Raw genomic sequence first — 286,959 nt, 5'->3', positions numbered from 1 at the left:
TTTTCTGGATCATCCTAACTCCTTTTGTATCCACATTGTCTCAAGGACCTTCAGAGATATTTTATTGCTCATTCTGTGGAAAATGCCCTGCTATGGGATCATCCTCCATTGCCAAGGCTCAAAAGTGGTTTTTTTCTTTTTGGAGAAGAATTTTTAGCTTTTTAGTTCAAAGTTAACTGATGACTAAATACATCTTGGACTGTAACTGCAGCCTAAAAAATAGGCCTTTATAACTCAGGTAATTTTTTTCAGTTCCTGTAGCCACAATATCATTATGCAAGTGAACAGAGGTTGCCCAAAGAAGTTACGGATGCCTCATCCCTGCAAGTGTTCAAGGCCTGAGCAACCTGGCGTATTGGAAGATGTCCCTGCTCATGGCAGGGAGGCTGGAACTAGTTCTTTAAAGTCTATACCAATCCAAACCATTTCATGATTCTATGACCAGTAAGTGATAAAAGTAATATTATTTGTGGTAGCAGCAAGCAGGAGGCAGCATCACAGAATCCAACTTTAACTTTTTGAGTCAGTCCCATGAGAACCCTTCTACAAAATGCTACACTTTCTACTTAGAATATTTGCATCTTTCTCCATACAACACGGCAATATTTTAGAGTAATTTTCCTGTGATTCAGTTCGGGGGCTATTTTTGTCTTTTGCCTTTTTCCTTTAAGAAATTCTTATCTTGTTTATCAATCTTCATTTTAGAAAATGTCTGTGGGCCTCTCAGCCAAACTGATCAGGGAAAGTAAAGATCGAGTGTCTCAGTCATAAGCGTCTGGGGTTAATAACTACAATAGCTTCAGAGAACGAAATGATTCACAACTGAGTATGTGACAGGTTCTCAGAGGTTTTTGCCAGCCTGCAGCTGCCAAAATTATCTTCTGTACCAGTGAGTGAGAATGAAAAGAGTACTCACTTGTGAATGCTCTGTGGTTATAAGCCACAATGTTATTTTTGACCTCGGCGACAGGCAGGACTGAACGGTAAGAGAGAAAGCCACTCTTTCCAAGTGAATAAATGCTGAATAACCTGTTCTTAGAATACCAGCTGTTCATACATTCATCTTCCATTGCATATTGAACCTCTCTGCTGCCCTAATTCAACACCCCACTCTCAGTCTCTGCCCCTCTGGATTCATGTCTTGCCAAATACTCTGAACTGTCTGCAGCTTGTGCTCTCTGGACCCATCACCTCCTCCCTCTCCCAGGATTCTTCAGTTCCCTGACCTCCCCGAAGCCACCATGTTTGAAACCTTGCTGCACATAACTTTTGGATTATTCTTCACCCTTTTGCCTTTCTATTTCTTCTCAAGTGCCATCCCAGGCATGATGGACAATCCCAGTCCACTGCTTAAATGAGCACCTGCTGCAGGCAAAGGCTAAAATCAGCTGCAATTCAAACTATATTCATGGAAGCATGAAGTTGATATGGCTCTTTATTGTTTATTATGCAAATATACACACCTGAAGACAATTTTCAGCAACTGACCACTGCTCAAACTCTATTATCTGTAAATATAAACACCTGGAGATAATTTTCTGACCACTGCACAGAATCTTTGATATTCAAAGTAGTTGGAGACTGCTGTGAGACCATAAAGTGTAACTCTCCACTCTCACACTTTTCTATTCGAGGTTTTCTCCCCAGATCCAGAAGGATGTTCATTTTGGATAAACCGTTGGCTGAACTCCTTATCAGCCTTGTACAGAGCCCGCACGATGATTCGAAGAGAGCTGTGTCCCTCTGGCTGTTTGAACATGCTACACAGCCGAGATCTGCTTTAAGTAAAGCAGTTAAAAGTGCAAAACACACCAGATGAAATGTCTGCACTTACAAACAATGCAACTTCTGTCCCACGCTCATTTCTGTCTTTTTTTGATCACTTTGGAGTGTCAGGAACTACCTTGCTATTAGGTAAAGTTCTGGATGATGTAATTAAAATTCACAGTAACTTCTTCATCCCCACAGCTGGAAAGTCAGTACCATCGGGCTTTGCACTCCCCTGGGTGAAGCAGATCACTGGCCATGTTTTCCAAAGACCTCAAGTTTTAGGGGATCAGCGTTTAAATACTTCATTTTACTCTCCTCCTCCACATATTCCTCCTCATCTTCTGTATAAAAGAAGAAAATATATAAATGAACATTAAATAAATAAATAAAAACACCAAGAGCCGCTTTCTGCCTTTGTGTCAGGTCCTGGAATTCGCTGACGTCAGAGAAAACCGCAGTGAGACCTGCTGGCAGCCAAGTTCTCCTTAAAAACACTCCCCATTTCCTGTTTCAGGGGAGTTCCGGAGCTACTATTCCAGCACAAAGTACCGTGACCATGCATGCACTCGGGGAGGACGGCGCATCCCGGGATCGAGGGAAGTAGATCCCACGGCTGTCCCCACCCTCGGAGCAAGGACCAGGACGGAGGGAAACGGATCCCGGCCAGCTGCTCCCACCCCGGACGCTCGGGCAGTTCCGGCCCCGTGATCTCCGCGTCCGCGGGGCAGCGGCTCCGCACCCATGGAATGCCGAGGGGGCGGCGGGCGCGGCGGCTCCGCGGAGCGGGGGGCGGGATCCCGCGAAGGTGATGGGGCCCAGGGAGAGGGGCCGGGCTTGGATTCCATGGCTAGAGCCGGGCGGGAGCCTGGACGCCGCCGGGGAGCGGCCGCGCCGTCGGGGATGAGCCGCGGTGCAGCCGCCGGTCCCGGGGCGGGGATGCTCCCGCTTTCCCCGGCCCGAGGCTGGAGCACTCTGACTGCTGCCCTGCGGCGTCCCGGCGGCTGGAAAAACCCTGTGCTGGCAGCGAGAGGGGACCCTCCCTTGGGAGCCGGTCGGGGGACACCTCATCCCCCACTACCGCCTGCAGGGTTCGATATAAAGCAGGGCAGTGGCAGGTTGGTGTGTCCTTCCCACCTCCAAACCCCTGGAAGGGAGCGGAGAAGAAAAAGAGACCCTGAAAAGCTGTGGGATAAGGCGGGATGTTTCTCGGGAGACGTTTTGGGCTGCGGAGCTGAAGGCTTGTCTTGTTTCACTTATCCATGCCACATTTAGGCATGAGGTCAACAGCAAACATACTGTCCACCCTCATTTGTTCCATGCTCATTTCTTTCTTTTTTGATCACTTTGGAGTGTCAGGAACCACGTTCCTATCAGGTCAAGTTCTGGATGATGTAATTAAAATTCTTGTTGCTCTAAATGTCACAGACTTCCTATCCTTCAGTTCTGCTCCCAGCCTCCTATCCACAGGGAACTGCTTTTGCTTTTGGAACAGCTTTGTGGGTCCTGGGCTCTACTCCTCCATAAATTGGTTGTGGGTTTTTTGTTTTATTTTGTTTTTTGAAACATGACATTTATTTTTTCAGATCTGTTCTCCAATATCTGGCTCTGGCGAGCGGTGGCTGGAGTCCTTAGTGCTGCTGTCATTTTAATTTCGTGTGTTCAGTTTGGTAAGTCATTTTAAAAGAAAAGATAATTAGCAATAGAAATTTCCAGAGTTTTAGGTTGTCAAAAGTCCATCCAAACCTTAAGTGGTTTATTCAGAACTCACCTTATTTCTAAATTAAATAGATGTTCCATGACTTATTTTCAACATGGAGAAGTCTTTGGGGTGACCTAATTGTGGCCTTCCAGGACCTGAAGGGAGCCCACAAGGAAGATAGAGAGAGACTATTTCCAAGGGCCTGGAGTGACAAGACAAGGGGGAATGGCTTCAAACTGACAGAGAGCAGGTTTAGATTGAATATTAGGGAGAAATTCTTCCCTGGGAGGGTGGGGAGGCCCTGGCACAGGTTGCCCAGAGAAGCTGCGGCTGCCCCATCCCTGGAAGTGTCCAAGGCCAGGTTGGATGGGGCTCTGAGCAACCTGGGATAGTGGAAGGGAGCAGGGAGTTGGAACGAGATGATCTTTAAGGTCCCTTCCAACCCAGGCCATTCTGTGATTCTGTGTTGATTAAAAAATAATGGTGAAGTGCTGGAGAAATTATTCTACTTGTTGCAGTGGCATTAGGGAGTGCTAATAAGCAAAGCTATTAATTCAGCTGTGAGGAAGCAACACTTCAAAAACTGTGGTTGTCAGAAATATTAATGTTGTAGAAGAGTCCTTGGAAGATACTTAATTATCACCCTCTCAGCTGCTTCTACCAACCTTTAAAGGTATGTCAGGAGCCATAAGGGTGCAGGATCCAGAGTATTCAATTAGTTTACAATAATTATTTCTGCTCAGCAGAGGTAATAATGCTATGATTAGACTGAGATTATTTGGAATGATGCAGTCACAAAGCAAAATAAAATGCTCCAGAGACCTTTTCCCATTGGAAGAAATAGGTAGATTGTTCTTTGTCTTTTCCCAGTAAACCTTTCTTCAGCCAAAGATTTTCCTGTCTGTCCTTCCCTGGAAGTCTGCCCATCAGGTTGGCTGTATTTCCAGAGGAAATGCTACTACCTGTCGGAGAATGAAGCCGACTGGAACTCCAGTCAGAGCCACTGCTCTTTGCACAATGCTTCCCTCCTGGTGATCAAGAATCATCAGGAACTGGTAAGGGAACAAACGGGGCGTCCTGATTTCACCCTGTTCCATGTCCTGAAGTGAGCTGTCCTTCCAGCCTCCTAAGCTGAACAGTTAGGAAGCTGATGCAAGGCCATGTTGGGTCACAGCCTGCAGAAAACTTCCTGCCTTCTCTCCCTGAAAACAGAAAGTCAGTTTTATCAGTTGATGTTTTTAAAAGTGCCTGAGGGCTTATCTGAGTTAAATTTGGTGCTGCTCACAGCTATAAATACTCAAGTTGAAGGCAACTATCAGCATAAACACTGTTGCAACTCATTTATCTTTAATTAACAGTTTTATCATATCAAGATAGGTTAATGATGCACAAGTTAGTAGATATGTCAGTTGTGACCTTTGGAGTTAGAAGATATCCTAACCACTGCTTGGAGCATCTCTTTCTATATTACACTACAATACTAGGAAAGATTCCAACCTGCACAAAAAACTAGGAGAATATATTCTTCCATATCTATTACAAACCTTGATGGCAGTCCTTGATATTTTAAAACAACCTCTCTCTAGGTCAGTCAACCCTATCACAGGTACCAGTACTCTGTACATTTAGGTTTTAATATTGTTTCTTCTGAGACAAAGGCAAGATTGATCCAGGGCTAGAAAGCAAAACAACAAAGACAGTATTTTCATAGCATGACTTCTTTTCTCATATGAGTTTATTCCTACAGAGTTTTATGATGAAGATAACAAAGCAAGACCCATGGATTGGACTCTATAAAAGAAATGAAGAGTTCTTTTGGGTGAATGGAAAAGCATTAGACAATGAACTGTAAGTTGACGTCAAGAGGTTTTGCTGGTGATACTAGGTAATAGGGGAGTAAGAAAAGATAACTAATACAGATATTGACAGTGACTTGAAGGAAATATCTGTCATTATGTTGGAGGGATGATTATTGAGAGAGAATGGAATGCAATAAAGATTTCATATAGCATTGATAAAAGTGTGAAGGGTAAAAGTTAGAAGATGAATTTGTAATGTTCAGAAGGAACATAAGGTAGGAGCTCATGGCAACAGACGGGATGGCAAAGTGAAAGTTAAACCAAGAGACCACTAAGATACCAAAGCAACCAGTGGAAGAATAGAAGGTTACAATAATGCAAATTCTTCCTTATACCATATATTTTGCAAAAGTACAAACCTCCACGTAACCTGCATGAGGTTTGTAGCAAAGAGATTTGGGAGACCTCTAGGAGATGTTTTCATACTTCTTATAGAATGTTCCTAAAAAAAGGCTGCTGGAGGGAAAGGGGAAGCTGTAAGTTTATGTTGCAGGAGCTGCTCTGTGGTCATGGCCCTGTGTCCTTGTCCCACCAGTGTCAGGTGTGGGGCAGTTTGTTCCTCCCACTGACAGCTGTCCCTTCTTCTCAGGCACTGCTGTGTCTCATCCTGCAGCTGCCTGCAGGAGTTGATAGAATTATCAGTGATAGTAATAAGCACTGAGATTTCACAAGTCTGAAATTGACTTAAAAAGTGGAAAATTTAAATACTTTCAAGTTTGTGACATTACTAGCGGTGTTTGACTATATTCAGGTAATCCCCAAGACTTAAGGGTGTGATCTGATAAAGGCATTTGATGTGAGATGTGAGGAGCACATGGGCATCTTGAGCTGAAAACTGCAGTCCTTCCCCCTGTTTTATTCCCTGCCTGCAATACAAACATCCACTGATGCTTTCATTATCGGTGATGAATTTCTTCCCATTCTTAGACTTTTGCCTCAGTACTTGCCTCACACTGACCCTCCTGTCTTTAGGAGGGCGAACACCTCGATGTCTAAGCTCAGATGTTATTACAGTCATGGGGATTTGTCCCTTGGCTTTTCCAGAGACCATTCTAGTTGGGTTGGCCCTATCCGCAGAACATTATAGCACTGTTTTCAAACAGAGTTGGTGAAGGAGTCTCTCGCCTCTTATACAGAGGCATCTATAATGTGGGAACTGAGGTTCACTTCCTGATTTCCGCCAGCCCCTGAACCATGGTGCCCTCTTCTGTTCTGAGGAAGAGAGAAATGAGAGATACATTTGTTTCGCACCTTCTGCTGGAACATTTTAGCTGTATAGGAGGATGTGGAAGTCAAAGGTGGTACCAGTCTTGATAGCACAGCATCCTTGAGACAGGGAAACCCAAGTTTCAGTCTCCAATCTAAGGGTGTGTTTCATATTGAGTGACCACTAGACAAGATTCAGGACTACTATAAGGCCTAGATTTTGTATTCTGGGCATGAAGTCCCATTAAAAAAAGAAAATCCCCCATGGTGTTCTCTTCAAAGCACAAGCTGTCATCCTCCTGTGTTGCCTTGCCTGTGGCAAATTGGGCTTTGTTCAAGAGAACCCATAGTTGCCTTTGCTCTATCACAATATTCAGTCGTGGGTATCAAATTAACCATGTCTTTCTTCCTTCCAGAATTGAGGTAAAAGGCTCTGGAAACTGTGCCTATCTTGAGTCAAAAGGAGTCTCAGCCTCTGGATGTTATTTAACCAGGAAGTGGGTCTGTAGCTTGACCATTAACTCAGCGCGATGAAGGTGGACGAAGCCACCCCCTGACATTTTCACCTATCTCTGATGTGGTGTCTGCACAGGCTGTGTCAATACTCTGCGACCTGGGAACATGTCTCAGCTCCTGCCTAAAGGTGAATGACTTTTCTGGTAGCCAGAATTCTCCAACCATGGAGGAAGCCTCTGATTTTTAAAGATACCACTTAAAAGGTTTGCTCCAGCACCTTGATAAGTCATTTTCTTGCCCCATTTTTCTAAGTACTGCCCAGCCTGTAGTTTCTTTTTGTTGTGTCATCAGCATTTCTTCCATTAACCCTTCTTTTGGAGGAGCAGCTGCTCTTTCTTTTCCTTTTTGGTGTGCATCTGGCAGTTTTTGTTCTGCTTTTCCCTCTGTGTGCAGGGATGGGTGGTGAAGTGGGACTTTCTGAAGGTCTGCCAGTGCCTCTCAGAGATAGGGGAATGCAGGAATAAGCACTGTTGTTTTAGACAGGATCATAGCAGGTTTCCCTCTTCCGGTTTGATGGGATGCATCTTGTGTGACTCTGCATTGTATTCAATGTTTTGTTAATGTTATTTTACATTAGCCTTGTTAAATCCCAGTGATAATACTGTCAAGCTGATTTATGTAGCTGCACTGGACCTGAAGTTATCCTTCCCACAAGACTTATTTTAGCCCAAAAAACCCCAGAATAGATAAGAATATTTATTTACCTGAGGATCTGTTCTGATGGGGGGTAAGAGAGTTTGAACTGGAAAAGTAATAGTGAAGCTGCAGGCATTAATGTTTAACGTCAGAAATAGTTCTCAGTGTGAATAGGCAAAATCAGGAGAAGAGAAAAAGAGAATTAACAGCAAAGGAGGTTTCTCTGTGGTTTCCTCGTGTCCTGTGACTGTCAGAGTGTGAAGCTTCTTAGCAAGTGGTACATTTCTGGTTGGATAATGAGTGTTTCCAGAGAAGGAAGAATGGGAGGTTCACCTTCCTCATTTTCTGTGACAATAGGACTTCACTGTAACAGGACCACATAGTATGGATATTGTCACCAACTTGTAACTTTAAGATGTTTATTAATATATAATCACTAATTTTGCTGAACTACACTTTTTTAATGGCTTATATTCTTTATAGGCACAGTAACAGGACTCTACAGTGTGAAAAGCCTAATAATCTGTGTATTAACATATATGTTGTGTTGGGAGGGTATTTTTCTGCGATGTTTTTAAATTAAGCTGGCTCTGAGGGATATGGTATGTGCAATAGTCCCAAAAAGATACTCAATAAATATCCTTACAGAGCCTCCGAATTACAATGGTTTGTGCCTTAATATTGTACCATTAAAAGTATTTTTCATTCTGGCACCATTTGGGGAGGAAAAAACCCACCAGACAGAAGCAAAGTAAAATATTCAGGTTTTGAATGTGAAAAAATCTTTAATTGTAATGTTGGGGTTGACACAGAACAAGACATTTGACCCAAAAAATAATGCATTTAACTTCCCAACTCTTCATAATGTGTCAAACTTTTAACAGAAGCATTTAACCTAAATGTACTTGTGCGGAAATGCTGAAATAGGCACAGTGAAACACACACAGGATGGTAAATTTGGAGGGATAACATGGAATTTTCCACAGTTCATTATTGGAAATTTTTCTGAGAATATTTGCATTGGGGACATAGTAGAGGTACATTTCACAGATTGGATAGAAATTGTGATGGATAAGGAGTATTCATTTACCATTTTGTGTCTCAGCCTTTCTTACTGAGCTGATTTACCTGAATGTTTTCTTTAACTAAAGAAAATAAAGTTGCTCTTACAGAATCATAGAGTGGCCTGGGTTGGAAGGGACCTTAAAGTTATCATCTCATTCCAACCCCCTACCATGGGCTGGGACACCTTCCACTAGCCCAAGTTGCTCCAAGCCCCATCCAACCTGGCCTTGGACACTTCTAGGGATGGGGCAGCCACAGCTTCTCTGGGCAACCTGTGCCAGGGCCTCCCCACCCTCACAGGGAAGAATTTCTTCCCTATATCTAACATGAATTTCCCCTCTTTCAGTCTGAAACCAAATAGGTTTTTTTATAATTACATTTACATTTATTATTCTTTACATTTACTTTTTTCTTTTTAAACAGGTTGGTTTGTTTTCCCATCAGTGTCATCTATGGAGAGAGTCCAAAAACAGGAAATTTTGGTTCTGAAAGGGAGTTTGGAGAAACTGTGAGCACAGTAGGTTATAATGAAAGCTCTTCTGTAATCTGACTCTTAAGAGGTGCAGTTACCATTCTCTTCTGTGATGTTAAGAAACAAAGGGTCAAGCTATAAACTCACTTTACTCATAGTAGGGTCTGATGAAGTACTTCAATAGCCATTTTTTTTCTTTTTAAATCAGTGACTGCTTAAAAAGTAGGTAAGAGGTTCAGTGAGGCAAAAACGTGTGTAATTACATGAGCAATAGCAAGAATGCTTAAATAGTAGATGTTTCATTGTCATGGTTTGAGATGGCCCCAAAATCCAATTCCCTAGCTCCATCCCCCTCCCACATCTCAACCTAATGTGAGATGGGTTTTTCCAGACAAAACACACCAGACTCAAGTGGGGGAAAGGGAAATATATTACAATGACTGTACAAATAAATACCATATCACATTATACACATGATCACAAACTATCTCTACCATGACATATAGTATTTACAATGATCAGATCTCTTCTCCCCTCCAAATAAAAGTCCAGGAGGGAAAGAAGGACAGATCCCTTCCAGTCCTTAAGCAGCAGCATCTTCTGAGGCAGCAGTCTGTCTGTCTTCTCCACATGCAGCAGCTTTGGCTGGCTTTCTGCCAGCATCCACGAGGGAGGTATTCAAGCCTCTCTCGGCCCCATCGCCTCACAACCGAGGGGTCTTCCGTGGGCTTCATAACCCCAGACAAGGTCGTATCACCACGTCATATCACGAAGACTCAGGGGGGTCTTCGTGACGGTCTGGTATCTCCAGGAGACTCAGCTCCTTGCAGGGCCTCTGTGCCCTGCCTTCAGGTTGCCACCGTGGCAGCAGTGCAAGGGGGGAGCCAAGGTCAACTCCCCCTGCATTCCATCTGGCCGTCCCGGTCCAGCTCCGGGACGTCTTTGAGCTTCTCAGCTCCTCTCTCTCTCCGGTGCTGCATGTCTAAAACTCTTCTCCTTAATAGGAGTCCATCTCCCTCTTTTCTCAGAGGGATCTCAAAGGAGTTTTGGGGGGCTGGTACAGTCTTACCGCCAGAACTCTGTCTCTCAGGCTGCTGGCTCTCTTTCTCCCGGCTCTCCTTCCAGGAGTCCTTTCTCTGGTGCTGCATGCTGCTTCTGCTGCTCCTTCAGTTCAGGTGTTATCTGCCTTGGCTCTCTGCCACCGTTTCTCTGGTCAGTGCCGGCTGCTGCTCTGTGCCCATGGAGAAAACATCTCCTGGCATAACTACAGGCACCTAGCCCAGCTTTATGCTGTTCCAGGTCCCCGCAGCCCCCAGCCAGGGGCTGGGAGGGCCCAGAGGGCCCAAGGGGCTCAGAGCCCCTTCCTCGTGGCTCTACAACATGGCCGCCTCTCCTACAACAACCAACCTACAACTCATCTTTTCCGGTGAGCTTGTGGGATGTTGACATTTTTGCAGGAGCGCCCATTGGACAGAACTCCAAAACTTCCAGGGGTTTCCACCCCTTGGGGTCTACCACTTTTCTTAGCCTCTGGGGGAAAACAAGATCCAAACCACTACATTCATGAATGTTTTTTAAACCTAAACACCACTACTAATCTAAGAGGTGTGATAAACTGAGAAAATGATTTGAGCTAATTAAGAGAAAACAGTGTAAGGTCAATATGATCTGGAGAGAAAAGAAAAACAAGTCGTAAAACTTAATTGGGCCCCTATAAAGAGATAAAACAAGTTACCTCCCTTTTACCTTGTGTAGGATTTATAGTGAGAGAATTTTGTTTAGTTAGCTAGATAATAGCACCTTTCTTAAAATTTATAACTTTGTATAGATAACAAGCGAACATCTGCTGAAAGTCTGATTTAACAATGTGTAATGTTTATACTCATGTACCTAATAATGTGTAATGTTTATGCTTATGTATAATGAATATGCATGAAGTAGCTGGAAATAAATGTAGAACAACTGTATTCTTTGGGTGTGACAGGCGTTGGGAGTTGTTGGACCCCTTCCCTGATCACCCAGCGCTGAAGTTGCTTTTATCATATAATAAATTCTGATTGGAAATTGCCCGACTGGGTCTCTGTTTCTCACAGAGGGAACAATCCAATCCTCTTCCCCACATGTGTGCTGCACTGAGTTTGGGGGATTTTTGTTGTTCTTGTTTCCTTTTACATAACAGCAGTTTTTCAAATGAGCTGCTGATGCTGCATTTTGGAGGGTAAATCTGTGTCAGGGTTTTTTTTGTTTGAAGGGAAGTCACTGAAGGTACAGTTTACTTTTTAACCTGTAGCCCCAGAGTCCTCTGTTCTTTCAAAAGGATTTGTTTCTCTCATTGCTTATAAGGACTTTAATTACAGTCTGTGTGATTTTTGTTAAAGTAACATGTTCAATTCATTAAATTTGTTCTTTTTTTCAAATATATGGATGTAATAAAGGAACTAAGTCAGACTGCTCATAGCGTTTTTGTATTGTAGACCTAGAAATAGTGTTTATCCATTCAATACCTAAGTAAAGTATTTACTGAGTGCATTCACAGGCATTAATTTCACCACCTCATCGTACCTTCTGTGGAACTGTGGTTCCACATTAAAGAATTTGCAATGTAAAGGGACAAAATATAGGTGGAGAGGCAGGTTATCCTCTTTATTTCTTTGCTTTACAAAGTAGTCTTAAAATGTAAGCCCCTTCCCTAGGTAAGAGTTTGCTTTCAGGTTCCAAGGTTCAACATCAGAAGATGGGAGCAATCAGCTTATTAACCACAAGTTTTACAAGTCACTTCATGTTTGGTCTGGTATCTACACACAGAAGCTGGGTAGCAGCTCTTAATAAGATACTGTCCAATAAATGTATTTTTTCCAGCCCTTGATTGGCTTCTGTGAGTCACAATTAGGCTCTAAGGAAAAAAAGCCACCCAAACTTCAGAGAACACTAAAATGCTGAAACCCAAATAACAAGTCCTGAGCTCAGCAGCTGCCTGAGGGACCCGTATGACAGCAGTGGGCTCCAGCACACTCTTCAGCCCCTGCAGATGCCACTTTTCCTGCACATCACACAGCTCACCTGCACAGTGCTCATCCTCATCCTTCCTCTCTGCCCTTTCCTAGAGGCAGCTGCTTCCAAAGTCTGTCCATATGAAGGCTCAGCACCCCCAAATCTAGAGGTGCCAACTTGCAGTCCTGTGACCTGTCACCGCTGACACCTGGCAACTTCTGACTTCTTAGGGAGCACAAAACAGCAATATTCCACACAAGTTTCATTAAAATTATTTACACTGCAAGTTGGTTTGTCAGTAAATGGGTCTTCTGACAGAAAACTGCCTGTTGTCTGGAAATTTGGCTCAGAGCTCCAGCAAAGTTGCGTTCTTCTTACAGATCCACTTTTTCAATGTCTGACAGTTGTCTGCTTGGATCACATTTTTCCTTCTGTAAACAGCACAGTTCTTGTCGGTCTCAATTCTCTTTAGAGCTCTCCTGCTGAGGGAGCAAAAGGAATGCAATGAGTTGTCAGCTTTAGATTCAGTACTAAATAAAAAATTCTGGTTAAAAATACTGGTGGAGTCCTGAGTGAGGGAGTCAGGTGATGCCCTTCTGGTAACCAGCTTGAAGCACAGCAGCCAGGAACAGGTGGGATAGGCAGCCACAGCAGGGTCTGCTGGCTGCTGAGGGATGGATACTTGGGAGCATGAGGGTAATAAGGAGGAAAGCTCTACATGCAGCCACAATGCTGAAGGACCCTTCGGCTGGACAGATCCCAGCACCCATGCTATGGGACAGGCAGCACGTGGTCTGTAAAGTGAGACAGTTTGTTGACAGTGATTTCAGTAGAAGTGTGTAATAATGTCTTTCAACATTAATATATACATGAACTGTGGCTGGGGTCGGTCTTGGAAGCAGAAAACATATGTTTCCAAAAGTGCCAGGCAGGAACCGGCTAACCTGGGGCTGGCTGTGGAATAGACTTCTGAATACGTGCCTGAGGCTGCAGGATTAGATCTGTGCTTTGGGAAATTAGCTCAGATCCAGAGTTGTATTTCCAAGCAGAGATACCATACCTTTGCTATTGCCAAAGACACCCCCCCACACACAAATCATCACCTGTTTACTTTTACTCCATGATCTCCAACTGAACTCCATTGTTTCTTCTTGTCTTGAGTCTTCAACACAATCCAGATATATTTGGGATCTTTCTCTTTATTGTCTATAAATTCCTGTGGAAAGAGTAGAAGCATGTTAACTCACAGAAGAGCTTTCCTGCTGTGTCCAGGTCACTGTCCTGTCTCAGGCACAGCTTTTAGTCCCTCACATGGAGAGCAAGAGCAGGCATCCAGCCATTGGAAAGCAACCCATTACAACAGCCCATACACTAGGGATCAGCCACAGTTTTAATTCAGGCTGATGAGCTTCCTGACAGCTGCCAAACAGCAGACAAAAATGTAGTGATGCCCTTCACCCTAATGAGACCAGATTGCAAATCTTGGTCTTTAAGGTAAAAGACCTGTTCCTCAGGGAATTATGAGTTTCTCAGAACCATTTGGTAGTACCTTGCTATTCTTTTCCTAAAGGAAAAGGAGAAGGAGGTTTGGCTGTTGAATTTCTATTTAGTGGCTGAATCAGACCTCTCGTCCCAGAGCCAAGCAATAGAAATGTGTGAAAAGTCCTCAGCATTTCCTTCTCCCAGTCAAAACTACTCTGGCTTCCATGCTTGGCATCTCTTGTGCTTCTTCTCTTCAACTCTACTCTGTTGACAATCCCAAAACAGGTTCCTGTTGATGGGGAGACAGATGCTTTGCCCTTGATGGGATTCTTGCATGTGTACCTGACATCTGATACCTTTTCCCTTGGAGAAATGTTTGGCTAAGGCAGATGCCTGTTGTGTTTTCAGGGCTGTTGCAAGACTCACCATCTCAATTTCATCTTCAATGACAAGAAGCTGGGATTTCCTGGCCAGACACTTTTTCTGGCTGTCATCCCAACTTCTAGCCTCCTCAGAGAAGTAGTAACATCTGCCCCTGTGCAGCTGCCACCCGGGAGGACAGAGCTCACATGTAGTTCCTGTGGGTGGAGAGAGGGGACCATTAGCTCCCACTGTGACTCATTCCAGTTGCCTTGTGGCATTTTATGCTCATGTGCCAAAAAAGTGGGCAGTCCACACTCCCAAATGTGTATTTTCTGTGTGTGGAGAGAGGTTTGAAGGCTACAGTGACCACTTGTCCCCTCAGCTTCCCACTCCCTTGCTGTGGCACCGTGCACATCTGCACTTCCACTGGCACATACCTGGACTCTCTCCACCTCCCAGTGAACCTGCCCAGCAGAGAGCACTGGGAGGACCTGGAAGGCTGCAAAGACACTTTTTGTCCTCCCACATTCAGCCCTTGTGAGGAGACCCTGTGGGATGTGACAGGATTTGGGGCGTGTGAATTTGACACATGATGTGACCAGGCACATAAGATGACGTCCAAACTTCTGTCCATGAGGCTGGAGAAGGAACTGTGTTAAGTGGAATGTTGCTGTTCCCAGGTCAACTTCCCATTTCATGCAGAACATCTAGAAGGAACATTCCCCATGTCTTCTGTCTTTGCTTCCTCTAATGTTTCAAAAGAAGAGCAAAGGATCAGCCCTCAGAAAAAAACATTGGTATTTGCCAAGAAAAAAAAGGTCAGGAAGGTCTTCCCCTGCCTGATCCTTGCAAATGGATCGAAAAGCTGAATTCCTCCCTCTGTTTGTGAACAATTGGTGTCTGGAAAGTGTTCTCCAGGCCAAGGGGAGGATCTACAATATATGGTATTTCTGACAGCAGCTCTTGGCAGAAAGACTTGTAAAGAAAGTACCAGAAACTTTATACCAAAAGAGGAGCAAAACTATTGTCATTAAAATGTTAGTTTAGATTCTGTCTCTGCAGGAACATGAATCTCCCTGGGTAGTACCAATGAGTTCCCATAAACTGTAGCATATCAGAGAAATGGGAACAGAGACAACAGAAATGTGCACACAGCATGTCCTGTAGGCTCACCCTGTCCATCTTCACACAGTTCCTCCATGAGCCATTTCAGGAGCACTGCAGGGAAGGTCTTCTCTGAAGAAATGTGATTGCCGCTGCTATTCAGACTATACTGGGACAAACCTTCTGATTTTCCTGCTCTGCCCTTCAAAACTTGAAGAGAGAGAGAGAGATTATGGTTAACAACCAGGATAAGAAAATGTGGTCTATGTATCCAGTGCTGTACTGAGTGTGAGGATGTGTTTGTGTATGTACATTGGTTTGTACAGACAGTCAGTTGTGAGCAGACTCAGTGAGAAAAAGATGTTCACGTGATGGCCTGGGTTGGATGAGACCTGAAAGATCATCCAGTTCCAAACCCCTGCCATGGGTAGGGACACCTTCCGCTAGCCCAGGTTGCTCCAAGCCCCATCCAACCTGGCCTTGGACACTTCCAGGGATGGGGCAGCCACAGCTTCTCTGGGCAATCTGTGCCAGGGCCTCCCCACCCTCCCAGGGAAGAATTTCTCCCTAATATCCAATTTCAAGCTACTCTCTGTCAGTTTGAAGCCATTTTGCATGTCCTGTCAGTGCAGGCCCTTGTAAACAGACTCTCATTTCCCATATTTGAGTACAACTGAACACCCTTAATGCAATACTGAGGGAATTTTTCTTCCAGCTTGTGAGGTTTAACCATGCCTGCGAGGAAGAGATGAAGCAGCTGGCAGGATCTACTCACATTGCTTGGTTTGTATGGCTATGACTCCGAGCAGAATGAGCACAAGGACTCCCAGGACCAGCACCACATAGAACCAGGCTGAGCACCTGTGTCGACAGCCTCAAGAGAGGCAGGAGGAAGGGCAGATTAAGGTCTTGGCGTTATTAAAATGAACACTTGCGTAGGCAAGTTTCTTCTGTGGAAACAGCAGAGAAATCATCTGCCTAAAATCAACCTGGTGTTTGAGGGATACAGGAATATTTTACTTTTTAAAAATTTGTGTTCATTTTGCATACATGAAAGTGAAATCTAAATATTTTGTCAGACCGAGCAAGTGGTTTTCAATCATTCCTTTAAGAATTTTCTCTTTCTCCTTTGAGTTACTTTTCACAAGCATTGTCTCCTCCCACCTACACACCCACACCCTGCAAGACCCTGCAGAGCAGTTAAGGGAAAGTGTCAGGGGTGGTCTGTGGCATCAAGGATGGTCTGTGGTGTCAGGGATGGTCTGTGGTGCCAGGGATGGTCTGTTGTGCCGGGGTGGTCTGTGGTGTCAGGGGTGGTCTGAGGTATCAGGGATGGTCTGTGGTGTAAGGGATGGTCTGTGGTATGTTCCTCCTCTTTGATCTCAAGTGTTAATGTGCCTGTCCTGTGGCTCAAAGCCAACTTCCCTGAGTGCACAGAAAAGGCAAAAACCCCATTCTGACACCATGGCACGGGAAGTACCTCTAAGCATCTCTCCAGCTGTTTGGCATTCATCATCTCGTGAGAGTGAAATCCTCAGGAAGAGGCAGAATCCGAGGAAATTTGGGGTCGAGGTGTCAGTTCCACCAGACACAGAGTTGCATTGTCATAACCTCTGTTTTCCTGACCTTGCCTGTGTGAGATGAGCAACTGCCCATTTTCTGGCTGCCTCGGATATAAGTTGTAATGTTCCTCTTTCCAAGGGCCTGACCTTGCCTGGCAGGCAAATCCTTCAGTACAGGAAGGGTGGTAATCATCAGTGCACTACCAGCACACAGAGAGCTGGGAATTAACCTGCTTCCAAAGCCAAGTGTGTCCCTGTGACTCTTCCTGCAGAGACATTTACAAGAGGATTCCTAAAAAAAACATGGAATTTTACTTTCCTTTGCTAAATTTTCAATGTAGGGCACAAAGGCATTTTTAAGAATTAGTTTTGAAATGCCTTTCAACGTTATTTTTACAAGGAAAGTGTGTTGCCTGAGAACCCAGCAGAAAATACCCACTGGATGAAATGATAATTCAGTTTTTTAAGGAGAGTGAACATGAAGACTCTTGATACCAGGTTTTACCGTTGGGCAATAGGAAAGACTAAATCTATAATAGGAAAGACTAAACCTATAATTAGTAACCAAACAAAATAGCTAAAATACACTACCAGAAGAGGAAGTCTCTGGTCTGCTGTTGCCTTTGGGTTTTGGCTTCACGCGCAGCTCAGCGTACATGATCATGTTTCCTGTGAGGAGCAGAGAAATGCTGACATTTGTGGTTGTGCAGATCATTAAGTGGAGGAACAACAAAGAATTATGTAGAAGACTGAGTCTATATGAAAAGGGGAGTGTGTTTCCACAGCTGCTTGTTCAGCTTTTTCTTTTTTCTAGGAAACAACAGGCAAGGTGATGATTTATCGTTTCTTGTTGCTGTCAGGAAGTAAAATCCTCCTCCATAATCTTTGAACTACTCAGGTCCTGCATGGCTGGATCAGGAGGCAGACTAACAGACTGGATGGATAAAATCTGGATCCTATCCATAGCGAACGTCCCATCTGTTGCTAAGCCATCTCAGAAGGTGACATAGGGGCTTGAGGGGCATCAGAGCCATGACTGCTTTGTGGAACAAAGAGGTGCCAAAGGGAAAACTGCCACTCAGAGAAATGCTCCTGCAGCAAGGTAATTCTTGGGGCATTCCTCACTTGTGAATGTTTATGCCAGGATATTACATGGTGCATGGAAAAGGAGAGGAACGGACCTGATGGTTGGAGACGTGCTTTTCCAGATGCACATTGACAAAACAAAACCAAAGAAGGCATAAATGTAGCATGGTGTGGGTTAGATTCACATGGATTCTTTCTGAGTGTATATTCAATTTTGTTTAGCTGGGTATTTTGCAGTTAGTTTTCTTCTTTCCATAAATGGAGAGATTTTATCAATCTGAATCAATAATAAGCTTCTGTGCTACTGCCCTTGTTTGTGATCACTGAGGCTTTTAAAAAGTGCCTCATGTTGTAAAATCTCACAAATAAGGGAAAAACTTAGCAGAGGAAGAAAGTCTCCTTAGGCTAAAATGAGGTATCATCTGATATGAGAATTGCTGAAGTGTAAAGAGGTTTTACAACAAGAAAACCACTGAGGACCTGATTGGCAAATAAGGTTTATTCATACAGGTGAGATATTCTATGCTTTAGGGAACCTGACCTAATACACTTGGCTGTTTCCTTTATTTAATTTTATTAGTTCAATGAACTAACAGAAAATTTGTAAACTATATTTACTGTTCTCAAAAACAAATGCTCATGAAAGTTTTTCTTCTTAGAATGTAAATAATTTTCAGAAAACAGTCAGGGCTTTTAAACTTTTAAATGCACTGTAAATGGAGACACTTCTAAACTAGTAGCTATCTGCTACTATTCTTAATATTTCATCTCTCAAATAAAGAACTATTCCTTTGAAGAATACCTCTAAGTCTGTAAAAGAAAAATTGTCCATGCAAGCTGAATATTTAAAAAAATTATTACTTCTATAACAGTGTGTTTTGGCACATTTGCATGTGATGTCCTTAGACATCAACAAGCAGATTTAAGATATCACATAACCTTAATTTTGCCAGATGCTTCCACACCCTTTACCTAATTCAGCAACAAGGAGCCCTGGTAGTGGGAGGAGATCTCTGTCACTTACTGAAACTGAAATTTCGCTTCATTTCTCTGTGCCAATTGTCAGGTGCAGAAAAACATCTCCATTTATTGGAAGTTTCTACTTAGTGGAAGTGCAGGAAGGGATTGCTCCTGGCAGGTTGTCCATTATGGAACATATGGGCCACCCCATTCAGGGGGAACTGGGAGAGAGAGAGTCCAGCAGAAGGTCAGCCTGGTCAAGAGGAGGTTAAGGAGGGGAACAAGAAGCTAAAGGGGACAGCTAATAGCAGGCTACAACTACTTCTAGACTAGTTTCATGACAGAGTCAAACTCTTTTTGGCTTGGCTTTCTGCCAAGGAAAGTTCCAGTCTATCAAGTTTATCCCAATAGTTTCCCATGAGTGAGCTTTCCTTATCATTAAACTGTAAACTTACACATTCTCTGCAACTGTGCCACCAGTGGTTTTTTATATCTTTTTGTTTGTCCTCAAAAAATACATTGAGTAGACTTTGAGATAAGAACAGAATTTGGGAGAACTCCAAGAAAGTGCATAATTTCACAAAATGAAATCCCTTTCTCATAGATCGGGAAAAGCTAAAGATCTGTAAAGGGACTTTCACTCTCAAATCCAGATTTTACATATTTAAAACACCTACTCAGCTGCTGGAGAACACTGGCAGAAGTTCAGCTTCCTGCACGTTTACCTTTCCTCTGCATGAGAGCTTGGCAGCAGCTCCACCTTAGCAGAACAAAGCTGTGCCCCCCACCTGTGTTTTTTAGTATCTACTCCAGTAAATTGACGGTAAAAGTTGCACAAAATGCAACCAGGAGGACGTGGGCATTTTCCACTTTCCTAGATATTTGAAGTCCTGCCTAAATTCTGGGAATCTGCCACTCAGAAGGTTCATCTGCCAAATTTTCTGTGGTGATTAAATTAAACCTTCTTCATGGTGAGAGTTTGAACCAGGAAGCGCTTTCCCTCAAGCTGCTTCTTTTTCTGCAAGGTAGTCAGTCTGCCCGAGAGAAAGACTGGGATAAAATCTGGGAAAGGGATGGATGTGACTATTAGCCATCCTCAGGGAACATTTCAACATGTCCCAGAGCTGGGATATTGCCATGGCAGAAACTGTGATATTTGCCACAAGGAGCCCCATCACCTTGGAGCCAATATCCTCACTTGGAGAACCAGCTTCAAATTCCTGCTCCAAACTATTTTAATAGCAACAAACCCCATGTTAGTACACATTAATCACGAGGACAGAGAAATAATTGTCATCAAGGAAGTATTTCTAGTGTGTTCTATATTGGTATGAGCTCCAATACTGCTTAATACGATTTGATGCTTTTTCTGTTTGTGTCAAAGTGAGCAGAAATATAATTGCTAATGAAATCTGTAAGTAACAAAAAAATTAACAAAGCAATAAATAAAGGCAGTCCTGTAAGTTCAAGCCTGGTCAGACAAAATGTATTTGAGTATAATCAGATGTAAGAGTGAGGGAAGGTGATACTGGCAGTTATAAACAGTGAAGAAAAGATTATTTCAGGGATTTTTGTCTCTATATAACTTTAAGACAGCATAACCAAGACTTGTAGTAGTACTGGGTGGATCTCTGGTGCCCATGTTTTTTGGAGATAGGTCTTGTAAAAATATATAAAAAAATAACATTTTCTGTCATTTAAGTGCGTGTTTTCAGAGCACCATCATCACCATTCATCTACATTGTAACTAGAACATCTTATAAAAATGCTTATTACACAATGTTGTTTCCTTAAGTGATTAAATACATTAAGTACTGAGCCTTGAAAGCATGAAAATATGCTCTTAGTCTGACACCACAAACATTTTCTATTTTCTCATAGTGAGAAGTTGTCATTCATATTTGCTGTGATCCAGAATTTTGTCCAAATGCTTTCATGAATGAATTTCATTTTTTTTCCAAGTAGTAGAAATGTTACTTCTTAAAAAAAAAAAATAAAATGTTTAAATCATCTCCTTACCCTGAATATTGACTTAATGTGTTACAAATACATGAAGGGATCACAGATTGATAATTTAGTTCTGGAAGAATCACTACTGGAAAATTAAAGAGAAAGAGCAGGAAGGTTTTAGGATTTATTCAGTACTTCCTTCGGTGGCAGTGCCTGCACTTTCAACTGCTACTAGTTTTCTGATTTAATAATTAATTTAATACTCCTTTTCCACAAATACGCCTTAAAATACATTGATCTGATTTTTGGACTAGGTAGTAATTTGGTGGAGCATTGTCTTGACATTGTTCATTTAACAAGAAATATTATGCCCATTATTCAAAAATTAACACTTTTTCTTCCTCATTCTGCTTCTTAAAACAAGGGACCAAATCTGAGCCCTTGCTTCTTAGTGGTTCTGACTTAGTAGCTTTGCTGACTTATACCTCATGAGGATTTCTTCTACTATTTCCAACTTTTCCCACTTCCCATGCCTTGTGCATGCAGCATGTTATAACCTTCTTCTAGTTTTATCCAGTGACAGTATTAAATATGAAAGAGAGAGAGACAGAGAGAGAACATGAGAGCAAACAGTGTCCACCCAGGAGAGGATGAGGTGTTTTACCTGGAACTGGTGTCTGAGAAGGAATGTGTGGTTTTTCCCTAGGCAGCATTGCCACATCCGCATATGTGACATCCCCTGCCATTGATGAGCAAGTCCCCCTGAGCTATGGAAAGAGCAGGTTTAATACAGTGGGTTGCATCCTGTATCAGCTTTGCCTGCCTCCAGAAGTCACATACACCGTGCTATGGCTCTGAGAATGGCTGAGAAACATCAAAAAGGAAGGAAGTTACTCCTTTCAATACAGCTTCAAAGCCTATTTGCAGACATTCTGTCTCTTCTTGTGTGATCTCTTGCCCTTCAGAATACAGGAGAAAATGAAGACTAAAAAACATTCTTTCTAATAATATATATTAAAAAAAAAAAAAATCTTGTTGGTCAAAGCAGTGTGAAGTTTCTAAGGAATAATCAAAAATGGGCTTTCACAAGTGCTGGTTCTCATGAGAAGCGCTAACGCAATACAATCAATGTTGTGCTGTATTATCCTCATGTCCATGATCTTATACAGCCTATTCACCTAAAAGAAAGATAAATAAGATATATATCAGTATAAGATGTTTTTGGGTTGATGTAACTGCAACCACATAGCTATAAAAATGTAACTCAAATTCTAACCTGCTCCACGCACAGAGCACTTTAATGGTTTAACGACTGGATTTAGATGGTATTGATGAGGTGTTAAAATTAACTCAAAATAAAATAACTGGTTACAGTGTTAAGTGCAGTAACAAAGAGGAAAAAAAAAGAACCTTTGATAGTCATGGAACAGATTACTCAGAAGTGCTGCTCAAGTACAGTTTATATGCAAGGTATCTAAATCATTATTTATCACCACTGATAAACCGATACTGTGAACTGGATACCGACAAGGTTTGATTCATGGACACCTACCTAGCAGGCATATCACTAATCCTAATGTGAAACAAAACGTGTCCTCTGATTCAAACAGTTTCCATTGCTTTCCCTGAACTTCTCATCATCCTTTACAACAGGATATTTAGGCCTGAAATGGAAAAAAAAAATCAAAAAAAACCCCCCAAAAAAAAACAAAGCAAAAAATAACCCCGAACCAAAACCCACTTTCCTTATTTGGACTTTTTTAAACTTGGGTCCACAAAGGAGAGCTAGAAGGCTTGCTTGAACACTTGGGCTCTCTTTCCATCACTTCACATACACTTAAGCAGTCTTTTCTCACATAAGCCCCTCCTAAATTAGTCAAAACCATTAAGATGTAACAATGTATAGTCAGGATACACACAGGTCTTCATGAATGAGTGGAAAAAAACAGCGTTTCTATTTTAAGGGAACATGTCTTCCCGTCTCCTCTGAAAAACACATTTTCAGACAGAAGAGCAAACTCATGAAGCGTGCAATGCAGACCAGGCAGCTGCATCCTCTCTGACTTAGCAGATTCTCACTTGCCTGAAGAAAATTAGGAATGCACAGAGTTAGTTTCCAGAGCAAACTTCCAAATAACCATAAGCAGTTCTCATTTGGGATTTGAAGTCTACATGCTGTGCTTACTGCTAGGGCAGATAATGAAAAGGAGGGTGAATTTTAATTTTTAGAAGGAATAGATGAGCCTTTGCAAGACATTTTTCTTAAATTTTCTCTTTCCTATTGGAAAGCTATCTTTTTTTTTTCTCTCACTGCCACAGTATTTTCATTTGCTAACTATCTTCTTTAGTGTTAATAGTTTTAGCTCTGTTAGTACTTTAATTCTTTTCTATTGTTTTAATATTGAATTTTAGCTTTATTTATGAATACTCAGATGTGAGTCACCAAGCCAGTAGCACTTCCAGAAGAAAAAAACCCAGGCTGTTGTAGGAAAAGGCCATTTAGATCCAAGAGGTCTTTGTTAGCAAAATGGCCCAGTGCTCATAAAGGTGATGGAAATGTCTAGTCCAACCCCTGCTCAAAGCAGGATTATTCAACAGTTAAATCCAGTCACTCAGGGCTTTATCCAGGCAGGTTTTAGAAATCTCCATGGGTAGAGATCCCATGGGCACCTGTTGCACCATTGTCATGAAGGAAGAATTCTTCTGCTTTGTTCAGACAGTGTCACAGATGCACTTGTATCATATATCCAGAACCTGAGCAGACCTTTCCCCTGTGACCATGCACTGCTGTCTGCTGGTAGATTTTGCAGAATAGATGCTTCAGAAGCAGGGATTGGCTCAGCCCAGTCATACCCCCATTGGGATCTTTTCACACTCAGGTATCATAGTCATTTTGGTTTGTTACTCCTGGGGGAAAAAAGTGGCCCAGATATAAAAATCATGGAGTCATTTAGGTTGGAAAAGAACTCCAAGATCATAAAGTCCAGCTTTTACTCATCACCACCTTGTCACCCAGAGGACTGAGTGCCACATCCAGTCATTCCTTGAACACCTCCAGGGATGGTGCCTCCACTATCTTTCTGGGAAGCCTGTTCCAACCTCCCATGAAGCACCTTGAGGCCATTTCCTCTTGTCCTGTCACTTGTTCCCTGGGGAGTTGGAGACAGGGAGGTGGTCTCTGCTGAGCCTCCTTTTCTTCCAGGGTAAACACCCCCGGCTCCCTCAGCCACTTATTCACAAACTGTAATCTGGGTTGAGCTTAATTTATTGCATGATCCACCCTTGTGTCTTTTAGGTTCTCCAGGTAGAGTCTCGCTTCACTCTGTTCTCTCCTCCCAACCACCTGATGTATATGCAGAGCTTATAGCACACTAATGTTGGTGAGGCCTCTAAAACATCAGGGCTTGCTGTGTATCAGCCAGCCACATGTCTGGGAAGCAGGGAATGATTTTTTAGCCTTGAGTTTTCAGACCGGAGATATCTGCAAGGAACAATAGTGGGATCATTGTGTAGGATTCCTCTGCCACTGGTCACTGAGAGCTCATCAGCCTGGAGCTTCAGGGGCTCTGTTGAGGCAAAAGAGGTACCAGCTCATGTCATTCTCCACCTTGACACATGCTCCTGCGTGAACACTGACTCTCCACTTGTAACCGTCATGCCTGAGTAACGTCACTTGGTGGTGTTCTGGTGCCAGTTCCAGTTTATGCACAGGGTAACTGTGATAACAGCTGCAGATGACACCTCTTCTGTGGGTGTGACAGCATGTCCTTCACTGCGTGCAAAGGCACAAGCAGACAGAGAACAACAACGTGGGCTGCAGAGCAGAATTCAGCAGAGCAGAATTCAGCACCTGCTGCCACAGAACAGGCAGCTCAGCCCAGGACTCCAGCTGCCTTGTGGTGCACATTCTGAAGAACCTGAACTGCTGGTCTGACAACAAAATGGACCTTTGTACTTCCCAAAAGCTGAGCTGCAACACAGAGACTTCCAGGCTAAACTGAGTGAGTCCCATGAGTAAATCTACAGTTTGGGTTTCAATTCTAACCCTCTACTGTGTCACAGCAGAGCCTGTACATACAGTGAGATGCAAGAGCAGCACCCAGAAGGCATTGTCAGAGTTAGGGCTGAAACCATAGACACTATTGCCATAAATGAAAGTCTGTGCATTGTTATCCCACACCGCAGAAAAATAAAAAAGGCATTTAAATAGAGAAAATCCACGAATTCACCACGATAAAGGAAAAAAGAGAGAGTTTAGTGAAGCAGCAGTGCCTGCAGAGTGCAAACTGAACAGCAGCAGCTATTCAGTTGCAGCTTCACGTTCATTAGGTGGGACATGGATTAGGTGGGAAGCAGACAGGGTTGGAAGCCTGTGAAGATGGGTTTCTTCCCAGTGCAGGGTTTGGGATTTTTTTTGAGCATGTCAACTCTTTTTGGAACTTCAGAGTGATTCTCAAAGATGCTGCTGTGCAAATTATTCACTCTGAGTGCCATGTGTTCCCCTAGATGCATTTTTCACTGCTAACCAGTGGTGGAGTGAATATGTGGACAGGATGATGTGTGCAGTCTCCTCAGCAGTTTGGTGATGCTGTGTCAGGAAAGAGCTGGTGAACACCCCTTCCAGTGCCACACTGCCGCATTGCCTTCTCTCCTCTCCTGCACTCTCACATGCTGAGTTAATTTTCCTTCAAAGGATTGAAGTAATGCTGGGACCAACTCCATAGGTAGCACGTTCTTGGCAATATTATAAGTTATATTTTGGTCTTCTACAAGCCTGTGTCTGTGACTTGGAGAATGGCGGGGGAAAAATGGTGTATCCTTCTGCAGACAATAGAATGGTCTGGGTTGGAAGGGACCTTAAAGGTCACCTAGTTCCAAACCCCTGCCATGGGCAGGGACACCTTCCACTATCCCAGGTTGCTCAGAGCCCCATCCAGCCTGGCCTTGAACACTTCCAGGGAGTTCACAACTTCTCTAGGCAAACTGTGCCAGGGCCTCACCACCCTCACAGGGGAGAATTTCTTCCGAATATCCAGTCTAAACCTGCTCTCTGTCAGTTTGAAGCCATTCCCCCTTGTCCTGTCACTACATAGTCTTGTTAATAGTCTTTCCTCATCTTCCTTGTAGCCCCTTTAGGTACTGGAGGGCTGCTATAAGGTCTCCCCAAAGGTTTCTCTTCTCCATACATCTACACAACAGCATCTATTGCTTTGGACAACAGAGGGTGTCTCTGCAAGCTGAAACACAGCAGAGGTGCTGTAGGTCACCTAGGTGTGATTTCTGCAAACAAACCAAAGCAAAACAAACCAACCTAATAAATACCAAAACCAAACAAAAAACCTACAGATACTCAATTTTCACACACACACACAAAACTAACAGAAAAAAACCCAAACCAAACACCAAACAAAAACCTCTGTGTAAATTAAGATGGCTAATGAGCTGAGACCACTGTCAAACTTGCTGTCAGCTACTGCCTCGCGTTTATATGCCTCTGTCTCCCAGTCTCCTTTTTATACTGGGACTCTCAGCACTAGTATTCCAAGCCTGGTGTTACTATTAGTAGTGCATTTTACCCAATTCCCATCTTATTTCTCACTGGCAACTTTAGTAGCACCAACAAAAATTTTGGCAGATTTGTGGTTTTCTATGATAATTCAAATATAAGATTTGTTATTACAGAACAAACCCTAAAGCAAACCATAAATGCTTAAGTGCTCACCTGCACTGGAGTTTCTCTTGCTTGCCTAGAAACTAAGTTCTGTGTAACCCTCTTCATTCTCCATCTCAGTATTACAGTCTTTTCTTTCACTTGCACTAAATCCCCTTTACATTCTCAAAATTTTTTTTGCAAGTTTGGAATAGAAGTGAAAGTGTTTGCAGGAAGCCCACCCAAGGAAAAGAAAAAGAGTCTTTTAGGATAACAAGAGTAACACACCTCTCATCCACCTCCAAATTAACCAAACAATGCATACGTGTAGCACACGCCCAATAATGATACAGCCAACTAACATGCACACTAAATCCTACACAGCAGTGAAACATTGATCTTTGAGCAGTCCTTCTTGTTACAGTATTTTCAAGGATCTAGGGTTTTGACATCATTCTATAGCAAGGATTGCATTGTTTTTATTCCTGCAGCAACACTGTCCTGGAACAGTGAGTACCCTACAAATATATGACAAGATGGTGATTTTACAACGTTGAAGTTTATTAGTGCATTCTACAAAAAAGATATGCCAAAGAGATGGATCCAGAAGGAAAATGGAGGAGCATGGAGCACATAAGAAGGCTAAATCAAAACCTCCTGAGTTATTGCTGAGGTTTTAGTGCCGTACAAGCAGAGAGTAGCTTTGGAGAAGTACCAGAGGAAATTCAAGGATTAAGTTATTTACAGGCAACATGTTCCAGCTGTGGCAGAGACTGGAAAAAAAGAACACAGAGCTGTTTATTACACAGGTTTGTAAATTAAGTTAAGCTCAAGGCTGTTTGCAGGTTGGCAGCAGAAACTGACACCAACATTGAGGGCAGAAGGTAAGAGACAATCGAGCCTTGAAAATGTACATCACTGCATAAACAGAAGGATGAAGCAATTTGGTCCCAAAGGCCAACATAGTGGAGCAATCCAGGAAAATGTAGGCATGCTTACATTTAAACATAATGTTTCCATGGAATTTTCTGAGCATGTGTATTTTCTGAGTACCTACAGTTGGTGCACATAGTGTTTTTAAAGATCACAAACCTAGTTCCTCTTGTTTTTGCACATTCAGAGAACTGGCTTTGTCTTTCATCCTGCTTCTTGTTACTCAAACAGACTTCATGCTTCAGATTATTTTTTTTCACCAGAAAGAAAACTTCAAAGTCACTTACATGCAAATATAAAATGCTATAGCACTTCCTTTTCTTTTGTGAAGGCCAGTATATGTTTTAACTGAAAAAAAAAAAAAGGGCCATTCTGGGAAATGTAAACGAGCATCCTTTCTTGGCAACATGGTGTTGTCAATTCAAGACAAAAGCCTGTGGGTTTTTTTCTTTATTTTGGAAGGATATTCATATTCCTTTTACTGAGATGATAGATCCAGAGGATGATGGCAGAGCTAAACAACCAGGCACAACAGGCTGTGACCAGCAAGAAGACAGCCTACAAAAAGGCAGGTGTTGAAATTAAGCAAAAGGAGAGGACTATAATGTCTCTTACATTGAATGTGAAAACATAATAATAATAAAAAAAAAGAGACTGAGTAGCAGCTTGCAAGAAACATTTAAAAAAACCCCTCCCCTTCTTTAGGAATAGGAAATCTGCCAGAAGGTCTGTAAGGTGATAGATAATCAGTTTATGAATAAGGCCACATGGTAGTAGGGGGGGGAAAACAGTGGGTTTTTTTAAATATTTGCTGTGGAGGAACCTGGGGAGGTTCCCATACTGGAATCTTCCTGGGCGGAATATGAGAGTCTGTGTCTCAATGAATGTCAGTGAAAGAGGTTATGAAACAATCCATGTAAATTAGTAGACCCAAATGGCTAAGGTCAGATGGGCTCCCAATGATTTTTGAGTGGTCTTGGCAGTCTGGAGAGGTCCCAGCTGACTGGAAGCTGCCAAACATCCCAATTTTCAAGGAAGGCAAGAAGGTCAACCCTGGAAACTACAGCCTGTCAGTCTCACTTCAGTGCCTGGTAAAGTTATGGAGAGGATTACTCTGGGAAGTGTTGAAAAACACCTGAAAAATAATGAAGTCATTGGTCACAGCCAGCACTGCTTCATGAGGGGAAAGTCCTGCTGATCAAACCTGATTTCCTTTTAGGACAAGGTGACCCACCTGGCTGATCAAGGGAAGCCACTTAATTTGATCTTTTTGGATTTCAGGAAAGCTTTGGATACTGTCTCTCACAGGATCCTTCTGGGCAAAATGTCCAGGCCACAGCTGGATAAACACATCATGTGTTTATCAGAAATATGGCTAATAAAGCCAGCTGGGAACTACTTTTTTTAGAGAGGGAACATTTTGTAGACACTTCCAAAATTGCCCTTTTCACCTTCAAATTCAATTAGCTTTGGCCATTAGCTGAAGTCTCAAGAAGTGTGATGTCTTTCCATTTTATCCCCACTACCACAAACACAAGTGAGTTCCCTAGAATTTGTGTTACTGGGTTTATCATGTAGAATAAAGCTTCACATAGGAATTCCCAAATTCCCTGCTGAGAGCTACAATCTTTTCCCATTATAAATCTCATTGTTCATTGGCTTATAATGTTTGCACCTATTCTTTGAAATTCAGCAATTATATTAAGCTATGCAGCCAGACTCCAATTTCTACATGCTGTAATATTCTGTTAGGTCACTGATGCCTCCCATAAACTATAAAAGTCATTTGAAAATCCTCAACCACGAGAACTCAGAGTTTTGGTCAGACAACTGGTGAAGATCTTTTGCAATGTTTAGGCTTTATCTCTGAGAAATCTCTTTACATGCTGAAAAGCAACTACGGTTTTAGCAGATCTGAGGGCTTTGTTATCACGGAGGTATGTGTTGGTAAAATGAACTTGTTTAACTCTGAAATGTAACAACATCTACTTTTGTAAACATTTTAACGGTGTTGTGAACATCTTTACAGCGCAGCATGTAATAAAACCACACTTCTCAAAATTCCGCTTCAAAACATGTTTCATGTAAATGAAGATCAAAACTCCTGTAAATGGCATTGACACCATGCAAAGAAGCAGGAAGCTACCTAGAGATTTTATGATACAGATCAAAGGATACTAAAGGTGCTTTAATAGAATGTAGATGCTCTCATATAGTCAGAACAAAAATAAGAGGGAACAAATTCTGCAAATCTTTAAAATTACCAGTTCCCATGGCAGCTCTTATCAGGTAGCAGATATTCACAAGCTCAAAACCATCCTTGTCTGCAGCACTATGGTCACAAGGCACTTTTTCCACTTTGGATTTCTTCTGCAACTTTCATCTTAATTTTACCTTGTTCAAAGCAGCCTGGAATAAAGTGTTATGTTACAGAATCATAGAATGATTTGGGTTGGAAAGGACCTAAAAGATTACAGCATTCCAAGCCCCTGCCAGGGACACCTTCCACTAGACCAGGTTGCTCTAAGCCCCATCCAACCTGGCCTTCAACACTTGCAGGGATGGGGCAACCTGTACCAGGGCCTCACCAGCCTCACAGGGAAGAATTTCTCCCTAGTATCATAAATCTATTCTCTATCGGTTTGAAGCCATTCCCCCTTGTCCTGTCACCACATGCCCTTGTGAAAAGTCCATCTTTCTTGTGGGCTCCCATCAGGTACTTGGAAGGCTGCTATGAGGTCTCCACACAACATTCTCTTCTCCAGACTGAACAGCCCCAATTATCTCAGCCTGTCTTTGTAGGAGAGGTGCTCCACTCCTTGAAGCATCTTTATGACCTCCTCTGGACCCACTCCAATAGCTCCATGGCCTGTGGAGGTGCACACCGGCTCATTTCCTAAGCATCTCCTTGTAAAGCTTTCTTCCTGGGAAATAGGTCCACATTTAGTAGCCATCTCCTATCTGTGTACAATTTTAAGAAAAAGAATGCAAATCATGCCCAGGGAAGCTTTTAGATGACCTGATTTGAGCCACCAGCAAATGCCACTGTGGTTTCAGCAACCTTTAAGCCTCTGAGTAATATGAATATGGTTGCTGCAGGAAGTGGAGGTAAAGTCTACAGATGGGCACCTTCTGTTCTCTCCTTGCCAGACCTGAGAGGAGCTCTGCTCATCACCTCCATGGCCTTCCAGCTGTACCAGGGCTGGCTGGTAGATTCATTGGGACAGAGGTGAAGCCTCGAGAAATGGGATTAACAATGTCTACGGTGCTGATAAATCACCCCCCTCTTCTCCTTTCTCAGACTTCCCATTTGCAGCCCTTATCATGTCACAGTCCGTGCAAGTTCTTTAACATGCAATTTATTTGCAGTTGGTGCTCTCTTTGTTACAGGAGGAATCCCTACAAATGGGATGGGAAGGCTTAATTTGAATGATTGTGGGCTTTGAGATTGATAACTCTCAGAAGTGTCCTCTATTTTTTAGGTTTACCATGCATGGCTGGAAAATAGCTGAAATGGGATATCTGCAAGAAGGAAGGGACCTGTTTAAAGAGTTTTTATGCAATTAACAAACGAACCTGAGAAAAATGACAATTCTGATGAACTTCAAGGTATCACTCACGACTAAACACTTAGACCGTCCCATCTCTGTTCAGAAATGTCTGAATCAGTGATTACAATGCTTGTTTATTTAACACAGGCCTGTGTGAGTGTGTCACTGTTGCTGTATCAGTGACTCATGGATAATCCCCCCCCTTTGTAGCTTTCTGTGGACAAGTGTTACATGTCCTCCAGTAACACCTGATCCTGAACAGCAATTTCAGAACAAGCTGAAGGAGGGTAACTGTGCAAATATCACTGACTGGCAAAACAGCTGCTTGTGCTGCCTGAAAACTGCTGATCTCAAGGGAAACCTTCCTCATAACAATGAAAGTGATCCCTGAAAACTGCCAACATGGGGAAGGACTTTGGCAACAGAAAATAGCTTAGTTCAGCCTAGAAAAACACAATCCAAAATCTGTAGTTGTATTTAAGTGCAGTTTATTCAAGACAGTTCTTGGTCATCTTTTTGTCTCAGAATCTCAGAGGAAACATCCAAGGTAAAACAGCCAAGAGCCCCAAACTGCCTTATACCTCCTCCCTCTCAAATTGCCTCTCCCCAGGAACTCACTAAGGGAGCTTTCCACACTGTAAGTTTTTGAGACTCATTGCATTCCTCTTAGTATTCTGTTTGTATCAAAATAAATTATTTACATGAGTCATAAACGACCTGCACAGCTTTTGAAATGCAGAGTCCTGATTTCATTTGCACCAGTGGAAAGCAGAGACAACTTAGTACAGTTGTCTATGGGAGCTCTTGGGTGTGAAGCTGGGACCTGATCCAGGACTAGTGTCCCTACAGAGCATTCTTTCCCAGAAGATTCACTTCTGGTGTTTTCCGTCATTAATGGAATACCATCCTTATATGAGTGCTTTCTTCTAAGCTAATGGAGCCAGCCAGGCTTTAATTGATTGCAACAGAAAGACAATCCCTGGAAAAAATAGAGGACTTTATTCACTGTAGAATTACAATTTTTATATCTTTTCATTCCTTAATATCCAAATACCACTGTTCAAAATTACACAAAAAAAAATAAGTTATCCAAGCTCGCACATGATAGTTCAGGTGAGCTGAGCAAGGGGCAGATCATAATTCCATAGTTTGCCTTTATCCAAATGAAGGTATCATGGAATAAATGTAAGAAAAAGAATAAGAACAAACTGTTATGATGTTTTCTGCAAGAATACACAGCTTTCAGTTTATCTATCCAAAATTTCATTAACATATATTCTTAGGAAATAGGTCTGAAGTACCACGGTTTCTTGTGGGATTTCACGTCGACTCTTAGTTTTTTTAATGCATCATAAAATCTGTAAAATGAAGGCTTCTTTAACATTGTGCATAAAATACTGCATTACTTTTTAGTAAAAGGCAGACAATTATTAATTTCAACCCAGCACCACATGGTTGTTATTAGCACCATTTATGACATACATTGTAGATGGATTTGCTCAGACTTAGGAAGACCTTCAAATATTTGAAATAAGGTTGTCACAGGAAATCTTGCCTAAAGTTTTCTCCTGGTAACTACAGAAAAAAATAGTATTGTGTAGGAGGCGTGTCCAAGGCACGGGGGACGTGCAGGGGCAGAGAAGCCCAAAGGAGTATGCGTCTAAATGGATAACCCTATTGGTTAGAAGGTCACGTGGTTTTAGGGGATAAAAAGCAAGCGCCGAATTTGAAATAAATCTCTTTGTTATCCACCTCACAAAGAGCGTGCATCCTTCTTTATTATATAAAGGTATAACGACACGTGGTTCCTACACGTGGCGCATCGGACGGGGACATGAAACCTATATTAGGATAGATTAAAATATCCTGGATCAGGCAAAAGATCGGTAAGCCCCGAGTATCGTCTTAATTATCTGAAGGCGGGGGCTTTTCACTGAAAAAAACCGAGACACCTGTAAATCCGTTGTCTCAGTAGCGCATGAGAAACGGGAATTAAAATACTGAGCTCAAAAAATATTAGGGATAGTGCACAGGAACAAGAAGAAAGAAGAAAAGAAGCCGAGAGATTGGAACAGCGGACAGCCAGAGAGAGCGGAGCAGGGTCTAGCATCCACCGAGTCAGGCTGAGAGGCAGCGCCAACATCCAGCACCCAGCCAGGGCTAATCCCTGAGCGGCACCGTGTCCGCAGCTCAGAAACCCGGGCGGTGGAGCACACTAAAGCCGCCGGGAAAACCCGTGCCGCCCGCCGCGGCCACCAGCTGCGTGAAATCAGCTCCGCTGCCGCCCTCTAACATCCCCGGCCCCACTGCCAGACCCCGGGAAGCCCGCATCGGCGCACCTTTCCAGCCAGCAGAAAGCGCTGCACCCCCCCCGCGCACGCCACTGGCGGCTGCCGCCGGCTGCGGGACCGGCACCTAGCGCCCGTTGCCTAGCAACCCGGCAAAAGCCGCGGTTTACAAAGGCGGGTGAAACGGCTGAGCCACGCGTGTGCCGCCGGCCGCTTCCCTGCGCCCTCAAGCCGCCGGGGGCTCATGCTGCGTGCCGCCGGGACCGCCGAACAGAGACCAGCGCCGCCTTAACACCGCGCCGCCACACCGCGACCCCCGCCGCAGCGCCGGAACCCCCATACCGCCCAGCGGACCGTGGGAGCCCCGCAGCCACCTCCTGCCGACCCACGCATGCCGATAGCCACTGTGTGAAGCCTCCACGCCAAGGAGAAACCCACCAGGAGCAACGCAGACCCCGAAAGAACCTCCCGCCGCTTCCCGCCACCGCAGCACCGAGGAACAGCCATGCCGTGCCGAGAAGCCCCCCGCTGCAGTATTGTGTCTCTGATCTCCCAAGCCGACTGTGAATCCCCTCAAAACATACTTTCCACACCTGGGCTGTCGCTGCCCTTACAAAGAGTGAACAGGAGCTGGTAAGACACTAGAGGGAAGTATAGGCGTCAACACTTCTCTTGCCTCTGATTGCTATCAAAAGAATTACCTGGATGTACAGCATTCAGTACTTTTGAATGCATTCCTAAGAGATGTATTGGTCAGAAGCAATAATAAAAGTAGTTTCCTATTCCCCTTCTATGAAAAAATATAAGGAAATGGTGGTGAATTATCAGATGGCAGCGCCTCCACCCTCCTGAAAATACAGGACTTATTGCTCAGGAATACTAAGTTTCCACTTGCCACCTTATAGAGATTCCTTAAAAGGAAAAGAGAAAAAGGAAAATACTATTTTAATGCCATTCTCAGTGGCTGCTGTTCTGCTTGTTCAGCTCTAGTCAGCTCATCAGTTCATGCTCAGCAGTTGAAACTCAAAGTGATAGTGTGACCTATATCCATGGAGATTTATATACATAAATACAAGCACAAGTTATGTGCTTCTTTTGGACATAAATGATATGAATCTATTCTCCACAGGGAAGAGTTCAAAACCATGAAAAAACCAAAAGGTTTTCCATAGATTGTCCCCTTTCTACTCTGCCCCAGTGCAGGAATAACAGCATGCTATTTTCTATTTCAGGGAAGGGAAATGCTGGATTTTTTAGCCTAAGCCAAGGGATTTCCTTTAACTAGAAATTTGTAGTGGGGTGACCATGGCTGGATGCCAGGCACCAACCAAAGCTGCTCCATCACTCCCCTCTGCCACTGGGCAGAGGAGAGAAAAATATAACAAAAGGTTCATGGGTTGAAACAAGGGCAGGAAGAGATCCCTCGGTCAGTTCATCACAGGTTGTTCCTGCCGCTGCTTAGGGAAAAAGTCCTTCCCCTGCTCCCTGTGGGGCTACTCCCACGGGAGAAAGTTCTCCATGAACTTTTGCAGCGTGAGTCCATCCCTTGCACAGGGTCACTCCTGATGGGCTCAGCCTTGGCCAACGGCAGATCCGTCCTGGAGCTGTATGGAATTGGCTGTCTTGGACTCGGAGGAAACCTCCAGCAGCTTCTCACAGAAACCACCCCAGAAGCCTCCCCGCCATCAAAACCTGGTATCTTCCTTTATCTACCTTTGTCTTCCAGGCTTCTTTCTCCTTCACACTCCACTTGTCTCTAACAAGTTACTTTACGCCGCTCATACTCTTTATAAACAATGTACAGTATGGTGCAGTAGAGACATCTAGTGACTATTTCATGTAATTAAAACGCAAAGGATTGCTGTAGGAGGGAAAAATAAACTTCTTCCAAACCCTTAAAATACCCATCTTTACATGCTCTCCTCAAATCCACTAACAAAATAATTTGCCAGTTCTGGGCTAATTAATACACAGGATGGAAAAAATGATCAAACATCACTGGCTTCTGTGTCTCCAGAGCCTCTTTCCTCCTTTACCCAGGTGTCTTCAAAAACCTTGGATGCTACAATAAATAAATTTAGCCTAGCTTTGCATTGCTGGCACCGAGGACACCGTTTAGTGTTTAAGTACCAATACAAATCCCTTCCTCATATTATTTTGCTAAAGAATCTTCCTCAGAACATCTTGGCTGCAAAGCCAAGCAACAAATGTCTTTTTCAACTGAATTACCACTTACCTGCTAAGGGAAGGGTGGGATGTTGGAATTAGAAGGGGATGGATTTTGCAGCTGGAAGGGGGTTGGAATTAGGTGATCTTTAAGGTCTCTTCCAACCCAAACCGCTCTATAATTCCATGTTCCTTTGAACAGAAATTCTTCAACCCTGAGATATTCTGCCCTTTAGGTGCCGAAATCTAAGCTGTCCATCAACATCTACTTTCCAATTAGTAAAGAGAAATAGCTACCTCCATGATCCTAGCACGTTCTCCTGAAAGGTCAGAGGAATGGTCCCTGAATGTCTCCTGAGGGACCAGCTGAAGGAGGCAGCAGGAGCAAGATGTGTCCTCCGTTCCTGCAGTGTCCCAGGCTGCTGCTGAAGGACAGGACCTGGCTCCAAGGAAAGAGCTTTGTATGTGACCGCTCCATCAGTTCTGTCAAGTGCATGAAATAATGAAGATCAACCTGATGGTGCTTGTCTGTCTTGCCAGAAACCTCCTCGCTCAAGAGGAAGACTCCTGAATCAATGAACATGAACTAGGTCATTCATGATGGGCCAGAGCTACTAAAAAAGTAAATGTAAAGAATAATAAATGTACATGTAATAATCAAAAAACCTGTTTGGCTTCAGACTGAAAGAGGGGAAATTCAGGTTAGATGTAGGGAAGAAATTCTTCCCTGTGAGGGTAGTGAGGCCCTGGCACAGGTTGCCCAGAGAAGCTGTGGCACCCCATCCCTGGAAGTGTTGAAGGCCAGGTTGGATGGGGCTTAGAGCGACCTGGGCTAGTGGAAGGTGTCCCTGCCCATGGTAGCGGGTTGGAATGAGATGATCTTTAAGGTCCCTTCCAACCCAAATGATTCTATTACTCTATGATTAATACAGAACTTTTCAGTTACCAGTGTTGTGAAAGCCCATTCTCAACACAGTTCAGTCATTTAAGCTGAAAATGCTGAAGTCATTCTTCTTTCTTTCATTCATACTTCTTCTATGGCTGGTCCCAAGAGGTCAAAATATTGCATTTCTTGACTTACCATCATGATAATTCCAAAGAACTGTGTTGTCTGTCTTTAATGAGAAAATTTGATGACCAACATGAAGAGGAATAATAGATCAGACTCAGCCCTGGTTTAATTCTGAGTTTAATAATGCCACTGGGATATGAGGACTAGCATGTGGTGTAGAGCTGATTGAAGAGCAGAAATTCCCCTGGGAGAAGAATTCAAAGTTTTGCTATAATTTTAAGTTACCATAAACTCAAAAAAAAATAGAAATTTCTATGAGGATGAAAATCCAAAGGAAAAAAAAAGAAAGTTGGCCTTATAGCAACATTTTCAAACCTGATTTTTAAAATTAATTTTATTCTTCATGAAATAAATTTAAAGAAAATTTAAATGCAGAAAAAAATTTTTTTCCAAACTCTTGCAATTCGTTTTTTCAGCAATAAAAACCTCCCTACATCATTGTTTCCTGAACTACTGAAGTTTAGGAGGAAGTGATCTGATAATCACAAACTGAACAATCTAATCACAAACTGAACAATCTAATCATCACGATCTGAGTTGAAACACATTTTAGTGTCCAGTTGGTTTGAGGAGGATATGAACACACTCAGCATGTTGCCAGCTTGAGTTCCAAACAAAAATTAGATGTGGGCTGAAGGTCCCATTTTATGAGAAAGTTGATCAAAATCACAGCTTTAATAGAACATACACCATCAGAAGGGAGTAAGAATGAAGAACTGCTTACCAAAAGCTACAAGGTGAGAATTTACATTTGAAAAAAAAGGGGTTTGGTTTCCTTCCGTTTTACAGACATCTAAACAGTTGTTTTGACCTCATGGAGAGCAGCCAAAAATAGGGGATGGTACTTTTTCAGTGAGTCCATTTTGATTGCAGGTCTGAAAGCAGCTTTTCAAAATGGCAGGTGAGGTGGTTTATGCTGAGGTACCACCCAAGGAAAGAGTACATTTCACTTCAGAAACTTCAGATACAGGTAAAAAAATGCAATAATGTTAATAATATTAATACCATTCATAATTTAATGTTGCTTCATTTCCCTCTGCTCGATGCCACGTTTCATTCTTTCTTAGATCATTCAGAAGTCATGTTGAAAGCATTTTGATAACTGTTAATAACCTCCCCTGTTTATTATATATCTCTTTGCTTGGCAAATTCATGTTTATTAATAGAATAAATACTGAATTCTAGCAAAAGTGAAGACTGACCTTTAAAATCTCATTCTGGATTTCAGTAGTATGGCTGAAATGTTCTGTTTCTGAAAAAAGTTAATGTTCAGACATGGAAGATATTTACACGGATTATTGGAAACTCATTGACAGCTGAATGGACTTCTTCCTCCTGCAGTACACTTCTATTTTATGTCTTAATTTGATTTCTTTCTTTGACACCAGAAATATTTTTAAATTCTAAAATGATAGTTCTGTTTCTAGTTTTTCTTCTCTTTCTTTCTTCTTTCTCTCTCTCTCTCTCTTTTTCTTTCTTTATCTGTCTCTGTCCCCCTTTTTCATTTCTAAAAGTTCTATGGCGAGAAAAATGCAAGTCAAATTTTAATAGAAGTCTCTGTAATTTTGAAAACTGTTAGCCCTCCAATTTGTGTATGACCTACTGATACCTTGAACTGTAAAACTGATTACTCAAAAATTTTATTTTCAAGTAATAAAGTGCAAAATATAGCCACTCATGGATAAAAGCAGGAAATAATTCATGTTTTTAAGACATATATTTTACCAGTATGAGATGCTTGGAAATTCAGTATCTAAAAATTTTTTGTGGACAATTATAAGGCTGAATAAGTAACCAAATTTCATGCAAAATATTTTTCTTATGCTTTAGAGTAGGACAGCATGGTATTTTGAAAAAAATCTTTTCAATTGCAATAGTAAAATATCACCAATTCTTGTCACTTCTCCTAATCTTGCATCCCTTTTGGTGTCCTAATAAATGCTTTATTTTAATATTATCCTAAAACACTGACTTCCACAGGCTGTTTGTAGTATCTTGCATGAAGAAATACTCTAAATTGATCTGGAATATGACATCTATTAACAGCATCGGTGTGTGCTACTGAGATATAGTGAAAAAACCTCACCTATCTTTATAATTAATATTTTTTCACATTCTTATGTTTATAAAAATTTCCATTCTTACAACCTCTCTCTTCGATTTCTGTGTGTTCCATTGCTTTCATACTTGAGAGCCCGAGTGCAGGAAACTAAACTCTCATCTTCTGCCAAACTCTGTTAAACTGTTCTGACTCCTTGGCAGCTGCACGAGAAAGATTTTTTTAGAAAGTTCTAAAAGAATGGGTTAGATTCCACATTTTTTGTAAGTCTGAGGTAGATCTCAGCAGCCCTGGCACCCTTAGGACGTTGCTTTTCTTCGGGCCAAAGCTTGGTGTTTGCCATTACAGAGAGTTCAGAGCAGGGATGTTACCTATCACCCACCTGCCTGAAAACACTCAAGAGACCTTGCGGTCTTAATCCATACATATTTGACATTAAGTCATTGATACAGCAAGGCTAAATTTGCTCCTTTGAGACAAAAATTATAACGTAGGCCATAAAAAAAGGGGTGTTCATACTGCCCTACCTGTGAGCATTTTCTTGTTACACACTTCAATGTTTGTGCTGCCTTACCTGATTTTGTTGCTCTAAGTTTGCTTTGCTTCCCCACAGCCACTACACTTGTCCACTAGTTAGCTTGCAACCTGCTTTTCCTCTGCCTTCAACTTCTGCTTCCTTGACTTTTTACAAGAGGAGGACAGAGCTTTTAACCTGCAGGCCTGGACATGTCCTACATTTTGCACTGCTGAAATTTGCATTTGCTCGTCTTCCCCATGGCACTTCAGAGAAAAATCTGTTTGGTTTCTCTCTTAAGATTGAAAAAAAAAAAAAACAACAACTTATTTCATACACTTTCAGCAAGCAAATTTGATAGAAGAAGCTCCTGGGAAATGAGGCAAAACATGCAAAGCAGGCAACCTCCAAGGTGTTGTGTTGCAGTTGATGTAAAAATATAGCTTCTTCCTTCCTTCTGCTGCCACACCTACCGAAAACTGCTGTGAAACATGTCCTGTCGCTCACCTACTCTGATAGTTCATCCTTGAATTTAATATCACCCAATGGAGGATAAACTGTGTCACAGGGCAGTTCCTCATCTCATTACACCTGCAGTTATCTTTCTAGTGTTACCTCTTCCCACAAGCTTTCCTGACTGCACAAAATTGCTGAATTGGGCCAATGGTCCTGTAGACATCCCCTGGGCAGTGAGATACCTTCTGGACACACCTTTAACTATGTGAGTTTGAAAACACTATCTAGGTGATGCAACTCAACTAAATAATAGAAGTCAGGTACCTAAACATCATCTTTGCCTTCCTTGGGCTTTCCATGCAGCACTGGCCACTGAAAGCCAAAGAATGGGTTGTTTTTGCAGGGATAGTGAGAGAGATCTCCGCTGTTCTGCAGTGTAAGCATCCACACGTAAGAACAGACAAGTGTGGGCAAGGCCTCCAAAGATAGGGAAAGCTCCTATGAGACAGGAAATCTTAGTTCTTATGGTTAAAGCAAAGCAGTTTTAGCAAGCTACATGCCTTCTTGGGAAAATGAATGGCTTGCTGCTGAAAACCCTGCTGCCAATTCCTCTTCCAGCCCACCTTGCACCTTATTGTTAGCTAATCTGGTGATTGAGCTCTTTTGATAGTCCAGCAGACGAGAATTCTCCACTACTGAGGCGAGGAAGGCAGAGAAAGTAATTTGCCAGGCATTTTCAGACTTTTGAGGAAACCCACCCTGACAAGATTTTTTGTGCTGTTGGTTGTAAAAATCTTGTAATACACAGTGAAGCACTTTTTTTACTGGGTGCAACCAGGAGTGTCACAACCATTCCAGTGGTTACTGGGGCATAGGAGGGTTTTCTACTCATTGACCACCAGAAAGGGAATGGGAAGATCTCTGTCCTGTCACATTTGAAAGCCTGATGTAAGACTGTAGAAAGTTCTGAAGTGCCTGCCTCAGGCTCCATGCATGGAAAGCAGTGACTGGAGGAAGATCATGTGATGACCAGCCATTAATAAAAATCTCATTTAAACACATGGAAGGATAAAATTGAGGAAGAAAAATCCGTGGATGAAATGAAAACAGTATGTTTATATTTTACATACATTTTAAAATTATGTTTCATTCATTAGGGATGGGAAAATAGCCTGTCTTTGCTCTATGCACATGCTTTGTTCCAACAGGATTTGTGCTCTTCTTTGTGAAAGAGGAAACAAGACAAAAGGCATATTTTGTAACCATGTACAAGATCTGAATTCAGTAGGAAAAAGTTTATTGAGAAATAAACAGGAGAAAAAATTAATTCACTGAAAAGAAGTTGTCATTGATTAACTTCTGCTTAGAGGTTGACAGAATGTATATATGTGTGTAAAAGAAGAAAAAATAGAATTATTATTAGAGTAGATCACTGTGTGACAACCTATGGTCACCTAGAAGGGTTTTTTAAAATTTTCATAGATTTAATGACTGAATAATATTGCCTTATTTTAATTTATTTTGAAAAACTGCACAGTAAGGCAATTATATGCATGAAGTCTCCTAGTAATTTCTTTTTAGCACATTTACTCAGTGACAGAAAAAAAAAGTAATAAAGCAACGTCTCTTGCATGTTGTTGCTCTTCTCACTTTCCCAGAGAGGGTCTGATGCTGCAGGGGATTGAGTGCAATGAGCATGGCAAGGGCTGGCCTTGGGCAGGTTCTAATTGCAACACTTTTTGTTCCTGCAGGTGATCCAATCACATATGCTGAGGTGAAGGTGGAATGGAGATCTGACAGACCTGACAGCACATCCAAAATTACACATTCAGGTACTGCAACACCGCAGGACACTTCACCTTTTCTCATTGCATTTTATCCTCTTTGTATATCTCTTTGTATTACACACAGTGGAGGAGTTGCTTAGGGCTAAGTGCCCAAAGAGATGTTGATATTAGGAAGAAATTCTTCTCTGTGAGGGTGGTGACACCCTAGCACAGGTTGCCCAGAGAAACTGTGGCTGCCCCATCCCTGGAAGTGTTCCAGTCCAGGTTGGATGGGGCTTGGAGCAACCTGGGCTAGTGGAAGGTGTCCCTGCCCATGGCAGGGAGTTGAAATGAGATGATCTTTATGGTCCCTTCCAACCCAAACCGTTCTGTATTTAAAACAAAACTGAGCTACTTTTCAAAGTGATAGCCAGGAAGCAAAAATTCTGGACAGTGTTTTGACAAGTGTCAGAAAAAATGTGTCTATCACTTCTTAAGTTAAAATTTTAAGATATATTAAATTTTCTCAAACTGTGTAAGTAAATTTTGTTCTGCAAAGTGAAATCATGTCTTGGATATGAGTTTTAGCTCTTGTGTGTGAGGTGAAAATGAAGTAGAGAATGAAAGAAAATATTCCATTCATGCAAGGTAATAAGAGCATTTAAGATATTTATAGAGAAAAGCGGTAGCTGCGGCAAATGCTAGTGGGAACAGGTATTTCCACTGGGGTTTTAATTTGGCCTTACAACAAGGAAAAGAAACTGAAAGCTTCAGATGGTTTTTCTGATTAAAAGTGGTGGTTGGGCAGATGAGAGAGTAGGACAAGTGGAGATCTCAATCTGGCTGTTACAAAGGCAAAACCAATTCACTGCTTTCATTGAAATGCATTTCATTAATAATGATTTTATCCCAGTGAATGCAGGATGGGACTGCAGCATGAAAAGTGTGGTCACTAATACAGTTTTGATATATGGCCATCGACCCATCTGGTTTTTAGCTGCCTTTTTATAGCCCTCAGTCCTCACTTCCTCCCTCTGATTCTGTCTACACTGTCCAGGTTTTCAGAATTTTGTTCAAGGAATATCAATATATGCTATAAATATGGAAAATTTTTATAGAAAAGCTCTGTCCCTTCACATTCTTCACTACAACCTCTTTAAAACCACTGAAGTCAGATGTATGTTCTAATTCTCCATTAGATTAGGGGGTGGTTTACATGGAAAGTATGAAGGAATGGGGATCTAATGAACACAAAGATCCTAGTCAGGATTACAGTTGGAGCAGAAAATGATGGAGACAGGGATTTAAAGACCATAGAAACAAGTGTTTCTTTGTTGTGCTTAAAAATTATGATAATCTGGAAAGAGTCTCTAGAATTTCAAATTACTTATAACACCTTTTTAAAGCCTGAATGTGAACTACAAGATTTCCCTGTGGGTCTTCAGTTTTGTAACCTCAGGAAAATAACACAACCATTGCAAGGCATTTTCCAAGGAAAAGGCAGGGTATATTTCAGAGTGGGAAGCACTGGCTGTGCTGTGTGCACATGGCAAAATGTTGACATGACAGGGTTGGCAAATCTGTGCTCTGCCACAGAAGGTAAGAGGTCACATTTTTAGGTGTTTTCTCAACAGCTATGATGATAAAAATTAGGAATGGCCAGGAAAAGGGCTCTTCTGCCCCTGAAAACATGATTTTATGTATGCACACAGGTTTGTATACATATAAACCTACATACATATACAGGTGTTAGATCTACAGCACCCAGTGTAACACACTCCTGCTGAAGGCCTGGTACAGTGATTTTGCATCCTCCCATAACTCAGAACAAAAGTTGACTTGCTTTCTGCCTGTGGTGAGACTCATGTCCCTTGTCCCTTTGGCAGTGACCTGCTTGGAGAACTCACACTGGTGTTATGTTGTTTTCGCTCTGGTCTTCACTGCAGTGATTCTGTTCATCACTGTCATCCTCTTGGCAGTGAAATGTCCCAGCCTCTCAGGTGGACGCTGACGTCTTGTTGACACACAGGGTAAGCCATTTTTAACCGTGTCCTATTTTCATACAACACATTTGCATTTATCAGATGAGGTGCAAGGAAGCTCCCAAACCAAATGCTGGGTTGTTCAGAGAATCACAGAGGATGCTGAGTTGGAAGGGACCCACAAGTCCAAGTCCTGGCCCTCCTGGCCCATCCCCAAGAGTCACACCATGGGCCCAAGAGTATCATCCAAACACTCCTTGAGCTCTGTCAGCCTTAGTGCTGTGACCACTGCCCTGGGGAGCCTGTTCAGTGGCCAGCCACCCTCTGGTGAAAGAGTCTCTTTCTGATATCCAACCTAAACCTCCCCTGATACAACTTCAGGCCATTCCCTCAGGTCCTGTCACTGATCCTCACAGAGAAGAGATCAGTGCCTGCCCCTCCTCTTCCCCTCACAAGGAAGTTCAGTCTGGGATTTGAAGGCAATCAGGATAACAGTTGTTCAATTCAGACTAGGAATGGCAGTGGACAGAGAAATCCTCAGAGAAATCCTTCCCATCCACATGTAGCCCTTACATAGAGCCACAAAACATGTTTAATCGCTCTTCCAGGTCGCTCTCCCTGGAAGTTGTCACTGAGTGGCTCCCTTGTGATAGCTACATGACCAGACCTCCATCCCAAAGCATCCCAAGTCTTTCTATGGTTCTCATGGCACAGAGGTACCCTCTCTTTACTCATAGGACCCTCACAGCAGGTTAATCTTCAGTGAGATTCTCTAATTCTAGTAACTTTTGTCTCTTTTATTTCCAGATAACTCAGCCCAGGAGGGTTCTGCTTGTTCAACAGAACAGGACATAATGCTTGTTTTCTTTTACATGATTTTCTCTGAAGAGACTTGTATGAAAGAAGACGTGCCATCAGTCCAATCACTCTTCAGTTATGTCATCCCAGATCTCTGTTAAACCTCTAACCTCTCCATATCTGGGCAAGACATATATTAACTTTATTTGGAGTTTTCTTAAACCTGTAATACCAGCAACCATCCAATTATATCAATGTGTGTAGCAAGGCCTGGGTTCAAGCTGCTGCATCAAAAGTTGGATTTGGGTCTTGTTTAGACTACAAAAATGACCCGATGGACTGCTTGGAGACCTACATTTAATTTACATCTGATTTGATTCTGCAATACTTTGCAATACAGATAAGCTTTTAGATTGCATTATGTGCAAGTGCAAAAATTCATGGACAAAACAGGGAATGTCAAAGGTTGCACTGATCTTTTTTATAAAGCCCAGGTTTAGACTTGATTTTTCTTCCCTTGACAGCCTTCAGTGATATTTGTATGAGAGGGCTATTGAAGATGCAAGAAACTATATTCATTTAGTAGAGAGGTCTCAGTCTCATCCCTTCATTGGCTTGAATAAAATTATTCTGTTCTATTTGTCCAGAAGAGTGTCTCACAATATATTCATTCTGTCTTGGGGCAATAATTAATTTTGTATTCATTTGGGGTTTTTTTTCCCCAAATGCTGTAGCTTCAGTTAAAACAGAGTCCTCCTCTGGATGCACCCCAGGTTCAGATGTATTTGTTGGTAATTATTATTATATTGTCTGGTTTTATGTTATTTTCAGTTCTTATCCATTATAACTTCTTTGGGGCAGGCTGATATCAATGATTTGCAGACCCTGAGCAGGAGGAGGCTGCATAGCAAATATTTCTATAATTGTTCCTTGCATCTAAGCTTATCTGTACTTAACATGTGTTGTTGCTGTTGTTAATGTACCCCATCTCTATAGTGAAATCAATAAAGGGATTTAGTCAAGCACTTGATACGCTGGTGTTTGTTATTATGTTAGTCAGACAGGAAGAAAAATAACATTTAGTATTTGTATGACCTTCGAATTGTTGTCATGAAGGTCCTGGCACCTAAGAGCCAACCATTTGCACTGGGGGGACAATGGGGTAAGCACCGACAATGGGGTCTGCGCTGGTTTAAAGGTAAACCAGCAGGGAAATGAACTCAACTCAAAGGAGAGATTATAAGTCAGAATAACAATTTAATAAAATAATACAATAAGTACAATTATACAGATAAACAACTGGTTTTAACCCACAAAACCCAAATGTATAACCCAGCACCCTGGGCCATGAACAGAGTGGTGTTCTTTGGGCCCCCTGAGTCCAAAGTAAAAGGAGAGGGGAAAACCTGTTGGTGAGAGTGCTGGTGCAGTCTGGTCAAGAGTGGTGATTGCAGTCCAGTCGAGAGTGACAGTTGCAGTCTGATTGAAAAGTGGTGGTTGCAGTCCAGTCGAGAGTGGTGGTCTGCAGTCTGGTTGAGAGCGGTGATCTGCAGTCTTCCTCTGGATCCCACGAGTGGTTCCAAAGGTCCCAAGACTCCAAGATTATATTTTCTCCAGGCAGGAATGCTCAGTACTTCCCTCAGGGCGGGGAGTTCCACAAAAGAGTGTGAGGAGAGGGAGGCATCCTCCTATCTTGCAGGCCTCTTAACACCTAGTTTGTAGCCTGAGGAGTCAGGCTGCTCTGGGCAGAAGGTGTAAATAGTCTGTTGATACCAGTTTCTGGGAAATGGCATGGAAGGCTGTAGAATACACAGTTTTGGGTTACACCCATACAGTGATGAACTGATCCCAGCTGTTCTAACTAGGACAGGGTCACTGGCCACAGATATGACATTGGGCATATTACACATGACATCAAAAAATAAACATGTGATTGTAAATCTGCCACTGAGGAGCTGTCTCTCAGCTTTGTTTCTTGCCCCTGGAGGTTCCTCAATTTCTTATATTGCATTCTCTCTTCCTCTGGCTGCAGGCACAGCCTGGAGCTGTGAATGACATTGATTGCTGCTGCCCACGCTTGGCTGGGTTTTTTCCCCGGCCTTTCAGCCATTCTCTCATCCCCTGGCTGAGAAGCCCCATCCCTTTTATTCCTGAACACAGTAATGAATGTGTTAATTAATTTAATTAATTAATTAATTAATTAAAAGAATGCAAACAAGCCATTAGATGTGTAATCTGCAGGACCAGCAGGAGTGACAAAATCCCTTTGTTTTGACCGGTTTTGCAGGGAAGCGAGTTTATGGCACACCTGTTTTACAGATCTTGCTACTCACCCTCTTTTTTTTTCAGACTTAACCTTGCCCTTCTCTCTTCAAGAAAAAGATACAGCCCAGAAATCCCAGAAAGCCAGAAGCTGGAGCCAAGACACAGGTAAAAATAAGAGACTTGACATTTAGCAAGTGGAAGGTGAGCAGGTAGAAATATTAGGTGGGCAGTAGAAGAAAGCACAAGGTGAAGGTAACATGAAGCAATCAGTGAGGTGTCAGAACCAAATACTTTTAATAATCCTACATTTTTTTAAATAGTTGAATAAGGCTCTATCACAGAGGAAGACTCCATAACCAGTATGTCCAGAGAGTACCATCTCTTTTACCCTTCTGCTTGCAAATATCTTCATCCAACAGCCTCTCAGTTACCCTGGGTCATGCACTCCTCAGATTTATACAGTCTGGAGAGAGAAGAGGGGAAATTTTATGGTAATTTCCAGGATATTTGCTTCTTAGCTTGTCCCTTTGTCAAATATAAAGACAGATAGGACTAAGGGGTTTTATTGTTTCTAGCTTTTTTCATCATCCTAAAAATACTAAAGATTTCATGTCTGGTCTCCTAGTTTAGTCAAAGAATCTCTTGGAGGTCTGAGAGATGAGGTAGTGTGCTATATTATGCTGGAGGTTGGAGAAATAGCTAAGCTTTTATCCATTTCCATTCTCCATCTGTAAATATACTATATAAATGTACTATGGAAATGAAATAAGCAGAACCCCAGCCCCCTGTTTAACAGTATCCAAATATCCTTCTCATTTGACATATTATTCTTTTTGGCAAGTCAAAGATGAATGGGAATGAAAAGCAACAGCTCTGGTTGATCACCAAGACAGTGCTTCAGCTCCCCAGACACAGACTAAATATGCTGGGACCCTGAAGAGCATTGCCTGACCTGTCTTCTTCAGTGCCCCATCTCACTTGGTTTTCCAGTGTGACATGTTTTTCTTTGCTATTAGCTCCAAGCTGCTGTCCCAGGCTGAAAGCCATGTGAGGACAAACAGAATTGTGGGTCTAGATAACAAAAAGGACCAAAGGAGATTACACACAAGAGAAAGCCTTTAGGGCTATAGGCCGCAAAAGTAGGTGCTTTGAGCTGTAGGAGCATTTTGTGCCCTTTAGGAATGGCAATAGAAGAGGAATGAGTAGGCAGAAGGGGAAGGGAAGATAGTAAAATCTTTCAAGATGCCAAGATGCTGCTACACTGGTGGCTGTGAGTGAAGGTTACCACAGGTCCTGTGACAGATCTGTGGCTTTTTTTCAAATGCGAAAATCACAAAATGTGCCACCTAGATTTGAGAAGAAAGCCCTTCTAAAACTGGGGCTTTCGCGTGTTTCCAAGTTGTCTCTGTTTGGTTTCTTTGGATGACAGCAACCTTTCTATCACCAAAAAACTGCTACAGAATCGCCTCCACTGATGAATCCTTTTGACTGATTTCTTTCTGTCACTATTACCTGCTAGTGCCTGCTATCACTGTTACATAGCTTATTTTATATGGTCACCAGAAATACTCTCTTCCTGCAACTACAGGTGTAGGCAGAAAATAAGTGATTGTTTCACTCCCTGGTTATCTGCTGTGTGACAGACCACCACCTTCAGTGGTCCCTGAACATCCCAGGCAAGAGGGATCTTCTAAGCCCCCCACTTTTCCTATCTTTGCCTTTCACTGCATCCCATTTCATACACTCTCCAGCAGCTACAAAACCTGACAGAGAAAAGGTAGGTCAGCGACTTACCATTTATCTGCTTTTCCTTCTGCAGGTCTCAGAACTCTTCCCAGATGTGAACCACTTTCTAAGACAATCATTTAAAATGACCCAAATAATAGCTAAATGTCGAATGAAACTCTCTTTTTTGTAGGCATGGAATTCCACTTGGACTCATGATTCCTCGCTATTCTTCATATTTTATGACCAGAACATGCACCAAGTGTTGATTGCCTTAACGCATCACCACAACCTGCATTAGGTAATGAGTGTAAGCAGAAGATGAGAGCAGAAAGTGTAGTGTACTTAAATATCCATTTGTACAGAGACTGTAAGACTGGGAAGAGATGTGGAATTTATACTTTAATATCAGTGTGCATGAGTTAATTGAAACATCTGAATTTGTATTACAAATTTTTCTGTTGAACAGAATAATTATTCTGCTCTTGTTCCAAGAGGCTTTACAATTTTAGATTTATGACCTGAACATGCTGCTTTTTAAAGCAATTGAAACCTGGAGTCTTTTTCTTCTGCTGGTTTGGCAATGCACCACATGTCCCTGGGGGAGAACTTCAATGCTATCAAGGAGAGGGAATAATGGTTTCAACTAAAATTACTACAGAGTGCTTGGACCCTACTTGTTAAGTTCAGGAGCAGACACAGGTCTAGTCACAAGCATAAGAGTGTGCCTTACTTATCACCTGCTTCAGGGGAAACAGGGCTGACTCACATTCCCATATCCCATAATGTGGGATCTGGACTAGATAAACAGACCGAGATCAATGGTATCAGGTTCAACAGGTGCCGGGTCTTGCTCTTGGGTCACAACAACCCCCTGCAGCTCCAGGCTGGGGCAGAGTGCCTGGAAAGTGCCCATTGGGAAAGGCCCTGGAGTGCTGGTGACAGCAGCTGGACATGAGCTCAGGTGTGCCCAGGGGGGCAAGAGGCCAATGGCACCTGGCTTGGATCAGCAATAGTGTGGCAGCAGGAGCAGGGCAGGGATTGTCCCCTGTACTGGGCACTGGTGAGGCCACACCTCAAATCCTGTATCCGGTTCTGGGCCCCTCACTGCTGGAAAGACATTGAGGGGCTAGAGGGTGTCCAGAGAAGGGCAATGGAGCTGGTGAAGGGTCTGGAGCACAAGTACTATAAGGAGCAGCTGAGGGAGTGGGGGGGCTCAGTCTGGAGAAAAGGAGGCTCAGGGGGGACCTTCTCACTCTCTACAACTTCCTGACAGCAGGTTGTAGCCAGGTGGGGGCAGGCTCCTCTCTGAGGTAACAAGTGACATGATGAGAGGACAAAGTCTTAAGCTTCACCAGAAGAGGTTCAGATTGGACATTAGCAAGAATTTCTTCTCTGAAAGTGTGATTAGACATTGGAACGGGCTGCCCAGGGAGGTGGTGGAGTCACCGTCCCAGAGGTGTTAAAGGGCAGACCAGACGTGGCACTCAGTGCCACGGTCCAGTTGACACGGTGGTGATCGGTCACAGGTTGGACTCGGTGTCCCCAGAGGTCTTTTCCAACCTAATCGATCCTGTGAAGGGAGCAGGTGGTTGCTTCTGGGTTTTTTTCTTCCCCCATCCCCACACTCCCTGTGCCCACCACACACACACACAAACACACACAAACACACACACACAAACACACACACACGCACACACACACGCACACACACACACGCGCACACACACACGCACACGCACCCACCCACCCCACAGGCCGCCTCACACCCGGGCCCGTCTCCGCGGCAACCGGGCGGCGGCGGTGGCGGGCGGGGCAGCACCGCCCCTTCGCGCCAGGGCCGCGGGGCCGCCCTCGCACCGCGGCGGGCGGAGCGTCTCGGCAGCACCGGCTGCTCGGAGTGTCCCGGCGGCCGCTTCTCATCCGCCGCTCTCTCCTGCCGCCCGGCTGTCCTCCCGCCCTGCCGCCGGCGCCATGTGCGAGCCCAGCAAGCAGGACATCGCCGCCATCTTCAAGCGGCTGCGCTCCGTGCCCACCAACAAGGTAGAGGCGCCGGGCGGGGCGGGCCGGGCTCGGCTCTGCCGCGGTGACACGTCGCACTGCCGGCGGGGCGGGGGCGGTGCGGTGCCCGCAGCCCGGCGCTACCGCCAGGCCCCCGGGAGAGCGGCTGGGAGAGTCCCTGCGAGAGGGGGGAAAGGCCAGGCAGCTCCCCGGGAGTGGGGGAGTCCTTCCCTACGCGCCCTCCCTCTCCTTAGGGAGGGAGGTGCAGCGCCCGCCGTGTGCCTCAAGGTTCGCTGCGAGCGTCAGCTCTGCTGCCCATAAAACCCCCCTTCCTAACCAGCGACAACACAGTGATGAGTGTGTGTTTCTTTTTCCTCTCCTTTTTTTTTCTCCTTCTTTTCTCCTTTTTTTCCTCTTTTTTTTTTCTCATTTTTTTTCCTCCTTTTTTTTTCTTTCTTGTTTAATCAGCCCGTTGTGGCACAGCCACTTCTGCGGTGATAAAAAAGTTTGTTGTTTTCTCGCCGTGTCCCGTGCTGAGTTGGGTTTTTGCCGTGTTGTGAAGCTGTTCCTCTATCGTCTGTGGCATGTGGAGGTGTGAGCTGGGAAAGGTGCCTCACCAGGTGTTGGGTGCCTTCAGCACCTCTGTGCTGCTTGTTGTGTTGGCCCTGTGATGTGCACTGTGAGCTTAATTATAAAATACACCAGGAGAAACACCTTGGGTTTGTTTTCTGGGAACAGGCATCTGGATGTCTGTCTCTGTTTCAAAACCACACTTTGAACACGAATCACGCTAAGACTCTACAGGTAACGGGCACGTGTCTGGTTTCTCAGAACTTGGAGGTGAACACTCAGTTGGTTTCTAACACAAGGATTGCTAAAACTTGCCTCTGTAATGGGGTAAAAAGGTTATCAAGGAAAGGTCCTGGTCCCATCAAGGAGGGTGAGAGAGAAAATCTTTTACGAGCTCCTGAAATTCGCTGGCACTGTGCCTAAAAGTTGAGTAGTTCTGTATGGCTGTTGTGATGCTTTTTCTCTGTTGGGATCAGAGGAGAGTTGGAAAGTGCTGTTGTCCCTACCTGGCAAGGATGGAGCGGATCGAGCAGTTCCCTGTACTGGACTCCTTGTTACCATGCTAGATTTAATCAGGTGGATTAAATCAGGGACCTGTGGTTGCTCATGCGGATCTGTCTCTCCTTTGCAGTCATGTCAGATGCTACATAGAAATAATGCAGTGCCAGTGTTGACAAAGCAATGTGGGCACAATGTTGCTGCCACTTATGGTGGGCCAGCGGGAAAGAAGTAGCTCAGGCACAGAAAACTTGTAACACTGCGGTGGTTGTTGACCTGTGAAGTCAGAGTGGGTAACTTCAACAGCTTAGACCTCACAACTCTCCTGTGCCCATCCGTCTGATCGTTCTCTTAAAGTAAAAGTTGTTTATACAATTAGTTTATCCTCTCGTGTTTGATTACATCGCTTTGTTTCCTTTCTTTTGTGTTCTCCTTAAGCAGTCCTCCCCTTTGATTTGTAGGCCTTGTCTGCTGGGGAAGAAACACGTGAGAAAGTGCAAATATTGATACGGTTCTGTATTAAAAGCTTAGTAATTTGCTTTGACTGTAGTTAATGTATAGAGTTTGGGAAGATTTGGTGTCTCTGCAGCATCTGGGCTTTCTGACTGCCTAGTCTATTTAGATATGTGCACATACACTTTGCTCGCTCTTAGTGTAAGCGAGCTTAGGAAAAGAATTCTCAAATAAATGTGTGGTTTAATTTCTGAATTATAGCGTGTTGAAACTGATACTTGAATAATTGTCTTGAAATAAACATTTGTAATCTGATATTGGTTTCTTTTACTACCAGGAATAACTTTTTGAGTTCTTGGTGTGCCTTTAGTTGTTACATAATATAGAGCTGCCTGGTGACATCAAGCTGGTGATCAGCTGCCTGATGACTTAAGGAACATGTTACAGTTATTAAGTAGGATGTATTCTGTACCCATAAAAATGTTCGTAGTCCTTAAGCTACCTAATACTGTTGACTTGAGTGTTTGAGCTTTATAGCTCTCCTGTTTTGAAGGCTTGCAAGCTCAGGCTTTATTTTGGCATAGATCTATTCCTCTGAAACTTAGTTTTTCATTCCCTTCTCCCTGGTTCTTTGCTTTGGTTGATGATGGTGTTCATGTCTGTGCTTGGACTCCCAGATCAGGGATCTGAACTGAAAACTAAGTGTGTATGTTGTGCTGGTGGTTTATCAGCTGCTGAGTTTATTATTGCAGTGTGTTTGTGGGTGTGTTGGAGGGTGGGTTGGGTTTTGCCCCAGGGTAGACTGGAGTTTATCTTGTCTCCCTTAAGTAATTTTAAGATCATGACAGTTCCAAAGTGGGCAGTCTCGTCTTCTTCTCATGGCAAACACTCCTGTTCTATCCCTTATACTCTCTTATGTTGGTATTACTGGTCATGTGACTGTGGTGTGAGTTGGACCTACCTTTGCTCTGAGTCCATATTTCTGGGCAAAGCTCGTTCCCAGTGGGATCAACAGATGTGATTATTATTGCTGATGCAGGAAAAGTAGGAAAACACGTCTGGGTATGTTGACTAGTAATGAAGAGAGTAGCTTATCCGTACCCAATAACAATGTATTACATATTTATTTATTAACACAGAGGTCTTGTGCCAGGTGGATGTTGTCCGATTTAGTGACTCCTGCTGTGGATTATACCCAGATCTCAGTATCTGCTCTTCTACAAGCATCTCAGTAAGGTCTTTGGCTCTTTTATCCCAATGTGACTCTTACTGAATCTACACTGTCATGAAATGCTTTAACACAAAATAAGCAAAAAAAATGCAATCATGTTTTAAAAACAATAGATTACTTAAGCATATCCTTCAAATTGATTTTATTGTTATTTTGATATTCTAGTTGTACCTAAATGAGTACAGAAGATACACTTTATCTGCTTTTAAAATGGAAACGATTTCTTAGGCCAACTCTGAAATTGATTTTAAATTTTTGCCCCCCAATTCTTGTTAGCATTTACATAGCAGGAAGCACTTCTAGCACTGAGAAAACTAAACAAAATGAGTCTAAATATTAATGAAACATCTATTTCTGTGGCATAGCATGATGGAAATGGCAATTTATACATTACTGTCGTAATAAAATTAGATGTCCCTACTTCCATCCCAGTCTTACAATCTACATTTTTATGCACATGAATAATTTCCACAGGTTGACAGGGAGTCCTGTAAGATCCTGAGCTGTGCTGCTTTGTGGCAGCCAACTGCCAAGGTGATGCAATTGCCTTTAAGATGTTGAAATTGTGCTTATAATTGTACCAGGGAAAGGAAGAGAATCTTCAGGGATGTTTAGAACTGAACTTTTTAATACATGGGCATTTTTTTAAGCCACCTGCTCAAGAGTCTCGTTTCCCATTTGTACTCCAGGGAATTCCCTGGCTCTAAGTCTCCTGTATAAGAAGCGAGACCAGGGCTCTTCTGTTAACTTTGGTTTCAAGCAGAATCTTCTCCTTTTTTGTTGTCCCCATCGTCCTTTTGGCCTTGTAAAAAAAAGCCTAAAATAGCCAATTTAAAATGAAGTTGAGGCACTTGTTGTTTTTTAAGGAATTACTTCAAATAAAGCAGAGAATTGGGAAAAAGAGAATGAGTTCTGACTGCTTAGGTATGTGTTTTCTTAGAATATGGTATATGTGGAGTCTTATTCTTCTTTTTTTCCTGACTCTCTGTGTATCATTCTTTCACCTGAGTTTGTTTCAGGGACTCCCTTCAACCTCTCCTTTTGTCACACATTCTGTGTAGACTGTTATCTTATTTCTTTCTGCTCTATGTCAGTGAATGATCCATTTCCACATACATGGAATATGTAAATTACTTACATTATTATTTATTAAAATTAATTTATTATAATTTATTAAAATTAATAATATTAATTCTCTATTGAGAGGGTTAGAGGGGACTTGGATGTGCAGAAGCTGTGACCTCCATGTTTTCTGTGTTGGCTACCAGTCATGAGCCAAACTGAAGCTCAACCTTAAAATGTTCAGATGTTGGAAGAGTTAATGCTGGATCTGCTGGTGAACTGTGCATGTGCTTGATAAATTTGGACTGTACAAGCTAAATGGACCTACACTAAAGCAAGGAGTTTAGCCTCAAACTGCTCCTGGGCGTGTACTTGAAGCTAATTTGGGTGGATGATGTGTGAGCTGACTTGAATGCTGACTCAGGGCTTGACTCTGTGTGTACAAAAAAATAGAGGCAAAAATCTCTATTTAGTTCTATAGATGGAGTTCTTAACTTTTTTTTCAGCCTGTGCCCTGTGTGTCTTGTGTTCCATACATTCCCAGCTGACTTGGAATAAATCTTTTTTTTTGCTATTATCTACATAAGCTAGAACTTCCCTTGCTATATGAGGATGCATTAGATATATAGGAGAATATTAAAGGATAAAGCTGCAGATTGGAGCACTGTCAATTTGTGTGTAAAAGCTTCTCTTTGTGGAGTTATTTCTTAATAGATGCCACTGACTGTATCTATAGGTGGATGCTTTTATTGTGGAGGTACTTCTTTGCAGCCTTGACAAATACCACTGTAAAAGCATTGGTCAGATAATGAAGTGATGTCATATAGGAGTAGATGTGTGCACATGACATTAACTAGGAATAGCTGTTTCCATTTAAACTTGTATTCTTCCCTGCATTTGAAAGCTGATTTATATCAGATAATTTTTTTGGTTCTTGCTTTCCTGGGCCAGAGAAGCACAAAACTCAGAACAGCTGGAAAAGGACTTGAAAGTCGTGGTGTGCAGACCTGTAAAGTGTGTGAGATGTAGACAGACACACCTCCTGTAGGTTTGGCTGAATCTTGGAGGTCTGCCATGGTGGCAGAGGGTAAGAAATACGTGGGTTTGTCTGTGAAGTAATTGTGGACCTGATTTATTTTTAACCAGCATGTCATGGACAGTCAAAGGCTGATGTGGCAGGACGTGTGTGATGAATTATCCCAATGTCTGACAGAGGGAGGTGGGATAAGCCCTGCACGGAGTGGAGGCTTCCTTCACACGGCTGGATTTGCCTGGCTGGCCCTAAAGGTCAAGGTTTCTCTATAGGAAAGTAGATAATGATGTCATTAGCACTGCTGATACCTGCCCTGGTGTGTCATGAGCAGAGCCTGCCCTGGGGAAATGTTTCTGGAACATTTTAGTAGTGGTGAAAGTGCTGAGTTAAACCTGTGTTTGAACTAGATTGATGTGGGTTCTCTGACCTGATTTCCCAAACTGTGTACACTGGTTGGAATTGGAAATAGAGAAGGCACGCAGTCATGTGGGCAGATTATGGAACTCCTCTTGGTATTTATAAAATTGGGATAGCATGGAGTTGTCATGTCAACAAAATCTGTGAGGGTGAGTTAATTAAGTTCCATCACTGCAGGGGTGTTGGAATGACCTATAATACAACTATAAGACCTGGTTGTGCTCAAGTCCTGTCACTGATCTTTATTTTCTCCAAGGTGTGTTTTGACTGTGGAGCAAAGAACCCGAGCTGGGCCAGCATAACCTATGGAGTGTTTCTGTGCATTGATTGTTCAGGGACCCATCGATCCCTTGGGGTTCATCTGAGTTTCATTAGGTAAGCAGTTTGGATGTTCTTACAGCAAAAATTGCACCTTTTAACGATTTTGTTTGTTTGTTCAGGCACATGCTCAGAGAGGAAAGCCAGTTCTTCCCTCAGCTTCCTATTCAAACCTTTTTAGTGTTTGCGTTGGCTTTGACGTATCTGATGGGAATTGTGTTAGGTTTTGCCATCTTTGCTTCCTGAAGTTGTTCATTGTGGTGTCACCTGAGTTCTGGGCCCTTCCAACCCAAACTATTCTGTTATTCTGTGATTCTTTACACTTGGTTTAGCTCAGTCAATCCCTTGGTGCAGTAAATCTGCACCCTGAGCTTGTCCTGTTTCAGGCGAGTGTCCTCACTGCTGCTCCTTTGGGCCTTTTTGGTCTGATAAATAACTGCATATTTGAAATGTGAGGTTCTGCTTGATGTGAGTGAGAGCAGTGCATCCAAGAATGGATTGAAGGTAAAACCAGACATTTTCCATCAGCCAAAATTCTTCCTCTACTGCCTTTTTACTGTGTACAAGAGTGTTACAGGAGGCCTCTCAAGAATCCATTCCTAATGATCCCAGTATTCTCATACTGAGCCCCAAATTTTTGTTGTGCTGTGACATTCCAATTGTCATTTTGTCATTGCATGTGATTCCTGGAAATGTACCTTGTTGGTGCTTTTAAAAAGGGAAAACCTGTCAGCCAGAGGGTGCATTTTCTTTCAAGCTGTGACAGTTTGAAAAACTTGCAGTTCTACATGGCTTTATTAATTTGTTTTGCACATCACGTATTGTCACAGATTTTTTTTTTCTATAAATGCGTGTTTTTCATGTTACAAAAAAAAAAAGGAGGGGAGAGAAACACTTTGCAAAAAAAATTAGAATTTAAATGGCTTTGGAGATAACATTAAAAAGATTTCCTTCTGTTTAGATCCACAGAACTGGATTCCAATTGGTCTTGGTTCCAGCTGAGGTGCATGCAGGTTGGAGGAAATGCAAATGCTGTATGTACTCCTGAGTATTTGCTTTGCATATTGAAGCTTGGTAGGCTTGGAAGTTGTTGTCTGTCCTTATTGTCTCCCATCCTGGAGAGATTTTTATTTTTCCAATCTATTTTCTTCCTTACACTCCCCATCCCCTTGTTTTTTAAAAATTCCTTTGAATGCTAATTTCATCCTTGTACTTTTTGCAGCTTTCCCATCTCGGTATAATCTGCAAATGTTTTATTTTTTCTTATGATTCTTCAATGAAAATCACCAGAAAGGCCAGATCAGATTCTTTGTTTTAGTTTTGGCCAATTCATATTGGCTGTCACTTTTTTTTCATGTGCTTACAAATAAATTGGTTACACAACATGTTTATAAAGTGAAGTTATTTTGACAGCTTGTGGCAGTTTGAGCCACATTAAAAATCCAAAATCCAATTTCCAGGCTTCCCCCACCCTTTCCCAGAATTTATCCCAACACTCCGGAGATAGATCCCAACTTTCAGGCCAGAGGCTTCTATAGGGGGAAGGGGAAGTATATACAGTATATATTTATTTACACAAATAAATACTATACAAACTAAAGGCAACTATATACATATAGTATTACACTTCTATCAGTCCTTTTAGTCCTTTTAGTCCAGGAAGAGCCTTTCAAGGCTGCTGGGTAACGCAGTCTTTCTCTCGTGGGAGTGTTCTGGGCCCTGAACACTCCCTAACCAATCTTCAGCTGTTTGCGGAAGTCCTTCCTTCCTCACGAAGTCCAAGAAAGTAGCTTTGAGTCCTTTCTCCTCAGTCTGTGTCATTTCTGCTGTATGATCTTTCTCAGTCTCATACCTCGGTTTGTAGGCTGCTGCAGTGTAGCTTATCAACCTTTGCGTCCTGGAATGTTGATTCCTCCTCCAGGTTTTTGGCTGTCCTCCATTTAGATCACGGCAGAGACATCCTCCGGGCCTCTCTCTTCGGTCAGTCTCCAGTTTCGCCTGGGATTGCTTTCTGTGGCTCTGAGCTATATTTAGCCCGTCCACTTCGGCTCTGCTCCAGTGCTGAGCCTCTCCTCCGCTTTACAGCGGAGGGAAAGAAAAGGCCCCCCTCCACAGTTTAACTGCAGAAAGGGGGGGGGGGGGGGGAAGAGGGCTTGGCTGCAAGGCCTGCCTCTCTCCTCTTATCTCAGGTGCTGTGAGTTGCGTCCCTCACAAACACTCACTCTAAATGCTGCCTCTAACTCTGTCCTAGGCAGAGTTGGGGGGCCGCAGGGCTCCCCTCTCCCCCCGGAGGGGGAAAGAAGGAGCCCAGCCACCCCCTGGCCTTCTCCACCCACACGCAGCAGACACCAACAGAGAACTGCCAACAGCTTCCGGTGGCTCTGTATATTATGATTTTTAGCAGAAGCGAACAACATAGACAGTGACTGGCTCTCCAGGGAACACTGCCCTGGCACCCAATCACCTCTGAGCCCCCGACTCCTGGGGGGGCCAATTTCAAACTATGACACAGCTGTTCTCAGTCTCCTTTTTAAAAAGGGGTGTTTTCCTTTGTCAACTCTCTGGGATTCTTGCCTGTTTTCCCATGTTTTTTCAAAGGTTGACCCCAATAACTGAGGTTGCTTCCCTAAGTTGCCCACCCAGTGTGGGAACTTGCAACTTCCATAAGTGATCTCTGCTTTTCTTCTAATTCCCTGAGTGCTTATCCTTTATCTTCCTTCATTTGTGCTTTGTCTTTAATGTAGTTTCTTTAAAAAACTTTCCTGAAGTCTAACCCTTTAATATTCTGTTGGGTTTGTTTATTTTTTTTCATATTTACATACAAAAAATGATGGGTTCAGGATCATTATTATTTATTTTCCACTTTTGCGTATTTCAGTTAAATATTTTTCTTTGAATTAGGGATTCAGCAGGTCAGTGTCTCTAACTTAGAGCTGCATGGTGTCTTCTCCCTCTTTTTATTCAGCCCGTCCTTTCTAAGTTATTCCTTTCTATATTAATTATCCTGTTACAGGAATTTACTTGCTGAGTTTCTCTTATGCCACTTAGTACACAAAACCCACAGTTTTAAATGAGAAGAGGGAGATTTTGCATTAAGAATACTTTCTTTTTTAACCAAATGCTTAAAAGCTTTGGTTAAACTATATAAATTTTACTATGCAGAGGATTTAAGGCAGCTGGAAAAAAAGAGATGGCAAAGTTTGAGAAGTGTTTCAGTTAACCTTAGAAAGCCTGTGAGCAGAAGAATAACAATAAACAGTTATTATTTAATTTTGGGAGTGTTTGTCTTCCTGATTGGATGTTACTGTTTCCTGCCATTGTACCAAGAGGTGCAATATACCCAGAGCCACCCTTCAAATACCTCACACTCTCCATTGCCTGTTTTGGATTAAGTAAGATTACTATCTGAAACTGGAAAGACCAGATTAGTAAATTGTCTGGACATTTAAAGTAAAATTAACAATTTCTTTTAATTGCACTAAAAATCCTGGTTTTACTAACTATTGGCTAGAAGTACTTATAGAATACAAATTATTTATATATATAATTGCCTCATGAAGCTGAATCCTGGATAACAGCAGTCCTGGCCTTCCTGCTGTGTATCAGATTGCTAAAAAATCCAAAGTGTCCTTAGTTCCTTTTGTTTTCAGATTAAATCTCTGCAATGGAACTAGGATTTCTAAAAAACCTTTCTGAGTATCAAGTTAATAGGTTCATATAATTAAATGCAGAAATGCACAAGCTTAATTTATTCATTTTATATATAAATACACAAGCCTATAAATATATGTATACCTACATATATATGTTAATAAACACACTTTTTTGGAGGAAGACCGTTTTTGTATTTTCATTTTGATGCCACTGAACATACATTGTTTTCTCTAGCCAAGGAATGCCTTTTAAAATATCAGGAATGTCCTGTGAAGCACAGGTATTGGTAATCAATTTTCCCCTCTTCCTTTCACTTTATCACTTAATTTCAGAACTAGGATTCTTCATATATGATATTGTATATACTTTTAAATATATAAATACATATATACCATGTATTTGGGTTTTTTCTGTTGTTTTATTTATATGTAAAGAGGTTGCCAGAGTAGAGTTTTATTTGTGTTTTGGAGCTTGTACTTCGTAATTTAAAAGATTAAATTTAGGTAGAGGAGCAGAGCATTTTTCCACATCGTGATACATCTGCATGTTAAATGGTATTAGTTTTAAACCTGTTTCTCCTCACATTCCCTGTGTTCTGCTTCCCAGTCTGCCTTTTTCCATCAACATGGCTGCACAACAAATGACACCAATGCCAAGTACAACAGTCGTGGTGCTCAGCTTTACAAGGAGAAGATTAAATCTCTTGCAACACAGGCCACCAGAAAGCACGGCACTGATGTGAGTAGTGTGTGTCCTGTCTTTGGGATTTCTCCTGCCAGAGTCACTTTAGGTTTCTAATTCTCTGTGGTCATTTCTCCATTAACTATGTGGTGGTTTTGGTTTTATCCGAAACAGAATTATTAGAGAAGTACAGCTTGTAAAATTCTAATGGAATTACCTACAGAATATTTGTGATTTAAGTGGGATTTTTTTTGGACATGTAAATGTGTATTTTTGGGGGGTTTTCCCCCTACAAAAATAATATTTGAAAATAAGCAAGTCATTTATGTCCTGAACTGGCTGTTCTCCATTAAAAATGCTGAAAGAGTTCATGGAAGCTGTCAAAACGTTGGTAGGTTGCTGAGAGGAAGAAGTTACTAACAAAGTATCCAGAACTGGTTTGCTGAGGTGCTCAGTAAGTTTGACAACACTTCTCTTCTTCACGCTCAGAAAGCGTGTTTGGATTGTTTAAGTCAGGTTGTTAAAGTTCCTGACTGATTCATTTGAAGTTGATCAGATGAGTGGGAATTAAAAGAAAAGCAAGAAAGCTTGGTTTTTTTCCTCTGTGCATCAGATAACATGAAATTTAATGGATTACAATAATTCTGTATTATTCATGCTATAGACAACAGAGTTCACATCACTAACTTTGGAGAATATTTTTTTTACTTAATATAACAGCTTTAGATGTAAAATGTTGTCAAGTAAATATAGTATACTTTATGTATTTAAGTGGATGGAAGTGGGTGGTAAGTTTCCCAGATGACACTCTGAGCAACTGTGATTATCTTGCTTCAATTACGTATTCCATCCAATTGTTTGATATTAATTATTTGAAAAATATATGTTTTTCGTTGTGTACTGCAAACTTAAGTTTACAGTTTATATATACATTGTAGTTTATAGTCCTGTCCTGTGGCACTGTGGGGCCTCCAGGCTGCCCTGAGATCAGGCATTGCTCAAAGCTGTGAGCTGATGCACAAGGAACACACAAAATATGGATGAATTGAATAAAAAAAGGAATGTTATATGTTGAATGAATTTGTAAGGAAAAATTATGTATGAAGGAAAAAAAAATCAATAAGTTTTTAACCTGAAAAGAATTGTTTTAAGATTAATGCATTTGATAAAAAATATATTAATGCACTTATGCTGTAAAATTCTGTCTCTTCATTTCAGCTGTGGACAGATGAATGTGGAATACCACCTGCATCACCTCAAAACAAAGAGGAGGAAGACTTTTTTGCATCCCAAGTTACTCCCAAGGTATAGATGACCTGGATTTAATTCTCGTTTGCTTTCTAAACCCTTTGGTTACCTCTGCTCTATGGGGAAGATTAAAACTGAAAGAGAACCTGATAGAGAAAAGGTAGGACAGTGAGAACATTTATCTGCTTTTCCTTCTGTGGGTCTCAGAATTCTTTCTGGATGTGAACCACTTTCTCATACGATAGTTTAGAATGACACAAGTAGTAGCTAAATGTGGAATGAAACTCTCTATTTTTTTGTAGGCATGGAATTCCACTTGGACTCAGTATTATTTGCTTGGAAGTGCTCTGATTTCAATATACTGTGTGATAAGTTTGGTTTTTAATCAGTGAAGTGTAACAGTTCTTTAAACACTTGTTAAGCAGAAGCCTTTTTTCTTCCTCCAGAATAGTTACAGCCTCTTGGAAGATGTTAAAGTAACTTTCTGAAGGCTGTTGCCAGTGTGGGGTTTTGTTTATTTGATCCTATCTCCTTTAGGGTGATAGATTGATGTGTATTTATTTCAGAGATTGATGTTTCAGAGACTCAAAATTGAGTCTGGAATTTAAAAAATACCAGTAAAAACAACCTCAGTGATTTTGATCTTCAGCTTAGAACAATTAAGTTATTAATACCCCTGATATTCCTAAATATTGCAACAACAGTAAGTCTTGTAGCATAATTGCTTTCTAATACAGTGTGTGCACAACTAAAACACAAGTGTGATCATGGAGCTGATATTGTTGTGACCCGGTCACAAACCTGCCTGTTGAGGAGAATGTGTCTCAAGGAAGTGGGAGGACTCCTCAGGAAGACTTGAGAAAACTGCTCACAATCAAAAATTAAGTGTTAGGAAAACTAGAAAGGCAAGAGCTTCGAGTGGGGAGAATGCTTGGTGATATATGTAAATCAGTCATCCAGCATGCAACACATAAAGCACATTTAAAATGCAGATTGTTTTTTGGATGGTAAACATACTGAAATTCCTGAGAGGGGAAATAAACATGCTCAGGACTGGGTTGAAACCTGCTTGCTTTTAATAGAGGTAAGCATTTCTTGTCATTTTAATAATTACCCTTCTGACTACAGGTTTAAATCCTAAAAGCTGTAATCATAAGAATCCAATATTAATAAATAAGTGATGCTTACTTAGGCAGTCTTTGAGCTCAGTGCTCCTGTTTATTTGCTATATTCTATTTTCTGTGCACTTTTCATTTTGAGATTTTTTTCAAGGCAAAGAACACAGAGTGGATGTCACCAGAAGCAGTTTCCCTCCAACAGAAAACTTCAGAAAATACTCCAGAATCCAGTGCAGGTATGACTGATTCTTTGTCAACAATAACTTGCATATTTCTGGTAGTCTCTTGTTTAGACTCTTTTTACCCTGCTTTAATAGTTCAACAACCTAACCATGCTAATAACACAAGGATTTTGGAGAGGAAGGATTTTACAGAAGGGTTATGCTTGATTGTGTGGGATTACATCTTCCTTTAATAATGTTTTCTAGAAATCCAAATCAAAATTTGAGTCAAAAGACTTCAGATGAATCTCTGCTCTCTTAGTAACTGGTAAAGGTGTGATGGAAATAACATTTTATGCTGCGTCTGCCAAGCAGTTCCTTGAGTACAGTGAGTTGTGTTTTGGTACTTTGGGCATTCTGAAGAGCCTTCTGATATTCTTACCCTTGTTATTCCTTATATTTTAGGAGCAGAACATGGGCCAAATGTTGATTGCCTTAGCACATCTCCACAACCTGCATTAGGTAATGACTGCAAGCAGCACAAGAGAGCAACAAGTATAGTGCACTTAAATATCCATTTGTACAGAAAATAAAAATTTAGACTGGAAAAATCTTGTATTGATAATACAGTATCTTTAGTGTCCAGGGTCTTACGCTTAACACCGAAGAGTTTATCATACTGTAAGTACAGTAAAAAAAGCTGATGGAAGTAGAATAGAATAAAATACATAAGTGACTTGACATTTTGAGGATCATCCTGCAGAAGCAGGTTGCTGAGAATGAGTAGCAGCAGAATGATTCTCAGCAGCACAGGGGTAGTAGAAAAGTGGTGTCTGGGGATAACTCAATATGATCTTCACCACTGTTTTTATATTCACGTGGTTGGGTTTGGGGTTGTTTTTCTTTAGAGCTGGAAACTAGTAAAAACTGCCTACACCTCCTGGTTTTCTCATTTGTACCTTTAACACATGTTCTCATAAAACAAGTGCTTTTCTTGGTTGCTTTGAACATCACAAGTTCTGTCTTACGTGAAGAGTCTTTGTCCCATTTCAGCTCAAACCAGTTTTTCTGCAGTTCTGGAATTAATAAATTAAATAATGTCCATTTAATCCTTGCAGAGAATACCACCTTCATAAAAAAGAAGCCAAATCAAACTAAGAAAGGGGTAAGTGTTATATTATAAACAATGAGTATTTTTAACTGGATTATACATCTATGGAAACACGTATGTTACAATATATGGCAATGTACCATGTAAGTTAGCACCAAACACTACTTGTGTTGCTACCAATTTATGAAAGTATAATGGAATTAGAAGTGGTTTCTCTGTCAAAACAGCCAACTGCCTGTTTGAAAATGGATTATTGTTAAGATAACTTGTCTAACAGGATATTGTTATTATGTGGTAGAGTGCTTCAGCTCTGTGGGTTGTTTCTGACCTCAGATAAATTCTGTTTACATGTATGTTTAGCTCAGTGAATGGAGTGACATTTTCTTTGTGGTGTCTCTACCTAAACAGCAGGTGATACTTTAAAAAAAAATAAGGAAAATGAAAAAGTCAAAGTCTGTATCCCCTTTTAGTTCTTTTCACTGCTGTTGTCCCTGCAACTCCTCTGATGCCCTATAACCTTTCTTCTCCCTTGCTAATAGTTGTTTTCAGGGCTGCTTCAGGCTTTCATCTTGGGTAGTTGGCACTGAGATCTTTTTGTAGCAAAGCCTGAGAACAGAGGGAGTTCCAGTAGCACTTTTTAGTGGCTAAATATGCATGGGGTATGATCTGTCAGTGCAAGATGAGCTTGAGACATTCAGGTCTGTATTTCTGGAGGAGTCCTCATCTCACACCACACAGCAGTATGGATAAATATAGGAAAGTTATATAAGATATCGATAAAAATTTTATATATATATATATAAGCTATAAACAAAGTTGTTTATGCAGCTGCATTTAGTTCAATTTTAAAGACAGTTTACAGACTTGTTTCTGGATGGGTCTTAGCTAAGACTTCTGGGTCTTAGCTCTTTCTTAAGCATCTGGTTTCTGTAAAAAGGCATGAAGAGAGTGGAGTGTCTCAAAATGATGGTTCAAGGAACATGAAAACTGAGGAAGACAGCTCAAGTTAGCCAGGAAAAAGTAGGTTTTGAATGTATGGCTCTTGAGACTAAAGAAAATAACCTATTAGGGTGACAGTATGTTACAGGGAGTCACTCCTTTTAAGTCTGGACTATTGTAGGACAAAAGATTTTGAAGGTTTATTGGAGCAGGTTAATTTAGATTGTCCTATGATTTTGTGCTTCCACTAGAGGGCCCTGACACACAAGAGGAATTTTTTATTCCAAGTGGTATCTGCAGGTATGTTCCCCTTTGGGTTCACAGGTTCATGTACAGTCTGTGAACTGTAGTGTCAGAGCCTAACTATGTGGAAATAGGCCAGAGCTTTTCCATGAAGAGTTTAAAGCATTAAAAAGTTAAGATATTTAATTGCATTGTGAAACTTAATGTTGCTACAGTGTTGCAGGTTAGGAATTAAACACACAAGAGACTCAGAACAGCAGTTTGAGCACTGTGCCACCATTTGAATCACCATGATTGTATCCATATTTATACTATTAAGTGAGTTTTAAATCTTTTCATCAAAAAGAAAGAATATATATTCCTATATTGAAGGAATATGAACTAAAAATAGAATTATTTTTAAAAATAGTGCAGAATGGAGCCTCTCATCTGATGTGTTTATCTAAAAGAAGTTTGAAATGCTGTCTCGCATGTAAAGATTAATCACATATACACAAAACTTGTGCATTGCTCTCCTACCACAAATCAGTCAATACCTATGTACATGTTTATTAAAAATATGAATAAATCAATATTTGAGATTACACACTAGCACTGACCAGTGAGAATTAATTCAGGAATCTTTGCCACTCTAAATGTAAATTGTGATTGAATTGATTTAAACACCAAGTGGTTCCATTGCAACAAATTTTATTATGTTATTCTTATACAACAAAACAAACCTGTCAGAGATAGTAGAAACAGCATGTTTAGGATCAAAACATGGAAAAAAAGTATTTTCTCCCTCCAAATTTTCCTTGCTGTCTGCATATGCTCCCAAACAGAGTGTGGTGTTTGCTGTTAAGTCAGTCAAAGTGATTGTTTGAATTATAATATTGGGACTTCTGGGTTTTCTTTGTTTTTCAATAATTCCAGCTTGGTGCCAAAAAAGGTGGTTTGGGGGCCCAAAAAGTGAGCAGCCAAAGCTTTAATGAGATTGAAAAACAAGCACAAGCTGTAGATAAAATGAAGGATCAAGAGGATCCTCACAGCAGCAAGAAAACTGAGAAGGAAGAGCCACTGTAAGTATGAATTAAATGGTAAAACAATGAAGCCTGATTTGATGAGGTAATTAACAACATTTTAAATACTACCATAGATTAGCTTATGTAAATAAACTTTCTGTTCTTACTTTAAAAAAAACCCAGCAGATGTGGATAACATGAGCCAAACAGTAATTCTCCCATTGCCTTTTTTTGACCATTAATTATATATTTCTACAGTCGATGATTTACTGTAGATATAGTCCAGTGCTATCCTTAAAAACAACCTTAGTATTCTTCTTACTTAACAAATAAAATAAGGAGACAGTCTACTGATACACATGTGAACTAAGTCTAAAATATGTTAAATTTATGTTTTAGACTGAAACTGCCTTCATTTTCACCAAACCCTTTGAATAATTTTGTCTGAGGCCTCAAACCGGTTAGTCCACCTTAATTAATAAATACTCAGCCCTAAAGCTCAGAAGGTGCTGTTCCTGGTTCTTTCCACATTTCTCTACTACCTGTTTTTGGGTTTTAATATTTTATTAGTTGTCACCAAAATTAGACTACTAAATAGCTGGTTAGTGTACACTTTTAGAGTTAAAAAGCTTAACATGCTCTCTTAAGTGCTAGAGAATCAGTCCTATTATTAAGAAGTTATCTGAATTATTACATAATTACAGGATCACTTGGAGCTCATGACCAAGGTCTTTGGTCTATCATCTCCTCCCTACTCCTTTTGTTCACTTTTATGTTGTATTTGCAGAAATTGATGTTTTGTTTTCATCCAAAAATATGAGTCACAAGAGAGTAATTTGTTTTTCCTGAAGTATTTTAATGACTGTCATGTTTCTCAGTGATTGCCAAAAACTATCGGTAGAGAGACTCAGCAGTGACTACTAAATAACCAGAAAAAGGATTGTCCACTATTGTTTATTATTATTATTCTTTAAGGATACTGTGTTTAATCATATAATTCAGTTTTATTTGAGGTTATTGCAGCCTTTCGGCAGTGGCCAAAACCCTCTAAAAATGTCTGTAAACACGAGGGATACACATACACTTCAATTTATGGATCCAATCCCAGTGGAGACAAGATAACTGGATTTCCCTTGAGATTAACCCGTGGGAATTTTAACTGCAGAGATGAATGAAAGAAAGGGGAATACTTCTAAGAATACATTTGCTTCCAGCTAATTTGTGTGGTGGTTTTAATTTTAAAAGCTTGAGTAATGAGCTTTATTAAATTAATTTAATGTTACGCAGCAGGAATGGAAGTGATGCTTTTGTAGTCTGATGTTTAGGAGAAAACGTTCTGAGACTTGAAACTTTAAATGTGATTTTATAATTGGTACACAGTTTCTTTATTATCTGTTGTGCACTGACAAGAGAATGACATGGCTTTAAAAAATTTGATTAGTGTCCCTATTTGTTTTAATCAACAACAAATCAGATTTGGATGTTCTTGGAACAGATTTCTTAAGAAGGGCTGCTAATCTTTCTGCTTGAAGTGCTGGGTAGATTTTACCAGTTGCAGTTTAAAGCTGAATTTTAGAACATTTTCAATTTTCTGTGTAACAGTTGGTCCTAAGCTGTAAGAATTGATTTGAAACATCCTTGAACATAACTCTGTGCTCTGAAGATATATCTTCCTGATTTTATTGGTTTCAAAAGTTATTCTGCAGGTGCATCCTGGTTTGTAACCAACTTTTATTGTTATGTTTTTTTTTTTTCATTCCTACTCCTACACAAAATGGATGGAAAATGACAAGCAATTTCAGGCTTAAGTACTTCCTTCCTGCTTAGAGCACATCTACCAGGAGCGTCCTAAATCTCATTCACCCTTCTTCTGATAGTTCACTTGGACTTCATGCCAGTCAGGACTTAAGAATTAAAATATTGCTGAGTTGCTCATTAAAATCAATAAAATTTGTATCCCTTTTGACCTAAAAAATGAAATGTAAGCAGTATTTCAGCAATTCTGTAATCAAGATTAGAAAGATTTTGTTTAGAGGTGAGGGATGGAGATGTAGCTGTGGCTTAGGGGAAGACATTATTGTCTTATATCATGAATACCACAGGACAGTAATATTTTAGAGTTGGATAATTTTGGCAATTATTTGGTATCATATAGATTTAGGACTGTGGAAAAAAAGACTCATTCATGTTGACTTAATGATGATGCAAAACTGTGTCCTGAACTTCAGCAGTTCACATTTGTTCTGAAAAAGACCGCGTCCCTCATACACAGAGTGGGGTGCTGCTTAGACCATCCTCTCTCCTGGCTTTCTTCCATCCTTATAGTTGGAATTTAATCCAATTAATAATGAATAACCTGAAAAAGCCTGAAAACAAACCATCTTCAAACACAGATGAGGCACAATGAAAATAATTAATATTTTCAGTAACTACAGAGCATAGAAAATACAGTACTACAATATATATGGGTAATTTTCTACCAATATTAGGGGGTTGGTTGTTCAGTGTAGGATTTTACATTTCTATCTTAACTGTATGTTTTGTTTTAGTGTGTCATCTTTAAGGTTGGCCTACAGAGATCTTGATATTAAAGCAAGAGAAGAAAACTTAAATTTCTCTGGTAAGAAGAAAGCTGAATTGGAAAGGCTTGGCATGGGATTGGGCAGCAACAGAAGGTATGTGAAGGTCAATAAACTGTATTTAAAATTCTCTCTGGCTTTGTGCAGTTATCCTTTATTTTACTCAGGAAATGAAAAAAAAGCTCTATTGGAGCATGTTGTGGAAACTTAATATCATTAAAGAATGATATTCTTTATATACTATAAAGTATTTGTCAAGGGGAAGCTTCTGGTAGATTTAAGTTCTAACCTGCCAGACAGAGGTTCACCTAAATTGTGTTTCCCAGCTGTCGGAATGGGCGTTGTGTTCAGAAGTTGAGTCACTGCTTCAGAGAGCTACAGTTTTCCAAGGCTTTTCTTTATTTGGTTTAATCCCTCCTCTTTCTTAACTGTTTGTAGAGCTTGGGCTTTATGGGTAACGTTCAGAAACTAGATTTGGGCTTTCATTTCTTTTTTTCTTTTAGGGTGTGAGCTTTGTTATCTCTTGACATACTTGTTTTCTTCCTGTCCCCAGTGGCATTTCTCACTCAGTCACCTCAGATATGCAAACAATAGAGCAGGAGACACCTGTAATTGCAAAGCCCAAGAAAAGGTACACTGATGATGTGGAAGACTCCTATTTCTCTCCTAGTTCAAGGTATTGTATGAGCTTTTTATTTTGAATGGGTGTAGAGGTATAGGCAGGGTACAAAGTCAAATATACACAATATATTGGAAGCCTCAGTTCAAAGCAGAAGGTACACAGAAGGAACCTGTGTACACACGCAGCACATTATTAGGGGACATCTGAATCAGAAAAATTGTGAGAAGTTGGCTTTACCTACTGACAGATGTATTTATAAAGAAGAAAAGTTAGTTTTTATGAGGAGAAGGTAGTCTGAACTTAGTGTTTATAAGTTTTGTCTTGTCCAGGGTCTAGTTTCTACTTGCACACACAATTGACAGTGTAAGCTTTTATTTGCTGTATTCCAAATCCTATCAGAATGACTTGTGTTCGTTCTCTTTTTGTTATTTATTCATTTCTTGTGGTACTGTCTTCAACTTCCAGTTTAAAATGAAACAGGTATTAGAGTGTGATATTAGATATGCTACAGTTGCATTACTCTTTTGTCTGAACACATGTAAAACGCAAAAACTTCAATATTTTTGAGGTGGTGTGTGTTGGGTGTATTGTCTGCAGTCTTATTTGATAGACTTAAGTGCATCTGGACATAAAATGTAAGCAAAAAATAACTGAAAAATATTTTATCAGAGTATGAATGCAGTACCGATTATCAAATACTGCTGTTGGGAGGGAGGAGAGAAATAATTAGTCCTACAGTCACTAGTTGCAATGAAACAGCTGTTTCTGGACTGAGAGATATGAAAAGGTATTGCTTTTATGAACTGCCTTTATTGGATCAGTGACACAGAAACATGAAAAATTGTATCTAATTACTTGGGGGCAGGCAAATAAAAGCACAAAGACTTTTGCGTCAGTGCTTTGTAGTGTCATCAGTAGCAGCAGAAATGCAAATGTGGTCCCAAGTAAACTGGCAGCAATCTTGTAAAATAAAACGTTGCATTTCATTGCGTCCCTGTTTGTTCCTGGACCACAACTGTCACTGCTCTCAAATTCTTCATAGAAGGCAAAGGATAAATTATAGAAAAGGCTTGTAATGTGTTTTGCTTCAACAATTAGAAGATAAATTTTAACTTAGTTGTTCCCTGCTCTTCTACTATAGCAATAGTAGAATCTAATTGGAGTTGCTATACAAGTTCATTCTCTTTCAAGTATAAAGTCAGATTTGGGCTTGTTAAGGTTATTATTATTTATTTCAAGCTGTGAATTTGAAATAGAAGCACAGTAATTTTAATATCTTTGTAGTATATGCACAAAAGCAAAATAATCATACTGGATATTAGAGTGCTGAGAAGTATCTGTAAATTAAGCACATTAAATGTCTCAAGGTTTAGGTATGTAATTGGAGCATCTGAAAATACTTAGATTATGATTTTTCTTTTTGCTACTGTTAATAAAACCTTTATTAATGTAACAATATAAAATTTTATTTTCTCCTAAATGCACTTTTTCTTTCTCTCCCCCACCCCAAATACTGAAGAAATATTTTTGCAACGTTACAAAAATGTGAGAGGGAAGGATAGAGAAAATAAATTATTTTATTCAAAGTTAAGTTAATTTTATTCATCAGCTCCTGCCCAATGCCATGTTTTTGATGGCCACTGTGAGACTGGAAAGCTTCACATCCATATAAACACCTTGGCTGTTATTACACCTTGACGTGGAATTTAGAGAGATTGCTGTGGTTCCCTTTTGTCTGTCAGGAGAGGGACTGCTGCTTTTTGTAGAAGTTCATTAGTATCCTGGTCATATCCAAACTTTAAGCAAATTTTCTCAAGCACAAATCTTTGGCATTTTAATATTTTTTGGTGATTTTTTTTCCTCAAGTATTTCCCATATATGCTTAGATGTGTGCAGATAATCAAGAGGAGGAAAGATCAAGATAATGTACTAGAACTGACAAACATGCTTCATTTTTTATCCTTTTTTTCTGTTTAGTGTTTTCCCTGCAGTTCTGATATGCAAGAGAAGATTGTCTTCTTAAAATTAAGAAGTACATTTTTAGCATTGTTTTAATAGAACGTGTTACAAAACTCAAAGATAATTAATATTTGGATTAAAAAAATACACAGAACCAGCAACAAGGTCTTTCCTTACTGTTCTGAGCCATTAGATTCAACTGTACTAACCAGGATTATGAAATCCATATTATTCACTGACAACTATCATTTTGCTGAAAACATACCACTTACTATAGCAATATAATTATTATAATAATCAATAAATATAATCCCCACTTTTCAAAAGGTTTTTTGCCCTTCTTTTATTCTAGGTACTATGATTCTTCAGATTTGAGGAGCAGCACTTTCTCTAAATGGGATGACAACTCAGATTCTTTTTGGAAGAAAGAAAACAGTAGAGACACTGATATAATGCTAACTTCAAAAAGCACAGGATTTTCAGACAGGTATACCAATATTTTTGTGCACAAAGCCCAAGTTTGTTAATGTGAGTTAAGTCCTGGTCATATTACTGGGATTTTTGTCAGTTTGTAGCAGGAAGATTTGGCCATAACTTTACTTGAGGGACCCTGAGGCTGAATTTCTTATTGACATTTTAAGCACTGGCTGTTTTGCTCAGTGCCGTACAATGTATATGTACTGGAGATAAAATTCCAAAGCCTTTCAACCAAAAAAAAAAAAGTAGACAAAAGATGTGGAGAGAAACTCAAATATTTGCCTTGTTCTGAGCACATACTTGCTTTGTTTATTGTGTAATGAACCAAAGAAAACCTAGTTATCAATTGAATGAAACTGTAGGTGCCCAGCTCTGAGGATGGAGGTACTGGAGGCACTTAAAAACAACAGGTCTGATTGTTTTGATGATAAAAAATGTCTTTCTTCTCTGACAACTGTGTTTTTATCTTTAACCAAGTAGAAAATAGAAGAATGTGAGGGGTTGTGTGCTTGGCTGGTGTTTTCTGCATCTGTTCTTCTGAGTTAAAACCATATTTTTCATTTACCTGTAAAATACAGGGTTTTGTGCACTTAACTAAAAGTTGGTTCTGTTGTTTGATAAAGGGTGGACCAGTGATGCATATTACACAAATAGGTGTTCATGTCCATAATAACACTATTTCTTCCTTATTCGAGTGCCTTTAAAACAACAAAAAAAATGGGCAAGTGCTGAATGTTTGAGGTGGAAGGATGCTTAATCTGTTTTGTGCTATTGCATTTAAATCTGAATTTCACTGACATTGTTTGGGTTTTTTTGAGGTGTTGCAGAAGTATTCTGTTCTTGTTCATGTAATTTAGCTTACTTTTGAAATGAACTCTGAAAATAAAGATACAAGATTAATGAATTTGAAACACTGTCTTGTAAAAGTGTCATCAAATTTTGATTTGTTGCATTCTGACATGTTGTAACCAAAGTTACACTCACTAATTCAGTTTATTTTTCTTTTAGACCTGCATCTCGGCGTAAACCTGAATATGAACCACCTTCAAACACAGATGAGGCCCAAAAAAAATTTGGCAATGTCAAAGCAATTTCATCAGACATGTATTTTGGAAGGCAAGATCAGGCTGATGTAAGAAAGCAGGGATAAGTATTTTTGAATGTAATAATATTCTTTGACTATAAAGAGAAGATTCTCTATCAAGTTTCTTTCTTGTATAAAGTTTTATTCTTGTATACAGAGAATATATTTATATTATATATAAATAGTCAAAATTGGTAGAATTAGTAAGCTTATAGAATTATGTCCATTTTAATATTTTTTATAGAAATGTACAGATTTCTGTTAACTGATCATTTAGTATTAATTTTAAGGAATTGCAGTTGCTTGTGGGACCAAACCTCCATCATTCTTCTTATCTGATTGAAATTATAGACTATGATTCAGCACTCTTATTTTTGATAGAATCTGCTTCATTAATTTGCTCTAAATACGCAAAGTGATGTCAACAAACCACTGGTAAAATATCTACCTGCTCTCTGTTTGTTGCAAGGAACTGTAAATAAATAGATAAGTAAATAAATTGTTCAGCAGTTAAATCAGCCTAGAAATAAAAACCAGATTAATACTATATTGTATTTTGGAGGTGAGAGATCATGTCAAAAGATCTATTTCAAATGAATAGTGTAAAGAGTAATGTAAAAAATAGAATTACCATTCCCAGGGAACTTGGAAAAAGTTGGCTTTAAAGTGATTAGAAGGGTCAGCATGGTGTTAACTGCAGTGCTTTCTCCTTCTCCTACCCACTCACTCCATTTGATGTTTTTTAGGTGTTGTTTTTATTAGTTGGATAGTTTTTTTAGAAATTTTAGGGTTACTAACAGTGAGTTGGTATTGCAATGGTAAATGTCACTCTTTGATAACTCAGAAATGAGTTGATGACAAACTCAGTGTGATGTGAAAACCATGAAATAGGGACAACCTTCTGCATGGTCAACTTCAGCTGGATTTGTATGTTCTAAAACTCTGTCTGTAATCTCTTGAATTATCTGAAACAACCTCAGAAGGTGAGAGCATGTAGTTAAAATACCTTTTATTCTCCATTCTTTCCAAGTACGAAGCAAGGGTTCGACTAGAAAGGCTTTCTGGAAGCACATCAATAAGTTCAGCTGACTTGTTTGAAGATCAGAAGAAACAACCAACAGGTACATATTGAACAAATGAAAAGTAATATTTGACTATCAAGTAGGGTTTTTTGGTAAGTTACCATAAGTAACTTATTAGTTGTCATGAGAATGTTGGATCTAAGAAAAATCATAACTAGCATGTTATGGCTTTAGAATTCCCATGTAATCTGTTGCATGGCACATCCACTCATCAGGATATTTGCTTCTAACACTGGTCTTGCCACATTATTAAGGAAATTTTTCAATTGGCTTGTCTGTTTCAATGATTTGTTGGAACCCCTCACATTAGAGACTATAGTTCATCAAATTAGAAAGGATTCTAATTGTTGTTTTTTCCAACAATAACAATTCCAACAAAGTGCAATAATGTGAAATAGAAAAGGTAGGAAATACTGGAAGATTTTATTGGTTTGAGCAGTTGAGTTTCATTCCTTAACTTGTGAAGAAACAGGGGGGAAAAAGAATTACTGAAGAACTTGAAATCTGTGAGTAATTATTAGAATAGACTGAAAAAACAGTTCACAGCATCTGATTTTACTTTGTAAGAGTTAGAGGGGAAAAAAAACCCCAAAACGTGACTGTTTAGTTTTGATCCCCTGAAAGCAAGTTTTTTAATACAGTGGCTATTGTATTAAATAGAGAAATAATTCCTGTTACCAGTTACTTAAGCAAAACTGGGGTTTAGTAATTTGAAATGTGAAAAAGAAATTAAGGAGGAAAAGAGATTTAAAGCAGAAATCACAGTAACTTGCTTTAGCCACTTGAAAGAGCATTTGCAACATGGGCTTACAAGAGGTGTAGAAGTGAAGAAATGGTGTTTGTGAATTTTTAAACTTGTGGAGAAATGGAGATACCTAAAGGTAGGCTGAAAAACCCCTGCCTGCAAGAGGTTACTTACTCTTTGACTGGCATGTAACCCAAATATTTCAATAAAGTATTTAAATATATATAAATATTTAAAGCAAATGTGAAGTTATATTATAAAGAATAAAATTCTATTGAATTTTGCAGGTTGTTACCTGCTCTTTAATAATAGTGAGAAAAAAATACAGCAGGAATTATTCATTATAAATTCATGCTATATTCAATGTACAGAACCTTCCTTTCCTGCATGTCTTTCTGTTACACCCCTCTGCCCCAAAACCTGTCTTTTGACAGTGGAAATTAAAAACCTAACTTACATTTACTGTAATTTCTGTAGAATTTTCTAAGCCTCAGATGCAGTAATGCAAAATATATGTGTATACACAGCATGGAAATCATCCCTGTGCATGAACACAAGTAGGATTCATCGCTTCAGCCACCACTGAGTCACATCCATCTTTAGGTTGCAAGGGAATAACAGCTGTTCAGGATACAAGACAACATTGTCACAGGTTGGAAGTGCAGCATAAATCATCTGTTATCCAAACATCAATCGCTCAGCTGGGAATACAAAGTGTAGAAGGTTCCACTGTGGGTGGAATTAAGAAAAACTGGGGAAAAAAATAAAAAATAATACGGATTTAAGACATTGGAGATCTATGTCTAAGTGCTCCTGGTCATATATTATACTTCAGAAAGAAAAACAAATAATTTATTAATATAAAATTTTGGGTTTTTGTTTGTGTGTGTTTCTCCTTTTAGGAAGCTACAATATTACAAGTGTCTTGCCTTCAGCTCCTGATATAGCTCAGTTTAAAGAAGGAGTGAAATCAGTGGCTGGAAAACTTTCTGTACTTGCTAATGGGGTTATGACATCTATACAGGTGAGCAAAAATGGTACAATATATTAACCATCACTACAAAAGTTAAAGGCTTTTTGTAGGGATTTATTATCGTGAATCCTGCTGTTGAATTATTTTCAGGCAGAAAGGAATGAATTTGGTTTTGAGCTTTGTAGACCTCTCATAGTAGACAGCAGATCTTTATTTTTTTTAGCAATAAGTTGGATCTGTTAGGTCACCTTCATTAGAATATCTTTCTTGTCTTTCTTCCAATTAAAACAAAAATTCCATCATGGAAGAGACTTGCCGTCACTTTATTTTTAAAGTAATATTTGTTCCTAGCTGGGAATGGAGTAGTTTAGTTGGAAGGGAGCTTCAGTGACCATCCAGCCCAGCTCCTGTATTAGCTCTTTAATTAATTTGATTAAAAAGTAATACCTTTGAATGTTTGTGCACAAAACTAAGACATCCTGGCCTCAGGATTGTACAAATTCTTGGTGCTCCCGTCACTTGGTATTTCCTATAGGAGGGCATTGGTTCTTGAAATCAGGCTGAGTATCCTAAGTTTAATCCTAAACTCTAGTTCTTGAAAGCACTGGTGAATTTTCTTTAAGAATTAAGCTGCTGTTTGTTTTGCAAATGGAAGTAAAACTGATTTCATTCAGTGGAAAACAAGCTCACGTCTGGTTTTTTTTTTTTACTTTTCTAGGATCGATATGGTTCATAACCTAAAGATTTCTCTTCAGACCCACAAGTGACCCCATTGCTGATTGAAATGAAGGTGGCCTTAAGACTGATGATGTTTTAACTTGTTTCTTTGTGCAGCTTTCTGGCTCAGCCTCTTCTACTGCTGTTTCATCTTAACAGAGCAGAAATTTTGCAGCAACTTGTTACATTGCATAAGTTTTTTATTTTTTCCCCTCCTTTACAGTCTTTGTTTCTTAACAACCTTATTGTAGATGTTGGAAGCTTTATTTTATTGCTGGTTTTGTCTGTGAGGCAGGAAAGGGGAAGAGGGATGAACTCAAATGCTGAGGTGGTATCTAGTAGACTGTAGCAAAATATACACTTAGGTTAAACCTGTGCTTACCAGGAAGTAGAAGCTTCCATCGTGAATTGATGTGCATTAAAATGGTGGGGAATTAGTGTTTTAAAACAATATTCCAGCTAGAAAGTTGTATGCTTGGATATGAAGTATGGAGAAGTCAAAATGTTACTGAATAGTGGATTTCATCTTGTTATGGGAACAATCTATTTATTCCTAGTTTTGAAAGTTACAAAAAAATTGCAATATAAGATCCTTAAGTGCTTTTGAAAAATCTGTATTGTGTACAAAATTGAAAAAAAAAACCCTTGAAATATATAAAGGGCCTAATAGAGTAGGTAATGAAATACTTGTTAAAAATGTTTAGAACAATCTTAGATTTTTGATAAATTATCAATTATTGTATGAGGAAATAGTGGGGCTGTGTTTTAGACAGTCTAGAATTTATTGCTGATGACATCCTGCATAAAACTTATTATTACCTTTAAAGAAAAAAACCCTCACAAGCAACAATAAATTCAAGGTAATTCTATTCTGTAATTTTGTTTCTTAATTCAAATTTGTAAACTGCTGATGTCTAATAAAAACAATTGATAAAAATTAAATTAAATTTCTATGTATGGACACCAGTCTCCAGCTTTTTAAGTACTGCCATCTGTATTTTGTCTGTACAATTGTCTGGTAAAATTAGCCTTTAATTTCAGTTAGTGAAAGTAGCTTTCTTATTAAATTGTTTTAGTGATTAAGATATCAAAACACTAAGGCTGGGGCAGATTATAAGCTACTGAACTGAAAAATACTATGTTGAAATCCAGTTAAGAGTGTAGCTGTACTTAGGTTTTAATTTCTAACTGCCTCATATTTAACTCTAAGTTCTGGTAATTTTCTCTTGTACCTATTGGGTTTAGATTTATTAATTAAATTTATTAATCAAAAATTATCTTTCTTTTTTAGAGCAGTATGAGTATTTGTTCTTCTTAACTGTAGAGCTTTACAATAAAAGACTTGCTTTGTTACTTCCTTTCCCACCCTATAGAGATGATTTCGGTGATATAACAAGAAAATATACTCATCTGCTTTGGTTTTCACTAACTATAGGTAATGATTTTTGGGTTTCAGTCTTCCTCATTTAAGTGTACACACAGTAGTAAATCTAAAACAAGTGATAAGTGGTCTGATTTTTGGAGTTGTGATACACCAACTGCATCCAGTGACTTGCAGAACTGCTACTCCAGTGACTAAGCTGCATATTTAGATTTTTATTTTATTTATAAATATAGATATTTATTTTATTTTAGATCGATGGATGATATTTGTGGATGGATGCAGATGCTTAAATTAACAGCAGGGAAGTCTAGCAAGGTGTAGTTCTGTTCCTGTTCCCTCTCCTGGTTTCTTGTGTGGCATCACCTACAGGGAAATAATTGTGTGTGGCGTTGCCGTGGGATTTAAGTGCTGAAAAAAATCTCCAGGAGCAGTTAATTATGGGTGAGAAAAGAAAGGGTTTATTTTGCCAAGGCTAAGATGTTACAAGGCTCGAGCAGCAGCCATGCCTGAGATGTTACATTTTATAACACCATCCATCCAATCCCAGATGTGTCCACCCTGTGGCCTTTACTCTGGTCCGCCCCGGGGTCCACCCCCTGAGAAATGGGTCTGGGGGTTTTGGGACCCTCTGTTCATCCCATCTTCAACAGAGCACAAGGGGTACGTAGTTACCTCATTCTTGACCGTATTCTGTGGTTTAGGCCCTGATATGCTGTTCTGCTAACAATCTAGGCCTTGCCTTGACAAAAGACTAAACATTTCTGCTGTATTCAAGGGTATGAGTGATATAGGGAGCATAGAATGGGGTAAGAGGTTAAGGAATGTGTAAACAAGGGTGCTAGAGAGAAAGGGAAAGGGACAAGGGACAAAGGAGGGAGGGGTTGCTGCTTTTAAAATCCACTTATAAAACTTATAAGGCTTACCAGTATTAGAAAAATAAAAAACCATTAGGGGCTTAAGGCATCAGTGGCCTTTATGCATCATTGCAATTCAGCAAACCACTCACAGATGGAAAAACACAATACATTTATATTTTCAGTACAAAAGAAGAAGAAATTCTAGGAGGAAAGAATTGTGGGGTTATCTTAAATGCCAAAAAAGCTTGTGCAACACTGTGACTTTTTCCTCTTTGCTGGAGTCTGAAAATTACACCACAGAATGTTAATTGTCCACTCTTACAGGTGGATAACAATTCAATATTTTCAGGAATATTGTGAAGTTCATCAGTTGGAGTTCTTGTTGCAGATTCTCTCTGGCAACCTATGTTCTGCTAATGCATTCCCTTGGCAGGGTGAACAGCTCTTGACCCCCAACACACCTGTTTTTGTCTTGAAAGAACCCATGAGGTGTTGCTGCATTTCGTCCAATACAGGTGGGGAGGGGCTGCTGAGAACACTGGAAGAGCTTTTACTCCTCTAGTCTCCTGGGAATTGAGGATTCCATGGCAGGATTTGATTGGACTGGGTCAAAGGGAAAAACACTCTGAACCTAAAAGTAGGTTCGCTTTCCTGCCTTCTTGTGTGGCCTTTTTCCTTCCTCTCATCCGTTGCCTTCACACATCTGTCAGTCCCTGGTCTGACGGGCAAAGGACTGACGCTGCTGCAAGGATCACAGGCTCCAGATCTGCTCTGGGGACAGGTTTCCAAGTGAAACTTGGCACTGGTCACCAGTTGTGTTTTGTTGCAGCTCTTTTTCCCTTAATTCTCTCTTCCTACCTTTCTACACCTTGCTTTTTCCAAGCTGGAGCTGAATGACAGCAGCAGCACCTGTGAACCGTTCAAGTTAAGCTTTCCTCCTTCTTAAAATCCAGTAAGGATACTGCATATAAGGGGAGAGGGATTATTTAATAATACTTTGTATTTTAGAGATGGCTTTTTTGTTGATTAAATTGAAACAGTAAAAAAAATGTTTTAAATCAGTCATTAAAACACCAGAACAAGCATTAATTTGATGCTCCCAACTTTACAGACACGCAGTACCACTGCCTTTGTCTTCCTGCAAGATCAGCGGGGACTGTCAGAGTGTGTTACTTCTAATTTTAGTGCTTTGAATTTAAATTTGCTCTTGGTGAATTTAAATTTCTCCCTTCAAAGGGAGCGCAGCCATCAGGTCTCCCACAGAGAGAGTTATGATCTCGTGATTCTCTTCCAGCTTTGATTTATGTGAGACTTTTCCTTTACATGGAAAGCAACACTGGTTTCTTCCCAAGAAGATGTGAAAATAGAGAAGTGTAGCCCTGCTGCAGCATTCCAGGGAGCCTTGTGGTGCTTGGGGTTGTGTCTGTGCTATTTGCAAACTATGCAAGAACAGTCTGGCCTCTGGTTTGCAGACCTCCTAAGGGTGCACCTTCTTCAACAGGCTCCCTGCTTTCAGAGAGAAAAGAAGGAAAGGAGTGATAAAAGGACAACGATAAGTTTCTACCACTTCTTCATTTGTAGTTTTGGATTTTGTATGGTTGTTCTGGACCTTTCTGTTCTCCTCAGTTTTCTCTAAGAGGGGTTTTGATATTAAAGATGGTCCAAGGGGTGTACCAGGAGTGCTGGAGGTGTGTCCAGCTGCTCTCCAGGTAAGTTCTAGGTGTGTTCTGGATGTGTTCCAGGTGTGCTCTAGATGTGTTTGAGATGTGCTCTGGGTTTGTTCTAGTGTCCAAAATTGGGAAGCTAATAGCTAGGAACCAGAGATGTCCGCATACCTGGAATTCCCAAAGCCCCAGGAGGGCAGGAGGTGTTTCCACTGTTAGTTTTACTTATTAGCAGAGCACGTAAGTGTGCAAGAAGGCAGCTCTGGACTCAGTGACATCTCAAAGCACTGGCTTCTGCCTCTGACATGCCCCAGCCACCTCAGTGCCCACTGGGAAGCTCCTTTGGAGCTGGCATGGTTCTCAGGCTCTTCCAGGTCAGCTCCTGTTTGCTTTTAAGACACTTTGGAAAGAGCTGCAGCTGCCTTTATTAGGACCTGTGGCTTCTCTTGTGGACTAGAAGGGCTGGGAAGACTAGAAGGGATGGCTCCAGGTGGGAAATCTCAACTGTCAGTGCTGATTCATTGCGGGGAAGTCCCTGCTGCCACTGCTCCCAGAGTGGGACAATCCCTGCCCTCGACCTGCCGGCAATTCCTTCTCTTTTTGTTGTCATACCAAGGGCTTAAGCCAGACCTGGCTGCTGTCACCAGTAAATACACAAGTTACCCACTGGCCAGGACTAAGAGCCACACAGTCCTGCTGTGTTTGCTGACTCTATGACAACTATGTAAAACCATTCTGGATTTCACGCCCGCTCCTTCCTTATCAATCCCGAGGTGCCTGGGATGAATAATTAGAGGTAACAGCAAATATTATGCCTGTGCTACCCACTCTGCTTTTCAAAGAAAAACCAAACAAAATTAGGCCTGACACAAAGCCCAGGAAGGATGTTGGGGCTGTTGAAAGACCATTAAAGTTCAAGGAGAGGATGATTTGCAGAAAATATTCTGTAATTAACATCAGCTACCCCCAGCCTGCTGGAGACCGGGAAAACCTCAGTAAACATCAGCAGCAATGTGCACTTTATTTTGCTTGTTAAATACTTACCCTAAAACTTGGTAAGTGCTGTGTTGGCACTGGTTGCCTCAGGGGGAGTGAAAATCTGCGGCCCTGTTTTTCCCTGGCACTTTGGTGGGTCTGTTAACCCTGCCCCATCCTAAAGATGGTTAAATTTCACTGGGGATGAGTAATTTCTGCTTTGTGTAGGTGGTGTGGGATTTTTGGCTTGTCCAGCACCTCTAGCACATGGCAAGGTCAGTGCTTCAGCATCTACTTCAACAGGAAACTTTTAAATGAAAATGTCCAGCTCCCCAGAGCTCCAGCCCTCAACTAGACCATCCTGTTTCTGGAAGGTGCATTAAGACCATGAAAGAACAACCCCAGGTCAATAAGTAGCCAGGCCCTTCTGCATCTATGGTTGTAATCCTAAATGTGTTTTACTTCCAAAAAGCCTCTGAGTGAAAAGGCAGGACCTCTGATGGCACATCAAAGCCCATCCCCCCTCTGCCAATCTTGAAAGGTGGGAACCAGGCCAGACACATAAACTCTGCGCAGGGCCAGGAGAGGTCGGAGGCTTGAGGCGTGGCCCGTGACACTCACCGTGGATATAATAACTCATAACTTCTTGGAGTGTGGGGGCTTCCCTCCTTCACCCCCAGCAGATCAAGGCCACCACTTCAACCGACAGACATGGAAGCGGCAACTACCAAGCGTCATCACTGGACCCCGTAGGCGGTGACTATATGCGTTTTTCCACTCTCATCTTTTCTTTTTCCTTACTCTCCCTTACTCTTATCGTGTCTTTCTCTCCCCTATGGATTTTCTCCTCCCCACACAAAGGTTATCTCTATGTCACATCGTTATATGACAACACCCAAAATGCTAGCATACCTGTTGATACAGAATTGTTAAAGTAAACCTTACCAATATATGTTTTCAAACACCGATTATTCAGTTTCTTTTCACTCTAATCCACTCCAAGGGAATTATTGATAAAAACCTAGGTTACTCCCCCTCCCCTTTTCCTGGGGCGAGTCATAACATTTTTGACATAGTCGGCAGGATCCTTTAGATGTGGTGGAGTAATCGGTGTAGTCTAAAACTGATACCGAGGGCGAGTCAAATGGTGATCGTCCCCTCGTTGTAAAATTATAGTAAGAATTTTTCTTCTCTTGGTGTGACCCAGGCACATCAGACCTGTTGAAAGGTTTCCTGGTGTGGCCTGGACCTGTTGAAAGGTTCTCTGGTACCTGGACCTGTTGAAAGGTTTTCCAGGGGAGAGTCAAGTCGACCCTCAGAGGGTTAAGGGGGAGAAAGACAGTAACCCGAGCTGGGCTAATGATTTAGTCAAAAGGAATGACACCCCAGGTTGAGTTATATGGGGATTATTCCCTCCTTATGTTTGTCTTTGGTTTAGGACTGCTTTTTGTAGGTGCTGTTTTAGGCGTTGTCCTTAGAACTGTGTGAAAAGAAAGATCGGCTATTCAGAGATCTACAGGTGAGGTGATAAGATCTCTTCAGGAGTCAATGAAGGCATTACAGGAGCAATTAGAAAAAGAACGCTTGCAGTTAACTGCTGAGTGTAAGGCAGTTCGTGGAAGAGAGAGATTAACTTGTTGCTTCGGTCAGCCCTGCAAGATGAGGAAGAAAAAAATGAAAGGCTTAAAAAGATACTGAAAATGAAAAATTGTGAATTACGGGACATCAATTTAAAATACCATAGACCGGTAGATGTTAACAAATCCCTGTATCCCTCTGGGGAACTGGAAGAACTTAAGCAAAGTTATCCAGAGGACAAGGTAATACATATGCGTCCCCTCATTAAAACCGAAACCACTGGCCAAGGAGCAGATCGGCAAACTACCACATGAACTACCCCATACACGGGGGAAGCACTGGCCAAAATTCAGGAGAAATACAGCCGTAAGGCCAGCGAATCAGAGACTGAATATGTGTGGAGGGTGTCCCTTACCGGAAGGGATCGGATTTTGTTGAGTGAAGATGCAGCCAGAGAATTTTGGGGCCCAGGGGTCTTCCTGACCACAAATGATAACCGAGCACCCGTGGTCCCTGACCCAAAGAGCTGACTACTGGGCAGGCAGGTTAGACCTTATAGAAAGGGGAGATCCTCACACGATTAAAACGCCCACAACTGGCCACATTGTAAAAAGTGTACAAAAAGCGCATGTCTCCAATTACTGCATGCAAAATTATTAGATCCACAACGAAATTCCCCAGTGGAACTCGAGGCGGATCCACAGAGATTTCCGGTCTTAATTCGAGGCCTGCCTGATGCACTGAAAGTTTATGCTAAACAATTACAGGAGTGCATAAAGGCAACCCCCAGACCTAGAAGATGGGGTGCTCCACTAGAGATAACCTGGTTGGAGATAGCCCAAGAATTAATAGCTACTGGTCAGCAGCTGGGGCTCTCTGGTACGAGTGGCCAGAGAATACACAGCAGGAGGGCAGGGAAGGTCCAAAAACCTGCCTCGCCAGGTATTTTTCATCAATATGTGTCATCTAGCAGGAGAAAGAGATATAGTTTGTGGGTGGAAGGTATTGCAAAAGGAATTCCTCGAGAAGTGATGGACAAATTACCCACTGCTAATTTGGAACACTTGATAAAGCACTGGGATAAGGTCAAAGAGCACGAGTCACCCCCTAGGGGCAGCCCCCCTAAGGAGTCCAACACTGTGATCCCCTCAGCCTCTCCAGAAACCGGACTAACCAGTTTGACCAGTTCTGAGTCAAGAAACTGGATTTACTGCTCTCAAGTAAATAAGCCAAAAAATGACCAGTGGGTTAATGAGAGAAAGCTTACAGAAAACAACCAGGGAGATATGGTAATCACTTTTCCTCTTGGCCCTTTTAAATCTTTGGTTACATTCGTAGTAGACACAGGTGCACAGGTCTCAGCACTCCAAACTGAAGCTGCTACTCATTGTGGCATTAAGCCAGACAAAAACGGCGCGCCCACGGCGCACCCTTTGTACCTTTGGCCATCTAAGATGTTGAATATTCAACAGGTAACAGGTATTTTACCTTAAAAGGTAATTTTTCAAACTCAGGAGGGGGGTGTCGCCCTCCTGCCTGATTGATTGATGACGTACCCCCCTGTACAGCACAGGGGGGTCTTTTTGCATACAAAAACCTACCATGCGGCCAGAGTAAATTTTTCATTTTTATATATTGTACCCTACCTCGACCGCGAAATTCCCTTGGTGTCAAGCCCTGATGGGACTTTTTCACCTTACAATCTTCACGAGGCACCTAAAATTCCTGAAATTAAACGAAAGATGCAAAAAAATTCCAACATCCCCTGCTTTCCACTTAAATCAATTTACTTATAATAAAACCGGATTATTTTATTTCTCATAGGCAGGCAACCCAAAACCCTTGGCATGTGCTTCCTCTGCTCCAGCCTGTGTCCTTTCTCTTCTACCTTCTCCTCCCACCTCACTCCTGACGTAGGACATCACAATCTAATCACCACATCACCTTCCACAAGCCATTTATGTATGTTCCAGGCTAAGAGACCAGTGGCGTGATTATGCTGCTTTCATAGGAATAATTCTTGTGGAAGCTCTTTCCAGCACCAGCACCTGACACGCAGACCTTTCCAGCAGCAGGGCTGCCCAGGGCTGAGTCTGACCAGCTCACTGGCTTAGTTTAAGCAGAGATGAGGATGAGCCACCTGTAGTGTCATAGCAACCCTCCCCGGGGCTCTCCTCTCCCAGTTCAAACTGAAACCACCTCCTTGACTGAGAGATGTCATAAGAAACCACTTACCAAACCAAAACCAGGCGAAAAGCACTTGAAAACTGTTTACTCGGGTGACTCGCAGCTCTGAAATTAGCTCACAGATGATGATGCTGCTGTTCTGCCGGTGCTTTGGAGGGTGATTTGCATGTTGCTGTCTCTGTAGGGTGGCTGGGGGGGAGGTCATTTGCCTCCCACCTCCCGTCTTGCTCTCTGAGACCTCCCAGCTTTGATCCGTGAGAGGGGCTGGCTGGCATCTTTGGGGTTGCCCCTGCAAGCTTCAGGAAAGAATGATAAAACAGCCCAGAGGCACACATGTGATCTGAATTTCACTGCTTAGATACATCTCCGTGTCCAGAGATTGATTTTACAATCCCTGCTGTAGTCGTCCCATAGGAGATAAATCCTGGCTCTGGCAACCTTCTGGAGCGATCTCTGGGCTTCAGACACTCCCCCACTTTATTACCGTCCCACAGTAACAAAGTGCAGGTTCTGTGCCTGCGCCACCAGCTCTCACAATCCATCTGCTTGTCCCTGAATGCACCAGCCCAGTTTCACAAATCCCAGTCCTGTCTCCCTCTTCATCCAGTGACTGCTCTGACCCAGGGACCAGGTGAAGAACAGCATCCCTGGGCTCAGCACAACGGGCTGCTGAGGGTGCTGCCTGCGCAGCTCAGAAATGCAGAAAGATTGAGATGGTAAGGGATCTCAGGAGATCATCTCTTCCAAACGGTCGCTCCAAGGAGAGTGAGCAGTAGCAACTTTGTCTCATTAATTTAAATTCCACTCAGCTGGGCAGACAAAAACATCTTGAAATCCATTTTAACTTCAAAGTTGATTAAGAGCTGTTCTTACAAAAGAAATAGTTTAACATTATTGGGGGAGGTAATTTCAGATCACTAGACTGCGGGGAAAACGTATTTTTTATTTTGGTTTTTTTTTAGTGACTCACGTCAGCTTTGTAAATCTTCCCACCTCGCCAACCGCTGTGAGAAGTTGCCACTCTCCCCAGCCGCTCCTCCTGCCCGTAGTTTAGCAGCTCCTCAGGTCGGGAGGTCTCTGACCACGGTGTGTTTCACCCCCCTGCCCGTCCCACCAGCCACCGACAGGTGCACCACCCACGACGACAAGTGCAATTGCAATAAGACGCGTTGGTCCGAGGACAAATTCCTTGAGGTGGGAAGGAGACAGCGAGGGGGGAGGGGAAAGCCTTACGGCAATTTTAAGTGATACGTCGTGAATTAAAAACGCCGAAAGCGGCAGTGCCCGGGGAGAGGCTGCCCCTCGGTGCGGTCGCGGGGGTGACGCCGGGGAAGGGGGCGGCTCAGTCGGGTACCGGGGACATTCTCGCCGGCTCTCTCCGATCAGACTCGGCGGGGCGGTCCCGGGAGGGGCCCGTCCGGAGGCGGGATCGGGGGGCAAGGGCGGAGGAGGGTGGAAGAGGGTGGGTGTTGTGATGCTCGGGCGGTGGATGAAGCCGCTCGTCTCGGCAAGCACGGAGGTGAGCCCGGGGCTGCGGCAGGGACGCGGGTCTCGGGTTGCCCGTGAGCCGGGGCTGGGCGGCTTCTCCCTCCCGTCGCGCTCGGGAAAAGGTGTATTTTTCCACGGGGAACTTTTCCACAAGCAGACTATGTCTTCGGCCCCCGGTCGGAGCCGCCTTGCCCGCCGGAGGGGGCAGCGGGAACCCCGGGCTGAGAGACTCCCGGGCAGCCCTGAGCTGGCTCTGTGTTGACAGTCAGGGCTCTGCGGACAGGGAGGGCTCCCTCCTGGAGAGGGCGAGGCATTTGGGCCAAGGTATGTGATGGGAAGCCCCTCTCGGGTCCCTGTGCAGCTCTGTGAGGGTTGTGGTTGAAGGGCTCCATCCTGCTCGGAAGGACTGGTTGGACGCTGGAGCTGTGGGTCCAGGAGAGTGGCAGCAGCACAGTGGGAGGACGAGGAGAAAAGGGTGTGATGAGACGGAGAAATGTGGGATTCTGCTCTGCCAGCAGTGACGGGCTGGCTTGGCTGGGAGGGTGGAAAGGTAGAACTGGTGAGCGGGGAGGGTGCCGTTGGCCGTCGTGCCCCCAGTCAGACGTGCCCTGGAAAATGATGGAGTCCGAGCAAGAAAGATCAAAATCGAGCTGTAGAAATGCTCGCTGTTGTGCTAAACAAAGCCTCGAGTTTCTGTAAGTTTTTGAATAATAGTTTATTATATGGAAAAAGGAAGCAGCCGGCTGGGTGACAGAGATGGGGACCAGTTTCCCAAATCTGCACACATACTACAGGGTACATTTAGTATTTATCTTAGCTCCTTCGTGCATATTAATTATATCATATACATATACATTCTACAGGTTTTTGCTAAGTATTTAATATATGGGTTTTCTTACAGCTAAAGCTAAAAGTGTTATCTCTACAACCGGTCATAATTCATGCATTCTTGGACGAACAGGTGCCTAAAGATTTAAAGTTCTACTGTATTTTATTCTTAGGATAGTAAGGAGGTTTTAGGCCTCTTGACCTTGTAAGGGTCTGTTTTATTTCTTTAGGGGAGTGTAATTAAGTTTTACAATCTGTTTGTTTTATTTTGATGTAATCACCCATTTGTTTCATTAATCACAATTATTTATTTATCACAATTCCCTCCCTTTTTTTTATTATTAACTTACTGATTTGTGACTTTTTGATTTTTATAATATTAACTTTGTATATTTTGTCTTAGTTATTGTATACAGTAATAGAGTCAAAAGTTTCAAAAATGTCTTTAAGTTTCCATTCGTCGGTTTATGTCAATTTTATTTTAAATTTTCTGTTGGCGATGTTGTCTTCGCAGATCTTGGCGTTTTCTTGACTTTGGTGTAATGTATTTAAGGAAGTTGCTTTTTTTAATTTTGATTGCAGTTTGTGTAATTAGCATCACTTGATATAGATTTTTCACTTCGGCTCCAGGGGTTCACCTGTAAAAGATCTTACATATGTATAATCTCTAGGTATAACAACGAATTGGCCTCTCGAGGTTACAAGCTTGTTTCGAGGATTAGCTCTTTAATATTTTAAGTTGTTTTTATAAATGTACAATATAATTTTTAATAGTACTTTTATTATGTTTCTGGCTAGATTAGTTTGACAAGGATACGCCAAGGATACCCTGAAAAAGTGTCAGTGAGAACAAGCAAATATCTATACCCCTCTTTTTCTGGGTAGTTCTAAAAATCGATTTGCCATTTCTGTCTTGGATAATTATTTTTTCTATTTGTCTTAGTTGAATTTTGCTATGCGTCTCCTGTCTCACAATGGTATAGAGATTTCATGTTACTATATTTTGGCTTAGATATTTGTATAGAGCTTCTGCTCCTAATGTGTTTTCTTGTGTTCTGTTATGATAAGTGCTCATAAAATAGAAGAGGATATTACTAACTTAGCCGGTGGTGTCTTGGCCCATTTGTTTTTCTTCTATTTTTCCTCTTAAATTCTGGATTAACTTTCAGTCTTCTTTAGAGTATCTAGGCTCTGTATTTGACTACTGAATTTTAATTTTACCATCAGGGATCAAATATTGGACTTTGCTTTCTTCTGCTTTTACTGCCCTTTTTGCCTCCGATCATCCATGGCATTTCTTCTTTCATGGCCAGTAACTCCCTTTTTTTTGGTGAGCTTTTCAATGCATAATAGCAACTTTTCTGGCAACTGAAGTGTTATAATCTCTGTTTTTCGAGTTAAGGTATTGACAGAGAGGGCTCTTGCCTTTATTACTTCATTTATCGTGGTTATTGCATATCTAGCTTTACATCCTCTTTTCTAGACAAAATTTTTCTGTGAACCAGAAGTCTTTAGCATCTTTCAGGGGTTCTTCTTTCAAGTCTGGTTGGCTGGAGTACGTTGCTCTTATTGTCTCTAAGCAGTCATGTGCAACTGTATTTTTGGTGGCTTCTTGAAGGAAAAGCTGGATAGATTTATTTTGTGGTTTGGTATTTCAGGAAGCACTGAGGTGAAAGCCAATGATTTAAATCAAGGGCTGGAGCCCTCATCAGTGTTGTTTTAGCTTATGAAAAGCTTTATCAGTTTCTTTACCCCAGGTGAGTATGTTGGACTCACCTTTATGAGTTCACAAAGTGGCTTTACTAGAAGTCCATAGCTGTAGATCTATACATGACATTATTCGGTTCTTCTGAGTAATGTTTGGAGCTCTTCCTTTTTCTGTGGCCAAGGAGTCTGGCAGATAGATTCTTTCTTTGCTGTTTTTAGGGTTCGTTGTCTTGCAGCAATTTCGTAATTGAGGTAGGAGACTTGTTGTATAGCTCTTAGTACTCAATTAATCTGAGACAGTTTAGCATGTTAACAGTTCACCCAATACATATTATTTTGGATTTTCTTTCTTGTGCGAGGATTTTCTCATTTAAAAGCGAATAGTGATTAACTTTCAGGGCTCCAGGGCAGGCAGAAGAAAGCATCCTTTAGATCCAGGACAGTAAACTATTTTAGCTCTGGTGTTAATTTAGTCAGCAGTGTATATGGATTTGCTACTATGGGGTGCAAGCCTTTAGTTATCTTATTTATTGCTCTAAGATCTTGCACTATCTTATACTTCCCATCAGGTTCTTTTACTGGTAAGATGGGAGTATTATATTTTTATTTATATTTTTTAATAATAACTCATGTTTAATAAACTTTTTTATATTGTGTTGAATCCTTTCCTGATTCTCTGTTTTAGGGGATATTGTTTAATCTTTATTGGCTGCACCCCTAATTTAACTTTTACTTCAATTGACAATGTTATTTTTGCTCTTCTTGGAGTTCCTGAAGCTCATACTTTGATCCGTTACTTCTTCATGTATGCTGCTTGAACTTTGAGTCTCTATTAGGGCAAGATTTAAAATCTCAATCAATTGCTCCTTTTTACTTTGAATTTTATGTTGTTCTGTTAAATTTAATTTCAACTTTCAATGGCTCTCATAAGTCTCTTCTCAGTAAACAAACTGGTGAGTTTGGCATGTATAAGAATCTGTGGATTTCAAATTGCTTTCCTAATTTGTATTTGAAAGCTTTCAAGAAATGAGCTTTTTCTGTTTGACCCATGGCTCCTCTTATCGATACAAAACTTACAGCAGTGGGTACTAAAGTTTGATTAATGCCTAAAATGCAGCTCTTGTATTGATTAGAATTATGCTTCCTGATTTTTGTTCTTTTAGCCTTTTTGTATTGGGGATCTTCGGGCTATTTATAGCCTTTTAGGACTCAGCACAGCCCCTTAGGATTCGGTCTAGCCCCCCCTTCCCCCACCCCCGGGTACAAAGGAGTTAATAAATTCTCTCCCTGCTCCCCTTTTCCCAGGATAGTTGTAGTAATCAGGAAGTATAAAAGGTTGTTAAACTACCAGGACAGAATATTTACAAATCAGAAGATAACAAAAGACAAATATAATAGTCTTGGTATTATCTAGTGTTCTGACAGTATTATTCAAAATTGCACTTCAATTTTGTATATGCATCGCTTTTTGGAGGTTGGTATTTGTTCATTTTCGCACAAAAATCTTTTTCATCCATACCACCTCCAGTCCGAGTTTTGGTGTCTTTGCTTGGTTACCAGGTCTGTCTGCTGAAATGAACTTTTTATAAATAGTTAATTTCCAACCCATATCGAGAGTAAAGCAATGGTTCCCCTTCTTATTTCATTACAGCATCCCCCCCTTCTCATGTTAGCTTGTTTAATGAGTAAGGATCTCTAAAAGTGCCAAACTTGAGACACAGGGTTTGGGGCACTGCCCGGGCCGTTGTTGGGCTGATCCCAGCGTGTTTCATGTGGGCTGGTAGTGCAAAAGGGAAGGTCTAGTTGTTCTCTCCAGTGCTTGAAATAAACTGCAAAATTTAAACTTGTTTTTTGAGAGGTATTGTGAATCTTTTCTCTTTGTTCTAATCACTTTGATTGTAGTTTTACTAGCTTTATAATTTTGGGGAACTTTGGTTATATCTTTTGGATTAGATTCAGTCTTTACTATGAATTTATATTTTTCACCTTGAGGTTTTAATTCAGTTTTGTCTAGAGCTGGTTACAGTGTGTTATTCTTGGAAAACAGAGCTCTTGACACTTTTAATCTCATTTATTTTATTCAAATAGTTTCAAGTGTCTCTGTCTTTAAAGACAATTTCTTTTTAGATGACCTTTTCTTTTACAATAAAAACATTTTACTGCCTGGTCTCTTGAAACAATTTGTTGGGGTCTGCTTATATATACTTTTTGGGCTTCTCTCAGTAAGTCTTTTAGCTCCCCTTTCTCCCATCCATCTAATTTCTTTAGTTCTCTTTTAATATAACTCCAGGCATAATTTATAAAGTGGACTTTCAACAATATTAGGCCAGCTGGTGTATCAGGACTGATGCCTAAATATTGCTGTAAATTTTTCTTTAGTCTTTCTAACCAGGTAATAGGGTTTTTGGGTTTTTTTTCTTGCTGATCTTTAAATGCCTTTTTGACATTTTTCTCATGGGGAACAGCCTTTTTGGTTCTTTGGGTCAAGGAAGTACAGTACTCAGTCAGGGCTGAGTTACATTCCCAATTGAGTCCTAAGAATTTGTTTATTTGTTCATCTACTCCCAAGAGGTCTTCTATCAGTTTCCCTATTTCTTTCGTTGTTTTTAAACTTTTGTCTTCTTCACCAGAGCTTTCTTGATCTACTAAAAAGGCCCTGACGTTTCTTACGGTTGTCTGTTTTTTCCTTTGGGCTTTAGTTCTTTTGGGACTTCCATACCCTTGATTTAATAAGACCGTGAGGTTTACAGCTGAGGGAAGTTGTGGAGAGGGAGGGGGAGTATTTCTTGGGGCTGTGGGAACTACAACTGAGGGAGTTTGTAAAAGATAAGAAGGGTTATAGGGGAGAGGTAAGCTACCTAATAGTTCCCATTTCGCTTCTCTTGATCTCTTTTCTATTGGCCTTTCTTTGGTTAACTTACTAATATTCTCAATATCTTCCCAATTTGATATCATTACCCCCAAAGGACTGGTAGGGGTAATATCCAGCAATGCCTGCTTGGGCAATGCCTGCTTGCTCCCTTTTCTCTTGAGGCTACCTTTCTTACTGAATCCTTGCCCCATAGTTTTCCGAGGTCCCTTCTAGAATCTCTCCATCGACTCTCTGGGATCCCTTCTAAATTCTCCCCACTGACACAAAGGTCTCTCCTTAAGACTTTTCCACCGACCCCAGAGGTCCAATCACCAATTCTCTCACTCCGCCGTGTCACTGGCTGTTCCGTTCGCGTGGAGACAGAAACGCAGTTAAAAGGGCTACCGCAATCACTTCGCAGCAAAGCTGCGTCTCATTCACTCTAACCTCTTTTATCCACCCAACCAGGGAATACTCACAGTCTGTTGTTCTTCCCTGGGTCTTTGTGCACGAGAATTATGGGCCCTTTTTGCTGCAGCAATCTGGGAGCAATCCTTGCTTTTACCATATAACCATATAACGTGTTACTCCAGTCCTGTGGAAAATTAGACTCGAAATATGCCGCTGAATTCAGCGGGGCCCCCCCCATTTTGACTACTAATTAACCCAGCAGGGCTTGGAGAACATCACGTCAGGAAAGTCACCAATTGTGATAAAGTATTGAGTTTCTATAAGTTTTTGAATAATAGTTTATTATATGGAAAAAGGAAGCAGCTGGCTGGGTGACAGAGATGGGGACCAGTTTCCCAAATCTGCACACATACTACAGGGTACATTTAGTATTTATCTTAGCTCCTTTATGCATATTAATTATATACATACACATTCTACAGGTTTTTGCTAAGTATTTAATATATGGGTTTCCTTACAGCTAAAGCTAAAAGTGTTTTCTCTAAAACCGGTCATAATTCATGCATTCTTGGACGAACAGGCGCCTAAAGATTTAAAGTTCTATAATGGTGGAGGGGGACGGACAGAATGCTCTTAGGTCAATGTGATCAGGCAAAATGTCCGCTTTATTAGAGGGAAGACAACTTATATGCTGTTTGTGACACAGAGACGTGATTCTTTTCCAGGTTACATTGGATACATAAGGAAAACACACTGAGCTGTACAGTACCAATTGGACCACAGCAGGTGTCCATAAAACTTGTTTACTTCTGCCAAAAAAAACTCCTTCTTCACCTTGGCACAAGGCCTGCAGCCATATTGGTGCAGTATTTTTTACTGTCTGCACCCAGCCATGCCAAGGCAAAAGGTCGCAGAAATGCAATAGAAATTGTTCACACAATTTCTGTCCTCCGACAGTTCTACTATATTTTATTCTTAGGATAGTAAGGAGGTTTTAGGCCTCTTGACCTTGTAAGGGTCTGTTTTATTTCTTTAGGGGGGTGTAATTAAGTTTTACAATCCGTTTGTTTTATTTTGATGTAATCACCCATTTGTTTCACGAATCACGATTATTTATTTATCACACTGTGGTGAGAGGGGGAAGAAAGCACCTACCGAAGAGGCATAAGAAAATACCAAAGAGGCATAAGAAAAAAGTCTTGCAACTGTAGTAACCTAAAACTAGTAATGCTGCTGAAAGAAGGGGAGTTTGGAAGCTTTTGCTAAAAATGAACTATCCTAGTTAAGTGAATGTGTTGTTTTCTAATGCATGACAGGTTTCTTGGAATAGACTGGATGCTTCTTAACCCTGAGGGAATGCTCTCTAGCTTCTGCTGAACTCAGAGTGGTTTGCACTGTTATTCATGGGGTTCATTGCAGTGGAAGTCAGAGGAGTGAATATTAAGAAACACAAATTTCCCTGTTTTGGGTTCTAGTAGCAATTCCATCAATGTCTTGAGTCACTGGCACTGTAGGAGGAAGCACTGACTAGTGAGTTGTATGTGAATGCCCTTTTCTTGTTCATATGCCCTGCTTGGCCACACAAAAATGGCAGGACAGCATGATGGTGACTGAGCAACAGTCTGCCTGCCAGGAATTAGTTTTACGTGTGTAGTTCAGGGAGCAGCTGGTACCTGTGCCCCAAGTTTTCTTTCTCACTTGATTTCTACTGACTCTCAAGGCATTTGCCCCATCCATCCAAGAGTGGCTCCAATGAAATTTTTCCTGTTCAGGGCTTTCACAGGGCCAAGTTCTGCAGTGAAGGCCTTGGTGTCCAGTTTGGTGTTACCATGGAGCTAAGTTGGGTGACACTAGAATGATGCAGCCTCCTGGATGCCTGTTCTAGAATCTCTCTCTGTGCCAATATTTGTGCCTGTGTCACCAGTTTGAGGAACTAAACAAGGAAGAACATCAAAACCTTCAGCAGAACTGGCCTTTTGGTGCAAGGCCAGTCACAGCAGGTTCAGAGGAGCATCAAGAGCCTGAGGAGGAAGCGACTGGGGCCACTTGCTTAACAACAATTAGCCATCACCTTGCCTTTGTCATGACATCAGCAGATATATTGGCACAAGGTGCTTAGGAGTCATTCTACTTCCATCTTGATTTGTTTGGTCACTGGTACAGGGAGAAGCCTCTGTGCCAGTCACAGTTACCATATAAAACCATACAGATGTTCCATATGTAGAGGTGAGGCCAGATGGGTGGTGCCTAGTGCTGGGTGTGCCTTGCTGGCAGTGCCCTTGTGGTTTGGATCAAGGTCTAGTGTGTGACGGCAGGAGAGACAGGAGACTTTACCCTCAGTAAATCAGTGTAGCTGTACTGTCATTTAACTCCCTAAGGGTTGTGCTTCCCATGCTTGTCAAGAGCTTGGACTGTGTCTTCTGGCTTTGTGATTCCTCCCTGTGCTCTCATCTTGAGGTTGTGTTTTGGTTTTTTTTTCTCTCACAGACACTCCTGACCAAATAAATACTTTAAAACCGCTGAAATCTGAACAACCCAGCAACACAGGAACAGACTCACAATTCTTATTTTCGGTGGTGCTTTCACTGGGGAACAGGTGATATGCTACCAACTCACTTCTTTGCTGTCTCTCCTGGCTTTTAAAATTATCTTCGGCTGGGGCTAGGAACTCTGCCCAACACTTTAAATGCTGTCTGGTGGAACTTCAGATTCCACCACTGCCCTGCCAGCAAAGAATTAAGTATAATCATCTTTATTCAGATTTTTCTGTTAAAAAGCAAAATGTTCACATTCTTATTTTTTTGTACAATTGCATAAAACCTCCCATCTGTGCAAGGTGCATGGGTTAATGTCATCCAATCTTCAATATGTTGCTCTATCAGATAGGAAACTACTTCTTCAACATTAACAGGAGAAAGATTGTGTTAGAGACAGAAAAACAACCCCTGAAATCCTTGAAGAAATTCAGACATTGACTTCACTATCATTTCAAATCAGAGGTGAGACTACACATCAGTTTTAAGTGACCTGCTCCTTGGTCTGTAAGAAACTTGTTCCAGAACAGCAAAATAATCAGAAATCCCCTGAATCCATGTGTAGCCATCTTTCCTTTCTGGCATGTCTCTTGATTTTAAAAACAGAGAATAAAAGGATCATTCAGATTAGACAAAGTAAAAAAATTTCAAGCCTAATAGGCTTGAAGTGTTTAATCACGAATATGCTCCACTGCACTCTATCTCTTCACTTATTAATGCTGCTGGATGCCATGGGTGACTGACTCCCTGGAAAAGAGGACAGCATCTTCAGTGCAGGACCTGCTGTGAAACTCTTGCACAAATTTGTAGTTAACAGTGGTACTGTGGGGTAGCAAGATTTGCTGCCTTTGTGACCAGAGGTAATTCTGACGTCTTTATTCTCACAGTCTCCTCGGATGTGCATCTCCTTCCAAAGAGATGCTCCTCTTCTAGCCATGTGCCAGTATTCTCTCTTGAGCTGTGAGGGTTAAATAATGTTTAGACTTAAATTTTATGCACATACACACAAGGAGTGTGCATGGCTTTCTACAGACATGCAGTAATAGGAAACTACTGTTTGGTGGCACAAAGCTGTATCAGTTTCCTGGCTGACCCACGGATAACATCTCCCTTTTGTCTGGTTGCCCTTTCCAGAAGCTTTCTGCAGCCAAATTCTGCCTTCCCTTCCATCTTAAGTATTCATAAGGGGGTTATGTGGTCTGCTTCCCAAAAAGCTAAAAGCTGTGAAGTGCAAAACTGCTCCTTTCAGGTAAAGAAGACCCAAAAGAGATTACAAAAAAACCATTGGGAAACTTTTCTTGACACGGTGCTGAATATGATTCTCCTGTATTAGAGTGGAAAGAATCTGACTGCAGACTGTACTGGGTTCCTCATTTTGGCAGCCTTTCTCTACCCAGATCTGTGTGTAAGTGCTCCTGCTCCCCTTTGTGCCTTGCAGTGCATCTTTCCTCCCTCCATCATGCTCACCGCGTTGCTTGGTGTTCCCACCAGGATGAAACCCTTCACAGCTCCATTCCCAGGGACCTTGGTTTGGCACAGTGAAGCCCCAGCATCCTGACACTACATGGAAGACATCAGGTTGTAGTGTTTTATTTGTGCTTATGGAGCTTCACTAAGAAATACTCAGGATCATTTGAGATCCTTGCAAGTTGGTAAATGATGAGATGGCACTTAGAGTCACCCATTTTTCTTCTTTAAAGAATTTGATAGGTAACTTTTGGAAAGAGATATTACCACAAAGGGAAGGGTGTTGCTAGAGGACCAGGTGATGTGTTATTGCCTAGAGGAAGTGTAGAAACACTTCAAAGTTGCCAATCTCAGAGACTGGAGGTGTGTTGGAAAAATCATAGAACAACAAGGCTTTTGTTCAACAGAGATTAAAAAAAATGACTGAGGAAAAAAATCTCACTAGAGATTTTTCCTTCCCCCCCCCCCCCCCAGCTGAGGAGTGATTAATCTGAAATGGAAAATTCTGTTCCGCTACCAAACTGACCTATAGCTCTCTATAGCAAGCATAATATACTTCTCTGTTACATTTTGCACGTTTTTGGTTTGTCTCACGGAACTTCTGCTTTTACTATTGCATTGTATTTATTTTATTTCTTTTAAATTATGCAACCTTTTACCAAAAGGTAAAGAGAGATTAAAGCAGAGAAGACACTTAAATGTTTTGCACCTTTCAGACAGAAATTTCTTTAAAGAACATATTCCTTGTGAAAAGTTACTGCTTTTTAACTTTGTTAAGAACCTGGCACCACTTTCACTACATGGAGTTTGAGGGAGACATTGGCACATTGGTGACAGAACCCTTCAATTAAACTTTGTGCATTTGCACAGCTTATTTCACAATGTTAAAAGCTGTTGGACTTTTTGGAAGATAAACTCAGCTCTACTCTTTCATCTACTGTAATATATCTCATTAAATCTACACTTTGAGCTTCAGAGATCTACACTTGGGGAGTGACCAGGACAGTCACACTAGGTTTGTAAAAGCAGAAATTAAACACCTTAGAAGCAGCTCTCATCTTGCCTCAAATATTCACATGTGCTTGGTGTGCCGTTCCCTGCAAGGTCAGAAGGAGGAGCTCTAACGTTGTTGGTAAAACGCTAAAAACTAATTCCCCTAAATACCCCTGTTTGGCACCACTCTGTTTCTATTTGCCTGACTGATTAGTCGCCTATTGAATGCTAGTATTGCCAAATCTTACCTCTTCTACTCTTGTTAATAATGTAAATCAGGAGAAAATGGAGATCTTCAGCTGTTTTCTCCTGCTGCTTGTGATCAGTGATATTTATTGTCCCAAACCCCTACCTGGGTATGCAGCAGCACTTTGCTGGACCTTTTCCTCCTCTCTGGTTTTGTTACTGAATTTGTAGCAAATTTACACACCTACCACTGTGTTTGTCACTTCAGACTTCATCTCCCACCTTTTCTTTCCAGAAGAAGGAAGTGCCAGACCACAGAGTTGTAGGTGCTCTCAGAGACGCTGACCTGTTAAAAATCTTGTCCAGCTGAGCAGTGAATTCTCTGGTGTCTTGAAAGCAGAGGCAGGTGAGTCTCTTGCTTTCTTTGGGTCCAACCCCAAGCCTTGCTCTGCCAAGTCCACCACTTAACCAAGTCCCTAAGTGCCAGACCTACATGTCTGTTAATACCTCCAGGGATGGTGACCACTTTCCTGGGCAGCCTGTGCCAATGCTTGATAACCCAGTGAGTAAATATCTCCTAATGTCCTCCCTAAAGTTTCCCTGGCCCAACTTGAGGCCATTTCTTCTGGTCCTAAAATGCCACAATCTTCCCTTGCTGCTTCTTCATGTGCTTTTGTGCATTGACCTTTGGGGCCTCAATGGTGGGTCCAGAGGGTGCTGGTTATGCTTTAACTTCATTTTATGGGGAGGAAAGGGCAGAAATGCTGATGCAAATGCTGAGAATGCAGCTAGAATAATTTAACTGTTTGTTGCTGCATCATTAATAATCTATTCCTCTCCATCCCTCCCTTTTGCCAGAAGAAGAGAGAGAGTAAGGGCAGGAGGGTAGGGGAACTGTATATCCATTACCAGGATCCACTGGAAGAGCTGAGCAGGTCATAACCAGCATGGCCTTTGTAGGGTTGGGAAGCAGCCTTGAAACTCGCTTTACCAAGGCAGTTCTTGTCCTTAATTTTCTGCATCTGCCTCCAGACTTGCCTTGTATCCGTTCCCCTCCCACTATCCATCCATTCCACTAGGCTGCTGTGCCATGAAAAATGACCAAGGCTCTCTGTAGGGGTGGGTGGTTGGTTTCAAAAGGCAGCAACTGCTGGTTCAACAGCCTGGGAGACTGTTTGGTTTGGGGGGAAGGACACATTGTGGATCAGGAGAAAAAACTCATCATGGGAGATAGCTGTCAGGGCAGCAGCTCCACACAATGTCTGTTGACAGAGCTCCAGGAATGTTCATAAGGAGCATTCCTATTTCAGTAGCCCTAGGTCATTTTGCATATATATCTCATGTCCAGAATGGCCTGAAATTCTGGAAGATGATAGATAAGGCTTCTAATGCTCTTCCCAGAGTTTGTTATGCACCTATAAAGATGGCACCCGACCGTGAAGCAAGGCTTGTGGTCTGCTGCCGCATCTGTCAGAGTCTATTTCTTCTTTCCTTCCATTCAGGTCCCGACAGCAGTCTCAGGAGAGCAGGCTCTGGCCGGAGAGATGATGCTCAGGATGCCCAACTCCCTGCTAAAGCTGCCCAGGGTGCTGCTGAGCCACAAGCACAGGGCTCTGTTCATCCTCACCCTCATGTTGGTGTCCTTTGCCTACCTCACGTTGTACTGGAGAATCGCGGAGGACTCCTACGGCAGTGGCCTCTACAACCTGCCTGGGGAATTCAACTGTGCTCACTCTGTGCCTTTTTCCCTTCCAAATGCTGGGGAGCCCTCTCCTTCCAGAGGGAACGTGTTTTTCGTGGAGACCTCGGAGCGGACTAACCCAGGTTACCTGTTCTCGTGCTCTGTGGAGTCAGCGGCCAGGACACACCCCAGGACAAGTGTTGTGGTGCTCATGAAAGGCTTGGCAAAAGGAAATGCCTCCTTACCCAAACACTGGGTTTTCTCCTTGCTGAGCTGCTTCCCCAACGTGGAAATCCGGCCCCTGGACTTGCCAGAGCTCTTTTCTGGAACGCCTCTGAAGAAGTGGTACTTGTGGCCTCTGCGGCGCTGGGAGCCTTATTTCCTACCCGTCTTGTCTGATGCCTGCAGAATTGTCCTCATGTGGAAATTTGGTGGCATCTACCTCGATACAGACTTCATTGTGCTTAGGAACTTACAGAACCTCACCAATTCCCTCGGGATACAGAGTGAGGATGAACTGAACGGGGCCTTTTTGTCCTTTAAGCCCAAGCACAGGTTCATGGCGCTTTGCATGAAAGACTTTGTGAAGAACTACAATGCCTGGATCTGGGGACACCAGGGCCCACATCTCCTAACACGTGTCTTCAAGAAGTGGTGCCCCATCAGGACTATTCAGAGCATGAGCTGCAAAGGGGTGAGGGCTCTTGACCCAGAAGCAGTTTATCCTATTCCCTGGCAGGACTGGAAGAAGTTATTTGAGGCAATCAGTGCCTCGGAGCTTCACAAACTCCTTAAGAACACCTATGCAGTGCACATATGGAATCAAATGAACCACAGGACCAGGCTAGAGATCCCTTCCCAGGCTCTGCTGGCTCAGCTCTATTCTCAGTTCTGCCCTGCCACCTATGCAAAGATGAAACAGGACTCTCAAGAGCGGTCAAGGCCTGCAATGTGACCTGTGGACCCTTGGCAGCAGAGAAGTTCCCCAACCTGAAGCAAACTGAGTGCCTTTGACCTTCCACAGAGTTGTTTTCTAGACCAGGGAGCGGATGTTCCATGTGACAGCTCTATGATTTTGTACCATTTCCAATATCTGCCTCAGACCCTGAGGTGTTTCAAATATTCACCAGAGCCTGAGTTCAGCCTCTCTTGTTGTCCTTCAGGACACTTGGTGCTGCAGGGAAGGTTGTACCCATTCATGGTCCTCTGTTGCTATTCTCTCAGCTGTTCTCTCAGCTGTTCCTCCTGTGTATCAAGGCCTGAGCAGTCTCTCATGCAGTTTCAAGAGCTTTAGGAACCCTTGGCTTGGTCTCTGCAGCATTTACAGAATATCACAGAATATTCCGAGTTGGAAGGGATCCACAAGGATCATCGAGTCCAACTCCTGGCCCTGCACAGGACCATCCCCAAGAGTCACACCCTATGCCTGAGAGTATCACGCAAACACACCTTGAGCTCTGCCAGCCTTCATGCTTTTCCCACTGCCCTGGGGAGCCTGGTCAGTGCCCAACCACCCTTGGGGGAAGAACCTTTTCCTAATATCCTACCTGAACCTCCTCTGACACAACTTCAGGCCATTCCCAGGGGTCCTGTCACTGGTCCCCACAGAGCAGAGCTTAGTCCCTGCCCCTCCTCTTCCCCTCCCAAGGAAGTTGTAACTGCAGTGAGGTCTCCCCTCAGTCTCCTCTTCTCCAGCTGAACACACCAAGTGCCCTCAGTGTCCTCACACGCATTCAAATCAAGGCCCTTCACCATCTTCATTGTCCTCCTTTGGACACTCTAATGGCTTAATGTCTTTCTTATATTATGGTGCCCCAATATTGCAGGTGAGGCTGCCCCAGGGCAGAGCAGAGCGGGACAATCCCCTCCCTGGCCTGGCAGGTGATGCTGGGCCTGATGCCCCCCAGGACAGGGTTGGCCCTCCTGGCTGCCAGGGCACTGCTGACTCATGTCCCACTGGCCATTGACCAGGACCCCCAGGACCCTTTCCTGGCACTGTTTACCAGCATCTCATTCCCCCAGTTCCTACATCTGTGGTCGCCCCATCCCAGGTGCAGAATCTGGCACTTATCTTTGTTAAACTTCACAGGATTGGTGATTGCCCAATCCTCTGACTTATCAAGGTCTCTCTGAATGGCCCTTCTGTCTTCAAGGGAGTCAACAGCCCCTCCCAGTTTTGTATCATCTTCAAACTTGCTCAGTATCCCTTCCAGTCCTGTGTCCAAGTCATTTATGAAGATGTAGAAGAGCACTGGGCCTAAGACGGAGCCCTGTGGAACCCCACCAGTGACAGGTCCCCAGTCCAATGTCACCCCAGTCACTGTCACCCTCTGTACAGGACTCGTGAACCAATTGCTCACCCACCACATGATGAGTTTATCCATCTCTGGAATGGACATTTTGTCCAGAAGGGTACTGGGAGAGACAGTATCCAAAGCTTTATTGAAATCCGAAGGATTACATCAACTGGCTTCCCTTGATCAACCAAGTGGGTTACCTTGTCCTAAAAGGAAATCAGGTTTGATCAGCAGGACTTTCCCCTCGTGAAGCCATGCTGGCTGTGACCAATGACTGCATTGCCCCTCAGTTGTTTTTCAATATCTCCCAGAATAATCTTCTTCATAACTTTACCAAGCACTGAAGTGAGACTAACAGGCCTGTAGTTTCCAGGGTCATCCTTCTTGTCTTTTTTGAAAATTGGAACAACACTAGCCAGTTTCCAGTCAACTGGGACCTCTCCAGATTTCCAAGACAGTGCAAAAATCATCGAGAGAGGCCTCGTGGTGGCATCAGCAGCTCTTTGAGCTTTCTCAGATGAATCCCACCAGGCCCCAGAGATTTACAGAGACCCAGCTGGAGCAGCAGAGAAGGCTGATGTAAATTTAAAGTAAATCTGATTCAGCCTTTAATGTCAGCAGCAGTATGTTTCATGGTTTGTCAGATGCTAAGTCGCAGCACACTTCTGATTTAACACTACATTGCAGACCAAAAGAGAGTGAGTCATCAATTTTTACTTAAAATGAGTTGTATAAAACAGCACATTAACTTATTCTGCTGTCTGGTTCTGTCCACCCCCCATCCTTTCCTCCCTTCCCCACCACACCACACTTCTTTGGGAAAAAAAGGAGTGTGGACTGTTCTAACTACGAGTCTTCACTACTGGTGCTGAGCAGCACAGGATATGCTGTTCCAATGTGGTGCCCATGGCACCAGACAACTCATCTATTTTCACTGTTTCATGGGTGACTTTTTCTTCAGACAGCAGGAAAATGACGATGTAAAGGGCAAATTCAAACTCCGGGCTCACACCAATAAAGGTGCTTCCAATCAGCTTGACTGAGCCCTTCCAGCTGAACTGGATGCTTAAAACTTGGACATCTTTGTCAGGCTGAAAGCATAAAAAAAACAACAGGATAATCTCAAACACAGCTGTGAGAGGGCAGATAGAATTTCTGATTCCAGGTTTTTGAGAGCTTTGAAAGATTTAGTCATGCTTGGTGTACCAGGGTGCTATAGCTGGAGCACAGTCTTCTCCCATACCTCTGGACCATATACGATCATTTATTTCAATTAAGCCCCAACAGTGTTGCAATTCTGTAAACACCATCACTACTTTTTAAAACAGTTTTTGCAATAAAGGAAGCTGGACGGCAGGGTGGTATTTATTCTGATTATCTACAGTTATATACTGTATATACTTATTACTGTTCAAAACAGTTGAGCCTGTGATTGCATCACTGAACCTTCTTTCATTACCACAACTGGATCCATTTGTCTTGCTTGCAAAGGCACCCTGCTTGTTCTTACCCTGGTTTTGTTCTTCCAAGCGACATATCCCTTGTAATCAATTTGGTTGCACTTTTCCTGAAGGTAGAATTGCACCCAGTTATGCAAACCTAAGATCTCTTTGCCATGCCTTGTTTCTCCAACAAAAACATGCTCAAAAACACAAGAATCGGGTCTGTAATAAACAAAAGAACAATATATAGGTCTTTTATGTGTTTAAATAGTTCAAATTGGCAGAGGTAAAAGGTAAGAAGATGCACAATCTTGCTTAGGTTGATTAATGAGTAGTTTCTGTCTGGATTTGTTGGGTTTTCTTTCTCACTGTGCTCAAAACTTGCAATAAACTTGTGCAAGTTTCGAGCTGGCTTCCCGCCAAGTCCCTGAAACTCGATGACAAGGACCTGCTTCCCAGAGAGGGAAGAGAAAAAAAAACGACTTAAACAGCCAAAGCTATAGCAAAAATATATATATATTTTATATATGAGACAGATATATACAATGAGAATACTATGCACCACAACTCCAGAAATCCCAAACAGTTCCCCAAAAAGGGAAAAGGGGGAGGGAGAAGGGAAAAGGACAAAAAGGGACAAAGACCAAACAAGTCAAACCAGCCAACTGAAGGTAAATTAGCAAAATCTCACCACTTCCCTTTGAACAAGCAGGATGGCCAGACACGGCCCAGCACTCTCCCCTCATGCGTGGCAGATAACGGCAGTCACTGTAAGCCTTGGCTCCAGATAAGCCAGACCGAAACAGGGACCCGCCGTTCTCGAACCTCGCCAGAAAGGAAGAGCGCGAGGTCCCTCCTGCTGGCTTTATTTATACCTCAAGTTACGTAAAGGAATGGCATGGAATACTTCCGTGATCATTTTCCTAGTTCCTTCCTCGTTACAAGCTGGTCTCCAGGAAGGCCTAGAGTGAAACCATCACAAAACTCCAACCATGAGGACTGAATTTGTATTTGATGATGAAGGTTAATAGTAAATGCCACAGATGCATCACTGCTGCTCATCCAGATTTTATCAGTGTTTCTGGCACTGTTTCCTGTAACAGACTCATAGTCAAACTGATGAAGTAAGATCTGAAAAGTCTGTGGTCGAAGGCCTCTGATTAGGTTCACAAAGAGCAGCCGGAGGCAATTCACTAGCAATGTACCACAAAGGTCAACACTGTTTGTCTCTGAGCAGTAAGATTTCAACACCTAATTTAGGCAACATTCATAGAGTCATAGAATGGTTTGGGTTGGAAGGGACCTTAAAAATCATCTGATGGGCAGGGACACCTTCCACTATCCCAAGTTGCTCAGAACCCCATCCAACCTGGCCTTCAACACTTCCAGGGATGGGGCAGCCACAGCTTCTCTGGGCAACCTGTGCCAGGGCCACATCACCCTCACGGGGAAGAATCTCTTCCTAATGTCCAATCTAAACCTACTCTCTGTCAATTTGAAGCCATTCTGAGGATGTCTTCCAGTTCAGTGTGTAACAGACAGCACTCAGATACTTATCTAAATCAAACAGCATAGGAATGAACAGTGGCCATACCCATCAAACATACCTGTCTTTTTCTTTCCTGGCGTAGAGCTGGAACCAGATGTCATAGAGCTGATGCTTGAAATCGGTAAGGTTTGGCTTTGCTAGGTTTTTTTTGAGCAGATATTCATGAGCTCGCTGAAGGATAGAAAACCAAGACACAGACAGAGTTTACTTTTTAATTCAATGTTTTCAGTGACAAAAAAAGATCTGCATTACTTACCCTCATGACCTCTGTTGCTAAGATAGCATCAAGAAAACTGTTGTTTTCAGCTATTTCTTCTGGAGTCACTACTTCAGCTACACCAGTTGATGTCTCATAGTTGTCCAGTAAGGAAATAAAGGCTCCTCAGTGGAGGAATAATTCAGCTTAAACCTACATGAGATAGCTTGAGAAAAATTAGGGAAGGAAATATACATTCATGGACGTGCTTGAACTATAGCCCTGTCGTGGTTTGGACTTTGTTTTCCCCCAGAGGCTAAGAAAAGTGGTAGACCCCAAGGGGTGGAAACCCCTGGAAGTTTTGAAGTTCTGCCCAATGGGCACTCCTGCAAAAATGTCAACATTCCACAAGCTCACCGGAAGAGATGACTTGTAGTTTTGGTTGTTGAGGAGAGGTGGCCATGTTGTAGAGCCACGAGGAAGGGGCCCCTGGCTAGGGGGAGGGACTGCAAAGACCTGGAACAGTGCTAGGCTGGACTAAGTGTCTGTAGTTAAGCTGGGAGATGTTTTCTCCATGGGCACAGAGCAGCAGCCGGCAAGCACCACAGAAACGGTGGCAGAGAGCCAGGACAGATAACACCTGAACTGAAGGAGCAGCAGAAGCAGCATGCAGCACCAGAAAAAGGACTCCTGGAAGGAGAGCCGGGAGAAAGAGAGCCAGCAGCCTGAGAGACAGAGTTCTGAGGGTAAGACTGTACCAGCCCCCCAAAACTCCTTTGAGATCCCTCTGAGAAAAGAGGGAGATGGACTCCTATTAAGGAGAAGAGTTTTAGACATGCAGCACCGGAGAGAGAGAGGAGCTGAGAAGCTCAGAGTGTCCTGGAGCTGGACCGGGACGGCCAGATGGAATGCAGGGGGAGTTGACCTTGGCTCTCCCCTCGCACTGCTGCCACGGTGGCAGCCTGAAGGCAGGGCACAGAGGCCCTGCAAGGAGCTGAGTCTCCTGGAGATACCAGACCGTCACGAAGACCCCCCTGTGTCTTCGTGATATGACGTGGTGATACGACCTTGTCTGGGGTTACGAAGCCCACGGAAGACCCCTTTGCCTGTGTCAAGGAGGCCGAGGGAGCTTGGATACATCCCTCGTGGATGCTGGCAGAAAGCCAGCCACAGCTGCTGCATGCATGAGATGAGGAGAAACCTGCTGCCTTAGAAGATGCTGCTGCTTAAGGAATGGAAGGGATCTGTCCTTCTTTCCCTCCTGGACTTTATTTGGAGGGGGGAAGAGATCTGATCCATTGTAAATACTATATGTCATGGTAGAGATAGTTTGTGATCATGTGTATAATGTGATATGGTATTTATTTGTACAGTCATTGTAATATATTCCCTTTCCCCCACTTTGAGTCTGGTGTGTTTTGTCTGGAAAAACCCATCTCACATTAGGTTGAGATGTTGGGAGGGGGGATGGAGCTAGGGAATTGGATTTTTGGGGCTATCTCAAACCATGACAAGCCCCCAACAGCAATGCATGGAATAGCTATGGATGTAGAGCTGTCTGCAAGGGCTTAGAGGCTGTGAGCAAAGGAGGAAAGATGAATTTGGTGTATTTTTTAATATACAGAAACATAGAATCGTAAAATGGCCTGGGTTGGAAGAGACCTTAAAGATCATCTTGTTCCAACCCCCTGCCATGGGCAGGGACACCTTCCACTAGCCCAGGTTGCTCAGAGCTCCATCCAACCTGGCCTTGGACACTTCCAGGGATGGGGCAGCCACAGCTTCTCTGGGCAACCTGTGCCAGGGCCTCCCCACCCCCATAGGGAAGAATTTCTTCCCAATATCCAATCTAAACCTACTTTCTGTCAATTTGAAGCCATTCCCCCTTGTCCTGTCACTCCAGGCCGTTGGAAATAGTCTCCCTCCATCTTTCTTATAGCTCCCTTCAGGTACTGGAAGGCCACAATGAGGTAACTCTGAAGCCTTCTCTTTTGCAGGCTGAAAAATCCCACCTCTTTCAGTCTTTCCACAAGAGTCTCATCCTTTTCACTTTGTAGTGAAAGAATCACAGAGAAATTCAGATTTTGGCTAAGGCGTAAAAGGATGTTCTCCCTGACGCTAAGGTCAAAGGTAACCTCCATGTTATGAAAACCCCCTTCAAATGACGTGCAGCCTGATGATCCTCATCACCATCGAAATAATATACGATGCTATATTTTAGGCAAACCCATAAAACCCAACATGGATTCTTCCATGTCATGTCCACCGTTAACAAAAGAACAGGTCTCACTTGCAAAAGTTTTTATGCTCTTCAGGAGTCCTTCATTTACATTGTGGAACAGATGTCTGGCTGCATTGTCCCGGACAGCACTGTCCCCTGGCTGTGCTGGACCTGCTTCTCCCTGGGAGAAATACCAGAGTAAAACAATGTGGGAAGTAAGGTGTCCTCAGAGGAGACAGTGCCTGCCTTTGTAATAATCCAAACAAACCCCCATCAGGATTCTTTGTTAGGAATTGTCTTCCTATGAAACAAGAGAAGACATTACACAAGAACTGCCAACATAAAGTAAAAAAGGCATAATCTCTGACACTGTAAGAGCCTGAAATTTCTCCGTTGACTCAGAGATGACTGTGATGATCCATGTGACAATTCAGTTCTGATCAACAGTCAGCTGTGTTACTCTGCTATATAAATGACAAGCAGAAGTAATGTAGAGCCAAGGGTCCCTCCCAACTCAAATAAATAAAAAGGACATTTGAGGACCCTCCTTCTCTGTGCAGTTGTGAGGAGGCTTTCCTGACAGCTTTCAAATTTCTATTTCATAAAGGGCATTCCCAAGGAAGGAGGATAGAAGATGAGTAGCAGTTTGTTAACATGGGCAAGGGTAAGTAGAGCCTTGTTAAGACAAATGGAGAAACCATATGGGAGAAGTTTCCCCCACGCATATTTTGGGTATATTTTGGTAACCCTATTTCAAATTTATCAGCAACAGAATATTATATGTTATAATGTGAGGCACCATTGGAATAAAACATTTGAGTAACATCGGAATAAAGTGAGTATTTGTGTGAGTACAAAACTGGATTCTGAATATTCAGTGGCCTCTTGCAGTCTGTGGCTAAAACACATGGTTGTTTTTGCACTACACTGAGCTAGAAAGGAGTGAAATGGCTGCCTATCAAATCTGATACCCACTCCTCCCTTACAGTTCCCTCAGACTGTAAGCAACAGCCCTGAAATCCTCTTCACCCACGCCTCTGTGCTATTCCCCACTCTCCAGGAAAAACCCAAGAATTCCTCAAATTCCTCCCTTATTCCCCTAAGAATGACTTGGGTTCTATCTCACCTACTGCAAGTCACCCAGACTGTACACACAAACCATCATTCACATGCTGAAACATCCATGGATGTCCAGGAGAGGACCTCAGGACTCTAGTTCTGCTCGAAGTGTGGCCAGCACTGAATTCAGACCATATTGCTCAGAGTATCATCTTGGTAGCTCTTGAAAATGGAAATTACAAAGCACACACAATTTTTTTTAGGAAAGGCACTTTTCCTAAAGCACCTTTTCCTACAGCACCACGCTGCCCTTAATCCTCATGTGACTTGGCAGCTGGTTACCTGAACATCAATCGTGTAGTCTCTCCCAGGCATGAGGCGGGGAACATCCATATCCTACATCTCACTGAAAAGTTTAGAAAGTTCATGATTTAAGGCCTTCCTGTCAAGAAATGCAGAGAAATACACATTAAAAAAAGACATGCTGTTACTTCTGTAAGTCCCACTTCTGGAGTCTTCTAATGTCACTCCATGTTCTGGATACCAGCTTGTCATCAGGAGAGGTTTCTCTTTCTCCCCACACCTTCCTGTCAGTGCTGGTCTAAAAACCACACATTCATCTTTAAGGAATGCAGGTAACCCATAAAGAAACTTGAGCCTCCCCTAAGGTTATGTTAGAGTTTATTTGAAAAAGTTCTTGTTGATAAGTCTTCTTGCAGTTTCCAAAAAACAAAAATGAAGACAGTGGTATTTCATTCTTGTACAAACCAGAGGCAAGCAGGAGATGTTACCAGTGTGCAACAGCACTACCAACAGAACAGGAAGTGAAGAATTCCCTCTACAATAAATATCTTTCATGCACTGATCTCTGATGCACATACAGACCTACCTAGACTGCTCCTTTCCTTGTTTTTAATGGAATTTTGCCCTGAATAGTAGTGTACAGCTTTCAGAAGTCTATTCATCCATCTATCAACAAGATTTAGGAAGTTGTTACTGTGATGAACCGCCCAGAGGTAGCTCCAAGTGCATCATGTCCACATCAATAGGATCAAGACAAAGAATAGAGTGGAGAAGAAAGAGGAATGGATTAATCTGTAAATGAGTGACAGTGGAATTAATCAGTTACAAACCAGCACGTGCACCAAAGCCCAGAGAAGAACCACTTGATAAGTTTGAATTCTCCTCCAAAGCAAAAAATAAGAAAAGTACTGAAATCTGTTAACAATAGGCATTTCTTTCAAATAGCTGTTTGGCCAACGTGCCATGATTTTTTAACTGGTTCTCCCATACTAAACTAAAGCACCTTCAAGTCCAGCTCTGAACCTCCTGATTCCTGTTATGTCTTCTGCTTCTGTGCTGCCCAGGATGGAGATAACTTGCTGTATCCTCCTGCCAGTGGCAAAATCCATGCTCTCAAGCAGGAAGAGCAAACAAATATTGTGATGAAGTCACAGTCTTCTGACATGGCAGCTTGAGAGTCAGGAAGTGCAAAAAGTGAGCCAGCATTTTATGTGTCCTCTCCTCTCTTCACTTTGTAGCAGGCTCAGAAACTGATGGTTTAAGCTCCATACTGGAAGAAACAGAAAGTAGCAAACTGTGCTTGGAGAACTGAGACTTTTTTCCCCTGTCACTGAGCAATACTTTTTCTCCAGATTCTCTGTGTAACTTTGGGATGGAACTCATACCCTAAGTTTAAAACCCTGAAAAGCTCAAGCAATCTGTGCTTAACTCTTTGAGAGCTTGATGCCCAAAGGAATTCACATCCCTGAGCTAGGAGCCAAAAGCAGGCAGTTTACATTAAAGCCCCAGAGGATGTACTGCAGCAGCTGAGGAGCATGAAGAATACATGTGATATTCACAGAACTATTTAGAGTGGGGAAAGCAGCCTCTTACAGAAGGGCAGGGCTGCCACACCTCAGGCTGCCTGGAGCTGTGAAGCTGAGCCATCATGTACCTCAGGAGGTACTGACAGATCCACAAGATCATTTGAATTTTGAACTAGGCTTGAAAAGGTACCTATACCTGAAAGAAGGAAAAAGACTTAGACTGACCTAATATTATTGCGTCACTTTTCTCCTGGGTTCTGGGCCCTCCTGCTGCCTGCCCCTCTGCCTCAGCTTATCCCATCTGTTTGAGCGCCATCATATTGTGTCTAATACAGTTTTTACTTTGGAAGTGGTGGATAGGAGTCTGCTGTATGCTGGACATTCAAGATATGTGAAGCATTATAGAGAGTGTCAGTTGGGTTTTATTATAATACTTTGTTCCATAAATTCAGTATTTTATACACACATATTTTAGTATGGATGTATTTTGGTAAAAGTCACCTACACAGGAGATCTGTCATCCCTTCAATACCTACTGTTTCTTCTTGGTCTGCTCTGAGCAGATTTTTCCTGTGTTTATAAAGCACTTTAGGGCTTTGTTGGACCTTTCCTCCTCTAGAGATGTTATGGAATATCGCATGAGCTCAATGGGTCTACTCAGGAGAGGGCTACCTAACAGATTTCAATCCTCATATTTGTTTCATAAATATACTTCTACTAAACGTAATCCTGCATTCAGAAAACTTGTCCCAAAACTCTGAATTCACCTAATTTTAGAAAATAAAGCCCTTTTCTCTTCTTTATCTCGGCTGGGTGCTACCACAATATCATTGTGGACTTTTCCATGTTTCTCTGTTTCCAAACAGAGAGCACCTGTACACATTGAAACTGAAGGTTAAACAAAAATACATCCTTGCCAAAGCAAAGAACTTGTTTAGCAGCTTACACAGTCACCTTGTAAAAACTCTTTTTGCACAGTATTTCTTTCAAAAAGGGCCATAAACTTTGCTTACACATATTAGGTGAGACAACTTCAATGAGAAGATGCTCAACACCTTCATGCAAATTCATGACACACCAGCTTTTAGGTAAGGTTGTTCTGGAAAAGAGTATTGCACATTTACTCTCTGGATTTCAATATAACTGTATGTATGACTCAACCCAGAGATTCTTATCATCAATTCTCAACTCCCTCCCTATGGTGAAAGCTCTCAGTTGTTAAATTTGTGCTTTCACATAGAATAAATTATTTCTGTGCAAGAAGTGAGGCCAATTGGATTTTGTCCAGTTGGAGCCTTGCTGGGCTGTGCTTTCATGAGCAAAGCACCACCCCAATAACAAGAACACTTAGTCTGCACTTCTAAGGCCTGAGACAACTTTTGGGGGAGGCTCTTTGCAATAGTAACTTGATGCACCAGCAGTATGGCTAGAGCAAAAGAATATATCATCCCCATTTTTTTATGGCTTTCAAGTGAAACATTCATGGTGTGCCTGATTTTTCTGAGTGATTTTCTTGTATGAAACCTTTGTTCTATCCAAAACAAGGAAGATTTTATTGCTATAAATCAGAAATTACTCAGGAGATGAAGAGAATTAAAGGTCAGCAGCAAATAACGTGAGCAAGTCAACAGTGTCAAAGCAAGAAAAACATGTGTTGCAAATGGGTCACACAGCTCTGCAAAGAAGGTTTGATCAAACATCTTCTCCAAAGTAAATTTACCTTCAGAGATCCTTTGAACAACATCCAATTTTAAACAGCCTTTAATCTTTACACAGAGAACAAGAGCATTTGGAACACCAGAACATCCACAAGAAGTTTCCAATCATTTTATAAAATGGGTTCAATTTTGTGAAATGCATGCATCAGCTTATATGGTTAATAGAGGATAGAAGCTATTATCTCCATTTTCCCCTTATGCTACTGTGTATGTCTTTTATTTGAGTCCAGTGACTTTTTTTTTTTTTTTTAAGTTTAAAGCTGTTATTTGAAATACCAAGGTTTAAGTGAGGAAGGTTTTGTAGGTGGAAAGGAAAAGGCGTTGTGAAGGAACAAACATAAGAGGGGGCAGTTACTCAGCAGTTACTCAGTCTGTCAAGGTCCTGGGCAGGCAGGTGATGTTTGAAGAAGCAACTCTACATATCTCTACATTACATTATAGCTATTTTTAAGCAAAATCTGATCTTAGCATCACCTTTATTTTAAGCTAAACCAGCTTATGGCTCAGAAGTCTCACCGATTTTTTATACTGAAGTTAGAAAACAGAATAAAAAGAGGAAGCAGGGTTATTGCCGTGCTGCATGTCACATAATGTTCTCTCAGACAAATGTATCCCACCCCCTTCACCCTTCATGTCAGAGAAGAAGTTTCTCTTACCTACTTGCCATGCCAGGAAGAAGTTTTTCTCTCAGCAAATACTCTGAGTAGGGATAAGACAACCTCAGAAATCCTCCTAGTAGTCCAAGGCATGGAGTTGTCTCCCTTTTATACTCCAAGGACTGTCACTCACACTGACAGGCAGAACAAAAGGGAAGGGACAGGCAGGAGGTGCCAAACCCCACAAGAGGCCGTGGAGTGTAAGGACAGCAGCACAAGTCACGCTTCTCTCAGCACAGGAACACTCAGACCAGGAAGTCAAAACCACCTGCACCTGGCTCCTGCTTTTCCTTACCTCCTCTGGCCGGGAATACTGGAGGTGACAGCAGGGAGAAGCATGGCCACCTCCTCCTCTCACCCGGATTTCCAGATGCAATCCTGAGATCCATGCAGGAACTTCAGCCATGAGTCACAGCATTGCATCTGGATTATTTGCTAAGCAGATTTTAGATTTCTGCATGAATTTTGGGGCCCAGAAATAAGCACTGCAAGTCTGAAAACCCTGAGATGGACAGGACATTCCAGTCTTGCTGTTCCACATACAGTTATTATTTGACAATAGAAGGGAAGATGATAATAAATCTGAGATTAAAAAAAAAAGTAGGGAAGGAAAAAACCCAACATATGCTTCTTTATTCTTCTCTGTTCTTGTGAATATAGGAAGCATTATAACAAAGACATGCTTTAGAAAGGCAGCACTTCGCATGCACCACTGGAAGCAAGTGGTGGCAGGTGCTGGTAAATGCAGGTACCCATTCCAACACCTGTCCTGGGAAACTTGCATTCATTATGTGATTAAATGAACCTTCAGATGGTTTAAAGCTTCTTTTTGTTTGATTGGTAATTTTAGCATTTTCTTCTTCATAATAATTAACTCCTAAAAAACATACCTTTAGGCCTAAACTGTATATATATATATATATATGTATGTATGTATATACAGAAGTCAAAATGGCTTGGCATTAGGCTACCAGTTATAGAAGTGGTTCTGCACCTCTGGTCCATGTACCCCTTCAAAGAATCATATTAGAGCAAAATAAAGCCCCTGGTAATGAAGACACCTGACACAGAATTGCATAGGAAACAAGACTTAAAACACATTAAAGTGAAGCTTCCTTATGACACTGATATCTCAAACTTCAATATCCCTAATTTGAACAGAAATTTTCCTTACCATTTTTTACTAGTATTTATTGCAGTTCTGGGTAAACACAAAAAATCCAATGTCCTGCATTTATCAACTGCCCCAGTTTATCAACTGAATGCAGGAAGTCTTCTTCTGGGTTTTCAGTTAAAATACAAAAGCCAGTGGGCGTATTCTGTCTGTAAGAAAGTTGTGACTTCTTTACTCACACTAGTAGAAAGAGCCCAGATGGGAGCCCAGGGAATTTTCATTTACAAGCAGTGTCATCACTGGAGTCAGTGTTTAAGTTAATCTTTGATAAAATCGCAGGTTGGGTCAGCAGCATCACTGGCAATCTCAAAACCAAATGTGTACTTAAATCTTATTTAAAACTTCCATCGTGTGATTTAGACATTGAGCTAAGAAAAATGAAGGCATCCCAAACTAAAAGGAGTGTGTTCACCAACAGAAGTGAAGGACTGATCAAGGGCAAATTCATCAGAGAATTTGGGTTGTTCTAGGTCTAATTCAGTAAGAAAACCCGAGTGTCCAGAGAGCAGCCTTGGAAAATATGTGGGTTGGGTTTCTCTGCAGAAACTCATCGCACAGGGTTTTATTTGTGCAACAGTTGAGGCCAGGCTGACCCTGCTCTCTGTTCCTCTTTTTCTGTCACAGGAGAATGAGGAGAGTATTCAGTGCTGTCTCACTCCCATGTGACAGCATTTCCAAAGGAATGGGGCAATAAACCTGGGGAAGATCTACGTGACAAAGTTGCCACTTCAAGCAGCTGACCTTTGCCAAGATCCAGGATTTTGTAAGGAGAATCTGTGTTTAGGAATCATTGAGGTCTGTTCACTGCAGGTGAAGCCATATTAATTAAAGAGCTTTGAAATGTTTCACATTTAGCACAGACACAAAGATGCATTTGCTTATTAGTCAGTAATTTGTACACATTGATGTAAACCAAACTTTTAGGCAGCCCGGCTGAAACATCCTATCTTGTTGCACAGCTCAGTCCTGGTGCTTTTTGGATAAACATGGCCATTAATGAATTGTTAAGGCTGAGAGAATTGGGATTGTTCAGCCTGGAGAAGAGAAGGCTTCAGGGTGACCTGTTGTGGCCTTCCAGGACCTGAAGGGAGCCCACAAGGAAGATGGAGAGAGACTATTTCCAGGGACCTGGAGTGATAGGACAAGGGGGAATGGCTTCAAACCGACAGTAGGTTTAGATTGGATATTGGGAAAAAATTTTTCCCTGGGAGGGTGGTGAGGCCCTGGCACAGGTTGCCCAGAGAAGCTGTGGCTGCCCCATCCCTGGAAGCGTTGAAGGCCAGGTTGGATACTCAGAACTTGGACTGTATAAGGCTGGCACTGTTGTCTGGGTCTTAGAAAGATAAATCACTTGTCTGTAGAATTGCCTTGCTAAAGTTAAGGGCTTGACCTGCTTTAGTGGTCTCAGAGCTAGGGGGAGGTTAACAAGGTTGGGGAAAAGGATGTGCCACTGATAGCGGACACAGAGAATGCAGAATTTATGGGCCACAAGGACATCTGTGGCAGAACTCCCCAGATAAGGAAGAAACTGCTAAAACCAACTCAGAAACTGTGCTGAAATCAGCTCTGACTAGGCAAAAGGTAATTCCAGGAGGGGGAAATCACAACCACCGACTCACGGACCATCGACCCAAGAAACCCACCAACCCAAAAGAAGACGGAGCATGTGGACTAATTAGCACAAGAAGTGAGGGAATCATTTAACCAACAGAAGATAGAATACTAATTAATAAGAGAACTATGCCATTTGTAGCCAAGGAGCAATAATTCCTTTTTTTGATGTATAACTCCTTTGCTAACATGTATGAACGATGAAAAGTTTCAAACGATCCCAGGAACCACCACTGAGAAGCCCAGGGTGAGGAAGGACTACCGGAACACCGCTGGACCCCTGGGTGGTAACTAGTTAAATAAAACCCGTCCTATGGACTTCAGCGCACAGTCTCCTTGGTGCCTTAATTCGGGAAGAATTAGGACAAGAGGGCAGGGTCTTAAGCTGTGCCAGAGGACGTTTAGGTTGGATATTAGCAGGAATTTTTTACAGACAGTGATCAGACATTGGAATGGGCTGCCCAGGGAGGTGGTGGAGTCACCATCCCTGGAGGTTTTTAAAATGAGACTGCATGTGGCATCAGTGCCATGGTCTGGTAGCCATGGCGGAGTTGAATCAAGGGTTGGACTTGACGATCTCGGAGGTCTTTTCCAACCTGACTGATTCTATGATTCTAAGAGCTGTCTGTCACTAACCGGACTCTGGGGTTATTTAGGCAGTTAATAGAGGGCAAAAGGGCTGTGACAACACTGGCAACCCCTCAGTGCCCGCGGGAACAACCCTGCCCTCGGCCACGACCAGCTCCCGCCCGGTGTGACGTCACGGGGCGGGAGCTCAGCTCGGCAGCGTGACGCCACGGGGCGGGGCGGGAGGCGCATACCGCCGTGACGTCACGGGGCGGAGTGGGCTGGGGCGGTGTCCTCGGGGCAGCGATGGGGGCGCAGCTTAGCGTGGTGAGTGTTGGGGAGCGGCTGCGACCGGGAGCGGGATGGCACGGCATGGCATGGCATGGCATGGCATGGCATGGCATGGCATGGCATGGCAGCGGAGCATAGCATAGCGGTCCCTGCGCCCCACGGTGCGGTATGGTCCCCCCTGCCCACCTCCTGCTCTTCCCGCGGAACACCCGAGGCCTGGCGGTGCCCCAGCGTGTCCCCGCTGCCTCCCGCGGCTCCGGCCCCCGCCGTGGTGGTGGTGCCGGCGGTGGTGGCGTTTGTTCGCCCTCGGCTCCACGAATAAGTGTGTGCTGTTGTTGTTCAGAGGCCCTGAACCCTCCGGCTAGGCAGCTGCGGGGGTGCGGTTTTCCCTCCGTCGGGATCAGCTGAAAGAGAGGAGGTTTATATCGGATATTAGGAAGACTTTCTTCACTGTGAGGGTGGTGAGGCACTGGAACAGATTGCCCGAGGTTGTGGCTGCCCCATCCGTGGAAGTGTTCAAGGCCAGATTGGACGGGGCTCGGAGCAACCTGGGCTAGTGGAAGGTGTCCCTGCCCATGGCAGGGGGTTGGAACTGGATGAGCTTTAATGTCCCTTCCAACCCAGCCCCATTCTGTGATTCCATGATCATTCCTACTGAGTGGTGGGGTCTGCAGCACTGTCATCTCTCCCATGCATCATTCCCCTCTTTCCCCAGACCTTAATCCCTGTTTCTTTTGTCTTATGTACCTGCTCAAACGCTTCTGGGTTTGTGAGAGGGGCAGGACGGAGCTGGATGCAACGTGCTCGTTTGGGCACGGCTTCTTGTTAGATGCATTGAAGGGAGGAGATGAGGCACATGCTGAAGCTGCAAAAGTGAAGAAATCCCTTTATCCTCTTATTTTCTAAAACAGATGAGAAGATTGTCTAGCTAAGATCACTTCAGAAACAGGGTTTGAATGAGGAAGTGTGGGGAGGGGAATTGGAGCTGAGGGTAACGGTTTTCATGCCAAAGCAGGGTTTGATTTGTGTGTTTGTAGGGCAGGTCGGTGATGGAGTGTCCAGCCTGAAGCTGTGTTTAACTGTGCCCTGCTCACCACGCCCCTGCAGCTGGCAGTCTCCATGCTATGGCTTTTCTCTTTGTTATCACACTGAGGTCTGTTTCCATGAATAAAAATTCCTGCCCAGTTACTAATTCTGTGTTCTCTGTTAGCAGAGATTTGTGCAGCTGGAAATGATGAGTCACCAGGTCCTCATTTAGTGATTTCCAGGCCTTTTTGTCAAGCTAGTCACTCTCAGCTGCTGGAGACCTGATGCAGCTTCCATGGATGCAGTGCAGTTATCTTCATTAACACTTTGGTCTGCCCCATGCTGAGAGTTTATTGATCACTTTTAACCCAGAGAATGTTTTTCTTAGCAGGCATAACTTTTTATACTCATTCAGCCTTCAGTTCTTCCCCTTTTTTCTCTGCCCACTTGCTGATAGTGTCTGAGTAAGGAACTGAAATTATCTGAATTGGTGGGTGTGCTGTTTCTTTCTAGGCCAGATGCGACGAGGCTTTTGCACTAATTGACCATGAATAACAAATTGCCTTCCACGAGGCAAACGCTGTGTTCAGATTGTTTGTCAAAATCAAACTGCATTCTGTTCCAGTACACTCACTGCTTCACAAAGTGATGGTGATGCACATTTGGGGACAGTGTGTTAATCTCATTTACTGAACAGCTGTGGGAGTTTTTGCTTGACAACTGATGACCTGAAAATTATTTGCAAGGATGGGAGAAAACATTTACCTCTGCACACAGGTGGAGAAAGTGACTTGCAGAGATGACAGTTTGAACTCCACCCTCCTCTTGCATTCCCAGTCGTGATACTGACATTAATGTTGGAGTTGGGACTGAGCCTGAGGTTTTGAATTCCCATTTTCAACTGCATTTTTGCCAGACAACAGCAGCATTGCTTGCAGTTTTTTGGTCCATTTTAGACAGGCACATTTGTAAATGAAACTATTTTGACACATGAATATTTCATTTGAAACACTATCTGCCTCAGAGTCAGATTGCTGTTGCCACCAGGTCTCATTCACCTGCTGAATTCTCATTAGGGAGTTTATTTGCTGCTCTGTTGCTGTCTTAACTCTCCTCACTTCCCCTTTTTTGTGTCAGTAACAAAAGTTCTTCCCGGAGCTGCAGTAGTCTAGTGGATCTGTGGGAGTTAAGGAAAACATTCCTATAAACTTCAGCTTCTTCACGAACAAGATGTGTGGAGCTATTTCAGTTTGTTCCAAATAAAAGTGAAAAATGCAGTGTGTGGGTATGGCATGGTGTGTCCCGAAGCTGTACACTGTGTCGATGCATTTTAAACCCCTACAGCAGCATCTTAAGAAGGGGGAAATTATGCTGTCCCTTACACAGTTCTAGTAATAATAATGTAGGAGCGGTTTGGGTTTGTTTTTTGTTTCTTTGTTTTTTTTTTAAATAGTCTCCTGACCACTGTCACACTTGCAGAAATACCGGTCAGGTCCCTTTAAAACGAAATGAAAGTGAAAGCTAACCAGGCAGGACTGTGAGCTCACTTTTTGATTTTTGCTGTAGTCATGCTTTCCACCTCTCCTCTGTTAAAGCACTGAATAACAAATTACAGAGTCTGAGAGAATTTTTATAAGTAGTTGTTCTCTGTGGATGGAGGAGCACAGACACTGGGAGGCCAGGGAGCCTAAATAATTCACTAAGAGACAGGAGCCCTGGCTCTGGCCAAAGCTTTCAGGGGGACCCATTGCCCAGTGGGCAGCAGAGGCTGTGGAGATGATTCAGAGACTGGAGCATCTCCCTGACCAGGAAAGGCTGAGGGAGCTGGGGCTGTTCAGCCTCAAGGAGAGACACTGAGAGGGGACCTCATCCATGTGTGTCAGTGTGTGCAGGGAGGGGGCAGAGGATGGGCCAGGCTCTGCTCAGGAGTGCCCGAGGCCACGGGCAGGAACTGATGCCAAGGGAGTTCCACCTGGACATGAGGAAGAACTTCTTTGCTGTGCAGTGACCGAGTACTGAACAGATTGCCCAGAGAATGTGTGGAGTCTCCCTCACTGGGGATATTCCAGAGCTGTCTGGACACAATCCTGTGCCATGTGCTCTGGGATGACCCTGCTGGAGCAGGGACCAGATGACCCACTGTGGTCCCTTCCAGCCTAATCTGCACGTGCCAGTGGGAGGCTGGGGGACATGGGATGTAGGGGGTGAGCATCTGGGACATTTAGGGGAGGAGTAGCTGGGAATCCTGGTCAGCTGCAAGTGCCTCAGCACTGAACACCAGGTATTCATAAAGCAAATTTCTGTGTTACACTTGCTGGTATTTGTCTGTTGTTGTTTGGTATTTTTTAATAATACTTCCTCTTCATGCTCATATTAGTACAAAGAAACACTTTATTTTTTTTTGGTGGCTGGATTGTCCTGTCATGCTACCACAGATCTTCTCACTAAAATGACTTGCTCTCATTGTGCACAAGTCTAACACTCTTTCTGTGTTGCTGCAGTTGCGTCAGGTTGTGACATACCCAATATGGCTCATCTACACCACCATCATGAGGATTTTCAGGAATCCCCATCCTGCCATCACTCTGAAGGATCCTGAAGTGAAGTACGCTTTGAGGCTGATTGATAAGGAGGTAAGTGCATGTGGAGTGCTGAGCATGACCTCTCCATGGACACTGTGAAATGCTCAGAGCTTCTGAAATCTTGGGTAATGTCACAGCAGGGTGAACACAACTATGCTGATACTGATTCCTGGTACTAGATTGTTGTATTTTAATATGTTACAGGAAGAAAAGTGTTTACATCATTGAAAGGTGTTTAAGTCCTTGACAGCACCTGAGCTGTCTCAGCTTCTCTTTGTTAAAAGTACCTTCTAGTACAGAATGAAATCTCTGCTCAACCAGGATTTCAGAGGAAAGTCATGACCCTTTCAGGGATGGATCTTGCCATCAGAAGTTGGTAACTCAGCTTGTGGGAAGGGGATCAAAGCCACCAAAGGTGAACAGTCCAGGTTCCCCTTGCATAAACCTGGGGATAGAAATCTTGGGTTTTTGGGTGTAAAGTCACACTTGAGGATCTTTTTAGTGTTGACTTTTTAAGTCAATGAACTAGTCAGAAATTTATCAGAAGACTTTTGATAAAAAGAACTTTGGACTGGAACAGAGCTTTTGAGGTGTAGGCAGTGCACTGATAGATTGACTTTCACTTGTTCTGCCTGTCAAGGAAAACAGAATTGCCATTCAAAATCCTGGTTTCATGGGAACTGAAAGCTTCCTGTGGCTTGGGCTGAGCTGCATTGCTGAGTTTATATCCCATGTGTACTTATGGAATTTATTTCCCATGTGTACTGCAGCCACTCTATTATTATATACTCTCTGCTTTCTCATGAGATGGGAGCACGTGGCTGCAGGTACAGCTTGACCTGCAGGAGGGGAGGGAAGCTGAGGCGCTGCACAGGCTTCTGACAGTCCAACTACTTGCATGTTTCTGCTGGACTAGTTCGGAACAGAAGAGAATTCACAGGTTTTTTGCTAAATACTGATTATTTTTTTTCACACTCTTGTTATTTTTGTATGCTTTTCATTGATATTAGGGTGGAGGAAGAGCTCATATGTAACCAGGTCAAAGGACACTGACCTGTTGGAGCAAGTCCAGAGGAGGGACACCGGGATGATCAGAGGGATGGAGCAGCTCTGCTGTGAGGAAAGGCTGAGAGAGTTGGGATTGTTCAGCCTGTGAAAGAGAAGGCTTTGGGGTGACCTAATTGTGGCCTTCCAGTACCTGAAGGGAACCCACAAGGAAGATGGAGAGAGACTATTTCCAAGGGCCTGGAGTGACAGGATAAGGGGGGAATGGCTTCAAACTGACAGAGAGTAGGCTTAGAGTGGATATTAGGAAGAAATTCTTCCCTGGGAGGGTGGGGAGGCCCTAGCACAAGTTGCCTAGAGAAGCTGTGGCTGCCCCATCCCTGGAAGTGTTGAAAGCCAAGTTGGCTCTGAGCAACCTGGGCTAGTGGAAGGTATCCCTGGGTTGAACCTGGATGATCTTTAAGGTCCCTTCCAACCCAAACCATTCTGTGATCCTATGAATGTGCCCAAATGGAGTATTCCATACCTCCCATCTTTTGAATGGAGAAATAGGGGTCCCAAGGCTGCTTCCTAGTGTTTAACACAAGAAAAAAATGTCATAATATAGTTAGGTGTGCTAATTAAATTTATGCCTTAAAAACCCAACAACTTCAGTCTGGTTGGTTGGTTTTATAATGGTGAGCATCATTCATTGGTTGCCTTTCAGTGCCTTCAGCAAAAACTGCCCTCCAGCTTTGCATTTGCAACTTTAGACAGGAGTGCCTGGCCAGGGGCTTTCAGGAGTTCAGGGCAATGCCAAGGGATGGCATTGGGGAATGCAACCAAAGTGATCCCATGCTGGAAATGGCTCCTGCATCCCGATTCAAGGCTGTCTGTAATGCAGCCTTGACTCCCAGCTTGCAGAATGGCTGGCTCAGTGTCTTGCCGGTGTGAGAGAGCAGAGGCACAACCTTGCTGATCTCGGTATTAGGAATGTCTGGAGACTCTTCGTGTTTCTCACAGTTGCCTCTTGTGATGCACCAAAATACTTGTGTTCAGTCACCTTCAGCTGAGCCATCCTGACTTTAACTGATAAGATGAATTCCCAAGTGGGAATTCAGAACTTGCTGCTTTCTGTATGAGGGTAAAGACAGCATAATAAAAATACAGGAGTATTGGCAAAATCCAGCTTTGAAGTGGTGAAGCTGATGCTGAAATTTCCACTCAGGAACAGCAGAAGTCAGTGTGAAAGCAGCAGTGTTAACTCCATAGCAGTTGTCTTTCTAGAGGAATTTCTAATGGAAGTTACTGCTCCTGAGTAGACGTAAGTACAGAGAAACCCTTTTTTGACTGCCAATTAGTTCCATTTTCCTTCAGGATTTACCTTAAAATGAGTTGTGAAGAAAATTTCATCAGTGTGAGCAGAGTAAGGGAAGATGAAGTAAACTCTGATGAGGAAGGAATCTGTCTCCATTGGTTATTTTAAAAACAAATAAATAAACAAATAAGGATTACAATATTTTATGGAATGTTCATGAAATTTCCTCTAGTCCCATAGGGCTTTTAAAAAAGGAAGTCACTGGATGAGGCATTAAGCTCTGTGCTGTGTCTTTCTGTCTTTCTTTGCTGTGTTTTCCATTCCCATGAATAGGACCTGATTTTTAAAATATAAAACTTACATAGCATAAGAAATAACATTTTATGTACTTATTGCCAAAATTTTGTTCAAGGTATGACTTTCCTGGTAAAAGATTAGAATAATTATCCCATCTGGACTGCATATATTGTCATAATTTTATAATAGAGTTTATATCTAAATATAGTGCTCTTTTCAATTTTATTTACAGGTTAGTTCAGTTTTTACAGGGAAAATATTTTTAAGGCTCTTAGTATAGCAAAAGGAGCAAGGTTGCTACTTCCTAATCTTGACAGCCACTGGTGTCTTCTGAAATCATCTTCTGCATTGAAATAGTTACTTCATCTGATTTTGAGAGATCAAAATCAAAATATTTTGGCCTTGAACTACTGCATATTTAAACTTTAAATGAGAATTGAACAACTAATTAAATTTTATTTTGTGGCCTTCTGTGGAAGGCAGTGTAAATGTTCATAATATTTAGAAAGTTATTTATTCTTAATCTGCATATGAGGGTTATTAACTTTTGGTATTCATATTTTAAATATACAGCAGAACAGTACTTATTTCTATTTTTAATTCTATATTACTTCTCAAATATTTTGAGAGAAGTTTTCAGGGAGTTGAAGGAAAAGTTGACCTCAGAGTTCATATTTGTGCAAAAATTTCAGTTGGGGTGCTGCTCTCCCCCAGATACTTAATCCTGCAGGAGGCCAACACAAACCAGTGTGTTGATTTTACAAGTGAAATCACAGACTTTAAATCCCAACAACACAGCTTTTTGTTCTTTTCATTTTCCCCTTTCAGGAAGTTAGTCACGACACAAGAAGATTCCGATTTGCTCTCCCTTCCATGGAACATGTCCTGGGTCTCCCTTTAGGTACGTTCCTTAGAAAGAATCCAAGTGTTGTTAATTATCCTACCGTAGATTTTATGGGGATTTTTTTTTCCCTATGTTTTGAGCTGTTGAATTTTCAATACTCTCCCTGTGGCTTGAGCTGGTATTTGGAGCTTTGCAAGATTATCCTCACGCTGTGTGTAATCTGCAGGGTCTGCAATCTGGTGTGTTTACAGGGAGTGTACATCCACCTTGTTTCCCTGAAGGGAACACAAACAAACACTGGTCTTTACTTGTATTTTTCCAGTCTCAGCTGGAAATTTTCCTGTGGTGCTTGATCCCTTTCCATCCCCTGGGGCACCACTCTGAGCTACCTCTCCTCTAACACACATGGTTCACCAGATGATCTCCTCCTCACTTCTGAATTTGCAGCCAGTCTCATGGAATTTTTCAATCCCTGTGGGGCAGCTGCTTCCATAGGCCTTGCCTTCCATAATATCTTAGTGCCATTGTATACAAGCTACTGCTTGTATAAAAAGCATTTAATTGTGGCTTGTGTTTAATAGTGAATTCTGCTTTAACAAGCTGTTGAACTGATCTGTGGCTCAGGTGCTTTGTGGTTGTTGTCAGCACCTTTCCAGCATTCCAGCCCACGGGGTGAAGTTCCCTCTTGTCTAGGGTGTTATTAATCTCTTGATCCCTTTAAGAAGCCCTTGCCCATAAGGAACATTGAGGAGTGGTTTGCTGGGTGAGATTTGGGAAGCAGAGAGAGCTGGAAGCCAGTGAGGGTGGAAAAGCAGGAAGGAGCAGCAGAGCTGCAGCTCTGGGACGGGTACCAGTGTGTGTGCTCTGCTTGGTTAGTCCAGCACCAGCACTAGTTCCCACCAGCTGGAGCGCTGTAGGAAAACACACTGGAAAATTCATCCCGAGGGAGAGGGGATTGTGTGTGTGTGGCCCCACCAGTAGGCTGCCAATGTCCTATCAGGGCAGGGAAAAGCTCTAACCAGTAAGAGCCTAAGACATGTTTTCTCTCTGGGAGGAGCCCCTTTTCTGAGTTTGTACCAATTCTTGTGGGATGTGCCCCAAGAGCAGTCCAGGCTGACAGTCTGCAGTGGTCACCACAGCTCTGTTCCGGGAGGAGGGGGTAGTGGGGCCACTCCTTGCCTGGAGGAGGAACAGGTCTTCCCTGTGCTGCCAGATGTGTGGAGGCTTTGCTGAGGGGGTTATAGGAACGACCCTTATGCTCTGTCCGCGTACAGCTTCAGGTGAGTTGTGGTTGCTCATTTCCCTGGTCACCAGGTAGCACATCTTCATCCACCCACTACTTTGCCTGCACTTTGTGATCCTCCTGAAATAAGGAATTAACCTTGCCTGAATGGTCAGCTGCTTCTGAAGCTGATGGAATATGGTTATTACGATATTTCACAGAGCAGCTCGTGGTAAAATCCCCTCTTTGTGTTCCCATAACAGGCAGGGGTGGTAGTTTGTTCTGTTGACCTAGCTGTGATAAAATAACAAAAAACAAATGCCCCTCTGCCTTCCCCTCAGTTATTCTTCACTTGGATCTCTTCAGAATGTTGGGATTTTATAAGAATACCTTTCTTAGATGCTAATTTATATTTTTTTTCAGAAAAAAAATGTTGACATTGAGAAAAGAAACTACTGTAGAGAGTTCAGAGAATGTGTGACAGGTGGAAATGTGATCACTGCATTCACATGTTAAACTGGAGGAGTAGCAGGGTTAGAAAAGGGGTTTGTGTCTGGGCAGCCTTAGCAAAGAGACCTCCTGGAAGATGTGGGGGGATCTGTGGTCAAAATAAGAACACTTATTAACTCAGTGTAACTAAGAGATTAATAAAGAGGTGTGAACAGCACTGGACAGGTTTCCCCTCCTGTGGCCTTTTTACTTGTCTGTACAGGAGAGGCAAATCACATCTTTTGCAAGATCTCACGTACATTTAGGGCTGTGGTAAATGTAAGTACATGAAGGTGCCAGAAGAGATGTGACTGACACATAAAATTGGCAGCAGAGTTGTCTGCCCTTGCAGGTAAAATCTGTGCATGGTTAACAACTCTGGCAAGATGTTACAGTGTCAGGAAAGTGAGAGAGGAAGAAGTGATGCCCCAAAATAAGGTAGTTAGGAGAACTTTGAGGCTGCTTTTGAAGTCTGTGTACAGTGGACATCCATAGAATAAAAATCTTTTGAAAGAAAATGGCTTTTTTCACTTCCCTGCATGCAGGGCAGCACATCTACCTGTCTGCACGGATCGATGGAGCTCTGGTTGTCAGACCTTACACTCCAGTCTCCAGTGATGATGACAAGGGCTTTGTGGATCTTGTTGTCAAGGTGAGAATGTCATGCTCTGTTACCTACAACCCACCAGGCATTTTGCAGACACCTCTTTAGTGTCTCCTGAGATGCTGCATCATTTCCTGTACTCCCATATTGCAGTTTTCCACAATCTGGGGAGACCTGCAGATGTTCATACACTTTTTAATCCTTCTGAAATAAGAAATTAACCTTGCCTGGATGGTCAGCTGCTTCTGAAGCTGGTGTAATATGGTCATTATGATCACTGAGAACAGTGATCATGATTGTTACTGATCCAAGCAGTGTGAATGACTGATTTAATTGGTAAGAATGTGATTTTAAGTCTTAGGATAATGTCCTTTTGTTTTGCCTCCTGGTAGCTAGATTACCTAGCTAGGCTACCTGTCATTTAAAGCTGACAGGAATTTAAAATATTAATATCTGCACTGGACTTGCTCTCAGAATTTTACTTTTTGAAATTCCTGGTGTGGGCTTCTTTCTTTATTTTTTCTACCCTTTTTGAACTTGGGTGTAAATCATGCTGATTATTATTGAAACCTTTTGTGTTACAGAAATACAATGGAGAAATTGCCAGTCTGTGTCCAAAAACTGGGGCAAGAGTGGCATTTTAATCTTCCTTTTTGTCAGTCAGATCTGCACTGATATTCCTTTAGGGAGTAATTATGTTCTTTGCATGAGGACTATGTGTATAAATATTACCTAAATATATTATTATTCCTATAAACCTAAATATTTGAAGGGCAAATGCTCATCTCTGAGCTGTGAGATCAGTTCCTTCATTGTTGTTTTTAACAGATCTACTTCAGAGGTGTCCACCCAAAGTTTCCTGATGGGGGAAAGATGTCTCAGTACTTGGACAGCCTGAAAATAGGGGACACCATTGACTTCAGAGGACCAAGTGGCCTACTTGTCTACAAAGGAAAAGGCAAGGCTGGTTTGAAAGATATAACTTATCCAGAGTAAATAATACAGGAAAAATTACTTACTACTATAGAAGTGCTTGTTATTGATATTGTTCTCAAACAAGGGAGTTTTCTCCCTGTTGTCATGGCCATAGTTTATACACTGATAAAAACACTTGGCATTTACACTGCCCAGTGCTAATTTCCCAAGAGCAAATGAACTTTAGGAGCAGGCAGGACTTTTGTATCAATATAAAATAACTCACTTTGGCACAGTGCAGCCCTCAGTATGTCACAAAAACCTTCTGGCAGTTTTGTGAGCAGCAGAACTCCCAACACATGATTTTCCAGAGCTTTGTATGTAGTATTCATGCTATCCTGGATGAAGAGGGGTATGAATACAACAAATACAACATTCTGGGGAGTTTCAAGCTCTCTGTCAGATCTGACTGAAACTGCCAAATCACCTCAAAAAGAGAAAAATATAGAAAAAAATACACAAAATATACAAAATACACACCCTGCATATTTCAGGTTGCCCCTTAAAATAATCTGCACAGGGTAAATAAACTCTCTGAGCAGATTAATTCCTTTCTGTAGAACTTCTTCCAGAATCTGGGTTTCCGAATATCACTGGGGGTATGGGATATGAGCAAACAGGTAGTGATGAAGTACAGTGATGTCTTGATGTCAGAAGTAATAACCCATGTCAGTGTTATTGTCACATGTCTTACAACCTCTCATCATCTTGCAGGATTTGTTTTGATTCGTGACATCTTCACCTTTGCTGTTTGCTGGGAGGGAAAGGTGACGGGGCTGAAACAAAGGCAATTAGGGACTGGAAAGGGATAACAGGCGGTGTTTGCTGCTTTCCTCAATGTTTTGCATCTCCTCTCTCTTCAGGCAAGTTTGATATTCGGCCAGAAAAGAAAGCTGACCCAGTTACTAAGACAGTGAAATATGTGGGGATGATTGCAGGTGGGACTGGTATGTATCTATAAGGATTCACCCCTGGTTTCTAAGAGCTGGGAGATACATTTTCTCTCACTTATCCTTTCTTTTGCTCCTTCACACTCTCACATCACTGACATGCCTTTCTCTCCCAGGGATAACCCCAATGTTGCAGATCATTAAAGCAATCATGAAAGACAAAGATGACCCCACCATTTGTCAGCTGCTGTTTGCTAATCAGGTAATTCTCTCCTTTTTTTCTGTCTGTGAAGTTTTACTTAACTAGCAGAAATCCTTTCTGAGGAACCTTGGTACAGAAATACAAACCCTGAGGGGAGAAGTGAACTGAGATGTTGAAAACTTTCCATATAAAAGCACTACAAACAATTGGGATTTTAGCATTGCTACAGAAATGCCACTTTCCTCCCAGCTAATGCTTGTTTTCCTGTGACTCATTGCTCTGCTTCTAATCCAGTTCATGAGTGTTTTAAAACTCTGCATTCCTTTGGGCAAGTTCTTTAACGTTTTGCCCAGACTTTCAGAGCTGTCTTTGTTAGTGGACAGAGGTGGATATTTGTCTCCATCAGCAACTTTGACTCCCCAGCTTTGTAGCAGGGTTTGCATGTGGGGTCTTCCTCTTTGAGGACACTTTAGGTGAGGCTTTGAATATCTCCATCTAATAAGTATTTGTTTCTGGATTACGAGTCATTATTTGTGGGGAGCCTCACTTCCTGCCTGTGTTTTTTAGCTTCTTTAGGCTCTTCTCTATTATTCCTCTCTCCTCTCGCATTCAGTGTGTCCTCATTTATTTGTACCATATCTAAGCACACAAGACAGATGGAGAGACTATTTCCAAGGGCATGGAGTGACAGGATAAGGGGGGAATGGCTTCAAACTGACAGAGAGTAGGCTTAGAGTGGATATTAGGAAGAAATTCTTCCCTGGGAGGGTGGGGAGGCCCTAGCACAGGTTGCCCAGAGAAGCTGTGGCTGCCCCATCCCTGGAAGTGTTGAAGGCCAGGTTGGATGGGGCTCTGAGCAACCTGGGCTTGTGGAAAGTTTCCCTGCCCTTGGGAGGGGGATTGGAATGAGATGATCTTTAAGGTCCTTCCCAACCCGGGCCATTCTAATATTCTGTGATTCTGTGATAGCTGAGTTACAACCTGAGGTTTTTCTGCCCACAAGCTATTATCCAAGTGCCAAGATTCCCTTTCCTAAGAAGCCCTGCCAGTGCCCTCTGCTACTGGCTGGAGCAGCTGGTCTCTGCCAAGCCTTATGAGTTGGCATGAAGTGCAGTGGTGTCAGAGCAGGCAGGTTTGCTGTGAGTAATTCAGGATGACTAACACAGGGCTGGAGCTACTTTAGTAACACAGAAAACTCAGTGCTGCTTGGAGGGAGGGCTGGAGGAACAATTCCCTGTGTGTGAGCAACAGGCTGGATAAACATCAGTCCAAGGCCTTCTAGTCCTTGCGCCAGTAACTGCACAAATAGAAGGCAGTTATAAAAAAATATTTAAATATTTAAAATATTTTAACATATTTAAAACAATGTACATGGGCTCCTGCTGTGCTGGTTGTCACTCTTTGAATTGGTCAGACCCAGTAATAGCTTTTCTGGACCTGCAGCTGTAGGTGCTCCAGGAATAGGCACCTTCTTGGGAATAGCTGCTGGCACATTCCTCCTCACCCTCCCGGTTACAGACATAGCAGTGACCTCAGTGCCAGATTACTGAGGCTGCAGAGGATGGCACCGCTTTTAGTCTATACCCTTTCCCTTCCTGCTCAGATTGCAGCTTTTCCTACAGAAATAAGGCTTTCTTCTGGCCTTCAATGATGTTGCATCAGGGAGGAGCAAACTTGATACTCTGGGTAGCATTTGTTCTTCCAACCAGAACTTGATACCCTTTTGTTTATTTGTTCCACATCCTTTTTAAAAACCAAGCAGTCTGCATATGGCAATGCTGATGATGCTTGAGTTGGCAAAGGTGAAAGGGAGGTATTTCTGTGCATTCGTGATTAGTTTTTTGATTAAAGTTGCTTTTGTAATAGTGCTAAAAAGGGCTTTATTCTTCTGATTCCCTGATTAGGTGGTGGTTCTGTGTTTGGATCCAAGTTCTGCTTTGTTTCATTTTTAGAGGGAAGGCATGGCATGGTCAGGATTTGGGAAAGTTATTATGACCCTTTTTATTAGCTCTGCCACAGGATAGGCATGGAAATAACTTGTGCTTGCTCTCTTCAACCTGTAAAACAGAGTTGAATCATCTGTTCCATCTCTCAGGACTCGTAGAGTAGCTGCTGCTCTGTGGTCACGTGAGGGCTGCACTCAGATGCAGTGTGTGATCATTGTTTTCCTCATCCTGCAGACTGAGAAGGATATCCTGCTGCGTTCCGAGCTGGAGGAGATCCAGGCTCAGAATCCCAGTCGCTTTAAGTGCTGGTACACGGTGGACAAAGCACCCGAAAGTAAGAGCTAAACTGCCACTTCATGTGACTTCTGAGTATTAATGCACATGTTTCACAGGAGACATGCATGTCACTGTGTATTCCTGAGTTTAATGATCGATTGCTTGCCTGATGAATGTCGGGATGCACCCAGTAGCATCATTCCTCACACAGGGATGCACTGAGGTGCAGTTAGTGTCCTCCTGGAATTTTTGATCACTGTTTCTTTTCTTTGATATTTGGGAATTTTGAACTGACCTTAGACCCCCCTGAAGACTGTTCTGCAGACTTTCACTCTCATATGTGAAACCAGACCAAAACTAGGAGAAAAAACTGTCAGTCTTACTGTGCCCAAAGGTTTGGGTCAGAATCTTTTTGACATCCAGGACTGGGAATGTGATGGTTAAACCCATGACCTCACTATATTATATCCCAGTATAACTGATTATCACTGTGAGCATTTTCCAACCAGGAACAACTTTATCAGCTGGATTGCTCCTTTCTAACGTGACCTGTGTCTGTCTTTTCCTCTTTTTTCCCCTTTCCCCACTTTCATTTTCTTTAACAGGTTGGGAATACAGCCAAGGATTTGTGAACCAAGAGATGATCAGAGATCACCTACCCCCACCTCAAAACGATGTTCTGATCCTCATGTGTGGACCCCCTCCAATGATCCAGTATGCCTGCATTCCCAACCTGGACAAACTGGGCTACTCCAAGGACATGAGGTTCTCCTTCTAAAGACGACTGGTAATTCAGAGATCTTATGGAGAAGGGAAGGAAAAAACCATTTAACAAGGAACAGGACAAAGTTACAGAGGGGGCTGATGCACAGTGCTGGGAAGCTACATTTACCTTAAAAATGCTGCTTATTTTCTGACTCTCTGGCAAGTAAGACACACAAGCTCAGCTGTACTAAAGCTGTGCCTGGACAGGTAATGGTGCCTCGTGCTCTGTGTGCTCCATCTCCAGGGAACACAGTGCAGCTGCTCAGGGCAGCACACACTCATTTATGCTTTTTCTTAGCTCTGTAATCAGGCAGCAGTAATATCCTACTTCCTAACACTGTGCACACCCAGGATTTTATTTGGTATGAACTATGGAAGTAATAGAATGTGGTGGATTATTCATGTTGCTTATGCCAAATTATAATCCTTGAGGAGCTTGTACAGTATGAGGGCCAGGAGTGTTTGCCTTGTATCCATGGTCTTTGCATCATCAGTTTAAAGATGCTTGTTGAGTTGAAGGATGCCAATTAACTATTTATGACTGAAGCTGTCCAAGCTGCCTTGTTAATCAAGACAGAAAGGCAGGCAGTGATACAAAATGGGTTTCCTTTGTATTAGCCTCTCTTAAATGCAAACACTTTCCCAGTTCTCATCCCTGGGCACTAAAAGAAACTAAAGAAGGCAGGAGGCTTTGGGCACTGTTCCACAAATCCCTGGAATTTGTTTGCTTGTAAGTGTGTGGAATACTGAAAAAAAATACTAGCTTTTGTATTTACTTTTAAATTGCGGGTGATGGCACAGGGGTAACAAAAGCAGTTGTTCTGTGTGTGAAAAAAATGCTGAGTGAAAACTGGATGGGATTTTTTTTGTTCATTGTTTCCCAGAGATGGATTTGGACTTAAGGGAGCTCAGGTTTCGTTGCCAGGGTGGGTTTTGGCAGGTAGCCCAGCTCTGGGTGTGGAATGCATCCCATGTTGCTCAGGCAAAGCTCCTGAGGGTTTTGCTTGGTACGGATGCCCAGGAACAGCCTTAAGTCACCAAACTGACAGCAAATTCAAATGTCTCACTGAATCTAAAGCTGTTCCTTGGGAGCTGTTTACTATAGCTCTAGCTTTTATTTTTTAATACACTTTTTTACAGAAAAAAAAGGAAAATTTAAGGCACCTTGCGTGCCGGACCTTCTGCTCCTGAACAGCAGAGATGCTGCTGAGGTTAGAGCTGCCCTAACAGGCAGTCTAGGAAACTAAAAATCTTGTTTCTGATGATGACATCAGAGTGACTGAAAGGGAGTTTAGTCATGTCTGAAGTACTGTGGGGTGCTAGGTCACAATGTCACTGTATAATACCAATTTTTAAAGATTCAGTAGGAATTCGAGGTTATAGCTTACTGTGTTTTCCTTTGTGCCTGTACAATAGATGGGTACTGTGTATTTAAAAGGTTCATTTTTCATCAAGAATTAAAAGGAGAAGATACAGTTAATTTAAGGAACCTCAACTAGATAATGTTGTTATTAGTTTTATTAATTCAGTGTTTGCCTCAAGTCTTCAATTTTTGACTTGTGCTTCTGAAACTTGTTCTTTAATACAATGCTCCAAAGTTGAAATACTACTCAAGTTTTAAGTTTCAGTCCCTTTTATGGAAGGCAAAAAGCAGAAATAGGAGAGAAGCTGCTGGTTTGTATCATTGTGGGATATGCACAGATTTTTTTTTCATGTTTTCTTATTAAAAGAACCAAACCAGAACCCTCGAGCTGATGATGCATCAACTATTTTGTATTACTTACTCTTTTCATTCAACTACTGGCTTTTTTTCATGTCTGTGTAAGAAATAAAGTATCTTGCAGGTGAATCACCTGTGTGTGAGCACATCATCTTCAGCCTTGTAAGAGACAAACTGTAAAATACTATAAAATGAAGGTTCAAAAGAGAAAAAAAAAAGTTAGGTTTGTTTACTCAAGTGTTAATCTTCTTGTTTGAGCTTGGTCAAAAAAAGCTGTATTTAGATACTGAATCAAGGAGTGACCTGTCTCCGTTTTCCTCCCTATCAATCCAACCTCCTCTTTTTACCTTTATTTTGTACATCTTCCTTGTCAACATAAGGCTCTTAATAAATAAAAAGAGGGATTTTATATGATCTAATGAACCAAAACTGTGTCATAGTCCCTTTTGCTTGAGGGCCCTGTACTAAAGCCTTTAAACAAGTCAAGGATAGAAGTTGGTTTTGCGTATTACTTTATTTTTATTATTTTCTTTGAGCCAATTTAGTAATTAGGAGTATTCCTCCAGTTTTTTGGCAGGGGCTGCAGCAAAGTCCTGCAAGTGTGATTAACTTCTATCCAGATCATCTCTTGCAGTTAAGGCTGTTAAGCTGAGCCAACCATAGAAACAAAAGTCCTTGCAGCAGTGGAAGCAACCAAGCTACCCAACCCCTTCACTTGGCTTTTCCTGATGTTATTTATTACAGAAATTCCCGTGGGCTTTCACTGGCTGGGGGGCTGCACCTTACCTGGTCCATCAGCATGTGCAGTTGCAGGAGCCCGGGCATGGCTATGAGTCACCTGAGCTGAGGCCCCAGCTTGGCTGAATGCTCAGATTTACAGGGTTAAATGCTCTGTGGTGCATCTTCACCATTCTTTGCCTGTTTGCCTTGTGGGTTTAAGCTCAGGTACCTGGGCCTGGGAATTGGCCAGGGCTCTGGACCAGCTGAGTATGGCACAGCCACCCCAGCTCCCAAAATAAAACACCAAGCCTCAGGGACATCTCTGAGGTACCAGAGTCCCTTTGGAGGCCATAAATCAGCAGCTGCCCAAATGTGTAACTCCCATGGTTCAAACTCTACACAGGCATTTTGATTTTCCCCTTCCCTCTCCAGTGCTTCAAAGGCATGCAAAACATCCAAAAGCCCAAGCAGTTTTCACAGATCCAGTGTTCCTACAGAGCTGAACAGCTGAACTGACACTAATTTAACATGAAAGAAAGCTTTTCTGCAGGTTTTTTTTAACACAACAATCAATCCTGCTCCAGTACTGATTGTTCTGTTAGTTTAAACAGGAAAAAAACCCAACAGACCAATCCTGCTGAATCCTGGAGGTTCTCCCTGCACATATCCCCATAGCAGGTTGTCTGTGTAACACACTAGAACTGTCCCCTCCATCCCACCAAACCCAGCCACACACACAAAATACAATGACACTATTGTATCTCAGCAAGTTATTCCAGGACTGAAAGGACTCCATTCTCCATCCCCAGCTCTGTTTGTGACTCATCAAAAATTCCACAGTTCTCTGGTCTTATTTCAGTTCCCCTTTCAGCTCCTTGCCTATGCCATGGAATGCTGCAAACACTTGTGGCACTGATGCCTCAGCCTCTTTAGGCTCTTTTTTAATGGCAGTGCAAGTAACAGCCTGTGTTTCTTAGTCCTTGCAGCTACCCCCATCTTAAAATTCAAATAGGAAATAGTAAAAGATGAATGAGTTTTCAAAATTCCTTTTGTTCTGTTAAATAAAGTGACTGAAATTATAAGGAAACTACAGGCAGAGGAGTATTTGCGCTGACCACACTATTCAGACAGCTGTAAACAAAGTGAATTTACCAGTTTGGAAATGGATCAGGGCCTTCTTCACTGGTTAACAGGGGCTCAAAGAAAGTAATTATAACTGTACGATCCAAGAGCCTCACTTAGTCCACTAAAAGCTGAGGGAAATGGAATAAATCAAGTCCATAAACACAATCGGCTCCTAAGCCTCTGAAAACAAATTCCAAGTGAAATACTCTTGCCTCCTCCAGATTTTTGATCACTGCTTGAGTGGTCAGGAGCTGCCTCTAAAAAGTAAAGACTCCCATCCACCTCAGGCCTGGTTTTTGTCAGCACTGCTTATTTTTTAGCAAGTTTCCCTTAACACCTGCCCCTGCCTTTTGCCACACCTTGCCCTTCCACAGCCACTCAGTGAGAAAATACTTTGCAGCTGGGCCCAGCCCTTCTTTTTGCTCACAGCTCTAAGGCCCTCCAGAGCTTGGCACCAATTAGGGGGCAGGTAATTAACAGGTTTCTCACAGAGCCAATTTCTAGTGCTGGAAGGGGCTTTTCCTTTTAGTTGGGAACCAGCTGCCTCCTCCTAGCCAGCGTTTTTGAGCCCTGGTATCGTCCTTCACACTCAGTGCTACACTTTGGCCAGCACCAGAACATTTTCTTTAGTACAGACTCACCCTCCTAGTACAGAAAAAAATTTGCCACACAGCAAACAAAGGCCGTGAGTCAAATCTACCAGGACCTCCCTAAGGATCTGGCTGATAAACCTTTCATCAGCTCCAGCCAAGACTCGATGTCTGGTGAACAAAATGTTCTGGAAAAACAACATGCCTTCTATAAGCATTTTTTTTTTCTGGCAGGCCTGTCCTGTTGCTTTAAAACCTGCTGCCTCTGCTGTTTACACAAAGTTTGTGTACACATTGCCCACCTCCCTCAGCCCGCTGTTTGTGCCCAGGCAGTTTTCCAGCATGTCCTTCGTGGGCAGGGTGGTCACAAACTGCCGCAGCGCGTTCCTGCCCCACAGGCGGCATTTCTGCTCCTCCCTGGCAATACTGTCCAGCAGGACTCCTCGGATGTCCGTGGGCTTCCCTGGCACGCCGAACGCGACGAACAAGCCCAGGCAGTCCTGCCCCACCAGGCGGCAGAACTCTGCCAGCTTCCCGAACCGGCTCATGTTTTGGAAGCACTCGTCTGCCAGCGCGGCTTCCCGGCAGCAATCCTCCTCCTCCTCCGCGAGGCCACCTTCCGCACAGAAAAGCTCTGCCAGCTGCAGAGCGTGCACGGCGATCTGAAGCTTGATCTGCTTGTCAGCTCCAGACAGAGTCCAGATCCAGTCCACCCCGAAGAGGCAGGACTGCTGCCTGGTCATTTTGCTGGTCACAATGAGCTCCTCTGCTCCCTTCTCCAAGCTGATGAAGTTGACCAAAAAGATCTCACTCAGCGTGTTTGTGGCTGGCTGGAATTTGCTAATCTGCGAAGTCTTCAGCCAGGGTGTGCTCCATGCTTCTCAGAGGCTGAAGGACTTATCTTGGTTTTGTGGATCCTCAGAGCAGAGTTTCAGCCTTGTCCTCCTGGCTGTCCTCCTGGGAGACCTTCTGGCCCATTTTCTGTGCCAGAGAAGGTCGTTTCCACATGCAGACAGCCTTGTGGAAGTCCCTTCCTTTTCCAACAAAGGTTCTGCAGGTGCTGGGCTCGGCCAGACCTGTTTATCATGCACACGGGTACCTGCTGCTTTCCAGGTGACAGCGGTAGCAGCGGCAGAGCTGAGCTCTGTGAGCCCACGGGGCAAACAGGCTTTCTCCTGGGTGTGTTTCTCCACAGCTGACTGAGCACCAACCAGCCCAACAGGCCCAGAAACTTTCACACCTACTGAATTCACCTGTGCTTGTTTTCCTTATTGTTAATTCTGGCACCATTCCAGCTGATGTTATCTCCCTCCAGTCTGATCTTATCTCCTTTCTAGGACTTCTCTACAGAGAAGCCACTTTATTGGCACTACTGGGTGTTTCCTTGAGATGAAACCACCTTTTTCTTTTAAGCACCCAGAGAAGGGGATGCATCCAACCCTGAAGACTGCTACAGGGTACTTGAAATGATGTGATCATTTTTGATGGGATGTTGCCTGTATCCCAGGATTACCTGCTGCTCCTGTCAGTAGTCCCATGGCAATGTACACAGACTCAGCTGGACTTCTGGCCCAACTGAGAAGCTCCTGCTGTTGCTGCCTGTAACTCGATTATCTCAAGGAAGCTCAGTCAGTCAATGCACCCCCATGCACAAGTATCAAATACAGCTACAAATAAAAAGCTCTTGCTGCAAATGAAAACCCCAAAGTGCTGAGGTGAAGCATAAAATCTGCACTGAACAGTCATAACAACAAAGCAGTGCAAGGTATAAAAAGCATTCAGGTAGGGTAAGTGCAACTTCTCTCCTAAAGCCAGGATGCAGGCTTTAGGAGATTCCCATCCACCTTGTGGATGGGAATCAGAAGAGTTTTTCTGGATTAGTTCTCCATTCCTAAGTGTAATATGTACTTTAAGCTAACAGAAAAAAGCTGGGTTTAATCTCCATAGGCTCTTAACTGAAAAATATCTGTCTTTCCCTCTACCCTGCAAACAAACAGATAGAAGCTTATTATACTCTAAGTTTCAAAGTGTTTATACTCAGTGTTCCCACTGAAACACTGAACTGATGAACAAAACCATGGCAGTGACGGTCATGAGACCAGGGTTCTGCATTTTCCAGCCCATTATCCAGGGCTCCACTGAGCAAAGCAACTGACCATCATTTATACCTGCGCCACAGCAACAAAATGGAGTTTGGAGAAGCTCAGCTCCTGTTAGCAAAGCAGCCAGAGCTCCTGACTGCTGATGGGAACAACACCTGGAACCACAGAGACACTTTTTTTACAGCAAGAAGGGCCAGAGGACACTGAGCAATGGTGAAGCCCTTCTCATCACACTATACCAAACAACCTAAGATGGTTCAAATCTGGATCCCAGAAGTAACTAAAACATCTTGGGATAGTTGATTTCTTGGCTGTTAGCTGAGCTCTTCTACAGGCATTACTGACAAACTAATGAGTCAACAAAAAATGTGTGATTGTGCCCCTTTTCCCTCCGTCAGTTTTAAATAGAACAAAACAAGCTTCCTAGGAAAATTTAAAGGGAAAAAAGGGAACCAGCTTTCAGAAACACTTGGCATTTTCCACAGATTTTATTGGATTTCACATGGCAATACACAGCAGTTATGTTGCCCTTTTCAAACACAAATAAAAACACCCTGATAGTATCAAGGGCGCACACACGAAAACTTCCTGACTTTATCACTTGCTCTCATATTCCCACCCCATAAAACAACCCAGGTTCAGATGATAGGCAGCTCCAAGGGGATGACCTGGCTGACAGCTGGCAAGTGCAGGAAAGGGTTGTTTGGAGCAGAATTCTGCGTACACTGGACTTAAATAAACCATCCCTGCGGTCACTGATAACACTGGACTGAAGAGACATTGGAGAGTATATTTGTGCCTAGTTCCACACACAGTATTGTGTCACTAGGCCCCCTTTTTTCCCCCCTATGGATATCCAGTCCTGTTCACCAGCCAGCAATTTGGAGGAATTTTGCCTGGAAGCCTGTGCCGCATTCTCCCAGTGCTTCCACAGGGTTTTATGCTCAACTTCCATGTAAATAATAACTATTTTGCAGAGCATTCACAGGAAGTGAGGCCTGAATCCACATCCCAACCATCTGCATGTTACACAGTGTGGTATTTCTGCCCAAATAAAACAGCTCGAACACCCCCAAGACTGCAGAGGAAGAAATAACAGCAAATTATTCGTGCATAGGAATCAGTCAGGAATGTTGACTAAAGCATCAGTTGTGATCTGTTTGTAGATAAAGGGTAAGCAGCAAAAAGTATTTTATGGAGACTTTATGGATTGTTTGCCTGGCTCCAGTTACCGAAAATGGCAGTGTACATTATGTACAATGCAACCTGTCCACATCAGATTTTTCATCTTGATACATCAATAATCAAAATTTTTCATCCTGGAACATCAACAGTCACCTCCCCTGCACATCCTTCAAAGATCCAGGTCATCAGGTCACAAGAATATAATGCCAGAATATGTCTCTGATCTACCCCAGCATCTGGTAGGAGTTCCCTGGAAGCCCCAGAAAGAACCTTTCTTCCTTTCCCAGCTTTGTTTTATGAACATCCTCACAGTCAGCACAAACCTAAAATCCCTTGCTCCACACCAGGAACAGTCTCACTTCCAGCACAGAGAGCAACAAAACGAGTGACAAACGCTTGGAAAAGCAACACACCACTGCAAGGAACATTTCCAGCTGGACTTTTTTTTGGACTTTTTTTTTTTTCCCTTTACAAAGCAAAGCAGCTTCATGCCATTGTGCCACAACACATGCAACATTCAACACCATACAAACAACCACTGTAATTAAAAGTTACTTGGGTTTTCTTTTTGTTTGCTCACTATACCCAAAGTCTGACATGAGATTTCCACTGGCTAGTTTGGAACTTTAAAATCTGATTATCCTCAAAAGCAGCAGAGCTGTGCTTTAATGATGAGGAACATGTTTGATATTTGAATTTTGGAGGAAAAGTCCCACCTTAGGTTTAATAATATGAAATAATATATTTCCTATACATTTCTCTATATAACTTTATTATTTTGTTTTTTTGCAACTACACCATCTTCACGTTAGTTATAGCACAGAAACATCCCTTCCATATGCAGGGAGTACTCTCAACTTCACTGGAATTTTTTAAGTCACAGAAGTGTTAACAACCTTGTTGAATGTTCTAACTACTGCTGCTGGGACCAAGAGAGAAGACATTTTAAAATGCGCAGTTTTCATACAGGTCACTGCTAGAAAAAACGTGCTTTAGAATTGTTTCATCCCAAATGGAAGATCATTAGACTGTGCACTTAGTAAAAAGCAACGAAAGCAAACAGTTCCAAAGGTCAGCCTGCCTTTTCCAGTAACCAGCTGGTCTGCAAACTGGCATAATTTTTTTACAACCTTCTCCCCTTTCCCCACACACCTTCAACTTTCCATCACTCTATCTCAAAACAAAATTTAAATTTTTGCTTTTATATGTACTTGATATACTTCTTTTTTCTTTTTTTTTTTTTATAAAACAGTATAAAAATAAGAGCAACAGTCAAGAGCTACTGGGCAGCTTATGCAGGGCACAGATGACTAAAATCCTACATTGGATACTGTAGGAAGGGCAGAACTGGTATCTGTGCCAAACAAAAGCACTTGAAAAGGAACAGTAACTTCTATTTTTCAGCTGAGAGCCTAGAGAAAGCTGATGCACGATATCTACAGACTCTATTTTACCTAACACCTTCTGTTACTTTCAAACAGTATAAAGGATTATCTGAGACCATGAATAAGCAAAAAAGAGCACTATCATACCACATAAATTTAAATGCAACACTCTGAAACATATCACCAGTTTGTACATTAAATAGAGTTAAAATGATTACCATTCACCAGTGTCTGGGTGGCTTTTATGGCAACTTTAGAGTAGGCACCTTTTTTTTTTTAAATCTCCTTTTCTCTTTAAAATTCTCCACCCCACAATGTTCCTTCGAATAAACAGAAGCAAGAGCAATTGTAATGTACATTATCTGCTGCCCATCACATCAAATGATGATGCTCCTGCACACAGGAAAGTGAGCCTTTGCCGGTGCCTGGTAGTTACCATCAAACATTGGAGTCCTCATCTGTTACACTGGTGCTGGGAGAGCGGGTCGCAAAGTCTTTAAACATTTCATCTTCTTTCAACATGTGCTGGAAAGGAAACGAGGGAACAGTGAAGGTTGACCCTATTTATGTCTGCCAAGGGGTTTATATCTGTCTTAGAGAAACAGATCTTACTCCACAGACCCCTAGACACCACTTTTAAGCCTTACTGTCAAGTTGTTGATGCCTTCAGAAAACGCTCCTATTTGCCTCACCGTCCCTTCTGAATCTTCCATCTATAAAAACCAGAGAATGAACGAATCAATAATAAATTAGCTGTGTCATAGTCATAGAATGGTTTGCATTGGAAGGGACCTTAAAGACCATCCAGTTCCAACCCTCTGCCACAGGCAGGGACACCTTCCACTATCCCAGGTTGCTCAGAGCCCCATCCAACCTGGCCTTGATCAATTCCAGGGATGGGGCAGCTTCTCTGGGCAACCTGTGCCAGGGCCTTTCCACCCTCACAATAAAGAATTTCTCCCTAATATCCAATCTAAACCTCCTCTCTTTCAGTTTGAAGCCATTCCCCCTTGTCCTGCCATGGCAGGGACTCCAAACTGCCAGAACTGGCTTACCTGCTCCAGCCTGTCCAAATCATCATCGTCATATACTCGGATATCCAAGCCAGGCTTAAAGCCCTTCTTTGATCCACTCCCAGATGCCCGCCCCAGCTCCATGGGACACACATACTCTTCCCCATCATCTTGCTTCTTCTTTCTCAGGCTCCCAAAATTGCTGAAGGTAAGTTTCTTTGGCTTAAAAGTGAAGAGAAATTTGACACGAAGTTAGAGAATCAGCTAATAATTAACAGATCTCCTACTCTTGCACTGATGTTTCAATGATGAAGGGCCAAAACCCCACTTGCCTCCTAAACAGATCTTCCAAATAGCTGTAATTCATGGCAGAAAGGACAATGTGTGTTCTCTTATTGTACCACTGTTAAGAAAACACCATTTAAAGGATCTAAAATGAGGTCAAAATTCCACTACATTAGACCATGAGCCTATAAACAGTAGGAGACAATCTCCCTCCAAACACCTTACAGGACAGACAGAAGGACAACACGAGTGCTACCTCTCATCTGTGCACAGGAGAGGCTGAGGTGTGGTGTGTTCATGGCAGACAAAGGTGTCAAACCCAAATCTGCCAGGTCCTTCTCTCATCCTTCTTTCCTTAGGAACCAGCCCCTTTTCTCAGACCTTACTGAAGTGCCCTCCAAAACCAGCACACTGGAGATCCTGGAACCTCACACATGGCCCAGAACAAGTGACCAACCTTTACTTTGGCAGTTGCTGTCAAGAGGACATAGTCTGGGGACTCCATGGCCTCTCGTTTCTGCTGCTGGGCCTCCTGCCCGATGAGGAGGTTGAAATGAGTCGCCAAGTGCCGCCTCAGCAGCGTCTTGTTTGGGGGGATGTTCAGCAGTTGTGCCATGGTTTCTACATTGAAACGAGGCTCCAAAACCTATGAATCAAACCACAGAATTGAGCTGAAGACAGCAACTATCTGATGAAGTCTCAAGGACATCAGCTTGGTCATTCCCTACTGTGCTGGTTTAAAAGTTAACCAGCAGGGGGAATGAACCCAACTCAAAGGAGAGATTATAAGTCAGAATAACAATTTATTAAAATAATACAGTAAGTACAATAATACAAACAAACAATTGGTCTCAACCCACAAAAACCCAAATGTATAACCCAGTACCCTGGGGCCTGAACAAAGTGGTGTTCCTTGGGCCCTGTTTGAGTCCAAAGTAAAGGGAGAGGGGAAGAACCTGCTGGTGGGAGAGCTGCTGCAGTCTGGCCAGAACTGGTGATCGCAGTCCAGTGGTGGTCTAAGTCTGGTTGAGAGCGATGAGATGCAGCCGTCCTCTGGATCCCACGAGTGGGTTGAAAAAATGTTCCAAAACTCCAAGATTATATATCCTCCAGTTCAGGCAGGAATGCTTGGTACTCCCCTCAGGGCGGGGAGTTCACAAAGGGTGTGAGGACAGAAACATCCTTCTATCTCACAGGCCTCTTAACACCTAGTTTATAGCCTGAGGAGTCAGGCTCTATGGGTAGAGGGTGCGAATAGTCTATTGACAACAATAGTCTAGTTTCTGGGAAATGACATGGAATGCTATAGAATACAGTTTTGGGTTACACCCACCATGATGAACTGATCTCAGCTGTCCTAACTAGGACATTATCCACCCCTTATTCTATGCCATCCATGTCATGCCCAAATTAACCCTCTTTAAAAACTATATCCCTTTAAAACTATATACATCTATCTATCTATCTGTCTATCTATATATATACAATGAAACATTACAGACCATTCTCACTCAAAATTAGGTCCCCTTGTGGTACACAACGTGTCTCCCCATCTTTTTGCATTACCCACCACGTGGAACCAGGTCCCTGAGCAAAAACAATCCCTCGGATGGGTTTGCCTTTGCTTGAGGTGGGACTAATCCAAACAGTCTTCCCTAACATTCCTCTCATATGTACCACGGGGACTTTATCTCCATCTACAGTATGCAAAAGTTCTGATTGGGCAGGGCCAGCTCGATTGATGGAACCTCGGGTGTTGACCAACCAGGTGGCCTTTGCTAAATGCAGCTCCCAGTGTTTGAGAGTCTCCCCACACAGTGCCTTCAGAGTGGTTTTCAGCAGTCCGTTGCACCGCTCAACTTTTCCAGCAGCTGGTGCATGGTAGGGGATATGATACACCCACTCAATGCCGTGCTCTTTGGCCCAGGTGTCTACAAGGCCATTCTTGAAATGGGTCCCATTATCAGACTCAATTCTCTCCGGGGTGCCGTGTCGCCACAGGACTTGTTTTTCAAGGCCCAGGATGGTATTCCGGGCAGTGGCATGAGGCACGGGGTATGTCTCCAACCATCCAGTGCTTCCTTCTACCATGGTCAGTACGTAGTGCTTGCCTTGGCGGGTTTTGGGGAGTGTGATGTAGTCAACTTGCCAGGCTTCCCCATACCTGTACTTTGACCACCGTCCACCATACCATAGAGGCTTCACCCGCTTGGCCTGCTTGATGGCAGCACATGTCTCACAGTCATGGATGACCTGTGAGACAATGTCCTTGGTTAAGTCCACCCCTCGGTCACGAGCCCATCTGTATGTTGCATCTCTCCCCTGGTGACCGGAGGCGTCATGGGCCCATCGAGCCAGAAATAATTCTCCTTTGTGCTGCCAATCCAGATCTACCTGAGAGACTTTAATCCTGGCAGCTCGGTCCGCCTGCTCGTTGTTATGATGCTCCTCATTAGCCCGTTTCTTGCCTACATGAGCGTCTACGTGACGGACCTTCACACTCAGCTTCTCTACCCGGCCAGCGATGTCCCGCCACATCTCCGCCGCCCAGATGGGTTTCCCTTGGCGCTGCCAGTTGGCCTTTTTCCATCGCTCCAGCCATCCCCACAGAGCATTGGCCACCATCCATGAGTCAGTGTAGAGATAGAGTCTTGGCCACTTCTCTCGTTCAGCTATATCCAAAGCCAACTGAACGGCTTTAAGCTCTGCAAACTGACTTGACCCACCTTGTCCTTCGGTCGCTTCTGCAACTCGCCGTGTGGGACTCCATACAGCTGCCTTCCATTTTCGGTTTGTCCCTACAATGCGGCAGGAGCCATCCGTGAAGAGCACATATCGCCTTTCATCTGCTGGTAGCTTGTCATATGGTGGGGCCTCCTCAGCCCGTGTCACCTTCTCCTCCTCTTCTTCAGAGGATAGTCCGAAACTCTCACCTTCGGGCCAATTGGTGATAATTTCCAGAATCCCAGGGCGATTAGGATTCCCTATCCGGGTTCGCTGCGTGATCAGAGCGATCCACTTACTCCACGTGGCATCGGTGGCATGATGTGTGGAAGGAACTCTTCCCTTGAACATCCAGCCCAGCACTGGTAGTCGGGGTGCCAGGAGGAGCTGCGCTTCGGTGCCGATTACTTCTGAGGCAGCTCGAACTCCTTCATAGGCAGCCAGGATCTCTTTCTCAGTTGGTGTATAGCTGGCTTCAGATCCTTTGTATCCCCGACTCCAGAATCCCAGCGGTCGTCCTCGGGTCTCCCCAGGCACTTTCTGCCAGAGGCTCCAAGAAGGGCCATTCTCCCCGGCTGCGGTGTAGAGCACGTTCTTCACGTCCTGTCCTGTCCTTACTGGCCCAAGGGCTACCGCATGGGCAATCTCCTGTTTAATTTGTTCAAAGGCTTGTTGTTGTTCGGGGCCCCACTGGAAATCATTTTCCTTCCGTGTCACAAGGTAGAGAGGGCTTACAATCTGACTATACTCGGGGATATGCATCCTCCAAAAGCCCACAGCGCCTAGGAAAGCCTGTGTTTCCTTCTTGTTGGTTGGTGGGGACATGGCTGCTATTTTGTTAATCACCTCCATTGGAATTAGGCGGCGTCCATCTTGCCACTTCACTCCTAGGAACTGAATTTCCTGAGCAGGTCCCTTGACCTTACTCCGTTTAATGGCAAAACCGGCTCTTAGGAGAATCTGGATTATCTTCTCTCCTTTCTCGAAGACTTCGCCCGCTGTGTTCCCCCATACAATGATGTCATCAATGTACTGTAGGTGCTCTGGAGCCTCACCCTTTTCCAGTGCAGTCTGGATCAGTCCATGGCAAATGCTGGGACTGTGTTTCCACCCCTGAGGCAGTCGATTCCAGGTGTACTGCACACCTCTCCAAGTGAAAGCAAATTGTGGTCTGCACTCCGCTGCCAAAGGAATGGAGAAAAAGGCATTGGCTATGTCAATGGTGGCATACCACTTGGCTTCCTTGGACTCCAGCTCATACTGGAGCTCCAGCATGTCCGGCACAGCAGCACTCAGGGGTGGTGTGACTTCATTGAGTCCACGGTAATCCACCGTCAGCCTCCACTCTCCGCTGGACTTACGCACTGGCCATATAGGGCTATTAAAGGGTGAGCGAGTCTTGCTGACCACCCCCTGGGTCTCCAGTTCGCGGATCATCTTATGTATAGGGGTCACAGAGTCTCGGTCGGTGCGGTATTGCCGACGGTGCACTGTTGCTGTGGCTATCGGTACCAATTGTTCTTCAACCTTCAGCAGTCCCACAGCAGAGGGGTCCTCTGAGAGACCAGGCAAGGTGTTCAACTGTCTAATTTCCTCCGTCTCCACAGCAGCTATGCCAAAAGCCCAACGAAGTCCTTTTGGGTCTTTGAAATACCCACTCCTCAGGTAATCTATGCCAAGGATACACGGGGCCTCTGGACCAGTCACGATGGGGTGTCTGTGCCATTCCTTCCCAGTCAGGCTCACTTCAGCTTCCAGTACAGTCAGCTGTTGGGATCCCCCTGTCACCCCAGAAATGGAGATGGATTCTGCCCCTACGTATCTTGATGGCATTAATGTACATTGTGCGCCAGTGTCCACTAAAGCCTTATATCTTTGTGGCTCTGATGTGCCAGGCCACCGAATCCACACAGTCCAATAGACTCGATTGTCCCTCTCCTCTACCTGGCTAGAGGCAGGGCACCCCTAGTCCTGGTCATGGTACTCATTGTGCTCTTCTTGTGGGTATGACCTGGAGGTCCCTTCAAGAGGATCAGACGTATCATCATTCCTGTACCGTCTGGAGTCTTGCCCACGAGAGACTGGAGCAACGTTTACCCTTGAAGAGTTCTTTATGGTATTTGTTCCTCTTTTCAGTTCACGTACCCGGGCTGCTAAGGAAGAGGTGGGTTTCCCATCCCACTTCCTCATATCTTCTCCGTGCTCACGGAGGTAAAACCATAGATCGCCACGTGGAGTGTACCTTCTCTCCTTAGCTGGGGGACGCTGGCTCCTGATAGCAGAGACTCTTGTTCGTCCTGGCGAGATATGGAAAATCCCTTCCTTAATCTCTTCTCTTAGCTTCTGGTGTCCCTCTTCAATTTTCTCTTCCAGGTTTCGGACGTGTTCAGCCAGTTTGGTTTCCACAGATGAGACGTGGGCTCGTAATGGGGCGGTGACAGTGTCTTCATAAATCCTGAGTTTGCTAACCAATGCTCCCACCTTGTCCTCTCCCTCCCTCCATTGCAGCGTTGCTAAGTAGCGGGAATACATTTCTGGCCCGAGTCGTGCAAACTTTAACCACATTTGGGAGGTGCACTGTACGCCATCTGGACTCTTAGGGAATCTTTCATCCTCTGAAAAGATTATCTCCAGTACAGCTAACTCCCTTAAGCACCGGATACCTTGTTCCATCGTGTTCCACTGTCCTTGCTGTACGTGGAGGTCCTCCTTGCAAAGGTATCTCTCCCTCACACTGGACAACAGTCGCCGCCAGAGGCTGAGAGTTTCCTGCCTCCTTCCAATCCCCTGATCAATGACTACATCTCGAGACAGGGATCCCAGCTGTCTGGCTTCACTCCCATCTAGGATCGTATCGTTAGCTGCGGCATCCCAGATTCGGAGCAGCCAGGTCAGAATGGACTCGTTTGCCTGTCGTGTGAACTCTCTCCGGAGCTCACGTAGCTCACCCAGGGATAGGGACCGAGTGATTATTTCTGGCTCTGTCTCCTCCGGTGGATGTGAAGGTCCCGCCTCTTCGTCATCATTTGCTATGCGAACTGATTTAGTCTTTGATTTCCTTTTCTGGACAGGGGCGACTGCTATTGGTTTTGTTTGTTCTTCTGGCTCCTCGATGGTTTGTGTGGACACGGTGCTGGTTGGTTCATTTCTTTCTCCCTCTGACTCAGCTGTGGTTTGGGTGGACGTGGTGTCTGCGGATTTGGTCCTTCTCTCCTCGCCCTGACAGTGCTGTATCATGTCAAGCAGTGCCCGGTAGGCAGTGGCCAGGGCCCAGCAGGTTGCTGTGAGCTGGCCATCTCTGGAGCTGCCAGAGCATTTTTCCTTCACCAGTCTTATCATGCTAACAGGATCCTGCAGTTGTTCAGGGGTGAATTTCCAGGTCATTGGAGGAGAAAACTTTTCCAAATACTGGCTGATGGCCTCCCACTTCCCGTGCCATTCAGCATTATCTGCTCCCAGGGCAGGTGTCCAACCAACCTCCCTAAAAGGTACTTTTCTGACCCTAAACATGGTGTACACAGTACAGAGCAGACAGAGCAACACTAACAATAACATTATGCTGTCCTTAACATCAAAAGGGAACTCAATATTTTCAAAAACTGTTTTAGCAGGTCTGAAGGGGAAGAAGGAGGTGGGAGGCTGGAAACCATCCACCCCTGTTCCCCCAAAAAGCTGGGTACGATTTTTAATGAGGCCCCAGAGGTAGCAACCCAAACCAGGACAGGCAAACAGGACTGAATACACATTTACAATGAAACTCATTGCTTCTGATGTTAGAATGACATAAACATAATATATTAATAAAACAATTTGGATCCCTCTCCCTGGTCTTAAAGAGAGCATCAAAACAGGCAAATAATACGCCATCTGTGGAAATATGAACAGGCTCAAATACAACATCCATGTGAGTGCATCAAACAACATGGTGATCAGGGAGTTTCTATATTCAAATAGACAAATGCTTAAAATGAAATTGTGATTCTGACTTCTCTCTCTCTGCCCGACGTTTGGGCGCCAAAATGTGCTGGTTTAAAAGTTAACCAGCAGGGGGAATGAACCCAACTCAAAGGAGAGATTATAAGTCAGAATAACAATTTATTAAAATAATACAGTAAGTACAATAATACAAACAAACAATTGGTCTCAACCCACAAAAACCCAAATGTATAACCCAGTGCCCTGGGGCCTGAACAAAGTGGTGTTCCTTGGGCCCTGTTTGAGTCCAAAGTAAAGGGAGAGGGGAAGAACCTGCTGGTGGGAGAGCTGCTGCAGTCTGGCCAGAACTGGTGATCGCAGTCCAGTGGTGGTCTAAGTCTGGTTGAGAGCGATGAGATGCAGCCGTCCTCTGGATCCCACGAGTGGGTTGAAAAAATGTTCCAAAACTCCAAGATTATATATCCTCCAGTTCAGGCAGGAATGCTTGGTACTCCCCTCAGGGCGGGGAGTTCACAAAGGGTGTGAGGACAGAAACATCCTTCTATCTCACAGGCCTCTTAACACCTAGTTTATAGCCTGAGGAGTCAGGCTCTATGGGTAGAGGGTGCGAATAGTCTATTGACAACAATAGTCTAGTTTCTGGGAAATGACATGGAATGCTATAGAATACAGTTTTGGGTTACACCCACCATGATGAACTGATCTCAGCTGTCCTAACTAGGACACCTACTTTGTGAGTTTTTGTATTTTAGAGAAAGTGTACAATGAAGACAGAGAAAAGAGAGTTAACTAGAGAAAGGATTCCCAAAATGCTACCTCCAGGCTTTCCTTCACAAATAGAAACAAACTAGCAGAAAGAAACAGATAAATTTACCCTTAACTGAAGTAATGTGTGAAGCTGCCACAGAATGTTTGCCCGCCATCCTCTTTAACTCTGGACAAGGTAGCCAGAGGAATCATGGAAAACAGACAAAATGTTTGGAGCAGGGTATTAACTCTTAATCACCATAACAAACTTCTGTAATTATAAATCTCTTGTCTGGAGTATCTGATGCCAGAGCAATTAAAAACAATCCTGGTGTGACACTGAAATCTCAAATTTTACAGAAGTAACAAGCTTCCCTCCTAAAAGAAAACCATATCCAGGCCTGGGAAGGCAGACAGTGGCTGTTTACCACCAGTGTGCAGGATCAGAGGACAGGAGGTGGAGAATGCCATACCAGAATTAAATTGTGAGGGGAATACAGATTACCAAACTACACTAATTGTGCCACAGACATTCACATCCTTTAAACCATAGAGGAATAAATGTTGCTACTTATGAAGTAGAACAAGAAGACGAGACGTGTGCAGTGAACGCAGTGTCAGAACTTTTGGTGATTCTCAACCACTTTTTCTTTTTTAAATAATAAGGAACAAGCCATCCCAAAAGCTTACCATGAGTCCTCCGTGCACACCACTGCCCCGCAGGTTGGGTGCGTACTCTGCCAGATCCACGGAGCGCAACCACTCCATCACACGGTGGTTGGTCCACTGGGTGACCTCGGAAGGGGTGACATTGCTCTGTGTACAGGAGGAATGGGCAGGTTAGGAGACATCCCAACTCAGCTTTTTAGATTGCCACCTTGCAGCAATTCCAAGGTGGGGATGGGGATATTTTAAGCTTCAGCAACTGGTTCCACGACCTGCTGTGCTGTTCTGGCAGATACACACTGTGAATCTAAATCCAAGAGTCTGGGTCGTTTCATCATCCATTGCCCTATCCAGCCTTTGCTGCTTCCAAAACAAACTGGTAGCAGTCTCCCATCTGGTAACAGGGCCAAGTTCCTCCTACACAGAAAATTTTGACACTGCCATCAATTTGCCAAAGTTACACAAGACTCATGGCAGCAGTGCACTGAGTTCAAGATGATTTATGTTTCAGACAGCACATCAGCCACTGGGCCAAAACAGCCCAGCTGTTGGCTTGGAAGAGAAGCAGGAGACTTGGCAAGGAGGACACGAGTCTGGGGTCAGGGCAGGTAGAGGAAAGAAAGTGATGTCAGAGCATGAGGCTGGAAAGACAACATGAGAAAAAGGGAACTGAAAATGAAACAATGAAATAGGAAGGAGGAGAAAGCAGAGCAGGAACAATCAGAAACATTAGGGATAAAATCCTAAAGGATTTCCCTCCACAGTTTCAGGGTAAAGCAGTACCTCATCCGATGGCCTCCTGCGCAGGCAGTTGGGCTCAAAGTTGTTTATTCTCAACACCTGGATGGCTCTTTTGATGCTGAGGTGGTGGAGGACACTGACAACCTTCAAGGACAGCAGGTCATCCTGTCAAAGAGGAAGGAGGAGTTAATAAACATAAATGTGCTTATTCATGGAACCAGCATCTGACTGGAGGAGACTAGCTGAAAAGGGCACATCTGACACATCAGAGGTAAAATTTTAATATGTGAGACAGGTGATTAGCAGCAAACCACCTGTCCCAAAACAAAAGCTCCCCATGTTGCACCATATGACCTCCTGGGTGATGCTCTTCACACGGGGCACAGGGCTTAGTACAGGAAACCTGGAGCAACAAGGAGGGGACAGGGTGAGATGACACATCCTCAGGGACTGCATTAGAGCCAGGACAGCTTTCCAGCTACTGTTATTAATTTTGAGGTAGGGTAACTTTATAAGATCTTAATGAGTATTAGTTTCATAATTTGCATATTTAGGTGGTTGTTTACAGTGAATCTGTTGTCATAGTTTGATGGTTAAACTCTGTCTAAAAATATCCACAATTAAAGGGCAGTGATAGGAAGAATATCCATTTAAAAAACAAAGCTCCTGCTACATGTCCTTCCTCTGTCCACCTATTACTTTTTCTCCTTTTTCAATACAAAAAAGACTCTTGAATAATACTAATTCCGTTACGTTATACAGCCCATGCTGTATCTTATCTGCAGTCAATCCTCACTCACTTAACACTGGTAGTAAAGTCTTCCAGCACAAGATCAAGCTCAATGGAGCCTGTGGGCATCACATTTCCAAGAATTAAGCAGAAGAAACAATTTGCCTCCTACTTTTATATTAATGTCTGAACTCAAAAAACTAAAGGAAATAAGCACTAAATCCCATCATTAAAGCAGTGAGTATTTAACATTTGACTGAAATGGTCTGAGTGGGGAGCGGAATCTCACTTTGAAATGCAAAAGCTATTAAGTGTAGCCTGTTTTCAAACAAGTTGGCTCTTCAAACTGCAGTTTTCTTCAAAGGAAATTGCTTGGGTTTTCTTCACCTAAGCATCCACATGAATAAGTAAGCAGATAGAATGTTTGGTCACTGAAGAAAAAAAATTCCACCTACTTCTATTAATTAATAACAATATGAACAGTAACCACAGCATCTGCACACTTTTGTGTTCAAACCCTGCCTGAGCACAACTGTTAAGAGCAAAATTGCCCATTTCTCATGCATAAATCTGAGTTCTTGCTTAGAAAGTTTGCTCTTCCACCTGAAGATTGTGTGAAGACAGTATCTCTAAAGTTGGAAAGAATACAGGAGATACTTGCAGGTGAGTAGTAGTAACTGTTTTCTATAGGTTACAGTTATTAGCATTAGCTTAACACAGGACTCCCACTACAGTTTGAAGGGGCCCTTTAAACACTGCAATGAAGCACATGGACAAACAGGGAATTCTGGCATACCCTCTGACCTCCCTCAGCCTCCTCCCAGCCATCACCCAGAAAGTTGGAAGTCCTGATTAATGAACCATTCACCTGGTCTTCAGTGGGGAGAAACTAAGAACATGGAAAGGATGTCAGGGAAAAAAAAGAAGCCATTTACTCACCACACTCATGTAATGGAGCATTCGGCCATCCATCTTCCCTTCATCAAATTGGGTCTTGTACTGGGGGAGGCCAATGTCATCAAGCCACCCTGAGGCAGAGACAAACACTGCTGTCAGTGTGGGAGCCAAGTTACCTGCACCAGTTGGTGTTTCTCACCTTCTGAGCCCCAAATTAGCCATGATTAGGAACCCCCATCTAAAGACATTGCTTCAGCATGGAATAAAATCTTACTAGTAACCCAGTGGTAATCCAGTTTGCCATGGTTGTTTTCCTCTTCAGAACCCAGTGCCTGCAGAGCAAGCTGGAGCTTCTTCCGATGCAATGGGTGCTTTATCCCAAGCTCCTGTGAGAGGAAGGAAAGCAGCAAATCTAGAGACAATACTGTATTATTTCTCCTTCTGCTGAATTCCAAAGGGTTCCAGAGAGTCACACTGTACACAGCACTTGCTGTTGACCTGGCAGGTGTGTTTTTTATTTGATTAATATCAGCATCATTTTAGCACATGTTCAGCACTAGGGAAAGGCCTGGTGGTGTGGTGGGTTAATTAATCATAAATTAATTTCAAGAAGTGAAATTAATGGATGGATTCCAAATTGTATGAAAATGTCAGCCACAGTATTCTGATAACAGGTTAAAAAAAATCCCACAATATAACCCATGCTGGCATTCAGAAAAATACCTTCCCATTTAGGCAGGTAAGGTTAAAGGAATTATTTAGTTAAGAGCAAATGAAGGTCCCAGGCACTACTGAAATTCATTAATGCTTCCAAAGGCATAACACCTTTCCCAGTTTAGCTGCAAGTGCAGACATTCCAGGATCTCTTTAATCCCATACACACTTTCACTAGTGTTTGCTGGTTAATGTTACCTCTGATAACACTATTACAACTCATTATGTTCACATCACACTTTTCTTATTCCAGTTGTAGTGTAACTACCTGAGTAAACAGGCTTACTATTTCATGAGGAGAGTGATTTTTTTAAGAGGTGGAAATTCAAACTGTAGTGAATACTGTGGATTAGAAGTATAAAATCGACCTTTTTATTTTGTTCCTCATTTTAGAAAAAAAGACAAAGAATTCTGTAACAATTAGAGACATCAACTGATCAACCTGTGTGTAACAAATCCTCATTCTCTTTGTATAAAATGGGCAGAAATTCAATCAGAACAAACCATAAACTTTTTACACCCTTCTTACACAGGCATAAAACAACTGTACCATGAATCAGGGCTACAAATCCATATGATAATGAGGCACTCTCACATACCTGTTTTTAGAAAGTGGCATAGTCAATTGATACATCCACGTTTCATGAAGTTAAATAACATATTTGTAATTATTACCTACATTCCAGAGCATTAAATTTCTACAAAACTTCAACCAGAAAGAAATGGATTTGGCATCACTGCACATGACAGTTATTTTGAAAACCCACCTTGTTTACATTTTTTACTAGGTGCACCTGATTTACACACAGAGAAACAGCAATTTTTTTGTACCTTTAACTGAAAGGATTGCTTCTAGTATTTCTCACCTTTTCCAGATCCTGCTGAGAAGCTTGCAGGAGTGTTTGCCCAGACAGTATCCACTGCCTGCCATTATTTATGTAGGAGCCAAGCCCTTGGTCCTGGAGCCAGTTGCAAACCTGCTCTTTTGTCCACTTTGCGAACGGCATGTCCAGTTCACTGTGGAAGATTCACCAAAAAAAAGACTAATAAATCCTGTGCCTCAAATCTCCAAGAAAGCCAAAATCTAAGTCTAATTCATATTTTGTGGGAGCTAGGACAATCTCTGGGGGGTAACATGCATCGTGGCAGGCTTGTGATGTGTTTCCTTCGGAATCATCAGCACCATGAAGTGCTAATTGCTGCTGATCTGCTGCTACTATCACAATAAATACTACCAAAACCAACCGCCTCTACTGCTTAGCATGGCTAAAACCCCGAAGAGAGACCATACTGCTTCACTTTAGCCTTTAATCCCTGGAAGTGCAGCAGGAAAGGTACTGGAGGAGTATCTGTCACTGCCACGTGAGGGCTCACGTCCTGGTTCAATGAAAACAGACAAACAATTCTGTAACAATTAAAGGCAAAGAGGCTGATCAACTTGTGTGTAGCAAATGCTCCTTCCTCTGTGTAAAATGGAAAATATAATAAGAACCAAGAAGCTGCACTCCTGCAGCTCAGCAGAACAACCCCACCACCCACCCAACCTCAAACCCCACAAAGATCACCTCTCAAAGGAGAGCCAGGAGAGGGAATGTTTGGCACTGAGCTTCTCCTTTGAGCTGGGAAATCAAGCCCCAGCACACTTGGCACCACTTTTCTTACTTGTGAGACTGCCCCAGGTCTCGAGACCAGCCCAGCCGTGGCCCCGCCGTCGCTCTCGTCCCTCCTCGTTTGAACTCAGTCTCGGACATGTCGTCGGGGTTGAAGGTGGTAGACTGACTTCTCCTAAGCCTGGTTTAAAGGAGGTAAGCATGTTCACATTTGGCTAAGGACAAGGCAACTGCAATCAATGTAGGCAAGATCTCCTACAGGGCTTGTAGCTCTTCTTCCACCTGCCCTTGACCTGCTGTTACTTCTCTAAAATGCTACACAGGCTCCTGCTCTTGGGACAGGAAATCATGGAGCCACATGTTGAAGGGAAGATGTGTTCCCAGCAAACCCCAGCTCTGGAGAATGGTCATCTCTCGTCTTTTACTTACTTTCCAAATAACTTTTTGATCCCCCTGGTCTTTTTCCTGGAATCTGGAGAAGGTGGTGTCATCTGTAGACCATCTGCTTCCTTTGGGTGGGGGGGCAAGCCAGCCAGATCCAAGTGATCTGCAGATCCCTTCTCCGTCTCAGCTGTTAGAAAACAACATCTCTGTCAAGACCCACTTGTGCGGGACTGTACAGACACACTCCTGAACTTGGGAATGACTCCTGCTAAAATTATTGAGAGCCACTATATTAAGAAAATGGGGCAAAGAGGGATGGGAAAATTTAGGAGAAACAACATGCATCCTCCTTCGTGGGCCTGGCTGGTAACGTTCCAAGGCAATGCTCTGCACCAGGTGGGCAAAAAATACCTCCTTAATCAATCAGTCAATTAAATCCCAAGTTTACTCTTCCTCAGGGAGTGCTCCTACAGTCCTTTCACAGACAGAGCCAAGGCACATGGATGCCCAGAAACAATTCAGTGCCATGGCAGGGAACCAAACCAGGATTCTCCACAGCACAGAAAACCAAATAATTTCCCTGCAGACATCTTTCCCAATAACCTGCAGTATTTCATTCCCATGGCAAAGAAATTCCAGCAATAAAACTCCTGCTCTGGGGGAAAGGCCCTTTTCCCCTCACTTCTGCAAACTGTGGAATATTTTGTTCCTCTGCAGAGGAACATCAGGGAGTTTAGGCTCTGTCTGAACCAGATCTTCTGAGTGATGCACAAAGCACCTCTGATTAGAGACCCCACACATTATCACCCACTATAAAACCATTAAATCTTTGATCTGTAGCTGCTTTCTACAACAACAAACCTGAGGGCTCCTGTCCCCAAAGGGAAAGTTGTCACAAAAGCTAAACTAACAGAGAAAAAAACAATTTTAAGAGCATTTAAAAAGAAAACTAAAAGAACTGCAATATCTACTAGGCTACACAAGCAGAGGTGTGCCAGCAAGTGCCAGACAGCTGAATAAAACTACCACGAGGAGTTTATGGCAGTGACTTGCTGGGGAACAGTGACAGCATGAGCTTGTTCAGATGAAGCAGCTGTGGCAAGGTAGTCTGCAGCGGGCTGACAGTCAGGCCTGTAATCACTTCTACCGTCTTTTAACATGGCTGTGTAATTAAATGACCATCAGTGGTTTTTGAAATGGACTCTCAGACTTCCAGAAGGGAAGCAAACAATGAATCAAGGCAGAGCATGACCAGCAAAAACATTTAGGCTCTGCCAGTGGGTCCTTCTGCTGGGCAAAGTTTAGATGATTCAGCCAGAATACATTTGAACATGTCCCATTTTCCCCCGATGCTTCAGATGTCAAACCTTGCAGTGAAGCAACAAGGTCAAATAAAAGATTCTTTCCAGGCACTTCAGTTTGACCACTATGGAACACAAGGATCCTGCCAGTGGGAGACAGCACTAACATGGAATCAGGCTGTGGCATTCGTGGTTTTTGCTTTACTTGTGTAAGATGAAGTGCTAGTTTAGGAAAAAAACACATTTAAACAGCATTCTAGAGAGAGAATACCAGGACAAGGTCGGGTGCATTAGTAGCAGAGATTTGCGGGTATTGCAATGTTTGCTCCTCATTCCTGGCTCCCTCTGGTGCACTGACACTACATCTTGGAACAGCTGACACATAAGGGGTCACACGTGGGAAACTGAAGGGTTCAGATCACTTGGTCCCTTTGTCAGTGAGGGACACCCTGCGTGGCTGCACCACCACCCCAACCAACACAGCTCTGCTGGCTAAGGCAGGGCCCTGCAGGGCTCACCACCCAGAACCACTCAGGGAAGGCTCACATTACAAGACTGGTTTTTACTCATTCTGTGAATGGCTCCTTCACCATCTGACCCAATTATCTGTCGCTTTTTATTATATAATAAATATAACTACACCTTAGAAGAGGAACTACTCACCCTTCCCCCTGGAATTCCCCTAAACAAATGCCTGGGAAATATCACAGAATGATAGAATATGCTGAGTTGGAAGGGACCCACAAGGATCATTAAGTCCAACTCCTGGCCCTGCAAAGATCAGCCCCAACAATCCCACCCTGTGCCTGAGAGCGTCGTCCAAACACTCCTTGAGCTCTGTCAGCCTTGGTGCTGTGCCCACTGCCCTGGGGAGTCTGTTCAGTGCCCAGTCACCCCCTGGGGGAAGAACCTTTTCCTGATATCCAACCTGAACCTCCCCTGACACAGCTTCAGGCCATTCCCACATTCCCTTCTTCCTCATTCTTTAAACTCTTCCAGTGGATCCAGGACAGATGGGAGCACCAAGGTGCCTCTGGCATTTAAACACCACCGATTCTCAGCTGCTCCCTGGGTCTGTGGGGAACTTTGGGCTCAAAGTCATGGCAAATTAACCCGCAATCTCTCTCATTAGTAGCAGCCACTGAGAAATGGCACAGCTGACTTTTAGCAGAGGGCAGATGTTACACAAAAACTCCTTTTAGTGATGGGAAGATGTCTGGGTGCAGAGCTCTTGTGTGTAGTTGGTGTTTGAGGAGTGTGTGGCCATAACCAGCCATTAGCAGCAGCCACAGCCCAGGGCTGGTAGAGGCAAGACATGCAGGATTACTGTACCTAAGGTAGGTGCACTTGCACTTCGACTGCGATCTTCAGAGATCCAAACAAGGCACACACAACAGGAGGGGACACGCAGAGGGACAAGGGAAAACACAGTTCAGAACAAGTCAACAAAATACGAGACAAAGGGAGTGAGGTACATGAGACACAGGCGCCACATGAATGCCAAATTCACTGCTAATTCACCAATCCACTGCTAATCCCCTTGCACAGAAAGGAAATGGAGCAGAGCTCTGTGCAGTCACTTCGGTGCAGTGAGGTCACCTGCTTCAGGACACACTCAGGGCTGAGTGTGACTCCTGTGCAGTGGCAAATATCTGGACAGCAGCTGATGGAAGCACTGAGACCTGGATAACATAAATAACTTACGCAAATTCACAGGGCCCTGATTTACATGACCTATCTTCCAATCCTTTACGACAGCCGCAAGCGCTCCGCTTTGTTAGACACATTGATTCCAGGATGAAACAGGTGATCTCACAAAAGCACACATTAAATAAACCAAAGCAAAGAGTCTAACCCTCAGAACAGACTGGGAGCTAGCAAGTTCCCAGGTTGTGTGTCACAGGAAAATATGGGCAATGTATGATCAATGTGTGGGTATGTTACTTGCTTTGAACAAAAGTCTAAAATTGTCTTGGGGATAAGTAAGAACAGGAGACACTTCTGCTCAACAAGCAGAAGCTATCCCCCTTCAGGTTTCTGAAAGAGAGCGCTAAATCCCTAAATTTGGTGCAAGAGAGAAACTAAAACTTTAGGTGACTGGCAGTAGATTGAATGCCAAGACTCATGGATGCTTTCATCACAACAGTGGAAGGACTGCTACATCATGGCTGGGCTTCGCAAACAAAGATTTGGGAAGGGCTCTACCCACGTTTGTTACAAGCGCGGTGGTGGCTAAAAAGGCCAATACAAGATAGACAAGTCCGGTTGCAAAAGGCACAGCAGAAAGACTCCTTAAGAGATATATTCTGCAAGGCACGATTCTTTCTGCATTTCTTTTCTCCTCAAGAGTGATCCTGCGTGCATTCTCAAAAGCATCAGCAGTGTTAAAGGAAGGACTGCTACAGCAGAGCAGTAAATGTAAGGAGGATTTCAGGTGATGGCAACAAAAACTTCTGCATTAAGCAGAACATTTTATTTCTTTGTCATATGCAAATGTCACCAAATAACAACACCAAAACAACTCTCCTCCATTATAGCTCAAAAATTTACCTAAGCTTGAATGACTTGCCAATCCTGTTCCTGTTGTCACCATCCCTTTTGCAAAGCTGTTTAAATACAAATAAAATAAAGGGGAAGACTAAGTGTTGCTGCTCCATTTCTGCACATATGAAATATCTTATGAAAGATAAACTGAGGATGGAGCTAGAGGAGAAAAAAAACCATAAATTCCCTGTGTGAACTACTGGCAGACAGCCAGTATTTCAAAACAGCAGCAACCCCCTGCAAGGTCCCAGGGGAAACATCACAGCAGAAGTTGAACCAGATGAAACACTTCATCACATCAGTGCTTTTTTTTCTTGTTGTTTGATACTTCCTAAACATCCTACTGAGAAAAATGCCACAAAGTCACAGTGAGACTAAGGCTGGCCTTCCTGCTTTTTAAGAAAGCTACAGGTGTTGCTAAGGCCCTTCAAAATGCACAGAGTCTGCATGCAGATGCATGGTACCTACCCAGATTGGGGGCACTTGCAGTCCTCTTGTTGTTCTTTATCTTGAAAAAGCCTCGGCCGAAGGAGGATCTGGCCTTGCGGGTACCAAAACTGTCCTCGTCTGCCGTGCCACCATGAAAGGGAGACTTTGGGGGCAGGGTTGCAAAACTATGACCTTCCACAGGAGGTTTAACCTGCTTAAGTTAGGGAAATAAAGATTTAATATAAGGGAATTGCAAAAGGCCTTTTGAGAGGGACTGCACAGTGACCGCTGACAGAAAACCTGGGAAGTCCCTCTCATGTGTTACTACAAGAAAAAAATGTAAAATCTGCAAAGAAAAACATAAACGAGATCTTCATTTGAATACGTCGTCCTGGTTTCAGCTGGGATAGAGCTCATTTTTTCCTAGTAGCTGTGTTTTGGATTCAAGATGAAAACAGTGTTGGTAACACATGGATGTTTTGGTTGTTGCTGAGCAGGGGTTACCCTGAGTCAAGGAATTTTCAGTTTTCCAGGTTCTGCCAGTGAGGAAATGCACAAGAAACTGTGAGGGAGCATGGCCAAAGGGATATCCATGGCCAAGCTGGCCAAAGGGACATTCCATGCCATGGAACACCATGCCCAGTATATAAATTGGGGGAGTTACTTGGAAGGGGAGCCCATCGTAGCTCAGGAGATGAACAACAGCATTGTGCATCATTTGTCTCTCTCTCTCTTTCTCTCCCTTTTATTACTGTTATTATTATATTACTTTACTTTGTTTCAATTATTAAACTGTTCTTATCTCAACCCATGAATTTTCCTTTTTTTCTCCTGATTCTCCTCCCCATCCCAACCAGGGCAGAGAGGGCATGGAGTGGGAAGTGAGGAGCAGCTGCCTGGTACTTTGTTTTCAGTTGGAGTTTAACCATGACACATGTTCAGGACCCAGGATTACTATCACTACCTGCTAAGAGTAACCTGTCTTCTTTAAGGTGTTCCTCACTTTCTGCAAGCTTGGCTCAAAGGTATAGAAAAGGTAAAATACAGTCCTGGAAGGCTTTGAACTTTTCCAGCTCTCCAGGATTTCTGCCTCCCCCTTTGGAAGCTGCAGGGGCAGTGGGAAGCAGAGAGACAAGACACTTGTGGTATATCAGTTCTCTGCCAAGTGTCAGAGCTCTTTCCATCACTGCTCTGCAATTGCTGAATTAATGGATGAATTGATGATGTCTCCTGCCAAAACTGAGAGGAAATTATGTATCAAGCATGGAGAATAAATACCAGGAGAGACAGCAGACACTCCAGTTAACCAATTTAAAGCAGTAGTTTAACTTTGCTGGCTGTTTCAGTTGCTTTAAAAAAGAAGAAGGAAGAAAACCCATTCACAATCCAAATACAATCCTTTGGCTTTTGCTGAATCAATGCAGCATTCACCCCACAAGTGGTATCTGAGGTCTGTCATCCTTGCTCAGGTCTTTCTATAGGTAACAAATGCAGGCTGTGGCCATATGGGGTAACTGTTCTGCAAGGACAGTCTTTTCGGAAACATAGTTTCCTACTCACAGAAACAACTGGGAAATCCAAAGGGTTTTAAAGATACACTAATCAAAGGTAATTACAGAGTCAGTAAAATACTTAATGGTTAGCTTTGTTAATTATCTAGTGGTGGAATATGTGGGGGAAACATTAGCTTGGAGGGCAACCTTAAGCTCAAACAGACTGGAAGATAATCCATGTGTGAGGAGGCAAGGGTGAGACATTAAGCACTGACACTGAGGTGATGATGACACTCAAGAGACTCCACACTATCTTTTCTGCAGCATATTCCCCCTCTGGAACTGTGTGTGGTCATTTCACATCACGGAGTCTTTCACCACCCACTCACTGCCCCTGTTCCTCCATGTAAAGACACACACACGTTACCTCTGTTAGCTTCTGGGCAGGGTCTCTGTCCTGTTTGGGAAAGATTAAGACAGACATTTAAAATGCCATGGTTTACAGCCAGCATTCATTATGAGTTAAATTCTGAAATGAAATACCCTTCCCTGCACATTTTTTCCCCAAAAATAAATCTCTTCGGAGCTGTATTTCACACAGATTAAAGGATTTCTTTGAGGTCAGTGAGCTGACATGGAAGTTGCTTTGGTTTACTTTGTGAAGGATTAGCTGTGCACATAATTAGGGATATGCAGAATGTTAAGTCTGAGAGGACCCAAAGAGGAATCAGACAGGGTAGAAACATCCACATCCTCTACTCCTTGGCTGTCCAAGCAAAGAACCAAAAGCCTCCAACCCATAAACTCCAGCTCTCATCATAAAATCCTGGTTACATTTTCATTCCTGTCAACACCCCTCCTATGCTGTCAGACACAGGAGGTGTCAGGGAATTCAGGAGCTTCTCTCTCTAGGAGTCCAGGCTGTCACAAAAGAGCACATGAATCACCCTGATTTGATGGCATTGCTGGAGGTTTGTTGCTTTTGGTCACTTAGAGAAACCTAAACTGAAGCTATTGCTAGACATATAATGGCTCAATATTTTTGTTCCTGACCACCTAAAACATAGTCAGCCCAGACTGGATTTTATAATGCATTAAATACATGGTCTTCAAAAATTATTCAAGTAGGAAGAGGTAGTGGGACTTATTTTCTTCTGGAAGATGTCACATGTATGTGACCATTGCTAACACATGACGACCTCTGCTCTGACTCAGGATTTCCCAGAAGGTGGCAACAGAGCATCCATGGGGTCACTGCCACAAAAGAGATGTCAGTCCTATTCCTAAGGGGATGGGAGGGAGGAGGCCAAACCTACCACTTCGGATGGCTCTTTCCTCAAACTGCTCAGACTGCTGGACTTCTGCAGCGAGGAAGTTCTGGGACAACGACATAAAAACAAAGTTAAGTTATTGAAATTAAATTTGCTAAGATTGAGACACAGGAACCAGCTTTAAAGAAAGCACTGTAAACATGGTGAGATACACTAAAACCAATGATGCTTTGAAATAAGACAATCAATGCAGTAATCAAAGACCACAAAATTTAATTACACCATAATTACTGCTGCTGATGCTTCAGTGACACAATGCCCACCTTTGGATTTTGCTGGCTTCTTATTTAACATCATATTTTCAGAAGCACAAGCAGAAGTTACACAGGCAAAGGAATTGATACAAACAAAAGCTATGAAAAACAGTATTTTTAGCAACTGCCTTTTGACTAATTTAATACTTAGAGAAGCCAAGTATGAGTGTTTTAGTATTTTAACTTTGGTTCTATTTTCCATTTAGGAGCAGATATCCCACAATTTCTGGTGGGATTTACAGTCTAGAACGCTCAAGTCTGGTTGAAAAGAAAATTACCATTAAAGTTTTTCTCATAACCACAAATAAATTCGGAGAAACACTGAATTTTATAAAGTTACCTATATTTACACCAACATAAGGGGAGCAGAATTGGGCTTTTATTTTCTCATTCTAATCCACTCATCACCCTTCCCCCACTATCAAAAGAAAAAAGCAAATCAAATGTGTGTGTACTGTGGAAAACTATAAATTTCAGAGTATACTGACAGTCTACACCGATGTAACAGAAAGTAACTGTGCACAGACAAAGCACTGGAAAGTAATGATCAAGAAAGCTCAGAAACCCACCATCACTAAATCCCATCTTTGCTGGAATTAGCTGACGTGTTTATATGTGTGTGTAAAATATGGGGGGGTGTTGGGGTTTTCAAGTTGACAATCATATATAAATATATGTCTCCTAAACAGTTTTGATTATGGTACTTACACTGGACTATCACACAGATGAGTTTCTGGGGAGGAACCTGCTGATCTTCCTTCACTGTAAAAACAAAGAAGATACAGAAAAAATATTTTGCTGGACAGAAATCCCATCATTTCAGACTGCTTTAATTGTGCTTTCACTTCAGCTCTTATGATACTAACACATGGCAAATATTCCCCTCAGGGTGGAAAGTCTTGTGAAAGATAAAGGACAAAGGTGAGCTCAAGATAAAGACAAGCTGCATGAGGCACAGCAGAAACAAAGCCAAGCTGGTCTTCTGGACAGGATGCTTTCCTTGACTGGAATGGAAAAATCCCACATCAACTTGAGCTTGCACTGATTTTTCACACTAAGATTGATGATTGTTTAAAGTCAATAAGATTTTCCTGCCTCTGGGTTCTTAGTGTTTGATACTCCTTTATATAAAGCCAGGGATTTGGAGCCAGTAGAAAAACACAAGCACAGCCCTTGTGTAGGTGTGAGTCTGGGGTGCTTTTCCATCTCCTCTCAGGGCAAGGAGGGTGCAGGATTAGAAATGCTAGTGGAAGGTGAAGGCCACTCCTTGCTTACCGAGAAGGATTTAACCATTGCACTTCATGAACATTAGCTTAGTTTGCTACAGCTACTCAGATGAATGCTAGTCTTGTTTAACTGACTTAATGTCTTGACAATTCAGTCACTTACAGATTATTAACCTCATTAAACGTCCCAGAATATTGGATTTACAATTGAAAAATGCATGGAAACCATAATAATACCTCATTTCACTTGCAGGATCTGGTCTAGGTTGTGTTTTCACTCTCTCTGCATCAGCTTCTGAGCTCTTGGATGTTGATGAAAAAGAAGGGATTGAAATCTGTAAAATACTGGTGTGGATCTGTAAGGAGTTCTGAAAAGGATGAAGAATATGTGTTACACTCTTCTGAGCTGAAATGAAGGAGTCATATATGAAAAAAGAGTAACAGATAAACTGTGAAAAGGAGGGTCTGAAATAAGGTTTCAAAAGGTTTTTTTCTATTGTAATACAGTGATTTACTATTTGAAAGATGGCATTGAAGATAAAACACGAATCATTGCACAGATAAGCTACAGCACAGACAAAAATCTCCCAAGTCTCCCAAGGCTGCCTCCTAAATCTGTCTCTATCACAGACACCATGAAGGGTAGTTCACTTTTCAGGTTTACACTTGTCCTCAGCCACTCAGAGAATACCAAAAAACTGCTAAACATTCAATTTAATTTAATTTTCTTCATAGTGCATTCATGTAAGTCAAGACCCTGCTCTGACTCAGACTTCTAAGAGAAGAGATCTGTAGTTTTATTACTGGAAAATCTGTTTGCAAAAATCAGATATTGGACCACAACATACTTATCATGGATGCAATAATGTAATAAATAGGACAGGATATATTAAATAAGTCCTGCTTATTTACTTGTTTCGTTCAAGTTCCTGCCAAATATAGCTCCTAAAATAGCTGTGTTTGATATGAAAACTAATTTCTATATGTTTGATAGGAAAAGTAGTTTAGACCCATTCTCATGGCAAATACAGCTATGTGCTGTCTACCGATCCCATTTGATGATTAAGAAAAATAAATTTAATTCAAACTCCTCAGTAGCTTTCACAAGAAAACTACATTCTCCAAAAGTATATGAGACATTACTACAAACTGTGCAACCCAGAAAAGAAGTATTTTCAGAAACTTGAGTTTTGGCATCTGCAGTATGAAATCAGCAAAAACAAGGTTTTCCAGGACCAAGGGCATTAAATGAGGAAGGAAAAAAGACACCTCTTCATGAATATTCACATTAAACTCATCGTGGTTTGGAGATGCTGTCACTGGGGTTGGGGATGGGCTTTTCTCTGGGTCAGTCAGACTTGGTGTGTCCAGTAAAACCGCGGAAACAGACCCTGAATTCAAGTCTTCACCGTCACTTTCCTTGCCTGAAGGGAGAGAACATGGAAAATTGCTGGCTTTATTTCTGGATACATGATGACCCTTGTGCCCCATGCAAGGTGCTCTCATTTATGGGTCAAAAATGGAAGGATTTGATTGTTGGGTTTTCTTAGGACAGACCACAGTAGAGGGAGGGAAGTCATTGCCAGTGTAGCTTCCCAATCCAACCACCACAACACAGATGAGTTGGAACAGAGGGAGGAACATAGACCAACAGCAAAAACTCCAGCAAATGCCCTCAGGGGGATTGCTTTCAACAAGCTGAATAAACTGGAGTAGTTATTTCCTCTCCATGTTCTGGAATTTCATACTAAATATTTCTTTTCTCTTATTCACTAGGAAAAGACCAGGAGGTCAAGTCTGCCTGCAACTTAAGCTGTCTCTGTGTTATCTCTAAGTTACCCATAGGAAAAATGCAACCCACTGCTCAAGAGTGGGCTAGCAGCAGCCTACATGGTGTTTGCAGCCTGCCACAAACTCAGTGTGTCTCATTCCGTTCATGTTGAAGCCCATCCAGCATCCTCTGCTCCCAACGTTGCTCCTGAACTGCCCTGGTCCTGCCAAAGCCTTGGATTGGTTGTTAAAGACAACCAAGGCTTCCTAAAAAGTTAGCAGAAATCTCACACTCGTTGCCAAAGACCTGAAGCAAACACAAGCCGAAGTTTGTTCACAGCCAAAACCTCTCTTACCCAGTTTTCACTGCCAGAAATCTCTGTTCACGCTCTGTGAAGTGACCCCAAAACACAGTTCCCAGAGACTCGAGGCCTGTTCTAATACCCTCCTGTGTTTGAAGGTGTGAAAAAACAGTACCTGTTCAAAAATTGCTACCCCTCCGACACTCAGCCCCACAAAAATACATACTTTGCTTCCTCGCTCCTCAGCTTTTGACAATCCTTACTCTCTGAAAGGACCCCTGGAGGCTCCTGCATCCCTCTCCTAGGATGGAGAGGGAGATGGAGGATGGATCCACCTCCAACACCTGCACAGCCAACAAAAGCCACAAGCCCATGTCTGTCCTAAACAAACTCAGGCAAACTCAAACTTTTGACCAGCTCAACACTTATCACCTCAAGGGATCAGAAGCTGCTGGATCTGGAAACCTCCACCAGTCTTAGAACATATGGAATGGACCATGTTATGGTATAAATTACAGGTACCATTTCAGTTTCCCAGTTAAGTTCCCTACCACAATGCACCTGGAGTTTAAATGAGGGCAGAGTTTAATTTTTTTTGGTTGTACAATACCTTTTTTACCTTGAGCCAGTATCACCATGTCTTGAACTTTCTTGTACCTGTTCAGAGATTGCCGGAGCTCTTCGATCTTACGATCCTAAAATAAAGGGAAGTTGTGACTGTGCTTCCTCCCCCAGAAATACAAATAACTACATTCTTCAATTTAACTGGTTGTGAGACTAAAAGAAGTGGGAAGTGTGGATGGGACAGGACTCAGAATGCTGGGAGGTTTTGTAGTATCAAAACCTGTATTTAGCAAAAACTACCACCTGATTATTGTCCCGGCCTTGAAAGCTCCCTTGTTAAGTCAAAGGTAGAGTATAATAAATTGGCCATGTACAAAGGATTTAGGGCTTTGGTGATCAAAAGAAAACATCCTATAAAATGTACATGCATATGAAAGCACAAAACCATCCCTTAAAACAATTCCTACTTCACAGAAAGCCCTTTCGAGAACACAACCTGCAATATGGCACTTTTATGGAGCTCTTTACATTTTCAGAACGCGGTATAAATTGCAGTCACACTGAATTCAATGACTCAACAGTGAAGGACTCTGTAAGGACCCTCTGTACATGCACAGAGCTCATAAATGCTCAGTTATAGTCCCTTAAAAGCACTGCTGTGCTTCTGACTACAAAAAATCATCAATTTTTAGAAGCTTGGTTTTTAATTGAATTGTGAAAGGCTCATACATGAAGGTTTTCTTAGAGATATAAATCAATCTGAAGAATGATTACTGAAAAAATAATGACTTTTGTACCTTCTCTTCATTTGCTGCCATTAGAGATTCTACCGCCTTCTTCATTTTCTGTACCTCTATATCTAAAAACACAACACAGTTCTCCAAGTCAATTTAAACCAGACACTGTGAGGAAATAAGAAAAAACAAAAAAAACCCTAGAAGCAATTCAGTAATATCTGAAAGTAAACTTACAAATTAACAGACAAAGCATAAGCCATTTAAAATCTGGGTTAGATGGAAATATATAGAAGAAATCCCTTTTCTTCAAAACCTCTTCACTGACAATTTTATCAAAGAAATTATTAAATTCAGGAATTTAAGAGAATGGAAAACTCAAGAGTAAAACTACTACTTGACTTTTCACTATCTTCACCTTTCAAATAGCCAAATAATTACAAAACAAAAAGTTTGAAATAAAAAATTCTCCATTTGGAGTGCAATAAAATGCATCCTCATTACAACAGTCAACAAACACCCCAAATGGCATCTCAAAAACCCACTATCCAAAGTAACTGGATTAATAGATATGATGAAGGAAGCACTGGGCAGTGATGCTTAATTACAGCCTTAATTCAGTATGGATGTAGAAATTAGGACAGCACAATGGAATAAAACAAGTCTTTGCTGTGATGAGCAGTCATGCTAGAATAAATATATATTCTGACTTGGACAAGGTCCTTAATACAGACAACAGCACTTCATCTATAATCCTTATTTACCAAGAAGTATAAATACATGGAAATATGTATGTTCTGGAGGTGTTCTGGACTAGAAATCCAAAGAGAATAGAAATAATCTCCACTTTCTCCTAAAAATCCACCTTGTGTAAATGAAGTGAGCTTTAAATTTTGCTACAAACACAGGCAAACTTCTCACCAAACTCACAGGCAAGAAAGCCTTTTACACTATTTTAACTCCCCAAAAATTCTTGGAAAGCAAACAGAGCAGGAAGAACATTTTCCTCCTTAATGAAATGCAAGAAGAAAACAAGCTGCCTGGATGGCTTTCCAGATGAAAGACATTTAGAAACTAAACCAGTAACTGAGCCAGTTCCAATGATTTTCCCTCAGTTCTGCTGGCTGAAAATCTGGTTTACTGGATTGCAGCTGCATTTCACTGAGAGGCAACGGCTTTGTGGGTCTTCCTGAGACCAAATCTTTCTTTGCCTATCAGCTTTTCTTAGAAAATTTTGGTTTTTAAATGTGATATCTCCACTCTTATTCTCCAGTTTTACTCTAACTAAGGGTTATAGATGATGCAACCTAACCATGTTTGTTAAAGCAGTTTTGCAAACACATGCAGGAAGCTATTCTGGAAAGCACTTCTGGAATGCAAATGCTTGGGGAAAGACACCAGAAACCTTACTTTTATCTTTGAGCTTCTTTTTACAATTTTCATCTGTGCAGGAAAACCCATTGGATTTGAAATTAGCACGAAGGTTATGATATTAAATAACTTTTCAGAGAACACCGATAATAAAAGAGTCAACTATTCCTCACTTTATTCAGCTAATGAGGCAGATAATCCATGCTTCTTAATATTGGTCCAAGGTAGAAAAAATATGTGTCATCATTGCAAAAGATCTTTTGCTGAGCTGTACTGAAAACTAAACTAAAGTTGAGGACCAGAGGGTAGTGGGAGTTCAAGCAGCTCCCCACGAAAAAAAAGCCCTATATAAGTAGTCACGAATGCAATAAAATCAGACCTTGTTCGCATTTAAATGTCCTTAAATAAAAATGGAATCACGGCTCACTGTGGTCACTTTTAGTGATTTTAACCAGTGGTTTTGAAAACAGATCATTTTATTAAATAAAATGTGACAATCTACACAAAGCCTTTTCCTCCTCAGGTCAGGGGAGGAGACTAATCTCTTGTGGCTTTGTTTTCTATAAAACACACTTTGAAAGCATGATCTTAAAATCAGCAATAATTACCAGCGAGATATATTCAGAATTTAAATTGCAGCGGGCTAAGAAAGTCTCTGGAAAATTTTTCTGAGGCTTTAACAAAAAAATTCTAGTTTCAAGTAACATAAATCCTGAATCTAAAATTAAATAAATACTAATTTAGTTTCTTCTTTGCAAGTAAATAAAAGAATTACCTAGCAAGGAAAATTTTTGTGCTAATTCAAGCCTAATTAAGATTTGGACTTAACCAGTGCACAAATCTAGAATCAATCCTCAATTTCACCTACTTACAGGTAGGTCCACATCACACTTTGGTCTGTAGTTTGCTATTCCATAGATAAAAAAAAGGTAGCACAAAGCCCATAAATACCCAGGCAGGAAAATTTCCTTTTCAACCTTTTGGGGAACTTGTTGAAATTCTTTTAAATCCTTCTTGGTCAATATAAATTGCATCTTTTTAGGCCTCAAACAAGCCACAAAGATCTAACTAGGGATCTCTTGACCAGTTTAAATTTGATCAAGAACTTGCTTTGACAGTAATTTCAGCAGCTGCATTGTCAACACCCACTAAATATACTACAAGAGATAAATACAAAGCTTAAGAAAATTGAGGCTTTTATCAGTTTTCTCCTGTACAACCATTCATGGAGACACGACCTCAGATGAGGTGACTGAGGAGGACATGGTGACAGAGCCTTCTTTTCTCTTACCTCTGTCCAGGATTTCAATTCCTTCTCCTTTGAGCTTGCAAACCAATTTTTCGTGCAACCTTTTTACCTCGGCTTCCTTCTGCTCCAGTTTGTCTTTCAAAGCTGAGAGTTCATCCTGTAACAGACACAGAGTCACTCACAGACAGCTTCCACACACACATGAGATGTTTCCAAAATTCCCTTCTAGGAAGCACATTGGGCAGATCCTCAGCCTATGGAAACGACCCAGGGTCCCCTGACATTTACACCCACCAAAATGACCCTGAACATCACAACAGACCTGTGGGGGCAAAACCAGTGGTCTGAAATTGTCAGTCTCATTGTAAAGAGATTTTACATCTAAATTTAAAGAAAAAATAGTAAAGATTAAAAAAAAAAAAGTTTTCTTATTTATTTAACCTTGCAGAGACAGAAAAAGTGCAGATGATGAGGGTAAAGGTTAAAATCTCCAGAGATTTATTTTGGTATTTACAGGGCATTTTGCGTGTTCAAAGCCAAACAACCAGGCTGAGGACAGTTTCAGAAATAACCACTGCTTCTATGGAAGAAAAATCAACCACAACACCACCAAGCACATGGACACACACACTGGAAAGCAGTTCAGACACAAATGTGGTACCTCTGCCACAGTTTGGGTTTGCTGATCAAGCACTAGGGAAGGAAGCTCGGAGCTGAGATTCTTGGGAATGAGACAGATGGTGTTTTGGGGGAGCTGGGGTGTATTAGAAAAACGCTGTCAAATTTTAACTTAGATCTAACCATCTGCACTAGCAAGTGAACTGGCACAGCCCCATGCATTTAACTTTTTAAAATTTGAGTCAAATCCTACCCAGTTTAGTAACATGTTTCTTTGATGTCCGAGGATATCTTGTGCAACAGCATCATCAAGACAGGGCCCTCAGTGCAAATGTACCCAACACTGAAAATTTAATTTGTTCAGTTTGTAAACAAAGCAAAACAAGGCAAGACTCAGCATTTTGGCATTAACAGCTTGTAACTGACATTTTAAATCCTTAAAGGAATAAACCAAACTAGAAAATAGTGGCTTAGGTATTTTTCTGAGCTAACCCTCAAAAGATCTGTTGCAAATATACAGCGATGTCTGCAACCCAAACTATGGAATTTCCTGTAATTGGTTCATGTTTGCTCTAAAGCATCATTTAAAAAAAAATTAGATCAACCTTAAAATTGTCAAGAAATCAAAGCTTCTTCCACAACAGCAGCTGGGCAATAAATACATTTCTCCAGTGCTCCAGTGTGGCACTGATTTCGATGGGATTTCTGCCAGTGTAGGATCCCTGTTCCTCCAAAATAAGACCATTTCTTGGTCACTTGAGAAGCTGCTGTTATACCCACAGGCAACTAGAGCTGTCAATGTGTATTTCTCCCCCTGAATTAGAAACATGATATGCAAATTTACATGTGGGGCGGGGGGGAGTACAGAAGAATCGCTATTTTCCAGTTAGTTTTCATGAATAAATTTTCTATAAAAGGGTGATAAAAAGTTCTGCTTGAATAATGGATGCAAGCTACACACAAGGCAATCTTTCCTCAGAAGGGGCATGATTTTAACCCAACTCTTATTCCATTAGGTGTAACCTATGCAAAGTTCACAACACTAAAATCCTCTCCCATGCAAAATAAAAGCTGTTTGCAAGGAATATCTACATCAAGAGCTCTCTAACAAGGAAGGGCACACTGCATACCAACACACAGCAATTAATGAAGAACAGAGCATGACAGCACAATGCAGGACAGACTGTAAAAGGGTAGGACATGAAGGATTCAAAACAGGCCCAGTGTCCCCCAGAAACTAACCACACCTTTAACATCTGGCTTTTTTGCTCCATCCGCTGCTTTTCATACTGCATCTGACCCACTTTGATTTTCATACTAGAAAGTTTGGCCATTAAAGACTGGTAACAGAGACAGAGGAGTGAGAGAAAACTAAAGGTAGAAAAGAGACAAGGCTAAATGGCAAAGAGAAGTTAGACACTCAGAGAAACAGGCTGCTAGAAATACTTAGGTGAATGTTTTCACTTCAGAAGTGGTTTATTTTTAGCACACTTAGAAGAAAATAAATGCTCAAATTTGGTCTCAACTATGGCATACACCTTGTGTACTGCAACTCGTGTTTCTTGACACATGTGAAACAAGGGTCTAAACAGGAAATAAATTTACTGATAACAGCAAGGTAAGTTATCCTTCATAAAAAACACTGCTCAGGCTGAAAACCACAGCATGACATATGGAAATAGCCCCTGCTGTTAAGTGAGAACCATGAAACCCCAGGGCCTGAGAGGACTCAGGTTTTGCAGGGTGCAGGCAGGGATTAGGGAAAAGAGAATGAACTCCTAAAGCCTGACTTAGACCCACCTCTGCTTCTTCCCCTCAGCCTCACTTACTTTGGTTGTTTTCAGTTTTTTCTCATACTGGAGTCTTTCATTGTCCATTTCTCCCACTCTCAACCGCAGTTCATTTATTTCCTGGATCAAATCCTGAGCGAAGGGAAAAAGAAGACCAGAAACAATGAGAAAATTCAGTAAAAGCCCTAGAACAAAAGCTACCCATTGGTAGGAAAGCAGCAACAATAAAAGCAGCAATAAAAGGCACTCTGTACACAAAATCACACCACCTAAGTCAAGCAACTCAGAGCTTCACAGATATCCAGGGACTCCATTTCTCAGTTTTCTGTTCTATTCCCAAATCTGATGGTCACCTTTGACACTATGACAATTGATTTTGGAGGGTTTTTCTCTCCTGCAGCATGACCCAATGTCAAAATACACTGTGTGGCACTCACTGCTGGGTGAATTCAACCAGAATTCAAGAGTGTAAGATCCTGGAGCAGAAACTAAATTATTCTGATTAATTTCTTATGGACCTCATGGGTAATCAGATCCTTTACCACTGGTAACTGGTGACCAAAAAATACCATACAGTTTCTCCCAGGTGTTAAACAGAAGTTCAAGACAAGTCCTAACAGCATGCTTTGCCCCCAAAATGTTTTCAATTACTCCCTTGCAAGTGCACAAAAAAAAAAATCAATGATAACTTTGAGCTGTGGGGGTTAGAGGTTTTCCTTACTGGCACTGGGAACACAAACTACTCCTCTCAGAAACTCCTGTGCACAAAGGACACTGGAGTTGGTTAAATTATGAAGATCTCCCCATGACTGAGCCAGTTTTACCCTCTGGCTGCTGCTTCAAAGGCTGGTTATGGACTCCTCCCTAAATAAACTCCCTTGTAAGGTATTTTCTTATATAAACTCAGCCCAACTCAGACCACCCATGTTCCTTAAGGAAAATAATGCTGGTGCCTGCTGAGAAAGTGAAAAGACTGGAATGATTTAAAGAACAGAAGAATTACAAATCTCTATTAAGTATACAATTAGCTTTGGGAAAAAGCTGTGAACATCTAGACAGCAAATCCTAGAGCAGAAAGGCCCAGTGAAGCATCTGTTTAGAGAAAGAATGGAGAACATGAGTAACCAACCAAGCTGGAATGGGAAGGTGTAACAACAGGCATAAGGAACAACTGGATAATACAGGGATTTAATTTGAATGGTAATTCTGTAGGAGCCAGTAGCTCCAGAAAAGTTGTCAGATGTCAATGATGGGGTTTTTTTCTTTTCCCTAATAAAATCAGAAGCAACGATCATAGTTTTTCTTTCCCAGTTTGGGTAAGAATCTATTTCCATTTTGAACACTCCACGTAAATGCCACAATGTGTTTTATGGTCAAATATTTTAAATATTCATTTAAATACTCAGCTCATCTAAAATAGTTGATAATCTACTACTTTAAACAGGAATAAAATACTGTGTAATTCTGATAAAGCACTGCCTCCAAAATACCTCTTTGAGATTTTGTAAGGGCTGAGACAGTTACAACTAATCAGCCATTCATTTTCCCACTGAACCAAAGGAAATTAAGATATATTACCCCCTTCAGTGTTTAAGCCTAAGCCTTTTTACAGCTATAAAGTGTTGAAGCAAGGAAGAAACAATATAACAATTTCTATCACACTAAACTACGTCATTCTGGTTTTCAAAGGGAGGGAGGAACATTTTAGTAATAGTTCATTAGTTCTGGCATAAACACCCAGGAAATAAATCTATATAGCCCCTAATTAAAGATAATTTATTTTTATCAAAGGCATTAAGTGTATTTCAAGGTATTTCAAAGAGAAAGGTCTTCATAGCCTTTTGCACACAGCTTATAGAGTTGCAGTGCATGGTGTGCTCCCCACACTGGAACCACTTTTCTAGGAAACAGTAGCTCCACATCCATCTTCTTGGTATGTGAGTTGTGCTATTTAATTATGGAGAGACTGCAGTTCAGGGGGGAAACAAAGAAAGGGGGAGTACAAGAGAACTCTATGATTAACTAGATTTAATAAAAATAAGGATAGAAAGAGAGGAAGGAAATCAGACCTGTTACTGAACCAGAGGAAAAGGTGACAGCAGGCACATGGATCCATCCCACAGCTTGGAAAATGTGCTGTCACACAGTTGTCACCACACACAGAATCACTTACTTTCAAATCTGAGAGCAATTCAAGTAATTAATTTTTAACCCGTGGGCTTCAGGTCCAAAGAAAGCAATTCAAAAGCAAGCCTAACTTTTTTCCTTATGCTCATAGATACAAGTGAGGAACGATGCTTCACTGGAAACTAAGGAGGTGGGAAACCACTGACTGAAGTGGAAATTTGCGCTCCTGTGATGACAATATGGTTTTTTTTCCTTCTAGAAATGAAGGACATCTGGAACATCCACAATATGAACACCTGACATTTCAGCTCGTTTACAAAACCAGAAGTAGAAAACTTCGTTCTGCTTTGCAGACAGATCCAAGGTTTTTCTGATATGGGTATGTCATCCTGGCAGCAAAGCTCAGCCTGATACTTGCAGTTTCCTGGAAAAACTGGGTTTGCCCACCTGTTTTGAAGCTTTCTGGCTTCAAAAATGAACAAGGTTCAGCTGCACAGACCTGCAGTGTATAGAGGGCAAATGCCTGAGGGGAGCACTGCCAGGGATGGCAGCTCTGATGGTAGGAATCCCAAACTGGCTCTGGGAATCTTCCTTTGTAAAACCAGAATTTAACAAAGGGGCCACTTCTTATTTTAAGAGATACATTTTTTTAACCTTAAAGATGAATTCCCTTCTTGCCTGGTTCAGGTTTCCTTCAGGTAATGTGAAGACACACACAGCTTTCACAATTTATTCCATTGGGTTTTACTCACCTCTGTGTCTCTGAATCTGTCCTCATAGTCCAATCTATCCTTCTCTACAGATGTAAGCTTTAATTTCAGAGTGGAAATCTCTGCCATAAGATCCAGCTTCTGAGTTTCAAGAGTCGTTCTGCTTAAAAGCTCCTGATTCAAGATAAAGAGAACAGAATTATTCACCCAAGGGGAAGAAATCAGTGATTTATTTTGACAGCTAAAGGTCTCCTTCATGGGGAAAAGCATCACCCTCTTCCTTGCACTCTGTGAAGCCCTGGGACACAGCTATTATCCATCTGACAGACTCCAGGAACCTAGGATGCATCTGGGATCACGGGGGCACTATCATGGGCTGGCTGCCAGGACGAGAAAAAAGCCCGTCTGTCATCACAGTTGCTGTGGGCAGCAAGGAGCTGTGAAGGGAATCCACCCATCCTGCCACACGGTTTTGATCTAAAGGCTCTTTGAAGTTCAGTGGGGAAGGACTCAAAGAAGAGCAGAACTGGATTCTTACAGTGTAAAGCAGCCCTGACATTACTAAGCACAAAGACTTCTACTATATTTGAAAGTAAATATAGTAGAAAATTACCCCTTAGCTAAGAGATATCAAGGGCTGCAACACCTTGGAGTGCACTGCTCTCACCAAAGCAAAATGCAGGGTTTTTTAGGACAGAAGGAAGACAAGACAGCAAGACAGGCATGGAGCTGTGAAATACCTGTTGCAGCATCTCCTCTGTGGCATTCAGCTTCTCCCTGTGCTCCTCCAGGCAGAACTCCAGATCCCGAATCTTTTCTCCTTGGGCCTCCACCTGGTCTGTGAGCACACTTACCTGGACAGCAGGGAAAAAGGGATGCACATTTAGCACCTTGTGTCTGTGTCAGCCGAAGAACTGCACGTGCTGGCTGGGCCAAAGATGAAATGGGACCATGCAGGGAGGAGAAGAAGCAGCAGAGCTCTGCAGTGGACACAACACTCGGCAAAGGCAACAGGAGAGGAGAGAAAACTCCCCCTTCACACCACAGTTTCAGCCAAAGTTCTGGCAGGTGCATTGCAATTCTGCATCTCCCCTCCTGGCTTGTCCTGGAAGTTTCCATGAGGGGTGGCTGCTGCATTTTGCTACCAACAATTATGCCTTTGCCGTGACAATCCATTAGCTAAACCCATTAGTTCCTACCTTAACAACCAAATAGCCAAATCTCACTGCTTACAATTTATTCTCCTTCCCAAGGATCACACACTGTGTACCATAACAACCAGTTTCTCCTCTTGAGAGCAAAAAAAGCAAAGGAGGTTAAAACACACAGCCCAAGGCTGGGCAGGACCAAGACAACACCTTTGAGACACCTTTCCTAAGGACAGGATATCTGTCTCCTGATGCAGCCATCATGGGAATGGTCATGGAAAGTGGGAATATTAAAGATATACATGAATGTAAGTAGGCGGCTGCTCTGCCAACATGCTCAGCTAACAAGATTCAAAGACAGATCGGATACTCAGACATAAAGGCCTTTGGATTTTTCCTGCAATCTAAATCCACACCCATCCTTAATCTGGGTTAACTGTCCAAGACATCACAACTTCAAATAAATTCTCAGAGGTTTTTATCACATGCTATCAAAAAGTCTCATGAAGGCAAGAGCACAAAAAAATAACTGGGGTGACAACTCACTTGCAGAACAAGAGATTCCTTATCATTTTCCAGACGAGCCAGCCTTTCTTGATAAACATCTCCATTCCCAGATATGTGTCCATTAGTCTGAAAAATACAGCAAATAGTGCACAGTCAGCAATTGTACCACAGTGTCATCCAATGCTATCAACACACTTAGGGAGTATTTTTAATCTGTGCAGTTTAAGAACAGATTTGTAGTATTCTCCAGCCCCCCAAGGGTTACATATCAAATATACTGTCAACAAAGGACACATCATTCAGGAAAGAATTGTTCAAGGGCTTCAAGATGAGAAACGAAGAACCTTCTGGTGACCCAGTTCTGCAAAATTCACTTACTGTGCATTCAGCATTTTGCTAACAAAATTTGGACTCAACCATATACAACGCTAAGCCAAACTTGCAAGGAGACAAATACCCTGAGACACTGAGCAAGTGAAAAAAAAATGTACAATCTACAAGATGTGTGTTATGCTTCTTGCAAGTCATACATACAGTAAGAGACATCTTTTTACATCAGGCACATCTTACTGGGTACGGGTGAACATCTGCACTCTAAACACATCTCTTTGCAAAGCTGCCTGAGGCTAAAGAGAAACAAGAATATATGTTAATGCTATCAGAGAGTTCAGAGGAATCGGTAACTTTCTTCATAATAACTTCAATGCTCTTGAGCAGCGAGAAGGGTTTTATTCTAACCATATTCAAAGCTGTCTCAAAGCACTCTGTGATCCATGCCATGATCAGATCTTGGCTCAGGACAGAAATTCGTGTTGCCATCATTGCATAAATTGCTCAGAGGAGTCTGAGAAGCTGCTCTGACATCCAGCAGAGACACACCCCAATGTTGAGGGGCCTTGATTGCCTTCTGAATATGTGATGATCCTCGTGCCCTGGTGAGCCTGCAGCACAACCCTGCCTGGAGAGGTCACCTCCACCCAGGAGCTCCAAGCCTCTGGTTCCTGCTTGGAATCTCCCCTTGGAGCAGCTCACCTCCCCTGATTGCCAAGGATGCCTCAGGAAACCTCCTGGTTGAAACTCCTTTTCTAGGGTACATGGCTGACCTTGGGTGGTGGGAGAAATTGCCTTGTTTAAAAAATTGAACAAATAAAACTCCCACCAGCACCACTTAGAGATCAGACACAAAGCAAACAGGAGGAGGTAAAAGTGTCTGACCTCATCTTAATGCTCTGAAGAAATCAGTCTGTGTCCTGGCAGCTCTTAAATCAGTGAGCAGGAGCAAATGTGTCTCCCAAGCAATACCTTCTACATGGTGACCATAATATCTTCCCTGAAAACCCAAGCAACCTAAGAAAGGATGCTCTCTAGCAGTTTGTACCAATACCTTGTATCATGATCTGAACTATGACCCTGTATCTCAATTATTTAGCCGCACATTACTAGGCCACTTGACCACCCAGACACTGAGCATCAGGGCAAAATTCCTCTAAACATCAGAGTTGGCCATATTTTCCCCCTGATCTCTACCAGGATTTAGCTCATGCCATTGAAGATCAGTGAGATCTTCTGTTTTGTTACGCTTTAATTTAGATGAAAGAAGCCAAAGAGCTTCCGAAATAAACCTGTTAGCTGCTCATGCTTTAGATCTTGTCACTTGACTTGTATGTGAAATACAAAACTGAGGGGTTTGCCTACTTTTGCTACTCTCTAGGTTTTTTAAGTCCTCCAGTACATCTCAGGCCATTACTCAAGACTCTGTAAGAACAGCACTTGCATTTTGTAACATACAACACATTAATCAACCCAGTGTGTGTGTCTGATGTAGGAGAGTGGTATTCATCCCTCTTTGCAGGCAGCAGAAGTGCAAAGACACCCCTCCACCCCGGCTAACAAGAAAGTCCTTGCCAAAACATGGACTGAACTCCCTGCCTCCCAACCACCACATCAACACATGAACCACTGACCCCCCTGATACCTCCAGTCAGCATAAGCAGACACAAATCAGCTAAAACCAAAGGCTGCGTGAAGAAAATGTGGGGAGGGAGGTCTTGGTTTCACACTACGATGAAAATGTCTTTACAATGCTGTGAAAACCAACGAGGTGTTAAAGCATAATGTTAGTCATTGTGCTCAGCATCTTGCCAAGACACCTTTGTTGCTAAACTCCCTTCACATTTCTGACACAAAAATCTGCTTTGCTCAGCACGTCACACTTGGCTTTAAAATAGGAGTGTTTGGAGAGGGACAGCTCAAGCCAGAGCCGTGCATTGACATCAGAAAGAGGGAGGAGGAAACCCCAAACAGCATAGGAGCAAAAGTTGTTCTCGCTCAAAGCCAAATAAAAGGGCTTAAATAATCATAGACTAGTTTAAGCTGGAAAATACCTCCAAGATCATCAAGTCCAACCATCAACCCAGGACCACGTTCACCACTAAACAATGTCCTCAAGAGCCATATTCACATGTGTTTTACATCCTCCCAGGGATGCTGACTTCACTGCCTCCCCAGGCAGCCTGTTGCAATTTTCCCCTTTCAGGGAAGAAAATTTTTCATAATATCTGACCTAAACCTCCCCTGGTGCAACTTGAGGCCATTTCCTCTCGTCCTGTCAAATGCTGAGGGTAGTTCATCTTTTTTCTAGGAGAAACCTTGCAGAGATGTCTTAGTTTTGCAAGCTGTGTGTACTGGGGGCAAAGATCACTTTTGTGGCTATTGCCAGAAATATTTTCTAAAACCTGCATAAAAGCAGACCAAAACCAGAAAACCTTGTGTACAACCCAGGAGCAGTTGGTTTTTTGCCTGAACTGTTTTAACTTCTGAAAGATAGGACTGACTCTCCATTTTAGGTACAAGAAGGAAAGAAAGTCACCAACTTTGGTTTCAGTGGAGAAAAAGATGACACAAAAAGACCATGGCAGCTATTTCCAAGAGCAGCAGTCCCAGCACCTCTCAGGGTGGTGTGGAGACCAGAGACCTGCAGGCAATGGACAGATGCCTTCCTCAGACTGCTCTGCACTGTCTGAGGTAAAAAGTTGATTCCTGGCATGATATTCTTCCCAGACAGATGAGAAAGGAAGAGGGGAAATGAAATATACGAAAAGAAGAATAGAGTAATGATGGCAGTGAGTGGGACTGAAGAGAAATAGAGAGGGAAGATGCCCAAACACTGAATATGGGAAAGAAGTGCATGAGGAGATGAGGTGAATGGAGCCTTAACAGCAAGGAAGTGGACAAAAGAAAGTCTGAAAGATGCCAAGAGACCTGGTGTGTGCAAAATCTAGGTGAGCAACACTCAGTGTGTCCTTCAGAAGTGTCTCTCCACCTGGGAACTTGCATCCTCCCCCTGGGACTTAGCCTGGCAACTACCCACCCTGCAAAGCAATGGCTTCACTTTGGGGGAGAAAAAAAGAATAAGAGAAGCAAAAAAGAAAAGTAAATATTTGATTCAACAGCATATTTGGGGCACTTGGTAGTTCTGGATCAAATTTGTATCATTTAAGTCAATACAGGATTAACATAGTTTATGAGCTGTGTAAGAAAAGCTTTCCATTTTCCAAAGAAGGCTTCTTTCATCAGCAACTTCAAATCTATCTTCAATTAAGCAGTTGGACTTTGCATGTGTTTTCCATTTAGGGATTAACAGCAAGACATTGTATGGAAAGAGAAAGCAGATTTACCAATACAGATTGTAATCCTAAAAACAAAAGAACAGTTGTCAAAATGCCACTGAGGCTTCACAGAAGTTTGAGGTTAAGCATTTACTTAAAATGCCTTATAAGATCAGATCCGGTGCACTTAGAAACTCTGCAAGATCAATCCATGGTTAATCCATTAAACACGTGTGGAAGCTTTGTCTGTAATCATCTAAGTGTAAAAATCCACGCTGCTCTGGAGGGTATTATTCCTGGAGTAAGTAGATGCATTACCAAACTTTCATAGCTTGCCTGCCTTCGTTCTTTAATCCCTTTTCCCTGGAAGTGAGTAAGCATTCCAAACTGCATGGAAGTTTCTAATAGCTGCTGGTTTAAACCTCCCAATAAAAAAAAAAAAAAATCCATTTCCTCTCCGTTGCTGAATTCTCCTTTCAAAAATAAAAGTCATTTTTAGCCTACTACAGTTGATACCCTCATTTCCCTTCATTTTCTCTCCTGCTTTGGAGGAGAGAAATAAGCAGCACAAATCACACTGCTCTTGCTGTATGTGCAGTTTGATTTGTATAGAAGGAGCTGCCACTCCACAGCATCATTTCCTTGTGCAGCAGATTGCACTGACTGCTTAGACCACCACAGGCAAGTCAACAGTTGGGCAAGTGAGCTGTCCCTGACACCTCTTCCCTGACCATCTGGAGTTAAATTAGAGCTCATCAACATGCTTACATTGTTCACATCATTATAATACACATTACCTACGCTTAGTTAAACAAAGTTGCTGCTGTTCTGCTTGTTCCCTCAGCCTTAGAGAGTCCCTTGCAAGGGGGTTCCTCCAGCCCCAGCTACCTCAACATCACTTTGTGTGCCACAGGAAGAGCCTCCAGGTTTTCCAAGCAAAGTATTCAGATACAGAGCCGTGACAGCTTTACCCTCTGTAAGCATTGATTCTGTCCCACATTTATACTGGTTTGAGCACAATTCATCAGTGTTTAACCAGTTTGTGTGGGACTCCCACCACTGCCCTCCCAAACTGGCATCTCCTGCATTTCACGCTCCCTGCTCATCCCTCTGAATATTTGCACATGCTCTGGAAGCAGACAGGTAGATCTGCTGCTAAGCTTTTCCTAAGATTTACACCTTAGTTCCTCCTTACAGAATGAGAAGGGGGGAAAAAAACCCCCACAAACCCTCTCAAACCCCCCACTCGCACATTATATTTTAAAGGCTTCACTACAATAAAAGTGAATTCTGAAAGAAAACCAGCTTAAGACAGCCCTTCACTCTGAGATATTTACCTGAAACATTTTGTAAATATGAATATTGAACAGGGAAGATGCATTCGTGTCACAATATTCCCTTTCCTCAACAGCAGCACAGCTGGTGCCTGATCCAAGAGGAGGATGAAATGCCCATTCCCTGCGTTGCCCAGCTATGGCTTGTCACTGGGAGAAATGCAGGAGCCAGAACAATCACGGAGATCCTTACCTTATTTAGCCACACGCAGTGCCCGTGAATGTCCCAGCTGTACTCCATGCTGGTCATGACTATTTTCATGCATCCAAGGACGCCGGGGGCTGTGGGGATAAGCCAAAGCAGGGACCCGCAGCCCCAGCGCCGTCAGGGCTCCCCCGAGCCGAGGGAGAGGTGAAGCGATTCAGGTTCCCCCGCCTAACCCGGGATGGAGGCGAACAGCGGCAGAGTGGGAGATGGGGGAAGCGGAGCCCGTGAAGCAGCAGCGCTCCTCAGGCGGAGCGAGCAGCTCTGGGGAATTAACACATCAAAGCCCGGCAAGGAACTCTTCCAATCCGCATCCCGACGCAGCAAGGCAGGGAGGTGCAGAGCAGTGTAAACCTGACCTGGGAGCAAGGACAGCCCCACGCAGGTGGCACCACCCTCGCTCCTTGTCAGCATCATCCCCTCCTCTGCTCCTCCCGGCCCCGCGGAAACCATCCGACCCCGAAGAGCAATTCCCATCCCTCCACCTGACTACAAAGTAAATAGAAGGGAGCTTTCTTTTCTTGATGGGCTATTAATTGTAAAAAGCTGGAAGGACACATGTAATTAATTCACTTGTAGACGGCAAGAAAAAAATGGAAGGAAAAGGTTGACTCAGCTGTCCCAGGTCTCACAAGTGGCTTGGTCTCAAGTTTAGTATGACATAAAATGCAACAATATCAACCAACCTCTGTCCTCAGTTTCAAGTTTCAACTGACCCAGTAACAGCAGCAGCATAAAAAGTCCTTAATATATTTTATTACAGAGCCCAACTTGGGGAGTCCTATGATTATCTCAAAAAAACACAGCTTTTATAATTGGAAAGATAAAAATCTCAAAAGTATGAATACTGAGTAACCCATAATAAATCAGCAGAGCAGAAGAGGAGCAGAAGCTGTGCTTTTTAAGCCACACTGATGCATTTTGGATTGGGAATGGTGATTTTTGACAGCTCTGCCATTAGGGCTGCATGGGTTGTTCTTACTGCTGATGAACTCATCCACGATGCATGAAGATGCCACGCCACAATGTGCTATAAATGAGCCTGTATCATCTTCCAGGGTTAAAAAACACACCAGTCTGGATGAAGAACAAGAAGCAGGGTCCTGTGTTTCAAGAACTTTGAGAGGTACATCTCTCACAGACAGAAAGTATTGCTGGCAGGGAATTTATGATGACAGGCTGAGACAGTATCACAAGACTCCTTTCATACTGCAAACTTGAGGAGGGATCTCAGGTATTTGGTGGTAAACACCCATGTGCCACACATTACTATAGGACCTTTTGATAGCTAAACCCAACAGCAGCAGAAGCTGAACCATATGACTGTACTGTACACCCACGCTAAGAGAATCAAACAACACACTTTGGTTTGAAGATGAGACTTTTCCATGAATAAGAAATATGAGATGATTTCTGGCTAACCAAACCGCTTCCTCCACTGGGGAACCACCCTGCTGCCCAAATAGGTCAACATACCTCAGTAAGATTACAAGCCAAGTTTATCCACAAGGAAAATTTCTCTCTAAAAGCTAATATTCCCTCCTATTAACTCCCACTACTCCCAGTCACCGCCTGGAAGAACCAATTTGTTGAAAAAATGTCCAAATCTGAGGCTGGTCTGTGAGACAGCAGCAACACTCTGGATTGCACAAACCACTCTGAATCCCACAGCTTAAATTAATCTTCTGATGAGCTGAATATGTTCTATGGTTGGACTTGGTAATCATCTCAGAGGTCTTTTCCAACCTTAATGATTCCATGATTCCACATAATTCAATAAACCTTTGGAGGCCATAAAGTTTGTTTTGCTTGACAGTTAACTTCAGAAATTTGCTTCTTGAGTGAAAAGAATTAATAAAATATGTATTATTATATATGTATATATAAATTCAGAAAGTCACTTCCAAAGCTAACACCACAGTTGCACTTGCTGTGGGTTTGAGAAGAAGTGTTATCCTGGCTCGTTCATCCCAGGGGCACATCCTTTAAAGAGGGAAAGGCACTCAACAGGACCCATATACACAAGTTCAGATCAGGAGCTTGGGGAAAATGGCTCTGAGACGTGGGAAGAGAATGTTCACCCACTCCCTTCCTTCACTCTTTTTAACAAGACACAGTTGGTTTCTTCTTTCTGGGAAGGCTGTTGCATAAGATGTATTTTTTAAAAAAATTAAAAACAAAAAACCCAAAACACTTTCAGGAAAAGTAATAACCAGCAAGAAAACTGTCTCTTGTTTCAACTGAAGAAAAACTGGAGCAACATTCCTGACTGGGACCAAGATTTCTGAGAATTACCTCCAAGAGACAGATCTATCAGCTTCCAGCTGGACACAACAGGGCTGCAAAATGTGGAGTTTCATTTAAAATGGTCTTGCTGGTGGTGATGATGTTACAGATCCTGCTGTCTGTGTTCAAGCCAGAGGCTCCATTTTCCCAGAGTACAGCACACACTTTACTCAAGTACACACTGGAATACACTAAATATTTCTGTTGAACAAGAGAATTCTGAAAAATCTCCAGAACTCTGCAACAGTTATGGCCTGGCTATGGATTACAGGTCTAGTCCCCAGGAAAAGAAGAGTGTCTGAGCTTAGAAAAGGCCTCAGCCCCTTTCCAGACTTGGAACAAATGTCCTTGTTTGTAATTTTTTCCCTGACACTCACGTGACCTCCAGGCGCACATGGAGATGTGAGCAGGGTTTCAGCAGCCCAGAGGTCAGTTTTGAGCTGGAATGACAGGTTACGGTTAAACTGCCTCACTTGAGCAGCAGAGAGTTGCATGTACAACTTTTCCGAGCTCCCCATGGGCACTAGCCCATGGATTCTCTTGAAAGAGCTCTGCCAGATGCCGAGGCACTGTCTGTGTGCTCTGGTGTCATGTGGCCATCTGGCACCCGCCAGTTAAAGAAAAATAAATCAGCATGAGGCGTTCTAACTCATTGGCCCTTTTTGAAGGGGCACAGACTTCCCTGATACATTGAGAGGAGCACAAAGGAAGCAGTTCAGGGACACAGGGCAGCCTATCCTGGCATGGCAGAACTGAGTGCTCTGCCCCATTTTACAGAAGCAACTTTGGGAGACTGCTGTCATCTCCTTTTCCCAACTCGGGCACCAGCGGTTTCCCTGCAGGGCCAGGAGAGGATTTTTCTCTTGTGACACAGTGTTTGGAAGCAGCAAACACTATTTTTGTTTTCCCCTGAGACACAAGAGGCTTGCTTACAGCTTGGGATGGGATGTCACACACCAGTTCCAGCAGCTCGGAACAGCCCAGTGGAGGATTAAACGAGTTTCAAACAAAGGAAATGTCTTCCCTTCTCGGTAAGGATGGGCATAGTTGCAAAAAACCTTCCTGCAAATCATTCACAGAATCACAGAATATGCTGAGTTGTAGGGGACCCGCAAGGATCATCAAGTCCAACTCCTGGCCCTGCACAGGACACCCCAAGAGTCACACCATGTGCCTGAGAGTGGTGTTCAAACGCTCCTTGAGCTCTGGCAGCCTTGGTGCTGTGCTCACTGCCCTGGGGAGCTTGTTCAGTGCCCAACCACCCTCTGGGGAAAGAACCTTTTCCTAATATCAATCTAAACACCTTCCTGCTGAGACAGGGACTGGCAACACTGGTGACACCTGCAAATCCTGTGGTTGTAGCAAAGTATAAGTAGAACACTTAGTCTTTCCTCCCAGGGGCTTCGAGGATGCCAGAGAATGCAGGGGAATAATTCGAGGCAGACTGAGGAATAACTGAGGCATTGATGGAATTTTCTGCAATCTCTGGTATTCACAACCCCTGCACATCTTCCCCAGTGGTCAAGACACACTAAACTGAACGGCATAATAGAGCCCTTCCCCTCCCACTCAGCCCATGGATGCAATAAAAATCCATCACTGTCTCATTGCCACGTGGTGATTCCCCATCACGTTGGTCTGAAGGACCTCATTCCAGATCCCAACAGCCAGGCATCCCTAACTCACACATTTGCCATCACAAGAGGTCACACCTTATTAATCTCAGCAGGCACTGCAGCCTCCAGCCATGTTGCTGGGCCCCTTTACCCCAAAGTGGATCAGCATCACCGATCATGGACTACAGATTACTCTGAACACCATGGAAAAATGTTCGCCTTCCAAGACTGTTTATTTGGCATTTTTTTTGATTTATAAAGGCCATACTTGCATGCAACCTGTTATGTCCCTCAGTTTCTGCTCCACACAGACTAGTTACAGCAATGTTCACTGCTGTTTGTTAGGCAGGAAGGAAATGCTGATGCTGGCAGGAACTCTGTGTGTTTTAAAGATCTGACTCTAATGTCACTCCCATCTCCTCCTCCTGATCTCAGTGTTGGCTGCCACACTTTGACAGTGGAGGCGAGGTCCAAATCCCACTGGAGACAGTAGGAAAGCTCCCACATGCTTCATTAAGTTTCAGGCATTTTCAAAGGAGTAGTTCAAAGCAAAGGGAAAAAAAAAACAAACCAGAAAAAGAAGGTTCTCCCCTCAAACCTTTCTGCAAGAAACGAGTCCCAGGCCCCCATCTGTCCCCACATTGCTGTGCTCAGCCCCCATGACAGCAGATGGCATGAAGGGTCACTCAGCACCAGCCACAGCACACAGAGTCCTGCACCCTGCAGTCCTCTGAGCACTGAAATAAATCCATTTGTGGAGATAAAAAACACCTTCTGCAAGGTCAGCTCCAGGGTGACTGAATCCTTTCTAGGGGGTGTGATGCCCATCCTGGGAAGGGACCAGGAGATGGTGGCTGTCTGGTTGTCTGTCCCAACAGTGGCAACGCACAGGGTGCACACAACACGGAGCCACCACAGTCCTGCATCACACCCAGCCTTCACCAGATCTGCATCCCAACTCCTTGAGTTCCAGTGCTGGAGCTTCCCCAAAACCTCTACACACCCGGACCACCACGACACAACCCTTGCCACAGACTACAAACACAAGGACTCCTCCTTGGCCCTGCTCGGAAGTCACAAGTCAAAGGACACCTGGAAGCAGAACCAGCAGCTCCTTCAAAAATGATGCTGTTTAAGTCACCTTTTGGTAAGTACACAATTTTATTTCCCAGGGTAGTGTTCAGGTAACCTACACTTGAATAATCTTTGATTTTTTTGGGAAAATCAAGTTGTGGGGAAAGAACTGCCTTGTCAGTTATATTTCTGTGTATTTTTAAAGTAAGGTGACAAAAACTGGCTGATTCACAAACACAGAAAATATAAATATGGTTTGGTTTAAACCATATTAAACCAAATTAAAGGGATGCTGAGCTTATACCACTCAATTCTGTGTGAATCAGGTAAGGAAGCTCAATAATAACACCAGTTCCTGTAGAAAACATGTTGCCAAAAATGCTTTTTAGTGAAAAGTATTCATGGAATATGCCAAGTTGGAAGGGACCCACAAGGATCATCAAGTCCAACTCCTGGCCCTGCACAGGACCATCCCCAAGACTCACACTATGTGCCTGAGAGTATCACGCAAACACACCTTGAGCTCTGCCAGCCTTCGTGCTTTTCCCACTGCCCTGAGGAGCCTGGTCAGTGCCCAACCACCCTCTGGGGGAAGAACCTTTTCCTAATATCCAACTTAAACCTTCCCTGACACAACTCCAGGCCATTCCCTGGGTCCTGTCCCTGGTCCCCACAGAGCAGAGCTCAGTCCCTGCCCCTCCTCTTCCCCTCCCAAGGAAGTTGTAACTGCAGTGAGGTCTCCCCTCAGTCTCCTCTTCTCCAGCTGAACACACCAAGTGCCCTCAGTGTCCTCACATGGCTTCCCCTCAAGGCCCTTCCCCATCTTGGTTGCCCTCCTTTGAAAGAAACTTTTTCCCTCCACCTAAGCATCTGATTCTTATAAAAATGTCTTTCCCCAGCCCTCTGAGATGAAACAGCAGTGACCAAATATTTTTTGCTCCCTCTATTTTCCCATCAAAGAAAGCAGAGCCCAACCCATCGCAACAGGTATTTGAGCACCAGCTTTTCCAAGGCGCCACAGCAGCACCTCCAACCCAAAATCTCTTCCCTTTGGTTGCCCAAAACTTACTCCAAACTTTTTTAATACCTGCATAAAGCAGAGCCAGTCTAGCTAAGACACAAAATGAGCCTGTTAGGGGGTAGGACAAGGTGAGACTGTACCATCTGACTTTGGAGCCACTCGATCAGAGCCTCCGCTGTGGAGTCTGGGATCTGGCAGCGCAGTCCTTCTCTCTCATCCGCTTCCATCATCTCCAGCAATCCCCGCAAATCCTCCACCAGGTGCAGTGCCCGCAGACCCCCCATAAAGGGGGAGGTGGGGGACTGGCAGTCGAAGATGCCGTTGGAATATTCCAGAGCCTTGGAACCTGGAAGGAGCAAAACCACACGGTGTCAACACCAGGAAAGCGGGAAGGATGCTGGGAAATGGCAGTGGTTGTTCCTGATAGGAGTTTATTCCAGCCAAACTCAGCACTGGGCTGGATTCTGCCCACACATTTGTGAAAGCTCCAGCAGGAAGGAGGTGGGCTGATCCACAAGGGCTGGGAATGCCACAACCGTGCCCGTGGGTTTAAGGCTCCCCAGGATGTATCGGAAACAAAAGGTATGCTGGGGAGAACACACTCCCTGAGTCACCCTGTAGAGACTGAATGATCCCAGGCAGGCAGTGATGGTGTCCAGAGGAAACCATGCCCTGCATTTTTCATGTAGGAATATGTTATGCTGCTATAAGGAATTTCAATTTTTTAAAAGAATAAAGGAAAATACAAAGATAAATAAAAAGACCAAATCACTCCTCCATGGCAATAGATTTCAAACCCAGCAATTTGACATGGTAGCACTGACATCTGCATGTTAATAAAGAGAAAATTCTCTCATTTGCATAAACCCACAGTATGTATATTTGACCTACATTAGAAGTTGCTACATATTAAGTAAGAAGGGAAAGTATGAATTCAAGATTAAGGTTGATTTAAGTCAACCTAGCTAACTCCAACTATAATTCCAGTACACTGATTTTGTGACCTTAATTCTGTAATACCTCGGCACAATGAGATGTGTTCATGACAGACCTTCATTTGCACTGTCAACTTTTAGAAACTACAATGATATGCACCTCCATGAACTTTCATTCATTTCATCTGGCAAGCCACAAAAATCCAAGTATTTCGCTAAAGTCCCTTTAAAAAAAATAAGGAGAAAAAAAATCCCCACAACAGCACAGGAGCTGATACCCCTTTGTTATATTACTTTATAGGGCTGTCCAGAGACATGGGTAAATGAAGTCTGTGGTGACTTAAACATTCCAACATCACATTTTGTTTTTATATTAAGCCTCATCCTGCCATTACTAACTCAGGCTCTTGGAAACACAAATACTTGACTGGATCCAAATACCAGTGTCTACTTACAGAAATTACTAAAGTCACAGCTTATATGTATTTTTAGAGATCATTATGATCAAATTGAATCCCCTTAACATTTGTTCCTGCCATGTGTCCTTAAGATCTTCAGGAAAACTGCAGAGAAGAGTCGTTGTTCAAACAAACCATGCACTGTACAATTATTTTTTCCCTAAGGGGAATTATTTAAGTGGAACTATTAAAAACTTTATAACTGTGTTGCTATACTTGCAGAATTTTTTTTCAGTTAGGGTAGCTGTTTGCACAGCTCTGCTGGAACAGGATTAAACCATTAGATTCTTGTTGTTTTGCTCCTCTGTGTTGTGTACTTTATTTTCTAACTCACTAAAAAAGCAGAGGTTGTATTCTTTGTGATGCCTCTCCTAGGGGCACTTACAATTTACAGGTACTTATAAAAAATTCACATGTTCAAGGTAGGTCCAAGCCAAATATTTGGAGCCAAAGCATTCCAATTTTGAAAAAAAAAAAAAGAAAAAGAAAATTCAAGTCATGTTTTAACTCTTCGGAGCTAAACCAATTACAAGCACATCCCATTCTCAGCCTGAAACTCTGTCCTCCTGAGAAGGGAGGACCCAAAAAGCAAAAGGAGCCAGCTGCCCCAAGTTTTTACCTGCTATGATGCCATCCATCTGCTCCAGAGCCGCAGCCAGCATGTCACTTGCATCACTCATCATCTTTTCTCTTCTCAGGAACAATCACCAGCTACACCATAAGGAGCAAGAAAACACCGGGTGCATGAGCCGGGTCCAAACTCTCAAGTCTGCAATTTAATCTGCAAAAGACAATTTCATTTCACTGTGTGTTCTCTGAATTCAGACATCGTTTGCTGACCAGCAGAAGACCAAGAGGTGTTCACCACCAGGCAGGAACTGGCACCAAGGAATCAAAGCTCCAACCTGATGACCCAGATGCTACTGTTGGTCAGCCCATGGCCTGCTCTGCCCACAGGTCCATGCCATTGAAATCCCACATGGCACTTCCAGGAGCTCACACAGGAGGCACTTCTGTCACTAAAAGGAAGCTGCATCTCAGCAATAAACCAAGTGTGTGCCTGCTATATTTTCCTCCCCAAGAGTTTGCAGGTATAGAAAAAGAGGATTCTGACCATTTGGTCAAGATTTCTGGATATCTGACAATCCAGAATTTCCAGGTATGCAACTATTTGCTTGTAGGCAGAATATCCCACATGGCCATGACTCAGTGGATTTAGTGTACAGGCAAAGAGTATCCTGCCAAGACGTTGCTCTGAGTTTAGCAGATTCACACTCTAACAATGATTGCATTTTTACCCTCAAACTCCTAAAAAGATTTTTACCTGATCTTACCCTCAAACTCCTAAAAGCCAGAGGTGGTCCCCAAAGGAGTATTTCCAGCAGAGTCTGGAAAAGCAAACATGCTGCTTGGGCAGGTGAACTAGACCTGAAATCCTGATGTGCTACAAGTTAAGCAGGTGCTTAGGAACTTGGCTGCAGTGGAGCTGCACAGGCCAGAGGAATTCCCAATCTCTCTATCCCGGCACAAGGGACACACAAACCACCAAAATAGCCCAGATTGCCTTGGCTTTCATCTAAGGCATGTGAGACTGTTCTGCCATAAATATAGTTAGGGAACAAAGCTAAAGAAACACCAGGAAGGAAAACTCGCTTTAACCTTTGCATGCCCTGCCATTTGGGTTTTGTATTAGGCCACACTGCTGCTGACATTTGCCCCAACATAAGCAATTAAGAAAGTTTTTCACAGCATCTCTGGCAGAAGTCCTGAAAAAGAGTCTACTAAAAAACAAAGCAAAACAAAAATTCATGGTATAAACTGAATTTTCCCTCTTGTGAGTCACCTTATTGGTTTGACCCAGCTGGGAAGTAGCTCTTATTGGAGGCTGCCAGCTGGCTTTTGCTGAAATGCTATTCTTAAAATGCCAACGAACATTTCATCTTCCATAACAACACTTTGATTACATGAAGTAGATCCAAACCCTAAGGTGACTTTTGAATGACAGCACAAAGGCTGCTGCATTTTTGGCAAAGGCCTTGCTTTGTTATTTAGTTGTCAGAGTCAGAAGGGCCAAGAGAATTGAAACAGTCAAAATACCTGTAAGTTAAGATGGTGCAAATCTTAAAAAATGCTGCAGCATTGTTACTGAAGACCTTCAGCCTTCAAGAAGGAAGCCTGATTTTAAACACAATGTAAACCTTCACCTTCAACCAGCACAATATACAGATCCTACAAGACATTTGGTTTAGTGCCTGATAAATATGAGCAGAAAATGCAGCTTTTGCAAATACATTCACTTCAACATTATTAAGACAGTCTGGTTTTTTCTGCTTTAGGATTTTCTGGCTCTGATAATCAGGTCCTGCTCAAATATGGGTGTCTGTAAAGGCAGAGTGTGAAGATCTGTGGTGGATTTCCCTCTGAGGGCGAAGGGCACATGGAAAGTCTGGGGCTGCTGCTGCCTCCAGGCAAAACACTGACTTCCTCACAGTTTTAAGTGAAGAAGGACCAACAGTGCAAAGCAACCACAAACCTGCAACAGTCAATTAATGTCTGGGAATCAGGAGTGCCCGCAATTTGCAGAAATACTTGATGGAGGAGTAAAGAAGGCAGAAACAGGTTCTTCTCACTGGTGCCCAGTGACATGACAAGAGGCAATGGGCACACAATAAACCTCAGGAAATTCCACTTAAGACTCAAAAAGGGGGAAGGAAAAAAAACTAAATAAAAAGAAACTATTTTTAAAAGTTTTGTTCCTGCAAGACTGGCAAGCACTGAAAAGGTTGCCCTTTTGAGTTCTCCATCCTTGGAGCCACTCACAGCCTGCCTGGATCCTGTGTGGTGCAGCCTACCCTGGGAATCCCTACTTTGGGCAGGGGAAGGGCTGGAGACCTCCAGTGGTGCCTTCCCACCTCACTATCAGTGTGTTCAGCGCAGGTCATGATCAAGCATTAAATACAGCATTAAATACTGAGGAGGCTGCTCAGGAAAAGCCTCCTGGAGGTTAAAAACACACAAAGGAACAGAGTGTTCCATAATCACAGGGCATCCCTGGCTTCTCATCTTCTGTCTAGGAAATACATGAGCTGGGGACAAGGAACTGCTAATTTACACTTGCATAATAAAGCCATGGCTCGTAGGCACCATCCTTGCACTTCATCCAGGCACAATCACCCCTCACGTTTCCAAAAAAAGCACTCCTTGCTTTTCCTAAACAAAGGGTTTGTCCATGGTTGCCAAAAACCATAGGACAGCTGTGCTGACGAGAGCAGCAGTGGTAGACAGTGGTGCCAAAAGGATCCAAGAGATCTCCAGCATCTATTCCACTCTTACCTGGCTCTACTTCCAAGGAAAGATACTTGTCAGTCTGCACAGAGCTTCCTCCACTGCTTCTGCCAAAGGAGCTATGCTGTTGAGAGCAATTTTAAGATAAAACTTACTGAAGCAAGTCCCTGCAAACACACCAATCTCCAAAAACCACTCACAGAGCATCTGTCAGCAGCCTGACCGAGTCTACAGCTGAGAAACTTGGAGAGGTGAAATGAGAAAGAACAAAAAGCCCCCAAGCCGAACAGCTGGAGATGATACAACAAAAAATCCCATTTCTCCGGTTATTTGGTCCTAAAGTGGTCATTGAAAATCAGCCTGGAACAGCACATACTGCTCTGGCCACCTTCCCAGCACAGTGCAGCCCATCCAGCAGTCAGGAAGTAAAATTGCTGTGATAGGAAAATAATGTTGGAAGAGTCCTTCCCTGGGAAAGGCATAGAATCATTTTGAGGCTTTGCACACCATTACCAGCACATGGATGGGCAGAGAGGAAATGGGACCTCGTAACCCAGCAGACCAAAGAACCAAACTGCAGAACACCAGAACAGACAACAAACTGCAGGAGGAAGAGGGTGAGAAGAGTGGGAGCAGAGGGAGACAAAGAAATGCAACTCATAAATCAGTGCACTACAGGAAAGAGGACAATAATAATTAAACACCAGTGGTTATTCCTTGTGCCTACTGAAGGACATCAAGGCTGCCTGTGACTTCCCAAACTTTGAGAGAAGCCTCAGCTGGTCACTAACACAGCACGGCTTTCCCCATATGTATGTTCCATTCTTTCCTCTTTATGGCTTTGGTCTAATACATATAAAACATAAGAGAACACTCAAGACTTCGGGTTGTTTTTTTTTTCTTGGCAGTGATTAAGGAAAACCACACAGGTAACATGAATGAAAATCCATCTTGGAGAAGTGCAGTGGAGCTCCTTAGGAAAATAAGGAATAGCTAATGATGACAAGCAGTTTAAATTCCCTTCATCCACAAAAGCAGGAAGGGAAAAAAAAAAAGAAAAGGGGGGAATCATGATTTTAAGACAGATGGATCTAAGACACGGCAGATGGATGAGATATCAAGGTGCACAGAGGAGACAGATGCATGAAATCCACCCCTGGCACAACGTCATCGACAACACACCTGAGAGGGAAGTACTGACAGTGCCCTCCCTGTCCATCAAACCATTTCAAATAACTTCCTTGCTTTCCAAGAAAACAACACTTACCTTCCTGTGTGCACAACCAGTGCAAAAGATGGGGTGCGGGGGGTGTTTTTAGAGAGGCTGGTCCCCCTTGTAGAGCTCCCAGCTGAACACCTTGCTCGTGCCGACAAGAACTGCTTTGTCAAGGCTATATTTACAACCCACTATGAAAAAAATAAAATAAACCACAAATGCAGCTCTCTCCACTCTCAGTTAGGATTAATCTTATCACTAGCTGGCATTTCTACAGCATCCCTGGCCAAAGAGAAGATGTAATTTGGTCTTACTTGTTTAACGTCCCTTCCTCTGGTTGGAAAGCACCAGCTGGTTGCTAGGGCTGTGCTGTTCACTTTTCAGTAGGTGGAGATTTTTTATTTTTATTTTTGAATGACATACAAACCCTCTGGCTACAGTGCTTGTGAAGACATTTTCTGAACAGCTCACAGAGAAAACAAAATGCTGCCCTGCAAATAAACACGAGGAAAGCCAGGGGAAAAAAACAAAAACAAAAAACAAGGGGCTTTGTGAATGGAACTGCAGTCTGTTGGATGCTGCCTGAATATGGATTTCAAAATCAGATATTTAATTAAGATGGCAGACTTCAAAAAGAAGAGGGAAAAAAAAAAAAGCACTTAAGCATTTTACATATGTAGGAAATGATAGTTTTCCCATCCAGAGGCTGCCTCTTCTCTAGATCAAACAACACACACAGAGGCATCGAGGGGCAACATCCTCAAGCCTATTTTTGTTGTTGTTTTGGGGGTGGTCTTATCCTGGATGTCCACCTGCAAAACGCACCAAGCTTTAAAACCCAGAGGTTCCCAGAGCTTGGGAGGATCAGCTGCCAGCAGGTTTGAAGGCCAAAGGACACACTGTGCCCTGGATGTGACCTCCCTGAGGAAGGGCAGGGGCTTCCCTTTTGTCCCACCCTCCTTCCTCTCTCTGCATATAGGCTGCAAATGCTCAGTGTTGGGAAATAAAGCATCAGCTCCAGGTTTTTGTTATGACATGATGCAGTAAGAGGGATGGTTTGAGTTTCCCAGCTCTCCCATTCACACGTAAAAGCTTCTTAAGCCAGGAAATTTTGATGTACAGAACTTAAAAATCTTGATTAGGGCTTGTTAGGGAGCGTTAAAAAAGGACCCCCAAGATCAGGCTATCACCCTCCACTCTACCATGAAAGTCAAACGAAAAAGCTAAGAAACTGTAGTCATCTTTCGTAGGGAGGGTTATCCTGTTCTATAGCAAAGTAAAACCCCAGATGCTGTCAAAATCGATGTCCTGCATTCTCAGTCCTACATCTATGAGATGACTGCAGGAGAGGTCTAAAGCAACTTCTGAATTCATCTTTCTTGCCTCACGACACTAAAACAATACACCCTTAGCAATTAATTTTTATAAAATAAAGTTCTACTTCATGAAGACAAATGTCATTTCAGACACATCTATTTGTCTTCTGGAAGGCAAGAAGAGAAACATAAACACAGAGAGGATTATTTGCAAAACACATTTCAATCAAAATTAAAAATTGTTTCAAATGAATTCAGTCTCAATCTCTGGCACAGTTTCTCATGGGATGTTTTGAAGATGCTCAACTATAGTGCTACCAGTCAGTAGCAGTTCAACACTTACTAATGAATATATTCAGATCATTTACACTAAGAGTCATTAACATTTCTTTTAATGTAAAACCAACTCCATTTCATTCCTTCCAGGTCTGAAAGAAGAAACTAAAAAAGAAAATGGATTCTTGTTGAACATATTGCATATCTTAATGGCAATAACATAGAGAAATATCTGAGCATGAGGCAGTGAGAGGAAACTAGTTAGGGCCCAGATGAGCTTTTGGCCGAGTAATTTAGACATTGCCCCCCTTTCCAGAGGTGTGGAGCAGCTACTCTCTGCTTGGTTCTTCCCAGCAGGTACCTGAGCTCTCAATCCAACAATGGCTTAACAGGCAGAGGCAGAAAGAGAGACCAGACACATCATCTGGCTGGTCCTTCCATGTCCAAGTGTTCCATTTTGGGAAGATGGCTACAAGGATCCCTGTCCCTGAAGCAGGAGCCCAGCAGTGCTGGGCTCAGCACCCTCCAAGAGCCCAACACTCAACCATGCAAAAAGGATAAACATTATTACAGATAAAACCAACCCAAATGTTGGCAAAGGCTCACTTTAAACTGATAATGTCTATTTATTTTTATATCCATAATAATTTTCTTTTTGAATTTGCTGAGCAGTGACATCAAAGCAATACCATTCTCCTATGACGCAGGACTGCAAAAAGGGCAACAAATGTCCCTTTGTTCCCTAAGTCCAGATCCTTTCTTTGTTCCCTGAATTTCATTATTTCTTTATTACACAACAAACATTATTTATTTCCTTTAACTGATAAAAATGAATGGAAGCACACTGAGGATAGAAGCCCATCCCACAGCATGTAAGAAACGCCTTGAGATAAAAGTTATCAGGCCACAGAAAGGACTTAAAAGTATTTTGAGAGCATAAAGCACAGAAGCCCTTCCAAGATGTAACTGTTTATACCTGGGAAAAACTTATTTCAAATCACACAGCAATTTTTACTACCAATCAGCTTCGTGCATTCTGCACTTTGCCTTAAAATTTGTTAAACACATTAGTCGTAAATCAAAAGCTAAGTCTTGCCAAGACAAGCATCCTTCAGATACTCTGACTGAGAAGCATACACAGCAAACAGCTTATATAAACACCCAAAGTCTCTGAGTCAAGGTTTATGGCTTACATTCGTCTCCCGTTACAAAGCAAACCCTTTATTTTGGTCTGCAGTACTGAAATCATTCTGCTTGCTTATCTCAGCCACCCTATTCTCCAGTAGCTCTTTTTTTTCTTCTTTTCATGTTGCAATTGAAAGGAATTTTCAAAACTTGACAGGTTGTGTTGTTTTGTGATGCACAAGTGGGCTCTGTGATTGCTGGATGGCAGGGATGCAGCTCCTTCCCTGTACAGTAGCCCTGTAATGCCAATACCTGCCTCCAAACCCTCCTCAGACTCACTTTCACTCTTTTCTCACAAGCATTTCAAGGTCAAATGGAGACTTGCAAAAATAAAAAACCCCACAGATACACTTCATTCAGGTCATTCCTGTGTCAAGGTTAACTATTTCATAATCTTCAACTACTGACTCACCTTATAGAGTCTGAGAAACAATACATTATTTTCTCACCTTTTGTTTGGGTCCTCTTATTAGAAACAATTGAGATATTCATTCCTCACTCCAAGACTTCTCATGCAAGCAAGGAAATGCCTCACATTCCCCAGGCAACATGTTACTGACACACTGTCATCGCAAAGGCTACAGAACAAAAGAGGCACTGTTAGGTGAGAGTCCAAAAGGTAATTCTTAAAAATAGGTTAAGAACCACCAAATCCTGAGCACTGAACTACATTTAGACACAATTTCATAGCTTGTGCCACTTTCTTTTAATGGACTGGGTCCAAGGGTCAAATTCACAAACCTCCAGATTTGAAAGGTTTTAGATTTTGGGCCTTCAAGTCTATGAGTTTCCAGATCCACCCTCTCAGTGTTGTCACTGCACAAGGCAAAAGTAGAGAGCACTCACCAGTAAATAAAATACATTCACCTTGAACAGTGTTTTAATAAAGGTCTGTAGAAAACAACAAAAAACCCAGTACCTTGTAATTTTGCAGCATCAACTGTTACATGTAGAAAATCTGTGTATACACTGCATCCTCCCCCTTCTATCTGCCTCAGATTTTGCTGTCTTAAGATCTACCTTTCAGGAGCAATATGTAAAAGAAGAGTGTGGTATCTGAAGCACATGCTCTGCGTGTGAGGATATTTTCATTTTTCAAAGACTTGTGTTCTCTGAGAACTTGAAGTTGCCAGAACCACCATTGCAACACCAACAATCCCCTGATATTCCATGATTTGCCAGCTCTGTCCTCTTGGCATTTTAAAAATTAGAAAGGGTAAAATTCAACATGGTTAAGGAATTTTTTTTCCCCCTCATAATGGAATGGGACTGAATTTTAAAGAGAAAAAAATATGGGGGGAAGTGAGAAACAATAATTGTAGGCCTATTTTCCCTCTGGTTTTCTCTTGTTCTCCTCAAAAGCTGGTGGACCTTTTCATCTTCTCCCAAACTAAAGCCCTCTGCCAATAACTCCTGCTTGAACTTTGCAAACAGCCTGTGTTTAGGGAGTACAACTGGGAATCCAAGTCCCTGGGACTCTCCAGTCCCTTGGGTAAGCACAGCCCCAAGACTCATAACCAGGTGTCATGGTTTGAGATGGCCCCCCCAGGAGTCGGGGGCTCAGAGGTGATTGGGTGCCAGGGCAGTGTTCCCTGGAGAGCCAGTCACTGTCCATGTTGTTCGCTTCTGCTAAAAATCATAATATACAGAGCCACCGGAAGCTGTTGGCAGTTCTCTGTTGGTGTCTGCTGCGTGTGGGTGGAGAAGGTGGAGAAGGTGGCTGGGCTCCTTCTTTCCCCCTCCGGGGGGAGAGGGGAGCCCTGCGGCCCCCCAACTCTGCCTAGGACAGAGTTAGAGGCAGCATTTAGAGTGAGTGTTTGTGAGGGACGCGACTCACAGCACCTGAGATAAGAGGAGAGAGGCAGGCCTTGCAGCCAAGCCCTCTTCCCCCCCCTTTCTGCAGTTAAACTGTGGAGGGGGGCCTTTTCTTTCCCTCCGCTGTAAAGTGGAGCAGAGCCAAGTGGACGGGCTGGTAATGAAACAGCTCGGCACTCGGGAGAAGAATCCCAGGCGAAACTGGAGACGGGCCAAGAGGCTCGGGAGTTGCCCTGCCGAGTTTGACCGGGGGTAGCCGAAAACTGACTTAGAGGAATGAAGATTCCAAACGCCTACTATGATAAGCTACACTACAGCAACAGCGAACCGAGGTATGAGACTGAGAGAGATCATACAGCAGAAATGACACACAGGACCGAGGAGAAAGGACTCAAAGCTACCTTCTTGGACTTCGTGAGGAGAAAGACTTTGGCAAACAGCTGAAGGTTGGTTGGGTGGGGGAGTGTTCAGGGGCCCCGAACACTCCCACGAGAGAGAGAGAGAGACTGCGTTACATATCAGCCTTGGAAGGCTTCTCCTGGACTAAAGTTAAAGGGAGGGGCTTAAAAGGACTGATAGAAATGTAATATATATATATATATATATAGTTGCCTTTAGTTTGTATAGTATTTATTTGTGTAAATAAATGTATATACTTCCCCCTTCCCCTATAGAAGCCTCTGGCCTGAAAGTTTTCTCTTTGGTGTTGGGATAAATTGTGGGAAGGGGTGGGGGGAAGCCTGGAAATTGGATTCTGGATTTCTAATGTGGCTCAAACTGCCACACCAGGGATTTCAATAACACTGGAGCAAGCAAAGATTTTTTTAGTCTCTTTTTTTCCAGCCAGGGGACAGAGCGCTGTTGATTTTGGCTTGCTTTTTCAACACCCAACTTCCAGTGCTGAGAGACGAAGGTCAAAAGCCACATGTTATCAACTTGAGGAACCAAAAAGATGTCTTCTCCATCCCATCTCAACCTGTTTTTCTTTTTGTCAGACTCACACCTCCTCACCACCCCCTCGCAGAAAGATGTTTTCATGCCTTGGTGCCCTTTGTCCTCCAGCAGCACCCAAGGTTAAAAAACTCAGTGGAGCAGAGGCTGAGCTGTGCCTGGGGCTCAGAGGAGCTAACAAGACAAGGATATTAGTGCCAGGGGAATAGAAACAACCCTGGGGTGGACTGGAGGGTTCCATGGATAAGGATAATATGACCATGGCTGATACTGAAGGGTATCCACCACATGTTTAAGCCAGTCAGGTTTACAGACCCTCCAATTTTACCCCATAAACTCTCTAAAAACTCAATATCTTCCAGAGCAGTAATTCCACTGAGATATTAGTTTTTGTTCAGAAAGAAAAGCACATGGTTGCTGAAGGAAGTTTTGGGATCTACAAATGTCCTGAAAGTTTGAACACAGAAAGGTCCTTATTTGACATGAAACATAGTAAGGCATGGAAGGGAAGCAAGACATGGGAAAGCAGGATCACCTCACTTGGGGGTTTTTTAAGTCTGCAACAGAGGAAAAAAAAAAATCTCAGGCTGCTTAACTGTGTCACTCCCCTCAACCTACAGATCTAATTAAACTTTCAAAAACAATAAAAGTAATTTAATAATATTTTAATTGAAAGATGTTTTTATGACATAAAAAGACCAAAAGTAACCTCACTGTTGTTTCACAGTTGCACTGGGAAAAAGTGGTTCTTGTGTAACTTTATAGTTTTCTAACTTTCCAAAGTCCCACAGTAACAGATGATGGCAAGGGTGGAACAATATATGCAGGATTAAAAGCTCTGCCTAGCCCATTATTTATACATATCTAATTAGCCCCTCCTGCACACACATACCCCCTTGAGCACTAGGAACTGCTGATATAATTCCTGCAATTAAAACCTTTGATGCCAGAATCCTTCTTTGCCAAAAGGAAAAACAACAACCCCCCTCTTCCAGCACAGCTGGGCATGTTTGTACAGGAGTGGACGCCCAACCCTAAAAAAGGCTCAGATTCAAGAGCTGAACTCTCCCAAAGTTCAAGATATTTATTAGAACTTGTAATGCAGCACCAAGGACCACCGTGGACTCAACTCCAGCAGAGTGACTGATGCCAAGCAGAAGTTTGGGCAGTTTAACACACTTTGGGTTTGTTCAGCCATATCCAGGGATTTCTGCTGCTCATGGGATAACGGTAAGGAACAAGTCTCACTCTGTAGCAGACTTTTGCTTTGGAGACTTACAGCGTCAGGGACACTGGCAGGGCAGACAGAAGGTGAAGGATCACTTGCCTGCCATGGTGCGAAGTTAAAACTAGCACGGAACAGTTCAATGAATGCCAACACTCATCCTGGTTTGGATGAATTAATAACCCTCAGTATTTCCATATAAATCTTCCTCTGAACATATAATCTCAAGATAAAACTTCAAAAACCTCGAGGGATCAGATATACTTAAAACAGTTATATTTCTTTGAAGTACTTTCCCTTTGTACTTCAACCACACTTCAAAGTTTTCCTACTTACACACAAACCAAATGAGATGTCTGATGCTAAAAGAAGCAGACATTTAAAGTGTTTCACACTTTCCCAACCTTTGGGGGGCAGGGGGGCAAGACTCAGTGTTGTAGAAAGGTATATGTTAACTATACACCCATTTTCACTGTATCAGCTGGCCAAGGAGGAGTTCTTCATGTACCAAAGGTCAAACAGAAACAGGGCATCAGCTGAAAAAGGAAGGTCCTAGAACTTGTCCTCTACTACCATGCCAAAAAACCCCCACCAAAAAAAAAACCAAAACAAACCCCTAAACACTCCACCCCAAATAACAGAGTTAAACAGAAATAATTAAACAAATCATTACATTTTCTAATCACCACCAGTTTCCTTCAAGCCACATGAACATCTGGGGTCAAATCCTTCATGGTATATATGGAGACCTGGAGATAAGTTTTACTTGTTCTCAAGCCCTAAAGAACTTTTAAAAATATTGATTCTTGGTTCACATATAAGAGAGCTATAAAAATAACTATTTTAAAACCTATTGCCTCTGTATTTCCCTTTTTGGGGTTGACTATTTTTCACGTGCTAACAGACCATTACTGGAGGGACTGTTTCTGGGGGGTTATATTTATCTCTCAATGACTACAGATTTTGTTTCCCTGGTTAAAGTTGGGAAGGGATCCTCCCTCAGAGGAGGATCTTACTCTGGTGCACATGAAAAAGCACTGAGACAAGTCTAGTCTGGGCTTGCAGAAGACACTGGTGATGCCAAGGCCTCAACCACGATGATCCTGCTGTTTAAAACGGGAAAAGTAAATCCCAAAATGGCACAAATGTTTACTTTGCATATACAACAGAACTACAGCTTCAGCCCTGTTTAGGAAAAGAAACATTCCTTATTGCAGCATGTAAATCATCACACATCTGCACACATAGCACAGCTCCTCTGGGGGACAGCTCACCATTTATTTAGCACTATATGGAAACAGCCTGCAGCAGAGGTGTTTGAACAGCTATGTGAGGCTGCCACTTCAGTCCCTGGACAGAAATGGGGACAGCTCTGGATCACAAATGCACTGAACTGCTCATAGAAAAACCCACTGCTGCACCCACCACTCCAGCAGGGCTGCAAAAACCCTACAAGCCAGCACCCTCCTTACAGTATGAAACTGCCACTTAGGTAGGTGGATTCAGCCACTCCAAGGATTTGCTGGTAGGATACAGCTACCATTGGTATTTTACTTCAGAGAGGTTCAGATCTTGCTGATAAACTCTTGGGTTTTTTCCAAATCAATTACTATCATAGAATCACAGAATGGATTGGGTTGGAAGGGACATTAAAGATCATCTCATTCCAACTCCCTGCCATGGGTAGGGACACCTTCCACTAGACCAGGTTGCTCAGAGCCCCATCTAACCTGGCCTTGGACACTTCCGGGGATGGGGCAACCTGTGCCAGGGCCTCCCCACCCTCACAGGGAAGAATTTCTTCCCAATATCCAATCTAAACCTACTGTCTGTCAGTGTGAAGCCATTCCCCCTTGTCCTGTCACTCTAGATCCCTAGAAATAGTCTCTCTCCATCTTCCTTTTGGGCTCCCTTAAGGTCCTGGAAGGCCACAATTAGGTCACCCCAAAGTCTTCTCTTCTCCAGGCTGAACAATCCCAACTCTCTCAGCCTTTCCTCACAGGAAAGGTGCTCTATTCCTTTGATCATCTTGGCGGCCTCCCCTGGACTAGTCAGACTACAAGGAAGCTCCAAGTGCTTAAATGCTACAACACTAGGACTTCTCTGAGACAAACTTCGAAGATCAGACACTCCAACTGTGTGCTCAAGTTGGCACAATTGGGTGTTCCTGTAATTCCCCCCACACTTGACACAATCACGGAATATTCTGACTTGGAAGGGACCCACAAAGCTCATTGGGTCCAACTCCTCTATTTCATTAACCACAGTTTCCCCCCATTGGAAAATGCATTACCTCAAAAAGTTACTGAAGGTTAGAAATTTAAAACAAGGGTTTCTTTCTACTTGTCTGAGTGTAGGATTTATTGCAATACAATCTGAGTGGAAAATACAGGTGGGTAATATTAAACTTGTTGCCTTAAAATACAAGTTTAATAGAAGTGTCAAAGTAGTGCTTTCCAAAATGAAACAGCAACATGCTCTACACAACTAATCCTGCTGTTAGAGACCTTACCCAACAGATTATCTTTTGATCTCCCAACTTTTCTTACTCCGTTTTTTAAGCTAAAGTAAAGAAGCTTTGCAGAAGCCCAACTCCTTGATTTTGCGAGGTGAGAGAAAAAGAAAATAACCAGAATAATTTCAACTCTATTAAAAAAATTTTAAAAGCATGGTATACGTGGTAGATCCTTGGGAAAGCCGCTGTTTTCTCTTTTTTCATCAATTTTGGTACATTTTTGGACGTAAGTCCATCTGGCCATAAATATAACAATGTATAACAGTAATCATGACCCCAGTTTATCTAAATTCTGATTCAACATCCAACATTAAAACAAAAGGTTGCACAAGTACATTTAGAAAAAAGGAGGGAAAAAAATGCCAGGAATATCTCTCTACGTGGTAACAAGCACAGTGGAGGTATCAGAGTTATGCAGTTAGCTTTTGGGGATTTGCTTTTTGCCCTTTATTCAAACTTCTGACAGTTCCAAATAGCAAGCTCTTCTTTCCTGCAAATGTCTCAAGGATCATAAATGCATTCAGGTCTCTCCTAATATTTTAATGAAATATCAGTTCCTGCTCCTGCACTCGACTTGCAGGCGAAATCTGCCGTTTTAAGGGGATAATCTTAAGCAGCTTTCTGAGAAATGTCAAGAATACTAAATTGCCATTTCTGTGCTCTGGTTTGGGGTTTTTTGTTTGTTTTTTTTCCCCTCTCCTCTCTCTTAATATTCTATTTAAATTATCTTTAAAAAGAAAGTGGAGCTCTACCCAAGATGAAGTAATGTGATGTGCTGTATTTTACTGAAGCAGTACTGTCAGCTGATTAAATACTTCCAAACAGTAGGGGTTTAATTCCCTCTGCTGCATTATTGTGTCTCAGTATCAATGAGCTGATGTTGTCACACTCTTGACCTTTCTGTGCCCATTTCAAAGCTTCTGCAGACCTACTTTTACGTTACTCAGGCAAAAGTTGCTTATGATTTATGAAAATGTCTTTGTTTAAGGAAAAGAAACTTTAACTGCTGTTTCTACCCTGAAATACCAACCCTCTCCTCTGTCCTGGAGAGCATTCCCAGTTTTGGCCACCCTCTTCCAACTCAGTACTCTGGAGAACAGTCCCCAAATCCTGCATCCTGTGTTGATGCCACTGTGGCAATGGTGTGACTTTGGAAAGATACCACCGGCATTTGGGGCTTCTTTGCAGAGGCTGACTTTGTCTATGTTCCCTTGTGGTTTATAATCAGGTAGGACTACAGTGCTTATGCTGCCTACACTGCCTACCTCTCCTGGTACTCCAGCAGTGTGGTCCAAGGCAGGAAATTTCCATCTTAGGTGGGGTCAACAATTCTGGACCTCTACACAGCAGTCTGCCAACTCCATGCTGTGAGAGAGACACTATTTTCCTAATTCCAGCTACCAAACTCGAGAACTCAATGAAGACAGACATAAAGGTGAAATAAACTGGGCATTAAATCAAAAGACACAGTTTAGCTAAACCAGTCCCCCTGAAGGGCTTAGGTTAAAAGTTGCTCACCTGAGCTGGGACTCCTGTTCCTCTGGGGCCTTCAGGGCTGTTTGAATGGGTTAGCAGAGCATGTGTTCAACTACCTGTGTGAAATTCTCATCTGTGGAAACATCTCACTCAGGGGAACTTCGCACCAGGAGGGAAAAAGACAGTGCTCCATGTGGAGATAGCATCCAGGTTTCTCTAGGAGCAGTGTGGAGCTGCACTTAAACCGTGCTCAGTGCAGGTGGATATTCAACTTGTGACTGAGCAACTGTTATCAATAACCAATGCTACACCCCCCTGCAGATTTCAAACAACTGAACTGCAAATCCTTTACAACTGGGGGAGAGGAGAATCCGGTGTTTGTTCTCACCACACTAGAATATACTGGTGCTGTTCTGAAGTCAGAAAATACCAAGTAACAACAAAAATGGAGAAACACATTCAGCCTGTGTGTCAGAACACACATGGCACCACAAGACAAGGACGTCTCTGGTATCTCTGCATCAGCAGCCTGTTCCTTGGAAGTTTCTTGTCCAAGAACTGTAACCCAGCCTGGTACTCCTTTGCTTGCAAGATCTGACAAGCTCCCAAGACACTGGCGTGGCTGCAGGCCAGCAACTCTGTGCTCCAAAGAGCCCCATGCAAATGTCTGATGAGGGGAACATGACCACACACATCTCTCCTGCTGTAACGCCAGCAAGGTTCCAAACTCACTCTGGATAACATAGGAGATCGGAACTCAGCCGTATGTCAGCGCTCCATGGCGCAGATCAGGGCTGTCACAACACACCGTAAATTATACACAGCACACACCCTTAATAACACAACCCTCAGAAGTGCCTGCATGTTTTGTGGCAGCAGGAATTAACAGATGTTGACAACTGATCAGATAGCAGAGGCATTCAGGGAGACAGATGCAGGCCATAACTGCTGTTTGCTGTGTACCTACACGGCTCCTCGCTGTCACAACTGACTGCACTCACAGTCCTTCTGATGCAACAATGTCGAGGGGCTTCTCTTCCCCATCCTCCCAACAGGCAGCTACTCCAGCAGCTCAAAGCAGAGCTGTCCTTGCCTTTAGTGACAGGGGATTATCACTGGTTGACAACAACCCATGGAATAGGGAAGCACACCTTAATATCACACCAAGAAACTGCCTGGCAGACATCTGACCTAGAGGAGCACTTGCAGGAGCCACCCAGGGCACACAATACCACAGCTGCAAATAAGGTCCCTACAGGAAAATCTAAGACAGGCTATAAAGGAGCAGGAACACACAGGTGAAGGCAAGGCTGGCTACTCTAAATATTCACAGGATGCAAAGGTGTTACATTTATACACCACACACCCTGTTGATAAAACAAATATGAGAAGAGAAGGTCTCATGGAGACCTCAGAGCACCTTCCAGTATCTGAAGGGGTCTACAAGGAAGATGGAGAGGGACTGTTCATCAGGAACTGTGGTGACAGGACAAGGGGGAATGACTTCAAATTGACAGACAGTAGGTTTAGATTGGATATTAGAGAGAAATTCTTCCCTGGGAGGGTGGCGAGGCCCTGGCACAGATTGCCCAGAGAAGCTGTGGCTGCCCCACCCCTGGAATTGTGCAAGGCCAGGTTGGATGGGGCTCTGAGCAACCTGGGCTAGTGGAAGGTGTCCCTGCCCATGGCAGGGGGTTAGAATAAGATGATCTTTAATGTCCCTTCCAACCCAAACCATTCTATAAATTCCATTAGTGTCCAAATCAGCAAGGGAAGAATAAACACTATCCCATTGTTGTACCAAGAAGGACAGGGTGGGAAAGGGAAAAGGGAAACGGGAAAAGGAGCAATTGTGGAAATCTGTGCTGAGGTCTTGACCAAAAGCAACCAAATCCACGAAGAGGTTCCTGTGAGCACTTGTAAGATGGGAGTTTGCTCCATTGCCAGACTATTCTGGGGCTGAAACACTGACGGACAACAATGCTCTTCCCCAGAAAGAGGTGTGGCATCTCCCACCTCTCAGATTTTCACCTCCTGCTGGGAGCTGGGAACAGACGCAAAGGGAACCAGAGTTGCCCTCAGCTCGGTTTTGGTTTTCCCAGCAACCTGATGGGGTACTCCACCCTATTTCCTGCCCCCACATGGACAGAGAGGGTTGTTTGCTGCCCAGATGGCAGAACCAGGACGCTGCTTCACCGCTGCCCTCACCTGGAGTCCCTCAGGCACTGCAACAGCCAGGGCACACCAAGCCTCGGTCACTGGGCATCCAGTCAAGAGGGCACAGCAGCCAAAAAACCCCTGGCACTGGGCCCTGGGAGTGCAGCCAGCAATGGCTGCCCAGGCCCACAGCAGAGCCGAACTCTCCAAATATTTGGAACAGCTCCTTATCAGCAAAGCAGCTTTACACCAGCTCAGCATTTCACAGTGTTTATAATGTGGTCCCCTTAAATTGGATTGACAGCTGAGCAGAGCCACAGCCTGAAACAGTCTCTCTGTCAGCACAGGAGCTCTGCAGCAAGACCCACCCAGCCTGAGATCAGAAAGCTGTACAAGCCCACATTTGATGTCAAGCATGCTTTTTTAATGCCACTGAAACCAATGATACTGGGAACATGTTTAGCACTGACATAAGTGACCAAAACAGGACCTCAAAATACAGATCCTGCCAGGTTTGTGTGACCTGTGGGTGCTTTCAGTAGTATCAGCCCTCTGTGTAAGGTCCACAGTGAAACACCAGCTCTCCTCACCTTGACTGACTTCGGACCATCAGCAGCCAGACATTTCTGCCACAGACAGAACATGAGCAACTCTCCACAAACATCCTGATCCTTGTGGCTACAACCTTCCCTCCTTCTCCACTTAGAGGTAGTACCAGAACCCACTCCAGTGGCAGTGGGGGTGTAGGGGTGTGTTTGGGCCCGGGGAAACACTGAAGTTGCAAAACTCACATCAAGTCTGCAACGAAGACATGTTCTCTTCCAATATGGGTCTTGCTGCAGATCACTCTGGTTCAGTGTCACACCATCATCATGGTGACACCAACATCAACAGGACAAGCTGGGGAAAGCCTCCACCGAAGCAACTGGGAGTTTGGGACAAAGTTCACCCACCTGCCCAGCACACAAACAGCACCTCAGCTAAAAGTTAACAGCCTTTGCCACCCATGGTGAGGGGCAAAACAAACACCGGCCACTCAGTCACCAGCCTGCAGGGAGAGGCTGCAGTATTAGCATCGTTAGTTTATCACGTACTGACTAATATTAGCTACTGATGCTCTTATGACTATTAATTTCATTGCTGTTATTTAAGAACAGTTGCTAAGAAAAGGAACCTCCTCCAGGTGTGGGACTGTTGGCTTGGTTAAGCAAGGAAGCTGTTTCAGACTTCCAAGCTCTTGGATGATGCCCACCTGCCACAGCAAGAATGATTCTGCTCCCAAAATGCACATCTTGGCCTTGGCAGTGCTGCTCACTGGAGATCTCAAGAGGAACAACTTCATCTCCCTCAAACCAGGGGATGGGGCAGGGGGGATAAGCTGAAATTCCCACTGCTTTCTCTACCTCCAATTGGTGTGCGCTGATCTACTCAGGGTGAGGAAAGAAGGGTGTTTCCCAACCTGTACCTCAGTACAGGTATTCCAGAGGAGAATCAGGCAATCATTGTGCTATCCCCTAAGGAAACAGATGGACTTCTCTGGCCTTACCATTACACTAAAAACTACATTGGATTTGCTCTCCCCTCATAAGGTAAGGCTATTTCCTATTTTCTTACAGTAACTCTGATTTGTCTGTGTCCTATTTTTTGTTTCTAAATTGAGAATATTGCTCATTACCAGATTATATGGCATTTATTCTGAAGAGCAAGAGCTACTGATACAGCTAAAAATTCAATATAAACACCCTGTGGATGTAAGCCATGACATTTATATACCGGATTAATAAGCACTAAGAGGAATTTCCGGTGTAGGGCACATGACCCTCCCTTCATTTCAAAGGCAATTATTTTAATACCATGATTTCCAAGTGTGACATGTCCTTGAAAACACTGGTAGACAGTGTTTTTTTAGCAAAAAAGCTCTCAAATCCTGAAGGGACAATTGCAGGTGCATCTCTGGTTTTGAGATAAGAGAACATCTAGAGTGTATGGGCTTGGCCAGCAGATAAGCAGATAAACATCAATTTAATGCAATATGGATCTGAGCCTCCCTGGGACAAACAGGAAAGCCTGGGGAGATTGGACACAGAGCTCCTTGCCTTTCACACCTTGTCACCTAACTACTTGGTATTTTCCAGATACATCAGTCTGGAAGCTACTGCCTTGTGAAGTTCAGAGGGCCAGCTTGCAGCTTTAATCACGCAGGAGAACCCAGCCAGGTTCCCTGGTTATCACTTGTCAAACTTGGTCAGGGTCATCTCAGCCTCTCAAAAACAGGAGAAAAGGGTAACCTGCCAATTTGAAGTGAGGACAGCTGAAAAAACAACAGCTGGTTTTCCACTCAAGACTAGAAGTTCTCAGCAATGACAGTGGTAAAAAAACAAAGTCCCTCTGGGTAAGAGCCATCCACTCACCTGGGCTATCACCTGCCAGCCCAGGGATGCCCCAGCTGGTCCCACGTACCTGCTGCCATCCTGCCCAACACACCTTCCTCCTGAACGTGCTGATTTTGCCTGGGATAGAGTTAATTTCCTTCAGAGAAGCTGGTATGGGCTACTACAGTTTGGATTGGTGCTGGAACCAGCATTGATAACACAGGGATGTTTCAGTTCTTGCTGAGCAGGGCTCACACAGTGTCAAGGCTGGTTCTGTTCCTCACCCCAACCCACCAGCAAGGGGCTGAGGATGCACAGGGAGTTGGGAGGGGACACAGCCAGGACAAGCTGACCCCAACAGGCCAAAGGGACATTCCATACCATATGGCATCACAATCAGTATATAGAGTGCGGGGGGGGGGGGGAGGGAGGGAGGGAAGGGGAGACATTTGGAGTGATGGTGTTTGCCTTCCTGAGTTAGCGTTACATATCATGGAGCCCGGCTTTCCTGGCTGAACACCTGCCTGCCCATGGGAAGTGGGGAATGAATTCCTTGTTTTGCTTTACCTATCAAACTGCCTTAATCTCAATTCACAAGTTTTTCCACTTTTTTTCCCACTTTTACTGTTCTGATTCTCTCCCTGATCCCACTGGTGAGGGCGTGGGGCCGAGGTGTGAGCTGGGCTTAAACCACGGCACTGAAACATCAGCTGATGTAGCTTCCCTTAAATGTCCACACATACAGCTTAAATCTGCAATCAAAGATCACCCCCTGTCCTGCTGATCCTAGCCTTTCCCAAACCCACACTGAATCCCACAGTCATGTTACTATAAACATACTACACCAAGTAAAACTATAAAAGAGGAGGCAACAAGAAGCCCGGCTACCATACCAGGTTTACACCTGAGGGTGTGGGGATATAGAAGCTGGGCAGGCAGGTTTAACAAGGAAGGTGCAAATTTAAGATCTTCAAGCAGAAAAATACTTAGGTTATTTCAGAATGCAATTTCTTAGTCACACCAATAAAACCGGGAGGGTAACAATCAAGTTCACCATGGAGAACCACACCGGCTCAAGTACCATCCCAGTACTTGCCCCGATCACCTTCTGGCTGCCACTTGCCACTTTTTCCCTCCTTCCTTTCACGCTGATGTCCCCTCTCCCACCACCCTTTTCCCTCTCCTGAGACTTCCCTACTCTTGAGTGCCCATGGAGTTTGTGATTTGTGATCAACCTGCAACACATAACAGCTCCTCCCTTCTCTTTGCTGCTTGCAAACAGTTATGAGGAAGCATGAAAAAACATTAATCCCAAACAACCCTGCCCTCTGTTCTCATGCTTGGCACAACTGCAGCCACAAAAAGGTGATGGCAGAAAAAGTCCTCTTTCATCTTGGGACTGCTGTGTCGGATTTTGGGTCGATGGTGCTCCAAGGAATATCTAACTCAAGGCTCTGCTGAGCAATTCTTCCCACAGCTGAGAATTTCCCTGAGTTTTGATGAGGAGGAAAAGGAGAAGGAAGAGGTATGCAAGTAGTCAGGTAGCTCCCTCCTTCTCTTAATTTCAAATACCTAAGTAACAACACCTAGAGATACTAAAGCATCTCAGCAAAATTCCTTGGTCAGGGCATCAGCAATTACAAAACACAAAATTAACAAAATAAACACAATAGAACAGCCTGAGGGGAACTGCAGCTCCCCACATGCTGAGCTGCTGACATTTCTTGTAAGCAGCTGAAATCAAAGTCTAGTGAGAGAAGCTGTTAGATGACAAAGGAGAGACACAAAGACCCCACCTCAAGCATTGATTCCCTGCAAAGTCCTTCATATCACTGCTGCAAGGTCCAGGTCCCAACTCAGCCTTGAGGGCCTCCCAAGCCCAGCGACAGAAAAACATCCAGATTCATGAAAAGCCACACTCAGATCCTTAAGAAGTCAGCTCACAAGTAACAAATGACAAATATCAGATACATAAGAGATGCAAGGAAAATGAAAATAAAAATACTGGTTGCGGTACCTTGGTGCTGCTGTCCATTGTTGAAGGTCTCATCTAAGGCACCAGGATATCTGTCCCACCCATCAAAAACTAAATATAATCTTGGAGCTAAATCTTGAGCCCCTAAAAAAGGCTCTGCAAAATTTTGCATCCCCTAAAAAGAGCACATGGCTGGAGACAGCTGCTTTCTCCACCACCTTCACCAGCAGGGCATGCCCAGAATAAAGCTGTGTTATAAGCCATGCAAAGCTTTTGCCTGAAAGTTTATCAAACAAGGCATCTGAAGCCAGTCAGAAGGTGGCCAGGGAACCTCTGAGAGCCCGCAGAGAAACAGCAAGGAGATTTTCTAAAGAAAGATGAAGAAATTCTCCTTGTGATTTCCATGCTCCTCTGCACCAAGCACATTACCTGTTCTCCCCAAGAGGACTAAACTGTCTTAACACTGCCCAGTGCTCCAAAGCACCTTTATAAAAAGCTAGAATTCCTGAAAATAAAGAAGTTTTAACTAACTTTGAACAAGTAGCCAACAAAACTGTTACCATGACTTCCTTTGTAACACACAATTCCAGTTTACTGTTCACTGCCTCCAGCACTCACCTTTTCTATGCAGCATCGATATGTCTGGGGGTCTTGTCAGCTAATTAAGCAGATGTAAAATCAAGTCTAGTGCAGTTGTATCAAATTATTTCTGCAAATGACAATTCCAGACACCACTCTGAGCCAACAACTTCCACTACAGCCCATGAGGGGGAAAAAAAAAAATCTTAGTGTAGCATGTGGTGGATGAGACAAGAGGGATTAGTTTCTATACCTAAACACAGTTCCCACTTTGGGATGACTCACTTTTCCCATCTTAGTCTCAGACAGAAAACAAGACAGAGAAACAGTATTTCCAAATACACCAGAAAAGGTTTTCCCAGCTTCTGGTTTGAGAGGAAAGAGGAGGGAAGGAGCAGAGAGATCCCCTGGACAGCAGTGAGCAACAAACCCAAACCCACTTACGCTTTATAAACTTCAGACAATTCCTCCAAACACACACGGAGAAGTGACATCAGTAAGTCAGAAAACTTATTTAGAAAAAAAATCACCAAAAACCAACAACAATAAACACAAATAAATAGCTAACAAGGTTAGGAAAGACCATTACAGATAAAAAGCTCTCCCTTTCCTTTTGTGTCGACCTGAATCAAATTTCCTTTTGCTCTAGTACAAATTAGAGAGCTGGGAACTTAAATTGATTTTGTTTCTCTTTTCCTGGCCTAAGCTCACTTGACTTCTTGTTCACTTTCCCTATCTGTAAAACAGGGGAAATAATAATGAGAAACTACCACACAGTGTTATAGAAATTATTCAATTCATAGCTGTATAGTTCTTTGAAGATGTGATGTGCCAAGTATTATTACTAGATGAAGAAATGATATATTTTCTCCCCCAAGCTATAGAGAGGAAGAAAAAAGCCATGCAAACAGCAAATTGTGTTCCTAACGAGATGCTACACTCAAAAAGTGGGACATCTTTAAACAGATTGGACAATCTCCTTCTTATTATTCCCAATACATAAACCTCACAGGATTACAAATGCAAGCAAAGAAACTTATCATTTGACAAGCTTCCTGCAGACAAAAGAAGCTTGTCTAAATAAACAGGGAAAATGTACATTTTCAGTCTTGAAGAGAGGAAAAAGGATTTTTTAAAGAAGTAAGGGAAGAAATTAAATCAGATTTGCAAGCTTTGTGTGAGGGATGAATTTCTGTTTTCTGAATATAAAGTAGTTGCCAGGACTGGGAAAGTCAATAAAATCAGGAGAATTGGATGGGAGGGACACAGGGAAAGGTCACATGCAAGATAAACAGGGCAGCAGGGTAACTATTTACAGATAAACACATAAATCTCTGCAGGCAGGGGAGATGTGTGTTAGAGAGCCCCCATCAGCGCTGTGGGTGAGCAGAACCTTAACTACATGTTAAGTTACATTAACATCACCCAGAACCACAACACAGAATATGTGAAGAGCAAAAGTACAATAATATTCTGTTTTCTTGCAAACAACATTATTTCCTCTGGAAAGAAAGGGAGGGAAAAGACACCAGAGAAATCCCCAGCACTGCCTGCCTGGAGACCCCACTGTGCCCCAACCACCTCCCACCAACATGCAGAGCAGCCACAGGCTCTGGGGAAGTGTTTGGAATTAGTGCTATTTTGGGCACATTTTAGTTTAGCACAACTATTAAAAGGCCAGGAAAAGCCATGTGTGGGCTGGGCCCGGCAGGACAAACCATCAAGTGCTAATAAATGCAATATACAGAAGCAGCCTTGTACTTCTTTCCCTCCTGTATTCAACGTGACCTTGACGGGAGGGAAAAAAACCAACAAATCCTAATTTTTGCCTTTTGCACACAGGCACTGTAAAAGGGTGGACTGGAGTTCAGGCTGTTATTTCAGTGCTGCATGTGATGCTCTGCCTCAGCTTTGGACACCACAACTCAAAGCATTCCCAAGAGCTGGTAGAGCAAGGTAAAGACATATCTGAAAACCTGTGTGGATTTTGCTAGGAAAGAGCAGGAAGTATGACTGGATCTGGCTACATAGACTCAGCCAGGTTCCTATGTCTTCATGGCACCACACTAAAGCAGCTGTCTCTGCTAAGGCTTATTTTCAAAGCCTCATTTAGCCTTTCTGGATTATTTATACATGCTGCCTTCCTGTGGGCCATGGTTGAACTGTCAGTATCATGGTTAACGTGGTAGGGAACAATGGGATAGAGAATCTGACTCCAACACCATTCCAAATCCCAGTACTGGAGCTACAGGAACAGAAAACGGAGCACTCAGCACCTGTTCCTACAGCCTAGGATGGACTTGGACACACACTCCCTTCCCAAGAGCAACAGTACAAGTAACAAGGAAAACAAGGTAGATTTAGGTCCCAGAATTTCTGCTGCTCCCAGGAAAAGGGACTCAGCACAGCATCCGGAGAGCAAAGAGGGAGAGACTTCCAGCAAAGGCACGGTCATGCCAGCAGATTGGAAGTCTCCAAACACACATCCAGCAGGACATGGCTGCCAGCCAACTTTTAATGATGTTTTTACAGCCACAACGGACTTGAATACAGCTAAAGTGTAATCCCACCAACTCTGATAAGCAGTAATAAAACTGGAGAAATGTGACCAAGAGGGGGGACAATAGGTGATAACTACTCCTGCAGCCCTGATTAAAAACTCAGGGAATTAAAGCATTTGGCAGTGGAGTTTAGGGCTCTTGACAAACAAGGAGCAATGTCCCTTTCTTTTCAGGTCTGGTGCAAGACCTTGGTCAGCTGTGAATCCCAGAGAGAGCTCACGCACAGTGATTTAGAGTGGGAAGGGTCAGAGATCCAAGAAGCAGCATTCCAGAGGTTATGGAGAGGTGTCAGAGACTGAAACAGTTAATGATTTATGCATCCTTAAGAGACTTCTGCAGGCTTTTGACTTTCTGATGGGCAACTGGGCCCATCCCCCCTCCTCCAGTGCAGAAGATGTCAAGCCCCGAAAAGGCGGGAAGAGCTGAGTTTACCATGCCCTCCACATGAACTCCGTGCCAAAAAGGGGGACACCAACCTATGAAAACAACTCCCCGCCCTGGGGGAGGGGCAAAGGATATGGATTTTGACTGGTGACTTTGGGGTTTTGGCAGGGTTTTTGCTTTTCCTTCTCCCCCCACCACCTGCGGATCAAGACATCGCTGGATCCAGTGGGCGGTGATTATCTCATCTTCTTTTTTTTTCTTGCTCTCCCTTACTCTTACCCTGTCTTTCTCTCCCCTATGTATTTTTCTCCTCCCCAGAAAAGTTATGACAGCACCCAAAAATGTTAACTTACCTACTGATTCAAAATTGTTAAAATAAATCTTATCAATATATGTTTTCATACACCGATTATTTAGTGTCGTTTCGCTTTAATCCACCCCAAAGGAATTTTTGATAAAACCTAGGTTACCCCCTCCCCCCTCTTTTCCTGGGGCGGGTCGTAACAAGAGGGTAAGGGAGTAAAAGAAGGAAAATAAAATTTCAAATGACACACCAGTCCTCAGATATTGTGGGCCTGCAGCGAGGCCAGGGATGCAGGACAGCTCTAGGAAGCAGCAGTGACCCAGAGGGTGACACAGAACACCTGAGAGAGGATGGCACAAACACCACACTCGGCATCCCATGGTAGGGCAGGGATGAGCAGTTCAGAGGGGAGGGCAGCTGAGGGACAGCAAGCCAAGACAAATGATCACAGGATCATAGAGTATGCTGAGTTGGAAGGGTCCCACAAGGATCATCGAGTCCAACTCCTGGTCCTGCACAGGACCCAACAATCCCACCATGTGCCTGAGGGTATTGTCCAAACACTCCTTGAGCTCTGTCAGCCTTGGTGCTGTGCCCACTGCCCTGGGGAGCCTGTTCAGTGCCCAGCCATCCTCTGGGGGAAGAACCTTTTCCTGAGATCCAACCTAAACCTCCTCTGACACAACTTCAGGCCATCCCCTCAGGTCCTGTCAAGCAGAGACCAGTGCCTGCCCCTCCTCTTCCCCTCCTGAGGAAGTTGTAACTGCAATGAGGTCTCCCCTCAGTCTCCTCTTCTACAGGATGAACAAGCCAAGTGCCCTCAGCTGTTCCTGAGAGTGTGGCTTCACCTCCAGACCCCTCCCATCCTTGTGTCCCTCCTTTGGACACTCTCTAACAGCTTAAGGATGCAGCACACAAGGAAAACGGGGCTCAGCAAGCCGTGGAACACAGTATGGAAAAGTGCAGCCGCATGGATCAGGAGACACTCAGCACAGCTGGGATTCCAGCCGTGGTGTCCTGGGGTGAGCACATCCCAGCTGTGGCCCAAGTGCAGGCACAGCAATCCGACCCAGCTCTCCAGCTGGAATTCAGGATGCTAAATCATACTATAATATCCAAAACAAAGCAGATCAGGGATAACAATTCCCAAAACAAGCCTGCCAGCTCTGACATGCAGCAGGCTACTTGAATCAAATCAGTCTAGACCGAATGCAAAATGCTGCTCCTTGAAGTCAGCTGAACTGGGCCATTTCCAAAGGGTAACACGACACATCCACTGTTCTGCTGGATGCATTTTCATATCAACTTGCCCCAGTAACATGAAAGGTGCTGACAGTTTCTCTGCGCATACCTGCTGAGTCAGGTTAACTGTACATGCACAGCACAGCTGCACCCTGCAATCATGATAAATCCAGTGGGATCTTGTGCTGGAGCCCTGGCACTGCTTAAGCCCTTTATGTGCCACAGAACAGCTCCAGTGCTTATTTCAGTAGTGCTTCTAGGATGATCAAAATATAATTCATTACTTTGCCACAACTGCAAATTCAGTGTCTTTAAAATGTGGAAAGCCTCCCTGACTCTAAATAGCAGCTCAGATTGTGTTAAGTGAGAACCATCCTTCAAAAGATCCCCAATAAATGTTTGTCTGCAGAAGCAGCATGACATTCTTCTACATCTCCTACTGGAAGTCATATACAGCATCATTTTAATGACATTTGAAATCAAATCCCAAAGGAGCTGTTGTTTGAGATATCAAAAAGCAAAAAAATAGCAGATACGCAGATAACAGACATCAGCAATGCAGTGGATTGGATCACTTACCCAGAGGAGCAGACTTAGTGTTGATCTCCACTGTCACTCTTGAGCAAGTATCACTGATCCATATAAACTTCCAGCACTGAGAAAAAGAGAAACAGAGATTCTGATTAATCACTCAAAGTCTGAGGTGACTTAACAGTGATATCTTGCAAAAGTTCATCAAGTGACACAGGATACAGGAAGCACAGTGGATGATGTACATAACAGCATTTAAAAAAAGCTAATACCAAGAGATTAAAGGATGACAACTGATGTACAAAGAGGAAATTAGCTTGTTTATTCCAAATAATTCCCAGCAACATTATTTCTCAGTATCTCTACATTACACAGTTGGCCTGTGCCTGCACTCCACCTCCCCAGATGATCACACATGTATAACACAAAACAAAGAAGGTGAATGATGCCTGGCAAGGCTTCCTTCTCACCACCGCAACCTCCAAAAAACCCCAACCGAACACCCCAAGGTGTTGAACATCTAAAAATCAGGGTGTGAAGCGAAGCCAGTGGAAATCAGAGCAGCCCACAGCACTGAACCAACCCCACAGCTCTTCCTGAGTCCCTTTACTACGACTGTTTTGGTTAACCAAAGATGTTCTCTGTTACTGGGGTTTGACAGAAAGTTTTACTTATGGATACTCCCATCTACAGACTGTGCACAAAATAAGAGCTATTTGGTATAGGAAGCTTGACAAAATCGTTCCAGGGGAAGGTTCTGGGTAAACTTCGAATTTGAAATCCAAAAGAGAAGTTTAGGGAATAAAACTCCAGACCAAGAAGTAAAAACTTCCAAATCTTCGCAGTTACACGGGCTCCCATTAGAAGAGGCTTAAGAATCAGTAACTTAAATACAAGTGCAATACAAAATACAAATACAAAAATCAGTGAAATATGGCTGGTAAACTGACAGAAGTTTAAAAGCCAAGCAAGTAACACAACCAAAAAGCAAAGAATCAGTTCAAAAATCTAGGAAGAAATCTAGGAATAAAGAGATACCAACCAGTCGTTGACTTGGTCAACAAACTCCAAATATCCAGAGGGTGTAAACTGGAAGAGAGAGAATTCAGACAGAGCATGACTGGGAGATGAATACAAAAAAAGCCCCAAAAATAGCATTTTCAGGGCTAGATACTAAAAAGCTGTAATGGTCTCAGGGCACGCAAATGCTTGGGTGCTCATTCCTTCTCAGAGCAGTTTTTTTAAACTAGACTGAACAAAACCACCAGGATATGAAAAAAATTACATAGAACACAACTCACATGAGGACATACGAGCCTGTGTCACAGGACTGGGGCTCCAGGCTATTGTAACAGAATAATTGTGTACTGAGCCCTGTGCCAGGCAGGGAAAAAACATCTGTGAGATGGAAAAAAGAGACAAAATGTGGAAGGTGGGGGAAAAAAAAATATTTGAGGTTTCTATAAAGGGCACTGCAGAATGTCACGGATGGAACTGCAAAGCCAGGGGAAAAAAGTTAGTTAATGGTGTTATTTTAAGTCCTGTGCGACTCACACTCGCCACAAGGGCCAGTCTCCAATGGACTTGCTATTCCCAGCAAGAGTGGCACCACCAGCTATTCCCAAGCCTCTGTGCCATCACTGTTTGGGTAAATCAAAGATGTTCTTTGTTTCTGTGGTTTCACAGAAAGTTTAGTCATTTCCTCCTCCCCCGAGTCAGAGTTACACACACTCGGCCCACACCTTGGGCAAGCTCGCTGTCCAAGGGGAAGGGAACACTTCCATGCCTTTCTCAAAAGGCAACTGACTGCCTCGGATCCTGGCAACACAAGGATTCAGTTTGTTTCCAAGGTTGCTAGGGAAGTGGTCTGCATTTCCCACTGCCCCTCTTCCCTCCTTCCTCAAACTCCGTTTCATTTTGAGTAATGAACTTCCTGGGTTGGTTTTGGCTGGGACAGAGTTAATTTTCATCACAGTAGCTGGTATGGGGCTGTGTTTGGGATTTGTGCTGGGAACATGCGGATAACACAGGGATGTTTTAGTTCTTGCTGAGCAGGGTTCACACAGAGCCAAGGCCTTTCCTGCTCCTCACCCACCCCACCAGTGAGGGGGCTGGGGGTACAGAGGGCATTGGGAGGGGACACAGCTGATCCCAACTGACAAATTCCATACCATATGGCACCATGCTCAGCATATAAAGCTGGAGGGGAAAGGAGGACAGGAGGATGTTCAGGGTGATGGCATTTGTCTTCCCAAATAACCATTACATGTGCTGGAGCCCTGCTGTCCTTTGGGATGGCTGAACACCTGCCTGCCCATGGGAAGTGGGGAACGAATTCCTTGTTTTGCTTTGTGGTTGCTTTCCCCAGTAAACTGTCTCTATCTCAACCCATAAGCTTTCTCACTTTTACCCTTCTGATTCTCTCCCCCACTCCACAAGGAAAGGAGTGAACAAGGGACTTCCTGGGGCTCAGTTGCCAGATGAGGTTAAACCACAACACTCCCCCAATCAGACACCCCCTAACCCCAGAGCTAAAAACACTCTCTTGCACACCCTCACCTCTAGGATTGCCTGTGATGTTCATCCCAGCATTTCCCCTGCCTGAACAGGGCACGGGACATGAAGATCCAGAAGGCTTCAGCATTAGGATGCCAGGAAGGCCAACAGCCCCCAGGGAAAGTCTGCAGTTCAGGGGCAATGAGTGAAAACTGGGACTTGTTGGGACTTCTGGGAAAGGGTGGGGCTTTTCTGGTTTAACTGGAAGAGTAAATTATCATCCCAGAACAGCAACTGAGGGAACAGCTGCTCTTACATCACACATGGATGTGCCACACAGCCCAGACCAGAGGGCACAGCCTGGGAGGGAGGGACAGGGGCTCTCCAGCCTCCCCAGCAACAGCCAAGCTCTCCACTGAGTTCAATCCAAGTTCTATTCCAGTATCAAGAAAACAATCTCCCAGAAAACCACATTCATTTTTAGAAATGATCATTTCAGAAGAACAGGACTAGGCAAACCAGGTGAGAGTTAAGCAGGTTTTTGCTTTCATACAGAGAGCATCGCAATATATAAATGCCCTGGAGGAATCCTTCCAGTATCTCCAGGAAAGAAAGCTGAACAACATGATTTTTTTTTTCCTTTCCAAACTCTAATTTCTTAACCAGGAAGAAAAACACAGATCCCAATCCTACAATCTTGCATGTTCAGCAATGATATTTTACCTTGCGAATCAAAGGTTTTCTGCCATAGCCACCCACTGCTTTTTCAAATTCAAGAAGCACAACTGCACGTAATTACACACTGTGTGAACTTATACAGAACACAACCATATGCTCAAAGACCTGAAAAATTCACATGTTGCACCATGTTCAGGGGCACAGCTTAACAAGGAAGCTGCAGCACTATTTCTTTGCTTTGTGACTACAGGAATATTTTCAGAAGAATGCACGAGTACTGCAAGCAAATAATCTAATTCATGTCTGCTCTTTACTAGATAAAAATAAAATCTGCTTTGCCTAATCATTTCTGATCAAACAAAGCAGGGCTCTGAGACACAAGATCTGACAAGAGCCCCTCCTCTCCACTTAAAGCTAAAAAAATGACTCTAACACAGGACCCGAGTAGTCACAGCACAGTTCAAATTACTGCCGCTTCCCACACACTTGCCTCATGTCTGCGTGTTTGTGCTTCAATTAAAAAGCTACTATGACATTCTTCCTACGTGTTTGAAAGAAAATTACACAGGCAACAGGGCTCAAAGAAGTTTGTATCTGAGTATCTCCCACCAGAAGAGATCACTTGGATCTCTTTGACAGTCAGGAGTAAAGGTGGCAAGAAGCCTCCCTGTGCTTCCCCTGTCTGCCACACACCCTACTCAGGGTGATACAAGTGCTCAGCTTTTTCCCAGCACCTTCCACCTCCAGCTGAGACACCTCTACCCAAAATCCCAGCCACGCTTGGAGCAGCTTGGCCGAGCCATGGGTGCACATGGAGGCTCCCACGCACACACACCTCCTTGTTGAGGCACGCACCTCATTATCCAGCTTCCCCCAGATTCATAGAAGTTAAAGACCATTTATCCTTTATATTTTTTTTCTCTCTCTAAAGAGTAAATCAACAGCTGCTAGATAGAACTTGACTCAAAAAAATTATTAAGGAAAATTAATAACATACACACTTCCAAGGATGTCATTGATTGTGTCGAGTTATCTTGCCTTGGAGAGGCGGGAGGAGGATTTCAAGCCAAGGAGCAGAGCAATGAAGAAACACTAATAGTTTGAATGATTTGGGGAGCTATACTGGTTTTCCATGGAAAAAGCCTTTTATTTTGGTACCACTAATGGCACAATTTTTTGTAAAAGGCCTTTGGGCAAAGGCTGGTTTGAATCTGAATGGGAGTAATCAGGGCTGCAGCCTGAATGATTTCTCCACATCTGTATAAATCATTCACCCACGCCAAGGATTACCGGCCAACATGTCATATTTCACCTTCCAATCACCCTGGATACATTTTTCAGCTGCCTCAGACCACGTAGCACATCTCTTATTTATCAGGGGACAGGCTGGCTGCACTCAGACGAATCAGACAAAAAGGGAAAACACAGATGCTTTAGCCCTTATCTTTATTTTTGGTCTCTAGAAGTCCGCAGACATGTTGACACAGACAAGAATCACAGAGCATCCACGTTAACAAGCCAATCTGGTTTGGGGTCTTACTAAACCACTTGCAAGTGCCAGCCTTGAGCTTAAAAAAAAATCCCAAGTTTCAATCCAAACCCGGAGCATCTGGCACACACAGAAACATAAAGTGAAAACTGAAGGGAACCGAGCAAAACTAATCACATCATTAACTCCAGCGACCCAAGCAGCTGATAGCTCAGACAACAACATTTCCTACTCCAAAGCAGCACATCTGAACAATGTACAAGCATAGACCTCGCTGAATCAACATCCCAGCACTGGGGGATACAGACAACACAGCCAACAGCAAAACAACACTTTCTGGAAGCATAATAAAATATAATAAATAATCCCCTGAGCCAGAGAAGAATAACACCAGACAGACCATTCAGTGAAATACTTGTAAGACCAAGATGCAAGAAGGTTTAAAGAAAAGCTTTCAAAACACTAACTTATCAGACTTTAAGTGAAACTAGACATGATTTACACAAGGAAAAAAATTATGACTAATTTATGACTAATTTTATATTAATCACCGTGTCCATCTCTGAACTGGAGTGCCATTTCATGCAGTTTCTGCTTTGTTTTAATTCTACAAGGCAAAGCAACAGGTTTATCATCTGTGAAAATGCAGACATCAGCTGAGGGAAGATGTAGAAGTGACTGGAAGACGTGGAAAATTACTTTATGAATTTAACTGAAAATCTCCTGCCCCCAACACCTATGTTATTGAAGCCCTGTGATAAGAAGTCTATGGAATCAGATATGAGAGAATTCACAAATCTGACAGCACTGGTGTTGTCAGTATTCTCCTCCTTCACAGTTAAAGGAACTTAAAGAGCTCCAACACCACAAACTTGCAAAATCCTATTATTGAGGCACATGCACCCAAACTCTTGTGTTTCCAGAGCTGGGAAGTGAAGCGGAAGCTTTTAAAGCAGCAAAACCCAAACGCACTCACCAGGAAAAGGAATAAAATGACACCTTTTTGTTGCTGTTAAGGAGAGGCAGCCAAAAGATTAGAATTAAAAACCCTGGAAATTATGATCAACATAACCAGATGCTTTCCCAGTTTCACAAGTTAAGTTTTATACATGTATTCTGCTATTTTTCCACGCAGACACTTCAGTTGTTTCAGTCCTTTTAAGCTGGTCATGTGCTAATATACATGCACACAACAGGATTCAGCTGTTGTGCTTTCATATGCACTGCAAATAATCCTGAAAACACCATTTCTGCTAATCACATTGCTCCACACAATTTTAAAGCACATGATTGCAGAATAAAACCCTCAGCACATATTTTTGGCCTGGATTTCTGAAGGAAATTAAGTTGTAGGAAATTATGTAGTAGGAAATTAAGTTGTAGGAAATTATGTAGTAGTGTTGTCTGTCAGTCTTCACTCTATTAAATTTTTAACTCGCTACTCAGTTCTGACCACATTTGGCAGAAGATGAAGAGATCCAAAGAGGTGTCACATTCCTACATCTTTGGGAGAAATTATGATGCAGGTAGAGGAGACACATCCAAATCAGCCTCACACAGATCAAACTGCTACAAGAACTCAGCAATTCCCTGCTTTGGTTGGCCCAGAAGATGCTCCATCAGCATCGATACATGGCCACCCAGTGCAAGTGTTGACTCCTGTGGGAACAACACAAGAGACTGCAGAGAAACCATGGACCAAGCCAAAAAGAGGAGAAGATAATTTGGAGACAATGACAGGGAAAATGGAGGGGTCCAAATAGAAGGATGCTGCAGAGAAAGCCAATTCACATAGGGGAAGAAAAACTGTAAAGAACGAGGGTTTGTGAGTTCTGCCACCTGAGGGATCACAGAATATTCTGAGTTGGAAGGGACCCACAAGGATCATCAAGTCCAACTCTTAACTGAAAGGCCCATACAGGGATTGAACCCACAACCATGGCATTTTTAGCACCACAGTAAACATTTAACCAACTGAGCTGAAGCTGGAATGCATCCATAGCTGGTAGCAGGTCTTCACCAACTCCATACCTACAAGCAGGATAACATCCTTTCCCTGCCTCCTTCCACCCCCTAGGAAGCTCACAACACACCCTTCTCCTATCACATCCTGGGCTAATTGTTCACAAGACACATTTCATCTTCAGATACCCACAAATACTGCTGGATACTGCTGAATCCACAAATGGACTCTGTCTTAAAGCTGGAATTTGGGACAAGAGCAACTACCACAGCAGCCAAGCAGAAAACAGCTCAGAGAACGCCAGTTTCATATTTCCCACAAAATGGAAATAAATAAATATTTCATATTTCATGGGTTGGTTTGTTTTGTGGGAGGGCGGTAGTTTGGCTTTTTTAAGGAAAGAGGCAAATTTGTCTCAGACTCCAAAAGGAAAGTCGGATGGGAAAGAACTACTTCCAAGATGCTGAGGGCAAACAAGTGCACCCTTAAGTACGTGTTGTGTTAGATCTTCATTTAGAAATCATCTAATAACCATCTTTCCCACCAGGGACAGTTAATATCAGAAGCAGCACACATCCTGTACAAGGATGTCCGTATTAAACATCCCCCATATAGGCATTCCTAGAATCCAGCAGTTTGGCAAAACAGATTTTTTACTGCTGTGTAACATTGGGGAGACAACGAGAAGACTTCAACATCACTTAAACTGTTTACTTTCCACCATGAAAAGTGGGGAACTAACCCTCTTCAGTCTCAGTTCCTTTTGTCCTGAAATATCCCCTAAGAATCCTATAAACTTATGAGGGGAAGAAATAGCCTTTCATACTTGACCAAACAGTAATAAAACAAACAGCTCCTGCTTTATCCATACGGCAAGTCATCACTTGCAAAAACATTGGGGTTTATGGGGTACAGTACAAGGGAAGAAATAAGAGTACAGGTAAGTTGTCCTGAATTTGTACTCCAGTGTTGCCCAGTGGCTGCCTTAAGTGCTCAGGAACAGGAGTACTGTCCCAAAAAGAGGCAAAGGCCATTTTACTTTGATTTCCATGAAAACCCCCAGCTACTGAGCACCAGCACAGCCTTCACTTCCCAGTCATTCCTTGTTTACTATCCTGTATATTCCTTAGGCACACAGCACATCTCTAAGCCCAGCAAAGACCAGGTCTAGCAGATGTCCAACTTCCATCCTCTCCTAAATCTGGGGCTCTGCAGGTCAAGACAACCCTAAGGGAGGACCACAGAAGAGTATGATGTAGACGAACCAGAAGAACACAAGAAATAAAGTGCAGGGAGGAGAAGGACAGATTGGGAAGATTTGCACAAGCTGTGTGTGCAGCACTGAACATTTTGTCACACGGAGAAGCCAGTTCTCTTCTGCAGAGAGAGACAGCTCAAGCACAAGGCTGCCAACACACACCACCAGGTTCTGTTTTAATCCAGGATTTGTTTCCCTCTCTTTATGCAAGCTGGGGACCTGCAGGCTGAGGGATCACCTGCTGCAAGGTGAATTACTATGAGCTTCCTGCAGGTCCTGCTGGGCTTGGTAAAGCACAGTAATGCTCACGGCCAGGGCAGCAATGCAGCTGGTGACAATGTAATTTCCCCTTCCTGCTTTGCACCATTGATTATTACTCACTAGGACATCTATAATCTTTATATAGAATTCTTTCATGCAGCCTAATTTGCCAAGAAGTAATCACTCTCCTCCTCCCCTGGTAATACAACAGAGAGCTGTGAAGTGATTTCATTTGCTGTTTATTCCATAGCTCTTCTTCCCAAAAGTTTCCCTCAGATGTTCAGCCTGAAGCCAGATGCATTTGGTCATTAGAAAATGTCTCAGACAAACCTTATGTTTCATCAGGTTCTGTGTGGAAAAGATGAGTAATTCAAGAAGCTTTACATCTTTGATTTTGCTTCACATTTTTTGCCAAAAGAAATGAACCTCTTAAAAAAAAACCCACACCATCACTGAAGCACTGAAGAATTCAAGTCTCCACTCAGAGCAGGGGAAGCTGTATCCATGTAGAATGAGCATTATTTTTGGGGGCAATAAATATGTTGGATGCTGAAAAGGTCACTGCTGAAATAACCATTGCCCTGCACTGGCTATCACTCCCTACAAGTGGGTGAAAAACAGGGAATACAGATTTGTATCCAGCTTTCCCTGTAATCCAACAGGAACACCAAACTGTTATTTTGCTTCCTGATGAGTCCAAGTCCTTTTTGAGCCCTCGAAATTTCTGCAAACACTCACCAAGGAAGAGAAAATGAACGACTGGCTTGCAGTACTTCATGTCACACAAACCTCAAGGCTTTAGCTGTTTAAAACCACCCACCCCAAGCAAAGGACTGAGCTGCATCACAGACTCTGAACAGCTAAAATGGTACTAGTTAAGTCAAAAAGAGAGAGAACTGGTTTTTTTTTAAGAGTAGAACAATTCAGACAGTTGGTATTTGCAAAAAACTCCTTCTACATAACTCTACACTTCTGTGTTTCCAGAGTCTTTCCATACTGCAAGGAATTCTGTGTAATTACTAGCTTGGTACTGAGAAACTTTATTGTGCTGTATTAGCAATTAAGGTTTTCACTTCGTATCCAAGGGCTCTATTACTCTTAATTAAAATTGTACCTCGTAAGACTATGCAAATCCAACACTGTGAAGTTGGCTCTAGTAAATCCACAGGTAATCTTTGAGCCTTCACACATGGATGTTGATCCAGAGTTAAAAATAACCTTTCTTAGTACAGATAAAACACACAAGAGTCCGAGATATATTTTTGAAGGCTGAACCGCAGAAGATCAGCAGGGGAGTTTGCAAACCCAGGCCAAAACTCAGCATCTCTCTGAGCATGAAGGAGCCAGGTTTGACTCAAAGGGCACTTCTCACAAAGTTATAGCACCAATTTTAATGTTCTCCAAGTCCTTTCATGTCACTCACAGGTCCTTTAGAGTCAGAGTTGAGAAGATACAGTCTAGTCCCCAACCCCGAGGGAGCATGATCCAGACATACATGTACCCACAGATTCAGAAGCTCTTTGCTCCCCCAAACAGCTGCAATCAACCTTCCCAGTAGCCATCTCATTACATCACTGTTTTCCTAACTAATAAAGGTCAAACTGTAATTTTTGTAATTTTAGATTTATAGTTTCTCTCAAATGAAAGGCATTCTTAGCTCCAGGAAGAAGCAAAAAGGAGATTTATTTGCCCTACAGATACCAGAGCAAACTCAGTTCAGAAATAAAAAAGATACAGAAAGCATTATTTCCTCAGACTTTTTTAAAAGGGAGAAAACAGAAAACACAGTGAACAAGAAGCCAAGATTATTAGCAGACAGAAAAAGAAAAAAAAAAAAAACAAAATCAAATCGAAGAAACAGAGCAATGAGAGCCTTTGTTCCCAGGAAATCCTTTTCAAGAAGTGAGGAGATTCCAAGCAATGCAGCTGTACTTCCTGTGACTTGGAGCGCTCAGTTTGGGAACACGGGGAAGGTCACAGCCTTGGAACAGCTCAGTACATCCACACTGCCCACACAGAGCACTCGGCTCAGCAGCCATCCCACTGGGACACAGGGAAAGATAAGGATGCTGTGGGTGCAAGAGCAAGGACTGCAGATTTCAGAGCCGTCCTGTAAATGGCACAGCTCAGGCTCCTGCAGGGCAGCAAGTTCCTCTCAGGACTCTGAGAACTGGGGGTTGTTCAGCCTGGAGAAATGAGGGCTCCAGAGAGACCTTATAGCTCCTTCCAGTATCTGAAGGGGCTAAAAAAGAGATGGAGAGGGACTTGTGACAAGGGCATGGAGCAACAGGACAAGGGGGAATGGCTTCACACTGACAGAGAGCAGGTTTAGATTGGATATTAGGAAAAAATTCTTCCCTGGGAGGGTGGCGAGGCCCTGGCACAGGTTGCCCAGAGAAGCTGTGGCTGCCCCATCCCTGGAAGTGTCCAAGGCCAGGTTGGATGGGGCTCTGAGCAACCTGGGGATAGTGGAAGGTGTCCCTGCCCATGGCAGGGGGTTGGAACACCACAATCTTTAAGGTCCCTTCCAATCCAAACCAGTCTGTGATTCCGCGACTCCTCTGAAGCAGTCTGCAGCAGCAACAGGAGCCAGAAAAGCTCTTTAACAATACACAGTTAATAAAACACCAACAAGATACACACACACAAAACGACCTTGCTGCCAGCACCAGCCAGGTTGGGTCTTTGTAAGAGAAATATTGCTAAGTGGTAAATTCAGTTCATGATGAACTACACTGAATCATCCTGCTTCTTGCAAGGAAAAGCATTTAGAAACGACACCAGCATCTATCCGCACAATCTTTTTTATAAAGCACACACAGCCCCAGGAACATCTCTTGATAAGGAGAGTCACTTCTGAGGCGAGACGGACTTTGAACAGCATTGCAGCAGGAGGGCAAGCACAGGGAAAGGGAATAGCACACCAGGAATTCTAAACTCCTGCAGGACTTAGATAAACACACTAATTAGCAGAGTTTGTCTACATTGAAAGATTAACTCAAGTACTGTCCCTAACTTGCCCTCCCAGTTACATCTTTAATTCGAGCACAGCACTTTAATTGAATTGGCAGGAGACACAGGCAAATGTTTGATTAAGCATATTCAGGCAATATCTAAACTCTAGTGCAGGCAGGCAACGCTCAGGGATCGTGAAGTCCTCCAAGTTTTTCCCACTATTTTCAACACAACTCCTGCGGTCAAACTCAGAAAGCAACAAAACATTTGTATATATAGTTATGTGTATCTATTTGTTTTAAAAGTTTAGTGCTATATATATAAATAAAGCAGAGCTTTCAGGCCCCTTGGCATCCTGTGAGCACAGCTACTGCTATCCAAAGCAGCATCCTTCCTCCAAAGGATGCCCTGGATCACTTAAGCTCAACTCATTCAAGAGTCTGTGAGCTTAACTCAGACCTGAAGGACATCAGCATGAAAAAATCAGGAGGAGAGAGACTGCTGGTCCCTGTGGAGCAGGAGGAAGAGGCAACAGTTATGCTTGCCTAGAGCAAGGGGGCATTTCACCCTGAACTGAGATCCCCTGAGCTGGAACACAGTCAGAAATCCCACATAATAGCCCTTCTGCTCCCAAAACCACTGCTGAATCCATCTGGAAAGCGCTCTTAAACTCATTCAAAATACAATAGGGGGATAGAGATTCCTGCCTCTCATCACTCAGAGAAGATATTAAATTGATGTTTTCCCCATTCCTGCTTTGCCTGAGTTTCATTACTCAGTTTCCCAGCTTTCTTCAAAATTGACAAATTTTAAAGTAGAGGTGTTTTATGTATTTGTTTTACTTCATCCCTGCACATGATGCCAATGGAAATCTTTAAGTATTGCATATGCACAGGCAGGGAAATTTTGCTTTTACCTTGACTGAGCGCTTGCTTTGTTTCTCTGAATTACACAGCTCGTGTCTTCTACAGGAAATCAAATTAACACAAAGTATCTTTTAATAATCATAAGAGCTTCCCAGCAATTCAATTTGCAAAACAACAGCCCACCATTCTGTGTTACAGCAGGCAGTTTATCAAGCTGTTTTGACAGCAAGTCTTGTACAAAGCCTTGTCCAGAAATGTAACACCACCTCCTACTATTGCAGCCATGCAGTCAATGACAGCAAACAGTTATGAGAGCACAGCCAAGCACACACTCAACCCTGTTCACAGGCTGAGTTGTGAAAATCCAGTTTTAAAATCTGGACGTCTCTGGGCACCAGATAATATAACCTGCAGCCAGGATCAGCTCTGTGATCAGCAAGTTAACACTGAGCTGCTTTATTCTGCTTTCCTAAAACGAAGGCAGTTCTGCACTGCCCAGGGCCCCAACCCTGTGAAGGAAAAGGGCCTGAAACAACAAAGCAGCTCATGGGCAAGAGCTACAACATGTGTGTGAGGAGTTGCCCCTTCCAAACACATGAAACACAGCCAGAGTCAGCAGCCCAAACCACAGGAAGGGCCTTGCTTTGACATCCCAACCTCTCCATGTGCCACTTGCTTGCCAGTGTCTTTTCTGGAAGTGTCGCTCCTGCTCAGGGCACACGGTCTGCCCTCGAACAGCACAAGCACTCCAGGGAGCCAGACAGAAGTCCTGATAGCAAGAAAGCAGTGAAAACATGGAAGGCAACTTATCCCAGCCTCAGGGGAATGAGTGGTGGCGTTACAAACAGAGCTCAGTCCGGCTCCATCCACCCAGCAGCAGCTCCAGCAGGAGCACAACTGGTTTTTGTGCAAATGCTGAGACACGGAGCATATTCCAAACAAATATCCCTTAAGGGAAAAAAAACACCCAAAAATGCAGCAAGAAAGACTTTTGGGACAACTACTCCTGCTGCTGGGTTCATGAGCTTTGGGCTATTTTTAGTAAGCTGCCTCTGCAGATGCCAAAATAACCTCTCCCCCCTCTGTGCACACACAGCTGGACATGAACCTTTACCATCTGCATCCAGCTCCACAGATGTGCATTGAGGGAAAGCCTCTTCTCTGGAAATCCAAACACAAGCAGTTAATATGATCCAAGTGCCGAGTATACAGCCCACGGAAAGGAGAGACCCAAAAGCACAGAGTTAAAGAAGCTCCTTCCTCACCACCAGGACTATTCCCACCTGGAAGCTGCCCCTCCTCGGACATCTGGGGGTCCAGCTCTGCAGGTCCATTTACATCCACCAGACCAACATGATCTCCATGTGGGCAGGAGAGGCAGCCAGACCACGCAGGCACTGCTTTCCCTTGGAAAAGAACTGCAGTTTGAGACTCCCAGGCAGCATCCATCTCTCTCCACTCCCAGCCCTAGGAGAAGCAGGTGGCATTGCAAACCCTCCAGAGCATCACAGGTCAAGCCCAGAGTAAACCGGTCTGTAAAATGAGACTGGTCCATATCCTGCCTGCCCTGCTCTGTGACCCCAGCGCACCTCCCAGAGCACACACTTCTGTACCATTTTTGTTCTCACTGGGAGAAATGTGCCCACTCCAAAGACACCAGCCAGCAAAGCCTCTGCGAGCTGACTTACTCCATCCAGGGAAAATCATCTCAGCCTTCAATGGCCCCTTAATGCCATCCCTGATGGGAAGCGCAGCATACCCTCACCCCAAAACTGGGAAAAGGGGATGAGGGCAGAGCAACACATTTTGCCACCGCCCTGGGGAATGCCAAGCTTCCCACTGAGAGTCTGGTCCTCAACCAACCTCCAGCATTCCCTGAGCCCCACAAGAGGCTCTGCAGGAAGAACAGGGCTGTCGCCCACCCACTCAAAGGCTGCCCTGTCCAGTTTGTTTTCCCCTGCTTTCCACATCCCTGCCATGTGCTCAGTCACTGTGGAGCATGAGGAAGCTGGAATATTGGAATGGTGTGCAGAATCCCACCACTGAGGTGAGTCAGCTCCAGTTTGGTCCATTAGCAGGATACATAACCTGACCTCTCCCTCCTCCACAGAGAGGAGTGTGCAGGCCCAGAACCACAGATTCACCCTGCGCAGACCCATGGTTTTTTAGCTACTTTACTTCATCTCCAACATGCCTCTGCCTCCCTATACCCACAGTCCTCTCCCTCAAATCTGCCTCATTTCCCGCAAACGCCTACACAGCGAGCTCAGTGTCCTAGCTTGTCTCAAAACCTCCTCAGCCTCATCCAAGGACAGCCAACTTTTAGGGGAGGATTCACTTCTCATTTTTCACAGTCTCAAAGCTATGCAATATGTTGAGTCTGTGCTGTAACCTCCTGTTTATCACGGAACAACTACCAGTTTAATCTGGACTGATTTCATGTATGGTTTCTATCAGAACCCAGAGAACCTCTGGCTGCCCTCACGCTCCTGTATAAACATCAACCAGATCCAGGCATGAGGCTCTAGATACGGGAGGAAAGCCTCTGCCTCAGAGCTTTGCAGCACAAGCCAGACAGGAGGGATTAAAGAAAGGACACCACAAATAACTCCGAATTTCCCTGTGTTCCCATGGGAGCATGGCTACAGTACAGAGGGCAGGGACATGCACTTGGAGGGTGGCAGCACTAACTCCTCAAGCCAGCAGGGCCACCTGCTCTGCAGCAGCTCTGGAGGAGCTCTCACCACCCAACAAACCCAGTCCAGTCCCCCTATGCCCCCCAGGGAACTGTTTCCTTGCCCCTCACTTTCACAACAAAGGAGTGCAGCAGCAGAGACCCCACCATCCCTTCCGTGCCAGGATGTCCTCCTCCCTTCACCAGCCTTCTCCCTACAGCTTGCCAAGATAAAAGGGATGTCAGCAAAGGCATCTCCACTTGGGTCTCACTCCCCATCAACCTCTGTCTTCCCAGAAAAACATGGCAAGTCGGACAACGCAAAGCTGAGACCTCACTAGAAAAAATGATACTTTCATTGCCTCCAGTAGGTATTTTATGCACTGCACTGTTATTCCTCTCTGCTTACAGCAAGTAACATCTCACCCACAAATGGCTCAACGTCTCAGGGCAAAGGGAGGCAACAAACCCAATGAGGCTCAAACAGAAAGGCAGTAGGGTCCCAATTTCTTCCTTTTAACACAGGAAAACAGAGACAGACCCCCTGGTTTGATCCTAAAAGCACACTCTGCAGGAGCTATATGAACACAGCTGGATCTAAGGAATGGAAATGCTGTTCCTCACCACGTGCAACAGTAAAGCCAGGCCTAATTACCACAGACATAGGGAAATCATACAGAACGTTCAGTAAGAAGAGGAATTAACTGCAGTATCACAGCCAAATTCTGATTTAGCAGCAGCAGTCCAGCTGGATACACTGTCCTAAACAACTGGGTAGCCAATCCTGAACTATTGCCACATATGCTGTAGCTTCCCTACTCACTTTAATCCCAGAATATGCTGTGTTGGAAGAGACCCACAAAGATCACTGAGTCCAACTCCTGGCCCTGCACAGTACAGCCCCAAGAATCCCACCAAGGTCCTGAGAGCATTCTCCAAACTCCTTGAGCTCTGTCAGCCCTGGGCTGTGACCACTGCCCTGGGGAGCCTGTTCAATGCCCAACCACCCTCTAAGGAAGAACCTTTTCCTGAGATCCAACCTAAACCTTCCCTGACACAGCTCCGGCCGTTCCCTCGGGTCCTGCCACTGGTCACCACAGAGCAGAGACCAGTGCCTGCCCCTCCTCTTCCCCTCATGAAGAAGCTGCAGATGCTGTGAAGTCTTCCCTCAGTCTTCCCTTCTCCAGCTGAACACACCAAGTGCCCTCAGCTGCTCCTCATGTGGCTCCTCCAGGCCCTTCATTCACCACCTTTGTGTCCTTCCTGCGGACACTCTCCAAGAGCTTTACTATTGAGGTTCTCAAAACTGCAGTTTCCTCTGACAGAGGTGCTGAGTTACATCAGTGTATCAAGGCAAATCCCTCCAGAAACAGCTTCTTGTTCCAGCTCCTTCTGCACTTCTCACAACCAGCTCAGCCCTGCCCAAACAAGGCAGGCCAAACTCTGCCTCCTGTTATTCCAGTGCCACGGCCCAGAGTGAGGGGAGCAGCACAAGGCATGGACACACCTCGCAGATGTCCTGACAACTGCATCTCCACCCCAGCACCAGGTTCCACCAGGAGCAAAATGACTTTTTAGCACAACACAGCACAGATGGCAGAGAGTTTCTCTTCACAGAGAGCCACTGTTGCAAGGAACTCAAACACACATCAACCACCTTTTTTGTTCATGGTATTTTCACTGATGAATGAATAAATTCTCATTTACAGCAAAGGCAAGATTTCCAGTTGGAGGTTATTTACTTTCACCTCAGCCACAGCAGCTCTGACAAGCCAGCTCAAGATACAGATGATGTACAAGCCAAGCAGTAAGTGCTCACATGCTGGGAACTGTTCAAACAGGAATAATTCAATCTTTTTGTAGTCTCACCCTGGCTAATTTGCCACAAGCTGTCTCTTTTCAGATGCTACATGAAACACAAGGAGAAAAACAAGTTGGATTAAGCTAGGCCGCTCGCAAACAGCTCATCCACTGAGAGTTCAGGTCAGTTAGTTTTCTATGTAAAACAAATCCATTTTTTTCAGCTTCACAGGGGTTGAGGAATCAAAATTTATTGCAGTAACCAAACATTGCTCACCGGACAGGCGTGCAGAGATTACTTAACTAATGCAAACGATTTCCAGTCTGCATGCAAGGAATGCATGGGATAATTCCAGGGCACTCTCTTCCACAGGCATTTCACAAGTACTTTTTAGGTAGCTATGGAGACGTTACAGCCTTTTTCACTCATTTTGCTGTCATAACTAGACAGCTATTGATTTCTTTGCAAAATTCCTTGGAAGAGCGGGGAAGGAAGGGGGAGTTTCAAGCACCACAAGGTACTGGAGAAATTGGAAACAGATTTCAGATGGAGACAATGGCACGGAGGCTCCTTGCAGGAGGCAGACTTAAACTTCAGGTCCTGCTTTAGTGCTTCTGCAAGTAAGGAGGTAAATATATCCCACAGAGGTAAATATAACCCCATAGACTTCCAACCAGGTCCAAAAGGAAAAACATTCCCAGCTACCACTGCACAAAAGGAGGCCCTCTCCCGAGGCCGTGCTGTGGTTTGGCTCCAACACAAAGCTCTCTGGAGACATGGTGGGACTCCACTCTTGCAATCATCATGCTGGGGTGCAAGATGTTCCACTCTCCCTCCAAGCAGGTTATCTCATCCCTGACAGGCCTTTCAGGTCACCAGTGCCTCCTCTCCACCCTCCTCAGGCATTATAGCCTTGGTCAAACAATCCTGCACTTCCCCATCCTTCCAAGAGCAGCCCACGAGCCTGTGTGAGCTGAGCAAGGCTGGTCCTTGGCAGCTGATTATCCCACGATGCCCCAAATGATGCAGAGAGACCTCACCTCATCGACCCTTTATGATCAAACACTTCTGCATCCGCAGATTTTAAGAGCCTGAAACCTGAGATATCAACCTGGGAAATCCTGTGACACACAGATAAGGACCTGCAAATCATTACGGATTTAGGTCTCAGTAATGAGAACAACAGAACAAGCTCTGAGCAGGTATTTCCCCTTGGATAAAACAAGAAAAGAAGGCCTGTTCAACCAGAACATTTTTCTTAAATTCACCTTAGACCCAGTCCCAACAATGGAGCCAGAACCCTGCAGAATTATCTCTCTCACTGAGCTGCAGGAAGTTTACTGGCGCCACCCTGACAACAAATCTCAGATCATCTCGTCTCCACACTGCATTCACAGCCCTAGGACTGCTCACCAAAAGGACACTCTCAAGTTATACTACAAGTGGAGGGAGAGCAAAATGCTGTTGCTGCAGAAGTGTTTGCACCTATGACAGACTGCTACTGCTTCATATAACACCCATCTGTCTGTGTAACCACATCTTCAATACTGCTTCCATTCCTCCAGGGTGAGTGTGGAAACCTCTGAGAGGATAGTCCTAGTTAGGACCTTTTAGTTACATGTTTCACATCCAAGGGAAGGTGTAGACGAAGGTAAGCCATTCTAACCTCTTTTTGCACAAGAAGAAAAAAAACAAAAAACATGCAATATATAAAAAAAAATCCAACCTTTCTTTCTAAAACTTCCAAACCCAAGTTCTTAGAGCCAATTTCAGCTTAGCCAAGAAACATAAATATGCATTTCTGAACCTTCCCCGATGTTTCCTTTGCAAACATAACAAATTAAAAGTGCTGTCACAAATGAAACCAGCTTCGGTTAAGTGGAGGAGAAAAAAAATGCTGGTGGCTCCAAGATCCAACTGACAAGCCTTTTCAAGTCTGCTCTGAAGCAAAACCAACTTCCCAGAGACTTAAATTAAGAGTAAAGAAATATTTTCCTTTGCTTAATCCTGGTTTGGAAGCAGGACGGGGGATACTACAACAAAGCCAGCACTTGAATCCACCTCCCACTTAATAAAAGTCGATCAGAGATGTTTCCAGTGCAGGAAGGAGAGCAAAAAGGATGAGCACCATGGGAAGCACAGACATCAAACCACCTCCCTACCTGATCCAAGCCTAGCAGAGAACAGACTCTGGCAGTTTCCATATGGCAAGAGGGATTTTTACAACAGTGTAAGGAGACAGAACCCAAGATCACAAGTGCTACAACCACATGAGATAATTATTTTCAGAAACACAGGAGCAGCTCGGGGTGTTTTTACAACAAAGATGGCTTTCTCACCTGCTCTTCAAGACAGATATTAATTATCAGCATTACGCTCTACAGAACTTTAACTTGATCCTACAGACACCTTCTACTGCCAACCTCACAATGTCCAAAAACATGGAGATCAAGCTCCAAAGGGTCTGTGTGTTCTTTTTCCCATTTAATACTCCCCATGGCCTGGGTTAGTCTATGCAAGACCAGACCATTACCATTGTCCCCTATTTTGACATGTCTATTACACAGCAAGAAAGAAAAGTTGTTCTCCCAAATCCATCACATTTGGAGCCACCAGAACTGTTTAAAATGTGCTGATTCATGCCAGTGGTTATCAGGTTTTTACCATGTGAGACACAATCAGGCAGCTGTCTGGCAGCACAGAAATTCTCCACTTCAGAGCTCAGATGCTGAAACAGCCCGCTCAAGTCAGCCTTCAGATTTTTCACTAATATATAGGAAAAAGCCTATAAAGAGAGATGCAAATACAAACCAAACTTGATCTGGGAGCCTTCTGCTTGCAGGTGCCATTGGAGGAGGAGATTTTATTCATGCCAGAGGTGCCTACTGGAAGAGTGATTATTATCAAAATGTACGCAAATGGCTCCTTAAAGTCACACTTGTTACTTTTATCTTCCCTTCAACACCACAAGCCAGAAGCTGCTGAAGTGGCCCCCGTCCTGCTCTTTGACACAGCCTGCACTGGTCAACGATGCAGAGCAAAGGAAAAGGGAGTACCCTTACCTGAACACAAACTAGATGCTGGCTTTTCCAAACACTGGGCAAGAGATGTGATCTCTCAGGAATAGCACTGGAGCCTTTCCTACGTGATGCAAAGGTTAATGGCTGCAAACCAGACATCTCCAAAGAGCTATTTCTGCAGCTGTCATTGAACAACCATCCTTTCCCCATTCACAGGTCGCCTGTCAGCACGCAGATTTTCAGCACCAAGAGTCACTTTCCTACCAAGACACAGGGAGGGTTGATACCTAGCCCTACTCAAACTAAAAAAGCAGCGCAAATGCAAAGCCTGACCAAGAAGGAAGTCCAGGCACAGGCCCTCTGCTCAGGAGACACTGCAATTACACCATGTAGGCTCTGGACACCCAACAAATTTACAGCACAGCAGGACAGGGTGAGAATTTGTACTAAATGCTAAATAAATGTCTGGGCATAAAGAGCAGCACAACATAGTTCACCTCTCCTGGGCTGGATCCAAGACCAAAGTCACTAATGGGATCTCACAATTAGAAATGGGGGAAGGGGCTCACTGTTCAGCCTAAGTACAGGAAGGTACTAAGTGGTTTTATTTATGAGGGTATTAAGTGGTTTTAGGTGTTTTTAATGCACAGCTGTGGGCACACACCCCAAATGAGGAGTGAACACAACAAAACCTGCTTGAACTTCTCAATAAACCCATTCCTTGCATCTGTAAGTTTACAGATGTGGTTTGGCCACACAGATATAGGTCAGATCATAATTGTACAGCTTTAAAGCAGCGATATCACTTCAGTTTTGCTTTGAAGCCTGAAAATAGCCAAGGCAAGAATAAGAAGAAGCTGTCTCGGGTACACTAACCTAACCTGTGCATCACCATGCACAAGTTGAGGCAGAGGTTACCAGTACCTCCTTAAGAAAGGGCATGCAAATTCAGCAGTGGGAAGGGGGCTTTCCTGACCACCTCTAACACCACAGGAAGTTCCAGGATGCTCTATTACCTCCCTAAATCCTGCCTAATATTTGAGCTTTTACTTTCTCTGTAAACCAGTGGACTTCCCAGTCAGAGACATTTAGGGTTTATTTTGCACTCCTCTTGTGCCATCCCAGAAGCCAGGGATACATTTTTGGAACATCTGTACTGGATTTGGCATCTGGCCACCTCTCCACAGAAAACACACAATGCAAAGCACAACAAAGAAAATTAGTCAGTTATTCAAATGAGTTTACAGCAACACTACTCAGTCCTGAGTAAGCCCAAGGTCTATTTTGATGCAATCACACCACTGTCAAGAAAATGAATAAACTTTGGTTGGTTTTAAACCTCTGCAGGGGAAGGATTTCCACTTCATTGAAAGTGTCCCTTCAAGCGATGAAAGAGAAACATCAGAAAAACCCCACTTGGATGGATCCAAGAGACACAAAACCTCCTGAAGGGCACTGCACCCCATGCACCTCTTCACACGCAGCACTGCCTGTCAGGCCACCCTGACCTGAGCACTGAGCAGCGACCAGAATGTGTCCTGCTCATCACCGGTGAGCAATGGGACCAGACAGGTTGGCAGCACCACCTGGGAACCTCAGTCTCCTGGGAATGGCTGTAATTTCAGGAATGTTAACAATTATCCTCACATTGTTGCCACGGGTCACAGGCAAAGCCTCCCCACACACCCCCACAGACATCTACATCAGCACCCCACTCCTTCCTGAGGTGTTTCACACTGCGCAGGCAGCACAACTCCAAACAGGAACAGGACTTGCCTCCAAGTAGGGAAAAAAAGATGATATTCAGCACGGTTCCCTGCCCCCTGTGACATCCCTGGTTTCTAGGCGCTCCACCCTGCGTGGCAGGGACAAGCAGAAACCTTACTCACCAATATTCTTCCAGAGCATGGATCTGCTGCAGACACATATGCACAGGACACATCAGCTTAAATATTCCTCAGCAGAACTCTTAAGCCCAGATCCCACAAATGGATCAAATCCCAGGGCACCTTGCTCAAAGGCAGGAGATGCTGAAGAGGGATCCCGCTCCCAAGGAGCCCACTCCACAGCCAGGCAAACAGGTGGAGCTCCCACTGCCTTCGGGGAGGACGCAAACATCAACTTCACACTCTTGACACACGAATGTGGATCTTAATTTAGCAACACGCCACTGACTGGCATTTTCACTTCTAGGAGCTGATCTCTCTGATACAGCTTTTCAAAGAACTGGGCTAAATCCTGTTGCCAAAACTCCCCTGGGACAGGTACCAAGCTAAACTAAGGAGCACTCTGGCTCCTAATTTTTTACTGATGTAAAGAAGTGAAGAGGCCAAAATCTTTGCTGCCTTTGGAAAAGAGAGTTTAAGCAGATTTCAGCTGTTCTTCTTTCCAGAATGCCTCTCAAACCAAGCTGCCATGCTGCCTCTGGTTTTACTGAAACCTCTACTTATGTCCTTCACAAAAGTAAATCCTCCAGCTATAGCTACTACCTTTAAGAGAGGCAATAAATCCGGAGTTAACACACTGTAACTTCTTCCTCTCGGGTGCTCGATCGTGTAAGCCCGGAGAATATCCTCACTGTGTGACCCATTTTTGCTGTTTACTTTTTGGAATGCGGCGACACTTGTATTGCTCAATGTGCTGCCACTGCAATACACGCCAGAGCTCACACATGGTGCTGGTGGTAGTATCTGTGCTCGGGCCAGAACAAGGAGCCAGCAGAGTCTCTGAAGGCTCAGGCACAGCCAAGCCCGAGCCCGAAACACCTCCTCAGTGTTTCTGTACTCGCACCAGAGAGCACACACGTGTTACACTACAGCGTTCAACACCAAAAGCTCGCTTCCCCCCCACAGAAACGACTAGATAGGTGCAAAGCAACTTTTTAGAGCCATAGCTGCACGTCAGCCAGAGTGTGAGCTACCACAGCTATTCCAGCTTTCCGAAATTTACAGATCCAACAGAAACAGACCTAGGGAAAAGAAAATAATTACAGGATGTAAGAACCCCAGGCCTTAAATCAGAACACATTTGCTAGTTCTAGATAAAACTCTTTAACCGCAGTTTAACAGCACTAGCGCCTGAAAAGACTAAAGCCGGAGCCTGCCCACCTCTTCCCAAAACTTCCCTAAGAGTTGTGTCACTTCCAGCACATAAATAAGGCACAGAAGGTCGGGAGTGCCGAAAACGCTTCTCCTTCCCTCCTCCTCACGGAGGTTGAGAACGGAGGGCCGGCTGGTTTTCGGCCCCCGCGGCCGTGCCCGTCCCGCCAGGCTCGGGGCGGCTCCCGGTCCCCGCTCCCGGTGGGACCCGGGCCATGGCGGCTGGAGAGGAGGAGCAGGGGAGGGGCAGGGCACGGCGGGAGCTCTTCCCGCCGGGACGCCAAGTTGTCGCTCGGTCCCGGGAACCCCCCGGAGAGCCCCTTACCTGCGCACAGATCCCACAGAACCCTCCGGGGGGGCCGCGCCTCCGCCGGCTCCGGGCAGCGCCCGCCACCGTCCCGCCCGCGCCGCTCCGACACCGCCCCGCCCCGCACTCTCCGGCACCGCCCCGGACAGCCCAGGATCGCCCAGGACCGCCCCCGGGGCCCGGGGAGGGGTGAAGGGCTCTTCGCTGGGGTGGAGCAGCCGGTGTGATCGCAAGCATTCGCGCAGAATCGGGAAAATCGACAAGGTTGGAAAAGACTTCTGAGATCATCGAGTCCAACCTGTGACCCAACACCACCTCGTCTACCAGACCACGGCACTGAGTGCCACGTCCAGTCTCTTCTTGAGCAGCTCCAGGGACGGCGACTCCACCATCTCCCTGGGCAGCCCATTCCAGCGCCCATTCCAAAGCCATTCTCACGGCCTGTGTGATCACAAGCATTCTCACAAGTGTTACTGTCTCATTTCATACAGTTTAGGGACTCACAGTCCATAGATAGCCTGCCCCAAAAACCAGCCTTGGCTTTGCCATGGCAGAAAGGTCTCCAGAGGCCCGAGGTGCTGCTCCTCCAGGAGCAGAGTCACAGGACTAGTGGGCCTTGGGGCTCGGCTTGGTGGCCAGGTCCAGCCAACTAACTCCTAATTTTGTTTTGAGTTGACCCAAAACTTTTCATTTCAGAGCTCTTCCCCCCATCCCCTCTCCAAAAGCTGGGTTAGAGAAAACTCTTAAGGCTTTACATGTGGGGGGGAAATGATTTGCTTGTGCTCTTTCTCTGACCATGACTTCTAAAGAAGAGGAAGTTTCCCTCAAAATGGTGACATGTTGGAAATAAACATTTGGAATTCACAACAAAAACAGGAAGGCACCATTTGCTTTTTAAGCATTTGCTTTTTAAGCATAGTTTCCAAAGACGGCAAGTCTACCCAAAACACTGTTTTCTGGTAAGTTACCAGCCTGTCACACTGGCCACACAGTTCCAGTGTGTCTCAGCTTAAACAGCAGAGCTGAGTTTTAGACTATGAGAAAAGAAAGGCAATTTAAAAATAACCTGTTTTGCTTTGGTATCTTCTATTTCTAGAACCTCTGTTTCAAAGCTGTGGTGCCTAACTATGGTTTAGATGCTTTACAATTGGTCTTTCTGCCCATTTTCCTCAAACCTTCATCAGTTCTCCAGCAAATGTTCACAGTTTGCTGTCAGCTGATGGGCAAGTGCTGATCACACTCTAGGTCCCACCAGGCTGAATCACAGGGATCCCACATCCAGCACTCCACTCCCTCTGGAAATGGCTGGACTTGGACTTGGGACAAATATTGATCCAATATTTTTCAGCCTTTTTTGAATTGACTGTCCTGTTGATACCTTTTTTTTTACACTTTAATTTTTAATTCAGAAAGTGAAGATCCTTATTAAAGAATTTAATGCAGAGGGGCTTCATGTAAGATCTCTGAAAACAAATCTGAGCAGACAGAACATTTCAAACAACTGTTTGTATTCTTTCATCAAAGAAAATACCTTTGCAAGTTAAGACAAATCTCTGATAAGGCTTTCTGGCGTGCTTATCTCTCATCTCCCAGAATAGCTTAGCCCTTTTTGCTCCAGGCTGATTTGCAAGAAATGGTTGATTTTCCCCACCTTTGTGAAAACGAAGCAGCCTCTAAGAAGGCAAACAACTCGCTCCTCCCTCCTGTGAGGGCTTCCAGAGGTTACAAGGAGTATTTTCCAGGATTGTTCAGTGCTGGAGGAGGTGAAGGAAAAGAGCTTTTCCCTCACTTTGCAATGGGAACATGCACCGTCTCCGTGGTTACAAATCAATAAGTGGCATTAAGCCCAGTATTTCGGGAGCTGTCAGAGGCATTTCAAAGGAGCAGTGTGCACTTTCTTACATGATTTTCACTGCTCTGACAGGATCTCACAGATCTCTCCTGATCTCCATGTCTCCCCCACACTCACACTGTGGTACAGCTGGGGGTGCAGTGTGGCAGAGCAGTTAATTTCCAGCTGGGTCACTGGGATGAGCTGACACGCTCCAAGGTCCCTGGCACTAAATGGGTGTCTGGGTGTTGGGTGGAGGCACGGGCAGGACCATTCATCCCACTGGCAGCGACTCTGAGACAAAACTCCTTTCAAAACAGTACCGTGCAGCACTCATTAAATCTGGAGTGCCTCACTGCTGAGGATAAGCATCGTGCAGTGTTTAATGCAGTTATCCTTGCTACATTCTCACAAGCATTGCTGTCTCACAGCACACAGTTTAGGGACTCACCTCAGTTTATTGGCAGTGTTAATGCCTTGTAGTGATCCAGGTTGCAACTTCTTCTGGAAGTCATCTTGTTTTAGCAGCACACTGTCATTAGCCCAATGCCTAAATGTTTGGATTGGATATTAGGAAAAAATCCTTCCCTGGGAGGGTGGGGAGGCCCTGGCACAGGTTGCCCAGAGAAGCTGTGGCTGCCCCATTGCTGGAAGTGTCAAAGGCCAGGTTAGATGGGGCTCTGAGCAACCTGGGCTAGTGGAAGGTGTCCCTACCCATGGCAGGGAGGTTGGAACTAGATGATCCTTGAGGTCCCTTCCAATCCAAACCATTCTATGATTCAGTGCTAGCTCATGGGCAGAGCCCTGAAATACAGGGCTGTGTACATCACAGCCAATTTATTTTTTTCAAACTTCAGTACCTTGTTGGGCCCCAGAACTTTTCCTTTAGACCAAACCCCCTCCCCAAAATACAACAGCTGAAAGAGCCGAGGGATCTCCTTCCCAAAGGGCAATGGTCTCATGCCCAGGCTGTGCACGGCTTTCATTTCAAGGCAGCTCAGAAGGTGGATTCTGTGAGTTGCTGTCTTTACTCCCAGATGGGAATTAACCCTGGGGCTGAGCCAGGGTGTTTTCAGGTCAGGTCTCCAGTCCCGACTCTCCTGGCATAGTTGTGTCAGTCAGAGCTGTGGTAAGATCCTGGAAGGCAGAGCTGTGCCAGCACAAGCACCTTGTGCAGATGGAGGGATGAGCAGAAAAAGCGGCACTTCTGTCCAGGCAGCTTATTTCACTTGAGGGAGCTGGAATTCGCTCTCTCTGCAACAGCCCGGTTTTACTGTTGGAAATGTTTGCTCTTCTGACCACCTATTGTAGCTGGGCTGTCAAAGCTGTCCTGGCTTTCAGCTACCTGAAGTATCCTGATAGTTAAATACTCAACAAAGCAAATTGTTTTAGCCAGAGCTTTGAGCTTCGCTATGACACGATGTTCAGTCCCAGGACAAAGCACTGCACGAACAGTTTCTAGCTGTCAAACCCATAATTGAACCTTCCTCTCATGTTTAAATTCCCCTCCAATCCATTCCTAAAAAGGAGAGGAGAGATTCAGTGCCCAAAGGATTCACTTAATCCACAGCAGCTGAAGTACAAAATGCCCCCAAACTGTACCCCCTGAAAACAGCCAAACTTCTGACCTCGGTTGTCCCATTCCTGGGTCTTCCCACAGTGTTTGAAAACACTAAGAAAAGCCCTGCACACTGAACATGCTGCTGAACTGATGGAAGGGCTGCTGCTTTTCATCAGCATTTCTCCCTCAAGTTTCTGGTTTAAACCCCTTAAAAAGCAGAAGGCCATTTAAGAATTTACCAATCTGCTCCAGTGCTTGGGATTGTTTCAGGTCCCCAGTTTCAGATGATCAGTCTTGTGTATTTTATCTGGAGCTTTGTGCAGTTAACCCCTGAAAAACAAGAAAAGGCAAGCTCTAGTTCTTTTTCAAGAGGACAAGAAAGCTTCCCATAAAACTTCACACACCCATGAGGGTGAAGAAGTAATTAACTGCAGAAACCTCTCCAGCCTGAACACTGGGGTGAACCTCAGTGATGTGTCAGCGTGTGTCTGGAAATCACAAAAAGTAGTATTACAAACTGGAAGGTGCTGCATGTTTTGTGTAAAATGTGAGCAGGAGAAAACCTCCTGACATGAGCAAGAATCACACTGGGCTTGACTTGAGGTATCCCTACATGTTCAGTGGCAATAGAGTAGCTGCTTGGAAAGACTGAGTGTTCCATATGGGCTTTGTCTTTCTGTTATTTTGAACAATTGCTGTCATTAAAAGCAGGAAAAGAGATTACACTTCCAAGGTTTCACATTCTTAAATTTCTGCAGGCCTACTGAATGTTTTTTTCCTATCCCTGGAGGTCTCTCACTCCCTAATTTAGGTATAAATGTACCTTAAAGGGGCTGAAACACTCATTAGGTTCACGTGCATGTACTTTCCACAGCATTCTCTCCATTTCTGTATCAGCAGACGATTGTTACTTACACTCAGGAGCTGCTTTCTGGGATAGTCAGGAAAGATGACGGAGCTGGAGAGAAGCTCTTTGGGTCTTCAAAGTGTTTATCTTCAGACACAGGACAAAACGTTCACCTAGTGGTGACACCCTACACCTAAGCTTTGGTCCCCAGCCACTGGGATAACTCTCCCTTTTCATATCCCACTGATTCTGAGCTCATATTACTTTTGTTCCTTTCAACTTTCACGTCCCATTGCCTGGGGAAATGTGTGAATTTTTTCCCTCAATTTTTTTCCTCAGTTTCTCAGGTACCTAAGCACATCTCTTGGTTCATTCTTGTCACCAACAACTTCTAGATCACAATGAAAACCCACCAGTGCTCCTGAAGACAAGTCTTTTTATATTTCCTGATAGAACCAAGCTTAGGTTCATAGGTTCATGGCTAGGCTTTGCGAACGAAGATTTGGAGAACCAGGCTTACAGGCACTCCCAAAAGCACTAGAAGAACCATAAAGTGCCTTTCTGAAGAGACTCTCCAACACTGCATCTACCACACAGAAGTTACTCTCTCTTTAGCACCAATGAAGACAAGGGGCGAGGAAGTGCGGGGTGTTTCTCAGTTCACAGTGTGACACGGTACAGAGTTCCTGAGCAAACCACCATGCGAGGGGATGCATTTCCATGTCGCAGAGCAGCCGGGGAGCTGCATTCCCACCGCGGAGCTGGCAGGAGGAGCCGTGGAGTGGTGCCAGCCCTGGGGATATCTCTGCCCGGCACGCTGGAGACATAACTGCTGTCACTCACTCCAGCTCAACACAATGAGTCAGTGTCAAAGCTGGCTCAGCCCAGGCTCGGGCTTTACCGGCCTTCGGGAGCAGGAAAACAGCACCCTTTCACACATTCCTTAAATATTCCGGCTGAGAGGGCCGCGGAGGAAGGCGACGGCATCCTGCCCAGGAGGGAGCAGGAATTGCGCTTGCTTCCCATTTCCAACAGCCCTGTGCACATCACTTGTTCCCGGGCTGACCTCTCTGGGAATGCGTTTTGCTGTGACTCACTGAGGTGGGAAACTCAGGCTCCTCGGCTGAGTCAATCCCGGTGTCCACAGGAGAGGGAAGGGCAGCTGTCAGGTGGCAGGACTTAAGGAAGTTAATCACTGGAAATTACTGAGATGATCTGCTCCGGAGAAACAAGAAGTGATCAGCTAAGTCTTAGGGGCTGACTAGGGCAGTCACCAAGCTGTCTGACTGTATCAGTCACTTGCCCTGCTCCCAGCAAAGTGACAGACAACCATAAAACAGGGATTATTTAGTTCTGAAAGAAGGGAGAAACATGGGAAATACAGCTCTGAGGGAGCACAAGGAGATGAGGATCTTCAATTTAGCTACTACCCATTTTAATCTCCCTTTCTCTCTCTCTCTCTCTCTCTCTCTCTCTCTCTCTCTCTCTCTCTCTCTCTCTCTTTCTCTCCAGAGATTTTACGCTTTAGGAATGCAGAAAATAAAGGTTTCATTCATGGAAGTTACCTATTTTTTAGGTTAGGAAAAACATCAAAATGATCTTGATTCTCCACTTCACTTGTGAGCTCTGTCTTTTTGTGTTAAGTGCAAAAAGAGACATAGGGATTTTAAGTCATGTCTGAGTGAGTATGGCTGACACAAATAGTTTAGAATAGCCTATAGAATTAAAAATAATTACGTTATTTACCTAAAATAAACGATTTGAGGACCATCTAAAGATGAGACAAACAAGAGGTTGCTCTGTCTTGGTGAGCTGTACCTTCTGCATTCATTTTGGGTGTCCTGCAGTCCCAGCAGCTCCTTTCCAGGGACAAGATGGACAGGCTGAATCCACCACAGCTGCAGGAACAACAGGCTGGGTTGTGAACCATGAAAGGTTAAACATGTGCTAAAGAAAAAGTGAGGTGTGAAAAGCAGGTGAGCATAGCAAAACAATGCAAAGGCAGATAAGTGAACTGCATCTGAGAGATTAATTACATCCTGAGCGTAATCCTGCTGAAGATGGAAGGCACACCTCCTCTGGCAGCTTGGCTGCATGGAAATACCTGCGGCTGTCACGGCTGTCACTTCTGCTTGGCCAAATGCCGTCCTGCAAAACGGTTTTAGGAGCCCTATCAGCTCATTAATACCCAATTTGCTAATGCACAGGCACGAGGGATCCTGCAGCAGCCTCCTGTTGGGGGGCTTTGTCTTTGTGCCAAAAACTTCTGAGAATATCTTTAAAGAGACAGCTCTCCTTTAATTCAGGTAACAGGGCACCATGCAGGATTCATCAAAACCTCCCAGAGCTGGTTCAGTTTCCCAGAAAAGCTTTGTTCACCTTCTATAAAAGTGCCTGTGATTCCTATAATAAATACTTTTTCTTTAAAACAGTCTCAAATTTAAGTGATCAAAGTTATCTTCTTAACATATGTGGATATTTCTTCTAATCTCGGCTTCTGTAAAGAACTATTTGAGCATTCCCAAATAATTTATTCTCCAGTTTCCTTACTCAGATTACTTCTTGTGTACCTACATACAGTACTGCTATTTTTGTACATAAAGCACCTTAAAATTCAAACAAAAACTGTCAGGAAATTCAGATATGATGCCTTTAATTCACACACAAAACACACACAAGGAAGATTCAAAAGAAGTTTCAGTCTGTCTCAGGCATCCAAGAAATGATATTTTCACTTTTAAAATAAAATGAAAGTCAGAAGTAACCATTATCTTTTGGCAAGTGTTCTGCAAACACTAAAGTCCCCCTTAATGTTTGGAAATCAGGGCTTTAGACTGGATGATATTTAAAAATCTTGTGTTCTTTTAAAGTATATGTCTATACTTCTACATGTACATAAGTAAACACTTAAGCTGGATTCACTAATAATTCAATAGCTTACTTAAAACATAAGCCTATGTATAATAAAGCATGACATTCTTTTCTTATACTATTCTTATACTATTAAACATAAGTTGAATATATACTTCTTAAAATGAATGACATAAAATTCAAGGTGAAAATCATAAATGTCTTAAACAACATAAAATCAGCCAAACTAATGGAATTACCGTCTCAACATCTGGAACAAGAATTGGCTGAAGTGAACCAGCTTTTGATAAAAGGGATTTTTCTACATGTGCAGAAAGGATATTGGAGCTGAACGAGCTGAATAATCTGAAACAGAAATAGTAGTAAGTTTAAAACCAAGACACTAACAGAGAACTAAACACAAAAAGCTGGGAATAAAAGCGAGGAATGGAAGGGCCACCTCTTTTTGAGGGACACTGATGAGCAGCAAGCACTCAGATTCAGTAGCTGCAATCTGCCTAAATCAGTTAAGTTTTATGAAAAATATACAATGCTGAGTGTTGTCTGTGGACAGCACAGTTGTAATGGCCTGTTTGGTTAGCTGGATATAGTAAATAAACATGGGATACATTCACATGTCCCTACAGGGGACAAACTGAACTCCCCCTCTCCTGCAAACACGAGAGATGATGGCAATGTTTCAGTAAGACAGGACAAACTATGCTGCATTTCTTATGATCAAGTATGTTGAAAAAAAAAAGACTTACAAATCTCAGGCCTTTCGTGTCCCTCAGCCCCCAGGATCCCCATGGGCTGCAGTTCTCAGCTTAGGCCCTCAGCTCCCAAAGCTGCACTGAGTGTGTGTGGGTATTTTTAAATTAAACATGTTGTATTTTACACGTAGGAGGACATTAGGGCAAGCTGCACTCCTGCTTTTCATGGAAATGATGCAGCTCATTGCTCCTGTATTAGCAAGCTGGGAGACACATCAAAGAACTGGGAGACTGACACGGGCCCGCAGTGATTTCAACCAACAAGAGTTTTGGGCAGTTGTAAAAAATTTGTGCCATCCAAGCCAAAGGTAGCCACAGCATATCCAAAAAGGGGGTGTCAGAAGCAAGTCCTCATTCTGCTCAGAGCTCACATGGCTTCTGTGCCTCAGAACTCCAGACTGATTTAACTTGGAGTTTGCTTCCCTTGGGGAAACAGCCAGGCTGAGTGTTGTGCCAGGCCTACCGGTAGCTTTTGGAGTGTCACAGCGGGAAGTAACCTCTGTAAATAATGATCTGAACTTCCAGCATCAATAAAGAGTTGTGAAAATGGCTGAGCGAGACTCCAGAGCCTGGTGTCCCATTGTCCCCTCACAGGAGGCGGCAGCTCCTCCACGGGGCAGGATGAGGAGGAAGATGGAAGGGGTGAGGACAGTGTTGCTTTGAACAAAGCCCCAAATGAATCTCAGCAAGAAGAGGTGCCAGGAGACATGTCAGCAACCTCCAGTCATATCCTTGTCTTTCTCCTCCATCCCTTGCTGTGTGTGACCTGTTGACCGTCAGAAGCTGCTCATGTCATTTCAAACAGAAGGCAAGAACCTACAACAGGTCACAGCAAGGGTTGGAGAAGAAAGACAAGAATAATACGACTGGAGATTGCTCTTGCAGGACACCACAGAGCTGTGCCTCCACCTTGGTGAGATAAATACTGTGAGGGCACAGAAGCAGCAAGTCCATCTCCATGACAGCTGGAATTTCCATCTGCACGGTGTTTGGAGAGGGCTGGTATCACTCATTTGTGGGTGCCCTGCAGCAGGTCTGCCTCTGCTTGGATGCTCCCACTTCACAAAACAGCCCCTGCAGCCCTCCGGACAAGCTCTGTAGTTGCAGGAGGGGGAAATGTCAAACCAGCACAGAATGATATTTAAAGAGAAGCATTACCCACCAGAGCAGTCAGGGCTGAAGGGGATGTTTGTGAACCCAAGCTGGAATAACATCCTGCTGTATGTGCACTGGTGTACTCAGGGGGGATTTACCTGTCTCCTTGGTCATCTCTATCTGTCAGTTAAACCCAAGATTGCCCTTGGTGACATCCCAGGCCAGATGCTGAGAAAGACAATGCCATTGCTGTGATTTTGGGGGGCTCTGCAAGCCGGGGAGCTGGTGCAGGATCCAGAGAGGATCCCACTATGAGCCACTGGGGTTCCTTGCACATTCCCAGCCTCTGATACACACACAAGATGGGGAATCTTCTGTTCCCATCTACTCTCTGGTAATCAGGACCACTATCCAGCCTCATCTGTGTTCTCTCTGCGGTAGGAATGTTCTGGGTGACTCTTCCAAGGGCAGCACTGCTCAGCTCAGTAACTGTCAGTGAACAAGGCACTGCAAGTCTTGATTTTGGGAATCTCTTTAAACTAAAGGTGGTATTTTTATTTTTTTATAGAATCCCTTAATCCAAGATAAATCTCGAAGTTAACCTGGCAGTGATATCTGATGATGAAAAATGGAGGAGAAACAACTGAGAGGGGATCCTACCAATACACAGAAATATCTTAAAAGTGAATGTCAAGAGGATGGGATGAAATTCTTTCCACTGGGTCTCAACAAGATGCAGCCAGACTCCTTCCAGTGTTCTCCAGTGACAAGACAAGGGGCAATGGGCACAAACTGGAACAGAGGAAGTGAAGGAAAAGTACTGTGAGGGTGGCAGAGCACTGGAAAAGGCTGCCCAGAGAGGAAGGAACCTCTCCTTCTCTAGAGAGATTCAAAACTCTCCTGGGTGTGATCCTGTGCAACCTGCTCCCGGTGACCCTGCCTGAGCAGGGGGGTTGGAACAGGTGATCTCCAGAGGTCCCTTCCAACCCCAACCATCCTGTGATCACCAAGGGCAGAAGCAAACCAGAGGTTAGTTACATCTGACTGAGAAAAGTGTGGATTCAGGTATCCCTATACACAACCTTCTCTCAGGGATTTCAAACCTCTCTCAGCCTTAGGGAATAATATCCATTTCCACTGGAGAAATAGCAAATCTACAGCTGCCATTGACAGTGTGCTGCACTGCAGAACTTCTGTGCATCAGTACTTGGGGAGGAATACTCAGCTCAGCTATAGAGAAGGCAGCTGGGTGGGCTATTGTGAGGCAGGAAATCCTATAGATAGCACATGCCATTTTCTCCAAAAACCTTCCAAAGTTAAGTCACAGTAAGAACTCAGACTCACTGTCAATCTGATGAGATTTAAATATAAACAGCTATTGATGTAACAGCAGTGGAAGGCTAATGTGAGCACAAGTTCTTATTTTCTTCAGACACTCACAGATCAGCTCCATATGCTGGTTTTCTAGTCAGCAGCTGTGTCCCAGCTATTGATTAAATTTTAATTAATCAAGCTGAAAAAGTGGTGTCACTGCTTGCAAGTTCAGCTTCTCAAACTCAAGTTTGGCTCATGGTGCTTATTCTGCTTTTCAAGAAGAACTCCCAACAAAATCATCACTTCAAGGCTGCAGCAGCATTCCTTATCAGGCAAGGAGAGCCAAGAGCAGGAGGCAACAAACTTCCCCAGGCCTTGAATTCTCTGATATTCCTCATCTTGGTTTTATCCTAACGGTGCGCTAATTCATTAGCGAATTGGCAGGAATTTTCCATCCTGTACCTGAGCTCCAGTCCAAGCTACAACACTGATTTCCTTATAGCATTAATTGTCTGCTCTGCGCATTGCTCACAGACACGGCCTCAGCTTGGCAATAATGACATTTGGTAATTATTAACTCTCCATCTGTGCAGCCTTCCCAGGTAGGAGAAGCCTTCCCTCTGCCTTGTGCACTTTATGACTGTTCTTACTGTAACAGTAAAGCGGTTATTCCCTGCCTTTGAAGTGTGGAGTGCTTTGAGCCATGTTTTCCCAGGTGGGAAACAGAGACAACAGTATCAAGGGAAGTCCAAAGGTTGCCTGGAGCAAAGCTGCAAAACCAAACACAGAGATCCCAAGAACCAGGCTGGTTGTTTAAAATGCACAATTGTTGACTTCAGTATCCTTGTGTATGTGAGGGAAGATAGAATAAAACCCTTCCAAGCTTGTTTTGTCCCAGCTCAACATTTTCTCTCTCCTGCCTGCTCTCACAAGCACCAGTGGCAGGGATCACCCTTCACCTGGAGGCTCTCAGGACCAGGAATTACAAACACCTCTACTACAAATTTACTACAGGAATCAGGGTCAAAAGTAGGGCTACTCCAGTACCTGAGGGATGAGCATTTCCATACTACAAACCAACGTTGCAACGCTATAACCTCGGTCTGGAAACTTGGCAAACCAGCCAAGGGAACTGAGGGGGAATTTAATGGATCCTCTCAGGCTCAGGAAGTATCTCTGCATCCAGGCTGAGGTGTGCCAAGAGCACAGCATGAAAAAATCCATGGACTAGGGTCTTTTAACACGAACTTGGACAATGTCTATATCCAAGTTTCTACTTCAGTAAAAACACTAAAATGGAGGTTTGGGGGTAATGTTTGAAGTTGCACAGTATCTAAACCTATGCAAACTTATATCTACAAGTATCACATTTAGTCTACATTGCACCAGTCCTTAGAGTAGACAAACTTCATTGGTAACATCATTAATACAGATTATTTTAGCATTAGCAAAAGATTAAGAAAAAAAAAGACCTCCCTTCCTAAAACTACAGATAAAAACCCCACAGAATTGGGATTTGGTGAGCTCCAAACAGCAGGGACACCCATGATGTCTTAGCAGGATTTCAGATTGGATGGTCTAATTCCTCTTCTCAGCATTAAACTCATTTAAGGGATGTAATTCTGCCACAGCACTGACAAATAACCCCAAATGCAAACCCGGATAATGAGATTCTGTAGATTAAGTCGGTCTCACTCCAGGTTTCTCATTATGAAGACTAAGTAAAATCCTATTGGAATCCTCCTTTATTTCAGAAGGCAGATGAAGTGAGACACTGAGTTACCCCCATTACAACACATGGTGAGACTGGGGGTAGCACATGACACCCAAATATGAAAGCATCAGTCTTGTTGAGTGTGTGTGTTTTTACCTGGAGCCATCTTTACCCCAAGACTTGCTGCATATGGAAAAACACAGGGAATTCTGAAGCCTGAGAGGAGTGGGCCCTCACTTCTCATGGAAGTGCAGCCAGAGGCAGCACCTCACTCTATTACACACTTGGAAAATACAAGCCAAGCAAGAGTACTAAACTCACTGCTTTCCCACAGAAAGGCTGGAGGAACGTGCAGAGCTACACTCAGATTTGTCAGTCAAATCCCAACCCACAATTAGTCTTAGTTTTCCTTACAATTCGCGTGTACATAAAGATCTCACCTTTTGGGAAAAAAACCCCAATTTGACTAGTGAATGATCAGTTTTCACCTTGAGTAATGTTATTTCAGGAGAGACTCATTCCTTCTTGGGAACACAAGTGTGATCCCTTCTTCGGTCTCCTGGCCCCAGGAATCCTTCCCTTATTCCCCTACACACCCAGTTTCAACAGGCAGGACTAGAAGACATTCTCATTTCAGTTTGTCGGCTTTAGGAAAAGAAGTTAATTGCTAAAAATTCAAAGCAAGCTTAAGAGTAGCATTGAGAACCAACAGGCAAAGTTAAAAACTTGGAAGTGATGTTCCAAGGTGACAAAAGGGAAGTCACATCTGCTCAGTAAAGTTTGCAGCTGTTTCTGTGTGGCTTTGCTTAAGCTAAAGGATGGCTGAATTCACCTGTTTATCCAGGCTTTGCTCTTCAGCCAAGTTTCCTATTTCCACTGTAAGAGCTCTGCTCAGCTCATCATTAACATTTGTCCTGGAATTTCAGCTTGAACTCCCAAGTGTTGTCTCTGATGTAAGAAGAACTCAGCAATTCATTAGTGTCTACTGACATATATTCTCAAGAAAATGTTATTAATATTTTTCTAATTCTATGTGTTTCTTTGAGAAATATTTCAGCTGAAACTGTTGCACTAAAAATCAAATTAGGTGTAAAATTGAGGTGCAGATCACTTCTATTAATTTTTCACTATAATTTTACAAATATTTCAATCCAATTAAGATGCTGCCAACATTTGCTAAAAAATGATTAATTTTTTTGCCTGTTTTTCTTATTTTGCCTCTTTTTTCCTTCCAGTGCAGAATTCCAGTGGCTGTGCTGCCATGAGCCTCGACTTAACCACCAACCAGAAAAGCAATTTAATTGTGGAGTTTAATTCTACCTTGTACACTCCAAGTGCAAATATTTATTTAAACACATGGATAATTCTAAACAGAGCTAGACAAGTGAAGAAACCTACTTGGGTTAAAATATCTGCCAGATTAAGCTTTTAGGCTGTGTTTACATCACACTCAGAGTGCTGTGTGGAGAATCCCAAGCTGGATCCGATGGAAGACAAGCCAATTAAGGTTTGTCTTATGGGCTTTGCTACTGTAACTAGATTATTTCTGGGACTCACTGGTGTGCTGATGGTGCTTTGTTTCTTAGCTATTAACAGGTGGACATGACTTAAATTTATCAGTTCCTAAAAAGCTAAGTTTGGGCTTATTAAGAGATGCATTCATGTGTCTATAAGTGATACAATCATTTGCAGCCTGTGCTAATTAAATATGTATTGATTTATAGATCAAAATGCCCATAAATCAGCGTAATGGCAACTGCAGAGGAAGAACAAAATAAAAAAATACAGCCTGTCTGCAGGGAGGATTTATACCCAGCCCATTTTTCAGACTAGAACTTCAGTTTCAACAGTCACCTTGCAATTATTCTTAATATTGATCTTGGCCACACTGAAGGAAAAGATTCTTACTGACTGCAGTGGAGTCACGTTTGCACTCAGCTTTTGCTACTGTTAATCAATTACAACATTAAAGTTCATTTGGGACACACTAAATAAAAATCCTATAAATTCTGGTCTTCGTTCTCAGTGGAGCTCAACTTTCAGAAGAAACAAAAGCTCAGTCTCCATTACAGCTATTTGAAGGCTTGGGAGACTTTTCCCAAGTTGTTTAATGGTAAGTTGTTTAGGTCCCTAAGTGCCACATTCAGAGATGTCTAATGGACTGAATTAGGACTACTGGAACAAGTTAGAACTTCTGCCCCAGGAAAAGCTTCCTGTCATAAAAATGGAAACTACTGGACTCTAAGTTGCATCTGCCAGATTCCTTGTTCTAAAAATACCTGAACAACTTTGTATTTCAGTGGGACAGTTGTCAAGACTGGAAGTGTCTCAACCCCTAATTTGGAAGACTTGCTCCCTATAAGAATCATAGAATAGTTTGGACTGGAAGGTACCTTAAAAATCATCCAGTTCCAACCCCCCTGCCATGGGCAGGGACACCTTCCACTATCCGAGGTTGCTCCAAGCCCTGTCCAGCCTGACCTTGGACACTTCCAGGGATGGGGCAGCCACAGCTTCTCTGGGCAACCTGTGCCAGGGCCTCGCCACCCTCCCAGGGAAGAATTTCTTCCCAATATCCAATCTAAACCTACTCTCTGTCAGTTTGAAGCCATTCCTCCTTGTCCAGTCACTACAGTTCCTGACAAGTCATTCCAGCAGCACAAGCTCCACTCAGCACTGTCCCAATTCCTTCTAGACTGATAAGGTGAAGCTTCAAATTCTGTTTAGATAATCCATGGAAACCTAAAATCCACAATTTTGAAATGGGTTTGATTATTCAGTGACTGTCTGAGAAGGGCAGCAGTTGCACACCAGCCTAACCAGGAAAATAATCCACTTGGAGCTATTTTCCCCTCAGGCTGCTGTCAGGAATCCTGAAACACCATAAAATGACCATGATAAGAAAGCTTACCAGAATTAGTAAATATTTGGTTTAAATGCAGCAAAGATGGAGAGAGAGAACAAACAGTCCATGCTTCTGTGCTTTATCCCAATGGAACTGAGGGAAGCAGCATTCCACAGCCCCACTCATGCAAGCATCTTGCTTGCAGCATGGCAGAGAATTGTATTTTACATTATTTATATAACTAGTTGTCCTGACTCTGTGTGTGTGTCCATTTTTTGGGGGTGAAAAACGTGTATTTTCCCTGCAACTCCCTCTGGAGTTTCACTCCATTTGATTTTTCTGCTTATCTGCAAACTCTCACAACACAGGAGTATTTCCCATGGCTCACTACCAAAGCCAGTGGAAGAACCCTGGAATAACGACTTCTGACTTCTGAAATACAAAACACATATTTCTGTACTGCAAACTTCAAGTTCCTGACAGAACTTGGATACAAAATATATAAAAAATACCACAGGAAACTAAATACATGGTTGTTTTGGTTTCTTTTTTCTTTTTCATCCTCCCTTTTTTTTTTTTAGAGATTTATCATTTCTTCAATGATAACGAAACATTATTTGCTACTGCAACTGTTTTTAGAGAAAAAAAATAAGACTATTCTTAAAGATCTGGTAAATCAAAATTATTTGTATAAATCAAAGGTTTCTGCTCACTTTACAGCCCCTTCAAGAAGAACAATTAAATACTTCATTGTTACCCATTAACATTAACCCAGAAGCTCATTAATTATGTGACTTTCCCTTGTGCCAAAGTTCCCTGAGTGTTCTAGGACACGTTAGTGATGTTGGGTCACGTACACTTGTAATCTGCAAATTTCAGGGAAGAAAACACCTCCCAGATAGTCTCAGCACCATGAAATAAGCAGCTAGGGGAGATCTTTACCACAAAACTTCCTGTGATTTCCAAAGACTGTGTGATTATTTGCAGAGGTTTTGACATGAAAACAAATGAAGAATAAAAAGTATGTGAACTTATCCTTTAATAGATCAGGCAGCAGCTCAACAGGACCAGAGGATCTGCACCACTAAAACTGTCTACTCCCAAAGGATGTATTTCCCCAGCTCATTCAGCACTCCACTTGGGTTTTTTTCTTGCATCTTCTACTCTGAAACATAATTTTGTATCTTTTAACCTGCAAGATCCTATAACCTCAAGTATCTTCTTGACCCCCCTATTTGCACAGAACAAAATAATCCTCATCAGGAATGGGGAATAAAATCATAATTTTCAGACAAGTTCTGAGTGGCACAAAAAGCTTTCCAGCTGCTGATTACTTCCTGGGATTCCAGGACATGTTATGAATTTACATGACATATGTCAACCCACAGAAAGGAAGCAAAAGACTAAGCAAGAAAGATCTGAGGAGAAGCAGCATCACTTACGCAAGAATATTCCTTTCAGTCTGGCTCATGAGCAGGAACACACTGCTGGGAGCAATCACTCAAATGATTGACTTCAGCCTTTTGTGCTTGTGAGTAAACCAAATTTTCCAATATTCCAAAAAGAGTTAAGACCCAAAGAAAGTCCAGAACTACAAAGCACCAAGGGAAAGAAACCCGGACTTCAACTCTGCATTAGACCCACACAACAGCACTGAACTTGACTGGTAACACTCTGAAAGGAATTCTCTCCTGTTTTCCTGTCAACACAGGAACTGGTTGTCCAAATAATAAACTGCTTGTCAGAACTCGTCTCCCATCAAGGTTTTTTTTTTCTTTAATTCCTTATGTCCTCAGTAACAAATCTCAAGTCCAACCCTGGTAACTCAGCAGGCTTTCAGAGCCTGTTGACACCTGCTTTATCACTTACCACACCTCCCTGCCACACGATTCCCTAAGGATCATATCCATGCGCTCAACAGCCTCTCCCTGGTCCAGCCTGCAGGCACCTCCTCTCCAGAGCCAGCCCAATTAAACTGCAATCTTGGGGGGGTTTAGTACCTAAAAAACGCACATTAGTTTGGATTACAAGGTTACCCTGGCTGGGGAATATCACACTGAGATACCAAATTAGTTCAGTCTTCCCATTTATATTTTTAGGGAAGGACCCTGAGATCTGAAAGTAGGATTATTTGTTATTTAACTTCAGTATTAGATAGAATTGTTAGCAGAATAACAGCAGTGCATCAAAATAACATTTATTGACCTGATTTAACCACATCCTCTGATTACCTGCACCAAAGAACACACACACTGTCCATGTCTTACCACAATTGTGTTATTATACAAACAGAAATAAGCACAAACTATCTCAGCTGTATTCAAAAATATCTATTCAGTTCACTAAAAATATTTACAAAGTGATACCTTTTCTTGTAAAGATTTCTGTAAGCCAGAAAAATTCACAAATAGTAAAGGGAGAATCTAAGAAATGAATCGAGAGCCACAATATTGATCATTGACTGCAAAAGAAAGTTACAGTTTTGTTTTTATATTTTTAGGGAAAGCCAGGAATCCCAAAAAAATGGTTTGACTAAAGACACTTATATAAATCTTGTGAAAGAACTAATATGCTTCTTCAGTAACAACAGCTGCCCCATTTTCAAACTAATCTACTTGAAAAAAAACTATTTAAAGTCTGTATAATTTTAAGTTATTTATATAGTCACTTATCTATTAACTACTGTATTTCTTGCTTTATTTAGAATTTATTTCTAGTGTAGAAAAAAGAAAATGCATTTTACAATGGCAAAACCTGTAATTCTCAAATTTCCTTTATGCAAATAGATTTCTATCAGTTCTTAGAAAGTATCTGTTTATTTTTCTCACTTTGCCCAAAATTCATTTTGTGTGAAAAACCAGAAAAGTTCATTTGAATAAAGCCAGAGAACTGATCATTTTGGCCCCAGGTCTGTGGGGGGGAAAAAAGAAAAAAAAAAAGAGGACAAAAGCAGGAATATAGACTTTAAAAAAAAAAAAGAAAGAAAAATCAACCCGACAAATCTGGACATCACTAAAAAAATTCCTTGTGTGCCAAAAAAGTCATATCTATAAGATATAAAGCTCCTCTGTCAAGCACCAGGGAACAAGTTCAAGTGGTGGTTACCAGCAGGACAAGGGGGACATCTAGTGTTTACCACATCCATGTGCTCCCACACTCTAGCCTTCCCAAAAATCCCTGGAACAGACTGCCCTGGGGTGTTAAATGCCATAGAGCTTATGGTAGTACCTGTGCTTAAATGTCTCTATTAAAAGATGCACATCTCAAATATCTCCAAATGCTTTCCTTTCATTACCTGAATTAAAACAAAAACAACTGAGAAAATGGGAAAAAACTATGCAAAAATTTGTCTAACCCAGAGATAAAAGGATCCACCTTATATATTAATGCTATACTGTTCTAATAAAAGCTATAAAGTGCTATGTTCTTGAGTCATTTGCTGTAACATTTGCAAAAGCTGCCCCCCAAAGGACCATCCTGCATAGCATTTACTTACAGACAGGGCCATATTACAGAGAGGTTTGAAAAAGTCACAGACTCAAGCAATAGAAAGTTCTCCTTATCTCCAAAAACATAGAGACTATAAAAGAGGCTTTAGAATTTAACATTTTTTCACTAACAGACAGTGCAAGTCTCACTCTGGAACCAAGACAGTCTGTTCAGACTTTTCTAGTTAGAAAATAACCTGGGAGAAGAGCAGAGTGCTTTATTACAGTTACGGCATTGTTTGTCTCAGGTTCTCTGCACTAATAATGCATTAAAAATAATACAAAATAGTAATTAAAAAGTTTGGTGTTCTTTTCTCATACCCTTGTCATGTTGGTTACTGGGAAAATGACTGTTTTTCTCAAACCATTCTCTTCTGTTTGTTCTGGGGATCCAATCCCAACCTTTGTTCCCAGATCTGTATTCTTTATTTTCACTTTTGACTGCAAAAATTGCACTGCTGAGAAGGGCAAGGAATCACGAACTGCATCATTTGAGAATCACAACACCTTCTTTTACAACTCTAGTGTGTGCAAATCATCATTTCCATGAAATTTAATAGTTACAAATATCCTCAAACCATACAAGTACAGTAGGTTCTACAGAAGGTAACATGGATAACCAATATTCTACTGCTTGAAACAAAACCAATAAATAAAAGTTTAAGTATTAAAACTAAGAAATAAGTATTCCTGTACATTGTACAGTACCTTTTGGTTAAAGCTTCTTAGTAAAAATATACTAATGTGTTCTAAGCATTCCAGTTACAGATGGTTCAATATTAAAATTTCAAGGTTTCCTCATCATGAAAAAAAAATATTGCATTTTTCCAGAGGCGCAGCAGAAGTTGTGTCTCTCTGAACAAGGTTTCAGTCTTTAGAAATATATATAGACAGTAAGTTTGAATCCAACTGAGACATTAAAAAAACTATAATACAGTACTGAGGATGTGTGGTTGTTGTGCATTACGGGTTTTACATTCCTTCTTATCCCAAAAAAGCAACACTAGAGAGCCCATTGGATGTCACTGAGGTCAGCTGGGTCCCCAAGGCCTCCATCAGCCTCCAGGTAATTCATGAGAGCTGTCATGGCAGTGTCATCATTTTCACATATTGCATCAAAGTCCAGCTGGGAATTACCACCTGGAAAAGCAATTAAAACATCAGCATAAGCAAGAAGAAGCACGATGAACTTTCAAAACGTAACTGTTTTTAAACAGCACCTAAATTGGCCCCCTTTTAGTCTAAAATCAATTAACCCTTTTCCTAATGTTGGTGGGTTTGAGTTTTTGTACAAACTTAATAAGGAGAAAGAAAAAAAACTCCCAAAGTATCCCCAAGAGAAATCAATCTTACTGAGTAGAGGCTCATTATTGGGAAATGGAATAGCACCCCGGGTTTGTTCAGAATTCTCCAGAACTTCTGTTTCTGAAGGACATAACTGGATCAACTCTTTATTTGGCACCTGAAAGAACAGAAGGAATGAAAAGGACAGAATTAAACCCTAAATTTAGTCACAATTATTACATTACAGGAACATTATAAATTGCTGTCAGATTGCGAAGAATTAAATAGAGAAAGTGAAAAACAGGCATCAACAGGCAGATCTTCTGCATTTAAAAATAATTTCCATGTCCACAATAAATTACAAATTCCCAGCGACAGGTTTGTCAACGTCAAAATGTTCCAGCTAAAAGATTAAAAAAACCCCAACTCATACCTACCATGTTCTATGTGCATTACACAATACTGATCATAGCAACAACTGAGATGAAAATCATCCTAGTCCAAACCAATCAGAAAAAAATAATATTTTTTACTTTTCTCCCATTTTTTTAATGTAACACACACATGAGATTTAGCAGAACAGTTTCTTGGATTGCCTGATTTCCACTAGGGAATTAATAAAATTGAAATGCTTTCCAAAAGTATTCTGGGAACATTGGGATACCAAAGCACAGAATAAAGAAAATCCTTCAATGAATACAGTGAAATTATCCTTATGACAAGATGCTGCATGATTTAGAGTTCAGTATATGTAAATCAACTAATATTTGGCAGAGAAATCTGTGGTAACACAGGGGAAACTGATCATAAGAAAAGGAAAGAAGCCAAAACAACCCCTAGTCCAGAGTAGTGTTGTTAGGAAATGAAAATTGCAATGGGATGATAAATTGTCTTTAAATGGAAAGAAATTTACCTTCAAAAAGTGCTGATGGAGAGGTAAATGTTTATTCACACAGTGTACATAATACAATAGAAAATATAGTTAGCTAAAAAATATGTTAATTATGCCATAGCTATGGTTAATAAGTACAATAAAGTTATTAGTGTGTGTAGCACCACAAAATTAGCAAAACAGCATGTCCTAACAATTTTTAGACTACTGGAACACCTTCAAAGTCACAATTTTAAACATTTCAAAACAGCACAGATTTTTTTAAAGGGTCTTCAAGAACATAAAGATTAAAAATACAAGTGAGAGAAAATCAGAGCTGATCTTCAGGTTGTCAGACTGAAGAGGTGACTGATATTAACCCTGTAATTTTAGATTTTTACAGCAGTTCCATACTCACATCGCTGCAGTTCACAGGTAAAGCTGGAGAAGGGGACTTTCTCAGGAGATGTGATGGACTTAACTCCCCTGATGGTGAAGAATGCAACCTAAAATTGCATATATTTAGTTGATTTACCAGGTCCCATTGATCAAACACTGAATAACAGCCCTTGTGTTGCAGAAGCCAGCAGAGCTCCCCAGTGATGAAGCTCTGGTCAGGTAAATTGAGACAGCAAGGTCTTAAATTCTAACTAACGCTCAGATAACTGATGAGATGATATTACCATCACCCTGAATTTGACCTTAACAAGAGTGGTTGGACCTTCTGATGAAGCCTTAACTCCTGGAAGAGTTGGAACTGGAAACAGGTTTACATTCCGGGACAACACAGGCTATGGAAGTGTTTCAAAGAAAGTTTTCCTACCAGAAAAACATAAACACTACTCTCAGACAACTCATTTCCCATTCCCAAGTGGTTTATCTACCCAATTCAACACTATGTGAAGCAGCTGCACCACAGTAACACTTTGGAAGTCACAGTTAAATAATCCTTTCCTCAAAGAAAATGGCATGGCCAGAACAAAACTGTTTATCCACACCAGGGATGTGTTCTGCCATTACTACATTAGATTAGAACTGGTATCTCACAATGCCACTGCTCAGTCTCAAAATATTTGATACACTTAATAAAAATGAAACCTGAGCAACCCCCACATATCATACGAAACCTCTTCCCCACCTTTGTTTAAAAGCCCAATGATGATGCTGAGCATTTATTACCTTTGCAACTCTAATATTTCATTTGCAATTTCGGTTCCTATACTTCCAGCACCAAGGACTGTTCCAGAGGACATTCCAGGTACACTTACTAAAGACTGTTTTACAGCATCTAGAGATAAAAAAAACCCCAAAGCTTTAAACCTGTAGCAGTTTAATTGCAGAGCAAGAATTCATTTTAAAGCAGTTTCTGTTCTGTATCTCTTATTTTCAGAAATTAAATTCTTGAAAACACTGATTCATGGGGGAGGGTGTTGTGAGCCTCCTTTGCAATATAAAGCCAAGTGAATAATGTATTCGTAAAAACTGTTGCTCTCCAGTCGTGAAATTAGCTTTAATTACTGCCACCTCCAGTCTCTCTCACGGACAATGCAAAGCATATGAGGGAGAAAAACCCTTTGATTTGTCACAAAAAAATATTAACTAAATGTATCTATGAGTACTGCTCTGTATTCAACAGGTAAACTCAGAGCACAACTGCATTCCTTCAGAAAAGTGGATAAAATATGAATAAATTCTGTGCCAGAAGCATAACATCCTACCAAACGAAATCCTTGCTACAATAGAGGCTGCTAGAAATCAAAAATATGCTTCTGTTTATAGTTCTGTGAATGATATGAATTAGGATGCTAGTAGCTAGAAACTGTCACCAGAATTAGCTTTCAAAAAAATTAATCCTTCCTTGCACGCAATCTACAGTAAAAAAAATTCCTGGAGGGTGTAAATCTGAAATGACTGATCAGGAAAAGCACGTCTGATAACTGTAAGAAGCAACACTTGCCTTCTGCAGGCTGGGAACTGTAGAGAACCTCTTCTTCAGCTGACTCTTTATGACCTCTGAGATTTACATACATTAAAAAAACAAACACACACACACACACAAAAACAAACCACAAAAAAATCAGCTAATTTTTCAAGGGCAAAATCCAGCATATTTACATTTGATTTCAAAAATACTTCACACAGAATAAAACCTGACATCCTCAAAGTAGTAAAAATGAGAAATTCCTTACACGTTTCAATGTTCAATCCTTTGCACTGTTTCTGGGTGAAATATTAATTCCCACTTATTCTCCAAATAAAAAAGAAAGCCAAGATGGTTGTCTGTTTTCCATGGCAAGAGAACAAGACTGTGAATTTAATTCTCTGAGGGAGAGCAGGTAACCAGGAACAAGTGCTACAAGGACAGGTCAGTGGCTGCCTCCCTTCCCTCCTCCAGACAGATTTCCAAGGGCAGGCAAAAGTGTCCTTTGGCTGTTGCCCAGCACTGATTGTCTTAACTGCTCTTCTCTGTCTTCTTGAGGAAAAAGGATGTGGGCAAAATAGGTGGGTGATGTTGACTTAAGGCATGAACCAGACACAGAACAAGGAAAAGGCCCCCTTGGCAACTTAGATTTTAATAGAATTAAAATCCTTTCTGTCCCCCGGTATCACTGGAACAATCCAAATTATTGCTCCATCGCAAGGAGAATGAAAAAGAAGAATTAAAAGTAAAAAAGAAGAATTGAACACATCTATTTACTGTCCCACAGGCTGTCAATTTGGAGAGTATCTATCAATTATTCTTCTCCACCTTCTGACACCTGGTAAGTGGAGGAGCCCTTAAAATTGGGTCAACTGACATATGAAGTCTTGTAAAGCCAAGGAGGAAAAGCAGAATTAACTCGACATGTCCATTTACTCATATCTCCTTTTCTTAAAAAGATCCTCCTCTAAGAAGAAATTCTTTCACCTCATTTTTCCCTACCAGGAAACAACACAGTTTTCAAAGTCGAATCCATGACTCAGGGCTGATAAAGGCCTGATAAAATAGCTGGTAAAGGCCAAAAAAATGTTTGTCCAGGTTACTCAGCCCCTTTTTGTACTGATATTTTCCAGCCTTGTTCTGCTTCTTAAACAGGCTGCTTTCTGCTAATGCTAATTGTAATTAAGACAAAAAAACAACATGGAGATTGATAGAAATTACTTACAATACCACAGTGTTGTTTGACACAATGTACTCCAGTTCTTTGGTCCATGGATTCATGAAACTAAACCACTGACTCTTTAAAGTAACAAAAGTCCCATCTTTTGCTCTAAATTTGTAGGAATTTGTAAAGACTTTTTCTTTATTCTGCAGCACTAGATAAGAAAGGAAAGTTATAGTCACCATATTTATACTTAGGAAGGTAAAGTTAAAAAGTAGACCACTAGGAGGGAGGCTCAGGACTTGGTGAACTTCCATAATTAGTGTTTTAATGATATTATTTTGTACCTTCTTTATGTTTTTCAGCTAGATGGTTGTGATCATCCTGGTGGCAGTACTCGTAACAAGAAGTTCCTAGAAGCTCTTGGGGCAGGTAACCTAAAATTGCTGTTGCACTGTGAGAAACAAAAACATGAACTCCGGAGGATTCAAACAATTGCAAAACTGTTATTTTCAGGATCAGGTAAAGCAGAAAATTAATATTTAAAGAAACAGTGTTTGAGAAAAGGAATAAAGCATTAGTACAGCTCTGAAAGAACAATCCACTGCAAATTATCCATTTGCAATAAATGGTAATTGAAAGACAAAAAACCCCAGTGTTTAAACAAACAAACTACATGTTCACAAAAAATACTTATGGTGATTAGGTCATAATTAGCCAGTCAGAGAACTGGTCACACAAAAGGAGTCATTAAAACGCTCAGTAATTGAATTTTGCTCTGCCACTCCAAGGAACAGGGTTACACTGACACTTTCAGATGAAAGAACAGATGAGTGAAAGCAACACAATCTCCAGTGGCAATAATGAAATTCAAAATGCAAAGTCTATACAACAAATAAAATATACTCAGTCTATACAATAAATAAAAGTCTGGTTCAGAAAGTTCAAAAAAGAGGAACTTCTTAGCTTTCATTTCTAATGAAATAATTTGGTACCTCACTCAGACATATTTGTCCCAAACAGTAGGATTTTAAGAATAACTTTTGGTTAAATGTCTACTACTTTAATCATATGCAGAGCTATGAAGCTCTAACTTGAGATTTTTCTTTATGAATAAATAAGTACATGAGTGCATTTTATAACCCATTTCTACAGAACAATACACTTCTATACACTAAGTTTTATGTTTGGGAAAAAAAAAAAACACAAGAGCCCAAGTACTCATAGATTCAGACCGAAATATTTCTTGTATACAGCAGGAAAAATTCTGAAAATTTTTCAAGAATTCTAATTAGAAATTCTGTCCTGCTCAAGAAATTACAGTTCTGACAGAAAATTTAATTAGTGGTGTCAATGGCATTTTCTCTCCACAAAGAACAAAACACTCACCGCTGATCTACATAAACAAACTTCCCATCCATGGCAAACCGTGTAACAAATTCTGTTGCTTTGACTTTTATCTCTCCACTCTTTTGGGGAACAATATAAGGGTGTAACCTCCCAATTGCAACAAGGCAGTTAAAGTTACTACTGTCCTTTTCTGCATCATTTTCCTCTTCTACTCCCACCTCATTAGGAGGCCAGTTCTTCAAGTACCCAGTACAGTGAATGGTGCAGTATTTCCTGTGATCTGATAAAAAGAAATGAATTAAGAAGCAGTTATTGTTCAAAAAGAAAACCAAACTACTTTTTTTACTCTATTGGCCATGAGACCAGCAACTACATTTTATTTTTACCTAAAAGGCTATAGATAATTTTACAGAGCAATTTTAAATTGATTTTGTACTACTTAATTTTGACTTACCTGGAGAGAGTGCTTCTAACCCTATGTAAGATTTAGGAAGATAAGTTATAGGTGTTGGCAGTTCAAACATAGCGTCACAATAAAAAAAAGCAAACCAACAGTCTGGTAACCACAGCTCACTTTGTCTTTATATGGTTTCATATGGATTATAAATTAAAATTCACTGGAAAGGCCCTCTGCGGCTTCCAAATCAATTTATTCTTTGTGAACACAATGATTTTAACATATACTTAACTGCAACTGCTAAAAGAATCAATTGTGAACAACCCAAAACAATCTAGGTTATTCTCTGTTTATCTGAGGCTTCTGAATTCCACAATTTTCTCAGAATACAAATATTTTACATGTCTTAAATTACAGCACATTTGTCACCTACATAACATGTAAGCACTCTCATATGCATCGAGGCATAGAGATGATTTTACATGTCCTACAGGAACTGTCTTCCCCCAAAAAATGCCAAAGCATTCCTGATATCTCTATGCTTTCCATAGGTTTGATTTCCTCTCAACTAGAAAAAAAACACTTATCAACTCCATAAAATGAGAAACTGAGTTATCCCACTGTGACTTTGTCCCAGTTTCCCAGGTGCCTTCCCAACAAACATTTATCCAAGTCATATTCTTATCTCACTGAGTTATTTGACACATCAAGGGATACCAAATTCTATTTTACTTACAATTACGGGCCTCTTAAATTTTACAGTTGTGTGGTGTATCTCAACAGTAAGAAGTTACTTTGAAAAAGAGAAGTTGGAGGGGTTTTTTTCAGGATCAAACAATTTCAGCACACCTTTGCAAAAATCAAGACTAAGGTATTAAACAAAAGCTGGAAATAACATTTTAAAATTGAAATTCTCACTGCAAATTTGACAAGAGTAGATTACTGTAGAGGCATACGAAAACATGAACTAAATTACAATTCTTGGAAAAATGAATGGAATTACACTGATAAAATAACTTTACAATGAAAAGGGGAAAAAAAGGAAAACTCACACACAACACAAAAAGTAAATCAGAAAAAAAAGTTGGTTTACTTGCTTTTTTTTTCCTTCAAAATAGTAGAGTTTGCAGGCCTTATTCACTCAGTTGTCTTCAAGACAAAGTTATTTAGTTTCATTCTTCTGATCTGCTCCAGTTCTTTCAAATATTTCCCTGAGACTTCTAAAATTTGACCACCATAGACCACATGCTCCTAAACAGCCACTGTAACTCCCTCCCTCCCTCTTTTCCAGGAGGGAACAGGGAGGAGAAAGGGTACAATTAGACTGGTTTTCCAATTTACACTTCTCTACAGCTACTTTGTGAGATCAGCGAGAACTACAAGGGTCACAGAAGTGGCTGGGAATTTTAACTTGGAATTTAAATATACCAAATTTCAAGACAAAAAGCCCCCCTTTGATCTACACTGGTTGAATACCTTTCTTCTTTGGGTTGGGCAAACACTCCTTCTCTTCCTTCACTGTGGTCCTACTACACTTTATCCGACAGAAGAAGGAACGGCGAGCCCCGGAATTCAGCCGAGCAGGTCCAGCTTGGAAATCTGTGTGGACTTGCAAGCCAGCTTACAAAAATTCAGTAAAGCAGTTAAAAAAGCCCAAAATCGGACAGTAACACTTCAGAAAACATGTAGCTTCTAGTATTACATTCTCCTAAATAAATCTTGGCCTTACAATGCAATAAGTCTAAGTTTAAATAATAAATAAAACACGGCTGTCCCACAGATTCCAGAATTAAAAATGAGCTACCAAACTATTTTTTAAACCCCTCCTGGCATTTTGAGTGGTATTTTAATAAATTTTCAACTTGTTTTTGGCACAAAGATGCTTGTAAAAGCCAGCTATAAAATAGCCCTGAGATGCACAGTACATAAGGCTCTCCATATTAGAAGTAACTGTAAGCAGAGGAAGGTTTGGTTACATTAGGATTGACACTTAGCATTTTCAGAGAAGACAGGGATTCTTGATATTGGAGTATTTTATCCCATCAAGTCTTTTGTATTGACAAGACCTAGCAAATACAAGAAAAAAAAGTAGTGTTCCTGGTAGGAAAAAGGTCAGACCACAGTTTGGTAAATGTTCAACAGTGCAAATCTCAGTCATTCTTATGATCTAAAATCAATTCTTTTCTGGGCTAACTTCTAACTGCAAATGCACTGAGCAGCAGATACACATTCAAATGGGTCACAAGGACACCCAGGTACATAAAAATACATTAATCTATCCTGGATAATAACTACATTTACTGACATCTCTTTAAAAATAAACTTACTTTTGCCATCCACGAGCTTCTCCCGAGGGGAGACGTCCGAGGAAGAAAGTTGTTCCTTGACTTTTGCAACATCTTTTGGATGCAAATAATCAAACAGGCTTTGTCCAATTAAACTGGCCTGTTTTAAAAACAAAACAAAACTCAGAAGAGATGAGAACCACACCAGTTTGGGCCTCCACACGTGTTACTTTATCTCAGAAAAATAAGTGTCAGTGTAGAAGTTTAAAATAAAAATGAAATCTGCTTTACGCTTGTTCCCCTAAGATGATTCATTTCACTTCAATTGAAAAGGATAGTTTTGCTTTTTTTCTTTTAAAAAAAAAAAAAAAGATAAAAATAAATGTATGGAACAGAGTCCAGATTGGTGATCCTTACATTAGTGAACAAAATCCTTCCATTTATGAAGAAAATCCTCACATTTCTGAAGAAAATGAAGGCAGCACAAATGGGTTTAAAGTTATACAAGTAGCCAGATGGCAGCACTGACTGTTTTAGCCTCTGTTTGTGAAACAGAAGTCACAGATCATGAACAAATTATCATGCCTTGATTACTTGTGGTAATTGCCCATGATGTTAAAGGTCAACTAATCAAGGGTATTTTGTATTTTTCCTATTTCCCTTATTCCACAGGCTGAGTCCCATTCAGGTTGTTCTTGTGGATAATGTGTTATGCAGTGCATCCAAACATAAAGGCATCACCAAGGAAAGCTTTAATTAACCTCCACTGCTGAACTACCAATTTTCCTTGGCCTAAAAAAAAACACCTGAAAATCACTTCACTATGTAAAAGAAAATCTCTTGCACACAGAAATTAGGACATCTTCCAATTATCCTCTCAGAGTAGCAGTTTTCTTCAGGATGAGTTGAAATCTGGGGCTGTTACTCAGGTCAGGAACACTTAGTGTACCTGCAAATATTTTATTACAGGATATTCAGCCTTATTCTGAAGAAGTTTTAAAGAAATTCCAAGAAAAGATATACCAGGTCTGGTTTAAACCAAAGAAAGCCCAAGAAATGGTATAAATAATAAAAATGTACAAGTTTTCAAATTTCTCAGAAAATGCAAGGTAAAAGCAAAGCAAGAAGGTCAACTATAACCAACCTGATCATAATTCAGTATTTTGCAAACTGATTCAGAGACAAACAGGATTTTTCCTCTGTTGCATCCAACCACAAACAGGAATCCATCTGCAGCCTGGAAATATAAAAATACTGTCTTTAAAAACATGCCATTAAAACATTACTACAAGAAAGTACACTTCTAAACCTGATTTTTAAAGTTAAATACAAGAAGGATGGAGAGGGATTATTTGCAAGGGACAGGACAAGGGGGAATGGCTTCAAACTGACAGGCAGTAGGTTTAAATTGGATATGGGGAAGAAATTCTTCCCTGTGAGGGTGGGGAGGCCCTGGAACAGGTTGCCCAGAGAAGCCCAGCTTCACTTGGGAGTCATTTACAGATCTGGGCAAAGTTTGTTACAAAATTCAAGTTAATAAGGACATCATTCAACTGAGAGTTTCCTTCCACTTACCCTCAGGATTAACTGCCTGAGTTCATCATCCTTTAAAAATGAAGGTTTATATCTGACTTCTGAATAGGAGCTGCTGGAACCTGGAAAATGGATTAATCCCAGACATAATGTCAGATGTTACATTTTAAATTTACTTTTAAAGGAGTTATACTTATTATATATTTTGTATTTTTTTCTCTGTGACCAGAACAGCTGAATAAAAAAAATAATTAAAAGTTCTAGGAATTCTAAAAATTAAAAAAAATCTCAAACGTACAAGTACGTAACCATTTTTTATTGCCAAAAATCAAAAAAACACACTATTGTAGTTAAACTGAATGTCTCACTAAATGTAGTGAGACTGACTCACTGCATGTGCTGTTCTAGTACCCATGGCAAGCATCCCAAAATAAAGAATTTTTATCCATGACAGGCATTTCTATAACTTTTTCTAGATATTTTTTGAGGTAAATAGCAGTTGAACTTTCCAGCAAATGTCATCATTTATTATAATTCCACAGAGCATCTTGTGTTTCTTAAAGCATTTGTTTTGAGGATATATATAACTGTGCTGGGTGAAGCCCAGTTTTCACATCCTATTGTTAAAACATAAATGTTTGAGCTGAAGATTTCTTGTAGATGATTGTTTAAATTGCAAGTCCCTAAAATCTTGTGTTCTGCTGACAGACTATGCAATATTCAACTTGCATTTGGATATAATTTTTTTAGGGGAGGAAAAAAAATATGAATCCCAAACCCCAGCAATAGCAAAAGGAGAGGAAAGAATATTTCCTGGGTTGATCCTGACACTAAACATTCCCTGAGATCCATGATTATTTTAACTTTGCCAGCTGACTGAGGCTACCAGGAGTTTATAACTCTTTTTCTTGGTACTCTTTAACATGTAATTTTTAAGACTTTAATGTTATCAAAGTCATCAACCATTTTGTTGATGTTTTGTCTTGCAACTTTCCTTTTGACTCCTGGACTTTTAAAAAGAATCAAGGAATGACTTGGCTGCAAGATAGAAAATATCGAATACTGAAGGGTGGCTTTTTTTCTGCTATACTAAGCAAAAAGAAGACATTAAGTTCTGAAAGATACAGATGGAGATTTAAATGAGGAACAGACCCAGAACTAAATACAGTAAGGAAATGTAAAATGAGTTATCCTTGATTTATTTGAGATCAAAGAAGATACACAGTTTAACTACTGTTAGAACAAGGATTAAGTTTCCTAAAACCCACCTTTTAAAGACTTTAAGTGCTGCACAGCCATCCTTAACACTGTGAGCTTGTCCAGCTTTCTGGCCATGGGGTTGCACTGAGGGATCATAGCAGACAATTCCTCTATCAAATTATTCATTTTATCTCTCCTTCGTTTCTCTGTTTGACTGTGAGCCTCTCTAAGAAGAAAAAATATTTTAAAAAAGAGATATAGAACATATTGATGGAGAGGCATGAACATAATGCTCACAGGCCATTATGGTCAGCAATATGTCAAATTTATTATTTAAATCAGTTAACTTTTATACAGTGTAGTTTGTTTGGGGCACATGCTTACAACAAGGTGATTGGATAGCTCAGTCTGTGCACGAGTCTCATGTCTCCAGTTCATTGGACCTGATGTTCTGTCCACGCCATCTGAAATCATCCTTGGCATAGAAACCTCTTTCTAATTAATCTGCTTTTAGGGTTTTACTAAATTTGCAGGTGTTTCATTATCTTCAGTTTCTCAAGGTTTTCTTTCTATAAACATATTATGTTCTCAAACCTTATAATTAGACACACAGCTAACAAGTATAAGCATCCCATATTTTCACACAGTCTATAAGTATAAACAATACACACTTGTCACTTCCATGGCAAGCAAGGCCTACAGAGGGCAGGAAAACTGTTCAGAGAAATCTCTCTGTTCCAGCGACAAGAACACGACTTTTTTTTCCCCATAACATTCACCAGTTCAATTTTGGCATGGAACACACCCCACAAGTGCTACTGCACTGAAACAATTTTCATACACTTGGACAACTGAATGGGATTCACTTGAATGAAAGAAATGGTCACAATAATGATGGGAAAAACTGAGGAGGAAAAACATTGTCAAGGAAGAATTTGATTATATGTGACCATGAAGACTTATAAAAGTTAAATTATTCTTGTGACCTTTGGCTTACCTGGACACCCTACTGTACAGAGGGAAACTCTGGATGTCCTTAGGAATTCCTGGGAGACATTTCTGCTTCCTGGCCTTATCTCTGTAACTGTGTAATGGGATGGGGTGTAGGATGAGGTGTTCATTCTGCTCTCTTCCTTTTCAAAACAAATGTCCCAGCACAGGCTAAAGCCTCTCTGAAATCTGTTTTATTCAACTCTCAACACCTAGAGATGAGCAGTGTCTTCCTGGTAACTCATTCCCTTAAAAACCCCTCAGATTGAAGGCAAACACAAGCATTTATTCCCAGCACAGCAACAAACAAGGGATGTAGTGGGAACTGAAAGAAAAAGCTATGCCTTGTGTCATTTACCAGAATAACTCAGAAAACTTTCCCTTTCCTGGTAAGGTGAGAAAGAACAAAGTGCAGTTTTAAAGACCTCGTTGTCTGTTATTTTTATTACTTCGCCAAAAAATAAATGTCTCCACCACACAACTGATTCTGGGTCATTCTGCCAAGAAATCAGTTTTTCTCCCTCTAAAGCCTTTTTTAAAAAAATTTAATTGTAGGAGTTATGCTCAGCTATAGAGGTTCACCTAACTTTTTCCTTATTGTAGGAACAATCAAGTACTACCTTGTGTCTCCTTGAACTGTGAACCTCAGGAAGACGGATACAGCCATTTCCCCTCTCCAAGGGTCAATAAGAAGTTATGAAAAATTAAGGTGGGTGCAGAAATTCAGGTGATGACTGGATGACTCAAAAAGCCTTCTGTTACATTCCCAGTTACAAATGGGAATGAAGAAAAGCTGCAGGAAAAAAAACACTGGAAAAACACAACTGGGAAGAAAAGCTCCAGAGAGTCTTCTATTTTTTTTCTTCCAACTAATGAACCAAAACTCAAGGAAAAAAAATGAACAATACAACACAAAAGTCATTAAATATAATCTTTTATAGCAATCTGAGATACTCTCTGAAGAAAAATGAATTTTGAAGTTAAACAAAACTGTAAATATATCTTGGAACATTTTAGTTTCATTGATTTTGTTTAGATTACAGGGACACTTCACAATTATTAGTTAGCACAGTATATAAATAATACTTCTGACAGCATGCTGAGTGGATTATGGATTTCTGGCTTGACATCTCTGCTCACATGAAAAATACAAAACACTTATTTTTAAATCAATTTTATAGAACAGCTCTAGTTTTACAAAGTGGCTTGTCTACAGTTGAAAATATCTGGCTGAATTGTGGATGCATCTTACAAGTGAATTTCAACTGATCTGAATTCAAAGTTCAGTGGCAAACCTTGAATAATTCCCTATACAAAAACTTGTTCCAGGATGAGAATTCTCTGCTGTGCTTTAGCTGAATCCATTTCTATGTGGGATAAATTTTAAATATCTGCAGGTGTGGACAAATAAAAAAAAACCAATTCTCAATTTCACCCAAATGAAGCATCAGCTCCTCCCTTTATATATGACTTGAATGTTCTGCATTTAATTTTCACCTTGAAAATTTCATTCTCCTGTTTTTGCTAAACCTTCTGAGATATTCTGCAGCAACTTTTATTAAAATTAGTAGAAAATTCCTATACAATTAGCAGGGAAAGGGAAAAGTATACTGTTAAATATTTGAGAGTTTTCACAAACTCATATTTCACTATTGTGAATCCCATTACTTACTAACAAAACATATTTCTATTGTAAATCAGTACCTGAAATCTTTCACTTTAACATGTTCTTCATCTTCACTCCTAGACAAAAATAAGATATAGTTTTACATTTCATATTTAATGCCAGGGACTTCTTTCCTCCCACAGATTTCAGAAGATCTAAAATGCTACAAATTTACTATGGTTCTGGCAAAAGCAAACCCACAAAAATTCCTAAAACCAAAACTCGTGTAGCAAGTGATGCATAACAGAAAGAGACCAAATACAACTTCCAATATTCAGAGTTGTTTGACCATATTACGGGGATATTTCATAATTATGGGGCTATTTGTAACCTGAAGAAAACAACATTATTGGAACATTCAAATAACTTCAGTCTAAGCTTGATTTTACTTTTTTTATTTAAAATTTTACAGGAGAGATCATCTATTCACATTTTGATTTCTCATATCTTATTGTCAGATGATGAAATAAGCAATCCTTGCCTAGACTGGCCCTAAATTATAGTTTAAAAAGTAAAAATTAAATGTTTTCCTATACAGCAATGACTGGAAAGTCTATGTGATAAAATTGTAAAGGACACACAGTCATAGTGTCTGTAACATAACAAATATGATAAATGCAAACACAGGAGTAGGTTGGACTTAGGTTGCAAGGCCCTGGGACTTTTCTTCATTGTAACTGTTCAGATTTACATAAGTTAGCAATAACTATTATTTTTTTCTAAAAAAACCACATCCTCGGATCATCAAACACCATAAGCAGATGGTCCAAGAGGTGATTATCCTGCTGTGCTCAGCACTGGTGTGGCTTCCCCTGGAATACTGTGTGCACTTGTGGGCCCCAAAATATAAGGAGATGTTTGGTGAAGTTGTGAAGGTCCCTGAATCCATCCAGAAGTGTGGCCAAGGACTCCTGGTTTGTCTAGTTTGGAGAAAAGGAGGCCGAGTGGTGACCTCCTTCCTGAGAAGGGGAAGTGCAGATGGAGGTGCCGAGCTCTTCTCCCTGGTATCCAGGGATAGGCATGTAGGAATGGTTCAAAGCTGTGCCAGGGGACTTTAGACTGAACATTACTGAGCTTTTTTTTCCCAAGAGAGTGGTGAAACACTGGAATGGCTTCCAGAGAGGTGGTGGATGCCTGGAGCCTGGCAGTGTTTAAGAGGAGTTTGGGCAATGCCCTTAACAACATGATTTAACCCTTGGTCAGCCCTGAAGTGCTCAGGCTGATTGCTGTAGGTGTCTTCCAACTGAAATAGTCTTATTCCATAAAAAAAAGCCACTGCATGGCTATTGTAAACAAATGTATTTTTCAAGGAAGGTATCCAGATGCAGAAAAAGAAACTGCAACAAAGTAACCATGTCATTAACCATCCCATAACACAGATACACAAAGGGTTTTACTAATGCTGCACAGCCAGTCTGAACTCTGGTTTGCCACCTCATTATTTTAACATAGTTATATTTCAAAAAGCATTTGAAAATGTTAAAACAAACATAAATGTGTACATGCACCAGCCCTGTAAGGATATGAGACCTTTCCTTCACCTCCCCAGTCTTCTTATTTAAGAGGTACTTTTCATCTGTTCCGATTCTTAACTTCCATCCTAACAAGTCTGGTGAAGTTGGAAGCAGGGAGAAATGTCTTGGAAAGAAGTACCAGGAACCCTTAACACTGGATGGACCTCCCCCTCCTGTTCATTATCTTGTGCTGTACAAAGCCCTGCCCTTGGATGAAGCATTCCTTAAGGAAACACACAGCTTATCAAGGGAAGCGTGACATGTCCATAAGCACTCAAAAGAGATGGATTCATTCATAAAAAGTACCTTTTCTGAGGATCACCATCAACTTCAGCTGTATCCCTGCAGAAACAGGATATAAAGTAAGCAAAATTTAGTTGGGAGCACAACAGGATGACTTGAGAGACCCAAGGAAGAAAAGTCACAGAACAATTTTAGTGGAAACCCCACTTGATTCCTTTCAGCAAGAACATCAGTTTTTAGGACCTAATTAGTACTTCTTATAAACCAATACTTTTTCGATTAGTTTTTCGACTTGGACCATGATTTTTTTCAATCAGAGAGATTCAAACTTCAGGGAAACTCTACTGATAAACCAACACTTTTACTGAATGGGTAAAAATCCACAAGTGCTACTGAAAAAGAATGGAGAGTTTCTGTTTTTCCCCCCAGAAACTAATTACTGCTGGAGTTTTCAGTGATCCACAAGACACATTTGAATCTCCAAGTTGAAAATTACATCAACACCCACAGTATGGGTACATTTTGTAGATCAATGGAATATACATGGAAGAAGCAGGTATTAAAGAGAATTGCTTTAATAATCACAAATACATGTAAACTTCCTACCCCCACCTTTTTTAAAGACGGGTTTTGCACACTAGTTTGGAGATATTTGTAATGCATTAAATCTAGCTTGTGCCCCTCGCTTCTACCTGATTAATACAGCTTCGAACAGATCACTTTTTTGGTGAACTGGCATCTGTTTGGTAGCTACAAACCAGGAGAAAACAAGTATGAGCCACTTAAAAAGCCTGAGCACAACTATGGGACAGTCCCCATTTTTAGGTCACAGGTCTGTCCCCACATTTAAGGCAGTGGCTGCTTTGGTCACTGAAGTAGCAGTTCCAGATCAAAGAGCTTAATTAACAATCTGGTTTCATGCTTGAAGGTAATATTCCAGATGAACTTGGGAGATTTCAAGCAATTTAATAACTTGTGTTTACCAGCACACAAAGCAGAGGGAGAAAAAGGGAGAAAAGACCATTAAAAAGGTAGGATTGAAATTGCAGCATTAAAGACATTATCCAGACACTTCAGGCCAGGATACAGCATTACAGGATACTGGTTTTAATAACTGGGGGCTGCCAAAGAATGCATCTGGAAGAAAATGTAAAAATTGAAGTTGGGACACAGAGAGACACACTTTTTTTTCCTCTCAGGTATAAACAAATCTTACACCATAAAAGTGACCTCCTAGGTTTTCATTTGCTGCTGGAACATGACTCTGGAGAGTTAAAGGAATATAGGCTAATACTCAACAGCTTGCCTGGTCTTCCACTAATCCTCTCTCTGTCAAGTCAGATGACACAAAGTTACTCACTGGTTATCGGAATCACTCCCTTTGCGCTTCCTGGGAATCTCAGGCACAGGAGCATTGAAAGGAGTGGTGGTGGCAGGCTTGGTTATGGGATTCATGAGGCTGGAGACTCCAGAGGCAACACATGGGCTCCCATCTACTGGAAAATTATCTGTGAACGGGAATAAAAGCTCAATGTTCAGGAGGAGCTGCATCAGCATGGATCCATTTGGATTCCCAGCTGGGACAAGAAGTGGTCTCTGTATGTGGCTTCCAGGTCTCTGACACAGAAAACAAAGGTTGCACTGCTCCAACCTAAGTACAGCAAAGAGGGAATTGTTTTCCCACAGTGCTGTAATGATCTCAACACCATCAACATAAAACATATATATAAAATATATATACTCCCCTCCTTAAATCCCCAGCACCTCAGACATCCTGCTGAATCACAGCTGTGGCATGAGTTCACATATCCAAACACTGCGGCTCAAACTAAAGTTAAAAAATATATAGGGAGCTATGTTTCTTAGAACAAGCTGCATAGAAAAAAAATAAATCCCAGTTTGCTACATTCCTGGTATAAAAATCCACAATTACACAGGATATTTGTCATGTAAGATGGAAGGGTCTTGAAGTAGGAACTCCTTTAGGCTTCGCATGCTCAGAACAGATGAGAGACAGAGAGAAGTCATTTAAGGAAGGGAGCATCTCCTACTTCTAGAAGGGGGCAAAAGCCAAGGTGAGTACTTTTAAAATCCAACAGGGAGAAAAAAAATGGATGTTTTCTTCCTCCTTTTTTTGGCGTCTGTGCTGTCTGTAAAAGGTAAAAATGTGCAAGAAGAATGATACAAAGCACACTTTTTTTCCTCTCAGGTGTAAACAAATCTTGCACCATAAAAATGACCTTCTAGGTTTTCATTTGCTGCTGGAATATGACTCTGGAGAGTTAAAGGAATATAGGCTAATACTCAAGCAACAGCTTGCCTGGTCTTCCACTAATCCTCTCTCTGTCAAGTCAGATGACACAAAGTCAGCCCCTGTTTTATTTTAGAAAGCTCTTTAACTCATTAAGTCACACAGGAAGTCTCAAAAAAAAGAGGTGGAAACTCAAAGAATCAAGAAATACCTGACAAATAAGTAACAGCCTTTCTGCAACAGCAAGAAAACTTAGTTACTTCAGACACACATTATATTCAATTTAAGGATGCTCAAAAGATTAAAAGAAATGTCATGATAAAAAAGATATTAAGAGAAATGACATGATAAAAAGATATTAAAAGTGACATGCTAAATACTACAAGGGCACAAATGGTAGACATTTGAAATACTTTTATGATTAATCTCCTCTTCCTAATAGTCTCTCATTTTATATTTCTGTTACTAACACAATTATAGAACAAAAATTGTTAATGATTCCAAAGGAACTGTTTACTTAAGAGGAGTAGTTTTAACTCACTGAGGTCACAGCATCCTATAATTATTACATTAAGCTCCTAAAGTATAATCCTACATGATGAATATTCATAAAAGAGTACTTACTGACTAGAGACCTACATGACTCCAAGACAGGAATGCCTCCAGCACAAGAGATCCTTTCGTCCTGGAACAAAGCAGGACAGCACAGACCCACTGACCTAAATACTGCTGTGCACACAGATGGCCAGCCTTTGTGAGCCACTTCCTTTTAAAGGAGCAAAATCCAGTACCTCTTCCACAGTTTTCCCAACTTATCCATCACACTATCAGAATTACTGTTATTCTTTATATATATATTTTAAGATTTTAAAAAAAACAAAACAAAGGAAACACTCAAAAATAAACAGTGCAAAAAAAAAAAACAAATAAAGAAATCAACTTAAAGTTTCAGAACTACCAAGCACAATAGAAAAGTGGTTCTGTGGAATTTAATACCTACCACTCACTGAGCAAGAAGTGGGTAGAAACAGCTCCTAAGGCCAGGTCAGCTCTGAGAAGTCACTAAAGGTGATTTAAAATAATCTCTGAGGGCTCTCTAATAATTATCATTACACCAGGTAATTCCAAGGTGCTCCTTCTCTCTCGCTGGAGAGGGTCAACCTCGTGGAGTGTGAGATGAAAGATTTCTTCTCCAGCTCTCTCACTTTGGGAGATGGATTATTTCCCTGTAAAATCATTTTTAACTACTAGAAACAGTTTAATTCAACCAGAGATGATGTGTTTTACCACCTCAAGGGCTATAACTTACACTAGCCTGGTTTGCAAGCCCAATAAAACTCCAGCATGGAAAAATGACACTTTTATTACTGTTCATTCCATTGTTAATGCCCCTGGCACACTGACAACTGAAATTTAATGGTAAATGAATAGTTCCTCAAAGACAAGTCCATTATGATCTATGTTTGGCTCTCGGCATTAAGCATATCTATATTAAAAGCTTATCTATATTAAAAATCAAAAATCTTTTAAAAGCATGTTGAACACATCAGGACGGATGAAAACAATACACGAAACCCCCCACTGGAATCATTCTCTCTGTGAAAAAGCAAAGACCATCCAAGAAGTACAAACACACCATGTGGAAAAAATAGCTCATTCCCAGTAAGTATATCAGAAAAAAACCCTATTATTTTAACACTAATTGTAGTATATTTTAACACTAATGTTAGTATATTTTGTAATCAGGCAAAGAAAGCATTTAAGGAATGATTATGAATATGCACAGTTCTCATCATCTCAAAATACAAGACCCCACTCTCTCGTGTTTTTCTACAAGGAAAAGAAATAATAATTCCAGTCCCCAGGGGGTTGGCAAAGAAGTGAACAACTGCAAATGAGCTGCATGGAACTGCTCTTTGGGGTGGGATATAGACACACAGAATCAACATATTCCTGTGTTCAGCAAAGCCTCTGTGTCAATCCCATGCAATGCTTTAAAGAAACAAGGCTTGGGAGACTCCACATTTTTCCAATAACATTTTCCAATCACATGCCACATTCCTGAGCTGTTTGCTCCACCAACAGTTTACAGGTTTTCAGTTCCTAAGCAAACACAACCTATTAGAAAAAGCTTGTGGTCCAACTCCACCAGCCATAAAAGGGGAGATTCATCTGAGCAAACAACTATGTCCACATCCGAAGTGGCCACTCCAACCCCTCTTGAAGGGAAGACATTTCCAGGGTGATTCATCCCTACCCAAAATAGATTCCTCCAGTTGGCTACATGGAATCCAACAGTTCTAGGGTGATTCATCTCCATCTAAAATAGATTCCTACAGTTGGTTCCATGAGATGCAGCCCAAGAGTATCCACCTTTTACACAAGAACCAAAGCAACTGGCTCAGACTTGGATAGCCACACTTGGACATCAAAAAGGAGTGAGATGAATCCTACCCAAGGTGGCTACAGAACTATCATGCAATTCTGCAGCATCTACTGGTATCACATGCAACAAAGCCCAAGACAGTCTTTCAAAATTAATGCCTTAATTAATGCACTATCACCTCATGGCCCGCTCACCTCCCTGTGCAAGATCACCTTTTCCTCTTCATAGGTTTCCTAAATTATTGCTTTAGTACCAAAACATTATTTTGACTTTTTAGAATTATCAGAAGACACATAGAAGGATACAAGCCATGTATGTATTAATAAATTGATATAAAAGCTGTCAGTCAACCCTCACTGAGCCAGTTTAAAAAACAGCATCCAAATCCAGCTATCAGGATATGGCAGCAAAGTGGGCTTGAAATAAAATGTCCATGAATAAGTACAGTTATAAAACTTATGGTGACACCCTTTACAGTCTGAGGATAAGTGAGACTTGGAGAAAAGTGGTTAATAATGTGGTAACACTGGCACAACCTTTTGAAGAATAAGGAATTTTTAATCCAGCTTTCTATTTTGAAACACTTTCTGGCAGAAGGAAAGGAGGAGAAAGAAGCTGCTTTGAATTGAATTTCTAAGATCACAGATGCCACAAACTATTAAAATGTGGATTTTCCAAAGGTATGTTCCTGGCACACACAAAAACCTTGAGCTGGAAATTTCAGCTGTGACAAGTTTAAAGAACTCAAAATTCTGTTGGAGTGGTTGTGAAGTGGCACAGGAGGGTTCTGCAGCGTAAGTAGATAAGTTATTAAAATTGAAATGTGCTCACAGGAGCTCCTGGGCTGCATCTGCAGTGGGAAATCAGTGGGGGATGTGTGGGGTGGGACTGGAGCAGCACTGACCTTGCTGCAAGAAAAGTCTAGTTTCTCCTGAAGGGAGTCCAGTTCAGTAACACCAAAACTGCCCTGCAAACCAAACCAGGGAGCAGCAATTTATTGAGTTCTGTCATAATGAACATCCTTTTTTTTTTTTTTTAAGATATAAGATGGAGGGATGGAGCAGCTCTGTTGTGAGGAAAGGCTGAGAGAGTTGGGATTGTCCAGCCTGGAGAAGAGAAGGCTTTGGGGTGACCTAATTGTGGCCTTCCAGGACCTGAAGGGAGTCCTACAGGAAAGATAGAGAGAAAGACTATTTCCAAGGCCTAGAGTGACAGGACAAGGGGGAATGGCTTCAAACTGACAGAGAGCAGGTTTAGATTGGATATTAGGGAGAAATTCTTCCCTGGGAGGGTGGGGAGGCCCTGGCACAGGTTGCCCAGAGAAGCTGTGGCTGTCCCATCCCTGGAAGTGTCCAAGGCCAGGTTGGATGGGGCTCTGAGCAACCTGGGCTAGTGGAAGGTGTCCCTGCCCATGGCAGGGGGGTTGGAACAGGATGATTTTTAAGGTCCCTTCCAACCCAAACCATTCTGTGATTCCTTGTCTCTGATGACCTGAGCAATTCCAGATATATCCATCTACACATGGAGCACACAGAGAGGACAGCTATTGAGTTAAATAACTGTGTCATGGAAATTGCCTTATTTTACCATGGAGTTATTTTTCTAAAATTATTTCAGTGAATTCTTACTGCAGATTTTTATTAGAGAGTGACAGATCTATACTTATAGCCTCCATACATACAGTGCTGCAGGAGGAAGAAAGTTGCAGATGCTGTGATGTCCCTTTACAGCTCCTGCAGATCTGAACTGCAGTAGAAAACAAAGAACCATATTTTCTAAACAGGGTTGAGAGTTGAATTAAGTATTATTTTTAATTAATTTATTCTAGACCTTTAAAATAGATCATGAAAAGCATCTTCAGACTGGTTACAGCAAGATCATTGCCCACAATATCTCTCATGGAAAGCTGGGCCAACAATTTTCACTGGAGTTCTGAAAACAGTAGAAATGTACAGTCTAAAGCAGCTTATTCTTCCCCAAATTTTGTAATGCAGGAGCAAGAGACAGAGAATTCAGAATCTTCTGAACAACACTATGGAGAGAATAAACTCTTCTACGTTAAATTAAAAAATGTTGAATTTGTTTTTAATATCAGCAAATGAAAGGAAAAGTTATAATATGCTGAATTATAGGCATTTAAATCAAACAATAACAGAGGCAACTGATTACTCTCTGCTTCTATTTTTACTTATTTTCACCACTCAGAAGAGAATCAGTCAACAGTAACAGCTGACCCATTAAATAACACATTTACTTAACAGATTTCAAACACCAAATATTTGGCCAAACCTATTAGTGTATTAAAAACTATAATAAGACAGTAACCAGCTAATGAAGGCCCTGCAAGGGTACCCTGCTTTCCCAGGCACTTTCAGGTTCACACCAGGTAAAACCCACCGAGAGAAATCAGGAGCCTCATGCATCATAGTTCATTAGTGAATAGAAAACAAACCACAAGTCCCCTCCAATCACACACTCCTAAAGGAATGGTGAGTAGTTTTGCGAGTTTTTTTCCTTGCGAGTTTTGGAATCATCTAATTGTCAAATGTCCGGTTTAAAGTTTGTTTTTCACAATGTGCAAATGTACCAACAGCAACATGTACACTCAAGTGAAAAAAAAAATCTATTAAGCAGTCAACCTTAGTGTGGACCTAATTCCACAAACAATTAAGATAAAAGTATCTTAAAAGCAAACAAACACAAAACTTTTTTCTTCAAAATCCAGTAAAAGAGCAGGTATAAACATGGGTAGCTACAGAAAGCAAGGAGGGGGGTTATTTCACAATAAAACATCGATTTCCCAAATCCATCTGTAAATGGAAACATCCATGCACTTGGGGTTTTCTTTATTTTACGTATTTCCTTTCCTTACAGCATGTGCACGACATAAACAACAAATCCTCATTTAAGCAATTCAACAGACTGCAAAAATACTACAGGAAAACACCTCACTCTGTTTTCAAACACTACATTATTTGCCACAAAATTTTACCCAAATATTTAGACAACCAAGCAGCAGAGACAGAAACTTGTCAACTTATTTGAGACAACCAGGGCCCCCATATACATTAAAACACCCATAACCCAACAGAGGTTTATGAAACACTACTACTAAGCCTAGAAGAGCTGGGCTAACTAAACAGAACTGCAGTGCTGGCTTAAGAGGGAGCGGCTCACTCCTGTTTCTCCAAACCCCGTTCGAAACACTCCTTTCTCCTCGCAGAGGGAAAGCACTGAACTCGTTTCCAGGCAGGAGGAGCAGCTGCTGGTTCTGCTTTACAACCAGCCTGGTTTTTCTAGTACCAGAAACTTATGATTAAAAACAAGGAAAGAACATCAAACCCTGGTCACACACACACACAGAGAAGCCAGAATCACTATACCTAAAATACTAAATTATGTTTACCTACCAAAAAAAAAAATCATACTAGAGTATTAGGAACGCAAGGGTAAGTGTATTACCAAAAATTATGAACTACATAGTAAGTTAAAAACAAACCAAAGAGATTTTTAGTGCACATCACGTCCGTATGATGGCAATAAACAGCACTGAGTGACCATCACACAGGCGGGTGCCAGAGGATGGTGCCAGGCTCTTTTCAGCGACAGGACGAGGAGCAATGGCCACAAACTAAAACACAAGAAGTTTCACCTCAGCATGAGGAAGAATTTCTTTACACTAAAGGTGGCAGAGCACTGGAAGAGCTGCCCAGGGAGGTCGTGGAGTCTCCCTCTCTGGAGACATTCCAAGCCCACCTGGACGCGCCCCTGTGTCACCTGCCCCAGGTGACCCTGCCCTGGTGGACTGGATGGTCTCCAGGGGTCCCTTCCAACCCTACTCCCGGGATTCCGCGGTTTCCCCGTGAGCGCCCCGGGTACATCTACCTGAGAAGGAACTTGGGCGGGAGAGCAGCGCCCGGCGAGAATTAAAACCCACCAGCGCCGGAGCGGCGCCGGGCACAGGGCGGGAACCCCACAGTGCCTCTCACCGGCCTCACAACAACACCCGCCCGCGCCACATCACCGAGGGGGACGGACAGACAGACACACCCGACACACGGCACCCACGGCCGCCACCGCCGTCCGCCCCTCAGGCGGACTCCGCTCCCACCTTCCGCCGCCCGCCGCTCCTCCTCGGCGCCTTCGGCGCTCCCCGCTCCTGCCTCGGCCATGGCGGGCGGCCCCGTGCCCCGCTCCACAGCGCCCCCGGCACCGGCGGCATGCAGGGGGGGTGAGCTGAGGTGAGCCGAGGAGGAGCCGGCGGCCCTGGGGAGGGATCAAGGGCCGCCCCGCCAGGCTCCCCCCGGCGCCGCCTCAGCGCCCCCGCCCCGACATCTTCCCCGCCCCGGCCCCGCGCACCGCCTCTCGCGAGAGCTGGGACCGGGCGGTGTGAGGGGACGGCGAAGGGGAAGAGGAGCCCTTGTGGAACCACGGAGCTAGTTGGGGTGGGAAGGAGTTCTAGGATAATCGAGCCCGAGCTGTGACCGAGCACCACTTTGTCAACTAGAACACAGAGCGCCACAGTCCTTCCTTAAACACCTCCTGGCACAGTCACTGTCCACCACCTCCCTGGGCAGCTCGTTCGGATGTCTCAGCATGCTTTCTGGGAAGAAATTCTTCCTGATGTCCGACCTAAACGTGCTCTGGTGGAGCTTAAGACTCTGTCCTCTCATCCTGTCACTTGTTCCTTGGGAACAGGTCCTTGACCTGGCTGCAGCCTGCTGTCAGGGAGTTGTAGAGAACAAAAAGGTCCCCCCTGAGCCTCCTTTTCTCCAGGTTGAGCCCCCCCCCAGCTCCCTCAGCTGGTCCTCATCACAACTGTGCTCCAGACCCTTCCCCAACTCCATTGCCCTCCTTTGGACACACTCCAGCCCCTCAGTGTCCTTGTAGTGAGGGGCCCAGAACGGGACTCAGGATTTGAGGTGTAGCCTCACCAGTGCCCAGCACAGGGGGACAATCACCAGCACTCCAGGGCCTTTCCCACTGGGCACTTTCCAGCCACTCTGCCCCAGCCTGGAGCTGCAGGGGGTTGTTGTGACCCAAGGGCAGGACCCGGCACTGGGTCTTGAACCTCATCCTGCTGGCCTTGGCCCATCAATCCAGCCTGTCCAGATCCATCATGTTGTCCACAAAAGGCGCACAACAAAACAATAATGACACAATCGAGAGACACACATCACTGGTTTGAAAGTGTACAAAGATCTTGCACCAAAGAACACCCTGATTTAAGATAATCTTGACATACCCAAGTCAGGATCTTGGAATACTTTTGGGTGGCAGAGGCCTCTAGGAGTCATCTGTCAGAGCAGGGACAGAACAGTCACATCTGTCAGTGAAAAGGAGCATAAAAATAGGGTTAACCTTGAGGAGTGTATTGATTTTGCTAAAGAAAATGTGACTAAACACACAAGAAAGATCCATGCCATTTTAATAAAAGTGAGAGTATTGTTTACCTATTTTCATTATGCTGAGAGGAAGCACATGTATGTGAAAGCCACTTACCTGTCCAGGTCAAAGAGATTTTCAAGCATGCAAAGGTTTAAGCCAAACCTGTGGGTTATAAAACTGATCTTGCAGAAATAAATTGCTTGAAAGATCATTTTCTGAAAGGCTGTTTACTTCAACAGGGCGGTCACATGCAACAGCACAATGAGTCTGGAGCTGTAGAAACAGTCCAGAGGGGACTCCAGTAATATTTACAAGCATCTCACCACTGGCAATATTACTACAGGTGGTTGTGGTTATTTATAAAATTACAAGAGCCTGTTTACTGTTGACTGTCTTAACAAAAAAAGCTTTATTTCCCCCCTCAATATCAAGGAAATGTTCAAGTCCTGCTAAAGATTCTTGCTTCTTATACCTGAACAAAACCTTCCTATATACAAACAAGCTGTTTTTATGTCTCTTTTCTCTGTGTAGGAAAGTTAATGTTTTGTCTTGGGAAAACCAATAGCTTGAAATAGAAGTCTCATTAAATCTTTGCTTTTCTGCTTTCATCATTCAATCTAAAACAGCAATTCAGTATTGTCTTTATTTTAATTATGTATAAACATCTGTGTCTGCCAAAACAGTCCCCTCAGCTACCTGAAAAGAGGTTGCAGCAAGGTGGAGGTCATCCTCTTCTCCCAAGTAACAAGGATGAGAGGAAAGTAAATCCTCATAAAATTCTGGGAGCCAAATCCATTTGAACACCTATGAATTTATTTATTTATGGTGGAAAATGAGGAACTTGCCTGAGTTAGAGCTGGGGAAAAAACCTGAAACAAAGGATGTGTTTCCTTCATAGCTTTCAGAGATTTAGGCAGCATTTACTTGTCTAAACTCTAAACTATAATCTTGAGGAGGATTCCTGGACCACATTTGTGCCACCTTTTATAACTAGAAGCTCCCAACACATTTCACATCTGACATTGGAGCTCCCTGTCTGCGTGGGAGCAGCAGCTCAGCATCTTGCCTGTGGCTAAGCCCAAGGGTTAGGATGTGACAGAATATTCCAGGAATAGGCCAGGGAACCTTAGGTCCCAGCTGGGGATGCTGCTGAAGACATGCACACTTTTTCATAAGACACTTTTTTCCCTTGGAAATCCAACTTTTCATCCCAGGATTTTATGTTCTGTGTAATCCCAGTTGCTATTGCAGTCATGTATGTACTCCATCATGTGGGGTCAGTTGGTCCTGCAGAATTAGTGTTGCACAGAAGCCATTACCCCTTCTAAATGAAATAAAAAACAGCAGGAAGAGTTAAAAAACAGGAGTTAGAAACTGTTGCCATCTTTGAGAAAATCACTGACATTATTGCACATTTGCTTTTATTCCTATACTACAACTGATACTGAAAAAATTTCTAAGACTTTGTTCCCAGGAAGCTTAAATGTCATGTTTTGTCCTGCTAAAATACTCTTTTGTCCCAGTTTTGAAGACAGGATCTCCCTCCGCCAGGTTTGTAGACACCCAGATGTTAGGGAGATTTCAGAAGTGAGCCCAAAAATCTTTCAGAGACTCAGCAACCACAGAAAGTTGAAGATGTTATAAAGTTCAATAAGTTAAACATTTAAATAGTTCCCTAAAACTGTTTTAACAAGCTTAATAGCCTAACAGCTCTTAAATACAAACTCTCTCCATATGGGAATATTAATGAGGACATTTAAAATGTTTTTTTTTAACTGACTCACTAGAAACAGTTACTGTTCCTCAGTCACATTTCATTTCGTAATTTTTAGTGCCATGATAGAAGAACTTGCAACTCAACACAGAAATTAAGGGCATGTCACCTGGCACTTACATAATTCCTATAATCATCAAGTGCTGCCAAATCATTAACACAAAGTTTAGACATTTATTAAGTTTGTTTCTTATTCACAGGTGCTGATTGGCCTGTTCACTGAGCAGTTCATCTGACAGTAACTGGTGTTTATAGCACAGAGTTTGCCTTGAGTCTTGGCAGAGCAGGAGCCCAGTTTATGTAAGGCACTGATTTTGAGTAGGCCACACTTGATATTTTTGCCCCATTTTAAGGTGAGCACTTTCTCCTGAGTAGCTTTCAGCTATAAAATAGGGAACAGAATGTTTTATGTAAGCAAGGGACAGCCTCTTTTTTTCCAAACAACTTATACAACGACTTGCTAAAGGGGTAAAAATAACAATCAGACCTCAGGGCAGTTAAGTAATGGCCTGGGAGTGAGCAGTTAAAGGTGGCTATACTGTTCCTCCTTTTTGCTTTTCTGTCACATTCATGTCTTAGCTGTTTCCCAGGAGCATCCAGGCAGGATGCCATCCTGAAGGGGATGTTAATTTTTATATGTTTGCTGGGGCCAAGCTCTCTCCATGAGCACCCATTTCAGAGTCCAGGAGTGACTCTCCTGTTCTGAGGGAACACCTGGGAGTCCCTCTCCATTATTAGGGACACTTGTGTTACTTCACACACAAACATCCTTAGGTGATGGCCCAAGGTGAGCCAGCCAACTTTTTTCTTCTGAAACTTAATAGCAGTGAAGTGACTCAGCACTGGAAAGACAAACACATTTTTCATAACCTCCTCTCCCAGAACACAAGTGTTTATGGTTTCCCCTCAGACATGAGGCTCGAAGTAATCCTTGTGTCCTGAATCCAGTGTGGTTTTATGGAGTACATGTGAACAGGTTAGCTAGTTATCAGAAATAATATTTTTTTAAAATCTATTTTAGGCCGTTGTTTGCATTTTATTCTGCTTGAAGGCCTCTGGATTAATTTTAAGGGCACCACAAGCAATTTTCTGACTTTGCTATAAATTCTGTGTCTGTGTATTAGTAAAACCTGCTGGTATTTTAAAGCAAAAGTTCCTCCCAAAATCAGAGTGCCTTTTGCTTCAAAAATTATAAAAATAGCATAATCATACTGTCATCAGCCACTAACAAAAATAAGCCCTTTAAAGTTATTTCTGCTCAATAATTAGCACAGAAGCCCTTCAAAGAATTAAAAAACATCACCAAAAAATCAGGCTTTGTCAGCAATGAACTGTGCTGGCACAATCCAGGAAGTGGAGTTGCATGGATTATGTTATTCAGTGAATCCAATTGAACTGGGATAGTGATATAGAGATCTGGGAATCATCAACAAATTCCTTGCATGATAAAACAAGTTTAACTGGAGAAGAGCATCCAAATCCTACTTGCTCTCCCTTTCTGATCTCAGTATTGGAGTCACTAGGATAATGACTTAGGGGTTTTCTAACCAAGTTAGAAAAGAAAGATTAACATTTTCCAAACTGCCTGCTTTATTTTGAAGTCCTGGCTGGTGAGGTCTGTGCCCACAAAGTAATTCCCTTGCTTGTAAATCTCTTGCCCAAAAGTCTCTCAATTTGATGGTGCCATTTCTGATTTAAAACAAACAAACAAACAAACAAAAAACACACTTCAGTTTTTAAATAGCCTTTTCATTCCTGGCAGAAACTGGTGTTTTCTGAATACCTAATGAGAACCTAATGTCTCTGAAAACCAGGACTGCTGTTACAAATATCTTCCCAAGGATAAATAAAGCTGTTTAGGAGGCCTGTTGGAATGAAAAGCAATTCAAATGTGCCCATGGTGCACAAGAGGCAGCCCCAAGTCAGGATCAGGGAGATCCCACCCGGTGTCCTTTGAGAAAAAGGCATTCAAATAAGTTGTACACTTCGCAAAGCTTCCTTGAGGCTTTAGTTTCCTTTTGTTTATAGAAAAAATAGGTAGCATTTTCCTCTTTAACTGCAAAAGTACCGTGCAAGTTTCTCACATGGTGTTTGAAGCCAAAAGGCCTCCTCTTCACATCCTGATTTTCAACCCACTGAGTTGTAGAGATAGTGAAATCTTTTTGTCTCATTGGTAAAGAACACCAAGGCATGGCATCAGCAACCAGCTCCCTTTGGAGACCATCCTTGTTCCTGGTTTCTTTGGCCTTTAGATAGGGATCTTCTGCTGACGTCAGTGGGAGTTGGATGAGACCTCAAAGGCAGTTGCTGGATTGAAAATCTTGACATGAGTGTGATTTCACCCCCTCATGATCAAAAAGTCACTGAGGTTCTTATCTGATTGTTCACTAAATAGATATATTGAAGTCGGAAGTAGAACAGGGAAATCAAGAGCCCAAAACTGGCAGAGCTGTTGCAGTTTTTGAGGAAGTCTGAACACTGGAGGGATCACTGGTGTGTTCAAATGATAGAATGGTTTGGGTTGGAAGGAACTTTAAAGATCATCTCGTTCCAACCCCTGCCACGGGCAGGGACACCGTCCACTGGCCCAGGATGCTCAGAGCCCCATCCAACCTGGCCTTGGACACTTCAGGGATGGGGCAGCCACAGCTTCTCTGGGCAACCTGTGCCAGGGCCTCCCCACCCTCCCAGGGAAGAATTTCTTCCCAGTATCCAATCTAAACCTGCTTTCTTGTCCTGTCACTCCAGGCCCTTGGAAATAGTCTTTCTCTCTATCTTTCCTGTAGGACTCCCTTCAGGTCCTGGAAGGCCACAATTAGGTCACCCCAAAGCCTTCTCTTCTCCAGGCTGGACAATCCCAACTCTCTCAGCCTTTCCTCACAGCAGAGCTGCTCCATCCCTCTGATCACCTTGGTGTCCCTCCTCTGGACTCGCTCCAACAACTCCATGTCCTTCTTGTGCTGGGCCTCCAGAGCTGGAGGCAGCACTGCAGGTGAGTCTCCCCAGAGCGGGGCAGAGGGACAGAATGCCCCCCTCCCCTGCTGCCCACGCTGCTTTGGGTGCAGCCCAGGACACGGGGGGGTTCTGGGCTGGGCCATGTGCAGCCTCTCACCCACCAGCACCCCCAGGTCCTTCTCCCCAGGGCTGCTCTTGGCATTAAAATTAATAA

At 42.8% G+C, this 286,959-nt stretch overlaps 9 protein-coding genes and 1 long non-coding RNA gene across 44 annotated transcripts; 5 read left to right on the top strand and 5 right to left on the bottom strand.

The window, feature by feature from the left end:
* Nucleotides 1–2,271: 2,271 nt before the first annotated feature.
* Nucleotides 2,272–11,671, top strand: LOC127463280 (C-type lectin domain family 2 member L-like). Its single transcript, XM_051772539.1, has 6 exons — nt 2,272–2,575; nt 3,354–3,437; nt 4,340–4,524; nt 5,217–5,317; nt 6,951–7,177; nt 9,175–11,671. The coding sequence occupies exons 1-5, from the start codon at nt 2,512–2,514 to the stop codon at nt 7,066–7,068; spliced, it is 552 nt and encodes a 183-aa protein (XP_051628499.1). The 5' UTR covers nt 2,272–2,511; the 3' UTR covers nt 7,069–7,177; nt 9,175–11,671.
* Nucleotides 11,672–11,908: 237 nt separating this feature from the next.
* LOC127463279 (killer cell lectin-like receptor subfamily F member 1) lies at nt 11,909–21,467 on the bottom strand. The gene is made up of 7 exons (XM_051772538.1): nt 21,386–21,467; nt 17,317–17,394; nt 15,939–16,037; nt 15,233–15,373; nt 14,123–14,274; nt 13,318–13,430; nt 11,909–12,696 (listed from the first exon to the last, which is right to left on the bottom strand). The coding sequence occupies exons 1-7, from the start codon at nt 21,465–21,467 to the stop codon at nt 12,561–12,563; spliced, it is 801 nt and encodes a 266-aa protein (XP_051628498.1). The 3' UTR covers nt 11,909–12,560.
* Nucleotides 21,468–33,318: 11,851 nt separating this feature from the next.
* Nucleotides 33,319–44,921, top strand: LOC127463213 (uncharacterized). The gene is made up of 5 exons (XR_007900698.1): nt 33,319–33,776; nt 37,255–37,351; nt 41,162–41,242; nt 43,063–43,206; nt 43,966–44,921. It is a non-coding gene; the product is annotated as an uncharacterized LOC127463213 (long non-coding RNA).
* A 4,881-nt stretch (nt 44,922–49,802) lies between these two features.
* ARFGAP3 (ADP ribosylation factor GTPase activating protein 3) lies at nt 49,803–77,279 on the top strand. Of its 2 annotated transcripts, none has more exons than XM_051772419.1 (16): nt 49,803–49,989; nt 55,468–55,586; nt 56,491–56,563; nt 59,790–59,921; nt 61,083–61,169; nt 62,385–62,466; nt 62,857–62,913; nt 63,510–63,556; nt 65,600–65,745; nt 68,238–68,363; nt 68,821–68,943; nt 71,201–71,335; nt 72,334–72,457; nt 73,440–73,530; nt 75,139–75,260; nt 75,928–77,279. In XM_051772419.1, the coding sequence occupies exons 1-16, from the start codon at nt 49,921–49,923 to the stop codon at nt 75,943–75,945; spliced, it is 1,551 nt and encodes a 516-aa protein (XP_051628379.1). In that variant the 5' UTR covers nt 49,803–49,920; the 3' UTR covers nt 75,946–77,279. The 2 variants fall into 2 exon arrangements, with proteins under 2 accessions (XP_051628379.1, XP_051628378.1); XM_051772418.1 differs by having other exon boundaries at nt 62,373–62,466.
* A 7,379-nt stretch (nt 77,280–84,658) lies between these two features.
* Nucleotides 84,659–100,642, top strand: A4GALT (alpha 1,4-galactosyltransferase (P blood group)). Of its 14 annotated transcripts, none has more exons than XM_051772456.1 (5): nt 84,659–85,287; nt 85,534–85,765; nt 94,344–95,968; nt 97,332–97,442; nt 98,539–100,642. In XM_051772456.1, exon 5 carries the CDS (start codon nt 98,581–98,583, stop codon nt 99,670–99,672), a length of 1,092 nt encoding a protein of 363 aa, XP_051628416.1. In that variant the 5' UTR covers nt 84,659–85,287; nt 85,534–85,765; nt 94,344–95,968; nt 97,332–97,442; nt 98,539–98,580; the 3' UTR covers nt 99,673–100,642. The 14 variants fall into 14 exon arrangements, with proteins under 14 accessions (XP_051628416.1, XP_051628415.1, XP_051628419.1 ...); XM_051772462.1 differs by lacking the exons at nt 84,659–85,287; nt 85,534–85,765 and adding an exon at nt 86,099–86,383 and having other exon boundaries at nt 95,724–95,795; nt 95,882–95,968; XM_051772455.1 differs by having other exon boundaries at nt 84,659–85,765.
* Nucleotides 100,643–100,777: 135 nt separating this feature from the next.
* Nucleotides 100,778–108,382, bottom strand: LOC127463272 (poly(U)-specific endoribonuclease-A-like). The gene is given in 7 exon segments (XM_051772535.1): nt 100,778–101,934; nt 101,937–102,105; nt 102,525–102,678; nt 104,064–104,224; nt 104,226–104,383; nt 106,492–106,603; nt 107,824–108,382. Coding segments are annotated over 7 exon segments (1,041 nt in total). The 5' UTR covers nt 108,037–108,382; the 3' UTR covers nt 100,778–101,860.
* A 6,891-nt stretch (nt 108,383–115,273) lies between these two features.
* Nucleotides 115,274–131,699, top strand: LOC127463248 (NADH-cytochrome b5 reductase 3). 2 transcript variants are annotated; one of them, XM_051772477.1, is made up of 9 exons: nt 115,274–115,363; nt 118,855–118,986; nt 122,363–122,435; nt 124,635–124,741; nt 125,522–125,656; nt 126,537–126,615; nt 126,735–126,820; nt 128,941–129,040; nt 129,588–131,699. In XM_051772477.1, exons 1-9 carry the CDS (start codon nt 115,343–115,345, stop codon nt 129,758–129,760), a joined length of 906 nt encoding a protein of 301 aa, XP_051628437.1. In that variant the 5' UTR covers nt 115,274–115,342; the 3' UTR covers nt 129,761–131,699. The 2 variants fall into 2 exon arrangements, with proteins under 2 accessions (XP_051628437.1, XP_051628436.1); XM_051772476.1 differs by lacking the exon at nt 115,274–115,363 and adding an exon at nt 115,430–115,493.
* Nucleotides 131,700–131,773: 74 nt separating this feature from the next.
* Nucleotides 131,774–135,229, bottom strand: REP15 (RAB15 effector protein). Its single transcript, XM_051772487.1, is given in 2 exon segments — nt 131,774–134,745; nt 134,747–135,229. Coding segments are annotated over 2 exon segments (735 nt in total). The 5' UTR covers nt 134,911–135,229; the 3' UTR covers nt 131,774–134,174.
* Nucleotides 135,230–136,473: 1,244 nt separating this feature from the next.
* On the bottom strand, nt 136,474–237,386 carry PPFIBP1 (PPFIA binding protein 1). Of its 17 annotated transcripts, XM_051772380.1 has the most exons (33): nt 237,276–237,385; nt 214,440–214,515; nt 194,754–194,882; nt 187,646–187,807; nt 185,774–185,979; nt 174,529–174,615; nt 173,575–173,688; nt 172,877–173,008; nt 170,037–170,129; nt 169,455–169,547; nt 167,632–167,746; nt 166,380–166,412; nt 165,033–165,094; nt 164,282–164,366; nt 162,869–163,023; nt 161,837–161,967; nt 161,082–161,135; nt 160,105–160,165; nt 159,216–159,245; nt 157,335–157,509; nt 155,655–155,687; nt 153,067–153,208; nt 152,690–152,818; nt 151,894–152,044; nt 150,588–150,699; nt 150,356–150,444; nt 148,729–148,851; nt 148,246–148,362; nt 147,970–148,095; nt 140,330–140,518; nt 139,630–139,809; nt 139,222–139,287; nt 136,474–139,099 (listed from the first exon to the last, which is right to left on the bottom strand). In XM_051772380.1, exons 4-33 carry the CDS (start codon nt 187,707–187,709, stop codon nt 139,013–139,015), a joined length of 3,234 nt encoding a protein of 1,077 aa, XP_051628340.1. In that variant the 5' UTR covers nt 187,710–187,807; nt 194,754–194,882; nt 214,440–214,515; nt 237,276–237,385; the 3' UTR covers nt 136,474–139,012. The 17 variants fall into 17 exon arrangements, with proteins under 17 accessions (XP_051628340.1, XP_051628343.1, XP_051628338.1 ...); XM_051772383.1 differs by lacking the exon at nt 194,754–194,882 and having other exon boundaries at nt 162,887–163,023; nt 237,276–237,386; XM_051772378.1 differs by lacking the exon at nt 194,754–194,882.
* Nucleotides 237,387–254,268: 16,882 nt separating this feature from the next.
* On the bottom strand, nt 254,269–280,983 carry BMAL2 (basic helix-loop-helix ARNT like 2). 4 transcript variants are annotated; one of them, XM_051772408.1, is made up of 18 exons: nt 275,243–275,991; nt 274,867–274,927; nt 273,352–273,499; nt 272,055–272,090; nt 270,273–270,311; nt 267,647–267,804; nt 266,421–266,500; nt 265,990–266,082; nt 264,888–265,005; nt 264,037–264,180; nt 262,203–262,443; nt 261,161–261,267; nt 260,877–261,027; nt 259,688–259,743; nt 258,910–259,018; nt 258,149–258,236; nt 256,929–257,037; nt 254,269–256,715 (listed from the first exon to the last, which is right to left on the bottom strand). In XM_051772408.1, exons 3-18 carry the CDS (start codon nt 273,444–273,446, stop codon nt 256,579–256,581), a joined length of 1,761 nt encoding a protein of 586 aa, XP_051628368.1. In that variant the 5' UTR covers nt 273,447–273,499; nt 274,867–274,927; nt 275,243–275,991; the 3' UTR covers nt 254,269–256,578. The 4 variants fall into 4 exon arrangements, with proteins under 4 accessions (XP_051628368.1, XP_051628366.1, XP_051628367.1 ...); XM_051772406.1 differs by lacking the exons at nt 274,867–274,927; nt 275,243–275,991 and adding an exon at nt 280,740–280,983; XM_051772407.1 differs by lacking the exon at nt 274,867–274,927.
* Nucleotides 280,984–286,959: the final 5,976 nt, after the last annotated feature.

Source organism: Manacus candei, unplaced genomic scaffold (genome assembly GCF_025592945.1).
Source record: "Manacus candei isolate 608988 ecotype Guabito, Panama unplaced genomic scaffold, ASM2559294v1 h1tg000153l, whole genome shotgun sequence".
Classification (NCBI taxonomy): domain Eukaryota; kingdom Metazoa; phylum Chordata; class Aves; order Passeriformes; family Pipridae; genus Manacus; species Manacus candei.
Note: the sequence above shows the minus strand (reverse complement) of the source record. Positions and strands in the feature narration are given on the sequence as shown.

What these genes read in the sequence shown, in the direction of transcription:
- LOC127463280 (XM_051772539.1), top strand. Translation starts at nt 2,512, where the DNA reads ATGGAATGCCGAGGGGGCGGCGGGCGCGGCGGCTCCGCGGAGCGGGGG. An exon ending in GGGGGCGGGATCCCGCGAAG is followed by an intron (nt 2,576 to 3,353) that starts GTGATGGGGCCC and finishes TTATTTTTTCAG; the next exon opens with ATCTGTTCTCCAATATCTGG. An exon ending in TCAAGAATCATCAGGAACTG is followed by an intron (nt 4,525 to 5,216) that starts GTAAGGGAACAA and finishes TTATTCCTACAG; the next exon opens with AGTTTTATGATGAAGATAAC.
- LOC127463279 (XM_051772538.1), bottom strand. Translation starts at nt 21,467, where the DNA reads ATGGCAGGGGATGTCACATATGCGGATGTGGCAATGCTGCCTAGGGAA. An exon ending in AGCCATACAAACCAAGCAAT is followed by an intron (nt 15,374 to 15,938) that starts GTGAGTAGATCC and finishes TCTCTCTTCAAG; the next exon opens with TTTTGAAGGGCAGAGCAGGA. An exon ending in TTGAAGATGAAATTGAGATG is followed by an intron (nt 13,431 to 14,122) that starts GTGAGTCTTGCA and finishes CTCTTTCCACAG; the next exon opens with GAATTTATAGACAATAAAGA.
- ARFGAP3 (XM_051772418.1), top strand. Translation starts at nt 49,921, where the DNA reads ATGTGCGAGCCCAGCAAGCAGGACATCGCCGCCATCTTCAAGCGGCTG. An exon ending in TACTCCAGAATCCAGTGCAG is followed by an intron (nt 62,467 to 62,856) that starts GTATGACTGATT and finishes CTTATATTTTAG; the next exon opens with GAGCAGAACATGGGCCAAAT. An exon ending in AGCACAGGATTTTCAGACAG is followed by an intron (nt 71,336 to 72,333) that starts GTATACCAATAT and finishes TTTTTCTTTTAG; the next exon opens with ACCTGCATCTCGGCGTAAAC.
- A4GALT (XM_051772452.1), top strand. Translation starts at nt 97,530, where the DNA reads ATGTCTGTTAATACCTCCAGGGATGGTGACCACTTTCCTGGGCAGCCT. An exon ending in TGCCAATGCTTGATAACCCA is followed by an intron (nt 97,599 to 98,538) that starts GTGAGTAAATAT and finishes CCTTCCATTCAG; the next exon opens with GTCCCGACAGCAGTCTCAGG.
- LOC127463248 (XM_051772476.1), top strand. Translation starts at nt 115,434, where the DNA reads ATGGCATGGCATGGCATGGCAGCGGAGCATAGCATAGCGGTCCCTGCG. An exon ending in GATGATTGCAGGTGGGACTG is followed by an intron (nt 126,616 to 126,734) that starts GTATGTATCTAT and finishes TTTCTCTCCCAG; the next exon opens with GGATAACCCCAATGTTGCAG. An exon ending in GGTGGACAAAGCACCCGAAA is followed by an intron (nt 129,041 to 129,587) that starts GTAAGAGCTAAA and finishes TTTCTTTAACAG; the next exon opens with GTTGGGAATACAGCCAAGGA.
- PPFIBP1 (XM_051772380.1), bottom strand. Translation starts at nt 187,709, where the DNA reads ATGATGAGTGATGCAAGTGACATGCTGGCTGCGGCTCTGGAGCAGATG. An exon ending in CTGCCCAGAAGCTAACAGAG is followed by an intron (nt 157,510 to 159,215) that starts GTAACGTGTGTG and finishes CCCTAACTTAAG; the next exon opens with CAGGTTAAACCTCCTGTGGA. An exon ending in GCAGGAGGCCATCGGATGAG is followed by an intron (nt 148,363 to 148,728) that starts GTACTGCTTTAC and finishes TTTTCTGTGTAG; the next exon opens with GAGGAACTTGGCCCTGTTAC.
- BMAL2 (XM_051772406.1), bottom strand. Translation starts at nt 280,800, where the DNA reads ATGGCCGAGGCAGGAGCGGGGAGCGCCGAAGGCGCCGAGGAGGAGCGG. An exon ending in AGCTGAAAAACATAAAGAAG is followed by an intron (nt 261,028 to 261,160) that starts GTACAAAATAAT and finishes TTTCTTATCTAG; the next exon opens with TGCTGCAGAATAAAGAAAAA. An exon ending in CAGTTCCCAGCCTGCAGAAG is followed by an intron (nt 259,019 to 259,687) that starts GCAAGTGTTGCT and finishes TTTTATCTCTAG; the next exon opens with ATGCTGTAAAACAGTCTTTA.